This window comes from Euleptes europaea, unplaced genomic scaffold, assembly GCF_029931775.1.
Source record: "Euleptes europaea isolate rEulEur1 unplaced genomic scaffold, rEulEur1.hap1 H_1, whole genome shotgun sequence".
NCBI classification, from domain to species: domain Eukaryota; kingdom Metazoa; phylum Chordata; class Lepidosauria; order Squamata; family Sphaerodactylidae; genus Euleptes; species Euleptes europaea.
In genome coordinates, this window is record NW_026612049.1 from 68,472 (window position 1) to 356,829 (window position 288,358).

Here is a 288,358-nt window from a genome sequence, read left to right on the forward strand (position 1 = left end):
TGCTTAAATTTCGCCTTTCTTCCAGTGGAAGAGAAGACTACACAGACAAGGAAGACAATCTCCTGAAGAAGATTTAAATCTTGACATGCAGGAATGAGACCTTGGCAGCAATACAGACAGGGACCCTTCTTCTGGAATAAGCAACTTCCCTGATTAGTCTGCAGAAGGATGCACAGATGAATGAGCTTACTGCCAACAGGTGATCGCATTACCTGGCAAAGGCATTTCAGTCAGTTGCCAGACTCTATGCTGAAAATGCTTAGCACTGTATTTGAAAAAGCCCCAACACAATGCCAGTAATGTTATATCCCATTCGACTATCATGCAATGGGAGGGAGGGGGTTTCTGTGAGGGGTAGCCTAATCTTCAATGCTATTTCTTCTGTTTTTAGAAAGTAGGGGAATAGATGCTCTAGAGGGAGTATACACAGGCTTCAAAGATCACAGACCAAACTTTTAGATAGTGGGGTATCACACTAGAAGGAAAAAGTAACTGGACTAGATTAGTGTTACCACGCTTCAATGGCACATAACAATTTAAGTGATAAGGACCTAAATAGTTTGGAAAGTGATGTCCATGAAAAAGCACTGGCATGAGAAGGGTGGTGCTCACCAACCAGCATGATGCTCATACATGCACACTTCATACAAGCAGTCATGAGTTCTGTACATGTACTATGAGACATTGGCCTTGAATGCACTAACCACTTTCAGCACTTGTTCTTCGTGTTCAGTCTTCAAGTTTCCAAGATGAATGCAGCTTTTCCGTTTCCCTTCCGCCGGCGCATTAATAGACACAAAGTCGTCTCATTTCTCTTTGCACTAGTCAATTAATGGCGTTTGGATAGTGATTGTTCAGGAGGAGGAGAGCGGGCACGGTGCCAGCAGATGTGACGTCGTGGCTAGCTGTTTAGTTTCCACGCATGCATGGTTGCATTGGTGCAAAGTTTTGAAGGACCATTTCAAACCTATGGTGTATTGGTGGAAAGAGGCCATGGATTAACATCCCTTGACTGTGCTTTCTGCGATGCATGTGATGGTTCACATCCTTGCACACCATCATTCCATTCTGAGGATGTAGCACCGAAGAATGATGGTGAGACATAGGGTTTGCGCGTGGCAACATTTGGTTCAAGAAACACACTAAGGCTAGGAGCCTAGCTCCCCTTTCAAAATGGAGATCCTCCTTGGTCATCAATTGCAAAGCATAGGTGGTGGTACGTTCTCGCCTGTACTCCAATTCTCCATATTACTGGGTGTTGTGTTCCAGCATGTTGGTATCTGTGTCCCAGCTGAGAGAACTTTTTTCCCCCTGTGGCCCAAAAGCATTTGAATTTTGTGGGCCATTTGGAATCGTTTTTTGGAAAACTGGTTAACCAGCTTCTGGATGGAGCAAATTCTCTGGATTGGGAGATATGCTCTAGCTGTGACCGAATCTAGGTGCACACTGATGAAATCTATGGTTCTGGAGGGAATCAAGTGCGACTTCTTAAAGTTGACCATAAGACCCAGGTCTGCAAGGACGGAGAGAACAACCTGCACCTGGCCAGCAAGGGTGTGGTCAGAGGTACCGACTATCAGCCAGTCATCTAAGTATGGAAAGATGACACATCCCCAGAGAGCTAGGTACGCGACCACCACAGACAAGCACTTTGTAAAGGTATGAGGTGCCATGGCCAGACCAAAGGGCAGAACTGTGTACTCATAGTGCTTTCCTTCGCAGACAAACCAGAGGTAACGTCTGCAGTCACTGTGGATTGAGATATGAAAATAAGCATCACGCAAATCTAAAACAACAAACCACATCTGCTCCTCTAGGAGTGGCAGGACCTCGGGTAGCGATAGCATGTGGAATTTCTGGACTTTGACGAAGTCATTAACTCCCCTCAGATCCAGAATTGGGTGTTCCCCCCCCCTTGTCAACCAGGAAGAAACAGGAGTAATACCCGTTGCCCCAATATGTAGAGGGGACCTCTCGAATAGCCCCTTTTCCCAAGAGTTCTCGGACCTCCTGTAGGAGATGGGTGGGAGCCTACGGAGTAGTGCAAGCCGGAAGGAGGTAGGGAGGCAGGGTTTCAAACTCAATAAAGTATCCATGCTTTATCCATATCATCCGTGATGGAACACCAAACATTATAATACCCAGACGACCAGTCTGTGAAACAAACATGTGTATCTAGACACGCCTGCTTAGGCTTAGGAGGATGATTGGGAGACAGCCTGGGACCCTTTCGTGGTCTGTGTCTGCCCGTAAACTTCCTATCTTGTTGGTTGTTTTGGAAGGAAGGACGGAAGTGAGATTGTTGTTGGAAGGCACCTTGGTACCTGTAGGGCCGGGAAGGTTGGGACTGCCTACCAAAATATCTGGGCTTATAAGCCGGGACAGTCGGAGCAATGCCCAAGGACTTAGCATTGGTTTTATTTTTCTTGAGTCAATCAAGAAAAGCATCCGTTTGATCGCTGAAGAGCGATGTGCCCTCAAAGGGCAAGTCCTCGATTCGCGACCGAGTGTTGTATGGGAGAGTGGACTGCCTAAGCCATGCATGCCTCCTAAGAACTATGGACGAGGCCATGGCTTTGCTCGAAGCGTCCACGATATAACGTGCAGCAGTTAGTTGCTGCCTAGCTAGTGTCATGCCTTCCCCCTGGCCTACTTTGGCTGATGGGCATTGGTCCTCAGGTAGGATGCTAATTTGTGGGGAAATTCTATCCCATAGGGCATACTGGTATCTGGCCATGACTGCCATAAAATTAGAAATGCGAAGGCCCACTGCACTGGAAGGGTAAACTTGCCTGGCTAGGGCATCCAGTTTCCATCCCTCCCTATCTTGGGGCGAGGAGTGTGAGCCAGATCTATATTTGCCTGGCAGGGCTTCGTCCACCATAGAATTAGGGGGAGGATGTTGGTATAGGAATTCACCGTCCTCACGGCAGATTTTGTAAGGGTTCTCGACTCTCTTAGAGGACAAAGGAACCGACGCTGGCTTGGTCCAGTTAGAATTGACCACCTCCAATATACTTTTAATCATTGGAAGGGCAACAGGACCTGTTTCTGGGGAATGTAGTATGTCCATGATTGAGTCGATAGGTCCTGAGTCATCAGAACGGTAATCAATATTCAGAACCTTAGCCATGCGTATCAACTGCTCCGCATACAGCCTTACATCCCCCGGAGGGAAGATTGATTTGGTATCCCCCACAACGTTCCCAGGTGAGGATTGTGAAATATAAGATTCAGAGTCAGAGTCCTGTGTAACCACGGTGCCAGACTCGGAGTGGACCGTGTCCCCTAATATAGGAGAGCTTGGACGGGGAATCTCTCGAGGGGATTCTTGCCTCTGCAACGCATGGTCCCGGGAAGCCTCTCGGGGCCAAGGTTCATTGCGAGGATGCTGACGCAAAGGGTGATGGCGAGAGTAATCGCGGCGCCTACGTTGGCGGCAACAGGGTGACTAACTGTGACGGCACTGTGAGGATGATCGGGCATGTCGGGTTCCTCCATGATGTCTGGAACCTGAACAGGAGGATGATGACCTTGAGGAATCGTATCAGCGCTGACGTTATCGGCGCCGAGAACCGAAGCGGCTCCGAGAAGTGGAGCGACTACAATGAGCAGACGGGCAATGGGATCTTGACCAGTGTCAGTGACCGGACAGGCATTGAGAATTCGACCGGCGGTGATGATCGGACGGGCGGTGGGATCTTGACCAGCGGCGGTGATCGGATGGACAGGCGGTGGGATGTAGACCGGCGACAATGGTCAGACAGGCGATGGGATTCTGATAAGCGTTGACAGCATGATCGGCGCCAAGAACGTGATCGGCTCCGAGAGTTTGAACGACTCTGGGCATGTGGATCTGGAATGTGGTCTCGACGTCGAGTAATGGGTCGACGCCGAAGGTCTGCATGCTTCAGAACAACTGCTGGAACCAGATCCATGGTCAACTTGAACCTCTGCCGCGGTGCCAACTCCTCCGCTGCCAGGCGCGGGAGGGTTTGGCGTAATGGCGCCGACTTCAACCCTCGGAGGAAGCTTGTTTGGCGTCAGCAAAGGCACATCCTTACACAGCTGTGTAAGGAACTGAGTACAGAACTGCTGATCATCCTGGGACCCGCTCTGAACAGGAGCAGAAAGGTTAACCAGGGAATCGTGAGGAGGTGTGTCCTCAAGAACAATCGGCGGGGTTGGTTGCCGCAGGGAGACGTCGACGACAACTGACAAAAGACACCGAGGTGATTCCGATGTCGATTGATACCGAGGCGACTTTGATGAGGATCGGCGTCGAGGTGATTTCAAAGGTGTTCGGCGCCGAGAGGATTTCGACGGAGATCGGCGTCGAGGCAATCTCGACGGAGACCGTTGAGGGCGTCCCGAAATGGCCGGGGCAAGGAACTTGGCCAGTTTAATAATGGATTTCGCCATCTTAGATGACCGAAGGGAGGAGTTGCCTTGCTTGGACATACCTCCGGCGTCTTGCCGAGTTTCCTGATGAGGAAGCTTTTTCTTGGGCTCAGTGGAAGTCGATGCCCGTCCTTGAGGGCCAGCCAGCCGTTTGGAAGTACCTTCCCCAGGGTCCGGACAAAAGGACTCCATGTAAAGATGAAACTTCAGACGATCAGTACGAGCCTTCAATACCCTCAGAGTGAGCTTGGCACAGCTCTTACAGGTAGAAGGAATATGCCCTTCCCCCAGATAAAGAAGGCAATCTTTGTGGCAATCAGATTTAGCCATTTTAGTGTCACAAGAGCGGCATTGCTTGAAAAGAGAAACCTTTTTAGACTCCATTTTAAAGAAGAGAAGCTAAAGACACGTTCTCTCTCCGTGGCGGCAGAAAGAGAACTGGATGGGAGAGTGCTCCCTCCCCCTGGGTCATGTGACCATTGGGCGGGAAGGCTGCATGCCCTGAGGGGAGGGGGAGCACTCTCACTTTTGATTTTGCTAGAAGCTGACAAATCCTATCCGTGGCTAGCCTGCGCCTGTGCAGTCCCAATGTGTGCCTGCATAGAAGCCATGCAGATGAACAGGGCTATGTAGCTAATTTTCATCCCCAACAACACTCCTACCTGTCTGGGTAGTGTAAAGAGTATTGTGGCAGCCACAAACACTGAGGTGAGAGGACATATACCCCAGACTTTTGTATTCCTTTTTCTGCTGACCCATCCCAAGACTTTCTTGGACCACTTGTTGTGCATTTAGAAAAATAAAATGCTGTGAGGAACATGGGACAAGCCCCATGACCATGACAACCATTAAATTTTTCATTTAATGAATCGAGCAAAAAAAATGCTGCAGAAGAACAGAGAGGCCATGAGATGGGCCGAAGCTTAAAAAGCCCCCCCCCCCCGCAGTCAGGCAACATATCTCCCATGAGAGAAAGGGACCATCACCCATAGTAGACCACCTAATCTATACTAAACCCCGTTTTCAAACAGAAGAGCTACCGTGAGTTCCCCCCTCCGTTTCCTTTCCATTGGCTAAAAATCTGCCCCCCAAGCAACCTCCAGGCACCACTTCAAAGCCACCACCATGGCATTTGCATGAATAAAACCCCATGAGACCAGAACCTCAGGTATGAATTCTGTTTAAAAGAGCATGCCTTACCGTTGTCTGTGGTGATCATGGTGTCGCCATCTGGGGATTGGCCCAGGAAGTCATCACTTCCATTCTCCTGGCTGTTTTCCCTCACTGCTTGTTGGGGCAAGGGAAGGAGAAAGTGCATAGATTCAATCACATATGAGGGTTACTTTCACAGAAATGGTGTAAGAGCGAGGTTTGGGGGGGTCATCGCTTGCCCGCGGGGGGGGGGGGAATCTCCAAAGGAGCTGCCTACCTTGTTCCATGGGCGTCAAAGTAACAGTGATATTGTCTGTGTTGACGGTCACCAGTTTGTGCATGAACAGTTCCTTGGACCCTGGGGCTATTTCTCACCCAATATTGGCAGGCTCACCAACGATCCAATGCACCTTGAGGCTTCTGGCTACTCTTTTCGGCTGTACACGTGCATCCCCACTCAGGATGCGGCACAATTGAGGGGGAGAAATGCACATGTCGCCAGATCATTGCCAGAGTGGTTGTTGTGGGCCACAACACGCTTATATTTGTGGCGCATTGCTTTGGTCTTTGTACTGCACTCAATGGCAGTCCGCTTGTGTCCAAACGCCACCCTCTGCTGAGCTATGCACTCGAATATATCAATGTTGCGGTGGGTGATGCTAAGGGCCTCCTGCACCTTTTCTTCATCCCAGATCACAAGAAAATCCAAAGTCTCCTTCTCACGCCAGGAGACATCACGGCCTCCATTAGGTTTGGAGGCAGCTCCATGAGGATTGCTGCTTGCAGACATCATGAAGGCACGCAGTGAACTAGGCACGTGGGAATGGACACCAAAAATGGCGGGCGGGTGTAGGCATTAGGCAGGAAAGTCTGCCCAAAGATTAGGGAGGTTACATTTTTTTAAAAGGGGCAGGGACTACAGGGGAGGAGTTAAGCATGGGCCAAGGGGCAGAGGTGTGTGTGATCCGGGGAAACGTTTTATTGCAGTAATTTGCCATATATGTGTTTGCTCTTAACACGGAGAATAAGTGGTCAGAAAATGTTTTCACAATCGATCGGGAGAAATGAGGTGGGAACAAAATGGGAAACAATGCTTCAGTTAATGTTCAAAACACGAAGTGCATTCAAGGCCATTATCTAGCAACATAATATTGCAGTTTGAATACTGAGTCAATAAGATACCCCAACTACAGAACTACTACAGGGAGAAAATGTGACCAGCTCCTTGCAGCAAGGAGTAACAATTGTATCTATTATGCTTAGAATGCTCTTGCTGCTTTTTAATAGCTTGCTTATTTTAAATAGACTCCTACTATTTTTCACATCTCTATAACGCCTGTTGAAAAGTCTACTGAATGATGTCATCTTCATTTGTCCATATTGTCTCACCATGCGGTATTTCACCACAATGACGCATCATTGAAACAAATGAAATATCACACATAATACTACATAAAAGTACTAACAGAAATGTTGGTTGGATTACAACATCAATTAAGACATTCATCCAAAAGCAACAACTCTTGGCATTTCTAGTGGTAGAATGACAGCCTGGCTCTTTCTCCAGCTGTTATCTCACTTGTAGCTGTCCTCTCCTGAGGTTCATTACTCTTTTTTCCCTTTCATCTGAAGCTGTAGTCCTGACCCCAGCAAATTTCCATCTTCTCTTCAACCATGCAATCCCCTGCTCCTCAGCTTCTCTTACACATTCCTTCTCCTAATTCTTTTTTGTCCGTTTCCTTTTTCCTTTATTTCCTCATACAATCAAGATTCCAAAGGACTGAGTAATTGCTGGGAATTCCTCCTGATATGCAATAAACTTGAATAATTCTGTTGCAGCCAAGTGGACATTCTTTATACTGCATGTACACTGACTTCACTGTTCTGCCTTTTCCTTTGGCCTTCAGCATTTCCAGATGTTTACAACTAAAACTCATTATTATTTACAGCAGTCCTATTCTCCAGCACCAAAAGTAGGGCTTTCCTGCTTTGAGAAGGAGGAACAGCCACACTACATGTTGGCTGATCTGAGTGCAGGTTAGATTTTCAAAAAGTGAAATATATCTACCATGGCATGAAACCTTGAGGGAGGATACGTGAACTGTATGCAAATGCACATGGAGCCAAAGTCAAGATAAAGCAATCATAATATGGACACTGTTGATGTGTAACTACGGAGTTCAATTCAATTCAAACTTAGATAACTGTGTCTTTTGACTATGCGATCAACTTTTCACTTTATGCTTACATAACTAGTTTACAGGAAATGACTAGTTTACAGGAAATGGTTATATTTCATTAGATGTATCATTACAGCTTCTTCCTTAGCAAAGTAAACCACAAACCAGTACTTTAAACTGCCACTCTGTGGTCAAAGAGTAACAGTTCTCTGTTTAGTGTGTGTGTTTGGCAGGATACACAACCCATTGTTCAAAAGTAGTGGGAGGGAAAGTATGGGACAAACACCTTTCCTAGCTGCACCATCTTGCTGAGGATTTGTTCTTCCCTTTCTATTCAGATATCTGTACAACTTGCATGTGACCAGAGGGGTGAGCCTTTGGACATGAGCTGAAAGGCAAGGTAACAAATGAGTCCAGAAGTTGGTTGTTTTACCGTTTATTGATATATATAGGGTTTTTTTTTTTTTTTTTTTTTTTAAACTAAGTCACCTTGGGTCCCTTTCAGTGCATTCCTGAGAGGAATGCCAGCACAAGTCATTGGAGGCAATGCAGCTGCACTGCCTCCTTGAGCTGTTAAAAATCTGTGCAACCCTTCATAGGGTTGCACAGGAGATACCCCACCTAAAAAGGTGGCATATCTTGCCAAAAAAAGGGGGCATTCCTGGCCTGAAAGGGCTTAGGAGGCCGTCTAACGGCGGCTCCTTCCTTTAGCCGGTGCCGGAATGCCCCGGGAATGCCTCTTGGGACGCTGGGACACCTCAGGAAGGCCTCCCGGGATGCCGGCACGGCCTTTGTCAGCGTTTGGACGCTGGCAGAAGGCCCCGCTGGCGTTCCTGGGTGGTGCTGCCATGACAGTGGCCAGCAACGGGGCCTTCCCACCAGCGTTCGGGCCACTAATGCTGCTGTAAGTTGCCTGGACTCCGGTGCAGGGGGCCCTGATGCTGGAGCAGCACCTTCCTGGCCTCCTAAGGGCTTTTCCCTTTAGAGCTCAGGAATGCACTGTCAGGGGAGCAAAGTGGGGTAGAAATAAGTGGTCATCTTCACTTGAACCATGTGTGTGTTAAGTGGCGTCAAGTCGCTTCCAACTCATGGTGACCCTATGAATCAATGTCCTCCAAAATGTCCTATCTTTGACAGCCTTGATCAGATCTTGCAAACTGAGGGCTGTGGCTTCCTTTACTGAGTCTATCCATCTCTTGTTGAGTCTTCCTCTTTTCCTGCTGCCCTCAACTTTTCCTAGCATGACTGTCTTTTCCAGTGACTCTTGTCTTCTCATAATGTGACCAAAATACGATAGGATCAGTTTAGTCATTTTAGCTTCTAGGGTCAGTTCAGGCTTGATTTGATCTATAACCCACTGATTTGTTTTTTTGGCAGTCCACGGTATCCGTAACACTCTCCTCCAACATCATATTTCAGAGGAATCCACTTTCTTCCTATCAGTTTTCTTCAATGCTCATATTTCACACCCATACATAGTAAGAGGGAATACGATGGCATGAATTAACCTAATCTTGAACAATAGCAGCAACAAAAAACTGTCAAAGGAACAGCTCACACATAAACCAGGCAAGATAACCAAATAGTTTTGTTTCTTTTTAAAAGCCGTAGAGTCTAGCTAAAGCAATATCCTTGGATTTAAACAGATTAAGACTCTGATCCTAAACATTTGTGCCATGTTTTACAATCCTAAACAAGTCTATTATAGGACTAATCATGCTGTCTGAATTCAATAGGACTGAATTGTGTTATTCCAAGTACTGCGGTTTAAGACAAATACAGCAGTGAGATGTTATTGAAGGATCTAGTTTATGTTACTGTCACTCTTAAATCGTAAAACAGAAAAGGATTTTAAGGTAAAATAGAAGTCAATTGGAAGAAATCAGATTAATTCAGAATGCTGAATTGCTTAGTGGGCTGAACTCTTGGAAAACCTGTAGAGGATTTCAAAGTGACAATTGTGTTAAAATCTTCATCAGAAGATCTTCAATAATACAGAAATACAGTTAAGTATATTATTGCACTCCAAATCTATTTAATTTAATTGCATGGAAATGCCAAGTGATCTATCTGCCTTATGCTTATAAGGGAACAATCATACCATGCTTTTTTAGGAGAGAATTTAGTGGGTCTAAGTAAGGATGACTTACATGTCTATCAATATGATCAAAATTACCAGTTTGACTAAGCATATGAAGCTGGATCCTAAGAACTGTGAGCAGAGCTTCTCATGCACAACAGCTCTTCCCTGCCTCTCTCTTTCTGTTGTCCCCTGCACCCATGAAGGTAGCATTAAAAGGATGCATCGGGGAGTCTGCAGTGAGAAGGAATCACCAGAAATCACTTCCTTCTCTTTCATGAGATGAAACACATCTTTGTGCTTGTGAAAGAGAAAATCTTTAATTTAAAATGTTGTATGTTGACGCGAGAGTGTTTTTTTTAAACCCCTTTGTTTCCAACTGGGGGCTTCATTGTTGAAAACAAAAGAATTCTGAAGCTATGTTTTTGGTACTGACAGTCCTGCACACTTTTTTAGTACAAGACAAAATGACAAACCTTAATTCTCCCTCCTGCTCTATATCAAAACTTTGAGGTAACAATCATTTTACATTGCTGCTCTGAAACATAAAACTAAATTACTGATAATACCTACATAATAAATACAAATTCTCTGGTGCCATTAACATCCCAGTTACCATAAGCAAACTAAGGGGTCTGCAGACAGCCATGTGGCAGGGTAAAAATTTCAAGAAAAAAAAATTAAAGCAGACACTTACTGAATGCAAGCTTTCATTTTCACGAAGACAAGCGGTTTGGAGTTCTGATTTCAAAGCCGCAATGTGATGCCGATGGGACGCTATTTCTCTTTCTAGTGTGGCAACTCTGGAGCTGGCTAGTTGATAAATGTCCATAAAACTTACCATCATAGCCTTAATGGAAAAGCAAAGGGAATATTGTTACCAATAATTATTCTCTTTAAGTTTGTACCATCTATGCCAATGCCAAATCATGTTTCCAATCTATACTATTCTCTAGAACAGGGGTGTCGAACTCATTTGGTTGGAGGGCCTGATATGACATAAATTTCATTTGGTCGGGCCGGGCCACGTGTACTATAAAATCTAATGCCAAGTACTGGAGATGCAAACTTTATAGAAGACACAGGAAAAGCCAATTAATGGGACCTGAATGAGAGCCACCAGAGTGGAATGACAATCCCTAGGAAGAGAATCAGTGCTCTGGGTCTGGAATGACAGGTTGTAGAGTGGAATGACAGCCTTTGGGAGTAGCAGAAGTGTTCTGGACTGGAATGACAGCTACCAGAGTGGAATGACAATCCCCGGAAGAGAATCAGTACTCTGGGACTGGAATGACAGGCTGCAGAGTGGAATGACAGCCTTTGGTTCCTTCTATTGCTAGAGACCATCCTTCCTCTTTGAGGGCTGTCATGCCATTCCCAGAATGCTTCTGCTACTCCTAGGAGCTGTTATTCCATTTTGTGACCTATCATTTCAGTCCCAGAGCCCAGAATCTGTTCCCAGGAGCTGTCATTCCACTTTGTGACCTGTAATTCCAGTGACAGAGCACTGATTCTATTCCTAGGGACTGTCATTCCACTCTGGGGGCTGTCATTCCAGTCCCAGAGTAGTCTATCTGGGACCAGAGACCATAATGGAAAATCCATTCTGCATTTTCTTTGCAACTTTTTTTCTGCTGTAATGTATTTCAATGGAGCCCATGCAAGGCAATTGGCATTTCTGGCTCCCCTTATCTCCAGTGGACCTTCAAGCCTCTCCCATTGTTTCCAATAGGCAGTCCTATCATTCCTTTTAGTACATCCCCTTTGAAGGGAGGTTTGACTCTTGGAAAGTATTTTTGGTCTCTAAGGTGCTACTGGACTCGAATCTGTCAGCCAGCAGCCACATTAGCATTTTCAGTGTTTTATGATTAATTGCTCCAACAGCAACATTGAAAGGGGTGGGGTTAAATATGTAAATAAATCTCAGCACTGGAGAAGAGCTATTCTTCTGGCTCTTTAGTACACATGATATTGATGGGCATTAAAGTAATGCTTTTTCATTAAAAAACAAAAACAAAAAACCCTCAGATTTCTCTTCCATGCTAAATTTTTGAAAACCAGCACAAGCCTGTGGCTTCCATACAGGCAGAAATTACAGGCCACATGTTTAACACCCCTGCTTTAGAATATTATCCAAATATAGAAAAGATTTCTAAACAGTCCCTCAATATTGACCTCTTAAAAATAAACAACATTAAGTGCATTTTCACCAATACTGTAAGTGATGGATATTAAAGGTTTCCCCCCACATACAGATTATTTGAAGATGTGTTTTGGTTTGTAAACACCATTTCTGGACTCTATTTAAACACATCCCTCAGTTAATTTCACTCTAAGTCAGCTGAGAAAGCCAAAGGTAAGTACAAACATTTTGAAAATGAATGGAGTTGCTAATTCTCCCAACTCACTTTTAAAAAGAATTAGATTTAATTTGGCATGAAACTAAAAAAAGTTACAGACCTCTGAAAGTAAATAATCCAATTACAATATAGCTGGGAAAATAATTCTGTTCAGATATATAGTGGAGGAATGTCCCAGCCGTGTTATATTGATCAGAACGATAATAAAGTTAACTGCACAAGAGAGTATAAGTGATTTGGCAGCGCTGGTAACTTGATATCTGACTTAAATAGTATAACACAGTTGGGATTATTGGACTTCTTTACAACTGGTTAATCACATTTTATAGGTTATAGTTTCCCATTGAAGTGACCTGTCCTGGTTTTTTCGAATGGAAGAACAGAATTAAGCTTGATAAAAATTCTACTTCTTTATTTAATAAACTAAGACTCAAACAATGTATGACGCCCTCTTTAGCATCTTCAGATTTTTATGCAACAAGAGTGCTTTTCAATTTAGAGAAATGTGAAGAGATTTGTCACTTGTGAAAAAAACCCAAGCCTATAAAAATAAAAGCATCTTGACATTTCATGTGGGGTGTCACTCAAATACCCTGCAAAAAGTTATCTACACAATCACAGGGAAAATTTAAAAAAACACTCCATCACCTACTCCACAATAATTTCTTTTTGCTCTCAAGTTACAGCAAGGTAGTCTTTGCTCTTTTTTAAAAAATAGGGGGGAGGGGAAGTAAAACATCATTCCATTTCACTATCTGCAAATTTCAGAAAGTTAGACAAGAACAAATGACTAGATAGAACAGCATCTTATGTAATAATAAAAAACTGTAGTCATTATGAATGCTGCTACAATCCAGTTTCACCTCCCAAGTGACTTTTAGACAAGGCTACATATATTTTATTTTGGACAGGTTCTTTGGGGTAACATTTCCTTCTTTCCCCTAAAGGAACCATGGAATTTTCATGTATCAAGTGTTCTGAGCCTCATATTTAAATCTCAGTGGAAAGATGGTATTTCCAGTAGTCTCCTGTATTTATTAGTGTGCTGCCAAGAACCGATTTATTGCTGACTCAGCATAATGTATCCCATGGAATGATTAATACAAATCAAGATCTCTGATTAGAGGGGGGGAAAGAACACTTTACTTATATAGGATGGCGTCTATAAGGCTTTCACACTATGTAGCTGCCCTGTTTGAAAAAGAAAGATGAGTGTCTGACAACAAGCTTTTGGAAATTCATTTTTTAAAAAATAAATAGTACATTAACATTTAATACTGAAAATCAGCAATCCTCTGTGCAGTTGCTTCCCTGACAACATGACAGGGGTATCCTTTTTACTGACTGACAACTCTTGCTCATCGGAAGAAAGGCACAAACAGAGATGCCAGGGATAAGAAGCCATGTCTGGATGATACTGCACAGGTTAACCAAATTTTCTAACCCTCTTGCCTGTAAAGATACAATGCAGTGGTCTTACATTGACCATACCTGTGCAAAATTATTCTGTCTCCCCTAAGAATTTAATGAGTATGAGCCTGAAGACTGTTCCCCATCTTATATTTAAGGTGTGTGTGTGTGAGGAGTCTGTCCTCTTCGGAGGTTCACTATCTTTGCTGTACAATGTCAATTATAATTTGCTCTCCTTTTCAAACACAAAAGAATGTTTGTACAATCCACACTTTTTTCTTAAAATCTAACTGGAAACAATCTGAAAGGCAGTGAAGATCATTTAACACTTACATAGATCACCATAGCAAGTACCAGAAAACAGACCCTTGGCTTACCTGTGAGGGGTCATTCTTTCTGAGGATAGGAGAACATCTTCAGCAGTGGGTAGTTCAGTTCCTACGCTCAGGGAGGCAGTACTTACCGTATAAGCCGAGTTTTTCAGCCCAAAAAAAGGGCTGAAAAAGCCGGCCTCGGCTTATACGTGGGTCAATACGGTAGAGGAGGGAGGAGGGAGGGGGCAACTTACCGCCGCCGCCATCGCCGCCGCCATCGCTGCCGGGCCCATGCGGCTTCCCCCGGCCAGGAGCGCCCTGTGAGGGCCTCCTGCAGCCACTAGAAGGCCGCGCGGCCGCCGCCGGACGCGCCCGGCTCCCCCCGCCCTGGAAGGGCCTGGGGAAACCTCCTGCGGCTGCTAGAAGGCCGCGCGGCCGCCGCCGGAGGCGCCCGGCTCCCCCCGCCCTGGAAGACCCGGGGGAAGCCTCCTGCGGCCGCTGGAAGGCTGCGTGGCTGCCGCTGGGCGAGCCCAGCTCCCCCCGCCCTGGAAGGGCCTGGGGAAGCCTCCTGCGGCCGCTAGAAGGCTGCGCGCCCAGCTCCCCCCGCCCTGGAAGGGCCGGGGGAAGCCTCCTGCGGCCGCTGGAAGGCCGCACGGCCGCGGACGCCAGGCGCGCCCGGCTCCCCCTGCCCTGGAAGGGCCTGGGGAAGCCTCCTGCGGGGGGCCCGCCGCCGCCACCGCCTTCGCCGGGCCTGAAGGTAAGCCTGCGGGGGGGAGGGGTTATAAGCCGACCCTCGGCTTATACACGGGTGCCTAATTTTTCCCCATTTTTGGCACCTCGGCTTATACGCGGGTCGGCTTATACATGGGAATATACGGTAAAATCTTCCTGTCCCCTGAGTCGGGACTGTTCCCTATGCTCCAGTTTGAGGATTTCCCAGGCTAATATGGACAGGAAGGAATGAGAACAATAAACAGAACAAGATGCAAGCAATGTTAGTAACAACAGAACAAGCAAACAGTGAATAGCAGTGGAAACAACTGTAAGTTAGACTGAGACATCTTCCACTGGCCACTTGAGGATGACTCTTGGCATGTTATGGATTCCGATCCTCTTAAGAGTTCTTTAGCAAGTCTTCATGCATTCTTTGCCCTGGGTGGGCAAGATGTCCTCCTATCCTCAGAGTAGAAGGACCCCTCACAGGAAAGCCAACTCACTTTGAGGCGGAGGACATCTTCAGCAGTGGGACATCCAAAAGTTGTCCATCTCTCTGGGTAGGACTAGTTGTCAGTTACGACTTGCTGCAGAACTTTACATCAGAATAAAGCGGAAGGTGTTTAACTTGTAGGGCTTTACAAATGTGGAGATAATGGACCAGGTCCATTGCATATCTCCTCCACTGTAGCCTGACCATCAAAGGCTGTGGACATCGCAGCACTGCGGACGGAGTGTGCCATGATTTCTGCATGGACAGATACATTACTGGACTCATAAGCCAATTTTATGCACTGCTGGATGCAGTTGCTTATAGCTACTTTAGACATCTTGCCCCCTTCGTTAGGGGCTGAAATGTTATAAATAAGGAGTCCGTATGTCTGATGGATTCTGTGCACCTATGGTAGATCCTTAGAGCTCTCCTGATGTCAAGGTATGCCATTGCTTCTCTTTTATAAGTGTAGGAAAAGAAGGACGGCAGATGGTGTTCCTGCTGTAAATGAAATCTGCTACTGACCTTGGGCAGAAACATAGGGTCTGGTTGAACAACAACCTTGTCCTTTTGGAAAATACAGAGGCCCTTTCACATAGACAGGGCCCCCAGTTCTGAAACCCTACGTGCTGATGTTTCTGCCATAAGAAAAAGAACCTTCATCCAAAGGAACTTGAAAGAAACTTCCCTTAAAGGTTCAAAGGGGTGATCAGTAAGGGTGTTCAGGCCTTGAAAGTGCCTCATGGGAAATCTATGTACCACCAGAGGGGAAATAGACTTCACTCCCAGGAGACCCATCATGGTAATATGCATTTCCTCTTGCACCACCAGGCAAAGGTCTTCCAGGTAAAGTTGTATGTCTTCCTGGTGGATGGTCTTCTACATTCCAAGATGGTATTCACTACATCTGCAGAGCAGCCCAGGGCTAGTGGACATCTCCTTTCAAGACCCAGATGTTAAGTTGCATCCAGCCCAGGTCCAGATGGAGAATGGGTGCCTGATGCAGCAGATCTGCTGAGACTGGTAGATGCCAGGGGTCCTGAACTGACATCTCCCGGAGGCTGGGAAACCATGGCCTGTGTAGCCAATGAGGAGCTATGAATAGAACCTTGGGCTTTGCTTGACGTACCTTTCTCAATGCCTTCGGGATGACTGGTAACAGAGGAAAGGCATATAGAAGACCTTTCAGCCAATGGGATAGAAGGGCGTCCACCTTCTCTTCCTCCAGGTGATTGAACCTCAAGAAGAAATGTCTGGTTTGACAATTGTGTGCTGACTCAAATAGCCGTCCAAATATTGGACAGCTGAACTTTTCCGTTGTTCTTTGGAACACGTCCGTCATTTATTTATTTATTTATTTATTTATGTTTTGTACTTCTAGCCCACCCACCCCCGGCCAGGCCGGGCTCAGGGTGGGTTACAACATTAAAATTTTGCAATAAAACAATAAAATATATAAAACCATAATGTGACAGCAGGTAGACTTCCCCTGACTATGGAAGATCCACTGATTTAGCAATTTGTAATAATCTCTTTTCCTTTCTGTAAAATGTATTAGGGCAGCCAGGGAATAGCTTGTTGCTGGGCAGAATATCCCTGTATGTCTGTGTGCTAAGGAAGTGGGTTAAGAGTCATGGAGAGTCAGAGTGAACTATAAACATTGATAGGAGAAACTGGATAGAACTGAACTGTACTGCGCCGCCTCTATGTCTGGAGTGCTATCAGCCTACCCTGAATGTTGATGGGTTGTCATATCTTGAATTTGGATAAATATCCCTTCCTCAGTATGATCGGGGCTCAGAGATTTTTACTCGATAGAGTGCTCTGGGTCGCAGCTGCCAGAATAAACTGTTTTCTTGAATAACGATCTGCAGGTCTCTCTCTCCCCCCACGAACCCCCGTTTGCCGTATCAATAAAACAACCCCAATTAATATAAAAGATGGTCACAGTATATAAGTTCTTACTGTATCCACCCTCAAATAGATCATAAGCTGGGGGGTGGGGGGTAGGGAGGCTAGCACTGATCTCACAATCTCACCTGCAGCCATCCTCAACCATAGGCCTGGCAGAATAGCTCTGTCTTACAGGCCCTGCGGAACTCCTTCAGGTCCCATAGGGCCCTGATGTTATTTGGCAGAGCATTCCACCAGGCCGGAGCCAGGGCCAAAAAAGCCCTGGCTCTCGTTGAGGACAGCCACACACTCCTCGGGCCGGGGACCACCAACACTTTATGGCCCACTCTCCTTCATCAATCTTGTTTGTTTAGATATGCCTTCGCCGATGTGTTGTTGGTTCTTATTAGAATATGTTGATCCTTGTTGAGAGATTGGAAGGCTGCAATGGCTTGCTTGATCACTCAATTGATGTGTAAGGATTTCTCCCTCTATGACCATGACCCTTGGGCAATATGATGTGGGATCGTTGCTCCCCAACACGTCAGGCTGGTGTCAGTGTGAATCTATACCTTGGGGTGTTGAATATAAGGTTGACCCTTGTTGAGGCTGCTGTTCTTTGTCCACCACAAAAGACTTTTCTTGACTTGGTTGATAGAGGTCAGATGAGGGTTTCTTTTGTGTAGTATCTGGATTTGGAACCACTGAAGAGATCTGGCATGCAGACGTGCCCAAAGGACGGAGCCGATATAGGACACCATCAGACCTTGAAGATGTGCTAGGGTGGTTAAACCCACTGTCTTGGCTTGCAGGACCTGCTTGACCAACCTGCAGACATTTTGGATCTTTTCCTGTGGCAGGAAAATGGTGTTGCAAGATGTGTCTATTATCACCCCTAGGTGTTGTATTCTTTGAGATTGGGATAGGGAGCTCTTTCCTCTGTTCACAATGTATCCATGCTGTTCCAGTGCAAGTAGGACTGTGGTTGTATTCTGGTTCACCAGGTCCCTGGATGGAGCACTCACCAGGATATTGTCCAGGTAAGGAAAGATGTGGATTTCTTGTTCCCTCAGCAGGGCCACCAATGTCACTAGGACATTTGAGAACACCCTTGGTACTGAAGAGAGGCCAAATGGCAGGGCCCTGAATTGATAATGGCTGGTGCCATAAGCAAACCAGAGAAACCTGAGGTGGGCCGGGTTGAATGGTACATGGAGATAGGCTTCCTTGAGGTCTGTGGATGTTAGGAATGCCTGTGGACGTAGTGCCTCTATTATAGAGCGGAGGGTTTCCATCCTGAAATGCTTCATCTTCATGAACTTGTTGATGTACTTTAGGTCTAGGATGGCCCTCCAGTCCCTGTTTCTTTTGGGCATGGTGAAGAATATTGAGGAAACCCCAGAATGTCGCTCTGCTGGAGGTATCGGTTCGATTGCTCTGCTGTTCAGTAGGTGGTGGATTGCCGTTGAGGTCCGTAGGCATTTGACCAGGTGTGGAGAGGTGGGAGATTTCACGAAACAATCTGGGGGAAGACTCAAAAACTCTATAAGGTAACCTATGTTCACAATTTGTCTCACCCAGGCATCCAGGTGAGAGAAGTCCCACTGATTGGCAAAGTACTGTAATTTCCCCCTCACTTGCAATGACTTTGAGTCATTGCTTCCCTTGCTTCTCTGAGAATTTTTCTGACCTTTCTGAAGCCTGTTGGTATTGGGAAGGTCTATTAAATCTCCCCCCCCCCCCACAGAAGGATCTCCTTCTGCTAGACCATGACCCACATCTGTTGTCCGACCTGGGTCTGGCCAAGGAGTGGAAGGAACTAAAGGGCCGAAAGGAGTAGGTAGATCCCCTGCCCTCCTTTCTGAGATGCTTTGGCATTGCCTTCTTTTTGTATTTTGTCTCAATTAGGATGCTATCTAGTTTTCCCCAAAGAGACGTCCACCTTTAAATGGGTAGGATAACAGCATGGAGTTGGAGCCATGGTCTGCTGGCCATGGTCTAAGCCACAGGACTCTTCTAGAGACTGAAAAGGCAGCCATTGATCTCGCTGTAAAGGTCATAGAATCTAGAGTAGCATCAGACAGAAAGGAGACTGCTCTATGAAGTCTGTTAATGTCGTCAAAAACTCTTGTTTTCCTATGGGACCAACTGCAGTAGCTTCCTGGTCCACATTATACAGGGTCTTGAAAACAAGGCCACTATGGCGGAGGCTTGTATAGCTAGGGCAGAAGCCTTGTGGGCTTTCCTGGCTGTGAACTCAGCTTTTCATCCAGTGGGTCTCTAATGGATCCCATGTCGTCTTCTCAGAGCAGGCAACTGGAGTGCTGCTCTTGAAGCATCCACTAGGGGAACCTGTAAGAGGACCATAGCGTGTGGTTCCAGAGTATATAATTTCTTAGCACTAATGGAGAATTGTCTATTGGACATAGGTTTTTCCCATTCAGCCCTCAGAAGGTCCTCAAAGTATTCTGGAAAGGGTACAGTATTTGACTAACGTTTCAGTCTGGAGAAAATACTCTTTTGTGCCCCTGAATTTTGCCTTGCTTTTGACTACTTCGGAGTCCTCATCTTCATGTAAATTGAAGGCGGCAAGGGCTTTTGATAGGAGGGCCTGACAATCCTCTCCTTCAAAGAGATAGGATTTCTGCTCTTGAGGTTGTGACCCTACCCCTCCTCATTTGAAGAGAACTCTTCCTCCTCTCGCTCCTCCTCATCTGATTGAACTTGTGGGGGAAGGTAGCTGTCTCTGGGGGCTGTTAACAAAGGGGCGGATTTTCTGGCAGCCTTAGTGGTCCAGCTTTGAATTATGCCTCTGGTTGCAGAAGAGGTGGAGGGGGCATTATGTGGGGCAGGTGAACTGGCCTGCGATCCCACTGAGGCCTTGGAGGATTGGTCATGTAAGGTATGCAAACTCCTCCCTAAGGGCTAATCTCATTAAATGAACCATTTCAGGGTTGCTGCGTCCACCCAAGGCGAGGACGCTGGGTAGGATGTTTACATTACCACTGCCATCTTCTCCAACCTATAACTTGATCCTCTGGTTAATTTCAAAGCCCTTGTTGGCGCTAGGGGCTGATTGGGCTGAGGCAGCAACAGCTTGCTCTGCAAGTGTCTTTTTCGTGCCTTTTTCTTGCTCTGGTGAGGGATATCTCTTCTTGGAGATGACAGTCTCCCGCTCACTCTCCTCCTCTGATAGACCACATCTGCAGCTGTTGGAGGGTGTATTGGCCCTTCACCTGGGAGAGGAGCCAGGCCACCTGCTCTTCATCTCCAGAGAGGAGCTCTACTTCAGGCCGTCCATGGCTGGCCATCATTTTCTCCATCGGGAGAAGGGGGAGACGGATTAGAAGAGGCAGGTTAAGTAGAAATCAGCAAGAAGGAAACAGATAGTCTTAGACTGAAAAGGTTTGTAGGATTAGATAAGCTAATAGTAATAAGTAGAAGTAAAAGTCAGATAGAAGATAGATTTCCTCGGATTAAGTCTGGAGCACTAGCTCAAAACTGCTTCTCCCTCTGACGCAGGAGGAAAACTGGAGCTTAGGGGGCAGTCCTGGCTCAGGGGACAGGAAGAAAATTTTAAATCCTGGCTCCATGAGCATAGGAATGGAACCACACACTGCTGAAGATGTCCTCCGTCTCAGAGTGAGAATAATCTGTGCACTGTATATTCTACCAATTGCAGTTTCTGAACACTTTTCCTAGGCTGTAACTCAGTGCTGTAGCTTCACCTGGATGTTTCTAACGTATGGGTAACTGACAAAGTCCTATCTTTCCACAAGAGGTTTCTACGCCTAGGAGTTCAGTAAGCAGTATTATGTTGAAAAATGTTTCATTTACCTTAAAAATGTGGAGATGTGAAAAGTATTGCATGAATATTTGGGTACTTCAATATTGATTCAAGGATCTTGGATATGCTCTTGTAGGCACAATTGATATTTACAAACCATACCATTCACTACCCACCCCCGACCTTCCCTGTCTGCTCAGAAGATAAGGGAGTACCAGTACTGGAATAGGTTCCAAACACAGCCCACAGGCATACAACAGCAGTGCAACAAAATCAGCTTCAGTTGATATGCCAGCTATGACCATTCCTCAAAAAGCATGATCTAGCCGCGTGATCCATGCTCTAATTATGGCCACCTTAGGTTACTGTAACCTGCTTTATATGGACTGCCTTTGAAAATGGTCTGAAAACTTCCACTCAACCGAAATGCAGCAGCCAGGCTATTGTCAGGGGAGGGATATAGAGATCTGCACTAGCTGCCCATCTGGGCATATTTCAAAGTGCTAGTTCTTGCCTTTAAAGCCCTCAATACATTGGGACCAGAGTACTTGAAGGACCGCCCCCTCCTATACTGTCAGATTAATTCAGAATACTAAAGTTCCTTTAATAAAGAACAACATCTTCTGAACACAGGGCTGATTTAATAAAATTTGAGCAAGGATTCTCTTAAAAATATATATTCTGTGGGATCCAGCAAGGTCCTTGCATGAGAGAAAGGCACTTCCACACACATTACATTTGTGTCCTGTTAGATGCAGACCACTGACCTCTATCCCAAGCCATTTGATAGGCTCCAGGCTTTTAGGATTGATGGGGGGGGGGGTCACAAGAATATGCTGTGGAAGAGAGGAGATAGGATAGCCTCACTACATATGGCTTGCAGTTCTCTAGATGCTACCACCAATTTCACAATGGAAATTAGGCTGATTTTTTTAAGACCAAGGAATTATAGGATACCTTTACTATGTACTTTCTTACTGAACTGGCAGGATGAACAACCAATCACTAGAAACTAATCACCCATCATTACAAATAAGGGGGGAAATCGACATACAGGTTATACCATTCTTTATTACAAAACAGTATTGTCTAAGGATTCCTGACCATTGTAATGGAAGCAGATTTTACAACCTAGACAGACTCATATGGCACATTTATTTTAAAACTGAAATCCCCTTCCAGACCGAAGAGTATTGTAAGAATGTCATTGGGGCAGGAAACCTAGCCACAGCAATTCTGAAGGCTGAAGAATTTTAATTTTAAGCATTAAAAAGCCATTTTAAATTGAAATACAGGATGTAAGTTAATAAAACCTAAAACAAGCAGAAGGCTGCCAATTTTAGAACAGAAACAGTAACGAATTACTCAGGAGTAACCAAATGGAAGGAAGTAATATGAGAACAAATCTGTTTTCCCAGTGACCTCTTCCCCTTCCTTTTAACCTTCTTGCCTTTCCACGATGGGCTACATATCTAAATATCTTATAGTGATGGTAACATGGCACGGCACACTGGTCTTCCAGAGAATTTGCCAGTTTCAAAATCGCCTTATGTACTAAAGCTGATTTCCAGAACAATATAGTTAAGTGGTTGCAAATTATAAAGTACAATAGGAACTGAAGCAATCAGCATGGAAGCATCTTCAAGGAAGCTCACAAGCAGAGAAAAACTATCCCATCTGTCTTCAGGATCTGGTAATGCTGACAAATATATCTGGTTCTGTTCTCAGTTCTCTTGGCTAACAGCCATTGACAGACCTGCTTTCCAGGCATTTATGTCATCTTTACATGTGAAAGACTTTGCATTTTGCACCCAGTAGTGGAGACTGTGAAGTTTTTGCTGTAGAGTTTGAGAGATGTAACAATTAAAAGTATGAAATGAGGACAAAACATCCTTCATAATAAATAAATTAAATCAAAAGGTCTCTCCAATAATTATCAAGATGAAAAGAGCTTCAATGGAGCATTTTAAGAAATCTATAGATCTGAGTGTACAAGTTACTAACTGACTTCTTGTTAAGGCGTTAATGTGTTGATTATTCTTTCATTCATCCCTGTAGAATTACAGCCAATATTCTTTGCTGAATCCACAAGAGATTTTCTCAACAACTGCTTACAAGTAACCTCTTGGAAACAGAGAATAATCCAACCTTACAAAAATAAGTAGACACATTTATGTATTTCAGGAACATTAGCAGGTACTTACCAATAAGAAGTCTCAACCAGAATAGGTGAAAAGAGACCATTACCCCAGAAGAATAAACTACCCAACTACAGTTTCTTTGATATTAAAGTTTGTGGGTGTGTTTCTGGATGCATACTTGTTTCTATAATTAAAAGCGATGTTTTTGCCAGGTTTTGACTTTAAAATAACTAAGGTGCTTTCCATATGAGGACAGGCTTGTGTAGACTCCCTAATGCCGCTACTGCTGCTGTTGATTCCCTGTAGTTTCCCTGCACATTCCCCCAGCAGCAGCCAACTAGCCCATCATGGCATCAAGCCTTTGTCAGTTTAATCAGCAAAATGAATACTGTCATGGCAATATAACATCACAACTATTGGTATTATTTTCTGTGAATTTCCAGTTTTCATCAAAAAACAGAAAGTCTCTAGCTCCTTTTGTTGTGGAGATACAAGAGGAAATACATTTTGCTGCATAAAAGGAGCGAGACACTTTTTAAAAATGAAAGCTGGAAATTTACAGAAAATGATACACTGTATGTAATAATGTTATATCAACAGCACAATATTCATTTTCCAATTGAAAAAGACACAAAGTGGTGATGGAAACGGCTGCTGTGCAGGTGGGCCTGGGAAAATCCAAACTTTCCCACCCATGCAACAGCCACACTTTGTTGCAATCTTTCCCAAAACTTTGCAGCAAATCAGATTTGGGGAATACCAGAGAAAAGCCAAGAAAACTCTGGGAGGTACATGGATGTACCACAATGCTGTGAGGAAGCATGAAAAACCCCACTTCCCAACAGCATAGAACCCAGGGCAAATAACCTATGTGGAGATGGCTTAAGAATGCTTTTACTAAAGTCCGTATGCTGTAACATTGGCCTTCAAATGTACATTAAGCAATATCAGTCTCAACAAAGTTCAAAATTCTAGTCTCTACTTGGCAATGTACTGCAACTAGGATAAGCTTCCATCTAGAGACAGATTTATCTACTGAACAGAGGCTGGAAAAAATTGTAAGTATAAAACCTCAGAGCAAGTTGACACACACAATCTTATATTGTAAGTAGACCAATATGTATGTAGCTAACAGAAAAAAAGAATCAAAGCCCACATGTAAAAAATAGAAAACTACTTCACAAAGCATATGTTCTACTTCTTTTTTTATGTATGAAAAAGAAGGGGGGAAATCTAAAATATTATTTGCCTTTTAGGCTTTCAGCCTTCAGGAAATTCCTGAACTAAAAAGAATGTTAGTAGGTAATAAGGGCAATGCACACCTAAGGGCAATGCACACAAAAAGACGAAAGAAACAAGAGAGGGAATAATAAATGTACTTCAAGAGTATAAGAGCCTAACTTTAGTGTAGCAAACTATTAGGATGAAAATCTGAAGAGACTACAAATTTTATTCTCAGTATGAAGTTTGGCCCCAAAAGTGACATAGGCAAAGACTGTCTTATGTGGATATATAAAGTAAATGAAGAGTCTTGCTCTGAATCGATACTAGGAGTTCTGTAGAATGACAGGTACATTCTAGTCATAGGCCAGCATTACAATTGCCTTGTTAATTTGGATTGGAGGGGGATTGTGTGTGGTGCTCCCCACCAAGTGTAGAAGTGAACAAGCAAAGTGCAGTTAGCACACCAATTTTTTATGTCTCATTTCAATGTATAATTCCAGTGGAGTACTGTAACTTTTTTTAAAAAAAATCATGAATGTAGTTCGCACATAGACCTTAAAGTGGGGGAAAGATGTACACTGCTGATGTAGATTAGAATAGATTAAGGAAGCCACAGACACAAAAAGCCTCTACAAATCATTTTATCTAGGAGTAGGGGGACAGAGAAAGTTGTGCTGACTGAGCTACTTCAGGGTACTTACAAAATCCCACTAAGGTTTCCTCTGCCCAAGTTACCTTACGGCAGCTACAGAAGAGGCTGTAAACAGTAAGGTGTTCTCAGGCATCACAACAGGCCACACGGGAGAACACATTCAGCGGAACATTTCTTTTACGGTTGTTTGGTACTTGTATTAATGATCTCCTCTCTATGGATCTTGCTTTGGGCTTCATTTAAGCATTGCACACAGAATTTCAAGACACTGAAAAGTAAGGCAACTCTGTTCTATTTATCCCTCCTCTCCAAATTTTCACAGCTTGGGACCTTTGGGCCCAACCCTTCCCTCTTAGTTTCAGTATCAGTTATGTTTTCTTCCTCTTCCTCCCAAGGTACCAAATCTCTCAATAAAATGCTCAACTTGCAGCAAACAGAAATGGCATGATTTCCTATGGAAAAAAGATAACTGAAGAGTGTTGAAATTGACAACAGATGAAAGGATTTCTACTGGAAGTCACTTTGGGATGGCATTTATTGCAAAGTATTAACTGTCCCAAGAACAACATTTTAAATTAAGAAGTGGGGGACTTGCAAGAGCTTGTAGGAGGCATCTCACTTCCCCCTGTATCCCCTCCCTCTCTATTTACCTCCTCCAGGCAACCACCATGTCATCACCCCTTTCCCTGCTTCCTTTACAACTCCCCAATCATCAGCCAGTCTACCTTTTATCTGCCCCCTCCATCTTCAGCTATATTTATTAACTTACCTTGCTCCCCTATGGGGACCAAAAACAGATTACATCATTCTCCTGTCTTTCATTTTATCTTAACAACCCTGTGAGGTAGGTTACGGCTGGGAATGTGTGACTAGCTCAAGGTCACCCCGTGAGCCTTCACAGCACAAAGGGGATAAGAGAACCTGAGTCTCCAATAACTAGGGTTGTCAGGCTGAAACTCTTACCACTTCATTGCATTAGTTTTGTGCAGTGGATGCTTTTAAATAGTAGCGAGCAACCAGGCCTGCAAGTGGCTGTTGATGTGCCTGGCCCCAATGAATTCTCTGCTCCCTTCCCTTCCTTTTACTGACAGAAACCAAGGTTTGAAGGCTGTGTTTGCCTAGAAACCTCCTCAATGGCCACTGCAGAGGATATTTTGAACTTTCCCCTTTTGGGAACTTTCCTTCAACATATATCCCCTCCCTCCCCATTTCAATTAATGATGCTTCAGTTTTCACTAACATCATTCCACCACAAGTTGTTACTGAATTCCTTATAAGTGCTCAGGAATGGATTCCTCAGTAAGTAATATAAACATTTAAACTATCTTTAAAAAAAGATTTTATTGTTTTAACCTGTAAAGTGTATTATCATCTAATTATTAGGTAGCTGGATGCATACTGCTGCAAACAGGATGCTTGGCCAATGTGTGTGTGTAAAGTGCCACCAAGTCCAAGCCGACTTATGGCGACCCCTTTTTGGGGTTTTCATGGCAAGAGACTAACAGAGGTGGTTTGCCAGTGCCTTCCTCTGCACAGCAACCCTGGACTTCCTTGGTGGTCTCCCATCCAAATACAGAAAAGAAATTCTTATATTTACACTACCGTTGATGTGTGCAGCATTAGGCTAGTGGGACGATCTCTTATTTTAGTGCTGCCACTTCCAAAGACAATAGAACAAGGCCTCTTGATGTTGTCTGCACTGACACAAACGAGGTGATGTGAACAAGAATTATTTTATTACTGAAGAAGAGGAGTTGGTTTTTATATGCCGACTTTCTCTACCTTTTAAGTAGAATCAAACCGGCTTACAATCTCCTTCCCTTCCTCTCCCCACATAAGGCAACTTGTGTGGTAGATGGGGCTGAGAGAGTTTGGAGAGAACTGTGACTAGCCCAAGGCTTAATGTGTAGAAGTGGGGAAACCAGCCTGGTTCACCAGATTAGAGTCCACCACTCATGTGGAGGAGTGGGGAATCAAACCTGGTTCTCCCTATTAGAGTCCACTGCTCTTAACCACTATACCACACCATTGCAGGACACTGTGGTAATAATGGGGGAAGGGAAAAACCAGTAATATAATGTGGAAACGGTCTGAACACAAAAGCAGGAAAAGAAGCGAGCTAGCCAATAGGCTGATTTCCTTATAGCATGACACAGAATATTGTTTCCCGAGAAGACAAAGCAGAATATATTGTACTGGATCAACCTCTATCGGAAAACACACAAAAGCAATTAAAAAGGCCAATCACATCATGTGAGGTTCATAAAATAATGCATGAAATGTTCTTGTAGTAATTATGTGGGTGAACCGAAACAGCCACTGAGACCACAAACAAACTAAAATAGAAAAATGATTAGGGTCAGTCCAGAATAATTACTTGGCCAATTTTGACACATTCATCCTCTTCCCTTTTGACTGGGACAAGCTGGACTGAAAAGGAAAGAATGGGCATAGTCACAGAAAAAAAAGAATGACTTCACTGGAGAAGGACCAAACCTGGAAATGTGATGGAAGCACAAGCAGCATGTGGTACGAAGGCCTCAACTGGTACATGTGATGGGTTGATAAGAGGATATCTTCCATCTTAGTTAGTCCCAAATCTCCTCAATCAGCACAATAGGAAAATTGTATTATAGTGTTGGATTGCTGAAGTTCAGGGTAAGACAAACAAATAAATAATCTATCCAAGGAGTTTAGCTGTCTTGTACTGTTGCACTGAGGGCAAAGGATCTTCCAGCTGTTGACATCCCCCTTTCCTAATGATAACATTTTCATGCCACTGAACCAAAACTTGGCCACCTTAAGTAATTTGCCAGGTCCTTAAATCACTATCTATGCCCAATATAATGAACACTTATTTTTGTGACACAAACAGCAATTCAGAGAATTTAAATGAGGAAATGCAAGCACACATTTTTTCAAGAACCATACAGGCCTTGTGCTACTACAAGGGACAGAAATGGTTTCCTCAGGAATGAACAAGGTTATTATCTGCTACTAAGATATTCTATTTTTTAAAATCTTTGCTGGAATTTTTTTTGTGAGGCTCACTGCACAAATTTTATTTCACCAACAGCACCTGGTCTAGTTAAAAAGTTGCCGTCATAGGATTCCCTACCATACATCTTAGGAAATCGATACTATTTGTACAACCACTTACATGTTAATGTTTTTAAAAAGTGTATTTTCCCTGCTTACTCACAGCAGCTAGCACCAGTGAGAATAGGCAGCAAGCTTCCAAAAGTTGGGAGTCTGCTTGGAATTATAGGACCATCTGGTGGTGGGTTTCCTGGAGGCCAACAGGACATCCACAACCCTATCTGACCATTGCTCTACTGCAGGATGAGCCTGAGGTATTTTCTGCAGTGAGGATGTATAGAAATATGGAAGTAAGCATTCTTGAGGTCAAGTACTGCAAACCATGAGTTAGGCTGGAGGAGGGGGAGAATCTCCGGAATGGATAGCATACAAAAATAGCCCTTATGTATTTATTCAAGGCCCTCAGACCCATGATGGGACTCTTCCCTCCATCTTTCTTGTCCACAAGGAAGTAACGGAAGTAAAAAACCATAGTGGACCTCTGCAGAGGATACTCTTATGATGGCACCCTTCTCAAGAAGGGAGGACACCTCCTCCCACAGTTGTGGGAGGCCAGGTCCCCAAGAGGGGAGAGGAGAACCACACAGAGGAACAGTGTAAAAACCAAAAATTAACCATTTTTAATCATGGAAAGAACCCAACTGTCATTACAAATGGAACACCAGTTAACAGCAAACAATTTCAATCTCTCAAAAAAGGTAACATTAACAGCTACAGACAGGTTGGTCAGTCATGCAGACTTTTTTTGTTATAGGAGGAATGGTCAGGGGATCTGCCTCCCTTCTTGCCTCCCCTTTGCTTCAGTTGGTACCGCTTAGCTTGCTGCTGAGGGTAGTAGGGCTTAGATTGACCCTGTTGGGGGTAACCGTATGATTGGAAACAATAAGGCCTAACCTGGTAGTTCTGTTGCCTGTAATAATAATAATTTATTAATACGGTCACTGACCAGCAAAAACAAACAACCAAACAAGCTAACAACAGCTGCAATAGATAATATGAAAACTACAACAACGGCTACTACTGCTACTACAAATAATCTAAGCCTAAAAATTACATATTACGTGTATGAATAGTTTTTATAAACATAACTTGGTGTAACCCCCTTAATATTTTGAGTAATAAAGTATTTCTGTTATTTCTGTAACTCTTGTCCTGTCAGGGTACGACGTATTTTAATAGCTGCAGCACACAATTTAGCAGTCAAGAGTGTAAACTGATTTTTCACCAGTTAAGAACTTCTTAGCCAGAAACTCATCTGGTTGGTCAGGGCAACTGTTAAGCAAAGGGGAAAGAAGCCTTGTGCGGACTTCTTGGTAGAATGAGCAGTGTATCAAGACATGTTCTGAAGTTTCTATATCCCCTGACCCACAAGGGCAAAGCCTTTCTGCTATAGCTATAGGGATCTTCTTATATCTTCCCTCCAATACTGCCGAAGGTAAGACCTGGCACCTAGTGAGGGTGAAAGCTTTCCTATGATTGATAAGTTCTAATTGGGAAAGATATGCTGCGGGGGAGACTTTGTACCTAGATTTTTCAGGTGATAGGAAAAACTGTGATCTCCCGAGATCTGCCTGACGTTCTGTTGCCTGTATGGAAACCTCTGCTTAAAAGAGGTGGGTGGTGTAGGTTGGGTTATACCAATGGCCTTAGCAGTGATTCTATCTTTACTAATGTTATCAAGCCATTCATCTGTGTTCTCATTAAATAGGGCTTTGTCATCGAAAGGCATGTCCTCTACAGATGCTTTGGCATCCCCGGAAAGGTTAGAGGAATGCAGCCAAGAGTGTCTGTGTAACACAACACTGGCCACCACTGTTCTGCTTTAGGCATCCGCCACATGACGGGCAGACGAGATTTGGTACTTGCCCAATTTTGAGCCCTCTGTCAGGAGGATCTTGCCCTCCTGCACCTTGTCCTGAGGTAGGGAGCAGAGAAGGCTTCCTACACTGTCCCATAAGAACATTTGATATTGGCCCATGAGAGCCGAGAAGTTAGAAACCCTAAGGCCTAAGGCCCCAGCGGAGTAAATTTTTCTGCCCATCACATCCAATTTCCTCCCCTCCTTATCAAGAGGAGCAGAATGGCTGGTCTCCTGGCCCTTAGAGGTGAGGATCCTGGTGACAATGGAATTAGGGGTGGGATGCTGGTACAGAAACGGTGTCTCATCTTGCTTTATTTTGTATAAATTCTTGATCTTCTTGACCAAAGGAATGTTAGAAGCAGGTTTGGCACACAGCATATCAGCTACCTGATTAATGCCCTTTACCCACGGAAATTCGACAGTATCAGATGAAAAAGTACCCCCATAATGGGATCATTGGATATCGGGTCCAAGGGAGCTACCGAGAGCCCGAGAGCCTTTGCCAGACTATTTAACATTTCAGAATAGGTTTTAGTATCCTCCATGGGGGAAACAGAAGAGGAATCTCGGACCGCGTTGTCAGGACATGGGAAGGAAGAGTGCCTGGATTCCGAATACCTCTCTTCCGACTTCAACTGAGTCGAGAATCGGGTCCGAACACATTGCTGGTATGGTGATTGCGGAGGTCGTGGCCTTTTGCCGGTGTGGTAGAGGGCCGCCCATGTCACCTTGAGCCCGGAGTTCATATTGACTGTAGACCCATAGGGGAAGGGGACCCCAGTGAGGACAAGTTCGATTGGCTTTGCATCCGTGATAGTCCATCAATGGTTTGGCAGGGAAAGTTCCAGGATGTGCACCATAAAGTTCTTTGGGGTCAAAATGCCCATGAGAGACTTCCACGAAGTTTTTGTCAGATGAGGAAAACATCTTTGAGCCACTCCATGAAGGCGATGGGGTCCTAGGTTTGGGACCAACAGGAGCTTCTCAGGCCCAATCACGACATTGAGTCAATGGAGGGGAGTCACGATGCTCCTGAACTTGGGTTCAAGGGGAATGACGCCGAGGCCTGGATTCACGCTCCACAGAGAAAGGGAGGGAGATTTTGAAGTCAAGGATGATGGGCGAGCTCCACCATGGGAGTGAGCACTTCGGTCTTGGCATGCACCAGATGAAAAGGACTCAGGCAAATGACTGGAGTCAGTGCTGATGCAAGGTCCGCATCTCATTGACTGGCTGGAATTTGCCCTTTTGAGGGCAAAGAGCACCAACCTCGAGGGTTTGGGGTTGATGAACCTCTAGGGGATGAGGACCTTTTGCAGTTGATGGAGTTGACAACCCATCATTTGCAGGTTTAGAGCTCAATTTTTTTGAGTGTTTTGACAAGGAGGAATGCTTTTTTTTCTTAGAAGATTCCGCAGGGAATTCAGAACCAGCTCTCTTCAAGCTCAAGAAGAGACTTTTAGTAGATTGATGCGGTGGCATCGACACGGAGGATAGGGACTTCAATTTTTTTCCTCCTGAGTCCTGAGCCCCAGGAACCTTCATAGCCCACTCCCACAGGGCAGCCTTAAGCCTCAAATCCCGATTGTGGGGCGTTGTGGGTGAAAAGGGCACAAGCATGACAAGTGGATGGAATACGGCCCTCACCCAGACATATGAGGCACTCCTCGTGTTCACCCGATTTTGCCATCTTGGTCCTGCAGCTCTTACATTTTTTGAAGAGCGCCAACCAGGCTCCAAGATGACAAATCGCAAATTGAAGAAGAAATATGACGAAAGAGCAGAGAAAACTCTCCAAAGACACGCGAAGCTATCCAAATGTCCTCTAACCGTGGTGGCAGAAAGAGAACTGAGGAAAGGATGCTCCCTGCCCCTCTGTCACGTGTCCAAAAGGGCGGGGAGGCATTGCCGGAGGGGAGGGGGAGCAATTATTGTTGCTGGGGTAAAAAGAAGCTTTCTAAGCGTTCCGCGGCTGGCCTGTGCAGTTCTGCACAGACTTTGCAGACTGCAAAGAGGCCATGAAGATGAACTAGAATTGCAAGCTGTGGTTTGCGCTAACTATAGATTTGCATGTTGCCTGAACTGACCAATCCCAGTATAAACCGCTGATCTATCTCCAGTGTTTACTGCAACTAGAGCCTGGAGTACTGAGCTGACAGAATGTAGCTGTAAACCATGGGGCTGGATCTCATCAAAGATTTCCACAGATGGGACCAGAAGTGATTTCTGCCATTTTCCCCTCCTGCTACAGAGCTTTGACTCCCATTTTAAGTCAATAGAAATGATCTGTGGAATCCAAGCCATGTTCTCCATATACATTTGGAAACTCAAAGCATGGCTTGGGTTCTAAACTATGGTTTGCTATGGTGCCTGAACTGAGCCCTCATGTTTTTATTTGTTCACTGTTGATAGCTAGATTCACACATACAATAAAATCAAGGATTATTTCAAAACTGTAGCTAGTTTGTGAAATCTGGTTTCAGATTGCAGGCAATCATTCAGATCCTGTTCAAATGCTGGTTTTCATAATTTTTCACTCAGCCAGGTATCCCTGTAGCCAGGAAGCATGCAAAGTCAAAACTGGGGAACAGGTCAGGATTGTCAGGATATCTTCATAAGCGCATCATGCAAAACCAATAGTTAAGGCTGTGGTCAATAAACCAACTTCAAAACATGGTTTCAGTTCCTCATTTGATAGACTATAATTAACCTACATTTAGAGACCTGCCTTTGAAGAGTCCAAGTGGTATCTAAGCTCAGTTTTTCCTTTCCTTATCCCCTTACCACAGGTCAAGGATGTTGAATGAATCAGGATTCTAAACCATATTTCACAAGGTCAGGGAGATTCTGTGTTCAAATAACCATTTTCCAGTTCATCCAGGACCTTCTAACATCAAGTGAGGGGCAAGGCAGGAAGCAATAACCCTCAGGACCCATTCTCAAGCTCAATCCTTGATGTTCCTTCAATCATGCTCAGTTCAACTCTCCCATCTTTGTACTACTTTGTTAGCTTCACTAAAAATACTTATTTTCTTATGGGTTATTTAGTTTTCTTTGTCTTTATTTTTATCTCAGTATGACATTGTTCAGGGCTGAATTGGTCATATTAACAGTATCATTAAAGAAGTTAGCTTCACTTCACGTTCCCTTTGGCAACAGTGCCAGACGCCATAAGCAGTGCCATGCTTAAAATGAGGTTTTTTTCTTCCTTGAACCCCAAAAGTTACAAATTACACAACTTAAAGACTGATGCTGCAAGCTGCTAATAAATAGTGCTGGGACTTCAATCTTCCATCTCATCAGCAATTTATTTCCATTAGCCCAGCAATCAGTTCTGTAGACCAGAAACAACACGTGCCACCTATTTAAGCACTAGGAGAGCATGAAAGCAAAAGGAAACTCTCCAGGGACCTCATAAAATTTGAAATTCATGCACTTCCAAAAATCCACACCTCTCTTACAGGGCAAACATTTAGTAGAACTCAGGAATTTAGGTTAGCTTTTAATTCTCTAAACTTTTTTTTCCCTTTGAATTTTTATTTAGTATATCACTTGGGACACAACAATGGCCTATTTCCTCAATACAGAAGATTTGTGGAATTAGCAGACTAGCCTGTTATATTCTGAAGCGTTTACACGGTATTTTCCTTAATACTACAGATGCATATTCATTGCTGTATTTTCCTTTAACTGCTGTCACTTAAATTGTCATGCAGAACAGGGCAAATCAGGGTCAGTTTATGTAAGCGAGATCACTCTGAAGAACTTCATCACTCTTTATTTCAATGCATTATGCAAAAAACTTGACATTAAGAGAGCCTTAACTGACAGGAAATGAAATCAATCAGCAAATCACTAAGCCATAATAAACTCACTCAAGTTGTAGATAACCCTTTTCCAGGCCTTCACCTGGGCAACCCATCAAATGATATCCTTCACCCCCCTAAAAGCTGACAATTACATTACAAAAATCTAGTATTAATAGAGTGTGATGTTTCACATAGTTTTTTGACCTTCAAAACTACCTACAAGGATAAAAAACCCAAGAAAGCCATTGTGAAGGGTAGTCATTGGAAGAAGAAGCTGTTTTTAGTTATAACAACTGTACGGTGAGGCATTTTAAAAACCAGGTTTCAAAAAGTGCAGTTCATAAACAAATCCAAGTGACTCCTAAATTCAGTGGCAAAGCTTGAGGCAGCACAGCCCTGAAATAAGATTTGCTCAAAAGATACTTTGGGGATTAAACTCTTAAAGAAAGAAAAAATCACTCATTTACTTTTAAGGTGGTTTAAGTCTTCAGTCTTAAATCACCTTCCCCAAACTAAAAAGTTAAAAAAAAAACAAAACCTGAAAGTAAATGTTCTCACTGATGTGGTAATTTCTGAAGAGGGGGGTGTTGTTTGCTCTCCCAGAGGTACTATTTTACACAAAGTGTTGCCCATGTGAAAATGTAGTAAAATCACCACATATGATCTTTCCCACCCCTGCAAATTTTAGAAACAAACATTTGAAGATTAATGGCAAATGCACAGTAGTCATATTATGGTTCAAATTCACTGGTGTTTTTGGTCACTTACAACATTTGAAGGCACACATAACACAAGCCCAAATCAAATGTTCATAGTCATCAACTTTTCCCATTAAGTAACAAAGGCCTGTACATGAGCTCTTCATCATTGCTCATCAATTAAAATGCCTGAGCAGGGTCTATCAGCATATTTATTGTGTGTTTGAATAGTCATGGCCACAATATCATGACAGTATGCATAGCAACATAAAACACCACACTGGGAAATGTCTGTTCCTTTGATTTTGGGGAAAAGAAAAAAAACCTTTCTACATTTTTGTTGATATAGCTAAAATATATATTACTATGAAAGTCACGAATAAATACACAATACCCTTTTCAAGGGTAAGGATTTATCCAAGCAAATGGAAGAGACTAGTACTGAAAAGTTATCCTATGGAGTTCATTATATGGTGCTCTTGAGCCTAGAGGTTCTCTACATTAGGGGTCCCCAAACGTGGTGCCCATGGGTGCCATGGCACCTGCCAACACTTTTCCTGGCACCTGCTGAGTGTTTTTAGAAAGTGGGTGGGGCCAGTTGGATTTTGCCTAACAGAGCAGCTGGCACCACAGCACAAGAATATTCATAGTGTGACTGAATATAGGCAGTATGTATGTAAGAAAGTATTTTTAAATAATATGTTTATTTTAAAAGGCATCCCACTAAACAGAATTTCAGCCTGAAATGGTGAAGATTTACTTTTAGAGCCATGTATGATATCTTAATTTAATGATACTGCTCATACAACCAATTCAGCTCATAACAGTTATGAATGACATCACCCCCAGACAGCTTGTGGCTGGCTTCACCTCCTGTGGTAGCCATTTCAGTCTTGCATCCACCACCATGTGTCAGAATTCAAAAGATGCCCAAAGGCTCAAAAAGGTTGGGGATCCTTGCTCTACATGGTTCCTCATTTCATTGTTATAACAATCCCATGAGGTAAAACAGATATAAAGAGTATAAATAGAAGGGTTTGAAAGTAGAAGAAGAAGAGTTGGTTGTTATCTGCCAACTTTCTCTACCACTAAAGGAAGAATCAAACTGGCTTACAATCCCCTTCCCTTCCCCTCCCCACAACAGACACCCTGTGAGGTAGGTGGGGCTGAGAGGAGTAACTAGCCCAAGGTCACCCAGCTGGCTTCATGTGTAGGAGTAGCGAAATAAATCCAGTTCATCCGATTAGCCTCTGCCCGTCTAGTGGAGGAGTGGGGAATCAAACCCGGTTCTCCAGATCAGAGTCCACTGCTCCAAACCACCACTCTTAACCACTATACCACGCTGACTCTGGGGGGCTTCTCTTTTGATGGCTTAAAGCCATTGAGGGTCCGGGGTCAAAACATACCTTTTGCAATCTGGGCTATGCAGCCAAAGAACTTTTCAGAACCTTTTTCTGCAGTGAGCTCTGTATTTTAATAAGTAGAGATACATTTGTAAGACCAATTAAACACATAGCTATCTGAGGGATTTCTCTTAATTACATGTCAGCAGTGACATTTAAAATTAGTGAAATATCCTGTGTGCAATTCTAAGGTGTAAATAGGCGATACCTATGAGAGGCTGTCCCTGTCTCTCTTCCCCCACCATTGGAGGTAACTGCAATTTCCAGGGAGCACAGTTATTTAATTTGAGGGAAATTATTAAACAATCCCCTCCCAAGAACCATTCCCCAACTCTCCAAGCTCCGGGCTGCTAATGGAGTGGAGACTGTTTTAAGAAAGAGCATGGACATTAAGTGCCATATCTACTGTGGCTCTGAAATGGTCATGTGACGAGGGGGGGGGGAGTCAGCCATCCTCCCATTGCCGCCATGGAGAAACTCCAGAGTATGCCTGAAGCACTCCACAGAGGGGATAGGAGGGAGGGATGTGTGCCTGCACAGAGGACCACTCTATGAACAACAGTTACAGGTAAGTGTAACGTTGTTTTATATCTTTGTGGCCTCTGTGCAGTCCCACATGGGAATGTAGCAAGCTAACACTCAGGAGGCGGGAGTGAGTCTGCAACAAGTCTTTTATTTAATACAAACTATAAAATTGCATTCCCAACAAATGTATCTGCACGAGCATCCACATCAATGGCATAATGTTTGATAAAAGCCAATGGAGAAGACCATGGCAGCTGAGAAAGCTGCAGAAGAAGCCAGAGCCCTAGTGGAGTGAGCTTGAATTCTCAGGGGGCACTCACACCGAGAAGTCTCATAGGCTAGCCTAATGGCCTTAATCCAGCGTGAAATGGTTTGTGTAGATGCCGCCTTGCCCTTATTGGGTCCTCTGAAACATACAAATTAGGATCCCTCCTAAACGTGAGGGTTCTGTCCAGATAAAACAGTAAAGCTCATTTGACATCGAAGGAATGAAATCTCCTCTCCTTGTCCAAACACAGGTTGGGAAAGAAGGTGGGCAGGTTTACCTCTTGAGAGGTGTGAAACTTGGAGACAACTTTAGGTAAGTGGCAAAAACTGGCCCTAAGTACAACCTTATCCAGGTGGATTCCAGGACTGCAAAGAAAATTCCTAGCAAAAGAAGAGCCGCTATTTCCGGTATAGAAACCATCCAGAACGGACTTACATGAATTAACTTGTTCAAGTTACAGAGATCCAGAATGGGTCGCTTACTGCCACCTTTCTTATTGACTAGGAAATTCCTTGAATAAAAACCCTCCTGATCCATATGCTAATCCACCTCGGATATAGCTCCTTTCAGTAGTAGTTTAGATACATCCTGTACTAGGTCAGGCGGGCTGGGAGCAATAGCCGATGGAGGGGGCCCAGAGGAAGTCACATGAGACCATTCCAGAAAGTATCCATTCTTTATTACACAAAGCACCCAAGCATCATCAGAAATTTGTTGCCAAACAAGTAAAAACTTGGCCAACCTATCAAGGAATATTGAGTGTAACTCTCTGTCAGAATCACCAGCTAGTCATGCTGTTGTCTTCTTCCTCGTACCCCTAGTAGGAGAAGGGCAGTTGGATTTTTTATTTCTAACCCTAGGGGTGAAACGCTTTTCCTCCTGAGATGGAAAGAATGGTTTCTGTGTCTGATACTGTTAGGAGCCAGATCTGTATCTATACCCCCTCTGAAAATGGGGGGACCCGACCTAGGCCTGAATTTTTGTTTGGCGACAGTGGTCACAGGTTGGGTGGTAACCCCTAGGGACTTAGCCATCACCCTGTCTTTTTTAAATTTATGGAGAAAGTCATCCATACTTTTGTGGAACAGGGCTTTGCTGTTGAACGGCATATCCTCCAGTCGTGCTTTAGCTTCTGGAGGGAGATTAGAAGAACGTAACCATAAATACCTATGCAGCAAGATGCTTGAGGCCATTACTTTACTGCCAATCTCAGCAGTATGCCTAGCAGAGTATAACTGGTGCGAGCCTAAACGATAACCTTCAGATTGCATGGCTTGGCCCAGGACCCTCTTGTCCTCAGGGAGGTGCTCTATGAGATCACAGAATTGCTCCCACATTAACATTTGGTAGCGGACCATGAGAGCACCAAGGTTAGCTACCCGTACTCCCAGGGACCCCACCGAATAGATCTTGCAACCCAGTCGGTCCAATTTCCTTTCTTCCTTATTAAGTGGTGCGGAATGGGCCCGGCTTGCCCTTGGAGGGCAAAGTCTCTGCCACCACAGAATTATTAGGAGGGTGTTGGTACAGGAAATCAGAGTCAGCCTCCTGGACTGTATACAGGTTGCTGACCTTACGGACTACCGGTGGGTGTGATGCCAGCTTTGCCCAGTGGGCCAGGGAGAGTTTACGTATGCCCTTAAACATAGGTATATGGATGGGTGCTACTTCCTTGGAATGGAGAACATCCATAACTGGGTCATCTTCCTCCAGTTCAAGTGGTACAACTACCATACCAATGGCAGTCACCATCCTAATGAGCTGTTCATTATAGGCTCGTATGCCTTCTGTGGGGATACTGGTGATGGATCCCCCACTATGTTGTCAGGAGAAGGGAGGGACGATGTCTCTGAGCCCCTCTCTGACCTGCCTCTGGAATCAGAATCATAGTCCCAGTCTGGACTTAACACCTGCCTGTCATGAGGAGATTTATGGCGCAAGACCTGCCCTGAGGAAGACCTGCTGTCTTGGTGCTGATCCTTGGTAGTTGAGGTAGTTGAGGTGGATGTTCAGGACCAGGAAGGGTAGTCTTCCCTCTGAGGCTGCGATGTCGGAATCCGGCTAGAGTGCTTGCAGTGGTGCCTGGTAGGAGAAGACCTGTGCCGGTTCTCATGGAACTTTGACCAGTACCTCTGTTCCAAAGAAGAGTGGCATCAGACCGATGCACCATATCCTGGTACTGATGTGAGTCCCAGTACCAAGGGAATGCAGTGGAAGACTGGTACCTGGTCGAAGACGGCGACCTATATCGGTGTTGAGCCACAGCCAAAGACTCTTGGTACCGAGGCGACTCAGCTCTTACTCCTCGGTACCAAGTATACTACAGACAAGTAGTAGTTTAACTTATATTTATTTAAAAACATATTGTAAAACTGCATTTCCCACAGATGCGTCTGCACGAGCATCCACATCAATGGCATAATGCCTAATAAAGACCAACAGAGAAGACCAAGTAGCAGCCTTGCAAACCTGGATATTTACAGCAGAAACAAAAGCGACCAATGACGCAAATGCTCTGGTAGAGTGTGCCCGAACAGTGTTTGGAAGTTTCATAAGCCAACCTAATGGCCTTTACAATCCAGCGTGAGATGGTCTGCGAAAAAGCAGTCCTACCTTTATTAGGACCCTTAAAACAAAGAGGATGTCATCCTTCCTAAAAGGAAGGGTCCTATCCAAGTAGAATAATAAAGCACGTCTAACATCCAGTGAGTGAAGTCTCCTATCTGTATCTGACCCTGGGTTAGGGAAGAAGGTGGGTAAATTAACCTCCTGGGAGGTATGAAATCTAGAGACCACCTTAGGCAGGTGACACAGACTGGTCCTGAGAACCAACTTGTCAGGATGTATCCTGAGAAAAGGTGGATCATGCCTCAACACATGCAAGTTGCTGACCCTCCTTGCTGAGGTGATGGCCACCTTATAGGACTATATGGAGAAATCGCAAGTGGCTAACCGTTCAAACGGCTTACCCAACAAGGCGTTAAGAACTAAGGACAAACTCCATTGGGGAGAAGGAGGTTTCACTGGGGGAAACAGGTTATTTATGCCCTTTAAAAACCTCTTAGCCAGAGGGTGCGAAAAAAGGAAAGTAGAATCAAAACCATGATGGAAGGCTACAAGGGCCGCAAGGTGAGTCTTGACAGAAGAGTTGGCTAGGCCAGATTCCTTAAGGGATAACAAGTATTCCAACAACTCCCCCAAAGGGCAAGTGTAAGGGTCTGCAACCTTCCCCTGGCACCAGAGCACAAATTTGTTCCACTTCAGTACGTAGGCTTTCCTGGTAGAAACCTTCCGTGCTGAGACCAACACATCAGCCACCCTTTCAGAAAAAGCTGTTAATGGTGGATAAACCACGCTGCAAGATGCAGTGACTCTATATCGTGGTGTCTGACCTGCCCCACCATTAGTAGATCGTAGACCAATATAAACTGAATGTGCCTCCCCTGTGATAGGTTCCAAAGGGTTGAGAACCATGGCCTCTTGGACCACACGGGAGCTACGAGTATTATAGTAGCCCTGTCAGTGAGGATTTTCCCTATTGTCCTCAACAACAGGGGAATGGGAGGGAATGTGTACATGAAGTGCCCCCCTCAATCAATCTAGAAGGCATCACCTATAGAGAGGGTGTCAGCTGCCGACCTTGAACAAAAACGTGTGGACCTGAGTGGTGAATATGTCTATAGCTGGAACTCCCCACTGGTTGAATATGGGCTGCAGGTATCACCAGCCAATCAACCACTCATGTTGTGTGAGGAGGTCTCTGCTGAGGGAGTCTGCTGCGGTGTTGGTCACTCCCGCTATGTGGATGGTGGACAGGGATATGTCGTGATCAATGGCCCACTGCCAAAGGAGGAGAGCTTCGTCGCACAACTCCCTGGAGCCCGTGCCTCCTTGCTTGGCCATGTAGTACTTCGCCATGGTATTGTCCGTGGCAACCAGCACATGTCTGTTTTGAAGGAAGCCTGAAAAAGATACAAGAGCGTACCTTATAGCCCTCTGTTCAAGGAAATTAATGTGATAGCCGGATTCAGTCGGGGACCATCTACCCTTAGCTGAAAAACCTTCGCATTGGGCTCCCCAACCCCCTGATGAAGCATCAGTGAAAATTTGGCAGTCATGGGTAGGGACACCAAAGGGGACACCCTTCAATAGATTACTATCATGCAGCCACCACGATAAAGACTGGAGAATAGAGCGTGGGATGGAAAGGTGTTTGCCTTGGTGATCCACATTGATTTTGAAAACAGATAAAAACCATAACTGTAAGGGGCGCATCCTGAGCCTGGCGTAAGCGACGATAGCTGTTGTTGATGCCATGAGGCCCAGCAACTTCTGGATTCTATCTGCTCTCTGAAACCTCATCCTTAGGAAGGCCTCTATGAGACCTTGTATCACCCTAACTCTGTGCAGTGGGGGGAAGAGCATGCCCACTGTGGAATTGATGACAGTGCCGATAAACTCAATCCTTTGTAAGGGAGGGAGTTTTGACTTTTCAAAGTTGATCACAAAACCCAACCTTTCCAGTAAGGTGGTCTGCACTTTCCTGGAGAGAGCCTGTTCAGAAAATTCTACAAGGAGCCAGTTGTCCAGGGAAGGGAATATCTGAATTCCCTGAGAGGCCAGGTGACCCACGGCCACGCCAACACACTTCGAAAAGACCCGAGGAGCTGTAGAGAGACCAAAGGGGAGAATGGTATATTGGTAATAGACCCCCTCAGAAGCAAACCTAAGGTATTTCCTGCAAGCTGGGTGAATGGAAATATGGAAGTAGGCGTCCTTGAGATTGAGGACCGCAAAATACATGCCTGGTTTAAGGAGTGCAGCCATTTCTAGGATAGAGACCATACGGAAATGGCTGACATGCATAAACTTAATTCAGTTTCCATAAATCTAGGATGGGGCGCTTTCCACCATCTTTTTTGTCCACCAGGAAGTACCGCAAAAAGAAGCCATTGCTTTCCATGTGATGGTCAACCTTGGATATTGCACCATTCATTAGGAGATTGGAAACTTCCAAGGCCAGTTCTGGGGGGGTTTGAGAGGCCACCAATGGGGGAGGACCACAAGGAGGCAAGGAAGAGAATTCTGGAAAGTAACCATTTTTATTATGTACAAAACCCAACCATCATGTGTAATCTGCTGCCAGAAACAAACAAAATTAGACAGCCTGTTAGTAAACAGTGGGTTAACAACAAAAACATTGACTAGTCATGCCTGAGTTTTCTTCCCAGCACCTGGGGGGGAGTACAATTCGATTTCTTGGATCTACCCCTTGGAGGAAACCTATTTTGCTCCTGGGGAGGGTAATAAGGTTTTTGCTGGTGGTAGGAATAGGAGCCTGACCTATAGTGGTAGCCCCATTGAAAGTAGGAAGGCCCAGGTCTGGGTCGGAAATGCTGCTTAGCAGTAGAAGTAGTAGGCTGAGCTGTAACTCCCAGCGATTTGGCCATCACCCTGTCTTTCTTAAATTTATGAAGGAATTCGTCAGTGGAATCATGAAAAAGGGCCTAGCCGTCAAACGGCATATCCTCCAATCTAGTCTTAGCTTCAGGAGGTAAGTTTGAAGAACGCAGTCATGAGTGTCTGCGTAACAATATACTAGAGGCCATAACCTTGGAGCCAATTTCAGCTGTATGCCTCGTTGAGTAAAGCTGGTGGGATCCCAAATGGTACCCTTCAGACTGCATAGCATGGACTATGACTGTCTTTTCCTCAGGGAGGAACTGGATGAGGTCGTAAACCTGCTCCCATAACAGCATGTTGTATCTGGCCATAAGGGCCCCATGGTTGGCCACCCGGACTCCCAAGGAGCCAGCGGAATAGATCTTCTGCCCAAGGAGATCCAACTTTCGCCCCTCCTTGTTGAGAGGTGTGGAGTGTGTGCCTGACTTCCCCCTAGAAGGCAAAGTTTCCGCTATGACAGAATTGTTAGGCGGGTGTTGATAGAGAAAATCACAATCCCCCTCCTGAACCTTATACAGGTCATTGACATTACAAGCCACGGGGGGGGGGGGGGTTGGGAGGCTGGTTTTGCCCAATTGGTGACGGCAATCTTGTGAATCCCTTTGACCATAGGAATATGTATGGGAGCGACCTCTTTGGAATGAAGCACCGCCATCACCAGATCGTCATCATCTGGCTGAGATGGAGAAATGGCCATGCCAATGGCCCTAGCCATTCTAAGTAGCTGTTCATTGTAGGTCCAGATATCCTCAGTGGGAAACACCAGGGAAGGGTCACCAACCACATTATCCAGAGAAGGAAGCTGAGAAGTGTCTGAGTCTCTGTCAGATGCATACTTGTATTTGGAATCATAGTCCCAGTCCGAGTCTGATACCTGCCTGGAATCAGGTGTGCTGCAAGGATCCCTGGCAGAGGGAGAGCCTCGCCGTAGACCTCAGTCACGAGACATGGAGCCAGCACGATCTCCGCTGGGCGGAAAACGGGGTGAGAGGGAGGGGGAGTCGTCCCTTCTAGAAGCTTTCTGCACAGAAATTCTCCGCGGCTGGCCTGCGCAGATCCCATGTGGGACTGCACAGAGGCCACGACGATGTACCTTTGGTTCCGATTCCTTAGGTACTAAAGGAGTTTGGCACCGAGGGGACCTCCCCCTGGAACCATGATCAGTACTGAGTGCTTTTGTTGGTGCCGTAGCCACAGATGCAGACTTCTTCGCTGAGGTTCTGGAAGAAGACATAGAAGCTGCCCACTTCCCCTTAGATTTGTCCTCCTTTAATTCTGGGGAAGGTTTTGAAGGTCTCAAGGCCTTTTCATATAAGAACACCTTGAGTCTAGCCTCACAGCCTTGCTTAGCCCGAGGTATGAAATGACTGCAGGCTCTACAGGACCCCGTAACGTGACCTTCACCCAAACAGTAAAGGCACTCCTTATGGTCGTCGTACTACAGGAGACACAATTTTTAAACAATGCCATGATTTTTAAACAATGCTATGATCAACTCACAACTCCGCAAGAGTAGAAGCTGACCACAATGCTGAAGAAGAAAAAATGCAAGCAGAAGCTCACCACGCGTTCACTCTCTACGGTGGCAAAGAAAGAACTGAGGGATGGCCAACTCCCCTCCCCCTAGTCACATGAATGTTTCGGCGGGACGAGCTGTTGCTGGGTGGAAAACGGGCCAGGGGGAAGGGGAGTCATCCCTTCTAGAAGCTTTCTACACAGAAGTTTCTCCGCAGCTGGCCTCCACATGCGCAGATTCCATGTGGGACTGCCATGAAGATGTACGTTATTTTAGGTTGGTTCCTTTCTGTGCCATGACCAAAGATTGTGCATGCCCTGTTTCCCAAATGAACAGTTGTTCACCAAACGTGATTTTTTGGAGGAAAAAACTGTTTAAAATATTTAAATCATCTTTCTTGCTAAAAACATCTACAGAGGATTACAAAATCCATCTTAAATAAGAATACAATGCTCAACTACTAAAATGACAAATTAAACATTTAGAAAAAATCATAAGGAAAGCAGCAACTTAAAATACCTCTATTTCTCCCTTCCTCAGCCAAACAATTCTGTCTGCACTAGTCACCTGGAGAAGAGAAGCACTGGCACAGCCATGTATCACCAGGTAGGGAGCAGCATATCGGGGTGTCAACAGTGGGAAGGCTCTGTCCATCACCATTCATTTAACTTGCAATAGAAGAGACACTCAGACTGGGTTTACACACGAGAGAGAATAAGGTGGTAGAATGGAATGCATCACTTTGGACTGCAGGTGGATTCCAGCTTTGGATGTTCCTTCCCATGAAAACTCCATGCTAACAGAAAACCAACACAGCAGGGGGAAAACTTCCATGCCTCTCATAGGGTTGCCAGCCTCCACATGTGGCCTGGAGTTCTTTAGGAATTACAACCCATCTCCAGACTACGAAGAATATGGCACCTTTGGAGTCCGAACTCTATGGCATCACATCCCTGCCGAGCGTGCTCCACAAAATCTGTGCTCCCCAAGTTCCACCCCAATCTCCAAGAATTTCCCATCACAGTGCTGACAACCTTAGAACCAAGCTTTGTTTAACAACTTGGCTGCTACATTCATTTAGTATGGTTCGTGATGCAAAAGTAATATACAAATCATGAATACTCTGGTTTCTGCAGACTACTCACAATATAATTTATCAAGAAAAATCACATTTAAAAGGATCCAGATGAACCAGTCAACTGTCTTCCAACATTGTTCCAAAATGCTGATGATGAAAATATTTTACACGCATATGCAGAACCACAGTTTGAATGGAAAATAATTAGGAGTTCTGCAGACTTTTTGCCTTCAAAAAGCATTCTAAACAATACTTTTTCTAAGATGCAGTATTTGCTTTAACATTCTGAACAGACAAGAAACAACATAATTATCTCAGTATTTGTAGAGAGATATTTTCCCCTGGGCCCTGAATGCTTATTTTCACAGAACTACTAGTGCTGTTGAAAGAAGCAGAAAATGTAGCAGGATCCTAAACATTAAGCTACATTTATCTTTGCCCAATTGATTAGAAGAGCAGGCTTTTGCTGCTGAATACAATACAATACGATAAGCCATGGCTACATCATACATAGATGCATAATTTACATAAAATAAATGGAGGACATAGGCACTTTATAAATTTATAATGATTATACTCTATCACTCAGAAACGATGTCAACACTACTATAGTACTATATAACTAATAACACCCCTCTTACGTTTGTATAGTAGTTTGCAAACAAAAGAATGTCAGAATATTTCAGCAGCTGTAAATTGCAGATAATTTGTATGTAGCCTATGTACATCTGTATGCACACAACTCCAACTCCTGAAGTAAAGAGAATGGAGCACAAGAACGATCCATTATCCCCACTTTCATTCACGTTCCCTCAGACCACAATTCCTTTAAAGCAGATATTCAGAAAGCCAGCATCACAGAGACCACCACACACACACACACACACAGTCACAACCAAATTCAGGGAACTATGCAAATACTGCTGTATCCAGATAAAACTGTGTAGCATTTAAAGCTCTTGGTGTTTATTTGGCCATTCAGAAGATTAAGACAGACAATAGTAAACATTCCAGTATAGGAACAGAACACTTTTCAAAATGCATCAACCCAAGGATTCACACCACCATTTATGTTATTGGCTAAATCACCTCATAGCAGTGGGGACCTTTAAAAAACCCACAATGGTTCATTATGTGATTCACTATCCATCAAGCTTCAATTCTGCATTCTAGTTTTAACCCAGATAACATACTGGGATTATTTATAAGAAGAAGAATTGTTTTTAAATCCCACTTTTCTCTACCTTTAAGAAGTCTCAAAGAGGCTTACAATTCCCTTCCCTTCCCCTCCTTAAAAAAAGTACCTTAGGAGGTAGGTGGGGCTGAGAGAGTTGTCAGTAGCCCAAGGTCACCCAGCAGGCTTCATGTGGAGGAGTGGGGAAAAAAATTGTCAGATAGGCTGTCCACCGGCCCCAGATAGAAACAAGATGGTTTCCCCCATGGACAAGATGGAGTCCTTTTGCACTCCGTCTCCCCCCCCCCGTTTGCACCTGGTCTCCTGCCCAAGATCTGCAGCTCAATGGAGACCCGCCCCGGTAATGGCTAATCTGATACCGGGTCCCGCAGAACAATACTGGGAGCCCGGGAAGATCAGCCACTTAATGCACACATTTTACTCTGAATACTTTTGCTTAAGTCGTTACCGGTAGTTTGCTTCGGTATTGTGTCTTTGTTTCCAATAATCCAATCAACCCCATTGTATCCACCCTATATATGTTTCAATATTCCCCCATACCTGTATGCTAGCCTTAAGTATTTTGACCTGCTGAAATCACTGTTCTTCTGAAATAAACTTTTTACTCGCTGTATCGTCTGGAGGAAAGTTATTGCCTGGAACGCATCAACTTACTGAGGCCTGACAGTAGGCTAGCATCTCTTCTTTATTATTTTTGTACTATCAAAATAATTTTGAACAGGGTGTCCGCACGGTCCACTAACCCGTTCCTTGCGGATGAAGATCTTCGCCAGAAATACTGGCCAGGGGCAACCCCCCTCGCTGAGGAGGGTCGGGGAGAAGCAGCTCCGAGGCGGCACCCGACTGAGCACGCCGATTTTTCCCCCGAGAGGCTGGCCCGGACCTCCGGACCTACGCACACCGAGTCGCAGGGGTGGATCGGGACCAACCGACGGACGGCGACGGACACCAACCGCTTTTACCGAGGGCCACTGACCCCCATGTACGGAGGGGGATGGGTGATGACCAATCGATGGGACGACACCTCGGCCATCCATGCCCCTGGTATCCCAACCCTCTGTACCAGAGAGGAGGAAGCCCTACTGCAGGAGTGGAACCAGGCGCTGACTTCCCAGAACCGGGATCTTCATGCACAGCTGCAAACCCTCCAGAGGGACATGGAAGCGGTATTGGGAGTGGTGAGAGACCTTCAAATGCCTGTCAGCACAAGGACACCCCCCACCCATCCCACCTAGGCGGCCTGTAACCCGGGATCTGAAGGTGTCTTTCGACGGGTCCTGCGCCCAGCTGCCCCACTTCTTGCTCCAGCTGACCGGGTTCATGGAAGACCAAAGAGGTATTTTTCCTTCAGAGGAAGCCCGGGTCCGATACACCATCAGCCTGCTGGAGAGAGAGGCGGTAGAGTGGGCGGTCACGGCGACAGAATCCGAACACTGGATCCTACACTCACTGAATGCATTCTTGGGGGCCCTGCAACGCCGTTTTGAAGACCCTCACCAGGGAGGGAGGGCCAAGATTGCCATGCACAAGTTAAAACAGGGGGCTCGCTCTGTAATGGAGTATGCCCAGGAGTTTCAGTCCCTCTCTTTGCAAAATAAGAGAGTGGAGTGAAGCCACCAAGGTCCAACACTTCCACAAAGGACTGCGGTGGGAAGTGTTGGACGGCTGTTTGACCCTGGGTGACCCACAAACGGTTGAGGAATGGATCTGATTGGCGGCGCAAGTCGAGACCCATAAGTCAATGCTCCAATTTGCGAGGGATCACCCGGCAAAAGAACCTCCCCAAGGCCCTCCCAAGGGGGGCGCCACGACGGAGTCCCGCCGCGACGAGGGGTCCCGGGGCAGATTCACGGAAGAGAGAGCACGCCGCTTCAGAGAGGGAGCCTGCCTACGCTGCGGGAGAGTGGGGCATTTTGCGGCGAAATGTCCCAGCGGATCTACAGAATCAGCTGCTGGCAGAACAACCCGTATCCCGGATCTGAGGAGAACAGAGGGCCGGCCCACCCACTGTGGGATGACTGCTATGCGCGCCAACCCGCCACCCGCTCCCTGCACTCATCGCTGCTGCTCCAGGGACTCGTCGCCAGCAAAAAACGAGGAGGGCTTTCTGTGAGCGGACCGGCACAGAAGGCTATCTTTAGGAATACCAATCCGGTTCCGACCTGGGTGAGCGATCAGGGTAACACCTTCCTGATACCCATTGTGTTACGGAATCCCAAGGGGGAGGGATCCAGTGGCGGTAGTTGCTATACTGGACTCTGGTTGCTCCCGGACCTTGATAGATCAGGGGGTATTTGACCGTTTACAAGTAGGGGCTCTGGAATTGGATCAATCCCTACGGTTCCGTCAAATGGATGGGAGTGATCTGCAAGGGCCCCTCGTCCATTTGCATTCCCACCCGGTGTTGTTAGGGGTGAGAGATCACTGGGAACTAATCAGCCTTACTATAGCTCCTGGGATCGCTTACCCGGTGGTTCTAGGGAGTAATTGGCTGGCGGGACACAATCCAAGCATCGGCTGGGTGCAGCGCCAGGTGATGTTCGACTCCCCCCAGTGCGAGCAACACTGCAAGGAGGACATGCCCGAGGGAGGGGGGGAGCGCCGCCACGGCAGAACCCTCAATACTACCCCCAGAATATAGTGATTTTGCAGACATTTTCGAGGGGGAGGACTGTGATTTGTTACCCCCTCACCGCACCACAGACTGTACCATCGAATTGACATTAAACCCTCCAAAGCCCGGGTATATCCCATGAGCCCCCAAGAAAAGACTGTGTTGCGAGAATTCCTCGATAAGAACTTGGCCCGGGGGTTCATATGGTCTTCCAAGGCCGCGTTCTCAACACCCTGCTTCTTCGTAAAGAAGAAAGGAACTTTGGACCTCCAGCTCTGTGTGGACTATAGGGGGCTTAACACTGTTACTGAGTCCAATGCCTACCCCATTCCCCACATTCCTGACCTCCTCAGTCAACTCCAGGAAGGCCGGGTGTTCTCGAAGCTGGACCTGGCTGAAGCCTATTACTGGGTCCAGATAAGGGAGGGGGATGAAGCAAAAACAGCCTTCTCGTGTTGTTATGGACTATTTGAGTTTTTAGTCATGCCATTCGGGTTGTCTGGAGCTCCGTCGTGCTTCATGCAACTAATCAATGAAATATTGCATGATTTATTGGATAAGGGGATAATCGTCTGCTTAGACGACATCCTAATTTATTCTAGAAACCCGGACAAACACCGGGAGTTGGTGAGGGAGGTACTGCGCCATTTACAAAAACACCACCTGTATGCCAAATTATTTAAGTGTGCTTTTAATCAGGACCAACTGACCTTCCTCGGGTATGTCGTCTCCCCCAACGGTTGATCATGGACCCCGAAAAGGTTCAGGCGGTCCGAGATTGGGAACCCCCCAGGACTCGCAAACAAGTCCAACAGTTCTTGGGCTTCACAAACTTTTATCACGCCTTCATCCTCGACTTTGCCGAGATAGCCCTCCCCATCACAGACCTCCTTAAAACAAAGGGGAAGGGACAGGCGGCTACTGCTGCCAACTATCAGGTGGCATGGGATGACCGCTGCCAGGCGGCGTTTGATTTTCTGAAAAGCGGCTTTACTTCGGAGCCCGTTCTGGCCCACCCAGACTGTTCTCGCCCGTTTACCCTCCAGGTAGACACTTCTGACAAGGCCATGGGGGGCACTCCTCCAGAGAAACAAGCAAGGGGAGCTCAAACCCTGCACGTACTTTTCAAAAACATTCTCCGGGCCCTGGCTTAACTGGCCGATTGGAGAGAAGGAGGCCATGGCGATTAAGCATGCCCTCATGGTCTGACGTCAATTTCTGGAGGGGGCAGCGGAACCATTCGAGGTCTGGACGGACCACCGCAACCTGGAAGCCATTTTGGGGCAAAGGAAGCTTTCTGCCAAGCAGCTTAGGTGGGCGGACTTCTTTTCGAAGTTCCGCTTCACTATTAAGCATGTCCCCAGAAAAGAAAATAGCCTGGCCGATGGTAGGTTCCCTTTTCACCCCGGAACACCTTGGCTTGGACCTGGAAGGGGCAAGCGCAGGGGTTCTGACCCGAGCCCAAGCCCGTGCGGCGGCCCCACCAGCTGCCCTGGACCTCCCACTCGGGGAGGCAGCCTCTACCCCCAGTCCCCTAGTGATCCATGGGGATCTTCCCAAGGCCACTCACACTAGGTGGGAGGACGCTCTTCAGGAGGAGCGAGGGGAAAAGCTCCCAGGGGAGGGAGAGAACGGCACCCCGGAGGGAAAAATTTATGATCCCCAGAAACTGCGCCGAGAGGTACTGGAGTGGAGCCACAGCTCCAAGGCAGGGGGGCATTTTGGTTTTAAAACCCTAGACCTAGTGCGACGCCGCTTCTGGTGGCCAGGGATGCGCCAGGACATCGACGGGTTTATAAAGTCCTGCCCAGCATGTGCCACGAATAAACGCCTGATGGGGAAGTCTCCCGGATTATTGAAACCTCTAGAGACACTGGAGGCGCCCTGGCGAATGATTGGAATAGATTTTATCACCAGCCTCCCCCCTAGCCAGGGCAAGTCGGTTCTCTGGGTTATTACCGACCTTTTTTCTAAACAGGTTCACCTTATACCGTGCGAAGGCATGCCCTCAGCCCACAAATTAGCCTGTCTGTTTGTGCAGCAGGTCTTCCGCCTGCACGGATTTCCGCGGAAGATCGTGAGCGACAGGGGCTCGGTATTCATTTCAAAATTTTGAAAGGCATTCCTGGGGCTGGTTGGAGTGGAACAGGGTCTATCCTCTGCCTATCACCCGCAGATGGATGGGCAGCCGGAAAGGGTTAATGCCGTGATCGAATGCTACTTGCGTTGGTTTTCTAACTACCACCAGGATAATTGGGTTGATTTGCTTAAGTCGTTACCGGTAGTTTGCTTCGGTATTGTGTCTTTGTTTCCAATAATCCAATCAACCCCATTGTATCCACCCTATATATGTTTCAATATTCCCCCATACCTGTATGCTAGCCTTAAGTATTTTGACCTGCTGAAATCACTGTTCTTCTGAAATAAACTTTTTACTTGCTGTATCGTCTGGAGGAAAGTTATTGCCTGGAACGCATCGACTTGCTGAGGCCTGACACAAACTCAGTTCACCAGATTAGAATTTGCTGCTCGTGTGGAAGAGTGGGGAATCAAACCTGGTTCTCCAGATTAGAGACCACTGTTCTTAGCCACTACACCACTCTGGCTCTTCAAAAAAAATGGCTGCCCTATTAAATTATAGATTTAAGGATTTGATAGTTAATAGAAAAATCATTTCATATGAAGAAGTTACCAAAAAGTATCAGTGATTTCTATTTCCGATACTCAGATTAGATACACCTCTTTCTACATAACAGAATTTTGCAAGAACCACCTGAACTTTAAACGTGGTAAGAAATTCAAAAAGGATTACTTATTTCTTGGTTTATGGTGTTTTCATACAATTTGCTAAACCAGGATGTGACCAATTTAAACAACAATGGGAAGGATCCATAGCACTGGAAGTAATCAGAGAGAATGAATCAGAGAACATAGCTTGGATCCTAAATAGCGCACATGAAGTTCTGCTGGAGGAAGACAATTTCCCCACCTTCATGCTCTCACTGCAGCTTCTGTGCCCCTCAAAACTGTGCTCTGAACAGACCTGAAGATACCGTGTGGGGAGCAAACTGAGGCCATTTATGCTTGGTTATTAGCTGTGTGATCCCTGTGGGACTGTTCCACAGCTTTTCAGTTATTCATGATTTTTTCATCCTTCAGAAGTCATTTTGCAGCTGCCATGCACTTGTCCTGCATTTCCAGGAACTTGTTTTATCATGAATTTAAATTTTGCCCCTATCCCAGAGCGAAGCTAAATGAGGCAAAAATCGTGAATAGTCTTAACTTCGGGTTTCTCTTCCCTCACCCATCCTCACTTGTCCCTCCCTCATCCAAGCCCTCGTAGAGAAGCCATTTTGATCAGTTTCAGCAGGGAATGTTAAGATCTTGGGAAGGGAGCTGGCTTCCCCTCCGCCTCATAGGCGTACTCTCTAGTCAGTTTCAGCAGGGATTGCTAGGATCTGGGGGGGGGGGTGCAGCCAACTCCCCCCCCCCGCCATCCTCTCTGGTCAGTTTCAGCAGCAGGTTAACATCTTGGGGAACTGATAAAATCAAATGAAAGAATCCCACTGTTGGGCTGGCAAGGGACTGGTGATGTATGGACTGGCTGCTGGGCTGGTGAGGCAGCATGGGGAGCCGAACCTCGCCCCCATCCGGTGCTATTTCAGTAATAAAACGGTAAAATATTAATAAATTAAGTGTTTTATCACTAAAAGAGAATAGGACAAATAGAGCTGGCCGTTCCTCCCCCCCCCCCCCCACATAGGCATCCTCTCTAGCGTCTCTGGTCAGTTTCAGAGCACAAGTCTGTCCAAACTGACTCCAGATCAGGAAACGTTTTCTAGACTACCAAGAAAGTGGACTCTTCAGTGTGGAATGGAGATTGAAATCCTACTATCTTCAAACTTATTTAAGAGGCTAATTCCAGAAATAATGCTCTTGACCCACTTATTGCTTTAAAATAATTTAAAGATCTCTTGGAGGCCTTTAAACCACTTGCACCTTGCACCCCTCCCAATTTAAGGGGAAGGACACCTGGTATGACTGGGAATGCCATCAGTTAAGGAAGGCTATCCAAATCTGGCAGGAATTTTAGGTCCTCTAGAATTTATGAGCACTTGAGATCGTTACTCCAGCTTAAAACAAAATATAGAAACTTAATAATAAAAAAAAAGCAGTAGTATACCCAAAAAGAGTGGGACCTAATTATTGATGCCTCTAGGAAAAAAGACACAAAAAGATTTGGGTCCCTGATCTCTAAAGTGAGTTATCAACCCTCAATGGGGAACTCTATTTCTTCTCAAAAGTGGGTTCAATACTTTTCTGAGCTTTTTATGCAATCACACCCAATAACTATTCTATGTCAATTTTGAGTCCAAAATTTACTAGCTTGGCCCAAAGTTACTGAACAAGAGATAAAAAGTCTGATCAATAAATTAAAATTACAAAAGCCCTCTGATCCTGATTTTTTACCTCCATATCTTTTCCGCAATAAGATAAAATGGTAGGCCCCTACACTAGCAGAGGCCTTTACAAGAATAAATGAGTGAGGCTCAATTCCTGAGAATTGGAAACAGGCAATTATAGTTCCTATCTATAAGAAAGGCAACAAGTCTCAACTGGAGAATTATCACCCAATTAGTCTTTCTGTAGTGGGTAAGTTGTATGCATCCTATTTGTTCAATAGATTATCTAGTTGGATGACAGAAAATTCCATACTGGTACCCAAGCAAGTGGGCTTTCAGTAGGGTTATTCTACATTGCACCATTGTTTTATACTATCCTATCTTATTAAAAAATATACATCACCCTCTAATGGATTAAACTATGTTGCCTTCATGGATTCAAAGATGGCCAGTTCAGTGTGGTTAGCTCACAGCCTATTGGCTAGGAGCTGTACCAGTAAAGAACTGTTACGATCTGTGAACGGAGAATGTGTGTGTGTGTGGGGGGAGGTTATCCCCTCCTGAAATAAAACATGTCTACGTTTCCATGTGTCGACATCAGCGAGAAGGTGAGGAGAAGGTGATCTTGGTTAGGCAGCCTGGGGGAAAAGCAGTACGCTGAATCAGTTTTTTTTCCCATACAGCTGCAACACTGGGGGGGGGGATCTCCAGGCATTTGTCCCACAGTCCCGAGGGCGCCCTTTGGAAGGAGCCCCCAAAACATTAACCCTCAGCTTCAGCTCGGAGTTGACACCTATTTGGCCTCACAGTCTTGCTTTCCCACCCCCACCATCTTGAAGAGGTGTCCTTAATGTGGCAATTCTGAGTCTGCCTTTTTGGGTCATTCAAGTCCCTTTGGAGTAGCTTCTCAGTGAGCTGGTTTTCTTTTGGCAATTGATGGCTTTACTTTCATAGCATGTGTGCATGTTTTTTATTTGCGCCTTTCCTGGCTGGCTCACACTGGGAGCTGGCTGTGTCCCCCCTCCCCCCTGCACCTCACAGGCATCCTCTCTGGTGTTAAGATCTGGGAACGGATAAAAATCCTGTGGCAGGGCTGATGAGGCTGGTGTTGTATATTTAAAAAAACTATAGCCAATTACAGAGTGGCATTTTCAGGGGGGAGGGACACTGATGGTCTGCATTTTTGCTGTGATTTCTTCATTGCAGAAATTTATTTTTGGTACTCCTGGAATTTCTTTGGGCCAATGAGCCCCCATGTATAGGGTTTTGAAAAATCAGATCAGAAAACTGTGCATCTGCAGAGCGACAATCCCAACTCAAAATTCCCCTGCATAAATGGCATGAAGCTGCCTTATACTGAACCAAACCCTTGGTCCATTAAAGTCAGTATTGTCCACTCAGACCAGCAGCGGCTCTCCAGGGTCTCAGGCAGAGGTCTTTCACATCACCTACTTGCCTAGTCCCTTTAACTGGAGATGCCCCATACAGATGGAGACGTTGTTCTGCCATAGCTGCATGTGCCAAGGCCTATGAATTTTCAAACACTGGATCAGTTCCAAGAACTGAACATATAATGCATAGGACCAGGGCAGATGAGAGCATGAAATTAAAGTGAGACACAGACTTTTAACATGTGTGACGCCTTTGTTCTAGAGTTTCAAGATTACAAAATATGGATATATTATATTATCTATTTAGAAAATTCATATGCTGCCTTTGCAGAGTACCTGCTTTAGGTGGCTTACAAAACAAAACGTAATAAAAACACAGCACATTAAATTTAACAATTAAAAATTCAGCCAGGCATACAAATAGCATAAAATAATGAGCAGCTTAAAAAGAACCTCAAAACAGTTCTCAGGTTAAAAAGCAGACTATGAAAATGTTGTTAAAATATCAACCCTTTAATTAAAAAACTGAAGAAGACGCAATGTTTGATCTGGTGTGTAAAGGAGAGCAAAGTAGGTGTCAGGACAAACTGGAGGGTCAGGGCATACCACAGGCAAGGTGCCACTACTAAAAAGAAGGAGTTGAGAGGAAGATCTTAGCTGGTAGGCTGGACAGTATGGGAAGAGATAGTACTTCTTATTAATTTGGATAGCATACTTAGCAACGATCAGAAACAATTTATATTGGGAGTATTGCCTGATAAACAAAGAAGGAATAATTTATTATACATGTATTAAGTAGCAGGAAAAAATGGTGTATGTTAGATATTGGCAATCAAATAGTACCAGGAGAAAAGGGCAAACTGATGAAGATTCTTGATGCTGTTATAGAGATGGAAAATTATAACATTATCATGCTATTAAAAGTGACTGAAACTGAAACGGAAATTATATCAGACAGCCTCAACATCAGATAGGTACTGATGATTTGACAACATATGCTAAATATTTGTCAAGAATTAAAGTATGTTGGAAATGTTAATACAGTTAAATGTTAAGCCTATGTTTAATGCAGTGTTTTGGAGCAGAGAACTACTCATGGAATGGAACTTAGCTGTGCAGCTTTTTTGATGGTCAGTGGTCTCCTCCTCCCTCTTTTGTCAGTGGAAAAGTTGGTGGGTAACACTCAGGGAGACCAAAACACATCAGAAATTGTTCTTAGGCTTTAGTATCTAGTGCATTGCAACAGAAGTGGTTTTATGTAAACAGCACTTGTGATATTCTGAACAACAAAAATTACAACAATTTTCTTTGGTGGTTGCTTGGAATTAATTATAGGAATAATACATTTCCCACAACATTCCTTCACATTTCTATCTGACCCAACCTTTCAGTCCTAATATATCTGTAAAGATATACAGTCATTTAAGCAGTCATTTGGATTTTTAGATGCACAGCTGGTGACCACTTCTGTCATAAAATATTCTAAACAGAGGTTATCATAATTTCTATAAACACCCCTTTCCCCAATATAAAAGCAATCATTATCCTATATCACTCTAGAGAGCCAGGCCACTGTCTTAATAATTATCAGGGATGCATAATTCTTCTCATCATTCTGTGGGCTTCTTCTACATTTGTATTCATTCAAGAGAACAGCATCACTACGTTAACTGCAAAAAAGCCTTTTTGTTCCAGTTTTGTCAGTGTTTTTATTTTCTGAATTTGTGTGTTCTCTCCCTCTCTGTTTCTAACTTTTTCCCCCCCCGACCCTGTTTTCCCCAATTTTACTACAGGTCTTTTTAGAGCATCAACCTTTCACTTACCCAACCCTCCTTTTCTCCCTCCAGCCACTCATCTTCCTCTGTCTCCTTCTACTCCCCCAAGCGGAATTAGGGAAAAACAAGATGCAAGGTTATGCAAGCATAGAAGGGCCAAACTGGCAGATTAGCTGGCTGACTACAACAGGCTGAAAAACTTGGCACCAATTGCACCAATATTATTGATGGGCCTCTAAGAGCAACCAATCTTGTCCAAAAGAGGCACGAAAGTGGTACCAATAACAAGTTGTTTGGCTTGTCTCCTCTTAGAGTGCTGCAACTAATCAGGGAGGGCACCACAATAGATCCATGGCCATTATTTTATGCAGACTGATACAGAATATGGAACAGATGGGAACTGTTTCTACCAGTCTCAGAGATAAGCGGCTAAAATACTCCTTACATTTCTTTCAGCAACCACATTTTGACACCCAATAATGTCAAAACAATTGGTCACTATGACATTTATGAGCATCCTCTTTGTCACATGTGTATGTGGCGATGTTCAAGAAGCTTTCTGAGGGACTCTCATTGCAGGTCCTTTTTCATATAAAACATTTTGCTGTTGTTATGGCTATAGGCCTTATATGGGCCTTATAGCAACATGCTGGAGGATTGAGATAGCTACTTGGTCTGACTGTACAACTTTGAAACCCACACATGGTTCTCTTTGAAAACATCTGGAGTTGCAACAATTGGTAGCTACTGCATTATGACTAAACGTTGTAGCCCTTAGATGCTTTTGACATGATCAAATAAAGCAAACAGGGATGGATCCAGACTAAATTTGCAATTTCTATCAATTCTCTCTTCCTGCCACAGACTCTTCTCATGTCATTCCTCAAGGTCCCTCACTCCAGGAAACAGCATCTCCTGGGGATTAGTAGGCTACAGTAGGAGGGGAGAGGCAGGAAAATTCCATTCCACTGATGGAAAATTTAGTCTGGATTCAATCACTCATCTGTAAAATGAAATTTAAAATCATGGTGCAATTATAAATAATACAGTGAAGAATGGGACTAACACCCATTCAGTGATAGTACATCGTATTTACACTAGGTGAAGTGCTTCCAAGTTTGGCAGACAAGAATCCCAGTTTGAAACACATGGGTACTTCAGATGCTGATCTGTAATTGAGAATAATGTGTACATAAATGTGAATGAAACAATTCCATCAGCCAACATTTAGGAACGTTGCAATATCCCACAATTCAGGCACCAGTACAACCTTGCCATAGAGAACTTTATCAGGACATTAACGTCCTACCTTCTACCTCTGATTTATTTTTAAAATACATATGCAGGTGTGTGCATAGGGGTCTTGGGGGACAGAATAGGGAAGAAGGAACAATAAAATGCTTTTTTTCTGTTCTAACTGGATTGTAATCATTTAAGAAGCATGGGTCCTTCTTATTTTTACTTTTAAATGGACATTTTGTTTGCTCTTGCTGAGCCCTTCAGGATTAATCTACAGCCTAGGCAATAAATTAAAGAAATAATCAAAACCAAAATGAACTCCTTTGCAATTTCTAAACATGCCAATGAAACCTTTCCCTATAGTAGTGCTCCAGCCATCCTCATTAAGTTGCTCCCGAAAGAATATTTTTGCACTCCTGTTTCCCAACTACAACCAAAATCTTAGTAAAGTAAGAGGGCACGGGCCTGTTAACTTTTAAAAGCAAGGGGCAATACTTCATTGTGCAAAATTTGATCCTTCCACAAAAAGTTTCGAACACATTTTTTGTACCATTCAATTTAAACAGCAAGATAAATCACGGGTTTCAATCAAACTCAGAATGGGCTCTTCTCCAAAACGGATACCTTGACAACTATATTCATTCTCTGTTTCACTTGTCAGAGTGCTCTGTCATCAATCAGTGCCAGAAGGTGTCAGTCATCAAAACCCTAAAGAGATCAGTGACCCTAAAACCTTTCCCCAGCATTTAATTTATCCCACAGTATGAAACCAAGGATCCCTCACGCACCCCATTCTGTGTCCACTTCTCCTCAGTGACCCAATCTTCATCCTAATTCTTACATATTGATTTTTAGGACTGTACCTCCCCCAAACAGCATTTTGAGAATAAATTTTAAGAAAAAATAGTTTTCTGAGCCTCATTGGAAAAAGAAAGTTATGTGGACAAATGTTGTTTTTATGCATAGTGCGTGCATCTTTCTTCAGTTAACTCTTCATTATATTCTATTTAGGATGTGCTTATTTTAGCCAAATGCTTTCATTAGAAAGCCAACATTTGTAAATGCTGACCACTACATTATTGAAGCTTTTTGTCCTCTCATTAACAGCACCTTTTGTATTTTTAAACATTTGGGGGGAGGTAAAGAAAGGTTATTTAGCACTCAAACCTGGAATGCTACAACCTCAGGCCCGCCCTTCAGGCCTTCCATTGCAAAGGTCTCCAGGTGCAGCTTAGGTAGCTGCAGGGTGAAGTCATTCTTGGTTGTCGCAGTCCGTGACAGCGAAATCTGATCTCTGACCTAAAAGGGAAAAAAACAGTATCAATGGTAATTCCCCTTCAGACACATTAACTGGGATGAAGTGGGTCCCCTTGAGTCCACTGAGTGGACTTGCATTGATCGCTGGACTTGAAATCCATGAATAAATTTAGGACTAATTGATTTTTCGTTGCAAATAAATCTCTAATTCAGAGTGCTGTGAGAGAATGTTAAGAAGAAAAAGCATCCTCTCCCCTACACTGAAAGAAGATGGGAAGGAAAGTCACAAAAGGCTTCTTTCTTGTCCAAGCAGTGCAACAAAAAATTTGCAAATACACAGTAAAAAGAGGCCTAAGAAATGAAAACTTAAAGCTTGTTCACAACAGTGCATACAACAATTGCCTATTTTATTAACAAAGAATTGTGTATCTACTCTAGTATGTATGGCTACATACACTACCGAAAATATTTTAAAACACCACTGCTGTTCATACTAGGATATTATTTTGGATATTCTTTTTAAAAAGTCTTACACAATCTTTAAATAGTAAGGTTAAAAAACTGCTAAAGTATCTTTGACTATGAGGGTATTTTTAAAAACTTAAGTTGGTTAAACAGCTTCGTAGCCCTTTCTTGAGCACTCTAAACTGTCATCTAATTTGGCAGTTAAGTCTCCTGAAGAAGGGAGCTCTGGAGAGAAAATTGGTATTTTCCCCCCAAACCCAAATAGTTTGGATTTAAAATATTCAAAGAGGCAGAGTTTAAAGAAACAATAACAAAACACTTGGCACTGTACATGAGAGATACCCACCGTTTTTGTAGACAAATATAACCTTATGCAGTTGGTATTGTACTGCCATCTTCTGTCAAGGTGAGAAATCCCTTTATTTACATGTTACAAAAGTACAATCATGCATTTAATTTTTAAGTCAGTTTTCATACCCATGTGAGTTTCGCATCAGATCAAACTAATTTTTATTAATTAAAAGCAACAGCCCCTCACATATTTACAGCATATTGCTTCACATTCTGTCCAAATGTTCCCAATTTTTGCTCTATATGGATTAAGTACCATGTGTTTTACTAATGCTCTTCTTGCCCCCGTGCATATTATTGTGTATTCAACAAATAATAGTGTTGATGTGCATTTGCCAAATTAAAATTATTTCCTTGCATCAACAAGTAATTGTTCGCAATAAATCATTAGCTTTAGAATGGGAGAATAAAAACAAACAAAAGATAACACCACAAATAATCCTGGAAGTTTTTGCACATCTATCAACACACACACAAGACTGGATATTCTGGATCCAGTCCATGAATTATAAACATGAATTATAAAATTTCATTTTGAAATTCAGTTTTGGCTCAGCTTAAATCCTGATATTTCTGTCTTCCTTCTATATTCCAGCTCACTTTATTAACAGCTTTAATTTGTGTGGATTAAGGTCCTGAGCATTTTGCTTGCAAAATCTGTAAACATTTTTTTAAAATCTGCTTCCACATTCTTTCCATTCAAGCACACACACAAATGCATTTTTCATCTCTAATGTCTGTGTTATTTTACAGAATTACAAAACTATGGATACAGATATGTATAAATTCAATGCTATAGTGTATGGGAATAGGAAAACTTCTATTTCCCAAGGTGACCTAAAGAATTCCTGTCAATACCTGTGGCTGCCAAACTTATGCACTATAATGCAATTTTTATAACAAGCGTAGGTCCTCCACACATTTCTACACAGACTGTTCTAGGTTCAGGTTAGAGAGTCCAGTGGAACAAACACCGTCTCCAGGGCCTTCCATCAGCAAGCGTAATTTTGTTCAGATGTTAACCTTGCCCAATGTAATACAAATATGTTATTTTAACTATATCTACAATAATACATATTTCACTTGATTTGTGAAAGTTTATATATGCTAACGTTTTCAGCCAATATGCACACAGATAAAAGAAAACATTAATGTGGATTAAGGTACTAAGAATTTATCAACATCAAACCTGCAGTGTTTTGCCTTCTACCCTTCTGAACCATAGTCAATAGATCTAAATATTTTACTGCACCCTGGCCAATTCATTGTTTGATGTTTAAAAACGCACCCAGAATCAAAGAAAATTTATTAAATTTGAGCCCCCAAATGAGATACTATTAGCTTTGAAAGTCAAGTTTAACTGCGATATTGATGATTCTCTTTTTTCTGTGACAAAATTCACCAGGGAAATCCCTGATGTCAAAGTACCAAAGCAGATTGCTAATACTGAAGAGGGAGGGGAGGGAGGGAGCAGAGGGAGAGATGGGGAAGGCAAGAGAGTGGAAGGAAAACAATGTATATCCTAAGTATAACACTGAACACAGAAGAGACAGCAAAAGGTACTTTAACCCTGTCTCCACTTGGTTCTGTTATCTGCCAAGATGGTCTAAAGTTCAGTTTCAGCAAGAAAGCCAGTTAACATGCAAATCTTTAAAATGTAATAAATATATAGTAGTAGATATTATCAGAAAGGAATACAATTGTTCCCTGCAATATAAGCCCTGGAAACCAAGAGACTCAAGAAAATGCTTCTTACTTATGTTAGAGGCAAAGATCTATATGACTTTCATTCATATGAACAACACTTTGTTTTAGCTACCTAAAAAGGGGGGTTTCTTTCTGACAGCCATCTGTGGTATATGCTGAAGGTCATAATGAGTAAAGAAAAGAAAAACATTTAATAGATCATTCCACCCCCACAAGGCACACCCTGAAATTTCATTATGACATAGTTTTCAATAAGGTGGTAACGTTGCCTCTGACTCATACCACTGACTCATACCACCATGTGGGGCTCAATATGACTCCTCTATACAAAATTTCCCCTGCACATGGAAGACTAGTAGGTGAGGGAGAAGAGGTCTAGCCTTTCCTTCTCCCTGATACTTGATTTCCATGTGCTGGGAGTATTTTTCTGTATGGAGCAGCATCACCCTTAGACATTTTTGTCTACGCAACACTGTTTTTTTACAGTGTTGATTTCTCATTGTGAAACAACATTGAAAGCAAGGGAAATGTTAGTTTATACCAGTCCCTGAAACCATGTACAAACTATAGCAGGTTAGGCAAACTTCTTGGCCCAAGGGGGGGGGTGGAAATCCTGCAGCGTCTACATGTGACATGTTGGTAGACTGGCCAACAAAAGAGGAGGGGGCATGTTAATACTTGACTCGCAGCAAGACAAGCCACAGAAGTGCTGCTGATGCCTCAGGGGTTTACCTCAGTCTTTTGGGCAGAGAACTGGCCCTGTTTTGCATGTGTGGCAGAGGTTGCCTCTCTCTGGATTATAACTTTTCATTAACTTTAAGGCTCAATAAGATTTGTTGTTGACTACCTTACCAGCTATGCATTTTGTCTGTACTACAAGAAATGTAGTTGTGTGTGTACATCAAAAACTCATAAAGCCTGTTTGATGAAATGCAATGGCAAGGGCAGAAAATTAATATGGTTCCTGCAGGCAATAGTCATACATACCTTAAGACTCTGAAAGTCTAAATGTAAGTCTAAAATAATTTTTTTTAAAAACCTTCTTTGTTTACATGCAGACTTAAATGAGGAGGGAAACCTTTCATAACACCATACTGGTTGTGCAAATTGCACAGTCTGAGCAGATACTGGTCTACTCCCAGAAGGTTTTCAAATATATGGAAGAAATCAGTGAATATGGCAAAGTTCACAAATGCACAAAATGCACTTTCAAAACCACAGGGCAGATAATCTCTAGGAAAAGAACCAGTGTATTGTAGAGTATCGTACCTAGGATTTGGGAGACCCAGATTCTAGATTGCACTGGGCCAGTCACAAGCTTTCAGCTCAGCCTACATCAGGGGGCTGTTGTGAAGATACTTTGGGGAAGGAAGAGTCATATGGGTCACCATAAGCTTCTTGGAGAAGAGGTGGAATAAAAATGTGGTAGATATCTAGACAGATAGTGATGACACTATCTTGAATCTTAGAATCATAGAGTTGGAAGAGACCACCAGGGTCATCTAGTCCAACCCCCTGCACAATGCAGGAAATTTACAACTACCTCCCCCCCACACCCCCAGGGACCGCTAATCCATGCCCAGAAGATGGCCAAGATGGCCTCCCTTTCATCATCTGCTTAAGGTCATAAAATCAGCATTGCTGACAGATGGCCATCTAGCCTCTGCTTAAAAACCTCCGGGGAAGGAGAGCTTACCACCTCCTGAGGAAGGCTGTTCCACTGAGGAACCGCTCGGTTAGAAAATTCTTCCTAATGTCTAGACTGAAACTCTTTTGAATTAATTTCAACCTGTTGGTTCTGGGGCAACAGAAAACAACTCGGCACCCTCCTCCATATGACAGTCCTTCAAGTAGTTGAAGATGGTTATCATATCACCTCTCAGTCTTCTCTTCAGGCTAAACATACCCAGCTCCTTCAACCTTTCCTCATAAGACTTGGTCTCCAGACCCCTCACCATCTTTGTTGCCCTCCTCTGGACACATTCCAGCTTGTCTGCATGTTTCTTAAATTGCGGTGCCCAAAACTGAGCACAGTACTCTAGGTGAGGTCTAACCAGAGCAGAGTAATGCGATACCATCACTTCGCATCATCTGGACACTATATTTCTGTTGATACAGCCCAAGATTGAATTTGCCTTTTTAGCTACCGCATCACACTGCTGACTCATGTTCAGTGTTTGGTCTACCAAGACCCCAAGATCCTTTTCACACACACTACTGCTCAGACAAGTCTCCCCATCCTATAATTATCCATTTGGTTTTTCCTACCTAAATGCAGAACTTTACATCTGTCTTTGTTGAAGTGCATTTTATTAGTTTTAGCCCAGTTCTCCAGCCTGTCAAGATCATCCTGTATCCTAGATCTGTCTTCTACCGTATTTGCTACCCCTCCCAATTTAGTATCATCTGCAAATTTAATAAGCATCCCCTTTATTCCTTCATCCAAATCATTTATAAAGATGTTGAATAACACAGGGCCCAGGACAGATCCCTGAGCCACTCCACTAGTCACTTGTCTGCAAGTGGATGAGGAACCATTTAACAAGCACTCTTTGGGTGCGATCTGTCAACCAGTTACAGATCCACCTAATAGTAATAGGATCTAAACCACATTTTTTCAATTTGTCAACAAGAATACTATGTGGAACCTTATCAAAAGCCTTACAGAAATCTAGACAAACTATGTCTACAGCATTCCCCTGACCCAGCACAGTAGTAACTTTCTCAAAAAAAGGAGATAAGATTAGACTGACATGACTTGTTCTTGAGAAACCCGTGCTGGCTCTTAGTGATTAGATCCATCCTTTCTAAATGCTCAAGGATTGACTGTTTGATGATTTGTTCAAAAACATTTCCTGGTATAGAAGTCAAGCTGATGGCTCGGTAGTTACCCAGATCCTCCTTTCTCCCCTTCTTGAAGATGGGGACAACATTTGCCCGCCTCCAATCTTCTGGCACCTCACCTGTTCTCCAAGACTTCTCAAAAATAATGGACAGAGGCTCAGAAATTACATCTGCAAGCTCTTTGAGTACCCTTGGATACAATTCATATGGCTCTGAGGACTTTGTTTCATTTAAAGAATCTAGGTATTTGTGCTCTACCCCAATGCCAATTCTAGGCTGCAAATCCCTTCCCTCAACATGTATTCTGTTTATGTCATGTTGAGCACTGCTTCCCTTACAAGAGAAGACTGAGGAAAAGTAGGAATTGAGAAGTTTTGCCCTCTCTTCATCTCCAGTTACAATTTCACTTTCCGGTCCCCGCAATGGGCTTATCTTGTCTGTATATAGGAAAAGAACCCCTTTTTTGTTATGTTTAGCATCTCTCACTACCCTAAGCGCATAGTGAGCTTTAGCTTTCCTAACACTCTCCCTACAAGCACTAGTTATTTGTTTATGTTCCTCTTTAGTTATAAGGCCCTCCTTCCACTTCCTAAATGAGTCTTTTTCATTTCTCAAATCTTTAAAAAGCTGTTTATGGAGCCACCCTTGCCTCTTTGTGTGTGTAAAGTGCCTTCAAGTCGCAGCCAACTTATGGCGACCCCTTTTTTGGGGTTTTCATGGCAAGAGACTAACAGAGGTGGTTTGCCAGTGCCTTCCTCTGTATAGCAACCCTGGACTTCCTTGGTGGTCTCCCATCCAAACACTAATTAGTGCTCACCTTGCTTAGCTTCTGAGATCTGAAGAGATCAGGGAAGCCTGTGCCCATCCAGGTCAGGGCACCTTGCCTCTTTAGGCTCCTCCTATTTTTCCTTCTCATAGGAATGGTTTGTGATTGTGCCTTCAGTATTTCATTTTTAAGAAACTCGCACCCTTCTTGAACTCCCTTTTCCTTAAGTATTTCTGACCATGGGATTCTACCCAGAATAAGTTTAAGTTTGTTAAAATTAGCTCTCCTAAAGTCCAACCTGTATGTCTGACTATATACAGTTTTTCCTTTCCCCAAGATTGTAAATTCCAAGATTACATGGTCACTACTACCCAGAGTGCCTACTACTTTAACCTCATCAACCAGTTCTTCCCTGTTGGCGAGAATCAAATCTAAGATAGCAGATCCCCTTGTTTCCCTGTCCACTTTCTGGAGGGTTTTTGATGCCATCTTCTGGGCATGAAGTAGGGGTCACTGGGGGTGTGGGAAGGAGGTAGTTGTGAATTTCCTGCATTGTACAGGGGGTTGGACTGGATGACCCTGGTGGTATCTTCCAATTCTATGATTCTATTTCTTACCTGGCATATATTGTCATAATCAATATCTGGCATAATAATCATTGGGATTGATCCTACCCTTATACTATCACTCCACTGAGCAAAGTTTGAAGCCTTCCGCCACCCAAAGGACCCTTCCTTCAACTTAAGTTGCTCTTCTTTTGGAGGATTCCCTTGGATCCAAACATCCACCAAGGAGCTTTTCTCCAACCTAAGGAATCTTTCACCAACTTTTCAAGTGGAAGGCTCCTTAGGTTGGAGGAAGTTTCCCTGGAGCATAGCTGGATCCACTCTAGTCTTTTTTTGCAGCAGTATCAACCTTCTCAGTCAGAAAACTCTGATAATCACAGCTCTGCTGTTTCTAAATAGATCCATCTAATATAGGTTAGCATACTACAGGATAAACTGCATACGTGACAGCAGATGATTGACTATAAACCCAATCTGATGGACTGTAGTTTTTTCACCTGCAGAATGTTGAGAAAGCTAAAAGTCAGTAAAAGAAATGGGGTAGGGTATGGCCTGCATAAATCTCAAAGTTTATGTAATCCCAGAGGGGGAGATCTTGGGTGGGGGGAGGATTTTCAATTTGTTCCCTCCCCCTTGATTTCTCACTGGCCCCCAGCTCTGAGTCAAACTGGTTGTTAGATCTTTGACCTGTTCCCCTATCCATGTACCCTGCAGCTTGTGTGAGCTCACTTGCACAAGACAACCATATTGTTTCTGTCAACATGAACTTTTGCCATATGCACTCCCAGACTGAGGTGCACTATCAGGATGAAGCAAATTAATGTGCAAGTGATTTAATGCATACAGATAGGATGTTGAACCCTGGAGATCACTGCCAATGGGGTGAAATTTAACAGAATGATCTTAGGTCTCTTCCAAACCTCTGAATCTACAGTATACCTCTGAAGTATATTCACCAATTAAACAAAGAATATCAATGTATCTGTTCACCCATTCACTCCAATTAAAAAGCGGTATAGAAATATGGTAAATAAAAAAATAATAAAACAAGCTTAACATATTCAGAAACAGATCTCTTAAATTCTATAGGTTTTTTTAAAGAATGTTCAACTAGGAAGAAAGAAACATGGCTTCTTATTTTTTTTTAAAATCAGTACAGCATATTTTTCTGAAAAATGCCACAGAGCTTAAAAAGCACATATGCACACACACACACACACACGCTTAGCATCCCTCAAAGCAAAGCTTAAGATGAATGAAAGATTTTATTTTATTTTATTTAAGCCTTTAAAGCAAACACTAACCACTATGACAAAGCTATTCTGTACTTGTGCACATTAATACATCCCTTACGAACCAATTTTATTGACCTTGGGCTGGAAGTGAGCCCATGTCTGGAGAAAATAACAGCTAACACGGTAATTTCTCAGTACTCCATACGAGGATGTTTCTTTACTTAAGGCAAAGTACACATGGACATACCAAAAAACACCCTTCAAACTTCACAAAGAATTAAGACAGTTGGGCTCTAGCAATAGAAACTTCAATACGTCTACACTGAAACCAGTTAAACACATGGATATGACATTCTGCAATGTCTTATCTTTAGTTTGTCAAGGTTTTTTAAATCCCTCTTGAACTGGAGTACCATTTTTAGCTTGGCTAGATCAGAATGACACAGAACACTATTATTTATTTAATGTGTGTGTGTGTTTTTTTATCCCGCCCTCAATCCCTGGCCAAAGGCTGGGCTCAGGGTGGCTAACATCATCACTATTTAATACAATAAAATAATAAAACCACAATATACATAGATCAATAAAATAAAATAATTTTAAACAACCCCATAATTCCATCAATTGTAAATTAAAACAGATGGCACTCAACACTGGAGCACAGAGGCCACTGTTGGCTTAAAAGAACAGTCAGGGTTGGTAGCAACATAAAGTGGGGCGGGGGGTTTAGCGAGGCCATGCAGAATTCTTTAAAAAAAACCAGGGCCCTGGTCTAATTAGAAAGGGAGTTCCACCAGGCCCTGGCCCTAGTTGAGGACAGCCAGGCACTGTTTGGGCCAGGGACCACTAGCAAATTGTTATTAGCTGAGCGTAATTCCCTCTAGGGGACGTACCAGGAGAGAAGGCCCCACAGATGATGACACACTAGACCGCTATATGGACAGAGATGTCATCAGCAAGCCAGCTGTGCTAAAACCTGTATGTCCTAAACTACTGATCTTCAGGAATATGGATCAAGAAAGTCAGGTTAATAGGGGGACAAAACAAAAACAATATTTAACAGATTTGCAAAACAGCAGCGTGAAAAGCGGGAAAGATCCCTGAATGGAATAATGAAGCTAAGTGTAAATTTTATTTCTTTTTTACATGGACCAGGTCTCTTTCAGAAAGAAAGAGGTACTTCTCCAAAATCTTAACATGCCACAAGCCCATCAATATAAAAATGGCATAAGTCATGATTTACGTGACTTTACAAACAAAAATAGGTTCTTTAAAGACATTTTTTTAAAATCTTTGTTCTTTTCCTGTTGTCTTCTTTTATATGCGCCTACTGGCCCGTTTCACTTGTGGCAGGTGCCAGATTGATAGACAAAAGCCAAGAATAGGCACTGCACACACAACAGCAGCCTCAGATTCCTGTCACTGTCCTGCCAGTGCATATGAACCCTACGTGCTATATTTCCAACTCAGAGGGAAAGAGCTGCAACTTTCTAGCACATGAATTTATAAATGGAGGGATTTTAATTACACATTGACTCAGAGAATCAGCACAGAGTTAATAATACCGCCTATCATCAGAATCCATACAAAGTGTTATGGGGTGTGTGTGGCCAGGTTGCCTAGACAAGCTATTTAAAAGATCATGATGCCAGGAGGGAGGAAATGGAACAGGGTGAGGTGGGAGGAGGCAGCTAAGGGAGAGCTGATAGCAAATTTGGATTAGCCTTTCTATAAATTACAAAAAGGCCATGAAATACAGCTTGTTGCTCAATTATGGTGTGTGTGTGTGTATATATATATATATTTAAGATGAAAACATTAACATTAAATATATATTTTTATTTAGCAGTACTATGAGAGACCAACATTTTATGTTTGGGAGTTAAGTAGCATGCAGTTAAAACACTGGCACAACTGACATATGGGACCTTACTTGGGCCACCTTCATATACTTTTGTCCCACTGGAGCAGGTTCAATCTAAATTCTTGAGAGCAGCCCTCCATTTACCTCATTGCTTATCAAATGCTACTGCTAGACTGGAGGCAGGACTGGTGAGGGTGGAGACAAGGGTTTGTACTGCTTCCATTATTCTTTGGCTCAAATTAAATCTTATCCCTCAAGGACTGCTACCCCTGCTTCTACAGGATAAGTTCCAGTCAACATGGCTAAAGATGGTCCTTAATAAAATGGCCTGCCTGGGCCTTTCTCCACCTACCCTGTTAGCCATGGGCGTAGATCAAGCATCAAGTTTCTTGAAGCAAAGGGTGGAAGACATTGAACGCCAGACAGACCTTGGAAAATCACCATTTTTCCTAGTACCTGATAAATCAGGATACATGGTCTCACCTGCAGCTTATTTTTATCATCTTGAGTCTATTAATTATAGGAAGGCCTTTACCCTTGCCAGATGCCAGGCCCTACCATTGGCTGTTTTAAAAGGGAAATATAAGAAGATCCCTAGATCAGAGAGGTTAAGTCCGTGTGGAACAGGGGACACTGAAACCATCAAACATGCACTGATATGTTGCCCATTCTACCACGAAGTTAGATCAAAGCTTATTTTCCCCCTACTTGGTAAATTCCCTGATGAGTCAGTTGAGTTTTTGGCAAAGAAGCTCCTATTAGGAGAAGACGCTTAGCTTACTCTCCAAACTGCCAAGTTCTGCGCTGTTGCTATTAAAATACGGAGAGCTTTATTAGAGAATGATTGTTAGAATATTTTACAATTTTATCAATTTTAATGTGATAATTTTAACCAGGGGTTGCTTTTATTGACCTTACAGGTGTTGAGGATAAAACTAACAGGAGAATGATGCAAACTACTTTGCATCACCACTGAGCAGAAATGTAGAATATAAGTATCTAAATAAATAATTATTGAGCTATGAAGTGAAGGGAGGAGGAATGTGTGTGGTTTTCTAATTATTGAAAGGTTGGCTGATGGTACCTGAAGACAGAAAGGACAATTCTGCTTTGTTAAGTCAGCCCATCATGATTGGCTGATGAAGAATTCTGCTTTATTAAGTTAGCCCCATCCAGACTCAGATTATATGGCAGTCCCTGTAGCATTTTTTTTCCAAGTATCCTCAACCCACTAGAGAAATACACAAATTATTTTTCCAAATACAGGCTGTAATGCCTTAATTGAGAAAAAATGTCAAATAAAATTTCAGAATGGCTGCTTGTGTGTGTGCCTCCCAACATGTGCATCAGGTTCCCAACATACAAGTATTAGACGAGAAACACAGACATCCCCATGGTATATTTTTCATGCTTTTCCTCACTCCTTCCCATCCCCAAAAGATGCAGTGTGAGATGCAATCCTCAACCAAAATGCAAGATGAGATGTATTTGTAAAAGATATTTCAAATGATGTATTTACCTAGAATTGAAGGGAAACCTCGTTTGCTACAGAAAATAGAACCACTAAGATATGGTAATAAAAACAAGGCCCATATTGATCACTAGCAAACAATTTCACTCCATCCCCTATCCTATGCACAATTTTGTTGGAGCAAAGTCTCATATATTACAATGGAACACTGTTCTTAAGTAAGATTGGGCTGTTTGATTTCCCCCTCATGCAAAAAAGAACAATGAAGAATATCAGTGCACAATTCTGTCATGATGTTAAGGAAAAGGCAGAAAACATGGCAACTGCCAAAGGGTAATCTGGAAAATGCTTCTTTAGGAAGTTGCACATTAAAAGTTGCCTACTGACCAGGTTAGGTTAAAGGAAACAGCTTGGGACTAAAGGGGATGGGGGTTGTGAGAGAAAAAATGTTCTTAGAAATATCCGAATAAGCAAAACCAGAAAAATTGATTTTCTTGTGGATTTTTTAAAACTTTATGCCAGAGACCATTTTAAGGTGTTGAGGTAGGAGGAACTGTGGTACATATGGACAAAGGAGGCAAGCAAGAAATAGCATGATGTAAATCTCTCAAAATATATCAGCTAAAGTGGAAAACAACAGTGAATGGCCTTTTTCAATTTCAATTCGATTTATTACGGTCATTTGACCAGCATTATAAAAATACAAGAATGAATATCGTCAGCCTTACTAAGAAGGTCAAGACAAATTTGAAAAACAAACCTTAAGAACATTATCAAAAAGGAGTATGACCATTATTGAAATAAATAAATTAGAATTAAAAAGTTACAGCTGTAATTTCCGAACCCTACATATCAACATGCAGTATCTAGCGACCTTGATCGAGACCTGGGGATTATTGCCTGCTAACAAGTGATCCACTTTAGTTTTGTCCGTTTCTCCAGAGGTTTTTTTTTCTAGCAAAGGGTTAATCATTTTAATTCTAGCCTCCCTGTAGAAGATACACCATAGGAGCATATGATAGATCGTTTCCACCTCATGGAGCAGGCATGGGCACTTTCTTTCTATAAAAGGGATCTTCTTAAATTTGCCTCAGTGAATGGCCTGAGAACCCTGACAGTGTAGGGAACAGACTTCAAAGTCCCTCACATTTTCCAGGAATTCCACAAGTCCCAAAGCTCAGCTAGTAAATGTGTGTGTGTGTGTGTGTGTGGGAGAAACAAAGACTGTAGGTATTCTCCTGTTCCCGCACATGGGCTTCTACTCACATAATAAAATTTTCTACATTGTTAACGTATCATGTATAATATTTTTTACTTTGATTCAAGTTTATGGAATCTGAGTTTGATTATGTCACAACCCCTTGATTGCATTGACTTACACTGTGTAGTCCATCTCGAGACTCATTGAGAAAAGTGGACTATAACTAAAGTAAATACACAAACAACATTTGGACTTGAAGGTTTTTTATGCTGTAAACAGGTACATTTTGTATTGCTTCTTAGGGAGTCAATGAGGCTTCCTGTAAGTGTCATGTCTGAATCAAAATGGCGTTCAGAATGCCCGGTTCTTTCTGCACGTCTTTTAAGGGACCTGCACATGCAATTGTGTGCCCTAGATTCTTCTGGTTTCAGCAGCACTTGATATAATTGCAAGTTGGCAAAAGCATCTTCTTTCTTATATAAATATTAAATATGAATTTATTTGTGAAAGCCACAGACCAGTATTAAGCTAAAAGAAAAAAAATCCTTAAAAAGAAGTCAAGCCTCAGAAAACGTCAGGGATGGGATGACATGTTACCCTACTGTCAAGTTTGCCGAAAGTATGGCTACATATTACCCTTGCTGTATGAAAAGGAACCAGACTCCAACTGTTGAGAACTCAGAAGGTAACTGACAGCTCATCTCCCAAAGCAGCTGAGAAACAAGGGAGATTAGCTGTGTGAGATTAGAGATGAAAGCTCACTGGACAACAATGCCTCTTGCCCTCTCAACGGGGGTGGTTTAAGGCAAACATCTCCAGCTTTCCTAGGCTATCAACTGAAGGGTCCCTCCCAACAGATTCCTTAGCAGTCGGAGCCTGCTTTTCATGTGATGAGTAACCTGCAGGCAAAGCGTTCATAACTCAGTGAATTGGACAACACAGGCCTAAAGGTCCCCAGGCAGCCAACCCTATTAGTCAGATAGTGGTAAGCCTAAACAGATAATAATTATAGTTCTGAGAACCTCTACCCAAAGTGTTATACCTTTCCAGGTCAAAACCAAAAACTTATTTATTTAGAAAATATATAGGCCACATCTCAAGAGACTAGCTTGAGACAGCTCATAATAAAGCAAACTAATACAATAAAATCATTAAAAGAGAATAATAAGTAACTGCCACCATAAAAACCAGCCATTAAAAAAACCCGAGACATCAAACAACCACTGAGCACTTTAAGATATATTCACAAATCAGGCCTCATACCAGAAGCAGATCATAAAACAGCTCTCTCTCCTTAGTTAAAATCCTGGGTAAAGAGAAATAGATTGGCCTGGCAGCTAAAGGAGAGTAAGGTAGAATGCCAGGTGAGCTTTAGTGGAGCGGATAGTCCAAAGGAAAGGTATCACCAATGAAAAAACCCTGTGCCTGATGTCTGTAGGTGAGGGACACAGAGCACAGGGTTTGAGGAGATGATCTTAACTGGTGGGCTGGACAGTTATTGATCTGCAATAAAATGAGATTAAAGACATTGGAGGAAAACATTTAAAATAACTGGATTCAAAGCTGGGAAAAAGGAGAGGGAACAGAGTTCAAAACATTTTCCTGTTCAAAGTACATCACAAAAAACCAAAGAACCCATTGCAAGCTCCTTACTACACATCCCCCATTCTCACTGCTGAGTGGTACAAAGATAACGATGACCCGCTACAAAGAGTAAGAGAGGCCAAGTAGGGTAACTTATCAGTAGATGTTAATAGATGGCTACTGTTCACCAGTAGCAGCAGTTTGTAGATCCCAGCCCAAGTTTCAGAAAAATAATTAGTACTTACTTTGGGGGATAGCAGCAATATCTCTGGGTTATATGCCAGTTTACTTTAGCACTTAGCAATGTACATAGGAATTAAGGACTCTACTTATAATCTCGATTTTAACAGTATTCTTCCCTGTCCGTATGTTGCTGCTGCTGTTAAATTAGCCTTATGTATACACTCTTTTACTGCCAATATAAGCCTGTTCCTACAATGGAAGATCTTAAGAGTAAACTCTCTTGTCTTTCTCCATTATTGTGGCATTGCTCTCTCACTGTTATATATATAAAAAAAGCCAAAAGCATCGTATGCATTAATATTTTAGACTAGCAGTTACCTTTCTGGCCTGATTTTCCAGACTGCTCACAAGAAAACAACTACCAAATATAATATTTATTTTTATCTATTTCATAAAAGAATCCACATCCTAGTTTCCGTGAACTCCGATATGTTACTTAAAATACAATCCACCAAACAAAAGAAAAGGTTTGAATAACAATACTTTGTATACGTGCACACACAAAGCAACAACAAAGAAAATGATTAATCTGATCTGCAGAAAAGGTAACAGTGAGCGTCTGATCTGGTTGTATTGTTTTCAGGACATGCAGATATACACATCAACCATACCCAAAAACATAGCTTTCCCTCTAATGCAGGGGTGGTGTCACTCATTTGTTCCGAGGGCCGGATATGACATAAATGTCACATGGTCGGGCCGGACAACGTGTACAAAATAAACAAATACCATAAAATATAATGCCGGGTACCAGAGATACAAAGTTCATAGAAAACACAGTCAATTAATGATATTGTTTTTGTTATTGTTTTAAGCATGTTTGCATTTTAAGTAAGAAAAAAAGTAAAAATAATATCATAAATAGGCTTTGCCAGTGTCTTCTATATAGTTTGTATCTCTGGTCCCTGGCATTAAATTTGATCTACACTGGGGGGGCTAGGGAGCATGCAAGTCTGGACGGGGAGGGGGGGTGGCTGCCTGGAAACAGATTTTCCCCAGGGAACAGAATTTGTACTCTGGGACTGGAATGACATGTCGCAGAATGGAATGACAGCCCCTAGGAGTAGCAGAAGCATTCTGAGGCTGTCATTCCATTCCCAAACACTTCTACTCCCAGAGGCTGTCATTCCACTCTGCATCTTGTCATTCCAGTCCCAGAGCACTGAGCCTATTCCCAGGGGCTGTCATTCCACTCTGCGACCTGCCATTCCAGTCCTAGAGCACAGATTCTATTGCTAGGGACCATCATTCCACTCTGGGGGCTCTCATTCCAGTCCCAGAGTAGTCTATTTGGGCCCAGAGACTTAATGGAAAATCTATTCCACCTTAATCTTTGCAACTCTTTTTGTGCTGTAATGTATTTCAATGGAGTCCATGCAAGTCAATTGGCATTTCTGGATCCCATTATCTCCAATGGGCCTTCAAGACTCTCCCATTGTTTCCAGTGGGCAATCCTGTGATTCCTTTTAGTACATCCCCTTGTTTGTTTTAGGAATTGTGTGGAGAATTAACATTTGGGAAGTTCTTCCTGCCTATGGAGCAGCAGTGCAAGATTGCTGAGGCTTGAGGATAGGAGATCAGTGTCTTGCTCACTTAGTCCTGACCCTCAGCAATTGCCCTAGAGCTCCAGCTGCTGAGGTTTTACAGTTGGTGAGCAGGAAGCTGCTTATCTTGCTCCATAATTTGAGCAGTGCTATAAGCACTTGTTCCCGTGGTAATCCCACAAACAACATCCACAGACGAGGAGTCCAAAAGAGAGTTGATTTATTAGAAAACCTGCAGGTATACAGAGATAACAAGTAAATTGGCACGAATGGGAACTGGTAGCATAGTACAGGGCCTATATGGGAAAGCATTAGTCACAACGAGTCATGGCAACCCCCCTCCTAACGAGGAGCCGTTCCCACGGGAGATAGCGCTGGAACAGGAATTCAACAGTTAGCAGGCTCGGCCTACGAGTGCAATGTAGGGAGGGAAATACACATTAAACATGTATTTCTGTGTCACCACCCTAATTTCAGATGCTGTTAGGGTCTTCCACAGTTTTCTCCTTTCCTTTCTCCAGGATGCTCAGGTTGGCCTACATGAGTCTTCTTTTTCCCCATTTTATCCTCACAACAACCCTGTGAGATTGGTGAGGCTGAGAGGGCTCAGGGTCATCCAGTAAGTTTCATAGAGAATGAAATTGGAGTTTGTCCTAGAGCTTCTTAGGAACAGAGTAGCTGAGGCAGAGAGGCAACATGACCTAAATAAGATTCTGAATCCTCTCTTTAGAAAGGATCTGCTTATCAGGAGTAGGACCATGTTATATCTGTCCAATATTACAAATCCTGAATATTGCAGAGCCTTTATGCTTCTTCGGCATAACGCCCTACATTCAAAGTTCATAGATGGGATATATAATAAACGCCCATTGGAAGTGCATAGATGCATATGCAAACAGGATGCTCTTGAAACCACTGAACATTTGCTATTTGAGTGTAAATTATATGATCATATCCACACAGGTCCATTGATTCTATTATTAGTGGACTGCCCCAGATCTCTGAGAAAACAATGTCTAGCGCTCTTCCTATCGGACACAATAGTTAACTTATCTGCTAGCATGGCCAGATTTGCTTAGTTAGCAATGAAAATAAGGCAAAGATGGCTTAAGTAGCAGAGCAAATTGAGAATGTATAGTCTGTGTACTGTATTTATCTATATACTTAACATATGTTCTTTCTGATAGACTTATTTTACCAAGTTTTTGCTATTATTAAGCATTTCAATTTTATTTATATACTGCTTTCGTTCTACTTGATATTAATTAGCTATGTACCTCTGCATTTCCCCCCATGTTTAAGCATTTAAATTTTAATTGTATTTTGTACTTGTTTTACTCTATATTATTCAGTTATGTAAATTCAATTCTCTAATGGTCTATGACTGCAAGTAAAATGATGATGAGTCTGTCCTAGTCAGACACTTTTAATAGTAACTCATACTGGTTCTGACCCCTTTGCAGCTTGGGGTCTTTTGCTAGAGCAGGTTCCCTCCCATCTTAATGAGTCCTTCTCCTGGATTCTTTTGCCTTCAGAGAACTGGGTTTCTGCTTCTCCCCCTCCCCCACAAAAATACTAATTGTCTAATTAGTTTAGCTCTGCCTGTAGAGCAAGTGGGGACTTCCTTCCAAAAAATCTTGTTTTGCATTTGCTTGGGGGGTATGTGTTATTTGTTGTTATTTGTGTGTGTTATTTGTTGATGTATGGTAACTAAGCCCAAAAACAATTAAAACAGGAAGGACTCTGCGTGGTAAGTACAAGTTCTCCACTTTCTGCATATCTGGGGGAAGAGAGAGACATAAACACAGCACAGTCCAAACCTCCACTTTCCAGGGAAGGCAAACTCACTCCTCATACAATTGGGCCCCAACCCCAACAGTAGAAAGGGTGGCTTACATACAGCGTCCAAATCGGCGTTGAGGTGGTGGAAAACCACAGTGCCAAAGACAAAGCCCGGCAGCAGGGCTGTGGTGCTCTTGCCTTCCATGTCTAGCATGGTGCGAAAATCAAACCCACCCCAGCAAGGCAAGCCAGGCGCTTGAGTGCTGGCCAGAAGGCAGTACAGCAACAGCCGCCCCTGCCCCCAAAGACCCAGCGAGCAACATCTAATGGCCAGATGGAGCAAAGCAGCAGCAGCTGCCCATGAAGGTGAAAGGGGCTAAGAAACTCATAGATTCCTGAGTAATATTCTTCAGAAAGAAGATATTTGTTTATCTCTGCCTTGGCTAGCTCAAGGGCCAGATCCGGCCCGCAGGCCTGATGTTTGACACCCCTGCTCTAATGGATTGTCCCATGGTCCAAATTTTTATCCTATGCTCAGTTTTGAGAATGTCACAGTGACAAAGGGAACAGAAGCAAGCAGCTCTGGTTTGGGAACTTCGATGTTACTGATGTTTCCTCACATGGTTTGGAGGAGGGCAATTAAAAAGATGTGATTGCTGTCTGGTAACAAAAATCATGTGAGAAAATGTGCAACTGCTTCACGTCTGTGAATTAGTCCTCTGAGATTAGTGAACACACCTATTCTTATATCTTGATATGTATGACCTTGTTATCAAATGAAAAAAAAAGTCATTTCTTTTTTAAAAACCTTAGCAAAGGCTTAATTCAAGGTAGCATTAAAAGGATGTTCCTTATAGATGAACATTGCCATCTGTTCATATTCAAATATTTGAGCGATTCCAATTATAGAATTTCAGAAATCAAAAATTACAATATTTTGATAGCATATTTAATATTAATATCAGACTAGGCATAAAACACAGCCAGCAGAGTAAAGCCAAAAAAGTAACTTCCCCATTTCCACTCTCCTCCCCTGGCTGCCGCCCACTAAGCCCCCTCAAATTCTACTCCTTGGGATTTAAGAGAGTACAGTGGGGATCTGTAGAGATATAGTAGAATTGAAAAAACTGTCACCCCTCCCACATCAACAGAAGTGCTATTGTATTGGTGGAAGTGCCATCACACCAGCAGAACAATACCTTTAGGTCCAACTCATTATGGATAAGACAATAGTCATTTTTATTGTTTTATGTACTTTGTTTATACCCCAGCTTTCTCCCCAATGGGGACCCAAAGCAGCTTAAATCATTCTCCTCTCCTCTATTTTATTGTTACAAGTACCCTGTGAGGTAGGTTCGTCAGAGAGTGTGTGACTAGCCCAAGGTCATGCAGCCAGCTTCCATAGCAAGAAGGGGATTTGAACCTGGGTCTCTCATTCTAAATATAAGCCACACTGGTTCTCTTTTAACTTCATTCTCGAAAGAAAAGAATATTCTAAAACACAATTCCTAAGATAGCAAATATGATGAGGGAGAACTGAGTATGTTACTTACATTCTGAAGAGTGCTTTCCACTGATTTCATATGAGTAGCAATTAATTCTTTTTCTCTGTTAAAAGGAAGGTAGAAGGTATGTTTAAAATCATCACACAAATTATTAGAATGAGCATTACTAAATGCCCTGAGATTTGTCATCTTTGAATCACCTCAGTGCAAACATAAAATAGATAGCTTAGATAAACTATAAAGAGACTGCCACAGGCAGCATTCCACCCTCTTGACTGAAGGTCAAGCATATGGTATTTTTGTTGTAAATAGCTGATTAATACTGGTGGATATTAGCTCCATCTAGGATGCCATGCTGGACAATGTGACATAGGTGTCGAGCCATTACGGTACTTGTTAACGAAATGCTGTGCCTTTTTTTCAGAATACTTTGGATGCGGCAGAGGATAGTTTTGATCAGGCACCTACAGGAACCAGAAATGCTGGAAGCAGAAAATGTAAATGTGACATGACTCCATGAACAAACACCTTATGCATGCAAAAATGCCAAACTGGCAAAAGAAAAAAGTCAGTGAGGAACCCTTAATTATCTCAACAAAGCTCAGAGTGAGTAAGACAGCCATGTGGCAGTCATGGAGGTATGTTCATTCTCTCCAGCTCCTCTGAACATTGTGTCACTCCAAGCACAGTTCACCTATCACCTCCTCCCATGATGTTATCAGACAGCTAAAAGACAACTTTAACTTTTAATTCAAATCAAATCAAATCAGACCTTTATTGGCATAAAAACTTTTAATTAACAATGCAAACTTTTTCTTTATTTACATTTTTAAAATTACAGTACAATTAAATATTCTCCCTTTTAATATCCAAATACATATCCCAAAGAAGCTGTAGTCGGGGCAGCATCCAAGTCAGCTTTGTAAAAGTTTAAGATGTATGTACTATCATCCTCTCCTATGGCAAACTTTTCAATTTTGTGACACATCTGAAGAAAAGTGATTGTGTAAACTGCTGTAGATATTATCAATGACTTCATAAAAGATTTTCCTGTAGAAATCCCTAGGAAATTGAAACTGGTGAGGATCACACCCGGCATCAACACATCATGCAGGCTTTCTGCACGTAGGAACAGTAGGACTCTCTCAATCTAAGTATTTTGCTGTCATGACTGTCTGTGACCAGAACTGTTCAAAGTTGTTCTGCAGTTGCTTTGCACTGTCCTTTGCAGAAGCAAGAAGAAGCTCTGCTTGATGGAACTGTAGATTACCTTTTTGAAGAGCTGTGTTTAATGTGTCCAAACAACCAAACATAAGCAGCAGTAACTGTAGCATGAAGTAGCAAATCTTAACAAGCTTTGTGCATATGCATCTGCTTTTGCCCAAGGATCTCCTCTCTCCTCAGAAGATTCCATGCTGGCCATAATTAGACAAGGAATAAGAGAATAAAACTGCGGCTATCATACTGCCTTTCTACAAATCTATGGTGAGACCACACCTAGAATACAGTGTATACTTCTGGTCACCACACCTAAAAAAGGATATTGAAGAGCTGGAGAAGGTGCAAAAAAAGCAACCAAAATGATCAGGGGACTAGAGCAACTGCCCTATGAGGAGTGGTTAAAATGCTGAGGGCTGTTTAGCTTGAAAAGAAGATGGTTAAGGGGAGACATGATAGAGGTATATAAAATTATGCATGGTATGGAGAGATAATGACAGAATGCAAGGTCACCTGCTGAAGCTGAAGGGTCAGAGATTCAAAACAGATAAAAGGAAGTATTTCTTCACACAACACATAGTTAAATTGTGGAACTCCCTGCCCCAGGATGTGGTGATGGCTGCCAGCTTGGAAGGCTTTAAGAGGGGAGTGGACATGTTCATGGAGAACAGGGCTATCCATGGCTACTAGTCAAAATGAATACCAGTCATTTTGGTACCAGAGGAGCATACGTATTAAATTAGGTGCTGTGGAACACAGGAAGGATGCGACTGCAGTCGCCTTATCTGTAGGCTTCCTAGAGGCATCTGGCTGGCCACTGTGTGAACAGACTGCTGGACTTGATGGGCCTTGGTCTCATCCAGCATGGCTTTTCTTATGTTCTTTTCTTATAATACATTCTCAAAGAACTGAACCCTATAATTTGAAGTCACTGACAGTAAAGAAGCTGCTTTCACAGTCCACCTAGTGGGGCAAAAGTGTCTCAGATTTATGTTCTCTGCCTGCTGAAAGTGTTTAAACAAAGCAAGACGTTTTGGTGAGCCTGTACTCCACTAAGATGTCCAGCAACATTCGATGCTCCATCATAGCATTGGCCATCACATCTGTCAAGAGAAAGATCAAAGTGACTGAGTACATCTTTCAAAATAGAAAAGACAGTTTTAACAGTGGTGGATTCAGTTTCATAAAATCCAAAAAAGAATTCCTCCACAAACATATCCTCTGTAGGAATGCAGAAGCAAAATGAAACCTGTTCTTGTGTGGTGATATCTGTGGACTCATCAACAATTACATCATAATAAACAGCTGCTTTAATCTCAGTGGTTTACGTAGAACATTGAGAGCCATGATCTCAAGCATTTCATTCTCAATGATAGGTGAATTCCATTTGTAGTTTGTACGATTCAACCATGATTTCAGCTGTGGCACGTAGCAGCAAGAGCTGTTCCTCGTCATGGCTGCAATGCCCTGACAGGCAAGGTACCTTACTGATGCTAAAACTATCAGCAGTGCCTTTCTAGCATTTCACATTTGCTTTTGCTGGCCTTCTGAAAACTTGCTCTGCTTTAACAGAGGCTATAGCTTGGGCAGCTGCATGGTGCAAGTTAGAATTCTGATGGGTCTGAAATCTAAACCGTGCCTTCTTCCAGTTTGTCTCTTGATGTGTTAGGAAGAGGAACATTCATGTCATTTGCTGCTAAGCAACAGATGTCACAATAAGCTTTTTCCATTGCCACATCATGAGAAAGCCATTCATAGGTTCTTTTAGAAGTATCTTGGTATTGTTGCCCTGGCTTTTGCTTCACATTAGAAGCTCTCTTCTCTGAAGAGGGCAGTGTCACAATCCAGAATTGGTTGTAGGTCACTAATAATACGTTGGACTGGCTTGAGTTGTGAGCTGTACGTGACCACCAGAGGTTTTCTATTGTCATTTTCTTTGGTTTGTCTTGTAGCAAGCTGTGCCTGGGTATCTTTCTGGCCTTTCCAATAATGTTTTTTACCATATCAGCAGGATATTGTAGTTGCAAAAATGCTCACTGTAGCTCCTTCAAGTATCTCTGTCTCAGGGATTGGAGAAGATGCGACTATAGCATAGGGCTTGGCTACAATGGACTGTTTGATATGGTTGAGGTGGTACCTGGAGGCATGTAGATATGTTTGCTGATCAGTTGGTTTCCAGTATAATGTGGTGCCTGTGTGTCCTTTGTGTATCTGTACTGTGGTGTCCAGGAAGCTCATTTTTTGTTCAGAGAAAGTCATAGTTAGATTGATTGTGGGGTGGAAGTTGTCGAAAGCCTAGTGAAATCTTTTGAAAGCTTCTTTGCCATGAATCCAGACAAAGAAAATGTCATCAATTAATCTCAAGTAAAGAAGAGGTGCCAATGGGTAGAAGTTCAGAAAATGCTGTTCTAGACCCACCAGGAAAATATTGGCATACTGTGAAGCCATGTGGGTGCCCACGGCTGTGCCACTGATTTGAAGATATAACTCCTCACCAAACCTGCATTACTGTGGGTGAGAACAAACCTGCAGTGGTAAGATCCTTTGTTTGATCCATAAGAACAGGTCTTTTAAGGCAATGTATAAATTTTTAATAAACACACAAATACATACTAGCAAACAGGAACAAAGCCCCAAAGAATCATGGAAATTGTAATATGATACATCAGGAAGATACGACTGTGCTTCAGCTGCCATTGTAACTGAGCCCTTCATGTGGGCACTGGTTGCTTGGGGGGGAGCTCGAGCCCTCAGCCCCCCCATAGTTTACACCTGTGGTTCGAAGGAACTTAATATGGATACAGGGTATACTGCTACACTGGCAAACTCTCTAAAATGGCAGATATAATCTGTACAATGTCCTGTACTCCACTATCACTACATTACAATTTTCATCCTACCCATTCACCAAGAGCACTCTATGTCACTCTATGTCATTCTCCTAGTCGTCCACATTATCCTCATCACAGACCTAAGATGTAAGATAGGCTGAGAGAAAGCAATCAGTCCAAGGCCATCCAGTGAGTGTAACTGAACAGTGTGAGATTAAAACCTGTTTCTCCCCAGCCTTAGAATGATACTCAAAGAACAGTCTCTAAGAACTCTTACTTGGTACCCTTAGGCCAGTCACTACGGCCCCCAGCCCACATTACAGGGCTTCTTTGGAGATAAACTGGGGGTAAGAGGGTGTGGTGAAGAGAGGTAAGCTGCAGTACTGCAGTCCAAGCTCTGCTCATGACCTGAGTTCGATCCTGACGGACGTTGGTTTCAGGTAGCCGGCTCAAGGTTGACTCAGCCTTCTATCCTTCTGAGGTCGGTCAAATGAGTACCCAGCTTGCTGGGGGTAAAGGGAAGATGACTGGGGAAGGCCCTGGCAAACCACCCCATAAACAAAGTCTGCCTAGAAAACGTCGGGATGTGATGTCACCCCATGGGTCAGGAATGACCCGGTGCTTGCACAGGAGACCTTTACCTTTTTAGAGGGTGTATGACTGCATGTATGGTTCCATGAGATACTTGGAGGAAGAAGCAGGAGAAAATGCAATAAACAGACTGCACTTATCCCTTGCCAGCATCAGCATCCTCTGGTTCTCTGTCAACTGGTGCTGACTGCTGTTATTTGCTTATATATCCTCCTATGTTATGCTTCTGCTTATGAGTATAAGGCAGTGATGACTTCACCCCACCAGGCACTACATCTTAAAAATCCTCTTCTGCCTTCCTGCCCCATGTACATTGAGTCATAAAGGCATTAGGGTGTCTGATCAAGAGATCTATTCCTTGAGGAGGGGTGAATAGGCTGTTTTATCTGAACAAAAGCAAGTGTCGGTGTTTGCTTTGTTCTGTGTAAAAGGTTTTGTGAACACATCTCTTGTGTATATATGTTATTCTGCAACAGGGTGGAAGAGTTGGGGGGTTTTGCCACCAAGATTGGTGTGGGAAGGATGTTTTGAGTGTGTGTTAGTGCATAATATAAGTAAACGAACATCAGAAACCTCTTGCTGCTGCAAGAATATGCAATGTTGACTCTTTTTTGTTGTTGCTCCTTATGACATCTTGAGTACTGGTTCCACAGATGACCATGCTTGTGCATCGTTGTTGTGATTGATAGGTGCAAATGCTGTGTGCACTTTGCTTCCCAGCTCTTGAAGATTTGGTACACCGATTGTCATATGCTCTCTGGTCCAGCATCTGCTTTCTATCATACCCTTTGCTCTTTCGCTAGGACAGCTGCATACTACTAGTTAAGGTGGGGGGGGGGATGGCTCAATCACAGTACAGTAGGAACATAAATTTGTGTTACAACAGCCCCTTTCCTAAATGACTGAAATGGTCCATTAGTATGTTGAACTAAGTTTTGTTCTTCAAGAGGATCTTGCAGTAAATTTCAAAGAAAGGCAGCTGTACTTTTGTTTTCCAGGGCTGCATTATCCAGGCCTAAAACCCTTTGCATGAAAGTAAGAATTGATCTTTTGTCTGTTTCAAGTGATCTCCCCAAGGCCCCAGTGCTCACTTTGCTGCCATGCGGAGGGCACTCTCTGCATCGCGGATGCTCTCTTCCAGTCGACGCTTGTCCTGCTCCAGCTGGGTAAGATGTCTATTGAGCTGACGCAGAGATTGATCTTTTCTTCTCAGCTCCATCTTTGCCTCGGAGAGACTCTGAGAGCAGACAGAAAACAGAGTTACTTGTCAGCCCTGATAATTAACTTCAATTTATGCCATAGGCTATTAAACAAAGAGGAGTGCAGACGGACTGTGAAATAGATTGAGGCTATTTTCTAAAAAAAATAGTTCCTATTTACCTGTTCAAACATCCAGTGAATTATATAGCAAACAATCCCATCCTCAGTCCAGAATAATCAAAGATGTTACAAGTGGTGAATATCAAAATTATTCTACGATTTCATGACAATATCCATTTTAAAAGTGAAAATGATCTCAATAAAGTATATTTTGAAAGAAAAGTATATGAAATTACTGGCACTGAGCAATACGGCTAAGAAGGGACAGAGCTAAAACTAATATAAACAGAAGAGAAACATCCCTACAGTTCTTCTAATATGCTGTATAATTGGTGTTCAATGTGCTGCCAATTACTGCTACCATGCTAACATAATGTACTTCAGAGCATCATATGGATTTTGTGATTTCCAAAATATATTGCCTGGTTTCTGACCCTTGAAGGTTTCCCTGGGTTCTCTTCCACATAAATGTTTCCAATAAAAAATGAGTTCAGATTGATAGAATATATACAATTCTCAAAAGATCAACAATTATTTACTTACTTCATTTATACCTCTCCTTTCTTCCCATGGAGACCCAAAGAGGCTTACATTGTTCTCCTCTCCTCCGTTTTACCCTCTCAACAATCTGTGAGGTAGGTTAGGCTGAGTATATGGGACTGGTCCAAAGTCACCCAGCAAGCTTCCATGGCAGTGGGGATTCAAATCAGCGTCTTCCAAGTCCTAATCTGACACTCTAGTACAGAGCACTCATTCATATGGAAACTACAATCAAGGCCTACATACTGCCTTCTTTTTTTCTTGTAAGGTAATATTTTCAAAGGATGTCAACTTGCTGAGAGCAATTTTTAATTCACAATTTGAGTGTTCCTCTTCCGCTGTCCTTCCCCATTGAGGAAAGATCTTACAAATGTTATGGACTAGCAGAGTGCCAGCACTATATTAGATTTTTGGTAATATACTGTTTCTGCATTTTTGTTTACACTTGCATGTATTTAGACTTTGTTACATAAAAAACGAATTTTAAAAGCATGCCTTTTAAAAAGAGTTTACATTTGGTTGCTATGTTTATTGCAAAAGGATTTAAACTGGGCTGTTTCAGAACAAAATTCCTATATGCTACTTTGACAAATTAAGAAGCTATAGCCTTCACAATGCAGCCAGGAATTTTAACTATATACATAACACTCTGAACACATTTCTAACAGCATCCATCTGATGACTGAAAACATCAAGCACCAGAGGAATTTGGGAAGGGTTGAGAGGCCACACTTAGCCAATGTCAATGGAAACTCAATAGTGCAATGGAAGCCCAAGGGATTCATACCACACAACCTCAGATTACATTAACACCTGTAGAACAGAAGGTCATTTGTCACTTTGGTTTTGAAAGAAACAGACATGCATTTGGGAGGGTGCCATATTTGCAAATTCATGAAAACAAGAACTATAAAACATACATTGCACACTAGAATTAGCTTTGAAATTCTTGCCTATGTCATTTCTTTTAAATAGCTGTCTATACGATGATTGACAGGACGCTCTTACTGATTTTTAGACTTCTGGGATTAGTGAGGGAGTTTGGGGTGTACCCCAGAAAAATGAAAGCTGAAAAGATTTGGCAAGGTGAAAACAAAACTTCCTGTTGCTACATTTTATTTACTATTAAAATGCATAGGATGCCATGTTCGGAGCCAGCTAAGCATACAACTAATGGAAATACTGCTCTCCACAGCAAGGACATTATTGTATATCTTATGCTACTTATTTTTAAAATTCTCTTTATCAAGAGGACATCTCTGTATTTGCAAGATTTAGTTCAATGAATTTAGCAGATTTATCGGAGGAGGGGAACCCTATAGTCTCAACAATTCTTTTTTCCATTACAATTTTAAAAATAAAGCTAGGAGAAACATAATTACTTCTTTGCTGAGGGAGGTCTTTCAAAACAGAAAAAGCACACACATGTTTCTAATCTGATCTGGAGAACCAGGTTTGATTCCCTACTCCTCCACATGAGTGCCGGAGGCTAATCTAGTGAACTGGATTTGTTTCCCCGCTCCTTCACATGAGGCCAAACTTTCTCAGCCCCACCTACTTCACAGGGTGTCTGTTGTGAGGAGGGGAAGGGAAGGTGATTGTAAGCCGGTTTGATTCTTCCTTAAGTGGTAGAGAAAGTTGGCAACCAACTCTTCTTCTAATCTACAGATTAGACAGTACTGCTCCATGCAGTATAGTGGCCCTTAACCTTTAATCCATTACTGCCACCAAAGAACACATCACAATATTATCACTCAATGCCTCCGTTTATTTAAATATTTATATGTTGCCTTTCCCATCTACTATAATAGATGAAGGTAACTTCCCAGAACCTAACCTGTAGGTAACACCTACCCCCCTGCCCCTCAGTTAAGAAAAATAGCTACAAAAATATTGTGTTTTGTTATTGTTTACATTGTAAATCTCGAGTTACTGTTAGTTAAAAAGGCAACTAATAAATATTTTTTCTATGGCATTGTACCCCACTGAGGTCCCTGTCCTCCCTAGGCTTCATTCCCAAATCTCCATGAGTTTTCCAACCTGGATCTGGCAACCCTACCCCCCCATCCCCCACTGATGGCCAGTGAGGACCTGGCACCTCTAGTGCTGTGGCTGAATAGGCAGCTGGAAGGGAGGTCTCAGCAGGAAACTTTGTGAGGATTTTACATGATGTACAAGCTCAAGATCCACTTTATGTGATGTACAAGCTCACGATCCATTTACATTTCAATTCCCAAGAAAGGAGATGTCAAAGATTGCTGCAACTATCGAACCATTGCATTAATTTCTCACGCAAGTAAAGTGATGCTCAAAATCTTACAGCAAAGGCTGTTGCCATATATGGAATGAGAAATGCCTGATGTTCAAGCTGGATTCAGAAAAGGAAGAGGCACTAGAGATCATATTACAAATATACGTTGGATACTGCTCCTGGCCCTGATGCCATCCCGGCGGAATTATTAAAAACAGTATAAAATGGTGGGCTCTTCCCTTAGCCAACCTGTTTTTGTTATTAGATCTATATGGGATTCTTCCAAATTTTTGGTTAAATTCTATCATTATTCCAATCTATAAAAACGGCAACCTTATTAATCCAAATAATTTTAGGCCAATTAGTTTACTTTCTATAGTTGGTAAGCTCTATGCTAAACATCTTGAGCTCCGGTTGACTGAACGGATTCAAAGTCATAATATTATTGGGCCGGAGCAAATTGTGTTTTCACAGGGCAAATCAATTGTAGGTCATTGTCTGACTTTTACCTTCTTGGAAGATAAATATATTAATACTGGTAGGAAAAAGCTGTATGTGGCTTTTATAGATCTAAAAAGTACCTTTGGTAAGATTGATCGAGATATGCTATGGAGTAAACTATCTAGACTCGGTATGGAGCCAAGACTTTTGTTTCTTCTGAGGAAACTTCCTGTTGCTACATCATGCCAAATTCGATATTCGTCTAAAGGTTATTTAACCGATAGGATTCCTATAACAATTGGTGTTAAACAAGGTGTATCCTTGCTCCCCAACTTTTTAATTTGTTCCTGAATTATTTGGCGGACAGATTAGGTTCCACTGATGGCCACCCCCCCAAAGCTTGCTTGTTGTCCATCTCCTTTATTATTGTACGTGGATGATACTGCATCGCTTTTGATTACCAGGGTCGGCCTGCAAAGATATCTTACATCATTTTATCAATACTGTCAAGAAAATAAGCTAGCAATTAATTATGCCAAAACTAAAGTAATGTTTTTTTCTAAAAGTTGGTGCACACAGAAATAATCTGTTGGAGGTATAGAAATTGAACAGGTTAAAACTTTCAAGTATCTAGGTGTTACGTTTCAGCATAATCTAAGTTGGAACTCTCATTGATCTTGTGCAATAAATTTGGCCAAACATTCAGCTGCTCAGATATCACAGTTCTTCTTTATTAAAGGTAATCAATATGTTCCGGTGGCAATCAAAATTTTTAATGCCAAAGTGCTGCCGTAACTACAGTTGTCCTATTTGGATTAAAACTCTCAATTAGACTACTGAGAGCATTCAAGCCTCTTTTCTAAGATGAATTCTAGGAGCCCCTAAATGTATTTCCTACCTAGCTACTTGTGCAGAGTTAGGTCAAATCTGTATTAATACTAAGGCTTGGATTGCCACTTTTAAATATTGGATTAAAATCCACTTTAGATCAGTACCTGACAGTCTTCTAACTTATTTGAAAAGTGATCCTTATAGCTCGCAATGGTCCCAAGCTATTCTTCAGAGGTTGGCCTGCATTGGAATTGATTTTGACTCTTTATTACTTTCTGATGAAAGATCCTCCTTTCGAGTAATCAAGCAAAGGCGCCTGGATCATGAGCGGTAAATCCTTTTTCCTACTATGTTCACCTGCTTTTTTTGGCATTTCTAGCTAGCTTATGGCTCATTATTTTTGTAATTTAGTTGATCCAGACCAAAGAAGAGCTTTTTTTCTTAGCTCGTATGAATGCTTTTCTATCGAAGGTCTTACTTGGTAGATTCAGTCACATTCCGTATCAGGAGAGACTCCGCCCCTGCGGTTCATGATCTCCAGATTTGCTTATGCATATTATATTGGAATGCGGCCTGGGTGAGGGCCCTCGTAATGACTGTCTGTTAGATCTGCTTGTACCGAAATAGTCAATAATAAAAGCCAAATGTTATTTGTTCTATTGTCTGATGCTAAGCCTGAAACAACTGCTTCGGTTGCAAAAATTTTGGTAACTTTATTGAGACGTCGATCCATGAAGCCTGTCTAATATTTTAAGTTGTGGTTGTGATTGCGGCTTTATCTAGTGAATGGTCAATGATTATGATTATTATTTTTTATTGTATTACTGTCCAACTGGATAGGCAGATCATTTTAACTTTTGTTTAATTTCTATAATGTGGTATTTTTATATATTCTATATTTATTTGTATTTTATATATTTTGTATATTTCTGAGCCTGACAGGGGCCCTGGCTGTTTATCTTGGGTTGGTGTGATTTGATTTTGATTGTGAGAATCTGTATGAGATGTCTTTTGAACTATGCCTATTAAAGGTTAATGAATGAATGAATGAATGGATATTGGAGCATACGAGAGAATTTCAGAAGAAAATCAGCTTGTGTTTCATAGATTACAGCAAAGCTTTTGACTATGTAGATCATGAAAAGCTATGGCTGGTTTTAAAGGAAATGGATGTGCCACTACATCTGATCGTTTTGATGTGCAACCTGTACTCTGGACAAGAGGCCACAGTTAGAACAGAATATGGAGAAACAGAATGGTTTCCAATTGGCAAAGGTATTAGACAAGGATGTATTTTATCTCCCTACTTTTTCAATCTATGTGCAGAACATATAATTAGGAAAGTTGGATTAGATTTAGATGAAGGTGGAGTGAAAATTGGAGGAACATTAACAATTTGAGATATGCCGATGATACCACATTACTGGTAGAAAATAGCGAAGACTTGAAATGACTACTGCTGAAAGTTAAAAGAGAAAGTGCCAAAACAGGACTACAGCTGAACATCAAGAAGACAAAAGTAATGACTACAGGAGAATTACACAACTTTAAGAGTGACAATAAGAAAATTGAAATTGTTGAAGACTTTCTATTCCTTGGCTCCATCATCAACCAAAAGGGAGACTGCAGCCAAGAATTCAGAAGGAGATTGGGAAGGGCAGCCATGAAGGAGCTAGAAAAGATTCTGAAGTGTAAGGATGTGTAACTGGCCACCAAGATTAGATTAATTCATACTATTGTATTCCCTATTACTATGTATGGGTGTGAAAGCTGGACGATGAAGAAAGCTGACAGGAAGAAAGTAGACTCCTTTGAAATGTGGCGTTGGAGGAGAGTGTTACGGATACCATGGACTGCCAAAAAAACAAATCAGTGGGTTATAGATCAAATCAAGCCTGAACTAACCCTAGAAGCTAAAATGACTAAACTGAGGCTATTGCATTTTGGTCACATTATGAGAAGACAAGAGTCACTGGAAGACAGTCCTGCTAGGAAACGTGGAGGGCAGCAGGAAAAGCGGAAGACTCAAAAAGAGATCGATTGACTCAATAAAGGAAGTCACAGCCCTCAATTTGCAAGACCTGGGCAAGGCTGTCAAAGATAGGACATTTTGGAGGACGTTGATTCATAGGGTTGCCATGAGTTGGAAGCGACTTGATGGCACTTAACACACACACACACTTAACCTGCCCTGACTTGGATAGCCCAGGCTAGCCTGATCTCGTCAGATCTCAGAAGCTAAGCAGGGTCATCCCTGGTTAGCATTTGGATGGGGGACCACCAAGGAATACCAGGGTTGCTGTGCAGAGGAAGGCACTGGCAAACCACCTCTGTTAGTCTCTTGCCATGAAAACCCCAAAAGGGGTCGCCATAAGTCGGCTGCGACTTGACGGCACTTTACACACACACACACAACACACACACAAGCTCACAACAAGTAATCAAGGAAAAACTAAGCAAATAAAAACAGCACTCCAGACAAGGCATCTTTATTTATATAGTATATTAAAAAGATCAGACAAATCTCAGGAATGCATTCACAGAAACCCTTGTTCCTGATGGCCAGTCAACTCCTTAAAGTCAGGTGTGATTACTTTTCACTATGTGCCATATCTTTAAGGACTTGAAGAAATGTAGGATCTGGGATTTTGTTTTCAGTGTGGGGTGAGAAGTATAAACAGTACTCCTCTGGTGAGGGGAAGGGGATGCTGGGTACCCAAGGTTCGGTGGGATAAATAAAATATATAGATAATGAAAATCTAATTTATTTAAAACGCTATGTCAAGATAAAAAATATTTTAAAAATGTTAAAACAGCACAATGGCATTTCCAAAGGTTGATATCTATAACCACATGCCAGACACGTTTCATAGAATCGTAAGGCACCATAAGGTCATCTAGTCCAACCCCCTGCACAATGCAGGAAATTCACAACTACCTCACTCTCACACCCCCAGTGCCCAGAAGATGGCCAAGATGCCCTCCCTTGCATGAACTGCCTAAGTTCATAGAATCAGCATTGCTGACAGATGGCCATCTAGCCTCTGCTTAAAAACCTCCAGGGAAGGAGAGCTTACCACCTCCCAAGGAAGCCTGTTCTACTGAGGAACTTATCTAACTGTTAGAAAATTCTTCCTAATGTCTAGATGGAAACTCTTCTGATTTAATTTCAACCCATTGGTTCTGGTCCGAACTTCTGGGGTAACAGAAAACAACTCAACACCATCCTCTATATGACAGCCCTTCAAGTACTTGAACATGGTTATCATATCCCCTCTCAGTCTTCTCCTTTTCAGGCTAAACATACCCAGCTCCTTCAACCTTTCCTCACAGGACTCGGTCTCCAGACCCCTCACCATCTTTGTTGCCTTCCTCTGGACACCTTCCAGCTTATCTACATCTTTCTTAAATTGCGGTGCCCAAAACTGAACACAATACTCTAGGTGAGGTCTAACCAGAGCAGAGTAAAGCGATACCATCACTTCATGTGATCTGGACACTATACTTCTGTTAATGCAGCCCAAGATCGCAATTGCCTTTTTAGCTACCGCATCACACTGCTGACTCACGTTCAGTGTTTGGTCTGCTAAGACCCCAAGATCCTTTTCGCACACACTACTGCTCAGACAAGTCTCCCCCATCCTATAATTATGCATTTGATTTTTCCTACCTTTTTGGCTTATTTGGCCTTCCTCAGTGGTCAGTTGAAACCCATGTAAAACATACACACATTTACAGATATATATATACATATACAGACAATATATATATGACCAGGCATGTATATAAGTTGTATAATATATTACCAATTATACAAACATCTGCTAAGATTGTCTCAAATTGTTATACTGGGCTGTATATCTCTCCCATATAAAATGTGTGCAATTATCAACCTGGCCCGTTGACGCACTAGCAACTTACCTCGCAAATTACTCACATCCAGTACACAAGAATCCAGACCGCTTTTAAATTCCTGTTCCCACTCGCCTCCTTTCCCCGCTGCACTTGAAAATCCCCAGACTGGCAAGCTTCCAGGCATGCCCAGTCGGAGCTCCAAGCAAGGGTTGTGATTGGTTCAGCTTTAGTAAGGGAGGCGGGGCGAGTGCAGGGGTTGGCTGGCAGCAGGATTGAGGTCGCATTGCATGTTCCCACTTCAAGGCACCGAGTGTGGAGGACGCTTTATTTTTTTAACTCGCCTTATTAGCGGATCCTCTTACTGTGGAGAAACTGCGCTCTGGAGACGTCCTGGGAATCCTTCGGGTGAGTTGCAGTGGGAACATGCAAGGAAAGCCCGCGGAAGCCGGCGCCGCAAATGGTAAGTGCGGACACAGCCCTGGTTTTATATGGGAGACATATACAGCCAGTATAACAACTTTACTAAGAGCCCTGTAGCACAGTGGTAAGCTGCAGTACTGCAGTCCAAGCTCTGCTCACGACCTGCGTTCAATCCCAACGGAAGTTGGTTTCAGGTAGCCGGCTCAAGGTTGACTCAGACTTCCATCCTTCTGAGGCCAGTAAAATAAGTACCCAGCTTGCTGGGGGTAAAGGGAAGATGACTGGGGAAGGCACTGGCAAACCACCCTGTAAAGAAAGCCTGCCTAGTAAACGTCGGGTTGTGACGTCACCCCATGGGTCAGGAATGACCCGGTGCTTGCATAGGGGACCTTTACAATTTTATAACAACTTTAGACAATCTTACCAGATGTTTGTATATTTGGTAATATATTATACAACCTATATACTTGCCTGGTTTGATATATATTGTCTGTATATGTATATATATCTGTAAATGTGTGTATGTTTTACATGGGTTTCAATTGACCACTGAGGAAGGCCAAATAGGCTGAAACGCGTCTGGCATGTGGTTATAGATATCAACCTTAAGAAATGCCATTGTGCAGTTTTAACGTTACTACCTAACAGCTGACTGATTATTCACTCTCATCATGTCGACCTCTTGGCAGGGAAGAACACGGAGGAGGCTCTGTGACTGTCTTTCCCACACCCTGCTTCTACCCTGACTGCCTATTGTGGTTGACACATGCAGGTGAAGTGGGCAAGTATGAAAGGTCAAATTCTAATGGTGGCCATAGCTGCTTATGTTAGATGGGCAGGGAAGAGATGGGGTCTCATGATCAGCATCAGCATCAATGTACCTTTAAAGTGGGTTGTGGGGGATGGCTTTAGACTCTGAAGCCTAAGTACACTTACAACATTAATTGTGGGTGGGACAGGACTGCCATAATCTCTCCCACCCCTTGGAGTAAAGATGAGGAACTGGCCTACTGACAGCCTCCCACCCCCAATTGTTGCCATCAATTTGTGCGTGCAGGAAGTCACATATTTATTTGGACAGTGCTCAGCAACTGCAATCCACTGAAGGTTGAGCATGTTTAACCTTTTCACTTAAATACATCTTAAACATGCTCTGACTATGGAAGCAAGTCCCACTGATATCAACAGGACTTAATTCCAGTTAGCATCACAATGTGGTATGTATGCAATGGTAGCTCACAAGCAATCACAAGAAATTAATCACCATTTCAGTACTTGGCGAAGACAAAACACCAATAAAGCAGCCAGCGTTTGGAACTTTTCTTGATATCACTTATAATAAATATTAGGCATTGTGTGACTGACAAATTAAGTCTGACTATATTATTAAATCTTCCATCTTTCCAATTTCTTGCTCTTAAAAAATGTTGAGAGTTTGGTTCTCCTCTACTTAACACAATTCATTTCACTGGATTAGTGTGAATCACTAAAATTGGGCCCTGCTTAAAGGGCTGTATCACCAAATGGCTGTGATGTTCACTTCAGGAGCCAACAGAACACCTATTTTATATCTGTGCACTCCACTTCACCATTACCTAATCCCTTTACCTCAGATGAAATAAGGAATTTTTGGATATTTGTTTTCAGATATATATTTTTTTAAAGAGGTATTAACCTGGCTGGAATGTGCAGCATACCCACCACAACTCGTTAAAAGGAAATAACAAAACAATGACGAGAGTTCTCTGCAAGTCAAAGAGGTGGGGAATAACTTGTAGCAACAAAACACTGACCATTCCTTTGGCCTTCCGTATCTACTATCAAAGTTCAATGAACACTTTCAAGAGAAAGTTGTCTCTACACTTCTTTAAAAAAAAAACTTGGTCTTTGTGGGTTAGATAAGCCTTTACAATTATTTGAACCACAGTCTGGGATGCTTTAAAGTAATATACTTTCAGCTGCTAAAGCTCTTCTCTCCCCCCACCCTTACCATTTTTTCAGATTGATCTAATTAAAACCCCTTATAAACTTTATGGACTCTAATATTTCCAGCTGAATGACTGAAACCAAGAGGGTGTGCCTCAAGGCAGCAAGGCAACAATGATAAGCAGCAGGTTAGCCACTAATTTCTCAACCCGGGTAGATTGTAAAAGTGTGATCTGATATCCAAGAAACTGTTCAGGAGAGAATAGGATAAATCAAGTTTAATAACTCTGGTCCTAATTGTTCCCCCAATGCTCAACTCTAATTACTTGAAGAACTCTCCAGACTGTCACCTGATATTAAGTTGTTGGAGGCTGAGTGTGGAACAGTGAGATAATCAATAAACATTTAGAAGGGAGAAGAATGAAGATCCCCGTTAAGCAGTGGGAACCGGCAGCACCCAAAGCCTTTCTGCTCATGAGAAAGCCTATGGGAGAACCATAGTGATTGCAAAGCAATAATCCAAAAGCACTCTTTTTAGGCCTTGAGGCCTTTAGGCAGGAGTACATTTGAGAAAAAGAGGTTAACACGGTCACCCTAATTACAGCCCACTTTCACATGCTTCATATATAAGCGAAGACAAGCCAATTAGGTAGAAAGGAAGATAAGAGAAGTTTTATTTGTATACTAATTAAACCCCTGATGAAATTAAAGGAAAAACATACTGCTCTGTAATTGTGTCTGAGAAAGGTCACTTCAGGTTCAGTTATCAGAAAAGCGCAGCCTTGAGATATTTCACTTAATCCACAATATAGCCCCTTTTAAGACGGCACTTTACACACACATTTTACTCCCTGAGCTTAATATTTACAAAAATAAGAAAAATTCAGAGCCTGATATAGTGCATTTATCTCAAAATGTTGCAGTGGGCAAGTTTGAATGGTTAGAAAGTTAAAGCTGAAGAAAGAAAGGAGGATAACAACAAAAAGAAACCACACAAACCCAAACATTGCCAGTAAACATCATTTTGAACAGCAAAGAGCTTTAAGATGCATTTTAATAACCTGACCCCAATTATTTTTTACCTTTGGATATTTGATCCTTCAGACATTTAAACTGTCATATGGTCATTTGCAAACACTATTATATCTATGCATCTAAAGTCAAATTTCACTCTCATAAGTAAGCCATATTTCCACTATGGAACCATAGAAACTACTCCAACACAGAGTACAAAGGACAACTTGATTAAAGTTCCTGCATTTGCTACACAAAACACAATTGTCTTTGTCTTCTGAGTTTTGGTCTGTTAAGAGCAAAAAACACATATCCTTGAACTCAGCTATGCAACGCCCAATGCAATTCCACAATCCTGTTTCCTTTGCAGAAGATGCAAAAGGAGGCTTGTGCAGAATAACATAATTTGACATCTTACGCCAAGTAAACAAGGCCGATCCATGCATGTGTGTTACACTCACGCATGCCCTTTCCAAGAGGCAGAATGAGGTGAGCAAACTGGGCACCATTAAAGGGTGGAAACAATCAATCATGATATTTGTTAATCAGTCAGAAGGGAAAGATGCCATTTAGAGAGTGTGTTTCAGGGTACAGACACTCCAATTGTCTGATGATGCCAGACATGCTGCTTTATTGTGAAAGGGTTTTTTTGTTTTTGGCTACAACATTTCCACAGCACTAGGGACAAAAGGCCATAATGATGGCCTTTGGGATATTATAAAGTAAGCCAGGGATTCCTAACCTAGTTAACCTTGGGTACTTCTGGAACTTTGAGAATGGGTAGTGGGAACCTCCACAAAATGGCTGCCATGGGGTACTGAGGCCAATTACAAAATATTGAAAGGGTTCAAGCCTAGCATCCTGCTATGATGAATGCAGCTGTTTAGGAATGGGTGCTTCTGGCAGACACAAGATGATGCCTTCTGAGTTCTTTTGAAGTACCTCCTGCTTTAATGAGGTGGAGGAAATCCAAGACTGGCTATTTGCTTTTGGGAGGAGACAGCTTGGGGAAGAAGAAAATGAATACCTGGAAACCCATAGATAGGCACTGTGGTGCCTACACTTACTACACTGAGGATCACTGAAGTAAGCCAGAGAGAATGATAATCTTACAGGAAATGAAAACAAAGTTCAAAGAGAGGGCATGCTAGGTTAAACAAAAGGTATTGCATCCTAAGGAATTTCAAACAGACCACACTTCATTAGGATAAATCTGAGAAAAGCAGGAAGAAGCCTGATGTAGAATTCCACTCATCCATCCTAGAAATATAAATGTATGTAAGCTCTTCAAAGCAGCACTAAAACGCATGCATACTTCTTCCTACAAAGGAGAAATATCTATCTGGCAAAAATATAACATACATATGAAGGCCATACTTGCACCATAATTGGTTAGTTTAACACACAAAAGTGTGAAAAAAACCTGGCAAAAATTGTAATTGGGGTATATTTACTACCATAATTCCCATGTACATTGCGGTAGTAAAGTGTCACCAAACTGTGTTTGTGGTGACAGAAATATATGTATATTTATATATATAAATATACCATGAGATAGAGTGTGGAGAGAGAGAGAGAGAGAGAGAGAGAGAGAGAGAGAGAGAGAGAGAGAGAGAGAGAGAGAGAGAGAGAGAGAGAGAGAGAGAGAGAGAAAATCTATCTGTCTATCTATCCATCTATCTATTCTCTCTCTCGTGAAATAAATGGTTTTCAGTCAAGCAGACCAGTTGCACCAACAAACAAAAATAACAAATCTTCAGTGAATCCCTGGACCAGTTCCCCCCCCCAAAAAAAAATAATTGGCCTTTTAAACCCCAATACGTTACACTAGCTAGGGTAAAAAAAAAAACTTAATATTCTAACTCAGTTTTTGTAGAGGATGATTCATGCCCCATGTTTTTCTATGTACTGAAAGAAAACTGTAAGTTGCTATATTTGGGAACATCAACTTTGCCATTTTAGGTTATTGGTTACCTACAGTTGATTAAAGTGTACAATGTCCCCAAATATGGCATCTTATAACTAATGTGTAGTCAACTAATTGTTGGAATATGAGACTGCACATGGCAAGCAGATGGCAAGCAGATGTAAAAGATCTATGTGACAGCCAGGTGATTGGTGGTGTCACATGACAGCTCAATGACTGAGCAGAAAAACTGGCTTGTACTGGACTGAGCTAGATAGTCCTGGAGACAAGGCAGCCAACAGGTGATTGGCTGAGAGACTATGCCAGATATGTATATAGGTGTGTTATATATGTATTGGGTTGTGGGTTGTGGAGAGTTGATGACCAAGCGGAGCATTCTGTCACTGTGAATAAAAGAGCACTTTTGTACTACGTGCTGAGTCTTCTGTGCTTACTCGCCTGTAGAGCTGCAACGCTTTCTAACATACGCCAACAGGGTTATGGGCCCAGAACAGCTCAACTGCGCTACATCCTGGAGGTTCTGAGCAGAGGTACTATCTGTGGAACAAGGGCTGTAGTGAGCAGAAGGCGAGTGGATGTCTGAGGTTGAGTCAGACGGAGCAGCAGAGGAGGTGCCCAGCAGGTCTGTCAGCAGCAGTGCGTCTGAGGCGGAGGAGGAGAGCGACACGGAGCAGGAGCAGCAGGGAGCGGGAGAAATTATGGCTCAAGCTGCAATGTCCTTGCTTGTGGAGAAGCTCACTTCTACCAACTACAATGTGTGGGCGTTACGAATGCAACACTACCTTAAAAGAGAGGCACTGTGGATTTATGTCTCCAACCCCCCGGATCCTGAGACGCCGCAGGACGTGGTGAAAGATGAGAAGGCACTGGCAAGCATAGTGCTGAGCGTGGCTGACGACCAGCTTGTCCATGTGACGGGAGCTTTAAAAGCGAAAGCAGCCTGGAACTCATTATCTCAGGTCTACGTACAAAAAACAGCTGGCTCTTTGATAGCCATATCGAGACGTTTGTACAGAACTTTTCTTTTGCCGTCAGTTCCTGTGAGAAACCATATAAATGAACTGACTGAATGTTTCCAAATGCTGGAGCAGAGGGGGAAGACTCTACAGGAGGATGATAAAGTTTATATACTCCTGAGCTCTCTGTCTGAGCAGTATAATATGTTAGTTACTGCTCTGGAGTCGGTTGAAATTGATAAACTGACTCTACAATATGTTGTTGGAAGAATTTTGGACCATGAGAAGAGATTGCTTGCAACAAATCCTGAGAAGCCTGCCAAGCCGGAGGGAAACCTGCCAAGCCGGGAGACGCGGAGGTTTGCCGGCGGAGAGAGGAATGCGGAGCAGAGAAAGCCGGGTGATTTACAGCAGCACGTGGCTCTGAGGGTCAGACGTTGCTACATCTGCAAGGCAACAAATCACTTAAAGCGCGACTGCCCAGAAGCAAGGAAGAAAAGCCGAAGGGACCAGTCGTCACGTGAGTTTGTGAGCGGTCAGAAGGCATCATTGGTGCTGACTGAGCACAGTGACACAGCCGGTGTCTGGATTTTAGACTCTGGTGCGTCACAGACCATTTGCCGGCATCAGGAACTTTTAAAAGACACACGGGACTCAAGTTTGCCGCATGTAAGCCTCGCTGATGGAAGGAATTCTGAGGTGACACGTGAGGGGAGTGTGTGGTTCCCAGCTTTGAACTATACATTTAAAAAGGTGCTATGTGTCCCTGAACTAGAGAACAATCTGTTAAGTGTAAGTGCCCTTGACAGGGCTGGATATACTGTAACATTTACAGACAAGGCTTGTAAGATATCCAAAGGTGGGAAAGTGCTTCTTACAGGGAAAATGTGTAATAATGTGTATGTGGTAGAAAATAGGCATGTGGAGGCAAAAATGATAACTAATAAGAGCCCCCATGACAATTGCATACATCTGCTACATAGAAGGTTGGCTCATGCAAATTATGAGACCATAAAGAAAACGCTAGCCTTACTGGGGAAGGAAAAAGTTAAAGAGTGTGGGAACTACCTGGATTGTGAGGTATGCAAAAGTTCCAAATCTAAGGCTTACCCAGTGGCTAAGCATAGTGAGAGACTCTCAGACACTGCACTAAAGGTAGTGCATGCAGATGTAATAGGCCCCTACAGGGAGAGTCACTCAGGTAACCATTACGCGTTGATTCTGGTGGATGATTGCACCAGATTCTCATGGGTGTATCCTTTGAAAAAGAAGTCACAGGTGTTTGAAACATTTAAGTATTGGGCCAAAAGAGTGCAGAAACAACTTAAATGTACCTTGGATTCTCTCCAAACAGATTTTGGGGGAGAATTCATGTCAAATGAGTTTAAGAAATGGTTACAGGTGCAAGGTGTGAGTCACAGAGTTGCCAACGTGGCGGTGCCAGCAGAAAATGGTGTTGCTGAGCGACATGGGGGAATGCTACAAACAAAAATGTATTCCATGTTGCAGGATGCAGGGTTGCCAATGACATACTGGGCAGAGGCAATCAAGGCCGCCGCTTATGTTTCCAACAGGATCTGGACCAGGTCCATACAAGACATACCTTATAGGGTTTTGTACCAGAGGGATCCTAGCTTAGGTTACCTCAGAGTGTTTGGTACAAAAGCCTGGGTTGATGTGCCAATATCCAAGAGAAGGAAAGGAGGAGCGAGAGCTAAGAAACTAACCTTCCTTGGGTATCAGTCTGGCATGAAATCATACAGGTTTGCTGATGAGCATAATTCTCTCAGCTACAGCAGAGCTGCGAATTTTTGTGAGGGAAATAACTGGGCCAGAATTCATGGACAGGAGGAGCCAAAAGAAATTGGGCTACCATTGACAGATCTCTCACAGGATGCAGATGGGGTGAAGCAGGAGGGATCTCCTCAGAGGGCTTCATCACCAAGGGCTGAAGAGGGGAGGCAGATTCCTAGGGTGTCAAGCAGGAGCACTAAAGGAATTCCCCCAGAGAAGTATGGTTTTGAGACCACTGATGTCAATCATGTACAAGTCAAAGAACCAAAGAGTTTTCAGGAGGTAATGGCTTTGGAAAGCAGGGAAAAGGAGGCCTGGCTAGAAGCCATGCAAACTGAGTTTGATTCCCTGAAAGAGAATAAGGTATTCTCTGTAACAAAACTGCCAGCTCAGAGAAAAGCCATAGGGTGCAGATGGCTTTACAAAGTCAAACAGTGTCCAGAAGGGAAGATACTCCGTAAGGCCAGGCTTGTGGCTAAGGGTTATTCCCAAGTTGAAGGGCAAGACTTTGATGAATTATTTGCTCCCACTGTGAAGGCTGATACTATAAGAGCTGCATTGTGTAAAGCTGTCAGAGATAACATGTTAGTGCACCATTTTGATTTCACCACTGCATATCTGAATGCAACAATAAGTGAAGAGATATATATGGAGCAGATCCCTGGGTTTGAATGCAAGGGTAAACAAGGAGTATTAAAATTGCATAAGGCTCTGTATGGATTAAAGCAGAGTGCACGTGCATGGTCCCAATGCATTAGTGAAGCATTGGCAAATCTTGGGTTTAAGCAAGGTGTTGCTGATCCTTGTATGTTTACCAAATGTGTAAAGGGCTCTGACTGTGTTGTATTTTTATATGTTGATGATCTTTGTTTGTTGTGTCATACAAAGGAACAACTAAACTGGTTTAAGGAGGCAACTGGAAAACTGTTTAAAATGAAGCATCTTGGTGACATTCAAAATTATCTGGGGGTAGAAATTACCAGGAACCCAGAAGGATATTTTGAATTGTGCCAGGAGAAAAAGATTGAACAGCTCCTAGAAAAATTTAAAATGACAGAGGCAAAAAGCACTGAGACTCCCATGACAACAGGGTATGTGAAAGAGGTGGATGATAAGGTATTCCATGACAAAAATCAATACCAATCGTTGGTGGGTTCATTGTTATATCTGTCATGTTGGACAAGACCAGACATTTGTATGGCAGTACATTTGCTTTGCCAGAAATGTGCATGTCCATACATGAAAGACTGGAATGCAGCAAAAAGGGTGCTGCGATACTTAAAAGGCTCAGCTTCAGCCAGGTTGTGTTTAAAGGCTGATGCAGAGGAAACAATCACAGTGTATAGTGACTCCAGTTGGGGAGAGAGAGAAGAAGGAAAGTCTACCACTGGGTATGTGTTATTTTTACATGGGGCACTGGTTATGTGGAAGTCTTTAAAACAGACTCATGTAGCTACCAGCACATGTGAGGCAGAATATTCTGCATTAAGCGACAGTGAGATTCAGCTGGAATGGCTGTGTCAACTGGCTAAAGACCTAAATCTTGAATGTGAAATGCCTGTAAGTGTTTACTGTGATAATACTGCAGCACAGCAATTGGCTGGATATCAAGGTATTAGAACAAGAAGTAAACACATCACAATAAGATACCAAAATGTCAGGGAAGCGGTAAACAATGGTTTAATGGTTCTGAAACATTGTGCTTCAAATGTAAATATTGCTGACGTTTTCACCAAGTGTTTGCCTACTGAAAAGTTTGAACTGTTTAGAAGCAAATTGGGGCTTGCAATGTCAGTCTAGGAGGAGTGTTGGAATATGAGACTGCACATGGCAAGCAGATGGCAAGCAGATGTAAAAGATCTATGTGACAGCCAGGTGATTGGTGGTGTCACATGACAGCTCAATGACTGAGCAGAAAAACTGGCTTGTACTGGACTGAGCTAGATAGTCCTGGAGACAAGGCAGCCAACAGGTGATTGGCTGAGAGACTATGCCAGATATGTATATAGGTGTGTTATATATGTATTGGGTTGTGGGTTGTGGAGAGTTGATGACCAAGCGGAGCATTCTGTCACTGTGAATAAAAGAGCACTTTTGTACTACGTGCTGAGTCTTCTGTGCTTACTCGCCTGTAGAGCTGCAACGCTTTCTAACATACGCCAACACTAATATCCTAATACGACAAAAGTGAGACTTTTGTACGAATTCTGCTGAAAAAAGTACAACAGGTTATTCTTTATTTATCCCAGAAGGTTTTTCCCTCAGGTATATCTCAATGCCAGGAAATGGTTCACCACTTCAGTGCACATCAGCTTAAGTTCCATTGGCAATAGATTTTCACTGCATATACTGTCTGTCAAAAAATTTCCAAATCAAACTATTAACTAATGTGCAATACTACTACGAATGTGTAAAACTAACAATGGTACAATACTATCACCTGTCCTCAGCATCTTTTAAACAAGAGGCAAAAGTTTTTCCAGAAGAGCAGCACATTAATTTTCAAAAAGAAGATCTCCACACATATCGCCTTTGAAAGTTTTGCAAAAGCTCACTTTCTGCCACATTTCATAACATTCTCTTCACAACATTATATGAGAATCAGCATATTAAGTGGTTAAGAGCGGTGGTTTGGAGGGGTGGACTTTAATCTGGAGAACTGGGTTTGATTCCCCACTCTTCTATGAGTGGCGGAGGCTAATCTGGTGAACTGGGTTGTTTTCCCCATTCCTCCACATGAAGCCAGCTGCGTGACCTTGGGCTAGTCATAGTTCTCTTAGAGCTCTTTCAGCCCCACCTACTTCACAGGGTGTCTGTGGTGTGGAGAGGAAGGTGATTGTAAGTCAGTTTGATTCTTTCTTAAGTGGTAGAGAAAGTTGGCATATAAAAACCAACTCTTCTTCTATATTTACTCCTTTTTGAATATCCAACGGTCACTCCATGTGATGGAGATACATCTGAAAATGTGTGACATCTCCAACATTTGAAAGGTAATGAGTGTTCTGTCACATAGCAAAACCCTGAGGAAGCTACCATGTGCATCATTTTCAGAAGGGTTTGTGAGGGCACCCTAAGTGTAGCACAACAACTTGTTCTTTAAGTAGGTAGAAATGTGGCATTCAGTAATTCTACGGAAGATAATAACATAAATTTATATTTGCTTGTCATGGATGGGGGTCAACAAGCAGTAGGTAAGGAACACTATATTGGTGTCTAGTCTTAACACCTTCACAAAGGGACAAATTAAATATGATGACAGCAGATCTATAAATGGATCTTCAACATTTTTAAAAAAGGAAATCACAGCTGTGTCCCTCCCCCACAACTGAAATTATGGTATGAGGCACACAGGTGTAATTCTTTCCTCCACACACACACATTCTATTTCACAATCTCAGTTAGCTGTTGCCACCATATGAGCACATATATGTATGTGTTCATGCAATGGGACAAGTAGCAGTCCTGAAGATGAGGAGTCTGAGATTGCAAAATCATTACTGAGGAAGAGTTAAACCCAATAATTGGAAGAGAGGGGCATCTTCCACAGATTGTTTCCACGGAAACTAATGAGTCAATCGGTTATAAATATCTAATTTGTACTCTCTAACCTGCTAATCTAGATTAAAGTGAGAAAATCACTAATAGGGTGCCAACATTTTTAAATGTATTAATTTTTAAGGTTATTATTCTAAATATTAGTCAATTATACTATATGTTTTTATGCTGATGTTTTATTGTACTGTTGTTAGCCGCCCTGAGCCAGGACTTGGCCAGAAAAGGACAGGGTAGAAATGAAATTAAAAACAAATAAATAATTTGATCATAAACTATTTCTGTTGAGGAAAAATAAATGCAAAAGAAAAAATGTAGCTCAGTGGTAGAGCATCTGCTTGGCATGCATTAGGTCTCAGGTTCAATCCCTGGCATCTCCAGTTAAAGGGACTAGGCAAATAGGTGATGCGAAAGACCTCTGCCTGAGACCCTGGAGAGCCGCTGCCAGTCTGAGTAGACAATACTGACTTTGATAGACCAAAGGTCTGATTCAGTAGAAGGTAGCTTCATGTGTTCATGTGTACGCTGATCATGAACAAATACAAGTAAAATAAGCCTTTTGGGAACACGGGTAACATTAAGAATTTATAAATGTATACATTACTACTAAAGAATATACTATTTGTTAAATGAAAAATGTGTGAACATCTACAAGAACATCATGTTTAGCAGAATCAGCTGCTAGGATTCCGACAAGAAGGTGGCTGTAAGATAATAGTAGGCGACAGGACAAAATGGTCTGGGGAGGTCTGGTGGAACTCTATTTGGTAACCCGCTTGGATGAGCCATCGTACCCACCGGTCCGGCTCGGCCTAGTCCCACTGGTCGCAGAAGAGTTGAAGTCATCCCCCCACCTGGGCCAGGTTGGTGTCACTGTTGCTCGGGTTTGTCGGGCCTCTGGTTCTGGTACTGACCAAGCTTGTGGAAGCGGTTCCCTCCTCTGAAAACGCCACGTCCACGGGGTCAGGCCTGGATCTAGGTTCATGACATGAGTGCGGCAGTGCATGAAAGGATTGAAAGGATGGAAACAATGAAGAAGATGAGCTTCTGTTGTCCTTCCTGAGGCTGTGTGGCATGGCTTTCTTTTTGTCCCTGGTTTCCACCAGGACTGACTCTAGATTGTCTCCGAATAAGCGTCCGCCCGGAACGGGTATGCCAGCAGGGTGGATATGGATCCATAGCCTGTCTGCCATGCTCAGAGCCACAGTGCCCATCTGGAAACTGTGTTGGAAGCCATTGCCCTCGCACTCAGGGACATGGAGTCCAATGTGGCATCCACCAGGAACGTTACTGCCTTTGAGACTCTGCTGAGGCCCTCTGCTGCTCTGTGGTGCTCTGGTGGGATGAGGGTGGCCAGTTTCCTCATTCCGACTATGGCTGCCCTGGTGAATAAGGTTGCAGTGGCTGAGGCCTGGAGGACTATGGCCAAGGCCTCGTGCATTTTATTTGCCACCAAATCAGACTTCCTGTCTAGGGAGGTCCTTAAGCATGCCCATGCCATCCTGAGAGTAGACCAGATGACTGGAGCGCTGCTATGGGAGCATCCACATGTGGAGTTTGAAGCAGCCCCATGGCATGAGGGGCTAAGGTGTACATCCTTTGGGGGCCCTTGGGGAAATGTTTGTTGGCCAGGGGCTTCTCCTATTCCATGATTTGGACCGTTTCAAAGAATTCAGGGAAGGGCACAATTTTGGATGAGCTGTGCTTTCGTGGGAAAAATTCCTTGGGTCCCTTAGGTCTAGCTTTCCCCATGGCTTCTTTCCCCTGCTCTGATGGCTCCGACAGGTCTAGAGTCATAATAGCCTTAGTGAGGAGATTTTTGAAGTCATCTCCCAGAAAAAGCCTTGTTTGTTGTTCTTCAGGGGGGAGTTCCTCCTCATCCGATCTGAACTCTCCCCTCCTCCCTCTCCCCCTCGTCGGGCCCATTGTAGGAGAGGGGGGGTTCAGGACTGTGTGTGGGGGTCCCTAGGGGCCCTGGGAGTGCCCATTGAAATAGGCCAGCATTGTAGGTACTCCCCACTTGTGCTGGGCCCTTCCCCCCCATCCAGTGAGCTTGCCATGGAGGCTTGGGAGCCTCCTGTATGGAAAGGGGCCTGCAGAAAAGGAAACTCCTCCCTGAGTGCCCTTCTCATTAAGGCTAATAAGTCCTGGACCTGCCACTCCCTTGGGCCCTCACGCCCAGGGGCGTTTGGTTCACTGGGGGCACTTGGTCCCTTGTGGTCTGCCATTGCCGCCGAATCATGTGGCGTCTCCTGCAAACCCCTCTTTGGTTCCACACGCTGAGTGGGCCGCTCCAGCCACTTCCGGGGCTTCCTCCTCATGCTGAGTCTTCTTAGCAGCCTTTTTGTGTGTATCCAGCTTCTTCTTTTTCCTTTTATTGGCCCTGGAAGCCTTCTCCACTGTGCTGCCGCCACCGTGGACACCAGAGGAATGAACGGCCGCCTGCTGGCTGCTCCCCTCTGCAGCGCTGCCGTGGCGGCCGTGGGAAGGCCGTGCGGCCGCTTGCCACTTTGTTCCCTCCGTGGTGCCGCACTCGCGGACACAGGAGGGTTGGGAGATCTTCTGGCATTCCTTGTCCTTGCTGCTCTCACAGCTGTGAGAGCCCTTCATGGCCACTTGCCACGGCACAGGGACGATCCCGTCCACATGGTCCCCTGGATTCAGGAAGCCGTCTGCTCTGGTCTCTGCTCCCGCCATGGCTTCGAGATTCTCAGCTCACACTGGGAAGCAAGGGGATTGTAAGCCTCTGATGTTCCTCTGGCAAATCTCTTTCTCCAAAAGAGGAGGGGGGTGAGAAGAGAGGTAGATCAGAGAATGGAAGTCTGTCTCCTCATGGGGTTGCTTCTCTGGAGCAACCAGAGCTGCTGCCTTCCCTGTGTGAGACAGGAGGAATGCTGGAGACAGCAGGCGATTCCGGGCAAGAACAAGAAGTGAAAGTTGATCCTGCCTACCCTGACTACTAGAAGGGGAATCACCCGTCTCTCCAGATGCCCTCCCCCTCAGAGTGAGACCATCTCTTTTCATGGCTGTTCATCCCGACAGAGATGCCATAAAGTTGGCTGCGACTTAACAGCACTTTCTACCACCAGTAAGACACATAGGAGAAAGGTAGTCTTTAGTGTGTAGACTAGCTGAGGGAAAAGAATGCATGATCCCACAACCTAGTCCTTTAACTATGGCAGTGTGTTTCTTTGAGCAAGGTCAAACAGAATTAGGACAGATTTTAATCCTAGCTTCTTATCAGTACAACATCCAACATTACTTCTATTTTAACAGCCGTTTCAGTTTTAGCTTAAGTATGAGTTTCATTACAGTAGGTTTTTTAAAAACTTCAGAGTCAACCTTCACACAAAAAGAAAAACAGATCATGGGAAAAGTCGGTTAAGGTTAATAAAGACACTCACAGGATAGGTTTTATAAGAATAAACTCCCTGGTCTAACACAACAACAACAAAAACCCTAACTATAAGGAACTTGGATATCAGAAGTCGGAGAAAAATCTTATGCATTGATATTCAAGCTACCAGGAAAAACAGGGTTTAGAACATTAAAAAAATGCATTCAACTTTATAGGTCTATTGATTCCCACTGCTCATCTCAAGGTAACATAGTTACTTTGTAGTTGATTCAATGCTATAACAAAAGATCTCTCAGGAAAGTGGATTTAACAAGAAGCCTTCCTGTATTTTTGAATGAAAACTTAAAGATACATTAAAGCTTTAAACTAACCAGTATAAATGGTATGCAAGTGCATGTGCTTAACACCTTTGCATTATATCTGTGAAATAATCCCATTTTTTCTTCCAACGTACATGTCAATAAATCTTTCCCACTGCACTCTAAATTCCAAGGTCACGGACAGAAGTGTTTATTAGTATAATAACAAAAAGCAATAATACCATTAAAGCCTTCAGTGGCACATTTTTTAAACCCATTAGAAGTAGATGTGATTTTTCCCCTTCAACAAAACTGTACAAGGCTATCAGAAGAACCAGTTTTTCTCCAATGAATAACATCTTAAATATGACTTTTTATGTAATATGATAGATAGATAGATAGATAGATAGATAGAGATATATATAATTTTTTTTAATTATGGGATACAAAAAGGAAAAAATGGGAAAGGGGAAAAGGAATCCGTCTGCAATAGACTTAAGTAATATACATAAACACAGAGATTAAAAAAAAGAAATCTTATAAATCTAGTATTTGAGAAGACTTTTTAAAGGAAGTGAAACCCAGTGTAATATGAACACTTAAAGCTGCCTTATATTGAGTCAGATCTTCTAGCCCAATATACTGACTGCCAACTGTTCTCTACTGAGTAGTCCTTCTTCCTGCTAGCGCTGCTATCAGAGAAGGGATCCTTTTAAGCAAAGATGGAAGAGACTGAACCTGGGATCTTCAACAGACAAAGCATATGCACTACCTCTGAGCTATGGCTCCTCCCTAGATAACCAGAACTTCCACAAAGTAGATATGTCCCATGGCTAATGATGGGACAGCAACAACACTGACCTACTCAAATTCTAATATCATAGTTTAATCCTGCCCTTATAATGTGAAGATTGAAAATAAATCTTAGAAGGATCTGTAAAAAGCAAAAACCCATTGCATTAATAAGAACAGAAAACCTGTGTTCATTGGAAAGCAACTGGTAAAATAAACTGATAAAATCTCTGCAAATGTTGAAAAACAGGCATCTTAAAACCTTTTATGGATAAATGAAAATGCAGGATTTTTAAAAGCTTGCAACTGAAATCCAGCACCAAACACTTTGCATATTATTTAATATTTAAGAAAGAGGTTCTGTGTGAAATAAAATCTATTGTAAGGTATATAAGCTTAAGTTGTATGCTGCCTCAAGTATCTTTGGGTAGAGAAGGAACTAAGAAATTAAACTTGCACACAGAATAGTGAGAAAGTGAGCTCCTTCAAAAATTAACTCACTGAAGAAATGGAGGATGGAAGAGGAGAGATGCCTTCCAGGAAAAATGAATATTTTGTGCATGAAATTTGAGACTTTCCTCCCTGCAGAAAGGCTTAGTGTATGTACACAGTGCACTTAAGCCCAAATGCTGTTTCCAATTGATCTAACAGGCCAGAGGTCCACAACACTGTGCCCACCAAGTGTTTTTAGAAAGTTGGTGGAACTTTTGCCCAGATTGGCTCTGCAGATTTAAAAACAACAACATTGCTTTGGTAGCAGCTGCCACCACTGCACAAAGACCTTCACTGTGACTGAAGGTGAGCCATGGCAGCCATTTTGTGGCTTGTTCCACCTCCTGCAGCAGCTAATTTGCGACTGCATCCACCACCTGTGTCAGAATTCCAAAGCTGCCCACAGGCTTAAAAAGGTTTGGCACCCCCTATAATATGCAACACTGCATATGTTCTGTCTATAAAACAAAGCATAAGTTGATGTCCTGTTGGCCCTAACAGTGAAAATGGACAAAGTATACTTTCATGACTCTTGCATGTGCAGTGTGGCTTTCTCCTACAAGATGGAATTTCTGTGCAATCCTAAACAGGGCTGCACCCTTCTAGGCCCTCAATGACTTCATTTGTGCACCAAGATCTTTTTGAGCTGACAATTTGATCAGCTACATTTACTGCTATGTTCTCTGTTTTAGGTATTGCTTAAGCAAAATCACTGGAAAAATATTAAAATCCAAAACAAACATTAGTGAATCATAATACAGAAGCATAATTCCTTTTTACTGAAATTCATATGATAGTATATTTATTCTACTGGGGGGGATGCATGGATAGGGTTGCCAACCTCCAGATAATAGCTGGAGATCTCCTGCTATTACAACTGATCTCCAGCCGATAGAGATCAGTTCACCTGGAGAAAATGGCCGCTTTGGCAATTGGACTCTATGGCACTGAAGTCCCTCCCCTCTCCAAGCCCCACCCTCTACAGCCTCCGCCCCCAAAACCTCCCACCGGTGGCAGAGAGGGACTTAGAATCATAGAATCATAGCATTGGAAGGGACCACCAGGGTCATCTAGTACAACCCCTTGCACAATGCAGGAAATTAACAACTACCTCCCCACACATCCCCAGTGACCCCAACCCTCCCCCCCGCCATGCAGGATCCCACAATCAAAGTACTCCCGACAGATGGCCATTTAGCCTCTGCTTAAAGACCTCCAAAGATGGGGACTCCACCACCCTCCGAGGTAGCACATTCCACCGTTGAACAGCCCTCACCATCAGAAAGTTCTTCCTAATGTTTAGGTGGAATCACTTTTCTATTAGTTTAAATCCATTACTCCGTGTCCTAGTCTCTGGAGCAACAGAGAACAAGCTAGTTCCCTCATCAACATGACATCCCTTCAAATATTTAAACATGGCTATCATGTCTCCCCTTAACCTTCTCTTCTCCAAACTAAACAAACCCAACTCCCTAAGTCTCTCCTCATAGGGCATGGATTCCAGACCTTTGACCATTCTGGTCGCCCTCCTCTGGACACGCTCCAACGTCAACATCCTTCTTAAATTGTGGAGCCCAAAACTGGACACAGTATTCAAAGTGAGGTCTGACCAATGCAGAATACAGTGGTAGTATTACTTCCCTTGATCTAGACCAGGGGTTGCAAAAGCGCGGCTCCCGAGCCGCAAGTGGCTCTTTGGGCCCCTGAGTGCGGCTCTTCCCACGTGCGGAAGCAGCGCCCTAGGCTGGCCGAAGCAGCAAGAGGGTCTCCGAGAGAGGAAGGAGTGGCCCTTCCTCCTTCTCGCCCCAGCGCCGTCCCTGCCTCCCACCATGGCGGCGGCGGCCGGAGAACAAGAGCCCCTCAGCTGCCACCCCCAGTCTTTTCTTGCCACCCGGCTGCGCGCCTTGGTTTGGCAGAGAGGGGGCTCCTCCCTCCCTCCTCCCTTCCTTCTCTCCACCGTGAGGAGTGAGGCGTGGCTGTCTGGTCCTCGTTTCGGCTGCCGCCTTCCCTCCTCTGTCTCTATGGGCGACCGGAACTGGGCGACCTCTCACCCCCCCCCACCTCCTCCTCCTCCTGTTGGCTCCGCCTGGCCCCGGGCGGGGAAGGCGACAATGCTTCCAGGGTCAGGACCGAGCTCGCTTCGCCCTCCCCGCGCCTCAGACTGAGAGCTTGGAGCCGGTCCGGCGCATCGCCTTCCTGCCCCCCGCTCAGGCCGCGTCTTGCCCTGCCGGGATCTTGCGGGGGAACTTCCAGGGCGGGGGGCGGATTTCGCACCTTAATCACCGGTCCACTTGGAAGGGGTAAACTCTCCTCCTCGCCACCTTCCTCCTCATCCCCCTCAGGCGGCTCCCAAAAGTCCAGCTCCAGGCTGCCTTTCTTCCCCAGTTCCTTCCTTCTCTTTCCTTTCCCCCTTCCTTCCTCTTTCTTTCTCTCTGTCCCTCCCCCCACTCTTCCTTCCTTCCTCCCTTTCATCCTTTCTTCCCCAGTTCCTTCCTTCTCTTTCCTTTCCCAGTTCCTTCCTTTCTTTCTGTCCCTCCCCCACTCTTCCTTCCTTCCATCCTTCCTCCCTTTCATCCTTTCTTCCCCAGTTCCTTCCTTCTCTTTCCTTTCCCCCTTCCTTCCTCTTTCTTTCTCTCTGTCCCTCCCCCCACTCTTCCTCCCTCCCTTCCATCCTTTCTTCCCCAGTTCCTTCCTTCTCTTTTTTCCCCAGTTCCTTCCTTTCTTTCTGTCCCTCCCCCTCTTCCTTCCTTCCATCCTTCCTCCCTTTCATCCTTTCTTCCCCAGTTCCTTCCTTCTCTTTCCTTTCCCAGTTCCTTCCTTCCTCTCTCCATTCCTCCCCTCTCCCTTCCTCTACTAGCGTTTGCTGTTCTTTCCCTTTTCGGTTCTACATATTCATGCAAACAATCTTTTTCAAGCATGAACCTTATCAAGAGTAAATTGAGAAGTCGTCTTATTGATGAGAACCTGGAATCATGCGTAAAATTAAAAACAACAACATACAAACCTGATTTACCCAAACTTTCCAAGGAGATGCAAGGCCATTGTTCACATTAAGTGTTTGTCAGTCATTGTCATGATTTCATTTTATGGATACCTTACTTACCATTTAATTTTTATCAATAAATAAGATTATTAAGTATGATATCAAGTTTTATTCAGTGTACCTATAGTTTAATTAAGACTTAAAACTTTAATTAAAGTTTATTAAAGTAATAAGCAGTGTACCTACCTATGTAGTTTAAGTTTAAGAAATTTGGCTCTCAAAAGAAATCTCAATGGTTGTACTGTTGATATTTGGCTCTCTTGACTAATGAGTTTGCCGACCACTGATCTAGACACAATACTCCTATTGATGCAGCCCAGAATTGCATTGACCTTCTTAGCCGCCATATCACATTGTTGACTCATGTTCAGTTTGTGGTCCACAAAGACTCCCAGATCTCTTTCACATGTACTGTTGTCAAGCCAACTCTCTCCCATCCTGTACCTGTGCCTTATGTTGTTTCTGCCTAGGTGAAGTACTTTACACTTCTCCCTATTGAAATCCATTTTATTGCTTATGGCCCAGCTCTCCAGTCTATCGAGGTCATTCTGAACTCTGACCTTATCCCCCGGGGTATTAATTACCCCTCCTAACTTGGTGTCATCTGCAAATTTGATTAGCATGCTCTCTATTCCATCATCCAAGTCATTTATAAAAAATATTAAATAGTACCAGTCCCAGGACAGACCCCTGTGATACCCCACTGGTCTCTCCAGGATGAAGTTGTGCCATTAATGAGCACCCTTTGGATTCAGTTGGTCAACCAATTACCAATCCACCTAACAGTAGCAGTGATCAGCCCACATTTTACTAGCTTTGTTTCAAGAAGATCATGGGGGACTTTATCAAAGGCTTTACTGAAATCAAGGTACACTACATCTACAGCATTCCCTTCATCTACCATACTTGTCACTCTTTCAAAAAAAGATATGAGATTAGTTTGGTATGACCTGTTTTTGAGAAACCCATGTTGACTGTCAGTGATCACAGCATTTCTTTCTAAGTGCTTACAGACCGTCTGTTTAATTATCTGCTCTAGTATTTTACCTGGTATTGATGTCAGGATGACTGAGCGATAATTGTTTGGGATTTCTTTTTTCCCCTTTTTAAAGGTGGGGACCACATTTGCACTCCTCCAGTCTGCTGGAACTTCTCCTGTTCTCCACGAATTCTCAAAGATTATTGCCAGTGGTTCTGAAATCACTTCAGCCAGTTCTTTTAACACACTTGGATGCAGTTCGTCCGGCCCCGGAGACTTGAATTCATTAAGAGTAGCCAGGTATCCCTGTACTATCTCAGTGTCTATACTATGCTGTAATTCCCCTATTGCATCCTCTGCTCCATTATTCCCAGGTTGAGCACTATTCCCCTTTTGGGAGAAGACTGATACAAAAAAGGAGTTAAGTAATTCTGCCTTTTCTGCCTCCCCTGTTAATAACTCACCATTTTCTCCACGCATTGACCCGATCGTTACCTTGATCTTCCTTTTGTTATGGACATAACCAAAAAACCCTTTTTTGTTGTTTTAACTTCCCTGGCTAGCCGGAGCTCATTCTGCACTTTAGCATTCCTGACTTTCTCCCTACATGTGCTGGCTACTTGTTAGAATTCCTCTTCGTTGATTTCTCCCTTTTTCCATTTCTTGAACATGCCCTTCTTAAATCCTATCTCAACCAAAAGTCCACCCTGGTTTCTTCAAACCTCTACCTTTTTTTCTCCTCGTGGGAATTGATTGAAATTGCGCCTTCAATATCTCCCTTTTAAGAATTTCCCATCCTTCATGTACTCCCTTCTCATTCAATATTCTCACCCAAGGGATCACACCCAGTAGTTCCCTAAATTTATTGAAATCAGCTTTCTTAAAGTCTAGAGTACATGTTTGACTATTTCTTGCTTCTCCTTTCTGCTGTTTAACAAACTCCAGGAGAACATGGTCACTCCCACCTAAAGATCCCATTCCTTCTACCCCATAAACCAAGTCATCACTATTGGTTAAGATCAGATCCAAAATAGCGGTTCCCCTTGTCGCTTCTTCCACTTTTTGGACTATGAAGTTGTCTGCAAGGGAAGTGAGGAATTTGTCGGACCTAGTTGTTTTGGCAGAGTTAGCCTTCCAACAGATGTCAGGATAATTGAAATATCCCATTACTATTACATCTTTTTTTTTTTGAATAGGGCAACCCTATGCATGGACCAGAACTATTGTGTCTGATCCTAGTGTCTCTGGGAGAGGGTTTCTTACTCAGAGTTCTGGGCATTTAGAAGCAACAAGAGCAGCAGACATCATCCACACTCATTAATGTATTTTTAATTTTACCGTATATACCCATGTATAAGCCGACCCGCGTATAAACCGAGGTGCCTAATTTCTCCCCAAAAATGGGGAAAAATTAGGCACCCGCGTATAAGCCGAGGGTCGGCTTATAACCCCTCCCCCCCCCGCAGACTTACCTTCTGGGCTCCTGGCGGTGGGAAGCGGCGGATCCGGCGGGGGTGGCCTTCCTGCAGCTGCAGGAGGCCCCCCCCCAGGCCGCTCCTGGCGGCGGGAAGTGGTGCGGCCTGGCGGGGGCGGCGGAGCGCCCTCCCCGCGGCCGCAGAGGGCCTCTAGAGGCCTCTCCCGGCCGGGAGAAGGCGGCGGGGGCGGCCAAGCGCCCTCCCCGCGGCCGCAGAGGGCCTCTAGAGGCCTCTCCCGGCCGGGAGAAGGCGGCGGGGGCGGCCGAGCGCCCTCCCCGCGGCCGCAGGGAGGCTTTGAAGGCCCCTCCCGGCCGGGAGAAGGCGGCGGGGGCGGCCGAGCGCCCTCCCCGCGGCCGCAGAGGGCCTCTAGAGGCCTCTCCCGGCCGGGAGAAGGCGGCGGGGGCGGCCGAGCGCCCTCCCCGCGGCCGCAGAGGGCCTCTAGAGGCCTCTCCCGGCCGGGAGAAGTCGGCGGGGGCGGCCGAGCGCCCTCCCCGCGGCCGCAGAGGGCCTCTAGAGGCCTCTCCCGGCCGGGAGAAGGCGGCGGGGGCGGCCGAGCGCCCTCTCCGCGGCCGCAGGGAGGCTTTGAAGGCCCCTCCCGGCCGGGAGAAGGCAGCGGGGGCGGCCGAGCGCCCTCCCCGCGGCTGCAGAGGGCCTCTAGAGGCCTCTCCCGGCCGGGAAAAGGCGGCGGGGGCGGCCGAGCGTCCTCCCCGTGGCCGCAGAGGGCCTCTAGAGGCCTCTCCCGGCCGGGAGAAGGCGGCGGGGACGGCCGAGCGCCCTCCCCGCTACCGCAGGGAGGCTTTGAAGGCCCCTCCCGGCCGGGAGAAGGCGGCAGGGGAGGCCGAGCGCCCTCCCCGCGGCCGCAGGGAGGCTCTGGAAGCCTCTCCCGGCAGAGAAAAGATGGCGGTGGTAAGTTCCCCCCTCCCTCCTCCCTCCTCCCTCCCCCCTCTACCGTATTGACCCGCGTATAAGCCGAGGCCGGCTTTTTCAGCCCTTTTTTTGGGCTGAAAAATTCGGCTTATACGCGAGTATATACGGTAAATGGATTTATTGCTCAAATGTTTTGATTTTTTTTTAAGTTCACCACCTCGTAGACCCTAATCAGGTGGAAGGCAGCATAAAAATGTTTTGAATAAAATAAATAAATGTGGTAGGTACCCGTTTGAGAGATTTGCAGCCAGCCAACAGTTTGCACAACCATCTGAGTTTAAGGGACTCTTCCGCACAAGTGCAATAATGGTAATTTCCACAATCACTGCCACAGAATAGGTCCTAAAAGACCTTCAGTTGGTGATCAGTGGCAATCTTGACTTTTGTCTCAACCTAATGGCAGTTTTGATAACAGTTACAGAGATGCAAAACGTGTCAAAATGGTGCTAATATCTGCCTTCGTGGAACATGATCAGGATAGAAGGTACACTACTTTTCTAGCAGCACTCTGCAGTAAACAGGAAAGACTATGACGCTCACCAAGTATTCAGAGTAAAGTTTACTAGAGTTAGCAGGGATGCTGAAATCACCAATAAGTTACCTATCCATTATCTTTCTAGATTGGTTATGAGAGAAGCCATCTCTTTGATGGGGTTTTCCTGTTGTACTTTAAGGGGTTATTTTGTGAATGACGAATCAGTAGTGATGCATGAATGGCTTCTACTGAGAGCAAGGCAGGTAGAAATTCCAGTTTAAAATTCAGTCCCTATAAATTATTTAGATGCTGAGAATATGCATTATACAAAACTTTTAAACAACTAAAGCCTTTAACTAATTAATGAATTATGAAATTTAGTCTCTAAACAATTCAGAGGGGATCTTGCTCTCTCCTTCTCTCTTGCTTGCTCTAACATGATAAATTTGATTAACAGACTTTACTATTAACTTGTACACTAATGAATAATCAGCTACATTATGTTCTTTAATGAACAGCTTTTAATTTAATAGACACAGTGTTTAGAATGGCTCCTTCTTGCCAAAGTGACAACAGAGTTACTGGCAATCAACAACCCTGTGAACATTCTAAATCTTGTCTATTTCTCTAGAGGAAAGAGAAAGGAAAAGTTTATGAGAAGCATTGAGTGAACATCCCAAATTTATTTTATGAATTTACAGTGAATACATTCACAATTATTCTACTTGGGTATTTGGTTTTCATTAAACCTTTTAAAAAGGGATACATAAAACATAGTTATTTTAAAAATGACACAGTAGTCTGCAGAACTCAACCTGATAAACAGCAAATATATTTGGCGATAGATTGAACCATCTTGTTATATAACTTTCCTAGAAAATAAATCTCCATAATAAATTCCAGGCTATATTACCCCAAGGGTTTATGGTGTATAATTCCAGTATCCTTAACACCAGCAAGTTTGTCAAGTAGTGGGGATAGGGAGAGCAATTGTGAACTATCAAGCACTGGTTTGGGGACTGTGGAACTTAAGTCTTTCCCTCTGCTGCTTCCTTCTCACATTACTGCCTTTCATCCCTTATGCTCAGTGTTTGTCATTAAGTCACACATGAGTGTTGTTAACCAAACTGAAGTGATACTGCCTGCAATGCCTCAGATGGCAACAAGTAGAGAGAAGAGATTCACTTGTATGAGCCTCAAATGTTGAAGGTTGTGCTCCAATTACATTATTACAATTACTTAATCATGTTCAGATCTTTAGAAATGACACCTATACTGAGTGAAAGGAATGGTTTCCACTTTGGTTTGTAGGATGAGTTGGCAGTTTTATTTATTTTGATCCTAATCCCTATTAACATGCTGGATTGCTCCGTTTTTGATTATTTCATGTGCTGTTTCAGATTATTTGCTTACTGTTGTGTATTGTAAGGACACTTTTATGTTGTTTTAAATCTTGTTAACTGTCTTAGAAGAAACAGTCTAAAAGCAACTTCAAAAATAGTAAAGGACAATAAAAAGTCAAACGATCATATTTACTGGGCATAATCTCTCAAGGACCACAGTACATATTCATAATAAACTAAAAAGAACCCTGCTGGGTCTGACCAGTGGTCCATCTAGCCCAGCAACCTGTTTCACACAATATCCAACCAGTTACCCTGGAGGACCAACTAAGGCACAGAGGCACAGAGGCCTTCCCCTGATATTGCTTCCTGGCACTGGTATTCAGAAGTGTGCTGCTTCTGAATATGGAGGTTCCCTTTAGTCAACCTATCTAGTAGCTATCAATAGATTTATCCCTCCATTAATTTTTCTAACCCCCTTTTAAAACTGGAAGTAAATTCCACAATTTAATAATTTGTTGAATAAAGAAGTACCTCCTTATTCCACCTATTTCCAAGGAATTGAGGTCAATAACTGATGGATTTTCCTCATAGATCTGCCAGTAATTTCTCCCTTTTAAATTTATTTAAATTTTAAATTTCTCCCTTTTAAAATGTGATTTCTTATACAACATGAACACACATCCCACAAAAAAGTATATCTTTAGTATTTGTGCACAGGGAAAATTCATTTCTATTGTTTGAAACTGCCATGTAGTTTTTGACTAATACAGTACACTTCCATAAGCACAAACTATTTTCTTTGCAAAGGGAAATGGTTGGGCTACTATCTTGTCTCACCTAATAAAAGCAATAGTATAAGAATAGTGCTTAGCTCTGACTGACCTTGAAACATAATTGGCTAGCATGCAAGTCTCTGTGGTATACGCCACTGGGCAGATAAAAATATATGGGATTATAATCAAAACCGATAAAGCTGCAAAATTAATCAACATTGTTTTCATACAAGAGGTTTAAAATTACAGAAGGTTATAATAATGCCTAATTTCTAATGTATGTTGCATGACTTCCAAGTCAAAGTCTCCAATGTACAAGTGTCAGTTATTTTCTTTGATGTCTTAATTAGAGGTTCTTTTTAATTGTGCATAAAAATGTAAAGCCTGCTTTAAAACCATTGCAACACCTTTAAAATTATTTTGGGGGGAAATTGTCTGTTGCATGCAGTGTTGAATCCGAAGTTTCCTCATATTGATGGATTGTATGATGGTTTGTGTATTGTACTCAGCTATCATAAATATAGCTATGTATAATAAAGTTGCCATGTCTTAATATTGTGTGTGCATGTTAGAGTGTGTGCATCTGTCTTGGTGGGCATTCAATGATAATGTTGGGTACTTGGTGAGTGGCACTGAATTAAAGGTTAAGTTTGGAATCTTAAGAGAGGGAAAATTGGGCAGATGCAAAGTTTTAAATATCTGGGGCTTATGTTCAGCTATAATCTTAATTAGACTGTTCGGTAACTGAAGTGGCCAAGATAAACGTAAAAGCACTTCTAAGGTTTTTCCACTCAAAAGGTGGTCAATACATACCTGCAGCCTTGGAGGCGTTCAATGCTAAAATAATCCCCCAGGTTTTGTTTGGGGCAGGTGTGTGGATAAGTGGAGTCTCTGGCCATTTATTCATGGAAGGTTTTGCATTGGATTTGTCACTCTATAGATACACATTTTCTCCATCTGAATTCTCAAAACTCTGCATGGCGGCTTATTGTTGAGTTTTGAGAATATGGATGGGGGAAAAGTGCATCTAAAGAGTGGCAAACCCAGTGCAAAACCTTCCATGAATAAATGGTTTCTGAGAACTTGGATAACACACTTCTTCAGTTCTTACGGAAGCTGGCTGGGGTGCCCAATTGTGTGGCAGGAACTGCTCTCAGGGTGGAGCTCATGCAGCACTCATTTGAGTCCAGGGCTTGGGCTGCCGCTTTTAAACTGAGAATGAAGGCTTATTTTGCAGTGCCAAATATCCAGGGTGGGTTTCTACGTCTTCTAAAAGAAGACAACTTTAGAAGTGAATGGATGAGATGTGTGGATAGTAGCACTGAATGTCTCCAGCTACCACCCTCCCTTCATACTTAAAATTCCTCACAACTCCCAGCCATAGGCAAGTTTATATGCTCACCAGACTGAATATCCTTCCAAAAGCTGAACTGTGGTCGGTTTGATAAAATCCCATTTTCAGATAGGCTATGTGTCTGTGCATCAGGAGCAATTGAGACAATAGAACACCTTCTGTTATTTTGTGATCTATGGGCTACACCCAGGGCCACCTGGATTGCACCCATTTTATCAAGATACATCTTCCTGTTGACTCTTGGGTGGTCCCATTTCTGTTGGGTGATGCTGACCCAGAAATAACCAAATGTGTCACAAAATATCTGGTAATAATAGTTTCCTTAAAGGCATGACAAGGTTAAACTATTGTTAACTAGTGATATTATTATTATTGTAGTTACCTACAATACCTACAATGCCTGTAAAGTAACTCAACTCTTGGTTATTGTGATTTTAATTTTAAAGTGTTTCAAGTATTTTAAGAATTTAAAGTCACTTCTGTTGTACATTTTAATAATCTATAATGTTAAAATTATTTTATCCTATGCACGTTGTGCTCAAGACCTTTGGTCAGATGAGCCTGAAATAAAAGGAAAGGAACTGAGACCTCATGAAACAGCATCTTGAGATCTTGCCACCATTGTCAGAGATGGTGGCCACTGATGAGGATGCCCAGGAAGGAGGCGGTGGATGGGCAGAGAGAAGGCAGGCAAGCAGTGAGTGGTGGTTGTGGGTGTAAGTGGATGATGGCACCACTACCTTGGGGGAAACTGAAAGTTAGAAGCTGGATGGGCAAGCAACAAGGCAGCAGAACCTTCTATTTCTTCCCAAGCTGTGCCTCCCACAACAGCCCAGGACAGATGGCACTGAGGCAACCAGGAGAATGAGGATATGGCAGTACCTTTGTTGCTGTTTTCTTCTTCCTCCTGCTCTCCTGTCTGAGAAAGAAAGTGGGGAAGTGGCAGGGGCAGTGACCAGGAGGAGGAGAAGGCTGTGGCAGCTCCCTTTCTCCCTCCAGCGAGGTCCTCAATAGAGGTAATGGAGGACAGGGAAAGGCAGCAGGGAAGCAATGCTGTGAGGGAGAGGGACAGCAGATGCAGCAGCAAGAGGGAAATGAAAGAGGAAGATGTGGCAAGGGCAAGAGAGGTGCCACTGCCAGGTGAGCCAACAAGGAGGAGGAGGCAGCAGGAGAAAAGAAAAGGAAGAAAACTTAGAGGGGGGAAGGAAGGAAAAGGGCTGGCTCAGGAGGGGTACAGGTGAAAGGAGATAAAAGGATGGGATGCCCCCTATGTGAGTCTCGTGGGTCCCCGCTGGCCAGTCTCTAATTTTTAAATATGCCTGCCAAACGTGAATAGGATACAGAGCAAAAAAGACAGTGAATACCTCTGCTATGTACATGGGAGCCAGAAGAATAAGAAGAAATAGTTGTTCAACCACTTGAAGAAACTGGTCTAAATCCAGAGAATTAATGAAGCTTACTTTCTCACCCTGTGTAGGTGGTTTAGGGCTGTGGAGTTCTATGCCCCCTTTCTCTGCCTCTCTCTCTTTTGCTTCTTTATGTTATTTACAGTCCACCTTTTCCACTGAGACTCAAGGCAGAGTTACAGTCAAGTTATGTTCAATAATTTCCAATCCAGATTAAAGTGAAGCTTGGAACATTCCTAAATGGGGAGTATCGTACTACTTCATGTGTGGAAGATGTAGTTTTATACCTCCCTCTCAACTGCTCTAGCTCTTTCTGATCCTGGGCGATATCAGTCCTGAGCTCACAAGAGCTCAGAGGCAGCTAGGGAGCCAATCTTACGTGCTGTTTTGCACATGCAGCTGCACTGAAGGGAGAGGCAATTTCATCCCCCTGTCTCTCCTTTCACCAGCATGCCAACAGCTTTTTTCAGGGGTCAGGAGCTGTAGTGATGGAAAGTGATATGAGAAAACTCAGTGTGTCTTCTACCCACTAAACCCACGGTATTTTTCTGGGGGGTGAGTAAGCATGGTTCTGATCCTTTGGATTGCCAATTATGGGAATTTCTGGGTCAGCATCACCCAACAGAACTATCATCTTCTAGCACTGATCACTTGGGCTGTTACCACACTAGGTAATCCCAGTGATGTATCAAGAGTTTGGAAATGTTATAAAAAACATAGCTTTAAAAGGGTTTTTGGATGCCACGGCTAAAAAATGGTTGGATGACGTCTTCACAGCTAAAGGGGCCAAACAAAGTGAAAACAGTATTTTTTATAACAGTTTCAAACTCCTAATACATCAGTGGGAATACATAGAAAGTGCGAACAGTATTTTTTATAACATTTTCAAATTCTTAATACATCGCTGGGAATACCTAGTGCGGTAACAGCCTTAGTCTCCAAAGGGGAGTTACACCAAAATCTTTTTTAAAATAACAAACTATTATCAGGGTACTTTCTTGCCCTGCTAATGGCTATTCATGTGAATGGCCTTAATGTTTTCCTTGTGAATCGTTTTTCTGAACAGTATAAAACTGAAGACCTACACTGATGCAAGGCTTAAATCTCTATTTTTGAGGAAATACTGGCCTACCTTCACAGCTTCACTTAGGGTTTGGTTTTTGTCTGCTTCTTCGCTGGAATGCAATTCCAGTTTATACTGCAACTCCTGGAGCTGTTGAGCCTGCTCGTTCAAAAGCATTTGTGCCTGCTGCTCCCGAAGTAATGCATTATTCAGCTCTTCACATGCACTTTCAAACCTCTCATGGGTGATCAATTTCTGATAAAGGAAATAAATTGTGTTCTGTCATGAAATTGCAGCATTGTTTATATACACTTGACTTTCAGGATCCCACTTGCCAATATGCAATATTCTAATGCAAAAGTTTTAAAAAACACTCAATATATCTGCCCAAGGGGCTTTCCTTTCTAAGGCGAGACCATTAAACAATGCTAATGCCAGTTGATTTTTATTCACCAATTTCCTCAAAAACCTAAAGCATATGATGACTAAAAAAAGCTTTTCTTTCAAATTACTAGTGATCAAAGAGCTTGTACCTCTGAATGAGAAAATCAGTTTTTACAACAGGCATTAATTTGAGCAGAGGTCCCACCACAGTGTTTAAATGTTTAAGCCCAGACCCATGTATCCAAGAAGTATTGCATGCAATGTGCAAAATGTTTTAGAGGGAAAAATGAGAAGCAAACCTGTTGAACTTATCTATCCCACTCTTATTGCCTAAAGACAGCCAAGCCAATTGAAGATGGTAGAGATAATTACTAGGTTGGTTAATTAAAACCAGCCAATTTCAGTACAACAGTTTAGTTGGAACAAGAGCCAATCTCCGAGGTAAAGTTACAAAAACACTGATTTTCCATCTCCATCTGCTGGCAGGAGGCTTCATACACATGTGCTTGTACAGACCGTAAATAAAAAATTATTTTAAAAGTCAGCCTCATAAGAAATGAATATATAGGGGGAAATATAACACAGACTGGGAAAAGGCAATCGATATGCTACATGTATTTTTATCCTTCTTCCTTACCCCCCTCCAAAATTCCCCATCTCTCTTTATTGAGAAATGAGACTATTTGCTGCAAGGAGAGAGAAGCAGTCATTTTATCAGATGGTTAAGGTACTAAAGGCATTAAATTGTAAGTCTTCAGACCACTGAGGAAGTGGTAGACCATTAGGTGCCAAAGGGCTCCTTCACACACTATAGAGTTCCAATACAGAAGGTACTTCCACGTACACATGAAGTTGCAACCTGTCACAAGTGTTCCTTGCCCAAGTGGGCTTCTTGCTGCTGCATATATACATGCCAGGAATCCATGGATGGCCCCAGTTTCCCACTGCTTATACAAGTTTGCACAGCAAAGCAAACCCACCTGTAAAAGTTGTCACAAATGATGATCTACATTAGAATTCCACATTAAGTCAAACATGGAAGTGTTTTCCATGTAGGAATTTTGTGATGGGTGAAGCAGCCCTTACTTTGTTCAAGAACATATCAACAGCGGTACAGCTGGAAAGCAAGTGGGTGTACAGAGATCATACTGCAAGACCTGAGCAAGGCTGTTAATAATAGGATGTTTTGGAGGACATTAATTCATAGGGTTGCCGTAGGTTGGAAGAGATTTGACAGCACTTAACACACACACACAAATGATGTTAACAACACACAATACGTTTCAGCTCAGGGTTTTTCCAACAGCAAAAACATTATAATTAAAGATACTGTGGGGATATCACTGATGAAGATCAAAAGCCTTTATTTACTCAATATATCTTATGCCACATTATAAAAACTAAACATATTGAAGGAGCCACATCCTCGTTTTTTAATGTATCTGACTCATAGCTGGGTTACATTTACAAGGCACAGTTATTGGTGGAGATGTCATAATAGATTGACTTTGTTACTTAATTTTCTAAGGAATATTGAATCAAAATGGGGTGAAAGGAAATCTCTCCTTTAGATCAGGTTCTGTATATATTTTTTTCTACATCAAATGTACTTACAGATTCTTTAAATGCATTTAACTGCTCTTGAAGACCCTGGGCTTTGTCAGCCTCTTTCTTCATCTCATTCAAATTCCGCTTGAATTCTGTGAGCTCTATGCGCAGTGACCGCCGTTCTACTTCTGCTGTATGCAGCCTTTGTGTAAATTCAAATATTTGCTTCTGCAAGGATGCTATACTTTTCTGGTAATAAAATGGAAACAATGTTGTTAGCTATAAAATATGCTGATTAGGCAATAAATCAATGGAATTTAATGCTTGGGCAAATTAAAATGAAACTTCCTTGCTGGATTCACACACAGTGAAGTGAAGCATTCTAAATCTACACCTGCATGTTAGTAGAAAAATATATACAGAGGGTATTGGGGCAGGGAGATAGGAGGAAAGGCAAATGGTGGCACCATTTACTGTATTTTTAGTAGATATAACGTATTTTTCAACAGCACTTTGGGAGATAATTATAGTACTTTTAGAATTAAAATCATTATAGAAGTATTTTGAAGGAAGATTGTACTTTTGCTTGAGTGCCAAATTGCTGGGAAAACTAAGAAATCAAATAAAGAATTACTAGAAGTAACACAAAAGTTAGCTATATTTTAAACATTGTTTCTTTCTCTTTCCATTTTCTAGCTTTACTCAAGAGCCTAAAAATTTGATGAATGCTACATAAAGTACATTTTTAAAAAACCTAACAATTTGAAAGCAAATTCAGCATGTACAATACCTATTGTATGCTAATCGCATTCATACAAACCGTAACAGGGGCTCTGTCATTTATGCCTGCTTTGAGAGCTTGTGCGTTTATTTTATGTAGCCCGCGAGCCAGTCTCTGAACTAATGAGTCTTTCTCTATGTAGGTGATGCTCCTGCTGCTGTTTGGAGTGGTCACTTCCATCATTATGCAAAGTTTGTCCATGAGTTTTGAAAAAGAATTCCTTGCTGCGTTTACAAGTAAATGTCTGGAAAGCCAGGAATTCAGATCTTCAGAAGAAGAAAAAAAACAGTAGAAAATCCATAAATCAAGTATGCTTGGGATTGTTGGGTTTTATATTCTTTGAGTACATAAAAATAATATCCGACACTGAGAACATGGAAAAGGTTGCTCCAGACATTTTGTCATATATAGTAGGCTAAGGAGCAATATGGAAATAACCTAAGGTAACCTTACTAGGAAATAGCTATGTTTTAAGCATCCCTTACTTCAGATTAAATAAGCCTAAGATGTCTTACATGAAAAGTTTCTAGAAGAAATTTCCCCTGAACTGTTCTACAGTGGAAACCAACTAACCCTACAAAACTTCAAGTACAGTAATGTATTCTAGATGCTTAGCACAAAATATTTTTCATGGAACTGTTTTGGGTGTTAGGAAAGACCAACTGTAACTTTCTTCAGGAACTGTTATGGATACTACAAAAGTACCTAAGGCTTGGTACAGTGCTGTCCTTCATTCCAGAGGCAGTACTCCACTGTGAAGCACTTTCCTCCAGCAACAGCCATTTCTGTTAATGGAAGGTCAATGTCTTTCAATGAGCAGAGAAGCAGCTAGTGCCAGAGAATAGGATAAGATGTGCAAACGGGAAAGAAAATACAGGATCAAAGCCTAAGGCATTAGGCTTGCAATTATACTCCATGAGTCCAAGCCAGAATGTGGAGTTTGTTAAACATGCACTTTCAAGAAGACAATTCTGTTGGTTGGAAGGGAATCCACATTCACATACAGACATGCTTAATTCCACTTCGATGCCCCTGAAATTACATCTGCATATGCAAGTACAGACATTGGTTGGCTCAGAAGAAATAACGGTTTCACTAAAGAAAATGTTTCTTTTCCTTGTCTTCTAATGCGGCATCTTTTTTTTCCATTCTTTAATCCACAGGTTGCAATACATTACACCAAAGACCTGTTGTGTAAGCAAACTAAAAATATTTATTCTGCTTAGAAATATTTGAGAATGTGCTACACATTCAAAAGCAGAAGGCATGTCACTGTTAACAAATGTATCACCTTTTCCCTTTCTTTCCTGACAGCTTAGATGTCTAAATCATTTGCTGCTTAAAACTACTGAGGCTTGGTACCTTAATGCCACACTATTTATATTCTGAGACAAGAGAATATATTTACCTTATTCCAAGGCAATTAAAATTTTACAACTACAATTACTTATTTCCCCATAGGATTATGGTAATCATCCTTCTCATATAATGGACTTAAGGCCCCAGCACACCCAACATGTTCTGCTTACTGCTAGATTCGTCAAGTCTGTAATTAATAATTGTGTTTAATGTTGATAAATAAAATTGTCAGTGCTCCTTCTACTAATTGGTATTCCAGATAATGGTTAATAGGTTTATTTATGCCTTAATAAAAGTCTTGTAATTTAGTTTCCCCTCTGCAAGTCAGGTTTTAATCTGTCATTACTTGTTTTACGATACTATCAGGGTAAGATGACAACCATGGCGGAGCTTATTTACATTCAGGAGAACACAAGATCTCCTGTTGCAGGAGTGAATTAAAATATTTGTTCAGAAAGTTTAAAGAAGAAAGGCTATCAAGGAAGTTTTTATTTTAAAGAATGCCATCTTTCTTCCCCCCTTTGGTAAGAAAAGCTAAAAGGTTTCAGGCAAACAGGAATACAACTCCTAGAAAATTCTTACCATCTGGAACTGAAGGATTATCTAAACGTTTAGAAATGACCTAAACTAAATAAGGTAAATGTCTATCTCAGGATGCAACTAATCAAAATATTTTCTGCATAACAAGACCAACACTCTCTGCTAGTTTTTATTTTACGTATATATAGACCTTGCATGTGAAAAGAAATCTGTCTGGATTTCACTTTACATTGACAGAGATCCAAAGAGCTACTTCAGGTGTACCCAGGTGCTTGGGCATTCCAAGTGTTTTTTTTAACTTTTTTTCTTTGAATAGCAGAAGCAAAATGCCTGTGAGAGTCCTCCTTCGCTAGCGCTAGGCCCTTTCTCTGTTGTCACAACCCACCTCTTTGGTAGGGTTGCCAGGTCCCTCTTCACCACTGGTGTGAGGTTTTTGGAGTGAAGCCTGAGGAGGGTGGGGTTTGAGGAGGGGAGGGACTTAAATGCCATAGAGTCCAATTGCCAATGCGGCCATTTTCTCCAGGGGAACTGATCTCTATCGGCTGGAGATCAGTTGTAACAGCAGGAGATCTCCATCTACTACCTAGAAGTTGGCAAGCCTACTCTTTGGGGCTCCCCAAGCCTCAGAATAAGGGTGAAGGGGATAGAAGCAAGGGTTATAGCACCCAGGTCTGTCCTCTTCTTCACCAGGAGCTTGCTCCTTTAGCTAAGGCGAACGTCTCCTCTTTCCTCCCTGGCCTGGTATTGAAGCCTCCCTGAATGCATTCTCCTAAGCCTTCAATTAGTCTTAGCCCCACCTCCCTGGTTTCATCCTCACCTCCTGGGCTAGGGGCCAGAGTACCACCCCTTTAAATTGCCTTCTCCAACCTGGCTGGCTCTCTTCCTTGCCTTCTTGGCCCCTTCCCTGTAGGAACGTATGCTGGGCCATTGTCTCCTGGCCCCCTTGGTGCTCTGCTGGGCTGGGGGTGCTCTTGGCCTTGGCTGCATGTAGCAAGGGCAGCTGCACTGACAGCTGGCTCTGTGAACGATTATCTTCCTCCTGCTGCCCTGAATCTGCTGCATCTTCCTTTCTGGCCAGGATGTTTGCCAGGTGAGTGGGGAGGAGAGAGGCCTCGTGCAGTGTTGGACCTGGCGGCATTCTACTCTGCTGTAAGGCTGTTGGACATGATGTGGAAGCCACAGAGAGGGAGGGAGAGGTCAGATCGGGTGCAGCCAACCCAGAAAAGTGCCATATTACAACTGGATTTTGATAGTCTCCTTAGTTTCAAATATGGTTTGCAACATGGCACAGGGAAAGGTGGCTTTTTGAGGGGAAACAAGTGAAAAGTCCCATTGGCGATGCAGAAGAGTTCTTTAGATCCTTGTCATTATGTGGACAAAGGTTCTCTTTTTTTAAGTTCACAGATGAAACATAACCATGTTTTAGTTCTGTTTTAACCTAATTTTTTGCCAAGATAATTTTATCAACATATCAGGTATGACTGCTATTAGAAGGTTTGACAGGATATGTTGTAGTCCAAGGTACTGTCATTCCAATTTAATATAAGATGCCTGAAGTTTATATTTATATGTATATAAAAATATACATGCATATAATTTCAGTCCTACACTGTACAAGTCTTGTTTTTAAAGAACTACCACGGAGATCTTATTTAAAAAAATCCCAACGATGGGGAAAGCACACAGTTTCTAAAAGCAAAGCATCACCTCTAGTTAATTTTTAATGAATAATGGTTTTGACTAAAACAGAGAAATGTGTGGCTTAGAATCATTCACTGCTTTGAAAGGTGAAATGAGAATACAATGCAATTCCACAAGGTACTGTGTTGGACTGTATCTATAACCAGAGGGAAAAGAATATATACACTTTAAGTACCTGGCCACAGACTATCAAGGAATTACAGTAAAAGCATTAAATAATTTATGTTGTGATGAGTATGTGAGAAATGTCTTACACAAATACAGTTATAGTACAAAGAGCAAAAAAGTCCTTATTAAACAAATGAAGCAAAAGCCAATGAAAAGTGACAAACATTACTCTAGTGACATGGGGAAGATGGTCTTTGTTTTACTTTAAAAAAAAAATTTTTTTAGCGAAACAGCACAAGGGGGAGCTAATCTCCTAACTAATGCATAAGTGTCAAAAAGTTCATGCTGAGCTTTAGAAACCCAGCTAAAACTGCAACTGATCACAATCAGTCTGTTTAAATAACTAACTTCCTTTAAGCAATACTGCTAGAGGTTGGACTTTAAAAAAATCTGACCTGCATGTGAACGTAAATACTATGGTGTGGAACCAAAGTATTACCTTACATATACCCTATTTTGTTTTGCAGAGCAGGTCTAATACCATCTCATAGTGCTTCAGAATAACAGGGATCAGGCACAGAGATAATCTGTTCAAGAAACATGTCAGAAATATGCTTGATATGCATGGAAATAGTCGTGTTGTTCTTAAGATCCTGGCCTACCAAACAAAAGTTAGTTGAAAATGTTTAGTGCTGTTAATCATACAAAAAAAAAATACTAGAGACCAGCATATGGTTTTGGAGCTGTGCCATACCAACTCCTGGTTAATGTCCTTGGCATATTAGAAGCAATAACTATTAATGGAATCAACTGCACACATATCCACAAACCAAACTAGAAGTACATCCTGGTCAAAGCATAGCCAATATGCCAGGGCAACTGTGGATGTGCTTTTGGGACTTGCTGCCTTTCACTGGAATACCAGGACTACTAGAGACCAGCATATGGTTTTGGAGCTGTGCCATACCAACTCCTGGTTAATGTCCTTGGCATATTAGAAGCAATAACTATTAATGGAATCAACTGCACACATATCCACAAACCAAACTAGAAGTACATCCTGGTCAAAGCATAGCCAATATGCCAGGGCAACTGTGGATGTGCTTTTGGGACTTGCTGCCTTTCACTGGAATACCAGGACTGGGAAGTGTCTTATTCCTAGGAATGCATGACCAAGACCTTGTTCACCCATCTGTTGCATGTTGAATATACCATTGGGGAGCTAGCTGAGAGAACTGACCAGCTGGTCAGAGTGTTCTCTGTGGGAAATTATCATAAATTATATGTCCTTAGTGGTCTCCAAGATATGCCACTCAATTGTGGGCATATGATCTTGGCACAACCTAGCAAATTCTCAAATTCTGTTTTTGCTGGACAGGGAAATATGCTTGCCTGGAACTTCATTGATTTATACCTCATGAGCTGTTTCCTTCTTCCTAAATTTTAACTGCAAGCAATAGCACATTACTAAGAGCTGGATTAATGACCGCTGCATAGAAAGCCTGGTGCATTTCCCTAAAATCTTATATACTTCTGAAACCAACTGTATCTTCTCTAGTAGTAACCCTCCCTTTTCTAATCTACCATCCCACCTTCAGTGAATTAAAAATAGGAACACCAAAAGCAATTCAACTTTTCAGCCAAGACAGTCTGGTGACTTTGCAGAAATGACCACCTAGTTTTGTGCCCTTAATCTCATTGTTCCTGGCAAGTGTGGAGCAGAAAGGAAAATCTCTCTCATATTCATTTTAGTCTCTGGAGCTTTCTACTGCCTTCCATGACCACTGGAAGCCAGAAAGGTCCACAGGGTGCTGCATAAGAAGGTGCATGGGTGTTTGACCTTTCTCAGCTGCAGTTAAAGTAATGTAGAAGAGACCTTGCATGGCCCCAGGTTGAAAAAAAACCCACACACTGACTAGGTTAATTTTGGATTAATTTATAGATTAACAGTCAGCAATAATTTGTGCTACTCGCCATGTGTTCAAAAGGAATTGTTTGAAAATACTGGCATGATTCCTACATAGCAACAGACAACAGAATTCAATTACACAAATGTGTCGTGAAAACCTGTGATCTCAGACACTCCTTTCCCTTTTTCCTCCTGCACAGTTCACACATTCCCTCTCCTGAAGCAAAACTATGGTTTGTAACGACATCCAAACCATTCTTCCTTTTTATATGCTGACAAAGGCTTGTGTTGTGTTGTGACATCCAAACCACAAACATTACCTGTCTTGTTAAGAACTTCTTGCAGCTCTACCATAGAACTCAGGACTGACGCGAGAAGGTCAGGACTAGTAAACCAGTTCAAAGCTTGAAGAGAATAGATATATTCTTTTTCTTGCCCTATAATACAAAAATTGTATTTTTAAAGTATTATGAAGCATATTTGGAAACTTAAGTCAACAGATAGAACAGACGACCACCTACAATTATTCCAAGACATTTTCAACTGTATTAACAAACACTTTAAAATGCTTTAGCTGGTAATAAAAGGCAAATCATTTTCTGTTTGCCACCCTCCTCTATGTGGAAGAATTCCAAAATGAGTTAATGCATTTTTCTTGTCTTCTGTGAGCAGCAAGCTCATAAGCACAAGATATTTATTTCAGCAGTGGAATCTATGTTAGAAACTTGACCATCTCATACCCAAGGTTTGAACTGATCTTCAAATTTATCCCTGCAAGTCCTAAGAATCCACTTTTTTTTTTTTAAGTTACAGCTGGAATTTCTCAGAAATCTTTTACCTTTTCCATGGATTCTACACACACAAAAATCATAATGCACCATGCAATTTATCTACCCAAAATACAAAAATACTTGGTAGTTACATATTGCATTTCATGTATTTAAACCATTGAACAAAAATTCTCAGGATTACTTGTACAGATTATAGAAGTGAACAAGCATTATTGAGGATACAAGGAAATATATTATCCATGGTTCATGTCAATACAGATGCAATGCTACATCAGTTAAACTGTGGAAGGGAGGGTAAACTGGGGAAGGGTGGGTGAAATGCCTGCACAGTTCCAAGTTCCTAACCATGGTTATATCTGTCCTATCCTGGAGTAATTCAGATTCAGTTTACCAAAGATTCAAATAATGGGTGCTCGTGTGCATTTAATACCACCATTGGGGTTTAGTAGTTTTAATTAATGCACTAGATTTGGTTTAACAGCTTAAACATTTCCCCCCTCAAATTGTGAAGCCGATGCCTCCTATTGCCTTCGCATAATATAATTGTTATTTAAGTACTGAAAATGCAGTTTGACACAAAACAAATCAAACATTTGCAGATTATCTTACTTGACAGATTCTGTACATTCTTTGAGTCTCCTATGCTGACCAGAATTCCTATGCCTTCTCTAAAGCCATCCACCCAGGAGAAAAGGGCACTGCATGACTGGCCCAACATCTGAAGCCTATTGGCTGCCAGCACTGCAATGACTCCTTTACGGAAGAGACGTAATAGACCTCTGTAATGTCTTTTCTTCTGCACCTTGTCCTCGCAGTGCTTCTTTTCTTCTATATCAGCCAATGCGTTGGCCAAGGTCCTAATCTCATGCTTGAAAACTTCACAGGTGTTCAACTGATCCTGAAGAAAGTCCCTTTGTGTGGATAAGGCACAGGACCGGCTATAGAGAGGATACAAGGCACCAGACAACAAGGCACAAGCTGCAAGCAAAGCAGTATGCTTCTTTTGAGTCTCTGTCAATACATTTTTCAGGTGCGAATTTTCAAGGAGCAATTGCTCCTGTACTTTTTCTGCAGCAGCAAATTTTTCATTGGCTTTTCCTGCCATTTCTTGATATTTCTGCAATGAAAAAAAATAAATACATTAGGAACTACCAACCCTAGTTTCCAACTATTGAAGTTAAACAATTTTACCTGGGGATGAATCGTCCCATTCAAGCCCTGATATGACTAAAAGCACTGCATCCCTCTGTAACCAGACCTCTAAATCCAACCTCTCTACAGATGTTGATTCAAAAGACAGTTAAAGCAAAATAACCCTAACCCCCCCCCCAAAAAAACCCTTAATTTTCTTCCCCAATTCCACAGTGATCAAGATAACCATCGCTGAAGAGATTATGGGGTCCTTAGCACAGTTACATAAGAGTTGTTTTTCTAAGGGTTCACCCCATAGTTCAGCTGCGACGTTCAACAGGCCTATCATCTAGTCATCACTCATCCACAATTTGAGAGATGGCTTCACGATAAAGGACCAGTGCCACTGGCCTCACCCACATGACAGCAGGCTTTTAAAAATCACAGCAGCATCATGGGTTGTACCACAGTCTACAGATGAATCTAAGAAAGCAGTACATGGAAAAGCAGGGAAGGTATGAGATGAAACAAGTGGAGGGTATAAGCTGGCACTACAGGTAAATATTATTTATGCAAAAATATGTAACTAAGAAAAACAAATATGGGCTAGCAAGTAGCAAAGTGGAAATGTGGAGACTGTGTGGGCCTGACTAGGGGCTGGGAACCAGGGAAACCGCTAGCGATGATGGTGCAAAGTCTGCAAAAGCAACTTGGGCCTTCAGAGTAAGTCAGTGAACCCTTCTGATGCAGCCATTTTAGAGAAGACTGGGACACTCCTTGCTGCTTGGTTCAGCATTCCCTGAGCTGTGGAATGGGAAGAAGCTCAAACTGATTCCCCAAGGAAGTCTGTCCAAGACACTTCTCACCTTTGTTGAAATGACAGATATCGTGGACCCAAGCTACACGCTGGAAAGCTCTATTAACCACCTGCTACTTAAGCACCTAATATTGGGGGGGGGGGGGCTTTGCTTTGCAGAATCACTAGCACAGTGGCTAATACAGGTCAATAGTGCAGTAATTCTTAATCATCTCATCTGCAAGCCACAGGAAATGAGGACCATGATTCAGAAAGAACAATCATGCTGGTTTACAGTGCAGAAGACACACGACTGGGATAAGTTAGTTTAGCAAAAGAGAATAGTAAACCAGGGAAAATCTGGAGAGACTGAAATAAATAGGCAGCAGCTGGGAAGAGGAGGCTAAAGGTGATCTTTTAATTACTTTGTAAATCAACCTCCTACTTATATATTCATAGATTAATTATGTCTCAGGCAGAACTGTATTTTCAAGAGTACAGTCTTTGTTTTTTTTTGATCAATCACTTATTGTTTTAATTTTCACAGTCATAAAACCTCAGATCAGATCTGCAAACCTGCAACTCCAAGAAGCTCTAAAATGAATACATAAGAAGTTAAAAAGCAGTGAAGTATGCCAACTAATTTAATTATCAAAGATGCCTCATGATTCATAGCCTATAAACAAATTCTTAAGAGTATGATCTTTTTTAAAAAGCAAAATAGATAATTTCTTTTCAAACTGCAACATGGTTGGTGCCTCTCCTTGGCTATTGCAAAGCTCACATAAAGTTCTATCACATACCCTTCACAGTTCTGAAAAATATTCACCAAGCTCAGAACAGTTTGGTTCTAGTCTTTCCATACCACTCAATGCCACATATCCAACATCGTCATCCCCATCATAATCATGAAAAAGCTTGCTGTAGGATGAAGGGAAGCATTTGAGATTAAATACTTATCAGCTTTTCTATATAAAGGGAAATATTGAATTGCAGCTGTTATAACAAGGTACTTTCCCCTCCCACTCAGCAGCCATAATCTGACCATGACAGGCTAGGAATACAAACAAGTTATGCAGAGGGAAAAATGAACCACACCCCTCATTTAGGAAGTCATGGTGATGTAGCTAAGGTCTAGGAGGTGGAGGTTGGTTAAAAGACCCTGGCCTGAATGCACACATAAATTCCTTCCCCCTATATGTAACTCAGGAGCCCCGTGGTGCAGAGTGGTAAGCTGTAGTACTGCAGTCCAAGCTCTGCTCACGACCTGAGTTCGATCCCAACAGAAGTTGGTTTCAGGTAGCCAGCTCAAGGTTGACTCAGCCTTCCATCCTTCCGAGGTCAGTCAAATTAGTACCCAGCTTGCTGGGGGTAAAGGGAAGATGATTGGGGAAGGCACTGGCAAACCATCCCGTAAACATAGTCTGCCTAGTAAACGTTGGGATGTGACATCACCCCATGGGTCAGGAATGACCCGGTGCTTGTACAGGGGACCTTTACCTTTTATATGTAACTATATCTTGGATATATTTAAAATTCTACATCAGTTTAATGTGTATGCCGCCCATTCCTGACTACTGTGGTACATTATCACGAACCATCCAAGTGTTGCTTTAAGTCTGGTTTAAATCTGCCTGGTTCTGGATTGATCCAACTATGTAATCACTAGATGAGTGTTTAGGCTTGTGTGAGTGAGATCCTTATCCACTGGATTCCTAGGTCCTGAGGCAGTTACAAATCATTCTGAGTTACAAAAGTCCCAGCTCCCAACAGCCTGAGCAAATGATAACTGGTAATGATACATTCACTAGTTACTACTACTATCAGTTGTGTTCCAAGAAGATCAGGACAGTGTTTACCATTTTATACTCAATACCTTTAAGTTGGACTAAGAGGCAGAGATGACAGACTCATTGCTGAGTCGGGATTTCAAGCCTGGTTTATCAAATCTAAACCCAACATCCTAGGCCAGGACACCACACACTACAACTGTTTTAAAAAGTGAGACTAACAGAAAAGTGTTTTACTCTTTTACCGAGACTCAAAGTGGCTTACAATATTCTTCTCTATTAGGCTGAGGGTATGTGATTGGCTCAAAGTCACTCAGCAAGCTTCCGTGGCAATGTGGGGATTTGAACTTGGGTCTCCCAGAACCCTGTCTGACACTCTAACCACTTCATCCTGCTGGAAGATGTGTTAAAATGTTGACAATATTTTTCCACAGTGTGGCAGGGATAGATCTTTCTGGGTAGTACCTTAGAACAATGGGTCTTTCCCACAGGGAGTTTTTATTGACACTAACAATACACAAGGGGAAGATAACCATATACTATGTTGCTTATTGTGAGGGTGCGCCACACATCTTGCAGAATGGGGTAATGAGGAAGGCCTGCAAGAATAAAGTATCAAACTATGCAGTAGTCTTGAGAATCTGTGTACGTCACAACATGCTAAACCAAATGTTCTTAGGAATAATGTGACTGTAATCAAAACTCTTGTGCTACTGAAAATACTTGTTTGTTATAAAAAATTAAATCTGTAGCACAAACAAGACAGAAGATTAGGATTTTATGACAGGCTCAAGTTGAGGATCAGGAGAAAAGAAAGCAGAATCTACAACAAAAAATCAGGATTTTAAATAAATGTTCAACTCAAGATTTTTATGAAATCGATTGCACATTCTGCGTTGACACTTCTTGCCTGCAATTCAGATGTGCCAAACAAACCAGAAATTGTTTATGATAGGCACCTACTTGGCTAATTATTGGGTTTGCACGTTCCTTCTCCCTGCCTCTTTTGTGTGCTGGATCAAGACTGAAGTTGGAACTCTTCAACTAACTCCAACCAGTCATGGTATCTGAAAATAAGCACTTTAACAAACTGGTGTTAGTTTCTTACTCCAATAACCAGGAATGGTTAGGAACCTTGGTTGATGGGAGAGCAAAGTTAAGTTTGTTAAGGTGCCTGCATTTGGATGTCACAATTAACTAATCTTGGTGCATCATGTGAGAGTGAAGGGAGATGGAAAGACTGTGCACACGCCTGTCAAGTTAACTAAGTTCATGCCCATGATGAACAACTCCAATATGTTTGTGATTTCTGCAGCAATGTCATGTGAGAAACATCCCAAGCTGCCCGTGGAAAAGAAAATGAATTTATGATACCTTCTACAGTTCATGTGGTTTACCTCCATCAGATCTTTAAAATTTAAGCTTCTTTTTATAAAATCTGATTTTAGTTCTTGGCCATTGACAACTACTATTAAAAAAGACCAGGAAAAAAATCAATCACACAAAATGAAGTGACAATGGACGCCATCTTCAGAGTACTATATAATTTGGCAGCAATTCTCATTAACTGTGCCAACACAGGCCCTGTTCAAAGATGCATTTTATAAGGAAGGGAGTGTTATTTGTAACAAAGAAAATAACTAAAAAGCAAATTTTTGCAAAAAAATTCTGATAAACATGATCAGGAATGCATAAGCAAAATAATAAAAATAGAGTGAAACGGTGCATAAATCATGGGGAAAGGGTATGCAAACACTAAAACCAGTGTCTACATGCCCTTACGTACAATGCATAAAATATAATAATAATATGTAGTCTGAATATTAGCATTTTCCACTAGATGGAAATGCAATGGCTCAATATTTTAATTTGTCTTTGGAGATATATTTTACAATATTCCTCGAGCTGCAATTCCATTTCAAAATAAAGTCTCAATATCTACACAGGACTCAGTGGCGGATCTACAATGAAACTAATGAAGCTTAAGCTTCAGGGCCCCTAAACATGAAGGGGCCCTGAAGCAACTTTTTTTTTAATGAGTGAAGTTTTCAACAAAATTGATGGAGTTTTCAAAAGTATTCGTTATTTAAAAAGGGTATTTTAGCTATAGAATCATAAGCCAGTGGGTTGAAGTACTTAATATTGACCTTAGAATATGCTCTAATACCCATTTCATATGGCCTCAAAATGTCCCTGTAATTGGTCAAATTTCAAAATTTTCTTGGGGGCTTGCAGTGCTCGAACCTCCAGCTGTATGGGCTTGCTGAGCTCACCAGAGTCTATTAATAGCCTACATTTGGGCAGCTGAATCCTCAAATCCTTCGTTGGTGCATGGCTTACCAGTTCTATAGCTCAGCCCTTAGGCTGCACTCATTTCGCTTGTGCATTTTAACACCAAAAATCAGATTTTCACCTCTTTATCCTAACGAGCCCCCTCTGATGACCTTCTACCTCTCTATTAGAGAATGAACCAATACATCTGCCCCAATGAAGAACATAACCCCAATGAAGAACATAACAGCGGTTGCCCAGACCTCATTGCTGGTAGGAAGGGGCTCACTGTATGGCCCATTTTCAAGGACTCCAACCCACCACCCAGTTCTCCGCCATTTGGACCTCGAGGTCCTTGCAAGGGCAGCAAGGCCCTTTGGACCTTGATGGATGCTGCCCTATTGTTGCTCGTTGCGAAGGGGCCCCCATAACAGTTCGAGTTTCAGGTTCCCAAAAATGTAGGTCCGCCACTGATAGGTCTCTAGAGTTATTTACAGCAGTCTGGATAATGCTTGTTTAAATGCCATGGGTAGAATGTGCTAAAATACAAGCAGGATTTATACAAAAACAATAAATGGTTCTTGGCCCTTAGAGGTCAAGATTTGGTGTTTCATCTCTGCCTTTTACTTGTACTAATTGCAGCTGTTGCTGCTTTGGTGTGTTGATGGTTTTTATGTTTCTGTAGTTCGACTGGATTTTATTGTAGTTTTATCGGCTTTACTTGTAAGCCACCTTGAGTGAGTTTTCACAAGAAGGAAGCATATAAATTATCATTAATTAAATGATAATAATTTTAGGAAAGCACAACTAACTTCATCTAAAATCTAAATGGATGCTTACAATTTTTTTTAAAGCCCTTAAAATGGAAAAATCACCAGTATCTGTTTTTAGAAGTATGGTCATTCTACTTCTATTGTGAGATAGGTTTAGAGGGGTAGACTGCGTTTCTTCTCTTTAACAGGTTTGTAATTGTTTTCTGCCCAAACCTATATTGTTTCTAATATTTCTTTAGAACATTAAAAGTACAATTTCTTGAAAGGAACAGCAAGGTTCCCTCCTTAAAAAGACTGGCAACCTGACTTCCTGGAGTGGAGAAGCTTTGAGTGGTGGCTTACCAGGTTACAGCACTCTATGGACTTCAAGAAACCTGTAAAAAAATTAGTCACTCCCCTGGAGAGTACAACTCTATTTTATCCTGTTTCATGCTGGGTCTTTATCCTTTATGTTGGCAAAAAGACAAGACTGCAAACTGGAGACTTAATGACATTTGGACTTCAAAAGACTCCACTTTATTTCAGCTATTTTTTCTCACTTACAATGGTCACTTTTATTCCACTGAACAAACCATAGTCTCTAATTCACCTTTTCTTATGATAACAGTGCTGCTCCTTAGTAAAACAAGTCAACTCTTCAAAGAGAGAGGAAATACTCCCTAGACCTAGAGAACCCCCTTGCCTTTGTATTTAGTAAGCCTTGTCATTCTTCTTAATGGAGTTAATCATTACCACATATTAGCTTGAACACGGGTAGGTTTTTGCTTCTGTGACGGAACTTTGATTCTATCAGCACTAACTGGATTATATAGGTGCAAGCACTGTAATACAGCAACAGTTAGTATTTAAAAATCATTTTTCCTAAATTCATATGCTGTGTAAGGTAGACCATGCCCTGACTGACAGGGCTAAGGCCACTGAAAGTGCCACCCTAAGCAGAGTTATATCCTTCTAAGTCCACTGAAGTCAGTGGGCTTATAAGGGTGTAAGTCTGGATAGGATTGCACTGTCATAGTGAGAGTTACTTGAAAGGGGTCCCGAACCACAGAATAAGTTTAGAATTGGGTCCTGCTTCAAGAAGTATGAGAAGCACTACTGAACCCCTAGAGGACAGTTTGTATTTCACATACCTTCTCAATATGCATTTAGAATCTGAAGAAACACCAGAGTTCAAAGAACTCTGACATCAGACAAGGACATAACTCTTCAAACACAAAATACAAACCACAGCTCTTATGTCTAAACTCTTATATATCATGCCACATAGCAAGCATCTTTATTAGCGCTTTGTTAGCAGGAATTGTGGTATAACAAACATGCTACCTCACTGCCAGGAAGTGTAAACTAGGATGTCATGCTGCCACAGTAAGTATAAGCCAAAAGACAAGGAGGATTCAGAAAGAGTAGAGTGAGTGCTGTAGACACAGATGGAATCAATGGTTGGTAAGGCAACAAGGAAAGGATTGTTAGGAGGAAGCAAAGCTGAACAAATAGCGTATAACTTTCGAAGAAATTCAAGAATACATACATACATTTGATGTTCCCATGATGAGTACTATTTACTTGATTTTTATGACCCTGCACCATTTTCTTTAAAAAGCCTTCGTTAGAAACTGTACCACTTCAGAACCAAGGTAAGGAAATTTAAGGTCTGAATGCTTCTCAATATCAAAAACCCAACATATATTAAAAACTTACATATCAGGAGAAGGCTTGAACAGAACACATGCCTTCCAAACACTGTAGCAATCTTTTTGACATAAAGCATTCAAACACGCAGCTCTCCCACCTCCATGCTGCTGTTGATAAGGGAGGCCCCGCTACAAACTTTTTCTAAACATGTGAATTAAGGTATTAATGCAGAAGTGCATTGCTTAAATGAATCTCACAGCAATTTCTCACTTCTAATGAGACAAAACCTATCAGAGCCAAAACCTTTCCTCAGAATCCATTCTACGTATATCAGACAGATCCCTTTCTCATGAACCTTATCAAGCCCACAGGTGAGGCCACACAGAAATTTGTTCTTTCCCCCTTAAAACTAGGAGGAAGATGAAGAAACAGCATCAGCAGTATCTCAATTACAGCTCAAAAGGATGAAATAAAGAAGGCCCAGGGAGTGGATGTGGAAGCTATAAGACTGGGCTGTATTTATGCTTAGGGTAAACAATCTAGGCTTGGAGAAAACTGACAGGTCGACCTCCCAATAGGTTTGTTCCCTCCCACAAAGAACCATGGTCTATCCAGTTATGACATACAGATAAGGGTGTGCATTTGGATACGTCCGAGTCGAAAATATACCCAAAAAATACCTTATCCCCCCACCCTTATCGGTATTTTTCAGATATATTCAGAGTCTCCCAAACGTATCCAGGATTTTTCAAGAAACTGAAAAACTGGTCCCAAAATATCCTGGAAATATTCAGGATTTACCAGGAAAATTGGGAGCCAGTGTTTGCAGGTTCTTGGGGCCTGTTTTTTTCTTTCGCTGCTTTCAGGCATGGCTTTTGCCTGGAAGCAGCTTGGAGCTTTTTTCTTCCATAGGAAATAATGGAAGATGGCTGGGGGCACCCTGTTCAGGGGCCCATAGTATTGAACCCTTTGGTCCAATCAACTTGAAATTTGGGTATTATTTAAAGGACAAGCACCAGCAGCTCTGCTGCAATTTTGATGTCTGTATCTTCAAAAACAACCCCCCAGCCACCCAGAAAGTTTCCCATAGGAAACATAGGGAACAATGGACACCCAAAAATTCAGATTCCCCCCCCCAAAAAAAAACAAATCTGAATATCATATCAGCATTAGAATTTGGGAATATTGGGAATACCAATAATTTTCAGGTCCAACCTACCAAATCTGAAAAATACCAATTTTTTTTTGTACACCCCTATATACAGAGAAGAACAGAGACAAGTTACAGCCAACTGGAAAGGGGAAGATTGATCATGCTGATGTTACGCAGGGTGTACCGATACTTTTTATCTACAAGAAAATATGGGTATTACACTGTCACAACTATAATGTCTGTAGTTATCCACTTTGTAAAGTGTCAAATACCGGAAGAGCTATAAACTCTACAAACTAAACAGATGATTACAAATGAATTTTTCTCACTGATATCAATACAGAGAGATCAAGCTGGCTGGTCCTTTGCACTTCAGGACAAGGACTGCCAAGTGGCTTTTCAATGCTCACTATCTCAGGAGAAATGTAGTGGGAGATAGCTGCCACCACCTTTAGCTAGAATAAATAGTATGTATCAGACTAATTCATCTTGCTGCTTCAGTCAGAAGAGCAGAGATTTCTACAGTTCACATACTCTTTATTACTGCTGCTGACTTGCCAAGAAACCTATGCCAGATACCAAGGTTCAGCATAAACTGAATTTCAATAACTTTAATTCTACAAAGCTATAGAAGAGTAGTCATCATGAGGGAAAAGCATCTGGTTCTGAATGTAATAATACAAAGAAACCAATGTTTGCACTCTCTAGGTAACTTTCACAGGGCAACTAAAATGGGAAACACAACTGCAGGATCCAATTAAGTCATGGAAGTTCTGGAATGCTTTCAAACAAATTCATGCACTTCCTCAAGAAAGTAGAAGTTAATGGTAAAAATCATTCCTTTAAGCATACTGAAATTCCCAAGGAATTTTAAATTGGTTTGGAAACAAAACCACTGAAATAATATACTAAATATTTAAAGAATACATTTAGAAGCGTATGGTTTCCTGGCAGAAATATTGTACCTGTGCCCTTGCGTGAACTTCCCCAAGGAGTCCAGAATATTGCTGTTCCAATTCTTTCTTCTGCTTCAGCCAACAGCTTTCTTGTGCTTTCATCTGTTCAGCTACTTTGTTAAATGTGTCTTCTTGAGTCTGCTGAAGCTCCTTCATGGTATCTGACTTGTTCTTACAAACATATTCAAGGTGAGATACCTGTATAATTAACATCAAAGAAGTCCTTTAGTTAACTCTTTTTTAAAAGGCATTTTTAGTCCTAATGTAAACCAAGACACGTGGAACATGTTTTAAGATCTTGTGGCTGATTTAAACAATGTAGAGGGAAATTAAGCACTAATAGTTTGTGAAGCAGACATAGGAGTAATCAGAGATTTCTGAAACAGTTGACACGTGAGTGCTTGGAGAAGCTCAATGGAATCTGGGATTTACCATCCCTTCTAATTTCAGAAAATGTTCAGTATCAAGCACCTCACAAAGTGAAATGATTGTCCTGCTGGGTTAATTATCCGGTTAAAATGTTCACATTAAAAAGTTATGTTATTGTTTTCAGAAAAGTAATATTACATGTGCTATATTCTCATTTGTTGAGGATATGATGAAAGTTTTAAACTGTTTTGGTCTGGAAAGCTTGGTTTATTTTATAGCATATTTCAAACGGATTGAGGACTGTAGTCACAAGTTGAAGCTTCAGCTAATCAAGTTCAATGGAAGTTAAAAGGAGATGTGCACCCGGTGAAGAAAACATACCTAAATAGGCATATGCTGGACTTGTTAAAATGTAGAATCTACGACAAGAGCTGCACTTTATACAACTCTTGACAAAAATGTTTATATCAAGAGGCATTTGGATACACTGGCTTGAATTCTGTCTAAAATTTCAGCAGGTGCAGAGGGATGATTTCCACCATCCCCCCCTCCCTGTGCCAGTTTAAAATAGCCCCCAGAAAGCTGTTGAGGAACAAGGCCCCGCCCACCCAGGAATAGCTGGAGGGGAATCAGAACTCTCCCATGGAAGAAGGGGAGCAGTTTCACTGCACTCCAATGTGCTTGTAGACATCCTAGGTGGGATCCAAGCCAGTACCTACTTAAATGAATATCAAATTGTTCCTTCTCTGATTCCATACTTGGGTCTGATTGACAAATGGACATAGTAGCAACAGGGGTTTTCATCAGTGTTTAGGGGCAAATAAGATTACTTGCTCAGCCCGGAAGAGCTCTCCATCCATTACCATAAAAAAGGTGGTAGTGCCTTCCCATCCTGCCTACCTTTAATGTGCAGTAAAGTCTCATTTAGGAAGCTGTATCCAATATAGCTGCAGTCTATGCATCAGCTGCAGTTAGTTTACATTTGGCAGTAACTCCAACTTCAATCAAGCTCAAGACATGGTTGCACTTACATTGTTCCCACTGGACTTACTTGGGTCAATGGTTTTACATGGGTGTACCTCTGCTTAGGATTGCAGTGTTAATCAGTTGTTAGACCATCAGGCATCTGTCCAGCAATTTCCATGGTGATTCATCCTGAGTAGAGGTACTTGTAGTACTTTCTACCAATTTGTAATATCTACATCTTTTTAAAACGTGTTTCAGATATTAGTGAATTGTGCTGGCCACTGGGCAACCTCAAGCTAATACTGGTAAGGAATTGTGTTGCTGAACTTGACATGAAGAATTGCTCCAACTGTTTATAAATGTTTTCCCCTTCTTGTCCTTGAAGAGCAAATGGTAGTGGAGCCAAAAATCTGGCATCCTGCTGCTTGACCACAAAACACAATGTGAAACCTATCAACAAACCGAGGTATATTTCTACAGTAGCATAACAAGTTGGGCTGTGGAGCTACTCTCTCACAATAAACATGGTTATTTTTTAAATGTTGACAAGACTGAATCCTATGACTCAAGTAAGGATTGTTACTGTTGGGCCTCCCTTGAAGAAAATATTTATCTTTTAAAAATTCATGGTGTGTTTATAAACTACGCTCTGTATTATATTTACAAATGTAAATATTGAAAAGCAACTGATATTTCTTGGGAACATTTTTTTTCCTCCTACAAATAATTCGTCCTGTTCATAAGCAAATGTTTTAAAGATGACTGTCCTTGAGTCAGTGCATTTTGTTTCTGTTTTATTCTGAGATAAAGAGTTGGTTTATTAGTGTAAATGACTAAGTTCTTTGAATAGCTTCATCAGTAAGATTAATTTATTTGCTTTTAATTAGGTCCCTGTGGCTAACACTGGCTAGTAGTATTAGCAAGTCCTGCACAGAAGCTGGAGCTTGGAGACTTCATACAGACTTCAGTCACATTTACATGCCCACAGCAATGGCATCAAACTGAGCTGTAGACAAGTCGTAATTAACGGTATTGAATTATTAACATCCAAATTCTTTTTGAAATAAGATGAATGTCAGTCCTTTTTAACGATATTATGATGTGGACAAATGTCACTGGATTTAATAGAGGCAGCTGGTGCCTGAGGACAGTACCTTCTCATTAGCCTTGTTGAGGTCTAAGATCACGGCATCAACATTCTCCTGCAAGACTGTGCAAAGCTCTGGCCACGAGAATTTATCCAGCATGCCTTCTGGTTGTTTCAGAAGCACACAACCTGCTACCAAGTGCTGATATAAAGTATGGAGGAAGGTTAGCTTCTCCTGTGAGATGGGATTTTAAAAGAGGGGGTAGAGAGAGACAGAGAGTTAACAGCAAATATTGCTCGAGTCCAACGAAATGTGTCATGTAAACAATAATGTATGTGTTTCAAAGGAATATATGACCTATGCTCAAATCATTAGTCAAAAATTCAGAAAACAGATAATTGCCCATTATACATATACACAAGGATTGATCCTGTAGACAGCCTATTAGCCAGGCAGCTTGCTTTTTAATCTTTGGTTCAGGGTCAGAGTGCTGACTGTTTAAAAGGAATGCAGGATCAACCCTTCAATTCTTATATGGATCATAGCCAAATATATTGTAACTAAGAATGGGAAAGTATCTGCAGTTGTCTAATGAAAAAGAAAAAGAGCCATATTAAAGTTTTGTATAAGGGCCAAACTAAACATTACATTAAGTTCTACTAGACATTACGGAAGAGGAGAAGGTAGCCATTTTTCCGGGTGCAGCAGAGTGTTTAAGGTAATGACTAGTTTGGCTCTGAGATGCACATCCTTAAAATATGTTGTGCCATGCACAAGCACATACAGACACATAACATAAGATAGCCAACTATACATTTGTATAAGATAAATCCATTGTGGCACGGGGCAAAGTCACCCATGGCCTTGACTGGGAGAAGTTGCGGGAAGGGGAAAAGACAGCTGCATTCTCAGAAGGATGCAACAATGGTGTGGCCCTTTAAGAGCTCGTCATCTGCCATACAGCTGAGAGGCAGCAATAAGGGGGTGGGAGGGATCTGGCCAGGAAGCAACTCCAGCTGCCAAAGAAGCCAATTCTACGCCAGGGGGGGGGGGGGAGAGAGAGAGAGAGAATTCCTTGCCCGGGACGCCAGAAGCCATTTTCATACAAGTGTAAAAGCCCACCAATGAAGAAGTGTAGGCTCCTTACTCTTAAGTTTACAGAGCAAGGGCTATAAGAGGACAAGGATGAAGGTGGCTTACCAGCCCCATTCCCTTCAACTCCAAGGCCACTGGGCTTCCTTCCTACTGCGCTTAGGCAGTTGGATGACCAGTCGGGGGACAGCCCCCTCTCATGTATATTCTTATCTAATGTAAAACATGAATTCTTTTTACATTACCTTCATTCAGGTCATAATATACAGTATCAGTATCTACTTGAAAATGAAATGGTCCATCATTAGCTTTAGCATTCGTTAGGTAGACTAAACCAGGACCCATGTGGGGGCGGCAGCTGCCCTCCTGCCCCCCCCCCCAGCTACGGCCCTGGGTAGTGGGCACCAACCATAAAATGTCACAGAATGAGGTTATGCATAACTCTATTAATAACTCTTACAACATTTCAGGCAAAAGCACTGTTTATCAGGATGCCTTTTAAAATAAACATGTTGCATAAAAACATTTTCTTGCATACACACAGCTTATTTTCAATCACACAATGAACATCCTCATATTGTGGTGACAGCTGCTGCTGAAACAACTTTTTAAAAAGCTGCACAACTAATCAGATCTCCAATGGCAAAAGCCTCTCCTGACCCTGCCCACTTTCTAAAAGTACTTGGTGGGTGCCAGGAAAAATGTCAGCAGGTGCCATGGTGCTCATGGAGGCCATGTTGGAGACCCCAATAATTCTTTTTTATATTCATAAAGGAGGGAAGAAGCCCATCCAGCATTGTTTCTCTCAATACAGTTTTTTTTTACAGATCCAAGACCTAAAACTGGAGCCCTGATTCAAAACTCACTAGAGAGGATCTAAAACTCAATGAAAAATATTTCTACTGTGTTTAATATGCATTTTATACACTCCAGTGCAAAGCATTTCCAAACAGATCTTATGAAGGCATTAAGAGTGGAATTACTATTGTGATTTTTCCAACTATACTCTTGTGTTTAAATATCTCATGAGAAACTCCAATGAAGTATTAACAAAAGGGTTTCCACCAAATCTTTGCTTCCCCCCTTGTTAATGTAGCCTGTCGCTATTGTGTCCTTTTTGCTTGGGCTGTGATAAACCAAGCATGGTAATCATCCATTTGGCCTGGAAAAAAGAATCCAAGGACCCAGAATCAATTCACACATGTAGAACCCAACCACAATATGGTAGACATGCTGACTTTACAATATAGGCAGGCTTCTAGTTTCCTCTATTTTAATCACTATCTGATGAGCAGAACAACTCCAACTGATTCATATGGACACAATTTAAATCCCAGACTGCAAGAAGGGTGGAAAGAATGTTTCCTTTTTACTCACTTGGCATTCCTGCTCATATTTGTTAGAGTAATGAGCTCAATATGCAGCATAATTTAGATAAAGAATAATACAGTGGATATACCTAGAGCAGAAAAATTGTGTGTGCAAAAAATAAACTCCTACATGCAATCAAAATATGTATTTTTAAAATAAGATAGTTCGGTGGAAAGCATCTTTCAAAATAACACTTCATGAAATAATTATTGTCAAACATACCATAATCAGCTCCTATCCCAAGAAGAAACAAATTGTACTTCATTGGTAGGTGTGGTAAAATGGTTTGGATTCTACTTGTCTGTTACACTTTTAGTTGTCATTTGAAACAGTTAATATCAATTACTGCCAAAGGATTAGAAAGCTAACCTATTCCAAATGCAGATATATTCCAAATGTGTATGTTTACATCCAGCTAAACAGCAGCTAAAAAATCCCTAAACATGTTTCTTTAAATACATTTATGTCTCTACGGTCCTCTCAAGAGCATCATAATTTAAAAAGCCAGATGGGTTCAAGCAGCTGAAGTTGTTTTTATTTTTATTAAAGAAGAAGAATGAAAATTAAAAAAAAAAATTAAGTCCACAGACTAACCATCAATGTAAATGCAAAAAACTAAGATTAAAGATTCTTTTTGACAGCCATCGTGTCTCTGGTAATACCTCCATATCCTTCTGGTAAGCTTGTGTAAGCCTCTGGATTTCATTTTCAGATTCTGTAGCATGCACTTTCTCCTTCTCCCAGCAGTGTAATACATTCTGCAATTCCACTTTTAAAGTACCTATTAGAGAATCTCTATCTGCACACTTAGCATGCAGATAATTTAACTCCTTATTGACTTCAGCAAGTTTATCTTCAGCCTCCTGAAAATTACATACAAAAGCAACACATAATTAATAACATAAAGAATAACTTTTGGTGATCAGCAGATGGCCTTCAGAATAAAGTATCAGTCAATTGTAAATGCTTAATAATCTATAAACAATACCATTTATTAAAATGACAAACTATTTCAACAGCAAAAATTATAGTATTTACCCATAGGGTGTGCTCACGAGAAAGGAGAGGTTTCCTATAAACCAAGGGCTTCCAACTGTTAGCATTTTTATTGAAGAAATCATGTCTATAACTAGTTCATCTTTAAAATTTGCAAAAATGTTCTATTTTCCAAAAAGCTAGAATGCTTACTGCTCAAACATTATTTTAACAAATAAAAGGGTGGGGGGGTCGCCAATCTACCCTATATAATTAGAAGTCTACCTATGTATATCCCCAAAACTGACTCCACTTTTTCAAAACTTCATTTGAGGGGGGAAATGAAACACCCAGAGTTGCCTACCAAAAAATTACAGTGACCAACTGAAAAATGAGGGTTTCAGTTCCTTAATTTAAGGGCCTATTAATAGGGTCTTTTTAATAGCACAAGCAAAATTGTAGCTTTGGGCTCTGTTTATATGGCACAAATAGAAAACCTTTCTGTTCTCCTGTCTCTGGCTGGGAGGCAATGAGCTCACATCATCTATGCTATCCAAATGTGTGTGTGTGTGTGTGTGTGTAAAATGCCTTCAAGTCACAGCTGACTTATGGCGACCCCATAGGGTTTTCAAGGCAAGTGATTAAGAAGAGGTATTTTGCCATTGCCTTCCTCTGCAAAGTCTTCCCTGGTGGTCTTCCATCCAAGTTCCGACCCAGCTTAGCTTCCGAGATCTGACAAGATCAGGCTATAATATCCCATTCCACATTCCAACCCAAATTTATACCATCCCACAATTCAGGCAACTAGGAGAATCTGGAAAGAAATTGGGTTAAATGTGTACTATTGACACCATGGGGCACCCCTAATATTAAAACTGCAGGCAAATCTTTCATACAACTGACAAAGATTGAATCTGGTATAATTTAACTAACACAGCTGTTAAACAATGGTGAGGTTATTAAACCCTTTAGAGACTTACAAATTAAACATTACTGTTGCGTGTTAGGTTGTTTAGCGTATGTGTGATGTTTTTACTATGTAAATATTTTGTGCATGTTTTATTTCTGTGTTTTAATGTAGAATTTTATATGTATGTTGCTGTAATTTAAAATGCTGGCCTTCACAGTAAGAAAGAGGGGGTCTGGATAGTGATTGAAGTGTTTTGTGATTTGATGGTAGCTGTATCCTAGGGGGCAGAGTTGACTAGCTTGTTCTGAGAGGCTTTGTGGGACAGTCAGTAGAGAGTTGAGTGGGAGAAGAGTGTGAAGTGTGAGAGAAATCTGTATTCTGTGTGGAAGCTGTGAGCTCAAAGGGCCATATGCCTGTGTGGAGGTTATGAGCCTAAGTGGCAAGTTAGGAAATTAAGCTTTGAGCAAGTTATTAGCCTAAGTGATAGGTGAGAAAAATAAACCTTTGTGGCTAGGTCTATTTAAAGAACTTTAGAGAAACAAGAAGAACTGTACACCTATCTGGAACCATCATGTTTAGGCGCCCTATCTGAAACCACTACGCTTATAACACTGTACTGAAACCATTATTCTATTATACTTCTCAATAAACTCTATGTTTAAGAGAAAACTGTTTTATTTTGAGTAAGGATCTCCTTTTTACCTCACAGCCACCCCCACATGCTGACTGTTCTGTCATTCTACTAATTATAACAACACAACGTGTTCTTTATGTCCAACTAAGAATTCTAAGGCAAGAGCCTTTGGTGACAGCAAAAATAAGTAGGGAACACTAAGGAAGGCAAGGAGGCAGCATAACACATGTCACCACAGAACACAACAGAGAGGTGACTTTACAGAGGTTACATATAAGGCGTCTTGCAGAAAATAAACCATTACTGTATTGGTTGCTTCAGGGCCAAGCAAGAAATTTGGGAGTACTGTCTAATTGACTTTAGAGAGTCCTTCCCCCATCTCATACTGTAACAGGGAGCTTAAGCTTATTTAAACAGTCCAGGTTAGAGTAGATTGGTAAGGCTTTAACTGAGGTGGCAGGTATGAAGCAGGTAGTAGTGCTGACCAGTTTTGGAGCCAGGATGGACTCCCCACAAGCTTTGGTAGTCCACTTGCTGGAAGCAACTCACCACCAGAGGTAGGGTTGTTCATTCGAAAATAAATGAATAAATAAGAACTTGACAGCGCGTTCCTAAGCTGCAGTGTGCGTGGACGCGGGGAGTAGGCACTGCTTCACCGCTTCCTAGGCGTTCCCCGCACACCGAAAAACAAAACAAAAAAGGCTTTTAGAGGCTTTTTTTGGTGTGAAATGGGGCCTTTTTGCCCCATATAGAAAAGTGAGGCTGCGCCTGCTAAAAAGCAGATGCAGCCTCGCTCTTCTCGGCGCCAGCATTCCCTGGGCAAAAAGTGACAGGAAGCTGCCTAACGGCAGCTCCTCCTCCCAACCTGCCTCAGGAACGCCTTCCGGGATGCCAGCCTTTATGCCAGTGGAATGCTGGCAGAAGGCCCCGTTGGCGTCCCAGGGTGGTGCTGCAGTGGCAGCCCCCAGAGACCAACGTCCGGGTCTCCCCGCCGGCATTTGGGCCACTAACACCATCATAAGTAGCCCGGATGCCAGCATGGGGGGTGCGAATACCAGCACAGTACCTTCCTGGCCTCCAAAGGGCTTTCATCCTTAAGGCTCAGGAATGCACGTCAGTCTATGTCTGATAACTTTTTTAAAAAGTTTTAAAACAAATAAATAAAACTTTTAAAAATGAGATTTATAGAAAAACTTGGTGAGCAGCTTGAGGTACCTATTCATGAAAGGAGTTTGCTTCAGCCAGCGAGGCATCAGTAGGGTGCTCCCTTGGTGCTGGCCAGCAATCAACTGAACCTTAGCTACTGTATGTCATGATCATCCCCCCTCAGCACAATTATGTGCAGGAAACTTTAAAAACCCTTTCGTGCCTGACACCAACCTAACTTAAGGGTGCTCCTCAAGAACCTTCCTATCAACTAAATTTTCAAAAAAGGCCTTTAGTTGTAGATTCTAGCTCCAAGGCATTAGCTTCTATAAATAAATGAAATTAAGAATTAAAATCAAAAATAGAATCAAAATAAAAGTGGCAGAGGAAACCACAAAGGTTCACAGGAGAGTGAGTCCCAGTTCCCTGCCAGCCACTATGCTCCAGAAGCTGCTGACTGGGTAATCACATCCATTAGCTGACCAGTGAGGTCTTTAGGGATGGCTTATAGGAAGGCACCCTACCAAGTCAAGGATGTGGCCCTGCTTTTCCAATGTTGGAAAATGTCCCCTTCCATCTCCCTACTGCTCCGCTCACCCCCAGCATCTCTATCCACCCATGCATCCTGCCTCCACCTCTATTCCCCATACTGTCCCCCATGGCAGTCTACTCTTCACCAGTAACTCCCCTGTTCCCCACCTTCTCTTCAGCTCCTTGTGTGTTTTTGGTTGGATAAGCAACCCAAAATGGCACCCTAGATCTTGTGTTTCTTGCTGGCATATCTGCATATGGGGGGGTTACCACCCCTTTTACTTTTCCAAACTTCTCAAATTTTTTAAAAAAAGACAAAGGATTCCCCTAGATTTGCTAAACTATCTCCCCTATTTATACAGGGCTCCATTTTTTTAATCACACCCTGAAGCCAAGTTCTGAACCATATATTTTAATAGATAATTATTAAACTTTGCTCAGTTCGCAGTCATTGCTAGCACCATTTCTATCCGGCTCTGTAGAATAGAATCATATTAAAAGCAAGGCATATGTAGCCTTATTAGGAATCAACAGGATACACGTGAGCATCTATATAAATTATGGACTAATGCTAAGCTAATTCTTAAGGACATCAGTACAATGCCCCAGTAAAATGTCATAGCTATAGGTTGTCATCCTCAAAGCATTTTCTGAGGTATAAGCTTATTGAATTCAATGACATCCCTAATTGAGGTTTCATGATTATAAGCAAAATTTCATCAAAACTGAACACAAGAAATTACCTTATACTGAGTCAGAGCACTTGTCTATCAAGGTCAGTATTGCCTACTTTGACTGCCAGTGGCTGCCCAGGGTCTAAGGTAGAGATATTTCACATCACCTAGTGCCTTAACTGGAGATGCTGGGACTGAAACTGGAACTTTCTGGACACAAAGCAGATGCTTTCTGGACACTGAGCCACAGCCCTGATCTTAACTGTGTATAATGCAATAAAACTTTTAGGTCATACCTGAAGTTCTTGCATTTGACATCTCAGCTGCTGTTTGGAAGAATCAAACTCTTTCGCTATCTTCTCAGACAAAATCATCATTTTCCTTTGCTATGCAAAAATACAGTAAACATGAGATTAAATACAAGGCTTACCAACAGGATGATTTGGGGACTATAATGTCGCAAACTTAGGCACGTTTAGCTATGAGTAAGTCCTGGTATTGCAATCATGAAGGCCAGTAATGGCACCCACACACACACAATGGTAAAATGAATAACTACAGTGGAAGTCAAATTCTTCAGTTCACAGCATGGCCATACTGTGGAATACAACACATTAATATCTGCAAACACAAAGCTTTTAACGTGCTTTCTGACTTATTTCATCACAATTTCTTTCCATTCTGTGTTTCCTCTAGCCAGCCTCAATGTTAGCTACATAACATATATTTTCTATCTGGGAACAGAAACTGGCTTCAAGAAAACTGCCACATTCCAAGTATTTTTTAACATATTTTTGAAATGTACAAGTTAAAAGGTCATTATTGTACACATCCAAAGTATGTTAAAGGAAAGAAGCTACTTTAATCATCTGTATAACTTTTAAACTAAACACAGCTCTATAAGGAGAACAAACTATGTGATATAACAAAGTACTTTTTAAAATGAATATGCCGCCGATTCTCTAATTTTTCATTGTATTAAAAAGTTTAGTTATTAATTACATTGAAGGAAGAGAGGACCAGGAGACAGCAGGGCTATCAACAAGGAAAAGCAAGAAGGGCATAGAACTATCCCATCTGCATATCACGAGGGCACACAGTTGTCTCTAGCTCCATATGACAACTTCAGGGTCGGGCACGTGCAGTCCTACTGGGAAGTCTTGTGGCAGGTCATCAGTTGGTCCTGCACTGCTTGCGATTTATTTTCCTTGACAGTTCATTCTTCTTGCTGACAGAACACACTTTTTGCTTTCTTAACAGCCACCCCCTTGGTCTCCCCACTGCTGTCTCTGGCATCCTTTCACAACAAAACACATTCCTCAGCCAAAGCCTGCTGAGTTGACTTTTCAGTTGTGCTGAAGATCAGGTGACATTCAAGCTCCCAAACAACAATTCACAGTGGATATTGCGTGCCTAGTCACTCTGCTGTTCGCAGACTTAGGGCCTCAGAAGGCTACTAAACACATGGGTTGTCATTGGGACAAACCTCACAGTGGCAGCTGGGTACAGAAATATATAATTGTTTCCATATAATTGACTTTGTGCCCCTCCAACCATATATCAAAGGGCACAAAATACTTAAAAAAAATTTTTTTGTATTTTTCAGACATTTAAAAAGCTATTTTACAATATTATGATGGACAAAATATTTCTTAAAATTCAAAATTTTGGGTAATTTAGCATTTACAAAAATGAACAAATATTGGAACCAAAGTATTTTATTTTGATGTTGCCTTTTGCCCAGTAGTAATGGTCTCTCTTAATTTCTAATATATAATTAATTGCTTACTTTATGCACATGAAACATCTTAAACCTCAGAAGGCTAGAAACAAAGACAACCTAGCAGTTCAACTAAGGTGTAAATGGGCAGGATACTTCATAGCCCAAATCCAGCCCAGTTAAACTGACATTCTTCGATTTAAACTATTTTCTTCCATTAAAGCTAGTCAAAGCTAAACGGACGTAAATTCAAGTATATCTACTTAATAATTATATGGTGAATTGGGTGCCAACCATCAAATTAATGTATCGTTTATTTTAAAACCCAACCAAATGTTTTACAACTTTGATAACTTTCAGAAAGGAACAATAGCAGGTATCTTCCTTCAGTAAGGAATACAAATGCCTTCAGCACTGACCATTTGAAGCAATCCAATAGGATCTTACTTTGTAATTCCCCCTCCCCCCAGAACATGCACATTTATTAATCTGATATCAATCCATGCTGGATTTTGCACGAGTGTGCGTGCACACACACACACACACACAGAGTTTAAGGTATTTTTGTAAAATATTTTTATTACATAATCATGCCAAAGACGTCAGCTATAGATGATAAATAACAAATACATATGTATATCTCTAGAAAGTAACTGAGAACAATAAGAATTCAATATATGTATTTTTCTAAAATCACAAATTGCTAAACAGTTACTCAAACTTAAGTGAACCATGGCCACAGGGCAAGCTTAGAGGGAGAACAGTGACAAAAGATTATTTCTTTTTCTTATTTGTGAAGCTGTCAACTCAACATTCCCAGCGTTTTGACCTCTGTAACAAGCAAGGAATATCTTGTATTGGGGGCCGAAGGCTATGTGTGTGGAGCCAAACAGTGCAAGTGTTACCTCATTAGATGCATCTTCCAGCTTGTTCTGGTAATCTGTCAAGGTATGCCTCAAAGTCTCAAGGACAAGAGTGAAACTCAGAGGTTTATCTTTGTCCTTGCGAGTGCCTGAAGAAAAATACAGAATCAAAACAAAGCCCTTAGAGTTGGACAGACACAGAAAACTTCTCCAACAGCAACAGAGATATTTAAATTAGTTAGGCTCCAGTGACAATACAGAATGTTGAACAACCACTGTGTTTTCTCCAAGGCACACTGGTGTCTGTTCTTTAATACCAAATAAAGCTGAAGAAAATTCTTACACTGTGGGCCACTATAGATCACCACATGAAAAATGATAACTCCAGTTTATTTTCATACACGTCATGAGGTCCCTCTCTGACTTTATTTAAAAGATACCTAATGATTACAAGTCTATATGCATTTTTAAAAGCTCACCCTCCAAACAAAACAAGCACTTTTTAAAGTATGTTGCATTCATGCTTTTGTTGCTTCATGATCAACCATGCATTTTACACCAAAACATTTTCACTTCATTGTGCGAAGCAACACATGACTTCCTATTTTGTCTGGATGCATCTTAAAGCAGTTGAATACCAATCCCCAATATTTCTCTTATCTTGCATACAAAATTGAAAAAAGAAACCTGGCTGATGATTGAAGTCATTTTAAACTATATTGTCACAATGACCCATTCCCTTCTTCCCTTCCCAGTTCAAATTCCAGTTTTCCCATTGTGCTCATAAATAAAGCTATCTTCCAGAAAGTCTGCCACTGGCTCCAATGATGGTTTGGCATGCCATCAGCCAACCCACTTTCTGAAGCTGTGTGTCAGAGCAGTCACCTCATCAGAATATGTACAAAAATCAAACAAGCTACTAAGCCCAAATATTTGTCCTAATGAATGGCAGCAAAACAGCTTAAAAATAAATCACACTGAATAGGACCAAGAATGGAATTACCTGATATGAACTTCCATGATTTTTTTTAACCAAATACAACCAGTTGGGGCTGCAATCCAAAGCAGATGCATGGTGTAGGAGGGACTATTTAACTCTTTTCCCTGGTTTCTGACATCAAGTTTGTAAATTTGTCGGAAGCTTTGCTTAAGCTTATGACCTTAAGCTTTCAACTATACAACTACTTCAAAGGGGACAAGCTGAACAGCAGCAAGGCTGTACTTCCAGTTTGTGTGAACAAAATACGTACTACTGAGGCCTTGTCTGAATATCATGTACAAGGAGTATAAGGCAATGTATGTCAACCTACAAGAAAGCTCAACTATATAGACAGTTTTATACTTTAGAGGCAGCGGCTACCAAGCCAATCGAGGTATGTGTAACAGTTGGTGCATCCTTGACTGATCAGAAAGGCTCAGGGATGTGCCGCAAGCAGTTTCTGTCAGGAAAAGAATAATGTGTGAAAGACCCCGAATTTATTAAACAATAAGTCTCAGCTTAATCAGTCCTCAGCCAGGATAAAAAGACTACTTCAGAACCCCTTGCAATTCACTCTAAGCTCCCTGAAGGAAAAGCAGGATATCAGTGTCATTATAAAGATCAGCTAAAGCAGGGGTGTCAAACATGAGGCCCATGGGCCGGATCCGACCCCTGGACAGCTTTTATCCAGCCCGTAGAGCCGAGGCACCTAGTCCCCCTTCCCCCCACCTCTTCTGGGCTTCCCAAGGCCCCTGTATGGCAGGGGCGGGAGTGGGGAAGGCTTCAGCCCGGTCGCACCGGACCACATGCGCGACTATGTATGTGTGTGTGTGGGGGGGGAAGGCTTAAGCCCGGTCCCACAGGGCTGCGTGCGCGGCCTGGTGTATGTGCGTGTGGGAAGGCTTCAGCCCGGTCCCGCAGGGTGACATGCGCAGCCAGGTATGTGTGGGAAGGCTTCAGCCCAGTCCCGCAGGACCATGTGCGTGACCGGGTGTGTGTGTGTGGGAAGGCTTCAGCCCGGTCCCGCAGGGCCGCGTGCACGGGCGGGTGTGTGAATGGGAAGGCTTAAGCCTGGTCCTGCAGGGCCGCGTGCGCAGCTGGGTGTGTGTGTGGGAAGGCGGGAAAGCTTCAGCCCAGTCCCGCAGGACCGCATGCGTGACCGTGTGTGTGTGTGGGGGGGGAAGGCTTAAGCCCAGTCGCGCCGGGCCACGTGCACAGCCAGGTGAGTGTGTGAGAAGGTGGGAAGGCTTCAGTTCAGTCGCGCCGGGCCACGTGTGTGATCAGGTGTGAGTGTGGGGAAAGGCTTTTCTCTCTTTTCTTCCTCTTTTTCTGTCACACTCCTTTTCTTTCCCCCTCTTTCTCCCTTTTCTGTCTCTCTCCCCTTTTCTTTCTTTCTTTCCCTCCCTCTTCTTTCTTTCTCTCCCTCCCTCTTTCTCCCTTTCTCTTTTCTTTCTCTTTCTTTCTTTCTCTCCCTCCCTCTCTTTCTTCCTTCCTTCCTTCCCTCCATTCCTCTCTCCCTTTCCTTCCTTCTTTCCCTCCCCTTCCTTCCTTCTTTCTCTCCCTTCCTCCCCTCCCTCTCTCTTATCTGTTTCACTCTTTCTGTCTCTTCCTTTCTCCCTTTTTATTTCTCTTTCTCTTCTCTCTCTCTTTCTCCCAGGCTTTCTGGACTGGGAGAGGGCTGCAGGCTCACAAGTCAAGGCAGCCAGCCCTCCCTTAGTTCAGATCTGGGCTGGTGAGTTTGCTGCGGCCTTGCCAGCCAAGGCAGCCACGCCACACACACCCCAGTCCAGATCTGGGCTGGTGAGCCTGCTGTGAGCTCGCAAGCCAAGGCAGCCACCCCCTGCCTGTACAATATGGGCTGGCGAGCCCCCCAGTCCAGATCTGGGCTGGCGAGCCCCCTTTCCAGATCTGGGCTGGTGAGCCCGCTGCAGGTTCGCCAGCCAAGATAGCCACTCCCCTGGTTTAAAATTTTTAGCAAAATTAATGGCAGGGACTAGAGATACCAACTTCATAGAAGACACCTGCAAAGTCAATTAATATTATTTTTTTACTTTATTTTTTACTTAAAATACAAACATACTTTACAAAATAACAATAAGACTATTAAATAAAAGAAAATACTGTAAGAACGTTATCATTGTAAACTTATTTGTGTTTTAAGTAAAAAACAATATCATTAATTGACTTTGCTTGTGTCTTTTGTAAAGTTTGTATCTTCAGTATCTGGCATTACATTTTATGGTATTTATTTATGTGTACATGACCCGGTCCGACCAAGTGACAATAATGTATTATCCAGCCCTCCTAACAAATGAGTGAGACACCCCTGAGCTAATATATATAAGCAATGTCCATTCTTTCCTTGGACATTCTTCTGGATTGCATGATATTTTAAGTGCAGGGTATCTTCCTACAAGGCCAGGTTTGGCTAAACAAACCAAGAGTTTTATTCTAGCACTATGATGCTCATGTTCTATGTACACCAATTCCATCTGGTCTTATTTAAGTTTTCTTAAGAAGACTATTAAAAACTGCTATCTCTACCTCCCTCATTTGTATTAGTTTACATGGATGGTTAACCTGTGGTATGGTTGCCACCATGGGCATAGGAAAAGGCCATTTGTCGTCTCATTGGATAGGGGCAGGAGTTTCATGGGCCTGCTCCTCCAGCTCTCCCAGTTCAATTAACAAGATGACTCATGTGATTAGTTTTTTAAATAATTGAAATATATGTTTGCATTATTTTATAAGCTGCTTTGGGCTGCTGGGTTGTGTTCCCACCCTCCAGGAGGAAAGGTAGGCTATAAACATTTTAAATAAATAAAAACACCAGGAACAGCATATACTGTAAAACAGTAATACTCAATGGTGCAGAAGCCACATGTGGTTCTTTGAGATCCTCATTGTGGTTCTTCTGAGCACTATTCTCTAGTGAGACATGTTTCAGGAAAGTGGGCAAGGCTACTACCTTGTATGGCTTCTGGTTGGTGGTTTATTCTCAACTTCAAACAGCTGCTATCAGAGTAATGGGTAAACTACAAGCCTCCCTGAGCTTTCATGCCAGAGGTGGAAGTAAATATGCTCATTTGATTGATGGTAATTGTGAACGTAGCTCTCTGTGAGTCGTGCATTGATTTTCATACTGTTGAGCTGACTTGTGACACAGTTGCCAAAAAGGTTGGCCTCCACAATTGTAATGTTTTGCCATGTTGCTCATTAGATTTCTTGTTTCTAAAATGATTTCTTGTTTCTAAAATGGAGTGAGGGCTGTCAATCTGGGAGGCTGTCTATCTAGTTCACCAAATCTAAGTCTAGCTAGTCTCAAAACAGATGCACGGCATCCTTAACTTAGCCTGGGTTGCTGGAACAATGAAAAATATCAACAATATTAATAAAATGGCCTGCCTGGACCTTTCTCCACCGTCCTATCCTGTTAGCCATGGGCGTAGACCAAGCTTCAAGTTTCTTGAAGCAAAGGGTGGAAGACATTGAACGCCAGACAGACCTTGGAAAATCACCATTTTTTCTAGTACCTGATAAATCTAGATACTTGGTCTCACCAGCAGCTTATTTTTATCATCTTGAGTCTATTAATTATAGGAAGGCCTTTACCCTTGCCAGATGCCAGGCTGTTTTAGAAGGGAAATATAAGATTCCCAGATCAGAGAGGATAGGTCCATGTAGAACAGGGGACATTGAAACCATCGAACATGCACTGATATGTTGCCCATTCTACAACGAAGTTAGATCAAAGCTTATTTCCCCCCTACTTCGTAAATTCCCTGATAAGTCAGTTGAGCATTTGGCAAAGAAGCTCCTATTAGAAAACCCTCAGCTTACGCTCCAAACTGCCAAGTTCTGAGCTGTTGCTATTAAAATACGGAGAACTTTATTAGAGAATGATTGTTAGAATATTTTACAATTTTATCAACTTTAATATGATAATTTTAACCAGGGGTTGTTTTTATTGACCTTACACCTTTATATGTCTGTGATTCTGAGGTGCAAAACTATTGTGTCTGGAAAATATGATGTGCTGGCACGTGATTGGCCAGTCGACCGTATTAATAAACTTGACTTGACTTGAATCCCTTGGTGGGGGCTTGAGAGAGAATAATAATCATAAGACATTAAGATATGGCACATTTCCCATTGTCATCTCTTCCCTCAGGACTACAAACATTCAAGCAATTCCAAAACTGATAACAAAGATACAAAAAGACATCTGTTCCCTCTCAATTATGCCCAAGTTTTATTTGTATTGTTCTAGCTTTTTTTCTCTAGCCAGCCAGTCTCCTATGCCAAAACCTCTATCCTAACCAATTCAGTTCAGTTCAGTTTTGTTTACAGTCATTCCAGAATGCTCAGTTCAAAACCTTACCTAGCAAGGCAATGAGGAGGAGGAGATTCTAGCCAGCTTCAGCAAATTGTTCTGCAGTTTCCCAGGCCACAAACATTTTGTCCCTCAGTCTCCACACCTCCTCAGATGCAAAATAAATTATGTTTCCAAATCCCAAGTGCTCTACTATGCTGCTTTATGATCACTAAACATTCATGGTAATTTCATTAACATATATTTATAGGGAAAGCGAGAATGTAAGAGGAAACTGCATGCAGGTCCTCAATGTGTTTAAGGCAGAAAACAAGCATCAAATATGCAGTGGAAAAATCACAGCTTCCAAACTGTTTTGACTGTTTATCCCTTCCAACTCCATAATTCTATGACTGTGCCTATGCACCACAGAACCCAAGGCAGAACCATAAATGGGCTCTTCCATGTGTTACTCCAAAATAAGAGTCATTAACTAATTGTCCTGATATGTCTGGTAATTGTTCTGGTCATTGTTCCTGCAAAGCATTGATTCATAATCCGTAACTTTTTTTTCATTACAAATTTTCACCACTTACAACAGGAGTTCCTGTTGGCCCTAGACTCTGATTATATAAATCATTTACCCTGGTGTACAGGAAAATGCTTTGCAAAACTCATTCAATGGCAGCACCCAAAACAGTTACACACAAATGTACTTATGGTGATTTCTGAGACTTCTTAATTCTGTTAACATTAATTTGAAAAAATTGCAATTTTATCTTAATTGTGTTATGGAGAGGAAGACCCAAAGTTTACTATATAAAGAAAAGTGAGCCTTCAGTGGCCAGGATGAATGCTGGAATGACATACTGAATCTCTCTGCATATTTCCCATGTCTACTCTATTTATTTATGCATAACATAGCTATCCCATCTTTCCTCCTAATGAAAGACAAGGCAACATGGATAGCTGACCAGTTCCAAAGCTCTGACCAGTTCCAGAACAGCTTAGCTAGCAAGGCTGCTGCTTCATGTGCCTTCCACTTGTACCCTAACATGCTCTAGGTTATAATATTTTTAAAACATATGATCTTATAACTGAAGACTATCTGTGAATCTGGCTCCTTTGAAGAGGTTATCATGGATCAGGGATTGGGCTGTGGCTCAGTGGCAGAGCATATTCCCGGTATACAAAAGGCCTCAAATTCAATCCCTGGTAACTCCAGGTTTTTTTAAAAGGAGGGTCAGGTAGTCAATAATATGAAAGATTTCTGCCTGAGATCCTGGAGAGCCACTACCAATCAGACTAGACAATACTGACTTTGATAAGACAATGGTCTGACTCAGAATAAGGTTGTTCTTTATGTGTTCATTTCCTACATTGAACCAAAAACATCTGTTCTCCTTGATAGGATAGCCTTACTGAGTATCAAATTGAAGGAGAGAAGACACACTTTAGTTCAGGTTAAAGTTCCCACAAAGGGAGAAGGGACCAAACCTAAAGGATTCCTAGAAGGGAAATAATGGTAAGGAACCTGAGAATGGGTGATAACAAAGTATATTTATTTTTTATTAAAAAATAAAGCCAAGCTGCTTCTGCACAGTTAGAAGCTACACAGGGCCAAAAACACGTAGATGGAGTGAGATCACACCAGCTGTCCATAGTTAAAACCTAAAGCAACACTTAAGAGAACAGAGGTAACCTTTCTAAATACTGAAGATGTTGCACGCATTTGAAAAATAGGAAATTACTACAAATTTTAAAGATCTTCTGTACACTTTTGTCTTGAACCTCTGATAGCACTTCTGACCATTTTCTTCTTATAGTCCAATCTCCTCTGTTTTACACAGTAGAGAGCTATGAGGGGAAAAACCTGTTTTGCAAGAAAATGTAATACTATGGGCTTAAAATGCCTCCAAATAATTAAAAAGGGAAGTGTAGTATCAAAGCACCCCCATTCTTAAACAATATTCCTTCCTTTTCATATTATCATTATGTGCACAATGAAAAGAAAACAGTATCTGGGAGGTCAATTTTACACACCAGTCGGCTTTGTGTTGGCATGAATGTAATCATTACCCCTCAGTTGACTTCAAAGCAACACAATAAAGAGTAGTGTGTTGCATTCTGTGTCCTACATAACCTTTTTTTTTAAATAGATGACCTTTAAGTAGCTGAAGGTTGCCTCTGAATTTGGCTCAGTTCAAATTAAAACATCTGTTCCCCTTGTAGGGTTACTGTAAGAACTTCTTTTCTCTGTTGGATTTTGAGCACAGTAAGTGAGCCCTTTCCTGACCGATGACACAGAACCCAACACTTGTAAATCAAGTTCTGGGCAGATCTGCCTTCAGTCACCCTCTCCCAGCTAGCAAGGCCATTCGACTGCTGTGAGAACTGCTCTTATCATGTCATCAAATCAAAGCATGTTGAGAAGAGAGAATACAAGGGGGCATCTGTAGAATTCCCACAATGTAGTGACTTTGGAACACTGACAGATGCATCTGTCATTTTATACCTTCAACTAACCTGCTGTCCGCTGGCTTGACACAGTAAAGCTGTCCAAGAGTAACTCCAGTGCTTTCGTGTTGTTTTCGCACGTCTCTGTTAGGAAGGCCTGGTGTTTCTTGGACTATTTGACAGGGTTGGGGAAGAAGGCAAAAAGTAGACATATTAAAGCACAAAATTAAGAGGGCACTGTACAATTCATTCTGTTGTATGGCATCATGGGTAAAAATAAAAAGTAACCAACCGGCACCCCTCCCCCCAAGGCTGCTTCATTAACCACAGCATTTACAGTCAACTTCAAGAAGACACAGATTCTATTCTATACAGCAGTCTGCATCTACTGCATGTTTACCATAATGTTTACCCACCTGTTGTTTACTCACCTGTCATGGCAGCACCCAAAACCTCATTTTGGAACAAAGTATATGCAGCCTCTTGTGGCAAAGTCCTTCTATGTTACAGACTGCCCACAGGAAAAAACACTTTACAATAAAAAAGAACGAGGCAGGGAATTATGTTTTTGCTTCCACCAGTGTTCCAGATCCATGTTTCCTGAAGATTTGGAAATGGAGCTTGGGGAGGGCAGTGTTTGGGAAAGGGAGGGACCTCAGCAGGGAAATATGCTATAGAGTCCATCCTCCAAAGCACCCATTTTTCTCCAGGGGAACTGATTTTTGTCATCGCATTGTCAGGTAGTACCTGGCAACCAGTGGGAGGGTTGTGGGGGACAGCATCCTAGGGACTTACATGAAGCTCTTACCATAGTTTCCAGAAATTCCTAAAGCTACCCTTTGTTACTTCCAGGTAGCTCTAGGATCCACCAGGAACTCTATGGTAAGAACTTCCTGTAAGTAGACAAGGCCTTATTTTTCTTCTTAACTTTTCTCCTGTTACTGCTTCCACCAGCGGCAGGCAACAGGACCTGGGGGCAAGGGCTCTCCCACCTCCACTGGGGCTTGGCAGTTCTATCTTGTGCACATAGGACTGGAAAACCACAACAGTAAAAAGCAAGACGGAGGAAGTGGATGAAGGGCTGAGTACTCATTTTCCTCTGCTCCTACATAGTCCCCTCCCTTGGGGCACTTTGTCCATGTAATGAAAGCCCTCCTCTACTGCAGAGCCTACTTTGTTTCTCAGAACATGCATGGGTCCAGTGCAATCCATACTCAAATGTACACTTATTCCCAGTCCCAAAGAATTAGAACCAGTTGTCAACTACTGTTCTAACCTAAGAAAACATTAAGAAGAGTACACTCAATTTATACCACTCTCTCCAAATTTCTATGTGAGAGGAAAGTTTTAGTCGGTCAGGAAGATGAGCAGTGTTAATTGTTCCTATTTCTCTTTTTTAGGTAGAGGGTCTGAGGGCCATCTTAACTTTTGATTACCCACCACTTTCTAAGGCTAAGAAGTCTGCCTCCAAGATTTAAGGACACTGTTTTTACTGAGTAAGAAACATCTTTTCCCTATAAAATTGAGCTCTATTATGAGCCAACTGCTGTGTTCTCCACCATTCTGTTTAAATATTTTATAAATTTGCTCTACTATTTCAATTTTAATTATATGTTCTGTATATCTACTAATATATTATTCATATACATTTCAGTGTTTGATCCCTGGTAGCATTTACATGGGTTTCCCTGTGTGATGGTTAGTACTATACTTCACAAAGAATTTCCAGTGCCAACGGAATTCTCAGTCAGTGTTTTCGTTTCTAAAACATCAATATTCCAAACATTATTAAGATGCTTGTTATTCTTACTGGATAGAAACAGACTAGAATGTTAATCTACATCATTGCATCCATATTACTTTACATTGCTTGTACAATGCCAGGGGGGAAGCACACATAGCAAAACCACATCACTAAGATAAATATTTTCATATAGTATAAGCATTTAGAGTACCAGATTCTCAAACATCTTGCCACACTACAGACCTACACAAGCTGCTCTGCAGTCCAGAATATTTTCCTCTCCCAGTAATTTTTAAAAAAATTGCCACATGTTCTTTTTGTTTGTTTGTTTTGTTTTGACAGTGCTATTTCCTTCCATTTACATATGCTTGCTTCAGTTGCAATCTCTGTATCTAATTTGGCCAATTTATTTTCCTACTTCAAGCCAGACTTCGGAGCATTGCTTTTATATTCTGGCTACTTTCCTACCAAATTCAGCCATTCTAGGGATGAGATTCTAGAATTGTAGGATGATAACCTATGACTACCTGATGAGTAGACTGCTTGGGAGAGGAAGAGTGACAATGCCCTGGAATCACTAAGCAATATTAGTTTCTACTTTTATCCCCAGCTTTGCTAATATAAGGACTACCACACTTTCTCTTACTTCTGCTGTAAGAGGGACCAACATGTCCAGTAGAGAATGGATCTATTCCAAATTATTGCTGGCTTTTATCTTTCCCAGGGAGAACAGTCATTGCTTGCTTCTCTGTCACAGTTCCATTTGTTTTACTCCTAAAATGGCCTAACCTAACTCAGATAAAAATCACACTTGTAATGTGAAGTGCAGAAAGATGGAAATGTGATAGATAATCAGCCTTCCTGTAGTGTCAATACATTTAAAGCTAGGGCATATCGATAAACCCGAGCTGAAAATAAGCTGAAAATTGCCATTCCGGCTTATTTTTGGCTCAGGTTTACCGGTAGCAAAAGGCAGGGGGAATAAGCCAAGCCGAATAAGACGATTCCTGGTAAAGCCTATTAGAGAATCGGCTTTTTGGGAATTGGCTTTTCCTCTGGCTCTTGTTGCAAGGAGAGCTATCTCCTTGCTTCCTGCTGCAAGCCTGCAACCTACCTTGATTTTTTGCTAGGGAGGACAATCTAATATGGGGGGAGGGCCATGAATTCTCATTGGCCAGGTCAGGAAGACCTGGGTTCTTTGGCCAATCACAGAAGCTGAAAAAGCCTGAAATTATTTTTAATTTTTTCTGTACTTGGTCAAATAAAGACCAGGCCATTCCTGAGATGTTTGAGAGAGTTTGGTGGCTTTCTGATTCTTCCTCTGCGTTCCTGGGTCTTGGGTGCCTTATCCAGACCTGCTGGATTAGTTACCTGCTGCATGGATTGCATTGGATTGCTTTGGATTGCATTGGATTCCTGCCTGCCTGCTGCCTGGAGGAGAAGGCCAGAATCTCTCTCTCTCACTGTCCACATATGCAAGGAGCTCTCTCTCACCAGCCCTTCAGCACCAACAGTAATTGTTCCAAGTAATAGTGCAGGTTCAAAATGGCTGTGATCATGAGAGAAGGGTTCGTTTAGAGGGAACAACCAGGAAAATAAGCATTTTCCCTCTTTTGCCTAAGTGTGTTAGATGCCCGCAAAATGAAGACAGATACTGCTAGATGAGGATTTCTTAGTCACCGCAACGTGTATATTTATTGTGTGTGCACACAAGATTTTTAAACAGTATATTAATTTTAAAAGGCATCCCCCATTAAATTGAGCTTCTGCCTGAAATGTTGAAGAGCTACTATTAGACAAACTGTGGTCAGTAACAGCAATTTTGTGATTGTGCCCATCACCTTATATCTGAATTCAAAGTGTCCACGCGTTGCTGTGCAGAGGAAGGCACTGGCAAACAACCTCTGTTAGTCTCTTGCCATGAAAACCCCAAAAAAGGGGTTTCCATAAGTCGGCTGCGACTTGAAGGCACTTTACACACACAGGCAACAAAAGCTCAAATACCTAGATTAACACCTACAGAAAGAGACCCACCTCATCCTTCTAGATGGATAATTTAAGTATGCCAGATTCCCAGCTCCCATATTTATGCCTCTCACAACTGCAGCTGTCAGCAGAGCTCCAACTTTCCCCATCTCCTTCATATTCTTCCTCCCAGCCTGCCATCTCCTTTTTGCCAAAGTATGTGTAACCTGAAATAATGAATGCATATTCTTCCCCCATTCCTTCACATCCTTTCCTTTGTTGTTGTGCTTTTTACATAAGACTTGCAAGACAAGGACATATTTTTTTGTTCTTTAAAACACTATGCACACAGCTGATGCTATAGAAAAATGATTATCATTAACACAGCTGCAAGGGTCAAGTGCTTTGACAAGGAGGCTGCATCAGCATCTTTCAACTATAGAATTTGGCCATTTGGCGCCCTCTGTAGGCCTGAAGCCTAGAGCACATTCCCATCTACTAAATGCACAGGCTGCCCCTACATTTTGTGTATGTTACCAACTCCTGCCTCATCTGCTGACAGAATAGTTGGAAAACCAGTTGCACCTCCAAATGGATGTCATTAAGTACAGAAAAGAGGCAGTAAGGAATCTTGCAAAAACAAATTTTTTGTAGGTTACCACAACTAAAATTTGCTACCTGCAACAGCTTCTGGAAGATTGACTTGTTAGCGGCTCATTGCCAGAATTGTATGAAGCAGTTTAAATTCACTGAGCAATATAAGAAATTCCTGGAGTGCCAACCAAGCAATAAAAAGTATTTAATGCTCTCAGACACAAGAATATGTAATTACAGAGATGGGGTGTTTGCTTTTTTATTTATTTATTTACTGAGAGGCACCTATTTGTATCTCCTTCCAATGCAGTCAGAGACACAGTGCAATCTATTTAGGGAAACACTACACTGAAAATAAAAAGTCACTGCCTCTCCAGTTGGAATAGTGATTGGCAGTAAGAACTATGTTATTCCTAAACCACATGGTAGCACCACAGAGAGACAGCTGGAATTTCTGCCGCAGTTAACAGTTGGTTAATAGTTCTGTGTGGTCCTCTAGAAGCTTCATTTCATAGCTTCCCCAAAGTCTGTACACTACTGATTAGCGATACCACCTTTTCACACCACTACATTTGTCTAGAAAAGGGTCAGTGTGAATCAGGCCCAACCCTTGGGAGAGAAAGAATCAGTTGCACTTACCTGTAACTGTTGTTCATCGAGGTCTTTGTGCAGACACACATTTGGGACTGCACCTGCCCGCAGGCCTACCACCGGATAGACTTTTAGCTTCCAGCCACCAGGAGGCGCTCTCCTCCAGAGCCGGAGACGTCTTTCCCGCCCAAAAGTCCCATGCTCTGGGGAGGCGCCTCCCCTTTCCCTCAGTTCCTGACCGCCGTCATCCCAACCTGATTCCAGGCGAGGAGACAAGCGGGGTAGGAGGGAGGGAATGTGTGTCTGCACAAAGACTTCGATGAACAACAGTTACAGGTAAGTGCAACTGATTCTTCATCTTTGGTTTCGTGCAGCCCCACATTTGGGATTATAGCGAGTAGTTACCTTGTAGGAGGTGGGTGGCGACTGTACTGGAACAATGACTGCAGAACTGCACGGCCAATCTCTGACTTCCTTCATGATTGCAGGTCCAATGCATAATGACGGATGAAGGTCTCTCTGCTAGACCATGTCGCTGCTCGACATATCTCTGACAATGGGACCCTCCTGTGGAATGCAGCTGAGGCTCCTCTGGCAACCACCGAGTGGGTCTTCACCTCCAAAGAACAAGGTCTACCTGCTGACTTATAAGCAGACCTAATTGCCGACACCACCCATCTAGCGATTGTCTGAGGAGATGCGGCTTTACCCTTCTTGGGGCTCCTGTAACAAATAAACAACCTCTTATCCCTTCTAAAGTGTTTTGTCCTGTCAACGTAATAAAGTAGAGCCCTCTTAACATCTAGTGAGTGTAGTGCCCTCTCTGCTTCTGAAGTAGGCTCTGGGAAGAACACAGTGTGACATCTTGTCCTAAGTGAAAACTAGACACTACCTTAGGTAGAAACCTTAAACAAGGCTGCAAAAGCACCTTCTCTTTGAAAAACCTCAGATATGGGGAATCAATCCTGAGGGCTGCCAACTCGTTCACTCTCCTAGTGGAAGTGACAGCCACTAAGAATGCGGCTTTTTGGGAAAGTGACTGCATACCACAACTAGACAACGGTTCAAAAAGGTTACCCAATAGTTGGGACAAAACCAGTGGCAGGGACCACTGTGGGACTAACTTGGGTTTCGGGGGGTACACATTATTTAGCCCCTTCAGAAAACACTTACCGTAACTACAGGATTAGAAAACAAGGTCGAACCCTCTAAGGGGTCATGAAATGCTGAAATAGTGATCAAATGGATCTTGACCGATGTCACTGCTAGGCCCTCTTGGGCCAAATGATGGAGGTAGTCCAAGACCACCAAGAGAGAGCAGGAGAAGGGGGACAACCTCCTGGGTTCCAGCCATTTCAGAAACCTATCCTACTTGTTTCTGTAGGAATATCTAGTCGAGGGCTTCCTAGCCCTTAGGATGACCTCCTTGACCTGATCTGACAGACCTAAATTTGCGGTCTGAGGCGCCATGCTGTCAGGTGCAGGCACTCTATGTCCTGATGGAGGACACCCTCCCAAGCCAGTAAATCTGTCCTCTGTTGCAAACGGAGAAACACACCCTGCGATCTGTGAAGCAACTCCATGAACCAGATCTGCCTGGGCCAAAAAGGGGAAATGACTATACAATCCATATTGTTGGCAACTATCTTGCCCACTACTCTCTGGAGCAGGAGCAAGGGGGGGAAATGTAAAACAGGCACCCCTTCCATAATAGTTGAAAGGCGTCACCTAGGGAATGGGGATTCCCTCCCGCTAGCGAACAGAACTGTTCTGCCTTTTTGTTTTGGAACGTGGTGAACAGGTCCACCTGGGGAAACCCCCATACTCAGAAAATGGGTGCGAGAACTTTTGTGTTGAGAGACCATTCGTGGTTGGTCTGGAGGGACCAACTTAGGCGATCCGCCAAGATGTTCCTTATCCTGGCAAGGTGAATGGCCGTGAGGGACATTTCTTGCTTCATAGCTACCCGCCATAGAACCATGGCTTCCTAGCAAAGAGCCCTTGAACCTGCTTGTGAGGTAGAACATGGCTGTAGTATTGTCCGTCTGGACTAAGACCCGAGATCCCCTCAAAATATCTGCAAACAAGATAAGGGCAAACCTGATTGTACGTAGCTCAAGTACATTAATATGAAGGTGCGAGGCTTCTTCTTGTCATTGGCCCTGAATGGTATGGGTCCCACAATGAGCCCCCAAACCCAATAATGATGCATCAATAGTGTGTGCTGGGGGGACCAGCATCCAAAAGGCACTCCCCTGCCTAGAAAGTCCTCACGCAACCACCAGTCCAGAGACCCAACCACCCTCCTGGGAACCGAGAAGTGAAGGTGGGCTGGGAGCAAATCTGGATTGAATCTGCCTAAGAACCAGAACTGTAAGGGTCTCATATGCAAATGGGCAAACGGGACCACCGCTGTGGTGGAAGCCATAAGATCCAAAACTCTTTGGACAAATTTAGCTCTTTGAAAACGTTTACATTGTAAGGTCTTAACAGCAGCCCGGAGGGGTTTGCACCTGTTAGGGGGAAGGAACGCTTTGGTCCTGACAGAGTCCAGTATGGCTCCTACAAACTGAATTCGCTGGGAGGGTATAAGCTTAGATTTTTTCCAATTGATAACTAGTCCCAGTTTAAGGCATGTGGTGACTACTAGATCAATCTGACTCAACAAAGACTCTGGTGACTGAGAGGCTAACTGTCAGGCCTGCTTTCCACAGCTCAAAGCAGCCTGTCAGACTCTGACTGTTTTAGTTTCGATTCCACCAGGTGCCTCTCAAGGCCGAACTTGCTAACTGCTGAATTCCTGTTCCAGTGCTATCTCCCGTGGGAATGGCTCCTCAGTAGAGAGGGGGTCGCCTTGACCTGTTGTGACTAATGCTTTCCCTTATAGGCCTACCCTGTGCTCCCATTTGCCATTCGTGCCAATGTACCTGTAAGCTCTGCATACCTGTATGTTTTCCATTAAATCAGCTCTCTTTTGGACTCTTTGTCTCTGGATGCTGTCTGTGGGATTACCACGGGACAAGTGCTTACACTAACAGCCAGTCATCCAGGTTTGGAAAAATAGTACATCCCTTGGTACGGAGGTGGGATACCACCACTGCCATGCACTTAGTAAAAACTCGAGGGGAAGTAGCCAACCCAAAAGGGAGGATCGTATACTGGAACACAAACGTACCCTGCTTGAAACGCAGGAATTTTCTATGGTCCCTGCTAATTGAAATATGAAACTATGTGTCCTTTAAGTCCAGGACGGCCATCCAGGAACCAGGTGGAAGAAGTTCCATTACAAATGGTAAAGAAACCATTCTGAACCAATTAACGACCAAACATTTATTCAACTGCCTTAAGTCCAAGATGGGCCTATGGCCTCCATCCTTTTTGTCCACTACAAATACTCTGGAGAAAAAACCCCCGGTGTTGGTCTGCCTGAGGTACCCTCTCCACTGCCCCCTTTTGTAGAAGCTCCTCCAACTGAATGGAGAGTTCAGAGAAAGGGTTGTCTTTGGCCCTTTGCTCGGAGGGCACATGTGTAAACGTTTAAACTTTAAAGCATAACCAAAACTAATGACGCTGAGAACCCATGCATCTGAACAGATAGATGCCCAAGCAGGGGCAAACTTAGCCAAACGGTCCCCAAATTGAACAGATTCCTCAGATAGAGAGGATTGTCAGAAACATGAAAACTGCCCCTGACTTTCCTTGGAGGTATTGGAGAGGGTTGTTGAGACCTGGGCCTATTGGGGGATTTGGTTTTCTTAAAGGGTTGTTGGAACGAGGGCTGGTATCCCGAGTGTCTGGGAGGATACTGCAGCCGGTATTGGTGGTGCTGTCGATAGAAAGGTGTGGCAAAGCCATGCTGGCACTGCCCAAAACACTCTCTAGGCTGAGGCTGTTGCTGCTGTTGCGGGAACACTCCCAAGGACTTGGCCGTTTGCTTGTCCTTTTTGATGTTCGTAAGGAACTCAGTGGTATTGGTGGAGAAGAGTGTATAACCCTCGAAGGGAAGGTCCTCAACTTGGGATCTAATGTTGATGGAGAGCCCCATGTTGTGAAACCAGGAATGATGCCTGAGGGTAACAGCCATAGCAGTCCCTCTAGCAGAGGTCTCAGCTGCATGCTTTCCAGCCACAATCTCTTGTTTAGAAACTTTCAGGGCCTCCATCTGAATCTGTCTTGCGGACTACTCCGTAAATGGGCCCAGCAATGGGGCAATTTTCTCCCACAAGTGAAGCTGGTAGCCAGCTATAATGATTTGATAGTTAGTGATCCTATAATTTAAAGAAGCAGAGGAGTAAATCTTTCTGCCCAAGGTATCGATTCTACGACTCTCTCTGTCAGATGGAGTGGGGTGGTGGCCGAACCTCTGCTTGGCCTGAATCTCTGAGGTCACAATAGAAGGAGGAGGAGGGTGCAGAGCCAAAAAATCAGCAGTCTCATGCTTGTTACGATATAGGCTCACAAATTTCTTGGATGAAGCAGGTGTAGAGGCTGGTTTCTTTCAGATTGGAAGAGCCAAGTCAGCCAAACCCTCCAACAAGGGAAACGACACAAATGCTGGTGAGTCCGGGAAAAGCCAAGTCAGTATTTTGTACTGGGGCTTATCATGCGAAGTGGCCACTTCCAGCTCTAAAGCCTGGGAGATACAAAGCATTTGCTCCATGTGCAGCTTGGAGTCCTCTGTAGGAGAAATGGAACCTGGGTCTGTCACCTTGTCATCAGGTGATGATTGATGCCAAGGAGGGAGTTCCTGCGTCTCGAACGGACCCGGGCTGAAATTGGCAAGGTGAGACTCCAGCTCTTCCTCAGAGAAGGGGGGGGGGAGGCCGACCCCACGGAGGGAGTTCTGGTCGGGCTCTGAGGCTTCATAGAACCAACCGGTGGAACAGATGTCGGAATGGGAGGGTTGAGGTGCTTTAGATTTTGCTTGAGCTTCTTGGAGGACGCGCTCTCGAAGTGAGTCCTCAGCTCCTCTTGGGGCTTATGGCTCTTAGAGGCTGTTGAGACCTGTGGTGTTCCCTTACATAGGGGTACAGATTGGGGGTGCCATGGTCCGAAGAGCTCAGGCCCTGAGCTGATGACGCCGCTGGTGCCACAGAGGAAACCGGGGTCAGAGCAGCACCCGAAGACAAGATCACCGAGGTTGGTTTCTGGGGCATAGAAACAGACAGAGCCCTCTTCCAAAGATCAGCCTTTAGACGGGCCTCTCTATCATCTCTGGCCTTCTTGGTGAACTTCTGGCATACCTTGCAGGCCGTGATGTTGTGGGCCTCCCCCAAACATAGGACGCAGCTATCGTGCTCGTCCGACTGGGGGATCTTAGTGTTGCAGCCAGCACACTTCTTCAAGAGGGGCTTTGGCATGGCCAACAAATAGAATAGATGAGAATATTGTCGAAGGCTTTCACGGTCAGAGTTCATTGGTTCTTGTAGGTTATCCGGGCTGTGTAAAATACCAAGACCATGGTTACACAGCCCGGATAACCTATAAGAACCAAAGAATAGATGAGGTTTGGCGAGATGAACTACCCACACACGTAAAACAAATGAAGCTCCTGAAACACGTCTGATCATGGCAGCAGCAAAAAAGGAACTGAGGGAAAGGGGAGGTGCCTCCCCAGGGCACGGGACGTTTGGCCAGGAAAGACGTCTCCGGCTCTGGAGGAGAGCACCTCCTGGTGGCTAGAAGCTAAAAGTCTGTCCAATGGTAGACCTGCGTGCAGGAGCAGTCCCAAATGTGGGGCTGCACGAAACCGAAGATGAAGCAACCTTGTCCATGGTTCTGGCTGTTGGAAAATGTGATCATGGCTGCATTTCCCCCTCTCCGTTCCACTAACGGAGATGACTGCCACATAGACTAACAAGAATCAGCCCTCAGAAGATGGGCTTCAGTACATTTCATTCTACAGTTTTGTACAAACAATTTGTAATCTGTTCCAACCAGGACTTAAACTGGAACCTTACTGATCTGTATACTTATGCCACAGGCAGTGAGCCATTCAAGATGACGTACTGGAGGAAGGACCCTCCCAGGCTCCATCATAGTTCCAGTCCACAGGCAACCTGTGGGTTCATTCTGATTGGGCCTGCCTATAAACACTTCTGGGTCAGTCCTGAGGTCCTTGCCGGGTCAAAAGTCAGACTGTAATCTTGCCTGTGTCCCTGTCAACCTACTGCCCTCCATAGTCTACCATTCTTGTTATCCACTTGCCTGCCCTCCTGCCTGTTGCCTTGCTACAATCTTGCCTGCTACCCACCATCTTTTCTTAGGACTTTCCCTCTGCTGCTTCTATGGAGGTCTGCTTCTTGGGTCTGAATCCAGCTTGCAGCTGAACTTCTTGTTCTTCATGAACTTGGCTGCCCCATGACGCAGTGATGACATGCCCTATATCAGGGGTGGGGAACCTTTTTTCCACCAAGAGCCATTTGGATATTTATAACATCATTCAAGGGCCATACAAAATTATCAACTTTAAAATTAGCCGACCAATACGTTTCTCCATGGCCCGGGTGGGAAAGGGTTAACACGTTTCTTGGGCGGTCCTAGCAGCCCCATAGCTAACGACTCTTCTGCAAGGGGAAAAAAAGGTTCCTTTTCTCGACAAAACAAACTCACATCTGCCTTGAATAGAGGCTATTCCTGTCCACGGGAGGGGGCGGATCGCCAGTCTTTGATCCTTCTGAGCTAGAGATCTGCCAGGACCCATGAAGGGCCAGACCAAATGATTTCACGGGCCTTAAACGGCCCCCGGGCCTGACGTTCCCCACCCCTGCCCTATATGATACCATGATCTCCAAGTCCAGCCCTAGCTTCCTCACAGATGTCACACAGTGTTCTTCCCTGAGCTGGACTTCCTCAAAAACAGAACCCGTATATACCCTGAAGTCCAAATCTAAAAGCACTTCCACATACTACAATCCTCAACACACAAAAATCTCTCACACAGGGTAACCCTTTCCCAATGCACCAGACTCCAACCAATCCCCAGCGACCAACACTATCTAACACTTTTTCTTCTAGCTGTACAGGCAATAGGAAGAAGGCCTGGTGCATGCTGTAAGGGTGTTTTTCTTACAGAAGCTAACAAGTGCTTGAGGGGCCCCAAGAGAGCTCCCAATCTGCAGTCTGTAATCACAGTTTCCTTGCCTGTGTGTTGATTAAAGCTGGTAGCTTTAATCAGTTTCATGTGCAATGGAAATGTATCACTTTAGAATGAAGTAAGAAATTATTACTTGCACATGGCAGGCAAATAAAAAAATCAAGAAAAAAAATCTTTCAAAAATAGACAAGTTACCAGTGTCAAAATCACATTATTTCTGCTCTTTCCTCCCTATGTCACTTCTTGAAAACTATAAAATAATGACTTCAGCATGAACAAATGAGTTTTAAAATAATAGTGTACTGAAGTTCCACTGGGGTTTTTTAATTTTTCGTATTGGAACAAAGAATTATTTTTACAGCTTCCACTTTCTACACATACATACAAATTAGTCAACCAGAGAACATCATGATCACAGCAAAGAGCAAAAAAAAATTCTACCAAGTATAGCTTGCATTTTGAGGGCTCATCACTTAAAGAACGTCCAAGTCAAAAGGAATAAAGTGCATTTGCAAACTTTAGTTGTATAATATGCACTACATTCTGGAGGGGGGACTGAGAAGTATTTTTCAAAGTATTTTCATGCTAATCAAACTCTAACATTCTATCAGTTGGTTTCATCTAAAATATTGTAGTTTGACAATTCTAAAATTTTGTTTTATTAGTCACCCTCCTGAAATGAAATTGCTGAGGAATTTTCTTGAAGCATTGGGGCTAAATGGTTCCAGCAGGGTGTCCACGTAGTAAAGGGTCATAGAATTCTTATATCCTTAAAAGTATTCACCCTGTTGCTAATTAAAAAGGAAGACAACATACACACAATTAAGGGTTGGAACACCTGATCTTTTGTTCCATATCAAGCAATTTGAGGCATATATTCTTTGCAGTGAGTAAATGTTAGCTGAGTAAGGACAATTATCAATGTGTGTTCCCCTTCCATGACTTCTCTTTGGAATGGGTACATTCATTACACTAACCTCAGCCAAACTAGGGGGTAAAAAACCATCTGCTGAAACATCTATGCTGTCTCATTGGTTAGATACTGGTTAGATAATTATGTGATAGTGTTGTGTTCTGGCCTCTGTTCTTCAAGAAGAAATATATAACAAGCTGGAGAGATAGTATAAAACCTTTGCTGACAATGCAATGGCTAGTAGTGCGATAACAGGCCTATCTCAAAAAGGTTTCTGGAGTGAATCTGTCTTTTAGAACCGACAAAACCAAACCAATTTTTAATAGCCACATTATGCACCCAAAAAGAAAGAATCCAGGATGCATTCACATACTGGGGGACTGTTTTGGAAAGAAGCTAATCAGGAAAAGGCTTAGCACGCTTCCAAATGGAAGATTTTTCAAGTGACAGTGAGCATGAATCAGTACATGTAATGCCTAGGGGAAAGATGGAGATTATGCCAATATCCAGCGCTGATCCCTACTAGTTCAAACAACAATCTGGGAACCATCCAGATAAACTGCAAATGGTACATCCAAAATGGACCCCTGATTACTTACCGTGAGGGTTCCTTCTACTCTGAGGTAAGGAGGGCATCTGGAGAGATGGTTTTTCCCCTTCCTGTAGTCAGGGTAGGCAGGATCAGTTTTTCAACTTCCTGTCCTGACCGGAATCGCCCGCTCTCTTCAGTTCTAAGACTTTCCAAGCTAGGCCCCCGGCAAGATGATGGCTGTAAGGTAATAGTTAGAACCCTGTGGAAATGTGAGTCCCCATGGGTCCCATAAATAAGTCTCATGCGAAGAGTAGGACTGAACCAATGCCATCTTTATGTAACGTAATATAACAATTATAACATCAAACATTCAAACTCCAAATGGTAATAGATAAAGACAGTAACACCACCTGTGAACCTCAGTTAAGTGTAACTATGCCTGAAGACAGTTATTGGAATGCTGCCAAGGACCAGCCTTGCAACGTGACTGGCTCAAACCATGGAAACATCCGTGCTCCAGTCTTCATCCCAGGTGGAGCCCAGACACCCTCCTTACCTCAGAGTAGAAGGAACCCTCACGGTAAGTAATCAGGGGTCTGTTCTCACTCTGAGGGGGAGGGCTTCTGGAGAGATGGGATGTCCAAGAGCTCCAATGTCCAAAGGGTGGGACTGACTGTCATCTGTGACATGCTGGAGCACTCTGTGGCCGAAGGTTGCATCTGCGGAGGAGTAGATGTTCAGAAGGTAGTGTCTGACGAATGTAGACACCAAGGACCATGTGGCCACCTTGCAGATCTCCTCCACCAATGCCTGCTTGTCGAATGCTGATGACGTCACCATGCTCCTTACTGAGTGTGCAGTGATGCCCTTCGGCACTGGGACGTTGCAGGCCCTGTACACCTCCTCAATGCAGGTGCATAACATGCGGCTAATGGCTGAGCTGGACAGTCTCTTGCTCTTGTTGGGACCAGAGATGGAAATGAACAATGAGTCTGTCCTCCTCACATGCTGTGTGCGATCGAGGTATATGTGAAGGGTGCATCACCCAACCTCCCTAGAATGTTGAGGCTTGGGGCAGAAAGATGGGAGATGGATTTCCTGCTGTCTGTGGAATGCGGAGTTAACCTTGGGGACGAAGGTGGGATCTGGTCATAGGACCACCTTGTCCAGATGGAACACGCAGAGCCCTTCTCTTACTGACAGTGCTGCAAGCTCTGACATCCTGCGCGCTGAGGTGATGGATGTGAGGAAGATTGTTTTCATGCGCAGTGTGCTGGAGTAGGCCAAGGGCTGGGCGGTGCCCGCAGTCCTCAGACGTGCGGGAGGTGTCTAGCCCCTTTCGGAGCAGGCGACAAAGATTATGCTATCTACCAAGGTCAAAAGTCAGAGGCGTCGTCAAAGCAGGCAGGAGTCAACGGCCGGAAAGATCAATCATGAGCGGTAGCAGGAACACAGAGAAACTGCACGGTTGCTTCCGCAAAGTGAAAGCACGCCTGCACTGCCTTTATCAGTCAGTGCACTTCCAGACTAGGCTTCATCCTGAAACGACTCAGCACCAGTTCTCTTTCTGCTTAGCCTCTCCAAGCGAGCACTTCTCCTTCTACCTTGCAGAACCACACGCTGCCAAGTCCTGATACGCCTATCAGGTTCAGGTGAGCTTGGAGGGCTGCCATTCTCAGCTTCCACTGCAGGGGTTGGGGGAAGAGTAGCTTCTGTCTGCCCTTGTTCCATCTCTCTGCCTGTGATTCCTGCTGAGTTGTTTCAGGCTCCTGTGCTACTGACTGCAATGGAGGTACTAAGGGCCCAGAGGCAACCTGTTCCTCCACTTCAGCTTCAGAGTCCTCCGAGTCCTCAGCTCCCAAGGCAGGGCCCATGACATTCAGGTACTTCAGTGGTGCCTCCCAGAGTGGTTCATAGGGAGGCCTAGTCAGGGCTGACAACACGACGTGGAGGCGCCATGTGGGAAATCTGTGCGCCACTGGGGGGGTCCGTGTGGCTCCCCTAAGGAAGGAGACAACATGGGGATGTCTCGTGAGTTGATGGCCCCCCAGAATTGGGTGGATCGAGGCGATGGTCACAATGTGTGCATAGCATCGCGGGTTGGAGATTTTGGTGTAACCCATCTTGTAGGAACAGCAGGACTCCAGCAACTATGGGGTGTAGAGGGTCCAGCTGCTTCAGCCTACACCAGCGCACGAAAGCTTCCATGTGGCATTGTAGATGCAATGGGTGGATGGCCTGCGAGCTTCACAGGATAGTTGTGATGACGGATGGATCATACCCTAGGTCTAGGAGCCTGTGCCTCTCAAGAGCCAGGCGGTCAAGCTCCACCAGCCTGAGTCTGGATGAAAGAGCGGCCCCTGCTGGGGGATTCTCCTGGATCGACAGCTCCCTGAGGGTCAGGTACCATGGTCTGTGAGGCCAGTCCAGTGCCATGAAAATGACCATGGCCTTCTCTTGGCGGATCTTCCTGAGGGCCTTGGGGATCACTGGAAGAGGTTGAAAGGCATACAGCAGGCCCCTTGGCCACGGTGACCTTGTGAAGAAGCATGGTGTTTGATGGTTGGCCAGAGAGGCGAAGAGCTCCACTACCAGTGTCCCGAAGTAGTCTGTCATCAGCGTGAATGCTTCTCGGCTCAGGGCCCATTCCCCTTCATCAACTCTCTGGCGGCTGAGCCAGTTGGCCTGGGTGTTCAGGGGCCCCCATATGTGTTCTGCCCTGATTGAGCGTAGGTGCCTCTCTACCCAGAGGAGTATCTGCTCTGCCTCCTTTTGGAGAGTCAAGGACCTGGAACCACCCTGTTTGTTGATGTGCGCTTTGGCCTAGACGTCCGTCTGGATCAGGATGTGGTGACCCTGGATGGTGTGGCTAAGGGTTGTAGGCACTCTGTAAATGGCCTGCAGCTCCAGACGGTTGATGTGTATCCACCATTCTGTAGTGGTCCATTCCCCCTGGGTCAATTGGTGGTTGACAGTGGCGTCCCACCTGTCCAGGTTGGCATCTGTAAACACCTGGACTATGTGACAGTGTACGTATGGTTGCCCTCCACTGAGGATGGAGGGCTTGGACCACCACTGCAGACTTTCTTTGGTTGCGCCTGGTATGGTTAACCATGGATTCTTCTTCTGTTGGATGTGGTTCTGAAAGGGTTTGAGGAACCACTGCAGCGGTCGTGCATGTAGCCGAGCCCAAGGCACTGCCCCTATGCATGCAATCATCATGCCTTGAAGCTGCACCAAGGTGGACAGGTCTGTGTACCTGGACCTGATCATCTGTTTGACCAGTTGTGAGATTTTGGCAGCTTTTTCCTCGAGCAAGGCGAGGGTGTTTCTTCTGGTGTCAATGACCATGCCCAGATGAAGGATTCGTTGCAAGGGTTTGAGAGAGCTCTTGGTATAGTTGATGAGGTACCCATGCTGTTTCAGTACCTGGGTCACTCTGGTGGTGTGTTGGACAGCTGTTTGCGCGGTGGGAGCGCTCACTAGAATGTCATCCAAGTAGGGGTGAAACTGGATTCCTTCCTGAGGAGTGCAACCAGGGTGATGAGGACCTTGACGAAGACTCGAGATGCTGAGGATAATCCGAACGGGAGTGCCTTGAACTGGTAGTGTTGTGTTCAGTAGGCGAAGCGAAGGAATCTTCTGTACTGGGATGTGCAGGTATGCCTCTGTCAAGTTGATGGATGACATGAAGGTCCCTGGTTGGAGGGCTTCCACGTTGGATATTAGGGTCTCCATGCAAAAGCACTTTGTCTGTATAAACCTGTTGACCAGCTTGAGGTCCAAGATGGCGCACCAGTTTCTGTTCTTTTTCAGGATGGTGAAAAAGATGGAGTAGACTCCGAGGAACCTCTCCTCCGGAGGGACTGGCTCGATGGCTGCTATGTTTTGAAGGTGCTGAATAGCGTTCAGTGTTCTTTTGTGCTTTTGTCATTTGTTTGAGGTGGGCAATGGGACAAAACGATCTGGGGAGGGGTCTGGTGAAACTCTATCAGGTAGCCCATTTAGATGAGATGACGCACCCACTGATCTGGTCCGGCCTGTTCCCACTGGTCATGGAAGAGTTGGAGAGGTCCCCCCACCTGGGCCAGGTTGGCGTCACTGTCGCTGGGTTTGGAAAAGCGGCCGGTCTTCTCAGGCCTCTGGTTCTGGTACTGACAGGATTTGTGGAAATGAGTTCCACCTCTAGGGGCACCCCTCCCGCTGGGCCAGGCTTGCTGTCGAGGCTCGCAGCGTGAGCATGGTAGTGCGTGAAAGGAATGAAAGGACGGGAATGATGAAGCAGAGGAAGAGTTCATGCTGTCCTTTCTGAGGCTGCATGGCATGGCTTTCTTCTAGTCCCTGGTTTCCACCAGGATAGACTCCAGCTTGTCTCAAAATAATCGTCCACCCTGGAAGGGGTATGCCAGCAGGATTGATTTGGAGCTGTAATCCACCTGCCATGCCCGTAGCCACAGCACCCGCCTGGAAACTGCGTCGGACGCCATTGCTCTTGCACTTAGAGACATAGAGTCCAATGTGGCATCTGCCAGGAACGTAACTGCCTTGGAGATTTTATTGAGGCCCTCAGCGGCTCCGTGGTGCTCTAGTGGGATGAGGGTAGCCAGCTTCCTGGTCCAGACTATGGCTGCCCTGTCAAATAGTGTTGCTGTGGCTGAGACCTGTAGGGATGTAGCCAAGGCCTCGTGCGTCTTCTTTGCCACTAGGTAGATTTCCTGTCCAGCGGGTCTTTGAGTGTGCCCATGTTATCCTCGGCCAGTAGTACTGAGGACTGGAGAGCAGCTAAGGGGGCGTCCACAAGGGGGAGTCGTAGCAACTCCATGGCGTGGGGAGCTAGGCGGTACATCTTTTGAAGGCCCTTTGGAAAATGTTATTTGGCCAAGGGTCTTTACCACTCCTTACTGAGGACCGTTTCAAATAATTTGGGAAATGGCACAGTCTTGGAGGGGCTGTGCCTGTGAGGGGGAAACTCCTTGGGGCCCTTGGGCCTATTGCTGCCTTTATCCTCTTCCCCGTGCTCTGTTGGCTCCGACAAGTCCAGGGCCATAATGGCCTTAGTGAGGAGTTAGAGGTAATCCTCCCCCTGGAATAGCCTCATATGTTGGTCTTCAGAGGGGAGTTGCTCCTCATCCGAACTGAACTTGCCCTCCTTTCTCTCTCCTTCATCTGAGCTCTCGTAGAAGAGTGAGGGGTCTGGGCTTTGGGACAGGTCCCTGGGTGCCAAGGCTGCACCCATTGAAGAAGGCTAGTTTTGGGGGAAGTTGTGGCTTGTGCTGGGCCCTTCTCCCCCCTCTAATGAGCTTGTCCTGGAGGCTTGGGTTCCGCTGAGGGGGACCACCCATGTGGGGGGGAGGGCACTGAGGCATGCAGGAATGGGAACTCTTTCCTAAGAGCCCTCCTCATTAGGGCCAGTAAGTCCTGGTCTTGCCTCCCCGCTGGGCCCTTGCGCCTGGAGGTGCTTTGCTCACTGGGTCTGGTGTGGTCCAAGCTGGCCGCTGACTCGGGTGGTGCCTCCTGCGGTCCCTCCGTGGCTCCTTGAACTGAGCGGACCACTCCAATGGCTTCCTGCTCTTTCCGTGCCTTTTCCGTGGCTTTCTACTCGTCCTCCGGCTTTTTCTTCCTCTTGCTGGCCCCGGAAGTGTTCTCCTCCATGCTGCTTCCACCACGGGCACTGGAGGGTAGTGCGGTCGCCTGCCGCCTGATCTCATCTGTTGCTCAGTCCTCGTGGCCACGGGAGGGCTGTGCGGCCGCCTGCCACTTTGTTCCCTCCATCAAGCCACTCTTGTGGCTACTGGAGGTCTGGGAGGTCTTTCGCTGCTCCTCTGAGCTCTTGTGCTCCTCCTTCTTGTTGTGCTGTTTGGAACGGGATCCCTGGGCGGCCTACTGCTGCACCACCGGAACAATTCTGTCTACATGGTCCCCGGGACTCAGGAATCCAGCGGGTCCAGTGTCCACGTTCGCCATGGCTCTTCTGTTGGTGCCGAGGAGCGAGGTTGGTGCTGGGGAGTATGTTATCCTCCAGCTTCTTTCCCTCCCTGGTATAGGAGTGTGCGGTGGGTGGGCAGTGTGGTCAGGGTACTGCGCTTCCTCATGTTGCTTCTCAGAGCAACCGCAGCTGCCGCCTCCCTGTGCCAGGCAGGAGAAGAACTGGAGAGAGTGGCCGATTCCGATCAGGACAGGAAGTTGAAAAATTGATCCTGCCTACCCTGACTACAGGAAGGGGAATCACCATCTCTCCAGACACCCTCCCCCTCAGAGTGAGAACAGCAATTATTATGCCAAACTTCTATGCTACTTGAATTCTTTCTTGAGAGTCTTCCACCTCCATCAATTCTAAGATAATGCTAAGCCAGTCATGTGAGAGGATATTGAAATAATGGAGCAGTTATAAGAAGAAAACAAGGAAGTTGGCTTAAAACATGCTATAGGATGCTCACGTGTTTGGTGCCATTCTTGAAGTAGTATAGGACATGGCAGTGAGATTTTAATTCTAGGCAAACTAGAATAAAAGGAAACGACTACTGCTGAAAGTTAAAAGAGAAAGTGCCAAAGCAGGACTACAGCTGAACATCAAGAAAACAAAAGTAATGACTACAGGAGAATTACACAACTTTAAGGTTGACAATGAGGAAATTGAAATTGTTCAAGTCTTCCTATTCCTTGGCTCCACCATCAACCAAAAGGGAGACTGCAGCCAAGAAATTAGAAGGAGATTGAGACTGGGAAGGGCAGCCATGAAGGAGCTAAAAAATATTTTTAAGTGTAAGGATGTGTCACTGGCCACCAAGACTAGATTATTTCATGCCATCAAATTCCCTATTACTATGTATGGGTGTGAAAGCTGGACAGTGAAGAAAGCTGATAGGAAGAAAATAGATTCCTTTGAAATGTGGTGTTGGAGGAGAGTGTTACGGATTCCGTGGACTGCCAAAAAAACAAATCAGTGGGTTATAGATTAAATCAAGCCTGAACTGACCCTAGAAGCCAAAATGACTAAACTGAGGCTGTCGTATTTTGGTCATGTCATGAGACAACAAGAGTCACTGGAAAAGAGTCATGCTAGGAACCGTTGAGGGCAGCAGGAAAAGAGGAAGACCCAACAAGAGATGGATTGACTCAATAAAGGAAGCCACAGCCTTCAATTTGCAAGATCTGAACAAGGCTGTCAAAGATAGGACATTTTGGAGGACTTTAATTCATAGGGTCGCCATGAGTCGAAAGCGACTTGACGGCACTTAACACACACACACAGTTTTAGTCCCTGAGTCTTACTTCCAAGTCGACACATGAAGCAGGATCTTTAATACCCTGAGCCTCAGTCTATTGAACATAGTAATTTGGATGACTGTGGGCTCAATGGATTTTTAGAGCTGGTGCAGATTTAATGCAGTCTCTTCCTTAACCATAGTTAGGTAATGGGGATTGTGCAAGACAATGGGAATGTGAAAGGGTTTTGATGCAATGACAAACTATGATTTGTTGCAAATGAGGAAGTCTTCAATTCCCAAGCTCAGACTTCACATGGCTAATGACAGTGCAAACACAATACTAAACTGTGGAAAAGACCTATATGGGAACTCCACACAAAAGGGGAGAAAGTGCCCAATTCCACAGCCCGCTTTGATTCCTTAACCATGGTTAATGGACAGGTCACGTTATTTCTACACCAGTCCTTAATGACACAAACAAAGCATAAAATGTGTTTTAATATCTGAAGGCAAAAGTTAAAAATAAAGAAGAGAGAGATCTAACTTTCTCGTACTGAGGATAATTACACAGAACCACTTAAGAAGCAAGGTAGTTTGATGCAGTGCTACATGGAGTTTTAAATTGAAATGAGAAATCTCTCTGAAAGATATGCTTTAATCCAACTAGGATGAATTCTATGGCCTGTGTGCACAGGAGGTCAGACTAGATAATTGTAATGGTCCCCCTCTGGTCTTAAAAATGTGTGAATTTAAATTGCTTCCACACTTAATAGTCCAGAAGAAGCTAAACAGTAACTATTCCTTTGAGATTATCCAAATTATGGTCAGTGAGTGAGACCACTGATAGGTTTGATACCAGCTAGAGCAGATAAAATAAGGAAAGAATACATAACTTCTGATACATAGACGGTTCACAGAACAGAGAAGTGCATTTAACTCTTAATGAATCTTCTTCTGGCTTATTGTTAAAGTTTTTTTTCAGAGCCCTTTTCCAGGAAGTCATTTGGCCAGGTAAAAACAAAAATGTTAAAACACTAACAAACTTTAGACACTGGATATTTTCACATTAGGATAGCAAGGGTAAAAATATAATTTTTGTGAAAGGGAAGACCATCTACTATTAATAGCCTAATGACTACCTGAATGCCATGTGTACATTTCCCTTATGCTTTAGCTACCTCTTCTTCAACAAGTCCTTGCTAATACTCAACCATCAGTAACCAGAACTGTAAGCTTGGGTTTAGCTGGTAGATCATAGAATCATAGAGTTGGAAGGGACCATACAGGCTATCTAGTCCAACCCCCTCCCAACATGTAGCAACTAGGCCTGCCACTGCATCAACCATTTTGTGCTAGTGCCCACTAGCCTCTCTCAAAATTCCACAAGTACTATAGGCTCAACAAGGTGGGGACCCCTGCTAGTCTTCTAGACTATTCACCAGGTAAAAGACAACAAGAAACAAGGCACTAGAGATCATATTGAAAATTAATGTTGGTTACAGGAGCACACAAGAGAATTTCAGAAGAAAATCAACTTGTGTTTCATAGTTTATAGCAAAGCTTTTGACTGTGTGGATCATGAAAAGTTATGGTTGGTTTAAAAATAAATCAATGATTTACAATATCTGATTGTTCTGATGCACAGTTTATACTCTAGACAAGAGGCTACTGTTAGGACATTATATGGAGAAACAGCATGGTTTCCAGTTGGCAAAGGTGTCAGACAAGGATGTGTTTTATCTCTGATCTCTATGCAGAACATATCATAAGGAAAACTGGATTTGATTTAGATGAAGGTAAAATGAAAACTGGAGTAAGGAGTATTAACAGTTTGAGATATGAGGCAGAGGTGCTGGCAAGGTGAGGTGAGTATTGGTTTTGTCTTTCCTATAACTGCTGGGGAGCATTACCTGAGGTTGCTGTGAGGTTACTGTGTTTGCGGGTGAGTGGATACTTGAAACCTACTTGTGTAGCCTTTTAAAAAGGGGGTTTTGATTGGTGCTGGGTGGAGCTGTGTGAGAGAGTTGGGGGCTGGGAGCATTTACATTGGAAAAGCTCCTCCTCACCAGAGGTGCGAGATCAAGGGTTCTTTGCCCTGTGGCTCTTAGACTGGGGCCTGTGCCTGGGGAAAGAATCCTGTTATTGGGGCAGAGTACATCTCTGTGCCCTGCAGGAAATCCAAGCAAGTAAGCATCAGTATGCGTTAGCAGCCAGGCAAGGAAGCCAGGGTGCTAGGTCCTTCTTCAGTACAGAAAAGGTGAAGAGTATAAAGGCCAGGACACTTTTCATTTCCAGGGCTAAAACACCAAAAATAAATAATTAAAATACCAGTTATTTAGAAAGCCAGCAGGGCTTGGGGGGCTATCCAGTGTACTGCATGTGTCACATGTATGACTATCTGCCTGCTGGATAGAAGTCACAGGTGTATGCTCGGTGCAGGGAGCTCCTGGCTCTCAAGGAGCAAGTTCACTTCCTTGAGACCAAGGTAGCTCAACTGGAAGAACTGAGACAGCCAAAGAGAGGGGTGGGTAAGGACTCCAGGGATGAAATAGTTGCATCCCAATCCCAAGGTGACAGCTCCCTGCCAGTCACGGATGATGGAGACCTTGGGGAAGGAGGTAATCTCTCTGAGGTAATGGGATGTGGTACCTTAGAAGGGACCCCTTCCTTGGTGGACAACACAGCAGGAGCTTAGAGAAAGCTGTTGCTGAGTCAGGAAGGGCAGGTGAGGCTGAAGTTAATTGCTCTGATGTTGCCTGTTGAGGTGTGGGGCTGAGAGTATTTAAGAAAGCTCCTCTTGCCAGAGGCATGAGCCGAAGGGCAAGAGCACATGGGATCTTGCACTGGGGCTCTTAGCCTGGGCATCTGCCCTGGGGCCCCTGTAAGCAGCTGACAAGTTTCTACATTTTATATCTGTTGAGTGTTTTTTGTTTCTCAAGCAGGGAGTCTTGAGAGGCAGTTTGTCAGGGGAGCTATCAGGGAAGTGCAGGAAAGTCACTGAACAACTTCAGCAATGGATCATAGCAGTGCGACTAGGGCAGTGGTCGGCAAACTCATTAGCCAACAGGCGGGGCTGCCGGCTCTGGATGTGCTGCCTGCACACCCCGCAAGTGTCCAACAGGTTGAGCGGCGCCTTGCCGGCCGCCCTCTCACCGCCGGGGCCCTGCTGGCTCTCTGCCTCGTTCTCTCCCCCGCCCCAATGGCGACGGCGCAGCTGGCAGGGTCAGACGGAGCATTCGTGGCGTCGGGGCCGGGCGAGGCAGGCGGGACGGTGGGGCGGAGAGGCGCCGCGCACTCGCCTGGCCCCGGCACAGACCGAGGGGACCGACCTGGGCAAGGTCATTTGTGGCAGAGCCGTACTCAAGGGGCCAAAGAGCCACATGCATGGTTTGCCGACCACTGGGCTAGGGAGTAACATGCAAGGTCTGTGGTATGTTTGTACTCTTACCAGAAGGTAACAATAATTACACTTGCAGCAAGTATAAGTTGGTAGCCCTGTTGGAGGAGAAGATACAAGGACCTGAGGCACTCTTGTCCACACTCCATTTATAAAGGAGGGTAAAGAGTTCATGGACAGAACACATGAACACTCTTTAGGGGGCAACAGGAGGAGGAGAGTAAGGAGCAGGTTGTGTTTTCATCAGTTCTGCCTGTTGAAGGTAGTGGCTTAGGAAGGGAAAGAAGAATACTACAAATTAATGACTGGATGTGTAGATGGTGTCATAGAGAAAGGTTTGGATTTCTGGACCATGGCTTACACTTTCGAGAAGAAGCTCTTCTATCAGGAGATGGTTTGAACCTCACAAGGGTAGGAAAAAATGTTTGGTGACAGCCTTGCAAACCTGATCAGGAGGGCTTTAAACTAAATCCTATGGGGGAGCGAGACAAAAACTTAAAGCCTAGTATGATGAAAATAACTGGAGATGAGAACAATAAAGATTTGCAAGGAGTAGCACGTATGTGAGGAAACAAACTCATGGGTAAGTACAGAAATGAAAACCTCAGAGCACATAAACCATGGATTCCGATCTCTGTATACTAATGCACAGAGTATGGGAAACAAGCAGGAAGAACTCGAAGCCCTAATACAGGAAGGGGATTTTGACCTAATAGGCGTTACTGAAACTTGGTGGGATGTCACTCTTGATTGGAATATTAAGATTGAGGGGTACTGAAGCGGGTCGTGCTGTTCAGATGATAGGCTCTTAGAATGTATCACTTACTGAGAAGTGAAGGTATCTTATTCAGCCAATCATCGAGTAAGCAGGACTCAACAACTTTACTTACTTTTAAAAAGCAAGTCTTTTTATTGACATACTTCAAGTAAAATATGTATAAATGCAGATTATCAAGTCTTTAACACTTCTATAAAAACTCTTGTCAAAATACAATGTATGTATTACAATGTATGCAGTAAAAGCAAGTCTTATATACTATTCAGTTTCAAAATCCAACTTCTAAAATCTAACAGTCAAATTATTCTGATTCAGTTCAAAGTATCTAATTCACAAAGTCTAGAGTAAAGTATTTAAGCCATACATACCATTCAGCCTTTTCTGAGAGCCTTTTGGAAGGTTCTGATTCTCTAGCTGTACTGTGGCTGTATTTATACTGTTTCAGACTCATTAAGAGTGAAGGGAAATCTTTTATCCCCACTTTCAGACAACATTTTCATCCATCAAGAGGAATACCTTTTATTCCCTCTATCAGATATCAAAAGCAGTGCAGTAATGCCATAGTTACAACTGCTCAGCTCTCCATGACCATATATGGGCTTCCTTTCCTTTCAGTCTATTTTGCTTAAAGTATAAAACTCATTTCTGAGTTTCATGATCACATTATATACATAATTTTTATACCATTCTCTTCATTAGGACAATACGCATTAAATGAGACTACTTAAAAATCTGTAGCACAATATTTAACTATATAACTCATAAAACACAATTATTGTTTACATTGTCACTTTGTGACCAACTGGTCAGTAGCACATAGCCTTGAGCAAGGTTACAAAAAGCAAGAAAGCATATTACTCATATCCTTGATAGGACTGCAGGAATCTTTAAGGCCTTTAAGTTATAAAAAGCAAAGTTTAAGCTATTAATGCACTCTCAGTACATTAAGATATCTTCAGTAGACCTTGAGGAGGGCAAAACTGTTCTGCCTTTGAGATTCAGCTGACAGCTGAGTCAGAAAAGGTGATTTTAGTTACATCTTTCTGACAGATAATGAAAGGTGGTCTGCTCTTCTCCCTTCAAGGACAAGGGTTAGTTAGTTAGTTAGCTCTTTGAAAGAGCTGACCTTGAGAGAATTCTGTCAGCCTGTTCTAAGGACATTTGCATTACACAGGCTTTTCATTACACAAACCTCTGCAGTTTGTGTTCAGTTTGCATGATGTGTTCACGCTCTACAGGGTATTAATTCTGCACATGTACACAAAATACCATAATTATGTCAGAGACCGTGACAGTACAACTTGTTTAAAAGAGATAGACAGATAAGGAAGGGGGAGGAGTAGCATTATATGTCAACGATGTGTATACATGAATCTGAGCATGAAGAAATACATGAATCTGAGCATGGAAGTCCAGTCGAGAGTCTATGGGTAAAAATAAAAGGTGTAAGAAATAATCGTGATATTATGGTGGGGGTCTGCTATCGACCACCAAACCAGGCAGAGGACTTGGATGAGACACTCCTAGACCAGATTACAAAGTTTTCAAAGAAATGGGACATAGTGGTTATGGGAGATTTTAATTACCCAGATATCTGGTGGAAGTCCAACTCTGCTAAAAATGCAAGGTCCAATAAATTCCTGACTTGTCTTGCTGACAACTTCCTATTCCAAAAAGTGGACAGGGAAACAAGGGGATCTGCTATCTTAGACTTGATTCTCACCCACAAGAAAGAACTGGTTGATGAGGTTAAAGTAGTAGGCACCCTGGGTAGTAGTGACCATGTAATCTTGGAATTTACAATCTTGGGGAAAGGAAAAACTGTACGTAGTCAGATATATAGGTTGGACTTTAGGAGAGCAAATTTTAACAAATTTAAACTTATGCTGGGTAGAATCAAACTCAGGTCGTGAGAAGAGCTTTTGACTGCAGTACTGCAGCTTAACACTGCGCCACGGGGCTCCTACCACTGAAGGTACAAATTGTATTTCTTTTGTTTTCTTTTCTCAGTCACTTCTCTGTTTTCTTCTCACTTCCCTCTATGGCCCCCTAGTCTCGTACCGTGGCCCCCCATTTACGCAATTTTCACCTCTGGCCCCCTTGGAATATCCTGGGGGGCCCCGAGGGGGCCATATGGCCCCAGGTTGAGAACCACTTTTTTTAGATCCTATTACTGTTAGGTGGTGACAGATTGCACCCAAAGAGTGCTTGTTAATGGTTCCTCATCCACTTGCAGAGAAGTGACTAGTGGAATGGCTCAGGGATCTGTCCTGGGCCCTGTGTTGTTCAACATCTTTATAAATTATTTGGATGAAGGAATAGAGGGGATGCTTATTAAATTTGCAAATGATACTAAATTGGGGGGGGGTAGCAAATACGGTAGAAGACAGAGCCAGGATTCTTGACAGGCTGGAGAATTGGGCTAAAACTAATAAAATGCACTTCAACAAAAATAAATGTAAAGTTCTGCATTTAGGTAGGAAAAACCAAATGGATAATTATAGGATGAGGAGATCTGTCTGAGCAGTAGTGTGTGTGAAAAGGATCTTGGGGTCTTAGTAGGCCAAACACTGAACATGAGTCCACTATGGCCATAATGTCGGCCTGAATCACTGGCCATCCATCCACAGCATCAACAGAAGGAGGAAAGGTACATTACCAGCCACCAAGGAAGAGGATTGAGCTGCTGGGACTTGCTCTGCTGCGCTCTGCAGACTTCCAACTGCTTGAGGAGCCGATGGGGAGGATGCGGGGGCTGTCTTGCCACTGAGGGCTCTTTTCACCCCTTTTTTGGGCACCCCCTCAATTTGCAGCCGCTTGGGCGCACTGGCCTCCAGTTCCTCCTCCTTCTCTAGCTCCTCTAAGAGACCATGGGAGCGGCTGTTAGAGGGCTCAGTATTCTGCTGGTCAGATAACCGCACGAGGCCCAGATCTGAGTCCTCGTCAGAGAGGAAGCCATCCTCATTTCTCTTCTCTCCAGTCGCCATTTTTGCCTTGTAGTAAGAGGAATAGAAAGAGGCAGAATGCCAAGAGAAATAGATAAGGCAGCAAAGGTAAAGTCCAGGAGAAAAATAGGGGATAAAAGTAAGAATAGTTTAGAATAGGTAAAGAGAGAACTGGAAAAGAAATTTCCTAAGTCCCTAGAACATAGTGCAGAGACGCGCTGTGAAGCTGCTCTTCCTGTAGAGCAGGGATGGGGAACCTCAGGCCCGGGGGCCGTATGCAGCCCTTGAGGACATTTTTTGTGGCCCTTGGGAGCTCCGGGGCCTTGCCGCGGAGGCACGGCGCAGGAGGGCCCTCCCCGAGGGTGTTCCTGGGGCCGCGGCTTGCAGGGGCGCTGTGGCGCCCTTTGGACCTCCTCTCGCCGACTGCTGTTGGTCGGAGAGGAGGGGGAGGGACCCTTCCCCAAGGCTGCCCCCTATTGCCGCAGCATGCAGGAATGCCGGGGCACACTGTAAGCCCCTCTCACTGCCTGTCGGCTGTTGAGCAGCGAGAGGGAGAGGTGGGAAAGAGGCCCGCGGCTCCCGGCGGCAGAGCATGCGCGCAGGAGCTGATTGGGCTTCGGGGGGCCTTTTGTGGACTCTGGGGGAGGGCATGGAGCCTGGGGCCCGGTTGCATGGGGCCGGCAGGTGTGTGTATGAGTAGGGGGAAAGGCTTTTCTCTCTCCCTCTCTTTCTTTGTCTGTCTCCTTCTGTCCTTTTCTTTCTCCCCCTCTTTTCATTTTTTTCTCCCTCTCTCCCTTTTCCTCTTTCTCTGTTTTCCTTCCTTCCTTTCCTCCCTTCCTCCCTTGCCGATCGACTGCAGGCTGCGCCCCCCTGGCGCCTCGTTTTCTCAAGCCCACCACTGGCTGCCCTCCTGCCTGGGAGGGGGGACCGGGGAGCCCTCCAGGCTTTCTCTGCATGGCCTCCCCTTGGGTTGCCAACCTCCAGGTGGTGGCCGGAGACCTGGCAACCCTAGCCTCTCCCCCCCCACTCGGAGATCTACACCTGGTATTGCCCCCAAATGATGTTATAAATGTGCAAATGGCCCTTGGCAGGAAAAAGTTTCCCCACCCCTGCTGTAGGGGCAAGACCGAAACTCCCTGTAGAGGCAGGGCAATTCCTGCCCAGGAGACAGGAAATGAAGAGTTGATCCTGCCTCCCTGAGAGTGCAATGGGAATCACCCACAGTTCCAAGATGCCCTTCCCTCAGAGCAAGAAAGATCCTTAAGTGTACTGATGTGTTGCTGGTGATCAAGATAATTCATATTACTATATTCTCCATTACTATATGGGTGTGTAAGTTGGACAATGAAGAAAGCTGACAGGAAGTTGACTCATTTGAAATGCTCTGTTAGAGGAGAGCTTTATGGATACCGTGGGCCACCAAAAAGACAAATAAGTAAGTTCTAGATCAAATCAAGCCTGAACTCTCCCTAGAAGCTAAAATGAGTAAACTGAGGCTATCATACTTTGGTCACATTATGAGAAGTTGAATTCAGCAGGAAAAGAAGAAGACCCAACATGAGATGGATTTACTCAATCAAGGTAGCCATGGCTCTCAGTTTGCAAGACCGGAGCAAGCCTGTTAACGATAGGATGTTTTGGAGGACATTAATTCGTTAATTCGGAAGCGACTTGATGGTAAGAAAGCAACTCTATGTTGAAGATACACAAACACAAACCATGGTAATGCAAGTGATTTCAGAGATAAATTAACTGGTTGATTAGTCCAAGATTTCAAAGAAGTTCAAACCGGAGTTTTAAACCTTTCTTGTACAGAAAAAGTCATTAGAATTAAATCCATTTTTAGTTGGGCAATGTGGCAGGGGGAGAACACTATATAATTTGCTATAACCATCCATTCCACTGGAAACATATCTATGCCCCTCTCTCCCTTCAAGATAAATCCTGTATCATATTACCATTGCCCATCATGTTTATTAAGCTCTCAACCCTTTCATTATCTAGACTCCACCCCTAGCATTTATGATGATATCATTATATATACAAAGCCCAATACAACAGTGAACAGAAGCAAAGGTCACCACAGCCAGAATATGCCTACAACAAAACACTAATAATGAGAGACTCCGTTGCCTGCTCCACCCATTACACACCACCCGTATAAGCTCACTCCAAGCAAAAAGAGCAGTAGAAGTGGGTAGTACCAATAATTGCCTGCTTCCAAAAAAATTTTTCTTGGCAGCACACATAGCATCTTTTGGACCAATAAAGAAAATGCCTCAGGGCTATTCTCTTACCAGTAGAAGCTCATCCTGTAATTCTTTGCAACTTTTTTCATTATCCTGTAGTCTCTGTGAGAGCTCTGTAATTGCTTTATTCTTTTCCTCTACCTTTTCCTTTAGCTGCTTGTTTATCGAGAGGTAATCCCTTTCCAGTCTGAAAACAGAGAACAGAATTTGCAAGCATTATTTTGGCAACTAACAATTTAGTTTCTGACAACTGCTGTAAATAATATGATTCTGTAACATGTGGTTTCAAGGCAAGACATTACCAATTTCTAATTTTAACAAAATATGAACAACTTTTCCTGGGGTGGCAATCGTTCACCCTGCCTCGGGACCTCTCCCGCCCCCTCGGTACTTACCCCAAGCCAGCTCAAAGAGGGTTCCGGGAGCCCCGAAACAGCAGCCAACGGCATCTGGCTCAGGCAGCATCCTGACCAGTTGCTCCCCAGGGAGAGGACGCTGAAGATGCTGAGCCGCGCCGGTTCCCCGCCCAACTGCTAAGATGTGGAGGCGAGGAGGAGGAAATGCTTTCCCGTGGCCCGACAGAGAAAAGCAAAACCAACGCCGCGGCCCTGTGCCTTTTCCCCGCCTAACAGCTGAGAGGTGGGGAGAGGGGGAAAGAGCTGTGGCCTTGTGGCATAGCGTAGGAGACCCTTCCTGCCCAAGGGGTGAGCTGGGAGGGGTCAGAGGGGCCACAGACTCAGGGCCCAGACAAAGAAGGCCCTGCCGCCAAAGTTCCCCAGTTTGAGGGGAAGCTCGCCATCCCCACCCACCAGCTGAGGGGCGGGGAGAGAAAGGGGCAGAAGCTCTAACCACAGAGGCATGCGTATGGGGGCAGGACCCAGCTGGGCCAGGTTAGGCCTTTTATGGAGTTTGGGGGTGGGGAATGGAAGGGCTGGGGCAGGGCTACCGGGACTGACAGCTCTATATAAGAGGGCATAGATACTGAGGCAAGGGAGGAGGAAGGCTGCAGAGGTGGGAGCTTCCTGAGACACCTCTCAGCCCAAGGGAGCAGACTGGTCACACGCCCAGCCTGCTGACCTGTCTGAGGCCAACGAAGCACCGCCCGGAACGCCAGGGGACAGTGGAAGGGTCCCTCCAGGACACCGAGGTGTCATTTCCTCACACAACTCCCGAGGAAATAGTAACCTGTCAACTCTAACAGTCTTTTAAGAGTACAACTTCTTATGGGTTTGGCATAAAAATCAGATTATATAAATTGCACAGAGTACCACTATTCACTTAATCCAGAAGTTTCTACAGAAGTTTCTTGGATTAACCAAACTGAAGTTATTGAACATGATTACAACACGAAAAATACATAACTTGCCAGAATACATTATCTACAAATAGTAATTTAATTTTAATCATATATGCATATACTGTACTTAAACCTAAGTGAAGAAAGTAAAAAACCCTGAAGTACTTGGTCTGGTACAGATCGAACCTCCTCAAGCTCTAAAACATTGTTTAGCAATTAGGAATGTGGTGGTAGCTTGTGGGCTTCCTCATATCACTCACTCTTCCCATTGTGAATAAATTTACCTCTGTTACATCCCAGGGTACCTTAGCCTTAAAGGAGAAGGGGTGAAACATGGACACTCCCTTAAGCATGCCAGCAGCACTGTAAAGGAGCAGAAGGTGAAGGTCTGGGGGTTGGTGAGGGCATAGCAGGAGCAAGGACATTCAGGACCAGTTCACGAAGGAGAAAAGACCTACTCAAGGGCAAAGGTGTCCTTGGGATAAACGACTTAATCAGGAGTAGGCACAGGGTGGCAGGAACTGGACAGGTCCAGGAGAAGGAGGATAAAAATGGCCCAGCTGAAGGAGGTGGGGAGTACGTGGCTGGGACTTGCTAAGAACTGGGAAGGAGAGTAGCCAGCCAGACTTGAGTTCTCTACAGTGGGTAGAATTCTCTACACAGGACTCACCTGGATGGACAAAATGGCATTCCTGGCCAAGAGGCCACAACTATCAATGGCCAGGCCTGGGTGGCCTAGCTACTGCCAACATTAACTCTATCTATAGATGAAGTAGCCTGAATTAGGAGCTACCAAGACCAGGTGAAGGACCTCAGCAGTAGAAGCCAGTCTGAGAACCTGGGTGAAAACAGGTGGAGGTAATCAAGGACTTATTAGCCAGGCTGCATGGAGAACTAATCAATAAAATGGGCAACTGTAGAATCTCTTGAGTAATGACTCATCTTTGACCATGTGAATACACCATGGTACATTCCTAGGGAGATGGGGCCTCTGACCAGGGGGCCATCACACTGTCTTTTTCCTGAATTTAGCAATACATCCATATCACAACTAGCTACTGTTAATAGCTAATAAAGTTTGCCCCAAACCATGGCTGAAACTCACCTCAGGCCATTGTTTCAAATTGTTCACCTTGATAAAGGTTTGATTAGCTAACCATAGTTAGTCCCAGTGAAGATGTAACCATGAAAATCAAGACCGTTAGCTCTGATGAACTGTGTCAGTGACTCACATCTTGTTTAAAAATAGCTTGTACCTGGAGAATTTTGTTTCAGGATCACTAGGCCCCTAACAGAACCATAATTTCCAGGGATTTAGGGGATCTACCACCTTTATCTCTGGTGTTTACATATGCCCTCAAAAGCATACAAACTATTATTTTTCAAAACTGAACATTGCCATTTTATTTTTCACTAGCATCTGCGCAATGACAGAGATTTTTTCTGTAATGCCTGGGGGGATCCTCTTCTTCTTCCCCTGTGCAGGATAGTATGGCTGCCATTTTGGGGTCCGTTGCTCTATCTGCTGCAGCAGCCATGTTAGCTACCAGGTAAGGCTCCAGAGGGTCAGAGGGGAAAGAAGGACCAAGAAAGGGAACCAAGAAGGGTTCAGAATGTAGCACTACAGGAGAGATGGGCTGAGGTTGAGAATAGACAGAGGGCAGATGGACAGGGTAAAAGCCTATTGCAGCTAAAAGCCTAAATTCGAGCAGGTCGTCTACGACAATGCTCTCCCCAGCAAGGCAGAAACAGAACTGGGAGCTAAGGGCGATTCCCGCCCAGGAGACAGGAAGTAGAATTTAGTTCCTGCCTCCCCAAGCAATGGACGTGAATCACCCAAACTTCAAGGTGCCTTTCCTTCAGAGCGGGAATGGCAAGATTCAACACAAAGAAAAACATGAAGCTTCCCAATAAGAATTCAGATCAGGAGACACAAAAACAGTGAAAATGGGTAGAAAATTAAGATCATTGCTAACCACAAAGGCCATTACATCAAAGGACAGAAGCAAAATATGGTAATAAAATGTTATATTAAATTACATAAGAACTGCTTGAAAAAGACAGTGGGTTAATGCCCACAGAAGTTTCATCCATATCAGAATATCTTGCAAGAAAATAATCATTGAACTATAAATTTTATTAAAATACACTCAAATTGTGGCAAACTTGAATGGCAAAGTGCCGTCCCCGAACTCTACCAGTATAATGGGCCACTGAAAGAAAAGCATCTCAACTACTTCTGCGATCTCTAAAGTTTTGAATTAGGGGATCTCTGACCAAAGCCTTCTCTATTATCACACCAGGATATACAGGATGCTTGATTTGGTGATCAAATATTTTCATATACATTACTGGTCCTGCCTATTTTGTAATGAGATCAAATTCTCAAATGTTTTGCTGGTAAGAAAATTGGTATGGTAATTCTCTAAAAGTCTAATTTTTTTAAATTGCTTTCATAAACCCTCCATGCCTTACCATTAATAAGTACTCAGTTTTATGCATTACACTTTTTCCTTGCCCCATCGCCAAAGAGCTCAAGTTAACATTCATTGTCACCTCAAGTCAGCCCTATGACGTAGGTTTGGCTGACAAAAAGAGAGACCCCCAAGGTCACCCAGCAGGGAAGTTTAACCTTGGCCCCTCCGGTTTAAGTACTACATTCTATGTACGCGAGAAAAACTATTGTCTGCTTTATTAGCTACCAAAAGATCTTTGAACAACTAACTAAAATGTCAATTTCTCTTGAAAGACTCGATCCCAGAAATAACGGTGATGGTAGCTCAATTTCTTGCTGAGGTGCTGAAGATTAAAACTGTTTTTAACTAGTATATTTTGTAAATCATAATTTATAGGGATTATTACTAATCCCTAGAGGGTCCTGTACTTATATCCTGCTTCAACCATTGGCTAAAGTATTGTAATTATGCCAATAAAGGTATGTGTGTACTATATTCTAGCCCACTATACTGCAATGAGCAAACTATTACCAAGCTAAAAAAGATTTAATGGACAAGAGAATAAAAAAGAAGCAACTCCAAGTATTGCACATTCACATTTTAAGTATTTAAACCATGATGATTACTTCTAAGATTGATTTATGGACTGGAAAAAAATCTGTTAACTGTTGATTCATATATCGTATACTACATCTACCAGCTCAAAGAATATAAACATCAGTATAGCGCTCTATGATACATAATATCTAGGTTGAGCTATTATTTTGTTTTCTAATACCCAAATGAGCAAAGACATATGGATTCTGATTAAGAACGTACAAATTAAGTTTTTCATAGCTCTCTTGCGCGTTTTGTTTTTCCTTCTCATAGGCATTTTCTACTTCTTTGAACTTGCTTTTGACAATGTCCAAATCAGAAAGTGCTTCTGCTTGGCTGGCCTTCTCTACTTGCAAAGCTCCTTCCAGGTCTCGAATTCTTAACTGCAAGAAGTGATAACAAACCAATAATCAAAACTTCAAGAATACTGTTAATATATTAGATTAGCAGTAACTGTGAGGGGCACACAGGGACATACGGTATTTCCATATAGACTTAATTTTGCCAATACTTTACCATGATTAGGACAGTAGCCAGCATGGGTTACTGATAATCATTAATGTAAGCTCAGACAGTAAACTAAACCACGGTTAAGGCAGCAATCCTGGGGAGGGGGATCTCCTTAGGAGCCGGCATGACCCCACGTTGGCATAGGTGCCACTTTATCACGCTGGTGTGGGGGCAAACACGCCACGGAGCTCCGCTTCCCCTGCCACCAGCATAGCCACTCTGGGAACTAAATCCCAGAAGAGAACGGCTGCGCCAGTGTGGGGGAGACATTCCCTGGGGCAGGAATGCTCCCATGAGCAGCAGCGGAGCTGCCCCACCTTTTTTTGGTGCTGCAGCCTCACTTCTTTCATTGGGACATGTCCCCCTATTTTTCCCTTTTTAAAAAACCTTGTTTTTTCCCCTGGGGCTGGGAAGCAGCGTGGCTTCGCCACTCCTGGCCACCGCAGATCTACCCTTTCCTTTAGAAATGGGCTGCCAATGTAGGTATGAATTCAGCTATGAGATCACATATTCCCTTCTACTAAATAACCACCTCTTCAGTGCAAATTCTGCCTTCCTTTAACCATGATTATTAATCACTCTGAGTGAAAACCAATTGGATGACTTTGGGCCAATCTCTCTTTCTCTGCCTAACCTATCTCACAGAGGTTTTGTGGGGATAACAGAAAAGGGGAGAAAGATGTTGTAAGCTTTGGATCCCCATTGGTGTGAAAAGCGGAGTATGAATATCTAAATTTGTCCTGTAAATTGAAGACTATAAGGGGAAAGGTACCACCCTGCCGTCTATTCTCTGCGCCTAAATCATATTTAAATGACTCGGAATTAAGGTTAAGGTAAGAAACTACTGTTAAGACAGTTACAACAATGCAACTCGCAGCATGTATATGCTGACATTCTGGGTCAGTTCACAATGCTAAGTGCCTGCAGCAGCTTAGGTTAGTACTGGGATGCCAGCAAAAGTACCAAGTTAATGTATTCTTTTGGGTACTCTTTGCGTACTCATTTTGCAAACAAAGTGGTTTTACTAAGCTGTTACAGGCCAGCAGTCAAATATCTGTCATTCCACAAGTTTCTATTGCATAATCTACAGTCTATTCTCTGTTATGTATTCAAATATAGCATTAGGCCTTAAACTATTAAGCATGTGCTAATGGCCCAGGTTAGCCTGATCTCGTCAGATCTCAGAAGCTAAGCAGGGTCAGTACTGGTTAGTATTTGGATGGGAGACCACCAAGGAATACCAGGGTTGCTGTGCAGAGGAAGGCACTGGCAAACCACCTCTGTTGGTCTCTTGCCATGAAAACCCCAGAAGGGGTGGCCATAAGTCGGCTGCGACTTGACGGCACTTAACACACGCACAATTATCCAGTTATATGCTAACCTGGCATACATTTGTCAGTTCAATTCACTAGTTCACCTGAATTATTTCAGAATTAAATTTTGATTCCAGATGTGCTGCTCTTTCTGCTTCAACATTTTCTTCCAGTTTCTTTACTCTTGCTGTAGCTGCCTAAGAAGAAGAATTAACTTAAAAATCAACTCACCATGATGGCCTGTATCTAATGCTATCACTTACATAGATTACTGCAATGCACTCAATTTGGAACTGGTCTTAAAGAAAGCCCGGTGTTTCCATCCACACAGAATTATGCTCCTTAATCTATTACAACTGTAAAGCAATACTCACTCAGTTCAATAAGGGTTACTTAACTTTTTGCAAAGCAACAAAAAGTTAGTTTTGGAAACTAATAATTCTTGTTTAAACAGAATATTAAATCTATCTCTCCTCCTCCTTTTCCTCCTCTATAAATTAAGATACGGTTTCCATCCAGTTTCTAGACAACTTTTCGTTAACTTTTTGCACTTTCACCAAAAACAAGAGAATGCCAAACACATTTATGGGGCCACATGTATCCCTGGACATGTACCACAGCTCAATGGTATGGTTCTGTGGTTATTAGTTGTAAGCTGCCTCAAGCAAGTCTATAGAGTGGCAGCATATAAACAGTATAAATAAATAAATGATTCTAAGTGTGTCAAATGTTCAGGCTGGGAAAGGGTCAGATAAAGGACCCAAGAATATGTAAACTTCCATCCATCCCATATAACATTCACAAGGTGATTGTTTAGTTATAATAAAAGGACATTGTTTAAAATAATACTATATTAATTACACATTACTGTACATATATTAATATTAAGGTAATCCCAGCATTAGAGGAACAGTCCCTCGAAATTCTCTAGCCCCAGTGCAGAGAAAGTCAGACATGTTGGAATCAATTAGTCTCACATATTTCCACGGGACTTAAAACATAGCCAACGTCCTCTGGGCTGGAACCATTGTTTATAAGCAAGGGCGTGCTTGTATTTAAGCATCCAAATTGTAAAACAAAAATCCCACCTAACGTCTTGAACCTTCCTTTAAACAACAATATTAGACCCACAGATTGCACATGTGAGAACAGGAGAAGGGAGTGTCTTTTTCTGAGGACTTTGTGCATTAATCCTAGCTACGAAGAGCAGGCTTCTTCTGCTTTGTGCATTGAGGAACCCCAGGCATTTCCCTGTGGAGAAACAATATCATGAAATATCCATGAAAATACCACGGAGGAAAGCAGCTGTAGGGGAAGTAGCCTTCAGTACAGGCGAAAGCTAATTTGGTATTACTTTTTAAAACACCACAGATTTTCTTTTTTTGTTACAGCAGGTTCTCTTTTACTGATTTAATCAAGTCAATATTTTGTTCCAGCTTCTGCTGCATTTTATTGGAAACTTTTCTTTATTATTGTACACAACCATGCTTTTATTGTTCACAAGCTGTTTTTTCTTGTAAGAAAAGCAGGATGAAAATTCTTAAAAATAAGAAGTAATGCACAAAGCTTCTGAAATAAGTTAGCAAAATTTCATAGTATTACCCACCAGAGGGCACTACAGGAACAGTACAAATCTTCCTTAGAAAAACAGCTTGCTTAGGCGCTGCTTAAGTATCTACCAGATTGCTGGGCTAAAACCAGCCTGTAGAGCTGTTTTTTTTAACACAGTTACCCTTACTTAAAGTGCATTCTATATGTTTTTTTCATTAACATCGCAAAACTATAAAGCGGTAGAAGTTTAAATTGTCTGTAAAATGCAACATTATTTTTCTGCCTTGACAGCTGCTTACACAGTACCTTCTTTGTTTCATAGTTCATTTCAGAGAAACACATGCCTAAAAATCAACCATACTGATGTGGAGACATCAGCTCCTTACTAACCACAGATCCCTGAATAAAGGTATATACTTGAAGTTTTGGGGAAGCAGGTGCAGCTGATGTCCTTAGAAAGACTAGTTTTTGGACTACCATCTTGACTATTTAGTTGTTAATTTAAGATTTCTATGGCTTTTACCCACCCTTCCCACCAACAACTTCTCTTGGTGGCAGTAAAGCAGGCAGCTATCACACACCAACACCAAAGCATCGATGGAGGAGGGCAGGCCAAGATGGCACTTACGTTGAGTTCTTTTTTAAGTTGAGTTTCTCGTTCAGCACTCCATTCAAGTTCGCTGTTCTGCCGCCTTATCACTTCAGAGCAGTTGCTGTGTTCTAGTTCCAGATCCTGCAGTTTCTGGTGAACACTCTGAATTGCATTGGTTTTTTCCTAATGAATAATAATTATTGTTTATTAGCATGAACACCAAAACAAAGTGATTCTTTGGGACATGCTTTCTGGTGTTTTTAAGCAATTCATACCCTACAATATCAATACATAGGAGGGTAGCTATATTGGTCTGCAGTAGAAGAGCAAGATTCAAGTCCAGTAGCACCTTAAAGACTAACAAAATTTCCAGGATATAAGCTTCCGAATGTCAAAGCTACCTTCATCAGAAACTAAGGGAGCTTTGACTCTTGAAAGCTTGATCATCTTTAAGGTATTGCTGGACCAATATCAATATGGCACTGCAGAAAACATCAGTACACATCACCATAATGCTGCATTAAGACATCCAACTTAATCATGGTTAAATAAAAACGGCACAAATCCAGCTTGTGATGTGCATCAAACTGATTATTGCGTCTCTCCCTGCCACATCTTTTTGCCATCAAGACAGTGAAGGAATGATAGTTGAAAGCTACCTCCAGTTATTCATGATATATAATAACCAACGTTTTCCTTCTACAGACCAAACAGTACACCTACATTCATACATTACGGGTTACCAGAGCTAGTTTGGTGGTCTTTTGCTGCGCTCTGTGAAAGAAAGGGTGGGGAGGAAGGATGGAAGAACCAGGCATGTATAAGTCTGTACAATTCGTTCATTTTATTTAAGCCATTTATGAGCCGCCTTTCTCCCTTGTGGAACACAGGGAAGCTGCATCAACAAAAGCAACTGCAATTGTAAATTACTGTAAATTACTGTACTAGAGTTCAGTCTTTTGTGCGTGCGCAATCATTCTCTCTACCCAAAGTAGTTACACCCTTCTAAGTCTACTCAAGTCAATGGGCTTAGAAAGGAGTCACCAAAAACACCACTGTACTGTTACACTTTTTACATACATTGGCTTTGGAAAAGTAGATTGTGTTCTAAAGTTGTTACAAGGCTAAAGTTGTTGCAGTTTCTAACCGCTAACTACTATAATCAATTTGGGAAATGGAATGGAATGCACTAGTTATTAGTCCAACTGCGTGCTCAGTATGCGCCTGTACTACTCTAGTACAGAAAAACCTCTTTGGGGCTTGTATTTACTGCCGCAACTTAACTATCCAATACAATGCTTTCTCACTCATTAATTTTCAAACATGTTGCTCTTGTTTTAGCACAGATGTATATAGCTCCTCTGTGAGGCGAGAAAATATATATAATTGGCTCATTTGCCTGATAAGAATTCAGCTGCAGAATCAGGGTATTTAAAAAGGCACTTACAGCTATTAATGTAAATTTTTCCCACAGCACCCCTTCACTGTCTTTCTTAGACTCAAGGCAGCTAAAGGAAAGGTTACTGTGGGGTCACAGCCAACCCCCCACAATCCATTAAAAAGAATTCATGTAGACTGCCCATATTGTTACGACAACAGGCCTGATTCCATCACTATCCTTCTGATTCACCAGTGTGGGCATCCTGACCTCTTGCTAACAAATAAGATCTCTCTGTCGATGCCAAAGTAGCCTTTTCTGATCTCACAGTGATTAGTCCCTACAACAGATCAAAACCAACAGGAATTCTGGCTGACCCACATTAAAAATACCATATTCTTCAAGCGTAGAAATACATAATGAAAACACACACACCAGCAGGTGAAATGACCATCTATTCAATATGGTGAACTGGTTGAGAGAGTACTCTGGTCAGATGCCAGAAGGACTTACTGACATTCCACCAGGTCAAAATTACAATGCCCCAAATTTAGATTATTTATGTCTCTCACCACTCTGGGATTTAAGGTAAGAACATAAGAAAGGCCCTGCTGGATCAGACAAGGCCCATCAAGTCCAGCAGTCTGTTCACACAGTGGCCAACCAGGTGCCTTTAGGAAGCCACAAACAAGACGACTGCAGCAGCACCATCCTGCCTGTGTTCCACAGCATCCAAAACAATAGGCATGCTCCTCTGATACTAGAGAGAATAGGTATGCAGCATGACTAGTAACCATTCTAACTAATAGCCATGAATACCCCTCTCCTCCATGAATATGTCCACTCCCCTCTTAAAGCTCTCCAGGCTGGCAGCCATCACCACATCCTGGGGCAGGGAGTTCCACAATTTCACTATGCGTTGTGTGAAAAAATTCTTCCTTTTATCTGTTTTGAATCTCTCACCCTCCAGCAGATGATCCCGTGTTCTAGTATTATGGGAGAGGAAGAAAAACCTCTCTGTCCTCTCTCTCCAAACCATGCATAATTTTATAGACCTCTATCATGTCTTCCCTCATAGAGGGGAGAACTCATAGAGGTGGTGAACTGAACAATCTACAGTTGCCAGGCAAGCACAGACTTTCACCTAAAATGGCAAGTGGATTCTTCCCCCTACCCCAAAGATGGCAAAAGAACAACATTAAATTAATACCAGAGTGGGTCCTACATTATGCTAAGTTTAGTGCAGCTCACCAGTGGTTGGGGAGAAACAATAACTACAGTAATTGCTCGACCCGAATGACAATAAATGAAGGAAATAGCTAGGCTCTGATGAGGAGCAAATTCTTACATTGTTTACAAGGTTGAACTTTTCAACCAAGAAGTCAAATTTGTTGATACCAAACCAGACACAGATTATAGCTGTTACATGACTACTAGGATAGAGGCATTTTAGCAAAGCCCAAACGCTTCATAGTACAACGTGAGACTTTGGATTACAATTATATATCACACCCACTGCAACCCCCCACAAAGGACACAAGTTCAAGAGCATTTATAGTATAGCAAGTGCACCACACCGACCTAAAAACTTGGGAACTTGATTAGAAACCCACAACTGCTGTAGGAATATCTTTTAAAACAGCCAGAGGCAATATAAAAAACATGTAGTATTCTGTATTAGCAGCATCAGATAACAAGGTATCAGAGGGTGAGATAACAAAGCAGGTGCAATAATTCCCATAACACAAAACCATCTGGGGGGAGGAGAGAGAAATAATTAAATATCTGGGGGAAACAGGGATGTCTTGAGGTCACAACAAAAACTCAAGACTAAGCATCAGATGTATGGTTGGGGAGAAACCATTCCACAGAGATGATATAACCAACAGGACCTTGCAAAAATGAAGATGTACTACCTGTACTACCCACATACTGGGTTCAAACACAATGCAAAACCATGATTAGTTTATGAAACCAGGTTTCAGATCACCGGTGACCATTTGACAAAACAAAATATTAATTTTATCTCCTTTCTTCTTTCCTTAACCTTCCCTGAAGAGACCCAGCTTGGTATGCCAGCCTGCAATGCAGTGAGGGTGGTGCCAGAGAAGACAGAATGTCTGTGTTCGTATGTCACATGATATCATGGGTGTTTAACCACAGTTAACAGTTAATAACTTCAAATAACTTGTTTCAGACCCCCATGTAGATAGTCAGCGTATTGCAGAGGTTAGAATATCAGACTAGGATTTGGAAGACCCAGGCTCAAATCTCCACTCTGACATGAAGCTTATTGCATGACCTGGGTATTTTTCTCTGCCTAACCTACCTCACAGGGTTGAGAGGATAAGATGGAGAAGGAAAGAATTATGTGCACTGCCCTGAGCCCCTTGGTGAAAGGGCAGAATAATCTCTATTACTAGTGTCAGGGGGATATCAAGGGGCATTGCAACATGAGAGCAATCTCAAGCTTTGACAAAGTCTTGAGCAGCAGATATACAGCACATCAATCTATCACCCATATCACTTTATTTATATCCTGTGTCTAAGGTAAGTTACAAAACATAATCAAAGCCTCCATTTGCAATACCAGCCAAAGCATAAATCAGTACCACCCACATTCCATCTGTGCCTAAAAAGGGTACCTCTACAGAACTACAGCCAATTCCCTTAAATCAGACTTATTAAGTATGCTTGGGTAACTGTCATTTACATTACAAGGGTTATCTATGCTAATAATCACAAAGCAGTAACCGGTCCCTTAATGCTATCTAGCTTCTTATCTGTTCCATATTCTAAAATAAGGTTGAAACAAAGTAACACATCAGATCCACAGTTTTCTAGAAACTGGAGTTTTGTATAAAGTCCTTCATGTGCACACACACTAACTGAAGACAGCTAGGAAAATAAATTACAACTGCTTGGGGTACCAGTTTATATCTAAGAGGATCAGCATAAGGAATAAACAACAAGATCACCATACAAGGGGGAGGGGAAGACAAATCCCAGGCTCCAGGTGACAAGGGCACTTAGGAATTTCATATCTGCCCTCTGAGGCCAGGGAGGTGTACTTCAGCCTGATGGAAATTGCTGCCTCCCAAATGAGGCTAAGGCTTTGGTTGCTATAGCAAATCAGCCAGCTCTCTGGAGGCCCAAATATCTCATGGGAAAAGCCTCCTCCATCTAGGGCTCTCATTGGAGCCAGCCAAGATGCTGCAGTTGTTATGGTGACTACAAAACTTTGGATTTAGATCAGCAGTAGTGTTTTCTACTCTGAATCACAGAACTTCAGGCTCAGGCCAGGAAGTGTGTGTGTGGGGAGGTCAGATGATATGTGTAAGCTTTGGACAGTTGAAGCAGTTAGAACCATGGATGTTTTGCACGTGGATGCTGACACTACTACTAATGGATGGTGCGTGCAGGGGGCCATTTTGGTAGGCTAGATTGCAAGGCACTATCTGTCCTTGGTGCAACCTACAGCCCTTGAGGACAGTGCATGGTTCTCCTTGCTCCCTGTACAATTTGATGGATACAGCTGTGGGCTTAATCATGCACAGGACATGGCAACGTTGAAGCTGGGAAAGAGGTTGGGATGGAGTACATATAAGAAGGGCTGCAAGGGCATGAGAAGGCAAGAAAAAGGTTGTGGGGGCCCTTGAATTCCAAGCCATGCCCACTTCCATCTTCAAAGCAAACTTGAGTATGAACTTTCTCTAGACGCTTATTGTCTCGGGAGGTAGAAATCTGGCCCAAGTCTTACATGCAAGGCAAACAAACACATGCTTGGCCTTGTCTTTTTGGAGAAAATACATTTTCTTTGTGCGAGGGATTACTTGCTTAAATTAATTGAATCTGTCCAATTTCTGGAATCTGTGTATTCCAAATTTTAATTTAAAGTTCTTAAAACTGAATGTGGGTTTCAGATTTTGAGGAAGTCAAACCCTGATGGAGAGATGAAGTACAGTATAGCACAGACCCTTACACTGTTCCTGAGGGCATACTGACCTATAGGAATGCAATTTTGATGGACTAAGAAGGCTGCAGTGGAAGGGCGGAAAGCTGCTTTCTACAAGCGCAATTCTACTTGTGCTGCTTAGGATCAAAGCCAAAGCTTGCAACAGCAAGCACAGACTGTACATGGTGGAGGATGTCCTATATTAAGCTGAAATACATTTTTGAAAATCTTATGGTATAGAATCCACAGAAGCTCAAATTGCATAACACCATTAGCTAAGGAAAGATTTATATAACTGTTCTTTCATATGGAATAACTTTATTTTGATAACTTTATGATGAGATGCACCAGCAGATGCATAATCCAACATGCATTGCTGAGATACATGAAGTTGGCAACCCTAAATATTCAAGGTTTGTTCTACATTTTTCACATCCTGTATCTCTGTAGGTCTCACTGTAAAACAATTAAAAATGCAACTGCATGAGTAAATCCTATGGGTTAAGCAGTAGCTTAACCATCCACTCTTGGCCAGTGAGCATCAGAAACAGGACACGAATCCAGAGATTTAGATGGAGATTCACTGGAGACTCAATTTGCTAAAACAGCTTTCTGCTCAGAGAAATAGAAAGATTACACTAAGTCTTCAAACAGCTTACTCCTTACAAGACCATCACAAGGGGCACTTAGCAAAAATACCATCAAAGTGTTAGGCATTTGGTCTTCAAAACTGTGCTCCTAAAAATAGCCACTGGGTAAGGCTGGGCTGATATCTCATACCAGCCAAAACAGCAGGTGGAAAAGCACGGGAATTGCCCAATGGTTAGATGTAGAAAATGGCTTTCCAAAATAAAGCCTTGGTATATTGGCCAAGCTTGTTGTCCAATTCTGCTGCGAACAAAGAAAAGTCATAAAGAAAGTTTTTTAAACCTCCAGTCAACTTTTAACTGTACAAATAAATATTTTTGCAGGTTTGAGCAGGGTAGTCATATCGCAATCTGCTGCATACTGTGTCTTTTGAAATTTTACATTAAATTGCTGGCAAGCTGTTATTCAATGTTTGCCATCATTGTCTGCTTTGTGTTCTCCTGAAGAGACTCCTCCGCGTATTGCTCTTATTTAAGATGGTCCAAATGCTGTCAGAACCTTCTCTGTCATGGTGCCCAGTCTTCAGCATCCCTTGGGAAGGCCATCTGCCTAATCACTTTGGTGAAAACCTATTTTGAAAGTACTTTGGCTCAAATGGGAATCTTAGAATTTCTGCAGCCAAGCTGCTGATATTGGTTGGGGCACATGGAGCAAGTGGTGCTATTCTCTGCATTGGGCTCTTAGTTTTTTTAGAACATAAAATCAAAATTGGTACTTGGTATGTAAGATGTTATTGCTTACAATTGAATAAAAATGTGTTGTTTTTCTATCAGATTGGTTCCATTCTAAAACTTCAGTGCACAGAAGGAATCCTGTGTGTGGCTTCCTAGCCTCCCCACTCCTGGAGAAGCACAAAATGTCCCCCCAAGTGCTGTTCCTGGGGGTTGCAGGGACTTCCAAGAGCAGCATCAAAGGAGGTAGAAGGCTGCTGTAAGAAGGGCGAAATCGGTGAAAATTGCCCCGTCTTGCACATGGGAAGTCGTTTGATGGGATCCAGCACATGATTAGGTACACAACAAATACCTAATAATATGATTATCCAACAGGTGGAGTTGGAGAGGGAATCAATCCCTCAGCTCATTCCAAGTTCCTTGGGCTTATTTAGGAGCATGCTATCAGCACCAACCCAACAGGTTTGGCAAAAAGCTTGTTTTACATATAAATAAAATCTCTTTGATTTCACACGTGAATTTTGTACATAATTTTAAGCTTACTTTCATGGCAAATCTTCATTTCATTTTATCTTTGATAAAAACATCTTCTAGAGTGGATGTAATATTTCCTTCTATTTAAAAATACGCAGATGGTTGTGATGAGTTCTTAAAGGCTCAACTTTTAGCCTGAGGAGATGAAGTTTCTATGTTGGCACACACTCTCATTCCTAACAGTAAAAGAACCTCTTCATCTCTTCTAAAAGGCTCAGAGGCTCAAACCACATAAAGTGCTTAAAACAAAACTACATGTAGAGGCCAAAGCAAAAGTTTTAAATATTACAATTAGTTCTACGGGGAAACAGCTAAAATAAGTAAGTAAACAAATGCATAAATAAAAGGTATCCAAATATACGTTTATCACACATGTTTACATGCCAGGCATATTTGTTGGAACATACTGGGAATTTTGGGAGCAGATAAAGCTGGGCTCACTGGTGAATTGAAAAAAATGGAAATCCGGTTGATATTTTGGCCGGGAACAAAAAGCCCATGTGTATAATGTGTTGTGTAACAAAACACTGGACAGGTCTTTTTAATTTAGACTTAATAATACCTTTCAATCCAGTTCCTGATTCTAGACTTGTTGGATAGTTAAATAACTATTCAAAGTGCCACATCGTTCTTGTATGAAGCTGCTGTGCTGAATGGAAAGACGTTTAATTGAAAGGATATCAAATATGTACATCTACCAAAACAAAAATCACGTGTGAAAGCAAAGAGATTTTATTTATATGTAAAACAAGCTTTTTGCCAAACCTGTTGGGTTGGTGATGATAGCATACTCCTAAATAAGCCCAAGGACCTGGAATGAGCTGAGGGATTGATTCCCTCTCCAACTCCACCTGTTGGATAATCATATTATTAGGTACTTGTTGTGTACCTAATCATGTGCTGGATCCCATCAAACGACTTCCCACGTACAAGATGGGGCAATTTTCACCGATTTCGCCCTTCTTACAGCAGCCTTCTACCTCCTTTGATGCTGCTCTTGGAAGTCCCTGCAACCCCCAGGAACAGCACTTGGGGGGACATTTTGTGCTTCTCCAGGAGTGGGGAGGCTAGGAAGCCATGCACAGGATTCTTTCTGTGCACTGAAGTTTTAGAATGGAACCAATCTGATAGGAAAACAACACATTTCTTTATGGTAGTATAAATGGGGATTTTCAAATCCTAGATTTTGTCATTAGTTTGTTGATTGTAAGAACCTATTCTAGTGATTTTTGTACAGTTCTGTATATGAAGTTGTTGTACTTGAAATTGGTTCATTTAATTTTTTTTGAATAAAATTTATTTATTTTTAAATAGCCTAAATTAAAAAGAATACAAATGGTGTGACAATGAGGAAAATCAATAGCAGAACCATCTATTGGAAATCAAAAAGTAAAAGGTATAAGGGGATAAAACACCGTTTGAAATTCTTTATTTCCTCTATTTTAATGAAAGCCAAACCGTGCATGTAAACAAAGTGGTATTCAATTTTCATACCCAACTTAATGTTTTATCTACAAAGACACTGTCCGCATATTTGTACAATACGTATACACCGTTAGTTTAATTGCTGCCTTATGTTTGCTAACCTACTTACAGCACGCTAACTTTTGTTTGCCAAACCGTGCATGTAGGCTTAACTGGACTGCAGACCAGACTGTTCACAGATAAATTTAAAAATGACAGTGCAACACTGTTCTGCCAACCACAAGATGATGCTGTTGTATTGTTATAAAACCTCTGCTCGTCCTTTAGTCAGAGTGCATCAGACAGACAGGCACCCCAGGGGAGGACCACACTGCAGTATCTGCTAGGAAAATCAAGGTGGATTGTTCCATTTGAATGGTTTATGGTTGCATTTGTTTTCTGTGGCCCGTTACAGACAAACATTCCAAGCCTGAACTCCAAAGATCTCATAACTCAGGTTTTCATACTAAGGCTGCCAGCATTCTTTTACGAAAGTGATTGAAGGACCCCAAACCAAGCCTTCAGTCTGAAGCTTGTGATTTTATTTGCTAGAGCACAACAGAAGGCAAGTATTTTCAGTGTGTAATTCAAGAGACTATGGCACTTGCCAATGAACATATGTTCTGTTTTAATATATAGTTAAGACTGCCTATCAAAAAAAAAATCAGCATTCACACTCACACCATAGGAAGTTACCAAGACACAACTGAAAAAACAAAAACATTTCAATGTAATAAATGTTTGGACACAGTAGTCCCTGAATCTGGAAGGTATCCAAGCCGGGCAGGAGGGAATTATATATATGGATACCAGGGTGGATCAATTATCTTTTTAAATTAAAAAATGGATTTTTAACATTTAAATCTGATTTTTTTTATTTAAATCAGATTTTTAAATAAAATGCTTTTTGAGGTGAAATCTATCTAAAGATAAGTTTTCTATTTAAGATACATTATAGTCCCAAGGTTATTCATCACGAAATAAGGATTAGTTTTTATTTATGTAGCATAAGGCTGTATATTGATGCAATGTTTACATTTTTTGGTAAATGAATTCCATTAATCCACTCACAATGTCATGTTCTTCAAGAGGTTTCTGTAAGATTTTGGGAAATTTTTCTATCTATAAGATATGACAGATGCCTGGTTCTGCAGTTCTCAAAACAGTTAATTTGTGTCTGCAGAGATAACATGCCTCTTCTTCATGGCAAAAATGTTATAAAATAAATTTACAAAGTTGAGAAAAAAACCTTAATCTCATTGCTCTTTAGCAAATCTATGTACACAGAATCCACCCCTTACCTCTTAAGTGCTAAGTTTCAAGAAGTTCAATGAATAGAAGATTGATTGGAGTGGAATAGATCTGCACAAGGAGCTAGGTGTGAGGAGGGAAGAGGAAGCAGTGAAAAAGATAGTGAAACCTTTTGTGCAGAATTCTCCACAAGTCTTGGGTTCTTTGTGTGTATAGTCTGAGGATTATCATATTATTCTCTCCCTGAAGGAGAAAACCAATAATGGCAGCAAGCTGTAAAAGAGACTCAGTTTGGGAATATTTTAATGAAGTTCCTCTACCTATGGGTAAGGCAGGCATGTGTACAAAATGCAAACACTGCAACAAAGAAAAGCAAGGCCTGGTGGCCCATATGAAACAACATGATGAGAAGGGCCATTTATGTACAAAACCATACTTTAAATATAGTCTTACTGACTAGACAAAGAAGAAGAGTTGGTTTTTTTCTACCACTTAAGGAAGAATCAAACTGGCTTACAATCACCTTCCCTTCTCCTCCCCATAACAGACACCCTGTGAGGTAGGTGGATCAGAGAGTGTGTGACTAGCCCAAGGTCACCCAGCTGGCTTCATGTGTAGGAGTGGGGAAACAAATCCAGTTCACCAGATTAGCCTCCGCCGCTCATGTGGAGGAGTGGGGAATCAAACCCGGTTGTCCAGATCAGACTCCACCAATCTTAACCACTACACCACACTAGCTCCCACCACGCTGAGAAAGTGTGACTAGTGATTCAAATTGTGAAAATCTAGTCTTATTGACTATTGATTTAAATCGTGATTTAAATTTTTCTTTTATTCTCTGCTGTTGTGACAACAGTCTTAAGCACAAACAGTTCCAACAACAGAACAACAACATAAAAGAGAGTAACAATAACAACAATAAATACTCCTATGACAACTAGGGCATCAAGTTGCGCAGATCTATGTAACTGTTAGATTTGATTACGTGGGGAAAAAACTTGGCAACTGCCAGGGTGATACTGTGATCGCTTCCAGCCAAAAGGGTCAGTAGCTTATAATGGGCTGGAATGCTAACCAGATCCTTTAGAAAGGGAGAGACATGTAATATAGTTCTATACCTATGAAATTTTGGACAATCTGATACACAATGGAGCAAGGTGTCAAGGCTCCCTGTGTCACAGCTACAAAGGCTATCTGCAAATGGAATCTTCCCAAAGCAGCCAAAAGGTTCTGCTGTTGGGACTGAATTAAGATGACGGCTCATCGGTATTTAGGAACTGTCAAGAAGTCAAGATAGACTGGGCTGGAGTCTGGATTTGCCAATCCCAATAGAAGAACAAACTCTACGGGCCTGGATTCTGGTACTGAGCTGATCTAAGGCATAGAGGCATTTCAAAATTAAATTTCTAATAGAGGTCAGACTGAGGCAATCAATATCATTAGGGAAGATCCCCAGACAGTCTAGGTGAGAGATTACTAGTTTCTGCCAGGTTGTTCTAAAAGCATCCATCCTCAGTAAAAAGAGCCCCCCTGTTTCTGGGATGATAAAGTTAGCTTCAGACAAAATCTAAAAGCAGATGCCCAGGCCCTTGCCTCAAATTGATTTAAATCGATTTGATTTATATCAAATCCACACTGATAGATACACAACAAGGAGCTGGCAAATGTGTAGAAAAAATTCTGCAGAAAAAGATGGCTGATCATGCAAGAAAACAATAGTAGCCATTACCTACAATCCCATTTGAAATCAAAAGGTGTCAGATTTCAGTTAACATGCTCTTTAGCCCTTGAGAGATTTGTTGGAATTAGTTAAGAACATAATGGATTGGATCCTGCAGTCTGTTGGCATAAGGTCATAGAACTTTCTCATGTTATCCTCCCTTTTCCTAGAAGTCCCTTCTGATCAAAGGTTTGCAAATAGCCACACAGGTTGGCTATACTCCTGCCTCCCCCATCACTAAATGGAAATTCGCCCATGTGAGTTCTGTGACCCTAGAACAAACTTTCCTGAAGTCAGAAAGAACTGCTGGGGTAAGGGGAACATGGGAAAGATCACAATCTCCAGTACCTTCTGCTGATAAACCACTGGATCTAATCCAAGAATTATTGCATTTATTCAGAGGCATATATAGTATAGACACAACAGCTACTTTTTTCACTGCTTAACACACACGAGAAAAGAATACCTGCAACAGAAAGTGGAGTTCACTTCTTTCTGCTTTCCACTTCTCTGACTGATACCTAAACTCCTCTCCTGTCACTTCCCTTATCTCTGATTCTATCATGCTCTTCTGTTCTTCCTGGTACTCCAAGGTGTCCTTGACATGGATACAGTTTAACTTTTATTAATAAAACAGTTAAGTGCTACAGGTTTAAATCATGAAATTAAACTTACTAAGCAGAAATTCACAGGACAGTAAAACCCTGTTTTTCTTATGGCCAGCAAGTGCCGTTTCACAAGGTCTAGTTTCCTTCACAGTTATCAGCCAGTTTGCACAGTTCACCATATGGATGAATAAGCATTAAATCCAGACATTCTGAACTATTCACAAGTAAGCCAATGCCCTATGTTGCATATAAAAGAGCCAAGAAACAACATGGTACCTCTTACTTGCAGAAAGAGCTCTGTCCCTTATACAGTGAGCTATGGGTAGACCTACTTGACTCCACAGAGCTTCCTTACCTCATGGTCAAAGCCTTTCAAAGACCTTGTGCATCAAAACACTATGTGGTGTCCAAATCTGATGGTTTGCCCCAATAATCTGGTGTTAAAGCAGAAGCAGTAGAGAAAGCGTGTCAATCCTGGGTAAATCCAAACAAGATTCTTGTGATGGAATCAACCACATTGTTCCAAGTCTACTTTGTCAATATTTTAATGGAGGAGTGTTTTGTAAGAAGCACTGAGCTGTTCTGGTAAAGAACTGTGCATATCAATAGCATTAGATTCCCACCATAACTTGTGGAAACGTTCCTCAAACAACTTGCAAGTTATGGAATCAGTCCTTACAGCAGCAGCACCCTGATTTCAACAGTATTTCTACTATTATAGGGGTTTTAAGAACTAGTCACTCAGTTTACATGCAACATCAAACTATGGGCCGCACATTAAACAAATGTGCCTTGGGCTCACACGCTCCCTCTTCCCTTTCTCCCCTTGCATGCTATGATCCCTTCTCTTTTCCCCTGATTTGAGACAGACCACACAGTTGGCTGTTACACCCTAACCAGTAAATTATTACTTGTGCTTCGCTATTCCAACTGGAACTGCAGACTAACAGTGTTCAGATACAATCACAAGCGATGGCTTGCCTCACAACAGGGAAGGAGGAAGTAATGCAATGGGAAGAGGCAGTCTGTGATTCTGGGGCTAGTTTCTGCAATGCCAAACCACGGTTTAATATTTCATCTGAACCATTCTGATATGTTTAAGATATGTTACAAAGATAGGAGACTGCAGAACTGTAGCAACAAACAACACTGCCCAGAATAAGAAATAAATATTCTCAGTATTGGTGAGTTTATACTAAATTGTTTTTAGTATTTAACCATTCTATACCTGTTCCAAATTGGTTTTACAGCAAGACAGACACTAATTTAATATAACAAGCTATTTTTCCATAGCTTCCTCACCCAATGCTTGCACAACTTGAATAAAGGCATACCTTCAATATATCTTCCAGTTTAGTCCTCTCCTTCAACAGTAATTCATATTCACTATTGCAGGACTTGATAATAAGGTCTTTCTCAGCTATGTCATTTACAAGTCTTTGCTGTTTGTCATCCCAGTGCTGCTGAGAAATATGAAAGGCTCTCTCGGTCTCATTCAACTTCTGCTGAAAAGCTGAAATTGTCGCTATTGAGAAGAGAAACAAAGCGATGTGCTCATCAAACTTAAAGTACTATGAACACATTATTAAAACCAGCAGAAGTTATTTTTGTTCCCTTCTACATAACAATATAACAGAAAAGTAACAAAGGAAGAATTATATTCTGGAACTGGAGATTTCTTTCTATTTGTACTTGTACTATAGATTTATTACCACTAAGAATCCACACAAAGTTCACAGGAGAGAAGCTCAATGAGCTGAAGCAGAGGGTGGAAATCTTTTAAATAGAATAGAGTAAATATGCAAGATGAGGGTTTTTTAAATTTGTTTTTGTTTTGACACAGCAGTGCAAGACTTATCACACCAAAACTGATGTCAGTCTTGTAAACAAATCCTGAACTAATTATAAGCTCACAAATAGTCGTTTGTGCCCTGAAAGAACCAGGTTTGTCAAGAGTCCCCTGATTGATCTCCAGAAAAGTCTCCTTAACCCCCCTTGAGTCTTCACTACAGCAACCCAGTAACACTACCGCCATTGCCAAGTGTCAAGATTTTGCAGCCCACAGTGAGTTTGTTGTTTGTTGTTTTAATCTGCCTATTTTAAAACGTTGTGGAGTCCTTTGTGGGCAGTGAGCATATCTTCATGTGATGAGGAGAAAAAAAGGCAAAAAATATTCCTCCTGCAGAGCCCCTTTTCACTCACGTTGTTGGTTTTATCTAAACCAAGAACAGGGATTAGTTAGTCTCCACCAGACAAAGCTCAGGCAGATTCTGGTTGGCTCAAACTTTGAGGACTCAGTTGGAAAAAAAGAAAATCCTCAATGTAAAATAAGGAAAAAGTGAGACACAACTAACATTTTGTCCCAGACAACAATATGAGAAATGGAGAGCCGGGATTATGCACACATTATTTATAAAGATCACCACGAACATGGTGCTTTACACAACTCCATAAGCAAAACAAACAAACAAATCCCTGAGGAGGAGAGTTGGTTTTTATATCCCGCTTTTCTCTACCATAAGGAGTCTCAAAGAAGTCTACAATCACCTCCCCCCCCCCAAAAAAAAGGTAGGTGGGGCTGAGAGAGTTCTGAGAGAACTGTGCTGAGAGGTCACTCAGCAGACTTCATGCGGAGAAGCTGGAAATCAAACCCGGTTCTCCAGATTAGAGGCCGCCGCTCTTAACCACTACACCAAGCTGGTGTAGGAGCATGGAAGGGAAAGCAGCAAGTGAAGAATGGCAAGGACATACCTCTAAAGAAGGCAGAGAAGTAGTTGAGAAGCACCTGGCTGCACTGGATGACTACAAATCCCCCGGCAGAGGCGGATCTACTGTGAAACTAATGAAGCTTAAGCTTCAGGGCCCCTAATCCCGGAGGGGCCCCCTGAAGCAACTTTTTTTTTAATGAGTGAATTTCTCAACTTAATTGATGGATATTTTAAGTGATAGAATCATAAGCTAATGGGTTGAAGTACTTAATATTGACTTTAGAATATGCTCTAACACCCATTTCATATGGCCTGAAAACGTCCCTGTAATTGGTCAAATTTCAAAATTTTCTCGGCGCTTGCAACACTCAAATCCCCAGCTGTAAGGGCCCACTGAGCTCGCCTGAATTTATTCACAGCCTTCATTTGGGCAGCTGGATCCTCAAATCCTTCATTGGTGTACGGCTTAACAGCTCTGTAGTTTTATTTTGTCACTGTATGGCCCATTTTCAAGGACTCTACCCCAACACCCTGTTCTCCACCATTTCAGCCTCAAGGTCCTTGCAAGGGCAGCAAGGCCCTTTGGACCTTGTTGGATGTTGCCCTATTGTTGCTGGTTGCGAAGGAGGCCCCATAACAGTTCAAGCTTCAGGGCCCCAAAAATGTAGGTCCACCACTGTCCCTTGTCAGACGGTATGCACCCGAGAGTGCTCAAAGAACTTTCTAGAGAGCTTACAGAGGCAAGGACATTCATCTAAAGAAGAGTATCTGCAGGTTGCTAGGCACTTTAGGTCAACCATTAGAGAGGCCAAAGCTCACAATGACCTGTTGCTGGCCAGGGAGGCTCGCTACAGCAAGAAAAGCTTCTTCAGATATGTGAGGAGCAAATGGCATCAAATTTAATTTAGATGTAAGTGGGAAAGTGACTGGGAAATCTCATACAATTACCTTTGACTTTAAAAGAGGGAACTTCTCTAAAATGAGAAAACTGGTAAAGAGGAAGTTGAAAAGAACAGTTAAGAGGGTTAAATCTCTTGAAAAGGCTTGGGGGTTACTCAAGTCCACATTACTAGAGGCTCAGCTAGCTTGTATACCGCAGGTCAAGAAAGGTAGTAATAAGTCCAAGAGGTCACCACCATGGCTAACAGGTAAGGTGAAGGAAGCAATTAGAGAAAAAAAGTCTTCCTTCAGAGACTGGAAGGTTTGCCCAAATGAGGCGAACAGAAGCAAACACAAACTTGACAAAGGAAATGCAAGCAGATAATTAGAGATGCAAAAAAATATTTTGAGGAGCTTATTGCTAAACACATCAAAACAAACAATAAGAAATTATTTAAGTATATTAGGAGTAGGAAAAGAGCTAGGGAAGTGGTTGGACCATTGGATGAAAATGGGAGTAAAGGAACTCTAAGGGAGGATAAAGCGATTGCTGAAAAACTAAATAAATTCTTCTCATCTGTCTTCACTGTTGAAGATACAGGGCAGATTCCTTCTCCTGAACAGAGATTTTGGAGAGGGGAAAATGAGGAACTGAGGCAAATAGTGGTAACAAGGCAGGAAGTCCTAGAACGTCTAGACAAACTGCAAACTAACAAGTCACAGGGACTAAGATTCATCCTAGAGTTCTTCAAGAACTCAGATGGGAAATTGCTGAACTTCTAACGAATATATGTAATATGTCCCTTCGATCAGCCTCTGTACCAGAGGACTGGAGAATGGCCAACGTAACACCCATTTATAAAAAAGGTTCAAGGGGGGTCCCAGGAAATTACAGGCCAGTTAACGTCTGTTCCGGGTAAATTAGTGGAAAGCATTATTAAAGATAGAATTGTCAAGCATATAGAAGGGCAAGGTCTGCTGGGCAAAACCCAACATGGCTTCTGTAAGGGTAGGTCCTGTCTCACTAGCCTATTAGAGTTTTTTGATAGCGTCAATAAGCATGTGGACAGGAATGAGCCTGTGGATACTGTGTATTTGGATTTCCAAAAAGCTTCTGACAAAGTCCCCCACCAAAGACTGCTAAGCAAACTTCATAGTCATGGGATAAGAGGACAAGTCCTCTTATGGATTGAGAGCTGGCTGAAAAATAGGAAGCAGAGAGTAGGAATCAATGGTCAGTTCTCACAATGGCGGGATGTGAGCAGTGGGGTGCCTCAGGGATTTGTGTTGGGACTGGTGCTTTACAACCTGTTCATCAATGACCTGGAGTTGGGGTTAAACAGTGAAGTAGCCAAGTTTGCAGATGACACCAAATTATTTAGGGTGGTTAAAACAAAATCAGACTGTGAAGAGCTCCAGAAGGATCTCTGCGTACTGGAAGAATGGGCATTAAATTCATTTCAGCATTCAATTTCATTTCACCACATTTTGCTATTCCTATCAGGTGTTACTGAGTCAAATCAACCGTTTTTTGCTTTTCATTTTGAAGTGTTTTAAAATGTGTAACAAAAAGAGAGATTAAAATAAAGTATAAACAGGGGTGGGAGGTAATCCAAACATATTCCTAAAGAGGATAAACCCAGATGAAGGCAACAAAAACCCACAAGGGATCCCTTCAGACAGTGTCTCACTATACCACGAAGCAGACATTAAAGCACCAATACCAGGCAATCAAATTAAGCCACAACCTAGAAGAAACCAGAGAAGCAACAAATTCAGGATTCAGTACTGAGAGCACTTCCAACATCTACAGCTCCTAAGCAACAAAAGAATGTTTTACAGCTATATTTCAGGTCTATAATCACTCTGGACAATAGTAAAATAAGATTTAGGAAGCCTAAAACTTTCCTTTGTGTAAAATTCAAGCAAAGCTTTTTGTATGCAATATTCAAAGGTAGTTTGAAAGAAATACTCTATCCTTTATATTTGTGATGTTTTGCTGTTGTGTGTCAGAAAGGTAGATCAAAGGTTGAATGTGATTTGAAAGAGTTTGCAAGTGATACCTTGTTTCCAAAAATAGGAACACAGATCTTGGAGATATAGGGTAACTGAAATCTCACCACCATTCTTGTTTTTAAGCTTGGATTTTTTCTCTCCTTGAAATCACATTGGGTTTCTTTCTTCCTTTTTTTGAAGGTAACAAAATTGAGAAAAACATGAAAGAATACAAGCAAGCTATGAAAAAACATTCTGGAGAATGAAAACATGGCTTTGCTCAGTAGTTTTATCAAATAAAATGCCAGTTTTGCAGAACAGCAGGTGGGAAATGGTGAAGATGGGTGAAGGGACCAGGGAAGGGCCTGAAATGCAACAGCTATATCGTCTCTATAATCTACTGCCCACAGTTAAAACTTGGTAATTCTATGTCATTTTGTCCACTTGGGGTAGTGCATTATGTTGTGTGTGAACTCATTAGAAGGAGAGGAAGAGCAAATAAAAAGAACAAAAGCAAGGTGAGTTCAAAGTACAGTGTAAACTCATGACACAAAGGCTCTGTTCTCCCACAGTTTTAGTCTGGGCTTTAACTCTTACCTCGAAGCTGTTCAGTTTGTTTGTTTGCTTCACATAACTTGTCTTCTGTTGAACACCGTTTCAGACCAGCTTCTTTCCTTGCAATAGCAAGCTCATACTCCAGACTTTGTCTAACAGCCTCACCTTTCTCAACTTCAGCTCGCAACTTGGCAATCTGACTTAGGTATTTTGATAGCTGTGAAAGGAATTTGTACGTACAGATAGGTGAGATAGCTTTTTCTTGTAGGTATTAACAACAATGGCTTGGATGATAACCTTGTTTTCCACTGGAGGAAGGGGAGGGATTTTCACCAATCCCATCCCCTCACACTACAAAGAGTGCTGTATCTGGGGGTTTGCCGAACCCTGGTGTACAATGGACTGCAGTGGGAAAGGGAGGCATGAAGTTCTTATTCTGCTCACTGAGATCCATTTGTGCTACTTTAGATAGAAGGCAGTGTTTGAAGGAACACACTATTGAAAAGGTAAATTGTCAGCACTTTTAAAATTAAAAATTGAATTGTGATGCATAAGCAAATTAATTCAAATTTAAACATGCTATTAAAATATAGGGTAAATGCCTCATCAGAACATTTTTGATAGATCAGGTTTAAGTTGTACAATATGCTTTCCTTCTCTCCTTTTCTATTTATATGCAGTCACATAATTATGGAGCCCTGACCCGGACAGCCCAGGTCACATCTCAGAAGATCTCAGCGTCAACCCCGGCAAGTATTTGAATGGGAGACTTCCAAGAAATACCAGGGTTGCAAATCCTGAAGGGGGGGAGTGCTCTTAGGAGCCAGTGTGACCTCTGCGCTGGCGTCCGTGCTACTTGCTCTGTGCAAACAGGCATGGATGCCTGCGTAGGGCCACTTATGCTGGCCCCCCTGGATCACAACGGCAGCATGGCTCTCGGATGCCGGCATGGCCTCCAATCGACGTTCTCCCAGCACAAGTCCCTGCGCCGGCATCCCAGGAGGCATTCCTGGGGCATTCCGGGGGACACAGCTGCCATTAGACAGCTTCCTAACCCTATTTGTGCTGGGAACACCCCAACGCAATGGCATTGCTATGCCACCATTTGGTGGTGCAGCATCACTGTTTGCAATGGGGCCTTTCCACCCATTTTAAGGTCTTTTTTTGTTTTTAAACCCCCCTTTTCCAACCATGGTGGCTAGGAAACCTCTGTGGTGGCGCTGTCCCCAGCCACCGCGGTTGCCAGGATTGCTCTGTAAGATGAAGCACTTACCTCTTCGTTATGTTCAGCAGTTAAATCCAGTTTTTCTTTCGTGGCCTGATGGAGTTTCCTTCTCAAATCTTCTTTAGTATCCATGTTTTGTTCTCTGCTGTTGGGCAAAGATGCCTTTCTACCATGCCTGCTTCAAAATAGAATAATTTTAACAGAATTATATCAGCTTTGAACTTCAGGAGTTCAGTCTTAATATGTATAGGTAAGTCCCACACAGCTTTCCAAAGTAATATGGTTAAGATGCAGCAATACTATTTAACAGTCTGTCACATTTATTTTAAATTGCAACAATTATCCATGAAATCTCCAGTGCACTATATTATTGTAAAAGGCTTCTGCCACACTTATCCACCTCTTAAATTTTATTTTCATCACTGCTAAAAAAGTAAGTTTTTGCAGCCTTACAAGGAAAAAACAAAACTCTCTCAACTTCTCTACTGTGAGAATATAAATATTTTACTACTTATGAAATCAAACCTCAAGGCTTGGGTTTGGGTTGCAGTTAATATCCAAAAACTGAATGAACATCATCATTCACAGACCAATTTTGTGAAATAGCCATAAACAGAATGGAAAATGGAAAAATTTCTGACATGCAAAACTGAATGCTGACAATCTATTTAGGCCAATGTCAACATTTACCATCATACCTGAGTAGTTGGATATTCACAACATTATTGTGAGATTTATTAATGTTTATTCCCTTTTTAAAGAACTCAGGCCAATGCACACTAAATCCTCACCCACTCTTGTATCCTGACAATAACCCTATAAATGAGGATGGTGGGTGGGGGGGAGACACTGCCCCAAAGTTACCCAGGGAGCTTCATGAATGTGTAAGCATTTAAACCAGGTTCTCTCCACTCTAAATTCAGCATCCACTACATCACACTCACTCACTTTGAATGACCAGATTTGAATGTCAGCATTCATTTCCGAAGTATACATATTTTAATAACCAGAAGTAATTTACATCACTATCACCTTGAAACACATGCAGAGCTAATAGAATTTAGCACTACCAGTCTAACTGCTCCATTATAAAATTGATTTAGCTTTTATTTTTAAACAAAATTTAGAAGCAGACGCAAATAGGAGTTGGGCGGCACATACGGACAGAGGTGCGCAAGGCATGAAGGAGGGTCGGCTGGCGCCTGGAAGGCAGGGCAGAATAAGTGACCAGCAAAGTGAGTGGTGTAACTATCCTGATGACTTTAGCAGGAAGTACCTTAATAAATACCTTAATAAAGCACCTTAATAAAGCCTGATAAGCACACCAGCATTACCTCCCTATGAGTATTTTGGCTTGAACAGGAAAATGGATAGTCAATCCCAGCCCGGTCTGCTAAGGACTCCCACAATGGGCTTACAGATGCCCCAAGGGGGTGTAGAATGCATCCCTGAGGCTGTGTGTGTGTGTAAAGTGCCTTCAAGTCACAGCCGACTTATGGCGACCCTTTTTGGGGTTTTCATGGCAAGAGACTAACAGAGGTGGAATGCCAGTGCCTTCCTCTGCACTGCAACCCTGGTATTTCTTGGTGATCTCCCATCCAAATACTAACCAGGGCTGACCCTGCTTAGCTTCTGAGATCTGACGAGATCAGGCTAGCCTGGGCTATCCAGGTCAGGGCATCCCATAGGCTACAAATGGATAATAGCAGGGCAGCTTCTCCCCCCATTGTTGCTGCCATCACCAGGGCCACCACGCCTACCAGCCACCCCTTCCCATCACCAACAATGCAGCCATGCCCAACATGCCTCGTGATCTTGTTGCCAGGTGCACTGAAGCTTCTGTCTTCCCACTGCTGCTGCTATCACTGGGGTCACTGCAGCTCCCAGACACAGCCACCCCCACCCACCCAACACACACACCATTGCTGACAATGCAGCCAGGCCCAGTGTGCCTCCCAGCCCCATTGCCAGGCTTGCTACAATTTGATTAAAACTCTAGTAAGCGCATATGGCTCACACAATCCCAATCAGCTATCCTTGCTTTAATGCATCCTTAGTTATACAAAGACATCTTAACTGCACAGGCAGCTTGTCATCTGGATGCTTCTGCTATGCAGTGAGTTGAGTGTCACCACTTTCCATTAACTATTTAGAAATCGTGAGGGAAGACATGGTCACCTAATAGTCAGAGTTGACATTCCATGCAGTAAGAATCAGTTCAAAAAGACTTTAAAGTCACCTTCAGCAAGGGGTTGTCTGTTTCCATAGGGACAGTTTCTATATTAGCAGCAATGGTATGGCTGCTGCTGCAGTAAGAAATCATGCAGTTGGTCCCACCTACGTGATTAGTTTTTATCAACATTACTAGGAGCTACATAGGAACAGCCACAGCTGGTAATGTATGAATCGGCTGGGTACCCAAGGTTGGGTAAAAAGAATATATATATATATATAAGTCTATGTATAAATACTGAAAGTATAATTTATTAGAAGCGCTATGTAAAATTTAAAATTGTGCTATTGTAATGCTTTTAAATTTTACATAGCGCTTCTAATAAATTATACTTTCAGTATTTATACAAAGACTTATTTATATTTTCTTTTCACCCAAACTTGGGTACCCAGCTTTTGTTTTTAGGTTGGGTTTTATTCCCCTCCTTTTTTTCTTCCACTAAAGTATGAATCAGGCCATATTTTCAGCTAATGAGAATCACAAAGAGGTTGATTGATCTGAACAGAGCCAAGGGGAAAACAACTGTATATCAGACAGGGTGGATTTTATTTGAATCAAAATGATTTAAATCACGATTTAAATCACTAGTCAGTAAGACTTGATTTAAATCATGTTTTTTTAAAGAAAGACTAATTCTTGCTGGTAAAATAATATTCACAACCAGATGAAGATTTCATTTTTGGAATGATAAATTTTCCAGTTATATAATTTTACAGTTATATAAAAAAATTACTGATTTGGAAATACATAGATAATTTTGCAATTATTGCGAGGAAGAGGAACTTCATTGAAAGATTCCCAAACTGGGTCTCTTTAAGACCTGCTGCCATTATAGGTTTTCTCCTCCAGAGAGAGAATACTGTGATAAACCTCAGGCTATACACACAAATGTAATGGAATTTCAAAGGGGCTATATCTCCCAGCAGCCCTGGCTCTGGCGAGGCTGGCCTTTCTTTTTCCAGAGGGGAGGAGGGAGGAGGAGAGACACAGTTGGTAGGCCTAGGCTGGAGCAGGCTGGCAGGAAGGACAGGCAGAGGAGGAAAAACAGGCTGGTGGAAAGCTGGAAAAGGGGAACCATAGACCAGCACAGCTCTTCACAATTTACCATTAAAACCCTTAGTGTTACGCTCTACCCACAGGTTAATACAAATAGTAAAAAAGTTGTTTGTACTCTGTGCAAACTATAAATTACCCATTAAAATTATTGACATGCCGGTGTTCTCAGCAGCATCTGATGAATTCTACAGGCCGCTGCACAAAACTCATCCGTTCCTAATATAACCTGTGGATTTTCATCTATAAGGAACATTTTAGTATGCTCCTGACCTGAGTGGCTGGAATGCTGACTAAGCCAGGGGGAGATAAACTTAGAACGAACCTCTTGATATAATGGACAAACTTAGAACGAACCTCTTGGTATAATGGACAGCATAGTAGAATGTGCTCTGTTGTTTCAATTTCCTTTAAAGCACAGGGACATACAGAAAGGTTCCCTTGGAGGATAGAGTATCTCCCATCCACAACTGCCGAGCAAAAAGCTTGGCATCTGGCAAGGGTGAATGCTTTCCTATATCTAAAGATCTCTAATTGGGAGAGGTAGACGGCAGGAGAGGCTACATATCTGGACTATTCTGCTGACAGGAAAGTTGGTGCCTTCTCTAGATCTTTTTGGCGCTCCATATCCAGTATCCTTTGTTTTATAGCTTGCCTCGCCTGATCATGTCCCATTTACAGGGCCAATTGAGGGGAAAAGCCCATTTCGGCCAACTTGCCTCTGACTGCCTTCAGCCATGTAGAGTGGTAATTATCTAAAAGAATCGAGGGGGTTAGGCCTTGAGGTTTTAGGTTTAACTTAAGCCAGAGATAGATCGATGCAAGACATGCCCTAGCCTCTACTTTGATCTTGCCAGTCAAGCATCTGTGATAATATCTTCTTGTTAGAAAAACTGCCCCAAATAATCTTACAGAAACCTCTGGAAGAGCATGACATTGTGAATGGATTAATGGATTCATTTACCAAAAAATTTAAACATTGCATAAATATAAAGCCTCACGCTACATAATTAAAAACTTATCCTTATTTCCTGATGAATAGCCTTTTGACTATAATGCATCTTAAATGGAAAACTATCTTTAGATAGATTTTTCCTCCAAAAGCATTTTATTTTTAAAAATCCAATTTAAATTTAAAAAATCCAATTTAAATAAAAAAATCTGATTTTTTTAAAAATCACTGATTTTTATCCACCCTGATATCAGACGAACACACATCTCACCACAGTTTAATTACTGTAATATTTAGTGTTATTGTAAAATGAACACACACAATTACCCTAGTTTTTTTGGTAGTGAAAACTTATTAGAGGCCAGTTATAAATTCTTACCTCTTAGTTACCTGTTCAGCTGGCATCTCAAAGTAGGAGATAAAAAATAGAACAGAACTGCATCTGGATCAGGTACAACTTATCAGGTAAATAAGGAAGAGACTCAAACTAATAGATGTGCTGTTTTTAATATTTTAAAATATATTTTAAAGATAAATGTACAATAGAAAGTAAATTAAATATGAAAAGTTATCTTCAAGATCATAGTATCCACTACACATTGCAATAAAGGGAAAATAGTTCTGGATCCAACCAAACTTGTCCTACTTGTATGGGGGGAGGAAGTGAATTATGTCCATCAATTCTACCCTTCAGCAGCAGCCTCTTGGATCACAACCCATACCCTTCCAGAGTGCCCCCCAAAAGCCACAAGATTAAGGGGGGCATAGCAAGAATTAGGAGGCACGAAAAGATCCAGTCTATATAGCTCCACTCAGTTTTTGTAAGAAATAAATAGGTCCAATAAAATAGATCTGGTCTCTTTTATTCATTTCATACTATTATTTTATTCGACTTTTATCCCACCAAATGCTCACCCCTAGTTGTCAACTTTATATTTTTGGACTGCCCTTCTCTGATGAAGACAGCGTACTTTATGAGCTGGTTACAAAGTCTAGGGCACCTTCTTGTAATTTTAGAATAGAAATTATGGTTTTAAAGTTTATGTTTTAATGCTTTAATGTTTTTAATTAATACTTTATTAAAATAAACCCAATAAAACACAATGGTCTAGAACACAAATTACTAAATACATCAGCATCAAAATATATAAGCTCACATTCCAGAAAAAAAAGATTTAATGCTTTAATGTTGATGTTATTTGTATTGTTGTTGGAAGTCGCCCTAAGGCCAGCCATGCCGGGGGAGGGTGGTGTACAAATAAAATAAAGAAATAATAACAAAAGATAAACTCACCTTTTAACTTCAGGAGCCATATAATTGATTGGAGAAGTCATGACAATTATTTTCTTTCTTTTTTGTCTACATTCTCTGAACAACGATCTCCACAATTTATATTCATTTACAGCAAAAGGAAGACAAACATTGCTTGTTCCCACACATCTTGAGGACACACTACAACCTAAAATACATACATTTAAGTGGCCATTTTAATTACATTCTCTTATTAACAAAATCATCCACATTTACTCATCTACAATGAGTCATTAAAACAGTTCATGTCTGCCTTCCCAGAACCAAATACTATCGGGCAAAGTCTCACTCCTGGGAGTCCGCTAAAGTGGACTGGATTAGGACATTTTCAGTCAGAAAATTACAAAGTGTTTTACTTGGGGAATGACAAAAACAGAAGAAAAAGAGTTGCTCTATGTAGTAAGGCGAGATGGAGCACAGGCAGTCAGAGGCTATAATGCAAAGTCTGACCAAATAATATCAGACTTCAGGGAAAACCTATCGACATAATCATCATTCAAGTTTATGCCCCAACTACAGATGCTAATGAGGAAGAAAGTGAAAGCTTTTATGCAAGTCTCCAGGAAGAAATTGATCACACACCTAAACAAGATGTGCTGATAATCATAGGTGACTGGAACACAAAGGTAGGAAACAAAGCAGAATCAAATACTGTCTGAAGATTTGTGCTAGGGCAGTGGTTCTCAACCTTTTTTGCTCCATTCCCCCCTTTCACCATTGTTCAGAATATAATCCCCCCCCTCCCACGCTAACTCAAAATTAAAAACAAACTACAATTTTACAGATTGTACATAATATACAGGACATCACACTTTGCTGAATAGTGTTCCCAATTCCTCGCCCCAAAACCCTAAAACCCCCCCGGGGGGGAATTCCCCCCTTGTTGAGAACCCCTGGACTAGGGGCATGAAATGAAGCAGGAGGGCAACTCATAGAATTCTGTGAAGACGACAACTGGTTCATTGCAAACACATTTCAGGTAACCAAATAGATAATTGTACACGAGGATATCACCAGACAGCCAATATAGAAATCAAATAGATTACATAATTGGAGGCATAAGATGGAGATGCTCTATTCTCTGCTAGAACAAGACCAGGAACCAATTGTGGCACAGACCACAAATTGTTACTATTGAAAATTAAAATAAATCTGAAGAAACACACAAAGACTATTCCTGTAGCCAAAAGAAATGAAAAGCTTTGATGGATAGTTGAGGAAGCTCTTAAAATTGCTGAAGATAGACAAGAAGCAAAGGTAAAAGGTGACAAACAGAACCAAAAGTCTAAATGCAGCATTCCAGCAAATTGCACGTAGAGACGAAGAGAACTATTATAATAACCAGCATTAAAAAATAGAACAGAACAACAAAAAGGGAAAAACAAGAGATGTGTTCTACAAGATCCAAGAAATAAAAGGGAAATTTAAAGCACGGTTAGGCATGCTGAAAGATCCAAGAAATAAAAGGGAAATTTAAAGCACGGTTAGGCATGCTGAAAGATCATCATGGAAATACATTAACTAAACAGGACAAAATAAAGAAAAGGTGGGAACAATACACTGAAGAATTATACAGAAAAGATGAAAGGATGACAGATTCCTTCCAAGACGAATCTTTTGAAGAAGAACCTACAGTTTTACAAAAAGAAGTGAAAGCTGCACTGAGAGCAACTGGGAGAAACAAATCTCCAGGAGCAGATGGGGTATCAGTTGAGCTATTCCAAGCCACAGAAACGAAGTCCATCAAAATCTTAATATGCCAAAAAATATGGAAAACAAAACAACGGCCTATAGGCTGAAAACAGTCATTTTATATTCCAAGTCCCAAAAAAGGAGATGTCAAATACTGCAGCAACTATCGGCTATCGTATTAACTTCTCACATGAGTAAAGTGATGCTCAAAATCTAAGACTATGATGTATGGAATGAGAAATGTCGGGTGTTCAAGCTGGATTCAGAAAAGGAAGAGGTACTAGAGGTCATGTTGCAATTTTACATTGGTTACTGGAGCATATGAGAAAATTTCAGAAGAAAATCTGCTTGATAGATTACAACAAAGCTTTTGACTGTGTGGATCATGAAAAGCTATGGCTGGTTTTAAAAGAAATGGGTGTGCCATAGCATCTGATTGGATGCGCAAGCTGTACTCTAGACAAGAGGCTACTGTTAGGATAGAATATGGAGAAACAGAATGATTTTCAATTGGCAAAGGTAATAGACAAGGATGTATTTTGTCTCCCTATCTCTTCAATCTGTATGCAGAATATATCATAAGGAAAATTGGATTAGATTTAGATGAAGATGGAGTGAAAATCGGTGGAAGGAACATTAATAATTTGAGATATGCTGACGATACCACATTACTGGCAGAAAACAGCCTAGACTTGAAATGACTACTGGCGAAAGTTAAAGTGCAAAGCAGGACTACAGCTGAACATCAAGACGACAAAAGTAATGATTACTGGGAAACTACTCAGCTTAAAGGTAAACAATGAGGAAACTGAAATTGTTCAAGACTTTCTATTCCTTGGCTCTATCATCAACCAAAAGTGGAGACTGCAACCAAGAAATCAGAAGCCGATTGAGAAGGGGAAGGACAGCCATGAAGGAGCTAGGAAAGATTCTTAATTGTAAGTATGTGTCACTGGCAACCAAGATCAAGTTAATTCATGCCATAGTATTCCCTATGTATGGGTGTGAAAGTTGGACAATGAAGAAAGCTGACAGGAAGAAAGTAGATTCCTTTGCAATTCAGTGTTGGGGAAGAGTTTTATGGATACTGTGGACTGCCACAAAAAGACAAATCATTGGTTTCTAGATGAAATCAAGCCTGAAATGTTTCCAGAAGCTAAAATGACTAAACTGAGACTATCGTACTTTGGTCACATTATGAGAAGACCAGACTCACTGGAAAAGACAATAATGCTAGGAAAAGTTGAAGAGAGCAGGAAAAGGGGAAGACCCAATATGAGATGGATTGACTCTATGAAGGAAGCAGCGGCCCTCAGTTTGCAATATCTAGAATCATAGAGTTGGAAGGGACCACCAGGGTCATCTAGTCCAACCCCCTGCACAATGCATGAAATTCACAACTACCTCCCCCCACACACCCCCAGTGACCCATACGCCATGCTCAGAAGATGCCCAAGATGCCCTCCCTCTCATGATCTGCTTAAGATCATAGAATCAGCACTGCTGACAGATGGCCATCTAGCCTCTGCTTAAAAACCTCCAGGGAAGGACAGCTTACCACCTCCCCAGTAAGCCTGTTCCACTGAGGAACCGCTCTAACCTGAGCAACACCATTAACGATAGGATGTTTTGGAGGACACTGATTCATAGGGTTGTCATGAGTTGGAAGCGACTTGACGGCGCTTAACACAGAGAAAGTCTTACTGAAGTATATGACCACAATCAAGTGAACCAGCTCCACACACTTTGCTGGGGTATTTTGAATCTTTTCTAGTCGGTCCATCCCCATAACATGGAAATTTTCAAATCCAGCTCAGAATGTTTCAACAAGGGAAGAACTCCCCTTGGTACCCCTAGAAGTGCTCTCTGGTTGTGGCCTGTTGCAAGGTTGCCAACTCCAGGTTGGGACATTCCTTAAGATTTGGGAGTGGTGCCTAGAGAGGGGAGGATGTGCACAGATGTGATGCCATAGAGTCCACCTTTCAAAACTGTCATTTCCTCTATTTGAACTAATCTCTGTCACCTAGCTATCAAGTGTAATTCCAGGAGGACTTCAGGCATTACCTGGAGCTTGGCAACCTGAGGCCTGTGTGGAATTTCTCCATGAGAAATTGAGGATGTTTGGTACAAGGAAGTAGGCTGGAATGTCAGGAAGCAAGCAAGGGTAGAAGAATACCGTAGGTGAAAAGGGCAAGGAAAAAATGGAGAGAAGGGATTCTTCATAGTCTCTGTATTTACTGTAAGGTATGTATATACTTGGTCAGATTGTCTTTAACTGCCATTTTTCTTTGTTTGAGATTTATGGTGCAATTCTATGCAGAATTATTCCAGACTAAATCTATTATCAATGGGCTTAGACTAGGAGAACTCTGCATGAAGTCTTTAATGAAGACAGCTGCTTTATATAACTACACCAAGCCTTTTGAATAAGGCAGGTTCATTCTAAATAAAATAGATTTTGGATCCCCACTCGTGTCGTGGAAGTTCGCTGGCTGACCTTGGGCCAGTTACATCCTCTCAGACTAACCTACCTCACAGGATTGTTGTGAGGACAAAACGGAGAACGGGAAGAATGTTGTAAGACACTTTGGGTCCCCATTGGGGAGAAAGGTGGGGTACCAATGAATTAAATTTTTAAAACTTCAATAAAGTGGGGGCAGGGGACTTTGAAATCTGGGAGCATGAATGAGAGAACTGCGCTGAAATAAAGCTATACCAGTGAAGCCCATGTGTAGATAATGAGCACCAAAGAAACAGATGAAAAGTATTTGGTGTCTTGTAAAAGAGGATACAGTGGTAGGCAATGGCAAACCACCTCTGAACATCTCTTGCCTTGAAAACCCTACAGGGTTGTCATAAGTCAGCTGTGACTTGACAGCAAAAGGAAAAGAAAAGAGGATGAGGTAACAATGGGAACCAAATATGGATCTGCACAATATCCAAGACTATTACCATAATAAAAATATTTTTTGGTTTTTTCCAAGTTACAATAAATGAAGTCCGAGATCAAAAGGAGTATTTTAAAACATTAAATAGGCTCATTAGTAGCTGTAAAACTACAACTTAGCCTGAAGGTAATCTAAATGTTTCCATCATGAGCTTGCAACCCTGGTACAAATCATAAAATCTTTGCTATCCACAAAGCCACATCACCGGGGGAGGGGGGATGTTATGGCTTGCTTTTTTTTAGCACTGTAATATTGAACACCTTTTACACAAAAAAACCATGACTCTTCATCATCATTCCACTGGTGCCAACTTTCCCCCCTTGCTATTTCATCAGACATTTATCTTCAAGAAAAATATTTCTTCTATTTGGTATAAACTGTGCAGCATTTGGATCCTGACCATTTATGCCTTTGTATCTGATTGTAATACCGAAACAGTATTCTTTGTGATACTATACTGACGCAAGTAATGAGCATACCCCATTCGAAGTCAGAACACAATGTAGGGTGATGGTGGTATTGCAGACATTGCTTTACCTGTAACATCACAATAGTTTGTTTATAACCACATGCATTCCAATAATGTTTTTATGCTCCAGGGAGTTGAAACACCATGTTGTGTTTTGTGATTCTTTTAAAGATAGAAATGTTTTGCTATTTGACATGGTAACACCACCTATGAGACTCACATGAAGCAGTAATAGAGCAACTATAACCCTAAACTTTCACTCAGCTATTAAACTACTGCACAATTCACCTCTGTAGGCTAATTTAGATTTTTATTTTATTTTTAAGTCAATAAAACTTTCAAAGCCAGGAAGGAATACAGGCTATGTAGTTTTCAAGCTCTAGTCTATGAACTGTAGAGCTCCAAAAATAAAACATCATCATAATTCAGCAGCAGCACCAACATTAGCATATAAACTTACTGAAGAATAAATGCCACTCACCCACTATTGTGTTTAAGGGGGTGGTTAGCATGCATCCAATAGGCACCTTGATTAAAGGACCATATCACTTACTGCTTGCAATCACAGTAAACCAGAGCTAGCTTTCCTTTTATGCTCAGACTGGTTGCTAGGTGGCCTACTCAACTGTTTTAAAGAAACTAAACCGTCTGGAGATCAAATTATACGAATGTGTGTACCTGAAATCCTTGCTGGCATACACTAGGAATCTACAGTCTGAATGGTGTTTGGAAGTAGGAATCTAAGATCCACTCAACAACAATCATGCAAATTTGTCGGAGAGATATGTATTTTCTAAACGATAAAGAAACACGCTCGGTGAAACAAAACATTTCAAACCGCTAGGGAGGGATGACAATAGACGAGCTTTCGTCACACTTAGCTAGCATTGCAAGCTTTCTTATGACACGCCCCCTTTACCTGTAAACTGTTAAGAGTAGGCAGCTATTAAACAGACCAAGTTTCCCACTCTGAATCTCTGAGCTAGGAATGACTACACTTTAAAGAACTTCTGCCCATCATACAAATGGGAACTGTCAGAAAAAGGTAATAGTATTAAATTATCATGCTTCTTCCTCGTTCTAAAACGCTGTTCCTACTTACATAGCAGAAGCGTTACAGGACGACGTTGAGAACATCACACGTTTTAACTCCAAATGGGCGAACACACTACCTGACAATCTCACTTGCTGGATTTAATATTCCGTACCCTTTTATTTTTATTAACCGAGTTTCTTCGACCTGAGATCCTGAGCACCATACCCCAAAGTTGACTTCAACTTCCTTTCTAGAACCTACACTGCCCCAGCCACCTCCATCTACCAGTATCACTCTTCAAGCAAACCTGTCACTTCCCCCAGTTGATTCCTTCTTCATACCTTCCCGCCGTGCCTACAATTGAGAGCAACAGCAATCAGGTCATATAAAATCACCATCAGGAGTAATCCAAACAGCTCAGCCAGTACAAGTCAGGCGCTAGGACCCAGAAATTAACAGGAAAGCCAAGCCTCTCCCAGTACTTCCAAAGAGTGGTTTTGCAACGGCTACTTCCGGTAACATCTCGGAATCTGTCTTAGACGCCCCAACCAACCCCGTAGCTTCGTCCCTCCTTCCGGCGCTAGAAAACCGCTTCTCATTGGAAGAACTGGCGATTGTGACGCGCCAGATTCTAAATGGGCAGAGAATCGAGGAATTGCCCTCCCTTCTTCGACTTCAAGTTCATGAATAGAGCATGTGCAATCAACTGGGCGTAAACTGTTCGTTCCCGCTTTCTTTGCCGCTCTATCCAAGTATCCGAGACAAAATGTAAAGAGCTGGCAATAATAGTGAAACAAATTTGCATGAGATAAGATTACATTTGCAGTTTCTTCTAGCTAGTATAAATTTCATTAATACCTTTCTAAACAGCCCTATCCTCAGCGTATTTACTTAAGAAGTAAATCCCAGTCGACTGAAATGGATCTTATTCCCAGATTAGTGTATTTTAGATTGCAGGCAAAATATTAACATTCAACATCTGAGTGCCCACACTGAAATGTTATTTTGCAATCCTTGTTGATATTAACAGTGCTATCCTAAACAGAGTTAAAAAGGTAAAGGTGCAAGCACCAGGTCATTCCTGACCCATGGGGTGACGTCACATCCCTACGTTTACTAGGCAGACTTTGTTTATGGGGTGGTTTGCCAGAGCTATGAAATCTGATTCAAGTAGGTTAATCTATGTATATTCAGGTGTCATCCCCTGCAAATCCATGCATATATAAAAGGATTCAAATTACAAGGATTAAGGAAAGAGAATGACAAACATGAAAGCAATAGGATTTATTAGACAAACTGCAACAGGGATTAATATTCTGCAAAATTCCCAGACTCCTAAAATTGCCTTCAACCCATGTGTCTGTCTTTCACTAAATTGGGTGTATTTGAATAATAAAATGACAACTTGTTTGTTTAGATTTGCCCTTCTGCCATGTGAACACATGTAACAGTTTAGTTATTACATTTTTACTTCACTCCTCCTCCAAAGAGCTCAAGATGGTACATATGGTATACTTTTATCCTAACAACTCTAATGACATAAATTGGGATGAGGGATACCCAGCGTTCTTTGGTTCTGCCCATTCCAGGTCCTTTATGCCACACTAGCTCTCATTCATTCAATCATGCTAATGACATTGCTATTAATATATGTCTTGAATTCAGCAACAGTTAATACTATGATTTGCAAGATGATACATCCTCCATTCTAACTGGGAAAGTATCAAAGCATCACATATTTTGATAGCTTCCATAATTAAGTATAATCTTGTTTCCTGGGTCAATGATCCTACGAATGCATGTATGGAATTGGAGGATGGAGACAGAAAGTTTATGAAGTCTCTTATTTACAGCAGTTACTCCCAAAATCTTATTCAGAGAACCCTAAATATAAATTACCCAACAGAGCAAGCTAGTACTTGCTGATTTCAAACTTGAATTTCACTAGGACATTTAACTACAGCAAGAGCCAGCATGGTGTAGTGGTTAAGAGCAGTGGACTCTAATCTGGAGAACTGGGTTTGATTCCCCACTCCTCCACATAAAGCCTACTGGGTGACCTTGGGCTAGTCATAGTTCTTTCAGAACTCTCTCAGCCCATTTAGAGGCAGGTGATGGCAAACCACCTATGAAGTCTCTTGCCTTGAAAACCATGCAGGGTCACCATAAATCAGCTGTAATTTGATGGCACATATACACACAAATGTAACTACAGTACAGAATGTGATGCCCTTTATCACTATACAAAATCTTCATCTGCTATAGACTGTATGGCTCACGTCTACAAGTATTCATTTTAAAAATGTAATTAGAAAATGTATGTGCTACTCCTCTAAAGACCAGCTCATGGTTACAACAATATTAAAAAAAAAAGCATAAAAACCGTCAACATTAGAACCAGCAATAAAACAAGCAACATGATTGCAAGAGAAATAAGACAACATAAGAAGAATATTCAGCAGCACAGAAAGACATAAAATAGTATTAATAAAACAGCCCACAAATCTAAAACAAAGCCATAAAAACAACATTTTTAAAAGATGCACAATCCTTCAATTTAAAGGTCTGGGTATAGATAAATATTTTGACTTTGGCACATGAAAGATAATAAAACAGGCACAAAGCAAGCCCCAAGGAGGAGGGCACTTCAAAGATGAGGCTCCACAACTGAAAAGGCTTTATCTCTGATTGCCACCCATCTCAGCTCTGCAGGCAGAAGCATAAAGAGCTGGCTTGAATGGATGATCAACTGAAAAGGCTTGAGCAGCTGGCACAAGAAGCGGGCTTTGGACCAGGACGCAGCACATGTTGTCTTGTAGGGCACCGACTCCGGAATACGGGGGTGTATAATATGCGGTGGTCCAAACTTTATTTTGGGGTACAGAAACACGCAACTGTTCTAGTTCCTTATTCAAATCTAGTTTGCAGTACAGGTTTCTGGGGGTGACCAAAAAGAAGCCAGTGGTGCCAGAACCGGTGTTTGGACTAAGCACCACTGCATGTCTTCTTGCAGGGGACAGTCTCTGGAGTGTGGGGATGTGTAATTTGGGGTAGTCCAAAGATTGTTTTGGGGTGGAGCTGCACCCCAGTATCTGTATGTGAATTTTGTCTTGGGGGCACCAAACCTGGGAGCAGCTGGCACAAGAACCGGACTTTAGACCAGGAGCCAGCATGCACTCCTGAGCCTCAGTGTCTGTTTGGGGTGCAGAGGACACACAACTGTTCCAGTTCCTTATTCAAATCTAGTTTGCAGTACAGATTTCGGGGGGGGGGGGAGAGAAGTTGGTGATGCCAGAACCAGTGTTTGGACCGGGCACCACTGTATGTCTACTTGTAGGTGGCAGTCTCTGGAATGTGGGGATTTGTAATATGGGGTGGTCTAAAGATTGTTTTGTGGGTACGGCTGGGCCCCAGCGTCTGTATGTGCCTTTGTCCTGGGGGCACCCCACTTGGGAGCAGCTGGCACAAGAACCGGAATTTGGACCAGGACCAAGCATTTGCCCTCTTGGAGGGCACAGTCCCTTGAAGGTGAGGGAGTATGATATGTGGTGGTCTAATCCTTATTTTGTGGTGCAGAGCTGTTAAATTGTCCTCAATATCATTCAGGAACTAGGAAATGTGAATAAGGAACTGGGAATAGGGAACGAACTGGGAACCAAATTCAGCCTCCAAGCCTCCTTTCATAGCTGCAGTTTCTATTTAGCCCTGGCCTTCACAGTATTTAAACTACATTCCAATCTTGGGAATTGTTCGCCTTCTAGCTTCAACTATATTTATCAGTGTGGGAAACCTGGCTGCATCAGAAGTATTAAAAAAAACAATGACAAGATTAACAGCTTTGACTTTTCTAAAACTATTTAGTTCAAATTAGCAGGGTATTGCTTCAGGAAAAGCATCCAGGGAAATTGTAAAGTGAGCTCTATTATACTTATACAGTACTTAATTTGCATTTGAATCTGTAGAATAGAAAGACAATTTACTGTATTGTCCCAGGCTAAGCAATGGTTTTCTTTTTCAGATTGTCATCCCACAGACACCAGCAATAGTGATGATGTTCTTTTAAAAACAACAATTCAAAGGTCAGAAAAGTACAAAGGGCTGCCCCTAGCAAGTAATTTGAGCCATAGCTTAGCTCTAAAACCTGTTTTCAATGTCCTGAACTGGAATATCAGAATGCAGAATTATCTGAGTAACACAGTAACATCTGGCTTGATCTCTGATTGTACCAGCTTTTCCCCTAGAAATTAACACTGACTGCACCATCCTGCATGAAGCATAGGTTTGGGGCAAAGGCACACACCCACTGAGGGCACATAATAGCCATTCAAAATAGCTGTGCATGCCAGCTCCTTGCCAGTGATCAGTTATGTGCAGGGGTGTATGATATGTGGTGGTCCAAACTTTCTTTTGGGGTGCAAAAGGTACACAACTGTTCCAGTTCCTTATTCAAATCTTCTTTGCAATACAGATTTCAGGGGGAACGGACCCAAAAAGAAGCCAGTGGTGCCAGAACTGGTGTTTGTACAGGGCACCACTGTATGTCTTCTTGCAGAATGAATTCTCTGGAATGTGGGGATGTGTAATTTGGGGTGGTCCAAAGATTGTTTTGGGGTGCAGCTGAGCCTCAGTATCTGTTTGTGCATTTGTCCTGGGGGCACCAAACCTGGGAGCAGCTGGCACAAGAACCGGACTTTGGACCAGGAGCCAGCATGCAGCATCTTGGAGGGCATAGTCCCCTGAATGTGGGGGTATATGATATGTCATGGTCCAAACATTCTTTTGCGGTGCACAGGGCATACAACTGTTCCATTTCCTTATTGAAATCTAGTTTGCAGTACAGGTTTCAGGGGGAGGGGCAAAAAGAAGCTGGTGATGCCAGAAACAGTTTTGGACTGGGCACCACTGTGTGTCTTCTTGTAGGAGACAGTCTCTGGAGTGTGGGGATGTGTAATGAGAGGTGGTCCAAAGATTGTTCTGGGGTGCAGCTGGGACCCAGTGTCTGTATGTCCAATGGTCCTGGGGTCACTCAGAAATTTTAAGCAGTTACCATATGCATTCAGGAATGACTGATATCATTATTTTTATAATCAGGTAGGAAAACAGGTAGACTTATTTATTAAATGTATATTTTCATCACACCTGCATTCAATCTCAGGAACAGTACTGCAGCCTTACAACAAATCTGAGAGGTTACTTAAACTGGGAGAGAATAACGATATTGAGGCTCCTGGCTAAGCAGGGATTTGAATCTCGGCTGACCACATTTATAGACAAATCAGAATTGCCTTGCTGGGTAAGGCCACAGTTCAGCATTATGTTTCCAGCAGGAATCAGACAGTTATCTCTGGATACAAGCAGGGCATGAGAGTCATGGCCTTTCCCCATTGTTTGTCCCCATCAGCTGATATTGATGAGATACAGTTCCTCTGTGCATAAATGTTTGATTTTGTTATCATTGGTTCATAGCCACTTACTTACATAGGCGTAAACTATTGGGGGGGCCCTGATGGGCTCGAGCCCCCCTGAACTTGCCCAGGGGGGCTGAGCCCCCCCCCCAGGCAACCAGTGCCCACATGAGGGGCTCAGTTACAATGGCAGCTGAAGCGCAGTCCTGTCCTACCTTCCTGTTGTATCATATTACAATTTCCATGATTCTTTAGGGCTTTGTTCCTGTTTGCTAGTATGTATTTGTATGTTTATTAAGAATTTATACATTGCCTTAAAAGACCTGTTCCTATGGCCCAAACAAAGGATCTTGCCATTGAACTCTGCTGGTTTGTTCTCACCCACAACTACTTCAGGTTTGGTGAGGAGTTATACCTTCAAATCAGTGGCACAGCCATGGGCACCCGCATGGCTCCACAGTATGCCAACATTTTCATGGCGGATCTAGAACAGCATTTTCTGAACTCCTACCCACTGGCAATCCACTGATGACATTTTCTTTGTCTGGACTCATGGCAAAGAAGCCCTCAAAAGATTTCACCAGGCTTTCAACAACTTCAACCCCTCCATCAATCTAACTATACATTTCTCTGAACAAGAAATAAACTTCCTGGACACCACAGTACGGATACAGGAGGGACACACAAGCACCACATTATACTGGAAACCAACAGATCAGCAAACACATCTACATGCCTCCAGGTACCACCCTAACCATATCAAACAGTCCTTTGTCTATAGCCAGACCCTACATTATAGTTGCATCTGTTCCAACCCCTCAGACAGAGATACTCACTGGAAGGAGCAACAGCGAGCATTTTTGCAACTACAATATCCTGCTGATATGGTTAAAAGGATGATTGTAAAGGCCAGAATTATACCCAGGCACAGCTTTCTACTACACAAACCCAATGAAAATTACAACAGAACACCTCTGGTGGTCACATACAGCTCACAACTCAAACCAGTCCAACGTATTATTATTAACGACCTACAGTCAGTTCTGGATTGTGACACTTCCCTCTTCAAAGAGAGCTCCTAATGCCAGGATGACAGTACCAAGATACTTTGAAAATACCCTATGAATGGCTCTCTCAAGATGTGGAAAAAGCATATTGTGATATCTGTTGCTTAGCAGCAAATGACATGAATGTTCCTCTTCCAAACGCATCAAGAGACAAGGATGTACATGAAACATTTATTCAAAATGGCTTCTCAAACTGGAAGAAGTCACTGTTTAGATTTCAGACCCATTACTTGCACTGTGCAGCTGTCCATGCTATAGCCTCTATTAAAGCAGGAGTAAATATACAGAGCAAGTTTTCAGAAGGCCAGAAAAAGCAAATGTGAGATGCTCGAAAGGCATTGCTGATAATTTTAGCATCAGTAAGGTACCTTGCCTGTCAGGGCATTGCAATATGCAGCCATGACGAGGAAGAGTCAAACTTGAAACAGCTGTTGCTGCTATGGGCTGCAGACGTTCCACAGCTGAAATCATGGTTGAATCATACAAACTACAAATGGATTTCACCTACCATTGTGAATTAAATGCTTGAGATCATGGCTCACAATATTCTACGTACACTAGTGAGAGAGATTAAAGCAGCTGTTTATTACGGTGTAATTGTTGATGAGACCACAGATATCACCACACAAGAACAGGTTTCATTTTGCTTCTGCATTGCTACAGACAATATGTTTGTGGAGGAATACTTTTTTGGATTTTATGAAAGTGAATCCACCACTGTTAAAACTCTCTTTTCTATTTTGAAAGATGTACTCTGTCGCTTTGATCTTTCTCTTGACAGATGTCATGGCCAATACTATGATGGAGCATCGAATGTTGCTGGACATCTTAGTGGAGTACAGGCTCTTGTAAAGGCTGAGGAGCCAAGAGCACTGAATGTTCATGGTTTTGCACGTTGTGAACTTAGTGATACATGATGTGTCAGAAAATGTTACTATGGTGTAGAAATTTCCTGAGTGAGTTACCTGACATGATCACCTTTGTGAGAACTTCACCAAAATGTCTTGCTTTGTTTAAACACCTTCAGCAGGCAGAGAACATAAATTGAGACACTTTTGCCCCACTAGGTGGACTGTAAAAGCAGCTTCCTTACAGTCAGTGGTTTCAAATTATAGGGAGTTGATTCAGTTCTTTGAGAATGTATCATAAGAAAAGAACATAAGGCCATGCTGGATCAGACCAAGGCCCATCAAGTGCAGCAATCTGTTCACACAGTGGCCAACCAGGTGCCTCTAGGAAGCCCACAAACAAGACAACTGCAGTAGCATTATCCTGCCAGTGTTCCACAGCAGCACCTAATATAATAGGCATGCTCCTCTGATACTGGAGAGAATAGGTATGCATCATGACTAGTATCCATTTTTACTAGTAGTCATGGATAGCCATATCCTCCATGAATACGTCCACTCCCCTCTTAAAGCCTTCCAAGCTGGCAGCCATCACCTCATCCTGGGACAGGGTGTTCCATAATTTAACTATGTGTTGTGTGAAGAAATACTTCCTTTTATGTTTTGAATCTCTCACCCTTCAGCAGATGACCTCACGTTCTAGTATTCTCTCTCCATACTATGAATAATTTTATATACCTCTATCATGTCTCCCCTTAACCACCTTCTTTTCAAGCTAAACAGCCCTGAGCGTTTTAACCACTTCTCACAGGGCAGTTGCTCTAGTCCCTTGATAATTTTGGTTGCTCTTTTCTGCAAGCTCTGCAATATCTTTTTTTAGGTGTGGTGACCAGAACCGTACACTGTATTCTAGGTGTGGTCTCACCACAGATTTGTACAAGGGCAGTATGATAGCAGCAGTTTTATTCTCTGTTCCTTGTCTAATTATGGCCAGAACGGAATCTTCTGAGGAGAGAGGAGATCCTGGGGCAAAAGCAGATGCATATGCACAAAGCTTGTTAAGATTTGCTACTTACTTCATGCTACAGTTACTGCTGCTTGTGTTTGGTCATTTGAACACGTTAAACACAGCTCTTCAAAAAGTAATCTACAGTTCCATCAAGCAGAGCTTCGTTTTGCTTCTGCAAAGGACAGTACTAAGCAACTGCAGAACAACTTTGAACAGTTCTGGTCACAGACAGTCATGACAGCAAAATACTTAGATTTAGAGAGTCCTACTGTTCCTAGGTGCAGAAAGCCTGCACAATGTGTTGATACCAGGTGTGATCCTCACCAGTTTCAATCTCCTAAGGATTTCTACAGGAGAATCGTTTATGAAGTCATTGATAATATTTACAGCAGTTTACACAATCACTTTTCTTAAGATGTGTCACAAAATTGAAAAGTTTGCCATAGGAGAGGATGATAGTTCATACATTCTAAACTTTTACAAAGCTGACTTGGATGCTGCCCGACTACAGCTTCATTGAGATATGTTTTTGGATACTGCAAGGGAAAATATTTAATTTTACTGTAGTTTTTAAAATGTAAATAAACCGTTTGCATTGTTAATTAAAAGTTAAAGTTGTCTTTTAGCTGTCTGAAGGTCATTTGTTGAAGCATTCCTAAATTTCTGGGGAGCCCTTCTCTAAACCTCCCATGGCCTCCCCCTGTGATGTCACTGGCTCCTCCCTATGATGTCATAGCAATGCCTCTTGCCCAGCCCCCCCACCTGGGAAATTGGAAAATCTACGCCCCTGCTCATTTATGCTCCATGACTTACCTATAAGATATAAGAAAAAGGTACATATACCAGTTGCCCTTTGACATGGAGAAAGGTAGGTTTTGGACCCACAGCTGCATATAGGGCTTTAAAGGGCCCCTTGAATTGTGCATGGACACAAATTAGGAGCCAGTGTAGATGGGACAAAAGTGGGCTGTCCCTAGGACCCACTCCAATCAACATCCAAGTGGCAGCATTCTACACCAACTGAGTTTCCAGCAGCAGCAGTTGAAACAAAGGGAAGGCTAAGTCAATGGGTGGTGCTGTGGCTTTGCTTCTCTGGCAGGTCTCGGCCTGGCTGAGGCCTTCACTGTGCTGTGCTCCTCTGGAAGGGCCGGGGACTTTGCTGTGATGTTTGGTAAGGAAGAGGGGGAAATGGGAGTTTGTGGTTGTAGATGATCCCTTGAGTTGATCTTCCTGACTCATTTGGCCTGATGAGCCAGAGAAAAAGGGTGTGGTGTGATGTTGTATGTAGGACCAATTTCACCCTATTAAAGAATTATTCCCCAAATTTTAATTTGGCATAATGAGGAAATCATAGAAACCTAATAAAATAAATAAAAATAATAAAATCTAAACAAAAACAAAAGTAGATAAACGTTTTCACACAGAATTACCAGAAAACAGGAGCCAGCATTGCTGTATCCTTTCTACTTACAAAGGCATTACAGGAAGTGTAACTATTCTCACTCAGTATCTGAAGTGAGCTGTGGCTCACGAAAGCTCATACCCTACCAGAAAATATTTTTGTTAGTCTTTAAGGTGCTACTGGACTCTTGCCCTTTTTGACTATTCTCACTCAGTATGATAAACTGCATCTACCAATAGACCCTCTTCCTTTTTAAAGGTACAGGAGTCTCGGCCTCATGTGTATCTATTCACCCTGGCCTCGGTTTCTCAGCATGTGAGCCCTATGCTCTAGCTAGGGCTGCATTTCTAGATGCTTTACAGTGAATGCTAATATTTTCCTGGGAGTACGCCCAACAATAAACCTGAGCTGGATTCTCAGTATACCCGTTTAGGATTGCTTTTCCAGTTCATAGTATAAGGTGGGGGGAAGGGAGAGGTTCTGATAAGGCCTCAACCAACGTTAGGAGAGCCTACCTAATTCTAAAGCCTGGCCAATATATGCCTTTATGCTGTCAACCCTTCATGACCCCACGCGAGTATTTTACCAGTCCTCGGCCAGATCACTTTTAACCAGAGATGGCAGCCAACAGGGCTTCCGATGAAACAAAACCAGCTCTCTCCTATTGTGGCTGCAATCCTAGGCACCTTTCCTTTGGAAGAAGAGCAACTGAACAGAATGGGAGGGGCCTGTGAGTAAACACGCAGAGGTACCGGGCTGCCTGAGTCATTTGTCGAATCCCCCCCCTCCCGCGAAGATGCCCACGCGCCCAAGGCGGGTGGTCGGCGCGGGAGATCTATAGGAAGAGGCAAGTAAATCCCTCATCCGTGAATAATAGTTCTAAATAGGAACAGCGCTCGTCCCCCTTCCACCGATTCACTTGTTTACCTCTCGGCCTACCACAGCTCTGTAACAGACGGAGAATGCGGTGGAGCGAACCATTCCGCCTGCACAAGCGGGGGGGGGGGAGAGAGAAAGAAAGAAATTTATGTCACAGACTTCTTCTGGCACCAGGTCAGCTATCTTCGTGCGTTCGCCTCATCAAACCTCCCTTCGCGTCATCGACACCGGGAAGCAAACGAGGGCTGGGGTGGAAAAAAAAATCTATCTATATATATTTTTTACCCCACTGAGGTGGTTGGTACCAGTAGTGGCGCGAGACCGCTCCTCCTCCTCCCGCGTCTCTCTGTGGTGCCCGCCTTGGACGAATCACGAGCGAGCTTTTTAGGCGGCTGGCGCGAGGAGCCGTCTTTAGCCTGCAGCGGCCGCTGTTCTGCTTTTGCGAAAGGCGGCGACCGCGGGGGAGGAGGGAGAGCGCGAGCAACGGGCAGCTGTTGGGGGTTGGAGGGCTCGCGCGCCTGCGCGGGAAGGGGCAGGTAAGCGGGGTTAGGGGTGCGCGAGCCCCAGCGGCGGCGTTGGCTGGGGCGGGGAAGGGAGCGGGAGGAGCAGCTCGGCGCTCGCGGCGGCTGCGAGCCGTTGAAGGGGTAATTTTTTCTTCCCGCCAAAACGGGGGCGAGGAAGGATCCTGGTAGCGGGGAGGAAACGGCGCTGGCCTGGCAGTGCTGAGAGAGGGGCGGTATGTGCGGAGCCTCGGTACGGGGGGTGGGGGGGGATCGATGAGGGGAAAGAAAGACCACCCGGGCGCGTGATGCGTATATTTTGGTTTACTTCGCCTTGATCTACCCCTTGACCTTCGTTGCTTCTCCGTTTCAGTGCTCGCCTTGAGAACGACGCTTAGCAGCTCCCGGCGGTTCTCCTGCAGCCAGTCACAAGATGACCCGCGATTTCAAACCCGGGGACTTGATCTTCGCCAAGATGAAAGGCTATCCCCATTGGCCGGCCCGGGTAAGGCGCTGCCTCCTGCCTTCACCACCTCTGAGGTCCGCTTTGCCTTGCTTGCAGAGACGCACACACACTCTGCACTTGGAGTCCAGCCTTTAGCGGCATCCTTCCGAAACCTCTTTTGCCCCCCTTTCTTCACGAGAATGGCCTTCCGGAGTGGCCCAGCTGTTGCTCTCCTGCTTGTGTTTGGGCTCTTCCTTCATGCCAGCAAGGGCCGTGTTTGTGTTGGTGAAAACTTCTAAATCACATTGTGGGTGCCCACATAGAGGCCTTTTTGATGTTTTCGGAGGGTTGCGTTTTTATCATTTATCATGAACAAGCAGCCACCTCTCGCCAGTGCCTGCATTCATTGCTACATGTGTGTGTGTGTAAAGTGCTGTCAAGTCGCAGCCGACTTATGGCGACCCCTTTTTGGGGGGTGTTCATGGCAAGAGACTAACAGAGGTGGTTTGCCAGTGCCTTCCTCTGCACAGCAACCCTGGTATTCCTTGGTGGTCTCCCATCCAAATACTAACCAGGACCGACCCTGCTTAGCTTCTGAGATCTGAGGAGATCAGGCTAGCCTGGGCCATCCAGGTCAGGGCATTGCTACATAGTGCTTGTTAATATTTATCACAAGGGGCTTCAATTTTTTTGCCTTAAAAAGATAACTTGTCAAAATCAAGTCGCTTGTTAATGACAAACCTGCAAGCAAGTAGTGTTGCTGTAAATTCTATGGCCAGAGGAATATTGGAAATGTGGTATATAACTTTTATTTTTAAACTGTAAGAGGCCCAACAGTGGCCAACTAGGAAATGAGAAAATTAGATGTTTATATATGCAGTACAGCTGATTAACTTTTATTCAAATGCATACAAAATCATTCTGTAACAAAGAGCTACTCTTAACTACAGGATTTTTCAAATGACCATCTCATGGCAAGCAAATTTAGATCAGAGCACAGATCATCATGATTTTATACACGCAACCGTTAATCACATTTTACATTCTTGTGGATTATAGTATAGAAGTTAAGGATGCTCCAGAGGCTTGAAATGTATATATGTTTTTATCTGCTGGTTCTTCTATGCTGATTTTCCTTATATACTTATTCATATCACAGAGGTTCATCCTGTCCACTTCATACACAGTGATGTTTCATTGTGGAGTTTTGAAAAAATCTATGGCTCAGGTCATCACATATCCTTGGGAATTTTTCAAACCAGCATCCTGAAATCACAACTATTATCTGACATGACCACAAAAATCACTGATGAAGCACTGGTTGTGGAGTAAAACACATATGGACTATGTATCCTCCTGGAATCTCATAGTTCTTTGCATGGTTTCCCTATTCAATAAAAGCATTAACATCAGAATTTTTCTAACTGTATCATGTTCTGGTGCTATTTTAGCATAAAATTATCAGTTCTTAAAGCTCCATGCCATGGTTATTTCAAGATTATCTTGATTTTTAACTGTAGGTTCATCCAATCAGCTTGTAGCTAATTGTAAGCATGGTTCTGGTTACTAGAAACAAAGCAGTTGTAATATGTGAAACGAAGTATCACAACACCGCAGTGATACAAAGTTAACTCTCCTGGGCAGCAATAACTAGGAAATAACTCAAATAAACGCCCTTCAACATTCTCTATTCAGCTGTGACCTGCTCATTGTGGCTAGATGGATAAAACCTTTTTATCCGGAACCCTAGATGTGAACTGGATAATTTGAGGTTTCTTTTAGCAGGGGTGGATTTTAATATTACATTGACAATTGCCAAGTGTGAAGTACTGGGACTGATCCTGTAGAAGGCAAAGTACTGCTTCGTTTTAGCAGTCAGTCATAACAGTGGCAGAATAACTAGGCAGTGATTCCCTCATTGAGACAGTACTGTTATTAGTCTGCTTTATTTATTCTGCTTTATTTGGTGTTCAACGTACCAAATACTGTAAGCACATTTTATAAGTCTTATTTTCTATACTGCCCTGACCTGGATGGCCCAGGCTAGCCTGATCTCGTCAGATCTCAGAAGCTAAGTAGGGTCAGCCCTAGTTAGTATTTGGATGGGAGACCACCAAGGAATACGAGGGTTGCTGTGCAGAGGAAGGCACTGGCAAACCACCTCTGTTAGTCTCTTGCCATGAAAACCCCAAAAAGGGGTCGCCATAAGTCGGCTGCGACTTGAGGGCACTTTACACACATATTTTCCATACTTATTCCCAATTTACTAAATAATGTTCTGGACTCTGTAGCCATAAAGTTTGTATATGTACTGTTCTATAATTTGGTAACGTTACAGAACTGGTATTGGGAGAATGAGGCAGCTCCTTCTGCAACTTTTGGACACTTTATTAAAGAGACAATGATTTGTCCAATTATTTAGCTTTTTGTTTGCAGATAGGGGGTGATAGTTTTGGATTTTCCACGTATGGTGCCAAAGTATGTCAGGCTGGCTGTGAAAGTGAAGATCTGTAGGATCTAATTTGAAGAGTATCAGGTACAGTTCCATAAAGAAGTAGTGCTTTCTTCCACAAAAATCTAATTCAGCTTCAGGGGAAAAGAGATCCCAGAGTTATCCACTTGTGTAGTCCATTGCCTATAATTTTCTGTTCTGGTAGCTAATCATTTCTATGGACAGATAGGCAGCTTTTTTAGTCTACAGCAGCAAAATAAAATTGAAATCTACATGTAATCTGCCTTGAGTCCCAGTAAGAAAAGCAGTCTATATAAATAACATAAATAAATGTACATCCATAGAGATGATTAATGATGTTAAAGGCTGCAACCACAGAAAGGTGGAAGGATGTTACAAAGACAGGACAGTTTAAGACAAGTTCCAGTCAAGAGTAACCAGGCTACTCAGTGGGTGAAGACTACTCCTAACCAGGGTGAATTTCATTTAAATCAAATCGATTTAAATCACTAGTCAGTAAGACTTGATTTAAATCATGTTTTTTTACAGAAAGACTAATTCTTGCTGGTATAATAATATTCACAACCAGATGACGGTTTCATTTTTAGAATGATAAAGTTTCAGAGTTTTTATAGTTATATCAAAAATTACTGATTTGGTTATACCAGGGGTCTCAAAACTGCGCCTGAGAGCGGGCGTGCTGTCTCTCCCCCCCCCCCCCGCCGTGGAGAATGGCCAGGTCCCCCTTTCCCTTGCCCTCAATGGTTGGGAGGCTAAAGCCTCCCCTCCCCTCTAGCCGCGCGATTGCTGGGCGGGCGGCTCGGCGGTTCCTCCCCCCCCCGCCTATCAGCTGTTGGGCGGGGCGGGCTTCCTTTGGTAGAGCTGGCCTCCGGCTGAGTCCTATTGGGAGGCCAGGTCTACCAATTGGCTTCTATGGGCCTCCGGAGGCCAGGTCTACTGCCAAGAAAGCCAATGGGTAGACCTGGCCTCCCAATGGGACTCAGCCGGAGGCCAGGTCTATCAATAGGCTTTTATGGCAGTAGACCAGGCCTCCAGACGAGGACTCGGACGGGGAAATGGCAGGGAGTTACAATTTAATTTTTATCAATAAATAAGATCACTATTAAGTATGATATCAAGTTTTATTCAGTGTACCTATAGTTTAATTAAGACTTAAAACTTTAATTAAAGCTTATTAAGTTAATAAACAGTGTACCTACCTATATAGTTTAAGTTTGAGAAATTTGGCTCTCAAAAGAAATCTCAATCGTTGTACTGTTGATATTTGGCTCTTTTGACTAATGAGTTTGCCGACCCCTGGGTTATACTATTAGAAATATATAGACAGATAATTATGAAGAGGAACTTTATTAAAAGATTCCCAAACTGGGTCTCTTTAAGACCTGCTGCCATTATAGGTTTTCTCCTCCAGGGAGAGAATATTGTGATAAACCTCAGGCTATACACACAAATGTAATGGAATTTCAAAGGGGCTATATCTCCCAGCAGCCCTGGCTCTGGAGAGGCTGGCCTTTCTTTTTCCAGAGGGGAGGAGGGAGGAGGAGAGATACGATTGGTGGGCCTAGGCTGGAGCAGGCTGGCAGGAAGAACAGGCCAAGGAGGAGAAACAGGCTGATGGAAAGCTGGAAAAAGGGAACCATGGACTGGAGCAGAGAACTTCAGGGATTCCTGCTGCAGGACTGAAGTTCCGGGTAGAGACTTTATTGTTTGGACAATGTCAGGCGAGCCCTGGGAAGAAGGGCCTGGAACCAGTGAACTCTTATTAGTTGACTGGCAAGAACTTCAAGGCCTCGCCAAGGACTTACAGATCCCAGTTACTATTTCCACCACCACCCCTTTGGATTTGCTTCTACATTCAAGTGCCTATTCTGTACAGTTAGGTGTTAGTGCAGTTGTTGGAACCCAGTGAGGTTGGGAAGAGGTTGCCAGCCCTGAAGTGCCTTCAGAACTTGCCTCAAGTCTGAGTTGCACAGGCACACAACTGACTTGCACAATTATTACACAAAGATCCCAAGACTTGTGGAGTATTCTGCTCACAAGGTTGCACTTTCTTTTTTTTCTTTTTTAAATAATTGATTTTTATCCACCCTGCTCCTAACTAACATTAAAGGTGTAACTGAATGACCTTTAATGTGGGTAATGTACAATATATTAGGTAGAATTCTTGTAGTTAGAAACTGCTGTAGGTTGCAGGGCTGTCTGTAAGCAAGGAAAGGTGTGTCACCTAAGCCCTTTGAGAGCAGGAAAGGCTACAAGTCATTATTTGTATATATAGTATACCTAATCTTATGTGCAACATTTGTGTTTGAGCTTGAAAAAATTATTCTCAATATGGCACCCTATCTATTTAAATCAAGACCAGAATCTATTATATCATTTAATAACAGCAGAAAGATAGGGACGTCTTACAGAAAAGATTTTTTTTCCATATGGGTGTTTTCTACATGGGGACAGGTTTTCTGTGGCTTCCCAGTTGCTGCTGATGCAGAGCAGTGGGAACAGACTTCTGCATAGCAGGCTCTCCTCCCCCAACCCCTTGGTAGCAGCCATTTTCTCACAACAATGGAGCTTTTGAGGTACATGTGTCTTTATTAAAGCAGCAAAAATCCATGTTCCAGTTTCTTTGAATTCCTTTTGTTTATTTTTTTAAGTCAGTCTCCTTCTGTTATTGTGGAGATATATGGAGAAAGGTATATATGTACAATGAAAGGGGCTAGAGATTTACTTTTTTAATATAGAGGCTGGAAATTCAGAGAACCTGAAGCACCGATTGTTATAACAATACTCGATTGCCATTGTAGAAAAGCCTCCCCCCCACCCCAGTGGTGGGAAACAGCCATTGTGGGGACAGGGAAAATGGCTGCTGTGGGTGGGACTGGTAAAATCCAAACTTTCCCACACGCAGGCACTAGTCCAGGTTTTCCTCCAATCTTTCCCAAAACGTTACAGCAAGACAGGCTTGGGAAACATTGAAGGAAAGCTGGGGGAAATCTGGGAGGTGCACAGATCTATGAGAAGCATGTGTGTGTGCTGTCAAGTTGCAGCCGACTTATGGCAACCCCTTTTTTGGGGTTTTCATGGCAAGAGACTAACAGAGGTGGTTTGCCAGTGCCTTCCTCTGCACAGCAACCCTGGTATTCCTTGATGGTCTCCCATCCAAATACTAACAGGGCTAACCCTACTTAGCTTCTGAGATCTGACAAGATCAGGCTAGCCTGGGCTATTAGCACATGCTTAATAGTTTAAGGCCTAATGCTATATTTGAATACATAACAGAATAGATGCAATGAAGTAGAGAGTTAGAGAATCCATGTATAAAAAGTGCAGGGATCCTGAAATGCCTATGGCATAGAACCTGGATGCCATGGATGTTGAATTTTTATGCCCGTGCAACACCAGAATAATCTGTGCATAATTTTCAAATGAAATAAAGAATACCAATATAAACTTTATTCCAAATGGTGATTTATAAAATTTTCTCATGAAAATCATAACTGCACATGCTTCAGATGTGCAATTTTTCACTACAGCAGTTCCACAATATGGTGGTTCCTTTTTAAAAAATGATAATTTTACTATGGTCAGATTTTAACTGAGGTTCAAAGTGTGGAAATCTGGGTTCTGCGTGTAAAAATCGTGAAGATATGGAGCTCTCTGTGGCTGGAGTTGATGCAGGAATCAGTGATATTTTATGATAGTGTCTCTAGGGATAGGTGTGATGTATATTCTGACATTTTAAATATGTAAAAATCATCAGGGCTGTGATCCTGATTTTGGCTTTCCCCCCCCATTATCTTGCTATATAATTTTATCATGTAGAGTAGATTCAATAATATGTAGTTTTAATTTATAAATGATCAAGATCTATGTAGATATCCTTTTCCAGAATCATTCATACCTACTTGAATAAGCACTAATACTTCAGTCCTATCCATGATTTCTTAAGGCTTCAATCTCTGCACACGTGCTCAGAGTAAACCATCTTAGGCTCAAACTCACTCTTTTCCCAAATGCTATTTCTCTACAATTCATATTATGCTAAGTACCATATTTTTTCGTGTATAAGACGATCTTTTTTCTTTAAAAATTAGCCCCCAAATTAGGGGGGGGTCATCTTATACATGGAAGGTGGCTGTTGCCACTGGCCCTGCCCGTGACAGGCGGGGCCAACAGCAAGAGCCACCTCTTTCCCCACTGGCTCTCTTTCCCCGCCTGTCAGCTGTTAGGCGGGGAAAGAGAGGCAGCGTGGCTAAAGAGTCTTGTCCTCTGGCCACCGGCGTTCAAACCGGTTGCCGTCCACCCAGTGGCATTTAAACCGACGCTGGCCGGCCATGGGATAAGCTCTTCCCCTCCCTCTCTTTCTCCGCCTAACAGGGAGGGGAAGAGTCTTGTCCCCTGGCCACCGGCGTTGGTCTTCAAATTGTTTGGTGTCCTCCCCCCCCCCCAGTAGGGTGGGCAGCGACTGATTTGAACAGGGGACAAGACTCTTTGGCCGCTTGCTCTCTTTCCCCACCTGTCAGCTGACAGGCGGGGAAAGAGAGCGAGCCTATAAGACGCCCCCATGTATAAAACAACCCCTTTCCCCCCTTTAATTTTACATTAAAAAAATAGGGGTCCTCTTATACATGGGGGCATCTCATAGATGGAAAATACGGTATATTGAAACAAAAAGTACCATCTCAGACCTCTCTACCTCCATAGTGCATGTGTTAAGTATTTTGCTTAACCAGCCCATCTTTAAGTCTGTTCCTTTGTTGATGATTTTTCCCCTCTGTCCTTAGGTTGATGAAGTTCCTGATGGAGCAGTTAAGCCACCTACCAATAAAATGCCTATATTCTTTTTTGGCACTCATGAAACGTAAGTCATATGGATTCACAGCTATATTGGCTTTGTTAAAGCTTCATGGCTATAAAATGATAGCTTGTGCTAAAAGACATCCTATCTTTATCAGCTCCCCTATTCTCGGCTTTCTCTCCCTCTCACCCCCTGAAAATCTCTGGCGAGCTACAAGGTGCCAGTCCCAAAGCTGGGCTCAGTTGTGTGGTAGGGAACCTGCAAGGACTTGAGCGGGCACCTCACTTTCTCTTGTATTCTCCTCCCCACAGTGTCTCCTCTTTCCCTCCTCCTGTCAGCCCCAATATCCTCAGCTTGCCATGTTTCCTTCTCTCCTTCCCACCCTTTTATGTGTCCCCCAACTTAAGCTAAATAATTATTTATGTGCTGAATTAAGCCTGTCTATCCAAAAAGAAAACACAGCACGGTGGCCAAGTGGATTAAATGTACTATGCAAATATAAAGTCATATATATGCGGAAGAATAACAAAGGTATGAACCGCAACATACAATTGCAGCTGTTATATAAATTCATATCCCACAAAATGACAAGAAGCCAAATGTAATGGCGTTAAGGGGACAAATATTAAATAGAAACAGTGTAGCACATACAAAAAAGTCGTGCAATTCCAGCTGTCATGTAAGTCCCACAAAATTAACAAGGCATCAAATATTATGGCACTTAAAGGGACAGATACAAATTAGAACAATACAGAACATTTGAAATAACATGGGAAATTAACCAAGGGCGCGCAAGGATGAAGGTCCATTAAAGATGCAAAAGAGTAAGTCCAGCTTCTAGGTCCCTTTCGAGCCACCAAGCTCCCTTCTTCAGTTGCTTGAGAAATATGACAGTCATACGCGCCTTGTGCATGTTCTTATTCATAAGAACAATGTTCATGAATATCACAATTGTAGGCACTCAATGCCAAGAGCCATTTCAGCAGAGGTATTGCTAGTAACCTTTCTGTCAGCTGATTGCTAGAATGTCTTGTGGGGACCCAAAGCAACTTACATCATTTTCATCTCCTCAATTTTAACCTCACAACAACCCTGTGAGGTAGGTGAAGCTGACAGTGTATGATTGGCCCAGGGTCACCAAGCAGAGTCCTGGGGATTTATAGCAGAGGGGATTCAAACATGTGTCTCCTAGATCCTGTTCCAAAACTCTAGCCACTACAGCACTGGCTTTTTTTGGGTGGCTGCTGTTGGAACAGTAGCAAGCAGCCAAGCCTGGGTGAAGCATACAAGTCAGGTGGTATTGAGTTGTCCAGTAGTTGCTACCTGGCCAGGCTCTGAAGAATTGCCTCTCAAAATCAAAACATCCCCAGAAAGAGCCTTGTCCTCTCCCCTTGTTTTTTTAATGATAGAAACCAAGACTTGAACACTGGCAATACTGTTGTGGCTGCCTAGCAATGATCACTGAGGGCATTTGTTTCTTAAGGCTGCAGGCATTCCTTTTATCATTTTAGAAGGGTTTAGCCTCCCCCCCCACAATGATTTTTTCTTTTCTTTCTTTTAAGTTTTTCCCCAAAACCTGGCACTTTTTTGTAAAAAGATCTGCCTGAAGAAAGATCAGTCTGTAGTCTGTGGATTTAAGTATCCACAGATGCGGGCCATGGTGAGAATTAGATACATTGATGATGATGAGTATGGTTATGCTTGCTTAGACTCAGCTTTCCTGTGTCCCAGACAGATACTATAGCGAAGGATTCTGGGTTCTTGCAGGAACAGGCTTTCTATAAGGCCTATCCTTGCAGTAAGAATAGGAGTGGAGGGTTAGAGTCAAAGAAGAAAATAAAAATTTGTAATCCAGGATTAGAGCCTGTCTTCATAGTAGTTCTTTACTCCTGTCCTCCTTCGGTTTCTTTGTTGTACCTTGTCCTGTTCTATGATGTTTTTTAAAGATAATGACTAGTTTGCCAAATTTTGGTGCAGCATGGATGTGTGATTTAACTATATCTAATAACTATCTTTGCATGGATGACTAAAGCGGGGGACTACCCAAATACAAGGTCATGGTGTCTATCTATTTGGGGAATTCTCCAGAAATGCAGGAAAATGTTACTTGTAAATAAACTAAAATTTAAAAAACTGGGAAACTAACTAAAACAAAACAAGAGCCTGAAAGATAGCAGATGAGCACCGGAAAATATGGGAAATGGATGGGCATCGGGGATTGAGTTGAAGAGAGAGGATATTCACATTCTCCCACTCACTCCCCAGCAATTCCTTGCCATCCCTCTGCTTGTTTACTGTGTTAGCATTCACTTTCTTCACTTTCCTAATAATTCCCAACATTCTGTTGGATTTTTTATCTGCCCCAGCGTTGAAAACCTGCTCCTTTTTTTTAACAGAAATATAGTTTAATTTAAAAGTTCAATAAATGAAAGCGAACTTTCTACTACAGTCCCAAAATCTTCCTGCTACTTATCTAGAGCCAGTTTAAATGTCCTTTGTATTTGTGAAATCAGAATTGTTTTTGTTCTGTTGTATATCATTTTCCTCATATGCTGAATATCATCTGCCATTCTATTGTCCAGTATGCAGAGATTTTGTGGTGGTTTTCGAGGGCTGCTTGAATTTTATCTTGAATGATGGGCAGCCCATTCCTAAAGTGGGGGTGGTGGATCCACGGAAGCTGGGAGCGGCACTACCTTCTCTGAGGCTTCCTGGCCACCATGGAGAGAAAAAAGCCCTATATAAAAGTCTAAAAATTTTAAAAGGGGGAAATGCCCCATAGCAAAAAGCAAGGCTATGCCCCTGCCACCGCTCAAGAGGGCATTCCCAGGGCGAAAGGGCCATGAAAGCTGTCTAAAGATAGCTCCGCTCCTGGAATGCCCCTCCACACTGGCGTGGCTGCTCTGGCGGCAGGGGCCAGTGGCACCTGGACACTGTTGGGTTTGCCCCTGCGGTGGCGTAGGTGCCACCTTATTCCGTGATAAGGTGGCACCTATGCCTGTGCGGGATCCTGCTGGCTCCTAAGGAGCTTTGGATCCCCCCCTTCAGAAATGGGCTCAAAGTGTAATCTATAAAACTGGCTACTTTGCTGTTCATCCCTGACCTTGATAGTTTAGGAAGGCCTCCCTTTGTGTATTTAGGGAGGCCAGTTATAGATACCACCTGTTTTTCATGCTTGCTGTTTCATCAGGAGCATTTGTTATAGAATTTGTCCAAAGGTTTTTGCAGATCTTAGAAAACAATGTCTGCTGTGCCACATCTGTCAAAATGCTTGTTAGGATTCTGAAATAATTCTAAAAGAATAAAATTTAAAGCAGACTTCCTCCAAATCAGCAGCTGTAATGAGAAAGATTTTAGTACAATGTACCAAGTGTAGACAGAATGTCTGAGTATTTCACTTTCTTTGTAGAGCATTTTTGGGACCAAAAGATATATTCCCCTATGCTGAAAATAAAGAGAAATATGGAAAACCAAACAAACGAAAAGGTTTTAATGAAGGACTGTGGGAAATTGACAACAACCCCAAAGTTAAGTTTTCCAGTCAAGAGGTAAGTACTTTCCAGTCTGGAAGCACTGACAACTTGATCCAATACCTCCACTGTCTCTCTGGCATTCAAGCACTGAGAGCTTCTATACCACCACATTGATATGGTTAAGACACTAGGTTATACAAACTGCAGCTTTCAGAAAGCTCCTTCTGCATTTTAGTGGGTCATATTCCTGCATATAACTAGATGAACATTATGCTACCCATTGGAAAATGGCACACCAGTCCTGCTATCTGCCTTTTCAGGAAAAAGGAACCATCTGTATACTACCATCAGCCAATACAAGTGGTGGTGCTAGGGAGGACATCAAGTATTTGTGTACTACTTATTCTCACCAACCTTTCCCTCTGTTACTTGCACCTCCTTTTACTTCTCTGGCAGCATCATTTTTTTTTTTTGACGAATTTATGGACAGCCAATCAGTGAAAGCCCAGAAGGAGCTGAGATTGGGGGTGTTGCCTATTTGCTAAGGAAAGAAAAGACCCTGCCAGAATAAAAAGTCATCCCACACCTGATGTGGGATGGCTGAGTGGACGTGGCTGGGGACATCATCTTGCCAGCACTGTTTGACAAGTCACTGAAACTGAGGAGCAGTTATAGAAGACAAATTGGAACACTTTTATTCTTTCCTCCTAAGATCTAACAAAGTTTAAAAACTGTTGTATACTTTCTAGCTATCTGCAGGGGAAGTGTTGCAGAGCAGTAGACATTAGGCCAGTGGGAGTAAGCTGTGCCTTGGTTCAAACCTCCAGAACCTTGCAGACTTTTTTCTCTGTTCCAGTGATTTTGCTGAATGTGTTGTCTATTAATATTCACTGTTAAAAATTTCACTGGAAATGTTTCCATTGGGCATTTATTAAGTACAACCTCTGCAGTTGTGCTTAAACTTGAGATTATAAAATACATTTCCTGACTACAAAGTAACTTTTTTATCAGTTAAATTACTGTTGTTCTAATTGATTAAATTTTGTGTTATATTGAATTCGTAAAAATTTATTCAAAAATTGATTACAATTCTAACATTATTTCCTATTGATTTACTTATGTGCTGGTAACTATCCATAGCCCCACCCTGCTATTGATGCTGCAGTTGTTAAAGAAGCTGCTCAGGAAAGCATTCCAGATGTTACAGAGGAAAATGAAAAGATGGGTCCTAAACGGAGAAAGTCTACAGCTCTTAAAGTAAGTGATTATGACTAAATGGTTTAAGAGGGCATGTTTGTGATAGGGTCCTATGCTGTACTTTAAATTTCCCTCATTTTCTTCCCCTTAATACTAAATTAAAACAACCAGAATTCTGGAACATGGGTTTGCCACCATCAAGCGCTTTGTATCTGTGAGTGACCTCTGTCCACGATTCAGCTTAATTTGAATATGGTAATGAGAATTGTGAACAGCTTGCCTTGGATTGTCAATCTTTAGCCTATGAGCTCTTACCAAATATAAAAAAAATATTCTTCTGTACAATTTGTAGTACTGAATATGTTCATAACGTTGGAGGTGATAACTCCTCCAAGTGATGTGGTGGTTTTGCCAGCCTGCTCTATTTCTTTCCTGTTGCATGTTTTTAAAATTTATTTTGTTAAGAATATTTCTATGGTGCCTCTTTAAGGCAGTTTGCAATTGAAACAATGTAACAATATAAAAACAAGCCATTGGAGATAAACAGTGTAAAAACCATCCATAAAACAGAAGTAGACCTTTCCAAAAAGCTAAGATAAAGCCTGGGTAAAAAGAAAGTAAAGTGGATGCCAGGTGAGCCTGAAGGGGGGGAAGGGCATACCAGAGGCAAGCTTGCCATCACAGAAAATGCTCTTTCTCTAGTAGCCAGCTTCCTCACCTCTGAAGGCAGAATCACAGAGAGAAGGGACTTGAGAGACAGAACTTAACTGGCAAGCTGGATTGTACAGGTGGAGGTGGTCTTTTTTTAAAAAAAACTGTGACTTGTTATAAGCCATTAAGAGTGTAAAATTTAGTACAGACAAGTTCAGAATGACTACTTCTGGTAGTTGGTTATGTATATGTGTCTGAATTTTTCCTTCATGCTGACAACCTTATATATGCATTTAGGGAAATCTTGACTTGAGAGTAAACTATTGCATGCCTTTTAATAATTTGTTTTAAATATAATTACTCCCTTGCTTTACTACACCTTCTTTCTTTTTGATAGAAAATCAAAGAGAAGAAAGGTGTACACTGAAAGAGTCCCACAATCAAATATATCTGTTGTATGGGATAATTCAAAACACCTATCACAAGGAGTACTGTACAAGTAACATTCTAGTGAGCTACACTGATGATAATATACATTTCAGATCACGTAGATTGTATATGTGATTTGCTTTATGGCTGCATTCAGGCATTGCAATGGTCCTCTGTTCAGTGATGGTCATGAACATGGCTTGTTTGCCATGCTTTTGTGCAGTCTTCATCTGCCCCTTACATGTGGAAGCTTTTGCTCAAATTCCAATTTTTGTGATGTCCTAAAACAGGTGCCCTGACCTGGATGGCCTGATCTCGTCAGATCTCAGAAGTTAAGCAGGGTCAGCCCTGGTTAGTATTTGGATGGGAGACCACCAAGGAATACCAGGTTTGCTGTGCAGAGGAAGGCACTGGCAAACTACCTCTGTTAGTCTCTTGCCATGAAAACCCCCCAAAAAGGGGTCACCATAAGTCGGCTGCGACTTGATGGCACTTTACACACACAAAGCAGGTACCTGGACAAATTAAAATGTTTCTTGTCCTCAGACCCAAATCCTGGTTTGTGGAGGGGCACCACATACACCAGTTTGCTAAGGTGCTTGCATTTATGTGCTGTAGCAAATTGGAAGGATAGGAGGGAATATGTGAGTGGCAAACAAACCATATTCATGCCCGTCACAAACTAACAGGCTTTTCATGCAATTTGAATGTGGCTGTTTTGATTAAAATGGTGGTTGCTACTTTTTGATGATTTGAATAAATTTTCTTTGTTTTGCATTAATGAGAAGGGAGAAAGCCTTGTTAGCCTCTTAAAGCAAAAGGTGTGTTTCAAGGCACTATACATGCTAATTGATTATTTGTTGCTTAAACATGTGACCTGAAACCCTCTTCATCACGTGGATAACTTAGTTAATATTTTCTCAGTTTTCTCTGTCTTTTGCATCTAGTGAAACAAGTAATTAACTGATTGTTGGCCAAAAACATAATGTGCCTTACTTTTCCTAGTGTGGTGACAGAACAGTTGATTCTCTGCATTTTCATAGAAAGGGCTTCCCCTTTGCAGCAGAATTCACTTTTTGGTAAAATTGCATGCTGATCCTCCTGCCTAGTGGAACCAGATTATTTATTTATTTAAAAATTTATATCTCGCCTTTCAGTCCAATCAGGGCCACCAATGCAGCTAACAACTAAAAAAAATCATAGAATGAGTTATACCAGAACTAAAATACATATAAAAAAACAGACATCAATTAAAAACACAGCACAGAGAAGAGGAATTACTGAATGAATGCCAGATGAAACAAGTCTTCTCCTACTGGGGGAGGTGTTAGAAGGGTCAGATGAATATCCCTGGAGAGGGAGTTCTGTAGTCTTGGCACCATGACCGAAAAGGTCCTCTTGGGTGGCCCCTCTCCTAACATCAGAAGGCAGGGGGAACCCAAAGTAGGGCTTCAAGATTACCATAGTGGTCTGGGTAGGTTTGTGTAGGAGTGGCAGCCCTTAAACCATTTTTTGAGAGGTATGATAATTGGCATGAAGAATTCATCTGCAAAAAAAAAAAATCTTTAAGGATTTTTTCAGAACAAAGCTTGGCTACCTCATTGTGATTCCCCAATAACATTTTCTGTCCCTACCACACTCATTCCATGGCTCAGATAAATCTGTGTGAGTAGTTTCCTTTTTAAATTCACTAATATAAGATTATTGTTGGTTGTTTTGTTTCAGTTTTTGCAAAATTTAGAAAGGACAGTTCGTAAACAGTTTCTTCAACCATAGAACACATCCATCTACGGATACAGTTGACTGTGTTCATTATTTTGAAAAAAAAAGAAACAGCTTAATAATATGAGTGGGTAGGGCTAAACCTGTTCGTCACATGTGTAGACCTTATATAGATGTAAGTGGACCACAGTGATACTGGTGTTTCATTAGGGATCTACTAAACAGGATAATATACCTGCTGAAGTTGAAATGGAAGAAAAAGAGATGGATGTTCCAAAAGAAGAAGATCCTTCAGAGAAAACTAACAATGAAGTAAGTGGACTAGAATAACATAACATAAATTTGTTTTTCTGTCTGATTTGTGACTTGCACATGATTGAAACTGGAGATTATATGCCCTGGCATTGTAATAGTTGCTGCATTGTATAGTTCCTTCCCATGCTGTCAGTGGAATGTAAGAAGCATCAGTCCATGTTTGGACCATCAATTTCTGCAGGTTCTAATGTTGCCAATATTGTCCTTCCTGGAAATTGTGGTGAGATATCTATTAACTGCTCTGGTTTTCCATGGTCTTTTAAGTTAAGTTTAACTTCTGCAGCATGCAATCCTCCACCTGACCCAGGCATTCTCATACTGCCCCAGCAGTTTCTACACCAATACTGTAACAAAAGAAGGACCTAGAGGTAGGAAAGGGCTGTAAACAATAGATATTTAGTATTTCTTCCGAAGACCATAAATAGTAAGGAGAGGTATGTGGTATGTCCACAGGACAGATATGCTTAAACTTGAGACCATGCCTTCAAGCTTTTTTTTAATCTGCGAGGTGGCAGGTATGATTGTAATTAATTATCTGGTTTTTTATCACTATTGATGCCCACAGCAAAATTCTGTTATATATAACTTTTTTAAAAAATCCATTATGGACATTTTGAATTTCAAAATTGGACAGTATTCATAACAAATGCTGCTATTTTTCCTGTCTCTAGGATGTAGAGAAAGCAAGTGATGTACCTGTTCCAAAGGTTGCTAGAAGGGGGAGAAAAAGAAAGGTACAATTTCCATCTTGATACAGCGTTTTAAATATAGATTGGATTGTTAGTTGTTTAAAAAATACAACCTGCCTTCATGCATTTCACTGAAGAATTTATTATGAAAGCTGCACTAAATTAAATTAGATTGCTAATGTCCATGGTGCCCATATTTAAGATACTTGGAGTCTCTTTCCTGTAATACCATTATTGGTATCTTGCCCTTGAAGCACAGAAAATGTTTTTTATCCTCTTAACAACTCAGAGAGGCTGAGAGTGACTAATTGAGCATAACGACTGGGGTGGGGTGGGGGGTTGCCACCCTTCAGTCCAATTCAATAAGTGTAATTTGACACTACTGGCTTTGTGAAATGTATTTGATGAATGTTCCTGGGAATAGTGAGAGCTCTGAATTTCACTGATATTTATCTTGAGAAGAAAGTTCAACTAAACTGGACTATGTCATGCCACCCTTACGTGGAGCACATCTTGTTAAGGTCACTATGACTCCAAGATATAAATATAGCTCTTCTTTATAAAATATAGGCTTTTAGTAGCATTTGGAATAGTTGTATAATTATATAAAGGAATTCCTTACATGCAGATTGAAAAACAAGCGGAAGCTGAAGAGGAGGAGGCAGCAGCAGCAGTGGTAACAACAGCAGTGGCTTCACCTCCAAAAGCAAGTCCTAAAAGAGGAAGACCAGCTGGTAAGTTATAGAAATGACCATTGCTTGTTAAGTTTTAATATATTCCTAATGTATACAGTCAACTGAATCAAATGAGTTTTTCCTAGACTAAAAGGTAAAGGTAGTCCCCTGTGCAAGCACCGGGTCATTCCTGATTTTTAGCAGAATTTACTTCCACATTACCATGCTTAGTAGTACATCCTAAGACTGAACTGCAGAGTGCAATCGTTTGTACACAGCCAGAGTTTTGTTTGCTCTTCTTGTTGCAGTAATTCCCCTGCCTGAAACAGTAAGCAAACCTTTAACTGAACAACAACTCTATCCTTGCACATGCCTTCTTTATTTCTTGGATTGAATGTCTAAATGCTGTAATTTAAACTATCCAGCATAAAACTATCTTCCAAAGGAATATTGTGTGTGTGTGCGCGTGTGTGTGTGTGCATGTGTGTGTCAAGTGCCATCAAGTCACAATCGACTTATGGTGATCCCAGCAAGGGGTTTTCCAGGCAGGTGATAAAGCAGAAGTGGTTTGCCATTGCCTTCCTCTGCAGAATATTCCTTGGAGGTCTCCCTTCCAAGTACTGACCCTGCTTAGCTTACGAGATCTGACGAGATCAGGCTATACCATGCAGTTTTCCCTCCCAAAGGAATATAATGTGTGTATAAAGTGCCATCAAGTCACAGCCGACTTATGGTGATCCCTTTTGGGGTTTTCATGGCAAGAGACTAACGGAGGTGGTTTGACAGTGCCTTCCTCTGCACAGCAACCCTGGTATTCCTTGGTGGTCTCCTATCCAAATACTAACCAGGGCTGACCCTGCTTAACTTCTGAGATCTGATGAGATCAGGCTAGCCTGGGCCATCCAGGTCAGGGCAAGGAATATAATAGATGGTCTAAAATAGAATGATCTAAAATTAAATATATCAGTATTACAGAAGTACCCAGTAGCAAGCAGAAACCAGAGGTTATTCTTTCTGCATCCCTAAAAGCAGCTTTCAAATCAAACAACCTCACCCCACCTTCTTTTTATACTAAGAGTGGGGAATAATTTCTGAAAGATAAATAATCAGCATGAAAATGTGTTTTTGTATATGAGTTGCAGTTTGTGTTCTTCGTTTGATTATATCATCCTGTAGTCAAAGATGTAATCAAATATGCAATGCTATAATAACAAAAGGAGGCAGCAGTATTGTCATACATCTACAATGCAGACAATTTTTGACTTACCGTGTTTCCCTGAAAATAAGACATACCCATAAAATAAGCCGTAGCAGCATTTCTAAGCATTTGCTTAATATAAGCCATACCCCGAAAATAAGGCACCCCGGGGCTGGTGTGGAGAAGATCAGGAGGAGCCCAGCTGAGCAGATGCAGTCTCCCGCGGCTGCTTCAAAGGCTCTGCAACCAGCGCACCCGGGGATGGGGTGGAAAAGACCAGGAGGAGCCCAGCTCAGCAGAGGCGGTCTCCCGCAGCCGCTTCAAAGGCCCTGCAACCAGCGCGCCCGGGCCTCTGGGGGCAGGGAAGACAGGAGGAGCCCAGCTGAGCAGATGCAGTCTCCCGCGGCCACTTCAAAGGCCCGGCAACCAGCGCGCCTGGGCCTCTGGGGGCGGGACCGGAAGGGGGTGGTAAGGGGAGAACGGGAGCCGAGAGGGAGGACAGTTCTGATTCCCTCGGAATAAGACATCCCCTGAAAATAAGCCATAGTGTGTCTTCTTGAGGAAAAATAAAAATAAGACAGTGTCTTATTTTCGGGGAAACACAGTATTAAATTATAGAATGCAGATGTCAATAGAAGAAGAAGAGTTGGTTTTTATATGCCAACTTTCTCTACCACTTAAGGAAGAATTAGACCGGCTTACAATCACCTTCCTTTCCCCTCCCCACAACAGACACCCTGTGAGGTAGGTGGGGCTGAGAGAGCTGTGACTAGCCCAAGGTCACCTAGCTGGCTTCATGTGTATGAGTGCGGAAACCAACCTGGTTCATCAAATTAGCATCCATCACTCGTGCAGGAGTGGGGAATCAAACCCGTTTCTCCAAATTAGGGTCCACCGCTCCAAATCACCACTCTGGCTCTACAATTTATACACAACATATATTTTATCCATATGAACATGTAGAATAATAAAAGATGTTTATAAATGACCACATTGGGCTATCCTTGAGTGGAGAAACAAAAGCCAGTACAGTAGGTGTTCTGTAATGCATTATTCGTAGAGATCTCAAAATCCAATGAAATTAAATTTTATCAGGTTTGTTGTAGGAATAATTCTGAGTAAACAGCTCTCTCGCTTAAAATTGGGTTGAAGAACTATACACTATTATTTATGCAGACAACATTGTTGATTGTATAATGGTTAACTTTAAACTAGTCAACTAAGTGTAAATTGAAATAGTATTAATTAAAACTAAATGTTTTTTCATGGAATTAGCTACTGAAGTAAAGGTTCCAAAACCCAGAGGGAGACCCAAATTGGTGAAGACACTTTGTCCTCCTGAGAGTGACATGTAAGTTTGTTTCTAAGCCTTCTTATTGATTTTCTTGTGAGAGGTTCTCAGCATTTTTCTTTTCTTTCAGCCCCTTAATACAGGCATCTGATAAATTATCTGTTAAACATTTATTTAAATATTTATATTTACAGATATTAGTCGTTAGTGGCTCAGTGAAGCATCTTTTAACGCCTAGTTCAGAGATGTTAATTCAAAATATGAAATACTTCTGAACACTGATCCTTGTTTACAACTTGAGTGTTTGTTTGCTGTCATCTGCTCTGAATCGCTCATGTTTTCAGCACAGGGACAGCTGTGTGAGGTTTCCTTGTTGCTCTTGCAGCTGCTGAGATAGCAGTGGCAGAGCCTCCAAGCTGTAGATTTCTCCACAGTTGCTGTCCCCCTCATAAGGAAAGGAATTTTACAAGGGTTTTTTAAATCGACAGTTTACATATCATCAAAGCATTCTCCTTCTTGGTCTGAATTCCCAGCTTTTTTCTTTTCTTTTTTTTAAAGGTCTATGTGCCCTTTCATTGTGGTGATGTAAAGGGAAAGGTGTATTTCCATAACAAAAAGGGCTAAAGACTTCTAAAAAATGTAGGCTTGGAAATTCAGAAAAACTAGTAGGTAGGTTGTTCTAACGTTATATGGCTATAATGGGATATTAATTGCCACTTTTAAAAAGGCTGTCCAGTGGGGCGGATTTGCGACTGTAGGGGACTGGGCAGGAAAGATGGCATCTATGTAGGTGGAGATTAGGAAGATCCAGACTTTCCCATCCACATGAATGTCACCCTAGCTTTGCCACAATCTTTCCCATAACAGTAAAGCAATGTAGGGTTGAGAAAGACTGCAGGAAAGATGGGGAAATTCTGTGAGATGCATGGAAGCACCACAATACTGTGGGAAAGCAGATGGAAAAAATGGGTTGGGCCCCTTTGGTTGCCAAGTTAGACTTGCATCCCCAAATCAGACTTTCATCCCCAAATCCTCATTCTTCAGTTTCTCCATAACCCACTCCACTGTGCCATCTTCTTGCTCTTAAGAAATGCAGGTTCATGTTTTCTTCCTTCAATCTAGATGAAATATCCTGATGAAGTTTCAACAAACACCCTAAAAGCAGCTGGTGGAGAAGATTCATTGTGTGTGGGGAGGGGGTTGCAAAGTTTAATTGTTTTTACTTTCATAGAATCATAGAGTTGGAAGGAACCACCAGGGTCATCTAGTCCAACCCCCTGCACAATGCAGGAAATTCCAAACTACCCCACACACACCCATACTCCATGCCCAGAAGATGGCCAAGGGGCCCTCCCTCTCATGATCTTCCTAAGGTCATAGAATCAGCATTGCTGACAGATGGCCATCTAACCTCTTCTTAAAAACCTCCAGGGAAGGAGAGCTTACCACCTCCCGAGGAAGCCTTTTCCACTGAGGAACTGCTCTAACTGTTAGAAAATTCTTCCTAATGTCTAGACGGAAACTGTTTTGATTTAATTTCAACCTGTTGGTTCTGGTCCGACCTTCTAGAGCACTGGTTCCCAACTGGGGGTCCGTGGACTCCCAGGGGTCCGCGAGAACGAAATTAAGGTCCGCGAAACAAAGTTATAAACCCATAATAAATTAATATTTTCAATTAAAAGTTCTCTATTATAAAATATATATTCAAATATTATTCTAAGTTTAATATTTAACTAAGTTATGATTGAAGTTTATTTTCAAATTCTTGGAATTTTTATTTTAAACCTTGGGGTCCCTGCACTGAACAAAAAAGTCCTAGTGGTCCCTGGTCAAAAAAAGGTTGGGAACCAGTGTTCTAGAGCAACAGAAAACAACTTGGCACCCTTCTCTATATGAGAGCCCTTCAAGTACTTGAAGATGGTTATCATATCCCTTCTCAGTCTTCTCCTCTTCAGGCTAAACATACCCAGCTCCTTCAACCTTTCTTCATAGGACGTGGTCTTTAGACCCCTCACCATTTTTGTTGCCCTCCTCTGGACACGTTCCAGCTTGTCTACATCTTTCTTAAATTGAGGTGCCCAAAACTGAATACTCTAGGTGAGTTCTAACCAGAGCAGAGTAAAGTTCTCACACCATCACTTCACGTGATCTGGACACTATACTTCTATTGATACAGCCCACGATCGCATTTGCCTTTTTAGCTACCGCATCACACTGCTGACTCATGTTCAGTGTTTGGTCTACTAAGACTTCAAGATCCTTTTCGCACACACTACTGCTCAGACAAGTCTCCCATCCTATAAATATGCATTTTATTTTTCCTACTTAAGTGCAGAACTTTACATTTATCTTTGCTGAAGTGCATTTTATTAGTTTTAGCCCAATTCTCCAGCCTGTCAAGATCATCCTGTGTCCTTGCTCTGTCTTCTACCATATTTGCTACCCCTCCCAATTTATTATAATCTGCCAATTTAATAAGCATCCCCTCTATTCCTTCATCCAAATCATTTATAAAGATGTTGAACAACACAGGGCCCAGGACAAAACCCTGAGGAACTCCACTAGTCACTTCTCTCCAAGTGGATGAGGAACCATTAACAGGATATTTCGTGACAGATCGCACTCTTTAGGTGCGATCTGTCAACCAGTTACAGATCCACCTAACAGAAATAGGTTCTAAACCACATTTCCCAATTTGTCAACAAGAATATTATGGGGAACCTTATCAAAAGCCTTACTGAAATCAAGATAAACCATGTCTACAGCATTCCCCCGATCCAGCAAGGCTTCCTGTGGCTTAAATTATCCCTGTTGGGGGAAGAACACAGGTTACATGGGTTGCCTACCTTTTTTTTTCTTACCAGAGTTTATTTCATCAGGGGAGAGGCTGTTTGAATGGAAGAATTAAAAGAATTAAAAACAAACCTTCCTCAAAACAAAATGTGATAGATTGGTGATGAAAACAATCTGAAATACCTATTTCTTTATGTGAAACTCTTACAGTGCAATTTAAACAGAGTTGCACTCTGAACTTGATGGGTCTTTGGTCGGATCCAGCAAGGCTCCTCTTACGTTCTAAGCTGTGAGCTCCAGTAGGGGGAAAAGAGACAGGAGACCTCCCATTGTTCATGTGTGTATGCATTTTTAAAGCTTGAGATGGGGGAGGTCTATTTTTAAAAAGCATGGAGCGAAAGTGTGATGGGAGTTAAACCACGTCTTGTTCTATGTCTTATTGTAGTCATTGAAACTTTTTTCTCCCAGCCCAGTTATCTTCTGCTATTGAAACCTAGCTGAGAGAAAAAATGTTTTAAGCTCCAGAGCACAGAGCGAAGGAACAAGAGAAAACATTTGGCTCCCCTCACTTATGTGCTTTATTGTTATTCAGAAATAGACTATGCCTAATCCCCCACCGAGGGATCTTTCTTGGGAAGGAGTAAAAACTCAAGCCATATCTCATTGTACCGGCTGTAGAAGTGAGAATTTTCGTTCATCTTCGTTTTTGTGCAGCTCCACATTGGGACTGTGCCTGGGCGCAGGCCTGTTGCTGGAAGAGACTTCTAGCTAAAAAGCTTGTGAGGGGGTACCCCTCCCAATGGAGTTCATCGGAGGCTTCATGCCTAAACCTTCCTGTGCCCCATCTCCCTCAGTTCCTTCTCTGCTACCGCTGACATTGCACACTCTAGCTAGCTGCTTCTTCACTGTTCTGTTCTTTGCTCTTCATCGACATTTTCCCCAGTGTTGTGAGTGTGTGGACAGCTTGGCTCATCTAACCTCTATTTCATCATGTTTGTGGATCTAAAGCTGTTTTTTATCGCTCTTGCTTGGATTATGGCCTCCAAACCCTTATTCAAGAAGTGTTCCCATTGTGGGACAAAGATGACACATGTGGACGAGCATGACACTTGCATTTTTTGTCTGGGAGAGACTCACAATGTTACATCCTGTATGGTGTGCCAGAAGTTCACCTCTAAGGATGGATCTGACAGGGCTGTCCTGTGGCAAAAAACTCTGCGACCCTGCCTCAGCCAGGTTCCGAGACTCCTAAAAGAGCATCTTCATCCAAGTCACTTCCATCCAGGGTCTCTCTCCCAGTTCCAACTGACTCAGCTTCTATCCAGCTGGTTCATCAACTGAATGTCCTTCATCCTCCAAGGCTCTTTTGACTTCCACGCATAAGCACCACTCATTTGACCATAAAAAGTGCTCTGGTTCCAAGCTGCCATCTAAGAAGCACAAGCAAAAATCGGAAGCATTTGGATACCCCCTCCAAGCCTACATGGCTTGAAAAGCCGGTTCTGCTCTCTAAGCACCCTCCCCAAGACACCGTCAGTTAATTCCACCTCCCCGTTTCCATCATTCTCAGACGTTGAACTCAAACCCCAACTAACGAAGGTTCTCAGTCCTTCGTTGCTCTGGACTTTCTGAAGTGGCATCAGACCTCAGTTCTGCCTGCCCCTCTTCTATCCCCTAATCAAATACAAGATTGGATCAAGCTCTGCCACTCAAGACAACTGGATCTATCAGGCAGATGCTTGGATCACACCTCAGTCTCATCATACCTGGCCTCAGTTCCAACCAGCTCTCTCGGCTTCACACCAGCTTTCCTACCAGCCCTGGATCCTGTCGGTTCCGAACAGGCTGAGGATGAAGCAGATCCCTCGGTTTACAGCTCTGAGAGAAGATCGGAGACTTCTCCTGATGGACCCCGGCTCTGTCTCCAATACTGAGCGTGGTAGACCTGTCTCCCCTACTGAGGACTCTAAACTTCATGTTGAGCAGATGCTCAGAATTGCCCAAGCTTGACTTCTCTGCATCTCAGGACAAACCTCAGTACAAAAAACTCAGTAGACTGTATCCAGACTCTCCCAACTTTGTTTCCTGACCTTTATTAGAAGGTCTCCCTGATTTGGCTCAGCCACTGCTTCAACCAAAAAACTCGAGAACCTTTACCGGATTGAACAGGAGTTTGCTGAATTGCTTTCCATCCACCCTTCACTATTGTCCATTGTGGCCACAGCGATGCAGGCTCGTCAGTGATCCGTTCTGCACTCAACCCCTGCCAACAGGGAAAGCTGTCGCCTGAACTCAATGGGTAGAAAGGTTTACACCTCTGCCTCACTAAACTACAAGATAGCCAATTACCAGGTAATCATGGCTGGCTATTAGCTCAACCTGTGGGAGAAACTTAGCCCCCACCTGGAATCTATTCCTGAAGAGTCTACATCCCAGATCCAGCTGATTCAAGCTGAAGCTGTGAGAGTTTCCAAACACAGGATGCAGCTGGGAAACATGCCCCAGAGACCTTAGCTAGAGGCCTTGCCACAGCAGTTACCATTCGCCATCACCTGGTTATGTAACACTGGTCTGTTAGTGGATATCCTTGCACAAGTTGAGGACCTTCCTTTTGAGGGTTCAACTCTCTTTTCCTTGAATACAACAGAATTTCTCACCAATATCAAGAAGAAGCAGCAGACTGCCAAGTCTTTAGGAATCACCTCTCTTCACCAACAATCCAGGCAGAGTTTTACCCAGCACCAACGTGGCTTTACAGTATGTGATTCTGCGGTGCAAAACTATTGAGTCTGGAATTTTTGAGGTGTTGGCACGTGATTGGTCAGTCGACCGTATTAATAAATTTGGGAGAAGAAAAAATGGCTTTGCAACCCCTTTCTTTCAAAACCAGTGCCCTTACCTACAGCAGAAACAACAGTATCCTCCTCGTAAATCTCACTACCAACAGGCATACAAGAAATCCAAAATTCATCTAGGCCCAGGTCCCAACCCACTATCCTCCAAGAGCCAATAGCAGCAGAGCCAATGTTTCTGACCATCGTCACCTGCACCCACTGAGCCAGCCCCCTTTCTGGACAGGTTAACTCACTACTACTCTGAGTGGTCCGTGATTTGCTCTGATTCTTGGGTGCTTCAGATTATTAAGGAAGGTTATTGCTTGGTATTTAGATGTTTACCCCCATGTTCACCCCCTTGTTCTGCCAGGTATAGCCTGTTTTGCTGAGCTCATGTCTTAGCTACATGACCTTATGCTGAAGGATGTGGTTCAACAGGTTCCCCCTGTTGGGGTTTTTTCTCCAGAGTGTTTGTGGTTGACAAAAAGGATAGTGGACATAGGCCCATTCTGGATTTGAGAAATTTAAATAAATATCTGTGCATTGCTAAATATAGGATGGTCTCCTTACCTGCTATAATGGAGTTTCTTCTTCCAGGTGCCTGGCAGGCTGTCCTTGATCTCAAGGACACCTATTTTCATATTTCAGTTCACCAATCACATAGGAAATCCCTACTGTTCAGGCAGGGACGACATATCTTTCAATATTTGATGCTTTCCTTTGGGCTGGTTACTGCCCTCAGGGTCTTCACCAAGTGCATGGCCGTGGTAGTAGCTCATCTATGGACCCTAGGATGCACCATTTTTCCTTACCTGGATGACTGACTACTTTCAGCCCAGTCTAGGGAACTTCTCCACTCTCAGATTTACTTGGTAGTCTCAACCTGTCTCAAATCGGGTCTGGTTATCAACTGGAAAAAGTCTAAACTGCTTCCCTCTCAGAGGGTTCAGTTCATGGGCACTATACTTGACTCCAAGGTCAGTCAAGCATTTTTACCCCCTAACAGGGCCATTGCATTGAAGCGAGCTTTACAGATTATCCAGCACAATCGTCGACAGTTGGTTAGGTCAATTCAAAGGATGCTTGGTCTCATGGCCTCAGCCACAGCAGTGGTAGCAAATGCCCTCCTAACCATGAGAGTACTGAAGCTATGGTTTGTTAATAGGTATACCCCTTTCTACCATACACCTCGTCACCCTTTCTCAATACCTAGGCAGGTAACAAGGTCCTTGTCTTGGTGGTTGAATGACAACAACCTTAATTGTGGTATTCCTTTTGGACACTAGTCACCTCATCATACCCTTACTCTACTGATGCCTCCCTGTTGGGTTGGGGTGCACACTGTCCAGGACATTCTGTCCAGGGTGTTTAGGAAATTGACCAGGCTCTGCCTCCCATAAATGTCCTCGAATCGAATTGCATACAATCAGATTTTCCCTTATCTCCTTTTCGGGCATCTTGCAAGATTCAAGAATTTTGGTTCAAACAGACAACACTTCCACTCTTTACTGCTTAAACAAGCAGGGTGGCACTGTTTCCAAGGCCTTGTGCAATGAGGCTCTTCTTTTGTGGAAGGTGGCCATCGAGCACAGCATCTCTCTCCAGGCAAGAGTGCGAAACACTCTGGCCAATGAGCTCAGTCACACCTTTCAGACCAGTCACGAATGGGCCATACAGGAAGAGGTCCTGGATCCTATATTTGTGGAGTGGGGTACCCCTCAAGTGGATCTGTTCACCACCTTCAACAACAAGAAGGCCCCCCAATTCAGATTTCTTTCCTCTTGCCCCGCTGTGAGCTCTCTTACTGTACCTCTAGGTGCCTTTTTTGCTTACGGTGGCAGTCAGGAACTGAGGGAGAGGGGGTGCACTTCCATGGAGCATGTGACGGTTTAGGCATGAAGCCTCCAACGCACTCTGTTAGGATGGACGCCCCCTTAGTAGCTTTATAGCTAGATGTCTCTTCTGGTAGCAGGCCTGTGCACAGTCCCAGTGTGTGTCAGCATGAAGACCTTGATGAACAACAGTTACAGGTAAGTGCAGCTCTGTTTTTCTTCTAAAATGGGGGTCCATTCTCCTATTGGTCTGAAATGGTGTAGGAAAGATTCCTTGGATATCAGCAGGGCTCTTTTTGTAGTGGTACTCGCCAGTACTGAGTACCAGCCCCCTTTCAGGGGCTGTTCTAAGTCCTGAGGGTGGTATTGGTAGAAATTGGTGCAACCTTGTATATAGGTACCAGCACTTCTTTTAAACAAAAGAAGCACAGGACAATAGTATAAAACCTATGTTAATTTTATCCTATTTGGATGAAAAACAAAAGTTACAGCCAGATACGCTTCTCATGGAACCCAACAGAAACAAAGAAAATAAATATGCCATCTTTGTCTGCCGCTAGTTTTTAAAGAGTTGCTGCAGTGACTAGACAGTGGATTTAGGGTTCTTTCATCCAACTAGTTGCCCAAATATAATCATCTGCAGGAATGTGTGTATTTTCCACTCAGCAGGAATTGCATTGAGGTTCCAGTTGAATAAATATGTGCATCCATGTGTTGACTGTATGCCACTTGCCCAGTTCCCGAGAGCCAGTTTTGAGCACCAGTAATAACACATATCATAAGATCTGCTTGTACAGCTCTTATGTTGAGATTCCATTTCATACAACTAATGGTGCCTTCAGTCCTTGCATGTTAACCAGCAGCACCATGCTTTATTGGAGTTGGTTTGCATAGGGTGAGGGGAGGTGCTGCTAGCTATATGAACCAACTCTTAGATATCTGGGTAATGACTCACTTAAAGGCATTTACATCACAAAGAAGGGATTTGAGTCTGGCTGCCGGGAGAAAATAAATCATGTTCTGTTTTTTTGGGGATTATTTTAGTGTTCATGAGGAAGATAAGAATAAAAGAAAGGGAGCTGAAGAAAAACCACCCAAAAAACAGCAGAAAAGGGATGAGGAAAGTAATAGGGAAGAAGAAAAACTAAGGAAAGATGCAGACAAAAAAGAGGGCAAAAAGGAAGTTGAGACAAAAAGGAAAAACATTGCTAAAGTGGGATCAGCATCAGCCTCTGATTCTGAAGAAGATGGCGAAGAGCAGGAAGGAAATAAAGTATGTATTCTGTTTGTTTGTGTTCCTTTTCAGTCAGGGAGGAAATGCTGGTCAGTTGTAGGCATGTGAAGCTACATTAAATTACAGCATCTGGAACACAGGCTGCATTCAGACATCTCAGTAAATTCTAATCAGAAATTTGTCAGTGTCTGGCACAACCACATATTGGTGTTTGCAAACATAATAGCAAACTGGAGCTTAATCAGACTCCATGTCCTTGAGGAGATGAGCGGGGAGCACTTGAGTTCAGCAAATGAGCTGTGATACTATCAGACAATGACAAATCTCTGTTTAAATAAGTTTGTTGTGATGTCTGCATGCATTCCAAGTTCCTACTGCTGCTTAGGGCTCTAACTACACTTCCTTGGAACCTCTGCTCATGCGAATTCGGCAGCAAAGCAAAGCTGTTGCCAGCTTTAATGGTATCCAGGATGAATATCTCAAATATTTTGGGGGGCTTGTTTATACCTGATGTGATTTCACTGGCCTTGTTGACGTAATGGAATGCCTGAATTATTATACTGATGATATATAGCACATTTTTTGAATATACATGCTGAGGTATTTCATGATGTCGAGCCTTTGGGAATTTGATTTCAATGTATCGAAGTATATTTTGAAAACCAATACAGTAATGGGACCAAGAATGCAAAATTTATAGTGCTTGAAATTGCACTATAATTTTTCCTGCTTTGATTCTGCAAGTGTTATATTGCTTTCAAAATGTTTTCCCCTGTGATGTCAATACCATTGTTTGATTGAAACCGCTAAAAAGTATCTTGACTATTGATGTTTTCTAACATCGTCAAAAAAGAAACTCAAGTTTTGGGACATTTTAGTTTACGGCTACTTTCTAATTGGATTATTTTGTTTTCTTATATATGTCTCACATATTAATAGTGAACAATGAATAAATATTGAACAATGAAGGATTAAACTCTTGTTCATAGATATTCATAAGTCTGTAGCTCCTTACAGGTAGTTGGCTTTAGTGTCTAAAATACTGTTTTCTCTTCCATTCAAAACTAAAATGAACTAGAAGAAAAAAGGAAGAAATGTTCAAGGGACTTATAGAAGGAATATTTTAAAAGCTCAACATGAGCGTGAAGCGGTTGAAAGAAAACGTAAGCAGGAAGAGCAAATGGAAACAGAGCTGTGAGTATAACTTCAGTGATTGTACAGATATTTAATAGTTATGTGACTAAGGTGGTAATACATGAAGAAATATGCCTTCATATTTTACCTAGTCATACCTTTGTGAGCAGCATTTGGTCTGTTATGAAGTATGTACATGAATGTTCCTTGTAATTCTTCTTTAACAAGCTGTGTATTAATTTAAAAACCTATATTTCATTTGAGTTATTCTGTAGTTAATTAGAAAAGAAAATGGAAACTGAAGCACCTTCCAGCAAATCATAAACAACAAAACCAGAACAGACGTCTTTCCTGAACCATAACAGAATCCAGATTCCCACTTGTCTTTGAAGACAGAATCACAACATAAGTAATAAAAATACAAGTAGTCAGTTCAGAATAAGAGTTGAACTAAAAACCTGATATGCTAAACATTCATGGCCAAACAAGAATTAAATTATGGCAATGTAAAACCAACATGTCAGAAGAATGAGAAATATAGCCAGTTATATAGGTATAACTAGTTATAGGACTCATAGACGTTTATGCTGGAATAAATATTGTTAGCCTTTAAAGTGTCATTAGCCTCCTGTTTTATTTTGCTGCTATACATTAACATAGCTCCCCTTCTGGAATTATTCCCAAATAAGTGTGCACAGTATTGTAGTTCTGAATATCTGAAGCTGCCTTCTACTGAGTCAGACCATTGATCCAGCCAGCTCAGCATTGTCTACCCTGAAAGCTGTGGGCTTTGAGCGTCTTTGTGGTAGACTCCCTCACGGTCTTACTCCCCACACTGATGCTGGGTGTCAGCATGGCCAGACTCAGAAAGCTGGGGAGAATGTGTATCCATTCAGCTGGAGTCGATGAGATCTTCCAACAAGCCCCTTTGCAGTGTCCTTTTTGTTGCACAGGTGTCAAAAAATAGACTGATGCACTTTCGTTGGCCCGAGGGAAATATGGCATTCCCCTCCTAATCCACAAGTGCTGTCCTGCTGGCCTCCCTTCTCTTCCTGTCCTCTCTTCTTCCTCTTGTTTGAATGCTATAAATGATGAGTGCTGTCAATTTTAATTCATATTTTAGCTTAATTTATATATGCCACTCTGAGCCCAACTTGTCGGGATAGAGTGGCCCCAAAATCTAATTTATTATTATTAAATTATTAAAATGTATGACACGGCATCAGCATATTCCAAGTTTTCCTGACCCTGTAAGCAGCAGCCAATAAAGACAAGGGGAAATGCAAAACTTAATGAATGATACATGTCCGGGATTTTAATCATGCATTTCTAAGAAAGAGCAGGAAAAGAGGGGCTGCTGGTTTCAGTGGCAGCCACACAGCTCTCGTCACATATAGTTCCCACCTTAACTGCATAGGTTTAAGCTGCCTTTTACAACCAGTTCTTTCCGACTTGGTCAATGATCAGCATAGTTTCTCTTTTCTAACCCTCCTTCCAGTCACCCAGATGCCAATGTGCCCTCTGCTGGGCCTACTGTCTAGTATATTCTCTCTCCATACACAGTATTACACACAGTATTACACAATTATATACATTTAAGTATATAATTGACAGTACCCTAACCCTAGATAGGCTACATCATTTTACTAATCAGTCAATATCCATCATCTTGCTGGAAGAAATGTAGCAAAACTAGCTCCTATTTTCATACTTGGCTGGAATGTGTCAAGACACAATGCTTTCAGCTACTAATTCAATACCATATCAGTAAAATAACAGGTTGTTACATTCCCTTACAACCCCAGTAATTTTATTGGGAGTTTTAAACTACAAAACAATCCCTCAAAACAAAAGGGAATCAACAGTATTGTTAATTAACAGCAGCCTAACTCCTAACTGCAAAAAACTGGAAGTGGAACAAAACCACTTACTTTCAGAAGCTGTTATAATAAAATATGGGGAATCATGAAAATGGACAAGATCTTGGCACAATTGAAAAGTATGGAAAATCCCAGTTGTACCTCAGAGAAATGGTTCCCATTTATTTCATATGCAGAATCAGTGAAATTTAATCTAAATTTAAACCAAAATAAATATACTGAAAGAAACAAAATTATAGTATGTTTATTTAAAATTGTGATAATGTATAATAATGCAGTTGACAAGAATTTGACAAGAATTTAATTGTCAGCTTTCACTTTCTATCTTTATAATAAGGCAAAAGATCCAGGTCTTTGTAAAATAGGTTCTGCTTCTTTATTTCAGGATTCTCTGTTATTGTCAATGTGTTACAATTACAGATTTTAAAATAAAAAGTTTTTAAAATTAGAGATCGAAAATGTCCCACTCCAAATTTGAAGGTAGGAGAGACCACCCACATCAATCTTAGCAATCTAGATTGTGCCACAAGAGCTGGTATCATGATGTACCACAGGCAGCCAGTCAATTACATATGATATAAACCAGATAATTGAAAGGGTCTTGAAGCAAGTAGTACTTTCTCCCTTTTCTGGTCTTTGTGTATTTACTTGATCGAAGTTTCAATTTTGAATGTATGTACCTAGTATTGGGACAAGGTGGGAATTTTGCACTGCTGGGATGGTCTCACATGTAGCATTGAGTACTTCAGGATTTTTCAGTCACAAAATTTCTTCAGTAGCCCACACATGTGGGGGTCATACATCCTATCTGTTCCCCCACACAAACACCCAGTGATAAAATGCTGCATGATCTGGTAATGGAAACTCTACATTTCCCTTGCCATTGTCAGACCATTATTTCAACAGGCCTAGACTTGAAGATGCAAGACTGCTGCAACGTTTCAGAAAAGTTAGGAATATCTGCCCCTAAAGATGAAGGGATCTGTGTGGCTTTCTTGATGGCCCTGATTACTCTGTGGAATATGGAAGAGACCCTAGCAGTTGACAAAGTGACTCCTAGATGCCCTCTTCCATCCTGCAGAACCCTTTCTCCACCTTTGCTTCATTTACTCAGGCTCCTCAGTACTAGGCAAACAGTAGCTGGTACATAAGTGGAGAAAATCTTGAAGGGAACATACCTGTACAGAAGTATATAGTTGTGCCTGCTTTGTGGTGGTGATGGCAGCAAAGGCTTTAATGTGTGGAGGTTTTTATTGTTTTACTAAACTGATAGCTGCCATGAGCTCCTGCTAGAGGAAATGCAGGATATAAATATTTAAAGTAAATTTACAAAGTGACCCTTGTACTAGGGTGTACATTCTCCAAAGACATCACCTAGCATCTGGAAGGATTTTTTACTTTGGGTTATACATAATTGCTAAACACAGAATTTGTTTATAGACAAGCAGTATCTTCATGATCTTGTCTGCAAGCTCTTAAGCAATACAGCAGTCTCCCAGGGTACGGGCTCCAAGAACCTAGACAGTTCAAAGACAATTACTTGCTTTATCTCTCACTGCAAATTAGCACTATAATTAAATATTTACGTTTTACAATGTAAATTTGAACTGAATCAGTTCAGATATGCAGATCCTGTTACTTTATTGGCCAAAGCAAACAAAAGAACTAGTTAAAATTACCCATGTAATCTGATCGGTCTGTTCTGTATTGTAATGCTTTCTGCCTATGCTATTCAGACTCACCATGCAACTCTGTCTTATTCCTGAGATGCTTTGTTAATTGTCTTGTAGGGCATTTCACCATTTTATGCTTGTAAGTGTAAGCTATGATTTAAAATGTGTGCTTTTGATAGACAAAACAAAGAAGAAGGCAAGAAACCAGAAGCGAAGAAGATGGAGAAAAAGCGAGGTCAGTACTGCAAACTTGCTCTTTAGTTCACTTCAAAGTTTTAGACAGTTAATAAGTTCTTACCAAGCTGCACCTGAGTTTTGTCATACAGCAGATAGTGACATCATTTCAGGATCCTTAGAACAGTTATGGCATTAGATAACTGTTTCATATGTTAAAATGTTTCTCAGTGTTATGGGCATTTGCTGATAAAATTAAATGTCGTCTTGATATGTGAGTGACTTTGAAAATCCTAAAACATTAAGCCCTGAGTGCATATGTATTCTAATATAAATTATCAGTTTGTCTGCTGAATGGTTTTCAATAAAAATGCTGGCTATTTTAATTTTTTTCAGAGACTGTGTTCTAGCCATTTGCTTAAAGTCTATCAATCTTCTTTTGAGGAGAATCAAAATAATGCTAGTTTATATTGTTAGGATTATTAATGTTAGTTTTTCAGTTCTCCTTATAGAACACCAGTCTAGTGGCATTTTAAAAAGTAACAAAATGCAATCTAGCATAAGCTTCTTATGTAGATCATGCCTGTACATCAGGCCTCACTTCATCCGATGTATTGAAGTGTACATCCATTAGGCTGATGCTTTTATACTTGCAACTGAATAGCTGGCAGCAGGCAGGAGAGATGATATATTATAGATAGACCAATTTAAAGCAAGATTCAATAATGAGCAAACATATTCAGAGTAAATGAGAGCTACTGCCTACTGTTGTTATATAAACCAAAGTAGGATTGCTCTAAAATCTAGTGCAAGATAAACTGATACATTGTGAAGTTGTAGGGGTATAGCTGAACTAACTGATCTACCTTTAGTTTTTATTTGATCTTGTTCTCTATAACATCTGTTCTTCCCCGCCGTTCTGTTGTGAATATAAAAACAACAGCCTAACAGATGCTAGCTCCTGTGCATCTGATGAAGTGAGCTCTGACTCATGATAGTTTACAGTATATTGGAATAAATTCTAGTAATCTTTAAGGTGCCATGGGACTCCTATTTTATTTTGTTGCTACAGACCTATCTGGAATGATCAATTATGCTATATTTTACTTTGTTATTCATTCATTCAGAGGTATCAAATATTTTTTCTTCTAATGGATTTTAAATTCACTATCCTTAAAGATATTATCTTAATATTTTAGAAACATCAATGGACTCTCATCTTCAAAAGATACATGCAGAAATAAAAAATTCACTCAAGATTGACCATCTTGTGAGTATGTTAAAGTACATCCATGAGTATGTTGAAGTAGAGAGATTCTTACATTTCATATTAATTTTAGTTTTAAATGGTAATCTGCAAAAGAGTTCTATGATTTTATCTGAAGATGACCTTTTGTGATTTCATGGTGGATTGTTGTGCTTTATGAGATATGTTGTATCTTATGAGATATGAACTAAACTGTTGTGTCTAATGAGATATGAACTAAAGCTAATTTTTTTGTCTAAAATACACTTGAGAAACGGCAGAGATCACCCCTTTCATCATCTCCTGAAGAGGACTGTAAAGTTTGTCTGGTGCATTTGCCAGCTAGTATTAAATATGATTTATGATAGTTAATAGATACTTTTACTTTTGCAAACTTTAAAATATATCTCTTCTAGATTGATGACCTGGCTTTCTTTGGAAAATCATCTACCACAATTCTTAGAATTAAAGGCTAAGGGTAGATTTGTTCCTTGCTGAAAAGAATTTATTTCCTGCCAGATGGCTAAAGACTTTCCCACATTTAATCTTGAGGACTCATTCATATTGAAAATTATTTTATTTTTTTCAGACAGGTTTCTCTGAAAGTTTTACATGTGTATAACTACATAATTCATGATGTTGAAAAAAAATCTCCCATTGTATTACTTTTAATGCCACCTTCAGGAGAAAAGATAAATTCGCCAAAGTTGCAGTACCATCATATGCAGAGGTACTCCAGCCTAGATCCACTGATTTCAGTTGATTTAGGCGCTCTATAGATTAAGTCCCCGTGATTTGAAAGATAGATTGTGTTTTTAAAATGGGTTTCATTGGTTTTATTTATCCTTTTAAAGGTTGGATTTAATGTGAATATGCAGAATAACAAATAAATATAATTTATCATATACAAGATGGGCTGCATAAAAAAATCAAGGTAGCGTAGCATTTTCAGTAGTAGGACTATTCACTTAAATAGTTTCTTATCTATAATTACATCTTACCTAAAATTACATTATACAAAGGGGATCAAGTTGACACCACGAAGCATAAATGAAATTAGTAAAACTATCTTTTCAAAATACTGCAACTCCACATTCCATGTATTCCTCAAGGTTAACGAGGTCAGTGTTCTTGTGATGTTTTATGCCCTGCCTGCTTTAAATTTTTGTAAACTGCAGTATGTTCTCAACAGTAAGAGGCATTTCTACCTCTGTTGATTTGAAAGCACCATCTTAATCACCCTCGCCCTTAAATACTAAAACTCTTTACTGCTTATATCTGTGTCTGTGTTAAGACCAGACCCTATTATTTACATTTGTTCTGAGAGCGGGGCTTATAAAATGAAATAGAATTTTGTCTGTTTTCTTAAATGTCATTTGTTTGTGTACAGAACACCTTCGGAGGTCACTAATTAGAGATATAAATTTTTCAGGAAAGGGCATGTGCTGTTGGGAGCTTCCTAAATCCCTTTTGGGAAGGGGCATAATAATGCCCAAGTAAATTATCATTATATATTTCTGTCAGTTTCACAGTGTTTTATATTTTAAAATGGTGGGATCAATTCAGTCCTAATATTGTGTCTACTGGGGTATGAACCCCACCCCAGTTTCTTCTCTGGTTTTCTTTTATTCCTGTATGCCAAAGGGAAATATAATGTTAGGTTTTTCTTTGCAGCTGGAGTCATGCCCAGTGCAGCCTTAAAAAAAAAAAAAATTCTGTGACTGACTTGGGGTAGATCTATTTGACCCACACACAGGGTAGTTTATTTAAAAATACTTGTAAGCCCATCTTTGTCTCTAGTGAAGTACAATGTTTGTTCTGTCAGGAATTTAGACACATGGGATTTTAAACATTTTTTAAAAATTGTGTTTCAGGTTTTTTTGTGATTAAATTTTTGGGTTCTGTTGCATTCAGGATGTAAACAGGTGCATTGAGGCTTTGGATGAACTTGCTTCACTTCAAGTAACAATGCAGCAAGCTCAGAAGCACACAGAGATGATTTTGACCCTCAAGAAAGTAAGATTGGTAGCTCTTCTCATAAAGAAATGTAGAAGTTTAATTTATATTTTACCTTTACCTTTAATGAATCTTGAATTATAAAACCTCCTCTTTACAAAACTGGAATTCAGTGTTCTGAATAGGAATGTTATTTGTAATACAGTGTATTATTTCACTAACTACTGAATGTTTTTGAGCAGCTCACATCCTGTAGCAGATACAGATGCATCTCTTTTTGTCAAACATTTCTTCAGATACGAAAGTTCAAGGTCAGCCAAGTTATAATGGAGAAATCCACTATGCTCTACAACAAATTCAAGACCATGTTTCTTGTTGGAGAAGGAGACTCTGTTCTTTCACAAGTGCTGAATAAGTCACTTGCTGAGCAGAAGCAGCATGAGGAAGCAAACAAAACCAAAGAACAGTGGAAGAAAGGGCCAAACAAGAAAACAGAAAAGGATAGAGAGCAAACAGGTATGTGAAGCGCCATGAGGACTATTTAAATTCTAATCCCACAAACAACTGTGGCTGGCCAATGTCTGTATATGTTAACTTCCAATTACGATAAGATCTTGATCTCTGAATTCAATATGAAATGCTACTTTGACACTGTCAGTGTCTAAAAGTTCTGTCCCATTAAGTGTCAACACAAGTTAGACACATTTTGTTTTGAAAAACCAGGTTAATAGGAACATTAGTTTTTACAGTTGATTTCCTTTTATTAAAAATGAGCTTTGAATTTTGAAACTTAGTTAAATCACGGTTTTCTACCTGAATACAGGATGCAGAAATTGAACCCTCAGTGTAAACTGGGTTAACATAAGGAGACATGATCATGCAGCACATCAGGTGCTACTTTCTACCTGGGAAGAAGTACAGGGGGAAAGGATATGCACATCCCTGAGGATCATTCTGTGTCCTATGACTGGGTAGCAAATATGTTAACCTACTGTGAGAGAGGGCTTCACATATAGTTTCTTGCAGGGTTGTTTGTTTGCTTTTGGTTTTTTGTTGGTTTGCAATTTATATCACTTCCAAAATTATAAACTTTTCAGAGCTGCCAATCTGCTGCAGCAAAAGGACATTATCCAGTCTTACATGTTTCTTTCCTGCACATGATTGTGTTTTCTTTAAATCATGTCTATTCTGTTCACATTTCTGTGGCTTTGCTAGTACAGTGAAATTCTTCCTTTCCTTTCCTTTTTCATTGCAATAAAGTACTTTTCCTCTGCTGTATCAGACATTGGAACATGGTTTCCTGAAGCAGCAAAAGATTCAGCCTAAAAATAGCGAAAGCTATTCCTGTTTTGATGATGTTCCAACTGGCCTTTTGTATTTGGCCTTTGCCCAGAGTGGTTTCTGTGAGACCCAGAAGCTGTTGTCAGGAAAAATGAGCACAAATGACCAGAGGCAAAACTTGCTGAACCATGCTATTGAGTTGAGGCACATTTAAGAAATGTTAGGGTGTATATGCATTTGCTATAGAAATACCAAGGAAGTCCAGGGTTGCTATACAGAGGAAGGCGCTGGCAAACCACTTCTGTTAGTCTCTTGCCTTGAAAACCCCATAAGGGGTTGCCATAAGTCGGCTGCGACTTGACGGCACTTTACACACACACACATAAAAATATTAAATGTAGCATTACTTAGTATGTTATTCTAATGGCTGATTTACAACTAAGCAGTTGGCAACTTACCCAGATCTGCACTGTGGCCACCAGGGTAGATACATTTTGTTTAAGAAAGATTTAAAGTAATACGTTCAGAGTGCAGAGAGAATTCAGTAATAATGATCATGTATTTAATAGCTGATGCTTTTTATGATAGGAAAACACTTTTCCATGTTTCATTTTTTTGCAAGCTACCTACACTTTCATGGGTTTTTAGCTTTTTCACAAATCACGTCAACTTTTTAACTGCCCTATTGTATTTACATGCTGCATCTCTTCAACAGGAATATAGCAGCAAGTTGCTGGATTTTAAAGACTGATTTAAATTTTATACAAGAATGATCAGCAATTTTATGGAATAAAATAAATCACACTTTGATTTATTAATGCTTATATTTAATGTTTTGTATTATCTGTAAAGAAAGATACATTCTCTACATTTGTTGCAAGACCCGGCGCTATTCTCTAATTCCAGTTACTAGAAGGCAGACTTTTAAATAAAAGGATTGTTCTGATCTGAACCAGGGGAAATACTACAAAAGTGTTTTTGGTTTTTTTTGCAATGGTCTAACTTGTAGCTGTCAAGTCATGACACAATGTTTAACACATTGAATTGGATCCAAAGATTCTGTTTTGTTAATGGTAGATATTTCCTCCAAAGCAAGAAATCTTCTAGAATCATAGAGTTGGAAGGGTCCATACAGGCCATCTAGTCCAACTCCGTTTATTCTGGATCAGTCTAGAGCATCCTTGACAAGTGTTTGTCCAGCCGCTGCTTAAAGATTGCCAGTGACAAGGAGCTCACCACCTCCCTAGGAAGCTGGTTCCACTGTTGAACACCTTCTCACCCTAGTCAGGAGGGCTGTCGCAGACTTCAACTACAAAACTGTTTGTCCTTCCTTCCCTTAACCTCACCCAGATATTTTCCACTGGGCTGTCACCCTCCTTCTCCAGTATTTCTTGACAAGCAAATCCTCTTCTCACATACAGTGCCACTCCTCCACCTCTTCGACCTTTTAGGTTTTTCTGGAAGAATTCATATCCTGTCGAAGGCTTTCACGGTCAGAGTTCATTGGTTCTTGTAGGTTATCCGGGCTGTGTAACCGTGGTCTTGGAATTTTCTTTCCTGACGTTTCGCCAGCAACTGTGGCAGGCATCTTCAGAGTAGTAACACTGAAGGACAGTGTCTCTCAGTGTCAAGGGTGTAGGAAGAGTAATATATAGTCAGAAAGGGGTTGGGTTTGAGCTGAGTATTGTCCTGCTCAAACCCAACCCCTTTCTGACTATATATTACTCTTCCTACACCCTTGACACTCAGAGACACTGTCCTTCAGTGTTACTACTCTGAAGATGCCTGCCACAGTTGCTGGCGAAACGTCAGGAAAGAAAATTCCAAGACCACGGTTACACAGCCCGGATAACCTACAAGAACCAATGAATTCATATCCATCCACTACTACATTCCAGTAATGGGAATCTTCCCACCAAGTTTCTGTAATGCCTACTAAATCATATCCCTCTGACTGCATTAGAAGCTGAAATTCTTCCTTCTTATTGCCCAAGCTTTGGGCATTGATACATAGACACCTGAAACCTCGCACTTTCGTCTTCTTTTGACCTGACCCTCCCAGGTGGACCTCTGCTGTTTGCTCTCCTTCATTTAAATCCTTGTTTGTTGTCTCCTTCCCCTTGTGGCGTCAGTTTAAAGCCCTCCTGATGAATCTCTCCAGGTTTCTTCCAAAAACATTCTTCCAGAAAACCTAGCCCATGGTCCCAGAATCCAAATTGCTCCTGCCGGCACCACCAACGCAGCCAGTGGTTCACTTCTATTATCTTTTGTTTCCATCTCATTCCCCTTCCTCTGAAAGGAAGGATTGAAGAAAACAGCACCTGTGCCCCCATTCCCTTCAGTTTCTTCCCGAGAGCTTCATAGTCAGTCTTAATGTTTTCTATGGTGTTCACGGCCGTGTCGTTGGTTCCCACATATAACATCACAACTGGGTAATGATCTGGAGGCGTGACCAGTTTTGGTATCTGGTCAACAATATCTTTAATTTTTGCCCCTAGCAAGCAACACATCTCTTGGGCCAAGGGGTCAGGCCTAGACACATGACGTTCCATACCCCTAAGCTGGGAGTCACCTACAACCCATACTTTCCTTTTCCTTCCAATGCCATTTCTTTGTGTCCCCCTGTCCTCCTCTCTCTGTCACTAATAAAGCCCCGGTCACCGACCCGTCAGTGTCCACGTCCCCAAGCCCCATCACTCCTGGCTGCCGGTGGGATTGTCTGCCCAACCGGCAAAGGGGGGAATAGCAACTGCTTTAAAAGGTTGAGCAGTTGCTGTTAGTGTACAACGTGTTGCCGCCCTGAACCCTGACTCAGTGGAGGGAGGGCAGATTATTTTTATTTATTTATTTATATTTATAAACTAGGAACGTATTCCTGCACGCAGTTTTTTCCACCACTTTCTTGTTGCAGACAGATCACTTGGGCAATCTGCACATAGATTGTACATGTGTGTGCACTCGTAATCACATGGCTTGTTTCAAATGTATTAGGCTGCTCCAGCCACAGACTCTGTTGTACCTCACCATGTATGCAGTTTTCATACTACTGTATTTACTCAAAAGGAAGATGGCATTTTTTTACCCTTTTGGCTTTCTAAAAAGGAGGGTCGTTTTTCACTTGGTTATACAGACCCACCGAGTGTGAGAGATGATTCACTGTGCATGCAGGGAGAGCAGGACAAAGCATAACAACTCATTCATCATAAGAGAGCAGTGCCACTGAAAGTAACACTGTGGCCTTTTATGTATTGCTGTTTTCCTCACGATCACCCCCCCACACTACTTTGGGGCTTTGTTTTGATTATGTATGCATTTTCCGACCTTCAGCGGTCGCCTTGCTCTCCCCGTGCATTTGTGCACGTTTTCCCTGCGTTTTCTGGATGCTGGCTAAACACAACCAAACACAGCCTTGTGGGGAGGAGGGGGGCGGTTTGACTGCAAGGGAAACAGTCATGCATAAAAGGCCTGTGTCTGGCAAGTACTGCCTTTCAAGCTGCTTGTCATTACAAGAGAGGCAGGGAAACTGCAGCTCCTTGCCTGGCAAATAGTAAGAGGAGGGAGGAGGTGGATTTGCTCCTCTCCTGACCCATGTTTCTGGCTCAGAATAACACACTCTCACCGCTTTTGCTTATTCCCCTGTGGTTTAGGCCTGAGTTGTCTAGTAATCCCCCCACCCAAGAGAAAAATTTAAAGCCTATGGGTTTTACAGCAGTTCGCAAAATTAGCTATGAGTTTGTGGACATTTTAGATAAGGAAAGGAAAGTTATTAATTTTAAATGTCTTGCTGGACTGGAGATGTAACACCTTCTGTTGGAAAAGTGACTTTCTAGCCTACAAAAGCATTGTGAAGGGGGACAGTTCAACAGTGCATTCCTAAGGAGACTTATACCCTCCTAAGCCCATTGACTTCAATTGATTTAGAAAGGTGTACTTCTGTTTAGGGTTGCACTGCCAGTTGGGAAATTTATATGAGCTTTTACCTAATAGTTGGGATTGGGGCGGGAAGGGGTGTTAAAAAGCCAGTCTCTTGCCTTTTTAAATTTGAAACAGCATGATCCAATACTATTTGTGAACAGGTACAATGCCCTGACCTGGATGGCCCAGGCTAGCCTGATCTCGTCAGATCTCATAAGCTAAGCAGGGTCAGCCCTGGTTAGTATTTGGATGGGAGACCACCAAGGAAGTCCAGGGTTGCTGTGCAGAGGAAGGTACTGGCAAGCCACCTCTGTTAGTCTCTTGTCAAGAAAACCCAAAAAAAGGTCGCCATAAGTCAGCTGCGACTTGACGGCACTTTACACACACACAAATGCAAAGAGGTGCAAAAAGTGGAAGTAATTATTTTATTGGTCTATATTTCTTATGTATATTAATTACTATGTAATAAACTGTTTATAATGCTACCTTTTTTGGGAGGTGTCATCTTAAATTCAGGGTCATCTACTTTTATGTATAACCTTTTGGATGCCTTCCATTCAGGGGGTTGCCTTACATTCAGGGTAGTCTTCCAGTGAAGTAAATATGGTAGATTACTGTATTACTTGGCTCTAAGGAAGGTATTAAGTTCCTTTAATGTTAAAGTACATAATTTATAAGTGTTTCCAAAAGCTCAATCTGATTTTGAATTGTATTTCTTCAACGGACTGAGTAGCTATAAAATGCTAATACAATTAATAACATTTTTTATTTCAAGTGTTTTATATTACCTTTTGAGGAGGTTTCTTGTCTGCTGAAAATGCTCTAATGTATTGTGGCACTTTAGAAATATATGGCTTTTTTCTCTTTTTTCTGTCTGTGATACTAAAATCTGAACTTGGCGTAGAATGCAGATCAAAAAAACTGCTCAATGGGCAAGGTACAGGAGATGTTTCTACAAATTGGGGGGGCCGTTTGCAGAAAAAATATTGAATTTTAGAACTTTTGTTTTTATTTTATCCCTTCTTATTTTTATTTTATCCTAGTAGCCATTTTGAATTGCCTAGCAACAGCAGACAGCACTCTATGGTTGCCTAGGTAATCAAAAATGGTTTCTGCAGAGGTGAGTTGGGGGACAGAAGGCATGGGCAGGCTGGAAGGACAGCAAAGAATAGGGGGAGGAAGCAAAGCCAGAGTTGAGGTAGGGAGAAAAGAAAAACGAAGCAAAGAGAGGGGCTGGAAAGAAGGAAGAAGCGCAGGGAGGCTACAGAGGAGTCTGAGTTAGTGTGGCTAGGAGAAGCAGCTAGAGAGATGAATTCCCCCCCATGAGTTATTGAGTTTTTATCCAGATATGACCTTTAAGTAAAATGGGATTATGCTGTCTCTTTCCTCTCTAGAATTGAGAAAAAATAGCTAACATAACTTCTATTTTAAATTCCTGTTGGTCATAACTAAATTCCATGGAAACTACTGGGATAAATTAGTTACCAGTAAACTCAAGTATCTTTGTTTTCAACAGGAATTAGTGTCAACTAACTTTAGTTGAGTTGGGACCATTGGCTTGGACCCTAATTTTTCAGTTTGCAGAAGGGGGCCAGTTTTTGTCAATTCCCTCCTGCTGCTGTGGATTGCCATGCCCCCTGAACTCCTTACCCTGGGGGTGAATGGACCCTAGCAACTACTTGAGCAAAATGGGGGATGAAAAGGGGGATGGATGTCAGTGAAAATTTTCCTTCCGGTGGCAGAAGTGCATTCTGCAAATGGAAAGTGCAGGTAAGATGTAAACTAGTGTCTTTACATAAGAGGAGACAGAGAACTTTTGTGTTTCTTGCTGTATTCCAAATTCCACAATTTAGGAAGCTGTAGTTCTTAACTGTATTGTCATACTTCATACCTGCTTCTAAGCAACAAAGAAGAATTGTGAAGTTACCAAAATTGCCTCTGATCTTATTTCAAGTATCAGTTTTTAGGCATGCAATACTAATTACTTAATATTACTTAGCAGTCTCCTGGGTTATATTACTTGATAATCAGTACAACTGTTGCAGAACTGATGTTCAGTACTATTCTGTCTTTTTAAAATGAGAATTTTTCTTTTCCATTTTAAAGGCTCAAAAATAGTCAATGGAAGTTCTGATGCTCAAGATGCAAACCAGTCACAACAGAATGGAGGCGGCACAGAAGAAAAAAGAGAGAAGCTGGAAGCAGGCAGTAAGAAAAAGTAAGGCGTGACAATAAAAGAAGCAATAAGAAATGACTTATTCTGCTTCAGTTATTTTCAACCAGTTTTATAAAGCTTAAAAAAGTTTTTAAAAGTGTTTTTTTCATGTTAGGGAGAACAAAAAGTACCCAGTTATGCTCCGTGTTCAAGTAAAAGATATTTCAGTGTTGTATTTTTTTGAATAACCAAAATTAATATTTGAATGTTAAATCCATTCAGATGAACTGGCACACTGGCCTATTTCTTGCATTTCACTATTTTCTCTTGTTCTTGCTAAACAAATGAGTACCAATTTTAATATTCTAATAACTGTTCTTTACATGATGTACTAAGGTAGTATTTGAAGGTTGAATCTTCAGCTGTTGACAGTGTCCATTTCAAGGGAACTGCTTGCTTAAAAGTCAGTGACTGCATACCACCTAAAAGAATAGAGAAGAACTAACTCTGAATTTTTATGGCTTTTGAAGCATGATGTTTAGCATCTGATAAGGAACTAACCATTCCTTATTATGTTTAGTGGGATTTAATTCTATACTATATTAGGACTGTGCTTAGATAAACTTGACAGTAATATGGATACTTCCCTAAGACAGCAACTCCCAAAGTGTATCCCATGAGAGTGAAAGAACCACGAAAAAATAAATTAACAGATAAAATAGTCTCCTCCAAGCCCAAAGAACATCCTGCAGAGGTGGATGCAGGTTTAAGTGCCAGGGCCTTGCCAGCTGCCAGTCATCCTCCACAGGGAGTGGGTATTTCTGCCACTTCTGCAGTCACACCCAATGCAGAGATGCAGCAGTATTACTTGTCCGGGAAAAAACAGGCCAAAATACTGATGTGCAGAAACCATTAGGCATAGCCAGGTAGTAGACTATATGGCACAATTTTTCAGCTTCTATTTGTACTACCAGGAAGTATGGTGGTGAGATCTACCATTTGGCTTTTCTGACTCAAAGCATTTTATAATCTTAGGTGGTTTCTGATTTCACACACACAAAAAGAACCTTTTCCATAATCAGTTATGTATAATGTTACTTGTTTGTTCGGTACCCACAGATATACATTGGGCCGTAAAAATATATCAGGCAAAATACAATTAAAATAAATCTACTTATTTTCCCCTCTAGAATGTCTGGTGATGGAAGAGAACAAGAGAAGACACAGGTTTCCACCTCTGAAAGTGAATGAATGCAGCCTAATTTTTGTAAATCACATATTAAAGAGGACTATAAGGGTTTGCATTTGAGAATTAGATCGCTGAAAGTTTTAAATTTTATAACCATAGTATTTTAATGTGTACATTTTCATGGGGATTGTGAAGAATCTCCCTTTAACCTTATTTTAAAAGTATTTAAACATCCTAATACCATTTGCCCAGTATTAACAGGCAATACGCAGTTCAGGTGTAAAGACCAAGTCGATTTAGAGACTGAAAAGTGTTTGTATGTTTAATGACTAGCACTGTAGTATATGTTTTCCTAACTATTCTCTGTTCATATTTGGTCAATGACAAGAAAGAAGTTATTTCTTTTAAAGTTGCCAAACTGCTCCACTTGTAGAAACATTTTTTTCCTGTTGTCTGTGCATAGTTTTCAGAGCTGTTGTTTGCCAAAGTGTTTGTTCACTGTGTTTTGTAAGAAGCTGGAAGCATTTTGTAGCAGCAGTACAAGTATAATCAGTGAGTCCTTTATACAGAAGTTAGTTTTGTTCTTGAAAGCTAATTGTGCCAACTTAATATGCTCTGACTTTCCGTGGTATGCTTTTGGTATTCTTGATATACTAAGGAAACTGTGGTGTTTCCGTTGAAATTACTGATCGATGCACATTAGTCAAAAAACACTGTCTTGAAGCAATTTGTTTTCAAAAAATAAAGTTATGTAGAAAAAATAAATTTGTACATGTTCATTGAAAACGTCCCAGTTAATACTGGGTGTAAGAGACCAATTCACCTATACATCTGATCCACTTAACTGATCCCCATAAACTGCTTCATTCAGTGCCTGTATCCTGATTTTGTCTGAAATGTGTATCTAAGCATTGGAATTGCCAGTACTGTTCCTCAGGCCGAACAGAAATGTATATGTGAAAGTGACAAGCATGAGATCATTTCTTAAGATGTTTTTACCCATGAACTTGAAGCCTGCAACTCAGGAATTGTCTCATTAGATCAATACGTGAAATTCAAACTTGACAGCTCACTTTTTCCTCGCTGTCCCATTAGGATCGCCAGGCTACCATTTTGCAGTAATAGCAGAAGCTACAACTGTTTGCATACTTACTTTCTAAAATGAACTTTGCCTGTCCTTTTCCTCTCTGCCAAAAGTGAGCGATATTTCCTTTGCTAAGTGTTATAGGTCTTGGCCCATTATTATTTGCCCCTTTCTTCAATTTTGTGCTTTCACTAATCACTACAAAGCTGATGGACCTAATTCTCCACCCTGGCTATGAAATTATTAGTTACAAAGAGGAGGGTTAATTCTTAAATGATTGTGTTTATTAAAAAAAAGACTTTGTGCACAGGAGTGTCACGTGAGCTCCACAATCAGCAGTTAGTCAAAAGGCTGGCTGTCATGAGTAACTAAAAAGGACAACATATCTCTGTGGTTCTGCAGAAGCTACTTGTGAGGCACATCCATGGGTGTGTCCTGTCGCAGGCCCTCCACCCTGGCTCAAGCTGGACCTTTGTGAGCTTCAGCAGCCTCAGAATGGGTGGGAGTAGCAAAAGGCACTCAGCTGCCAACCCCTGGCTGGCAGGTTCTCTGTAACATTGAATCTCCCCAGCCCATCTCCTCCTTGGCCTAGGCCCTTATTTAAAGGGAAGATGCTCCACCCCGTTTACTCCTTCACCAATGGACCTACTCCCATAATCCTCTCTCTGGAGGAACTTCCACCACAACCCTTGTCCAATCCCTTGCTTTGCCCTACCTGGTTGCCTACCCTCACTCCCAGGATTCCTGGCTTCCACCTTCCTCTGGGGAACATATTCCCCTGATGCCCAATGGGGCTTCTTGTGAGGTGTTCCTGCCTTTCTCTGATTTGGCTGCAGGTGTGGTTTGGGGTGTGACGAAGGCACCCCAATAGGAGCAAGATGCCTTCAGTGCCACTCCTGGAGAAGTCCAGGAGGCTTGTGTTTGAGGCATCCCTGGACACTACTGCCCACTCCTGCATAGCAACCTTGGTATTCCTTGGTGGTCTCCCATCCAAATACTAATCAGGGCCAGCCCTGCTTACCTTCTTAGATCTGGCTATCCAGGTCAGGGCAGAAGCTTCATAGCCTCTGAAATTATTTGTTTTAGGGGGACCTGCCTCTTCCATAGCCCTAGGGAAGTCATGCCTACAATGATAATAGGATGTTCTATTTTAGAATTAGGCAGAACTGTTTACTTATGTCATGATTTCAGTAAAAGCAATATGAGAGGCAGAAGCCCTCTGGGGGTAAGAACAAACACTTGATACTACAAACACTTAATACTACAAACCAAAACATGCAATTTTTAAAAATTTCGAGGGGTATGATGCAGTAGACTTGCTAAAGCCAAGCAGGAATGGATAAGGTTTGGGCCTTCATAGAAGGATTACTATGTATGACATTTAGAGCTTCATGAATGAAAGGTGGCTTATAAATAAAAT

The 288,358-nt window shown here is 42.4% G+C and overlaps 2 protein-coding genes across 5 annotated transcripts; one reads left to right on the forward strand and one right to left on the reverse strand.

Moving 5' to 3' along the window:
• Positions 1-58,299: 58,299 nt before the first annotated feature.
• Positions 58,300-218,550, reverse strand: LOC130492893 (coiled-coil domain-containing protein 171-like). The gene is made up of 21 exons (XM_056866654.1): positions 218,450-218,550; positions 217,219-217,393; positions 212,374-212,564; positions 198,847-198,993; positions 196,772-196,864; positions 195,067-195,227; positions 190,543-190,681; positions 160,552-160,654; positions 152,777-152,883; positions 150,448-150,537; positions 145,944-146,144; positions 142,885-143,052; positions 140,405-140,593; positions 130,503-131,010; positions 129,423-129,539; positions 123,525-123,751; positions 122,771-122,953; positions 120,842-121,027; positions 83,255-83,400; positions 77,572-77,626; positions 58,300-58,437 (listed from the first exon to the last, which is right to left on the reverse strand). Exons 1-21 carry the CDS (start codon positions 218,531-218,533, stop codon positions 58,300-58,302), a joined length of 3,408 nt encoding a protein of 1,135 aa, XP_056722632.1. The 5' UTR covers positions 218,534-218,550.
• A 23,044-nt stretch (positions 218,551-241,594) lies between these two features.
• On the forward strand, positions 241,595-286,129 carry LOC130492894 (PC4 and SFRS1-interacting protein-like). Of its 4 annotated transcripts, none has more exons than XM_056866657.1 (16): positions 241,595-241,711; positions 248,906-248,982; positions 252,329-252,467; positions 253,533-253,649; positions 256,602-256,703; positions 257,378-257,440; positions 258,024-258,129; positions 260,543-260,618; positions 269,062-269,290; positions 270,333-270,445; positions 274,118-274,173; positions 275,312-275,382; positions 277,273-277,374; positions 277,611-277,830; positions 284,617-284,728; positions 285,856-286,129. In XM_056866657.1, exons 1-16 carry the CDS (start codon positions 241,640-241,642, stop codon positions 285,914-285,916), a joined length of 1,716 nt encoding a protein of 571 aa, XP_056722635.1. In that variant the 5' UTR covers positions 241,595-241,639; the 3' UTR covers positions 285,917-286,129. The 4 variants fall into 4 exon arrangements, with proteins under 4 accessions (XP_056722635.1, XP_056722633.1, XP_056722636.1 ...); XM_056866655.1 differs by having other exon boundaries at positions 270,330-270,445; positions 285,856-286,127; XM_056866658.1 differs by having other exon boundaries at positions 256,617-256,703; positions 270,330-270,445; positions 285,856-286,127.
• The last annotated feature ends 2,229 nt before the right edge of the window (positions 286,130-288,358 follow it).

Excerpts from the sequence above, each read along its gene's own strand:
- LOC130492894 (XM_056866655.1), top strand. The coding sequence starts at position 241,640 with ATGACCCGCGATTTCAAACCCGGGGACTTGATCTTCGCCAAGATGAAA. Across the intron at positions 241,712-248,905 it reads ATCCCCATTGGCCGGCCCGG|GTTGATGAAGTTCCTGATGG; the intron begins GTAAGGCGCTGC and ends CTCTGTCCTTAG. Across the intron at positions 269,291-270,329 it reads AAGAGCAGGAAGGAAATAAA|AAGAAAAAAGGAAGAAATGT; the intron begins GTATGTATTCTG and ends AAAATGAACTAG.
- LOC130492893 (XM_056866654.1), bottom strand. The coding sequence starts at position 218,533 with ATGGATACTAAAGAAGATTTGAGAAGGAAACTCCATCAGGCCACGAAA. Across the intron at positions 195,228-196,771 it reads TTAATTCTGAAATAATTCAG|TTAAGAATTCGAGACCTGGA; the intron begins GTGAACTAGTGA and ends CACTTCTTGCAG. Across the intron at positions 143,053-145,943 it reads CTTACCAGAAGGATATGGAG|GAGAAGCTAACCTTCCTCCA; the intron begins GTATTACCAGAG and ends CCCATCTCACAG.